The following is a 286,087-nucleotide window of genomic DNA, read 5'->3' as shown; positions in this document are numbered from 1 at the left end:
GGAAACAAGAGAAGATCTTTGTGTGTTGAAACAGATGCCGTAACACATGTTTCATGCGGGATAGACTCACAGTCGGGATTGTATTTTGTTTATTTTTTTGCCATGACGGGGCGCACCCCACAGCTCAGGGAAGGAGTGACTCACCGATGTTTCCTCTCAGTGAGGAACCACAATGCTGCCCCCTGCCGGGAAAAACACGGCCCGTGTGAGTCAACAGCACTGGCTTAAAATAAATAAGACCGGAAAGGGAACCCACGGTCTAAAAGAAGGCAAAAAAGACATAAAAAATAGTCATGCCCCACCTCTAGGGGGCAACCAAACCCCCAACTGCGGCATGGACGCATTTCTTTTACTTGCTTATTTAGTTATCTTTAAATAAAATTAAAAATACACTGAATGGTTTTTTTGCAAATGAAAAAAAAAAAAATCTGCGAATACGAAGATGCTTTACCTGCACGGTGGAAAAATGCTAAGTATATTTACTGGCTCTCTTTGTGTCATGAAGGTAAAGGGGGACAGGTCAGAGGTCAAAGGCCAGAGGGCCGTTGTGTTTCAGCGGTGAATTTCAGTTAGCTAAAGATGTCGCCTCAAACAGCATGGAAACGGAAAACAAAGCAGGACCACAACACAGAGCAAAAAGGAAAGGATGTTTCTGATGTTCGGACAAACATACCGTTTGTCTTAGTTTACAGCCGTCTATGTAGCTTTGAAGAGTCCGGAGAGGACGACGCCAGCTTCTCAAAGATGGAGGACAGGAACCAGTCTCGGTGTCCTCACAGAGCCTGTGTCCTGCTGAGTCCTGGGGGCGTTGGGGCTGTGTCACCCGGACTTCTCCAACCTTTACGGTAGGTCCAATCTTCTGCACAAAAACTGTGGCTCGGGATATTTCCCACAGTTCATAGCATCGCCGGGCGTTTCCATCATACAGCTGAGACCTAACCTCCAGGGTTGAGATCAGGTCAGGGTCGATTGCGTCAAGATGTTGTGTTCAGGGATCTGTGCAGTGTCGATCCAGGCCTGGGTGAAAGAGGATGTGGTTGAATGAAGTGCACCAGACATTTAGGACAAAAATGTGTTGAGTGAATTTCATCCTCATGGCTGACATGATCTAATTTTGAGGTTGAAATGAAAGATGAAATGGTTAAATCAACAATCAATTACTCTGTTGTCTGCTTTAATCTGTTAATTGCTCCGTATGATAAATCTTAGCAACATTAATGATTTAACAAAAATGCCAGGTAATTATTTCGTGTTGGCAAGGATTTTGGAGGGGGAAATAAAGAAATTAACTTTTAACAGATAAAATTTAAACACCACCTCTCTGTTGTGGCTTTAGTTTACTGCAGTGCATAACTACAAACCCTATTTGTAGCTTTTATTTTCTTTCACTCGAAATTCAGTGTTAATATGAACAGTTTAACAGATCCGTGGGTAATATTTACATAAATAGTAATGATACCTTGTCAAAGAAACTCAACTCAAACCAACACTGATTTGAATATTATGTAAAAATGTCATTGCAGGTCAACAAAGCAGACTTTCTAAACAACAACAAAAGAAAAACTTTTTCATCATTTAGGTGTATTTCCTGTCTGATAATCATTTCTCTCTATTGTTGGGAGAAGTGACGACTTGTTGGGGTGTCCATCCACTCTGATGCCCTTCGGAGACAAAGTGCTTCTGACCTTCTTACCTCCCGATAACAGCATGCACACCCACAAATCAGTGAGGCCTTTCCACAGTCTCTAACAGACAAAGTGATGCCAATCTGAGTGACGCTCCAACAGCATTTTTACAGCATCCTCTGATAACAGTTGACATTTGTACGCTGCCTGAGCTTTGGTGACATGAATGAAATTGACTCTTAACCTTTGCCTATTTCTGTCAGTATTGCACATATTTCAAATAACAGAAACATTTGTAGAGTTATTTCATTTACAATGGGTTTGTTTTTAGTGGGTTTTTTTTTCCCCCACTTTCAATTTGTTTTTGACTTCTTAGTGACTCATAGAGACAATGTCACAACTCAAAAGTAAAATGATCAAAGCCATGAATAGCAAATAGTTTAGAAATTCTCTGATTTTGGCCAGTCGTCATATAATATACATATAATAATCAATTTAACAAATTTCTTTTCCAAATCCATCTTAACAAACGCTCTATTTATTGTTTTAGAAATGTATGTACTAATGCATATAGTAATATTTTCAACTGTGGCCAAAGTAATTCTTCTTTGATTTTGTAATAAATTAAGTAGTTTGTGTGTATGTAATCTAAACATATTTCACTCTACTGTTTGGAAAGTTTGCGTGTTTGCGTATATTCAATATCACAGCCAATTGTTCATTCATTCATTCATCTTCTACCACTCATCCATTTCCAGGTTGCTGGAGTTGCTGGAGTTGCTTATTGTGGGGCAACAACGCTAACTACTATCTTGCTGTGCTGCCAATCACAGTTAGTTAGATATTGTGTTAATATTGCATACATTTTCACACATTTTCTAATGATCGGAGACTGTTTCATATTTTTGGGAGGAACGCTTTCATTCAAAGCAGTTGAGGTTTAATCAGTGTTGATCTAAATATACTGTCATTATTTTTGTTTAGCAGCTACCTGTGTATGAAAACCTAAATCTATCTCTGACTGCATCACCATCACTCTTCTAAGAATCCAACTCTTGAATGAAGATGAGAGTCAGAGGGACTTGCACTTGCGAAGTGTGACAGGCTGCACATTTTACACGTTGGGTGAGTGACAAGGGAGTGTATCAAACTTGGTTGCATGTCTCATTTACTTCGCAATAATGTGTTTTAATATCAAATTAAAATGCAGTGTAATTGAGTTTTTATTTTAAAGTTAAGCTATTTTAATATCTATTTTCTCTACGTGTTCTAATGTGAAAATGTGTACATATTGTTTTGCTGAGCAATAAATATGGCATTTCAAATAAGCAGGAAGCAGAGCTAAAGTCCTCATCCATTTGTCACACCTAATTAATCTCAGTTGCTTTGCTGTCTGTTGAGGTGGCTCACAGTCACTTTGGCTTTACCTGCGTCATCCTCTGGCTAAAAGCAAGGGCTTTTCTTCAGTGTCTGTCTCTGGAACTGGAAAAATAATTAGCTAACGATACAGAGTACCTTTGACCTCATTTGATTGTGCTCTCTCAGTGGAATAAGGTAGGAACAGATGAGTGTTCTCATGCGACAGCAGTGGAAAACACACCCACCCACGCGGAGCTGAGGATAAAGGATACTGAAAATCAATCAAAACCAAGTCAATGATTCAGTACTCTGTAATGAAGCTAAGGTGTCCCTCCATTTTGCTGATATTTATGCAGCTCCTCAACTGCCTCTTCTCTCTCCTGAGCTTTGGTCAGAGCAAACAGCTGTTGCTAGGTAAAGGTGGATTATACTGCAGATCTGCTGCAAGCCTGTTTACACACGGACAGATGAGCACATATATTAGTCACTATCAGTTCTGACAAGTTGAACTCAAAGATTAAGAAGCACAAAACGTTTTGTATAATAGTGCTACTCTTGTTCGGTTTGTTTACGCTTTAGTTTGTCCAATAGTAACTGCCCCGATACAACCCCGCAGCCTGTTGAAAAAAATAACATCCTTCCTTACTGTATAACACATTTACTCTGGATCACCTAGAATCAGAGTACAATAATAACAACAACTCAATTTTGTGTTTCTCAGCTTCACCAAATTGACATAATTCATTAATAGTAAGAGAAATTAATCTCTATATTTTGAAAGGGAAAACATGCACATTAACTGTGCAAATGGTCTGCATGTAAGACAAAACTTCTAATCATAATGCCATTTGAGATTCACTGATCATCCCCGGAGCTGTAAGAAGTCCTGATGCGCAACAGAGTTTTTAAATTTATTCCTAAAACAAACTCATCAGTACACACTCGTGCTGTTATTGCTACTTATTTTTGTTTTGGGTGAGAATACTAAATTAAGGACAGAGTTAATATAGCCTTATTTTCTTGTGTTCGGTTCATATTTTTGAGGGGCAATGTTCAACACCATTATTTGAACAAGTCATTGAGACAGATTCTTTTAATGATAGAAGTGTAAAACCAAGATATTAACACTGAACATCCAGATGATGATCTGTCCAGATCAGGTTGAATGTTAAGTTCAAAAGTCAGTTCAGTGTGCTTTTTGTGTAACCTGGAGGCTGTAAACATTACCTTCAGGCTCTATAGATTTTCCAGGAAATATATTTCAGAAGGTCAGCTCTTTGTATTGAACGCACCTGGAGTCAGGAGCTCGTAAACCAGGTTACCGTGTTTGAATGCATGTATGTGTTGTTTTGACTGACTGTTTTAATGCAGATATTATGCAGTTCACTCAAGGATGTGAGTGCAGTACCAAAACTAAAAACAATAACGTCAATGTCTGTCATTTAAAATTATTCAGGCAAAATGTTCTTTTTTTCTGTCATTATTAAATACAGGCCTGGAGGCAGAAAAGCTTGTCTCAACGTTCACAAAGTTCACCTGCTTGTTGTAAGACAAACTTTAATATCTGGAAGCCTTAACATAGTCACCTCAAATATTCTTCATTATTGTTACTTAGCTCATCCAATTGTATTTTAAGAAGCTATTCCTGTATTATGGAATAATTTCACATCGGGACCATCCTGGTGCAGAGAAGACCATCTTATTTCTGAAACATGAAATCAGTCTGTCGCGTCAACGTGGAGCTGTCCGCGGTACTGAAGCCTACCTCTGTGTGACGTTACCACAGTCTGACACAGGCACGGGACTCTTATCGATGTCTGATTTTTAAACCGTGGTCATGCGCTGGTAAACACGATGACGTCACACGGATCGGCTGGTTCTGATGAACAATTTTGCCGGCTGCATCAGATGCAAAAGATGCTTCACTAGATCGGCCTTACAATGATAAATATGACTTTCAGAATCTGATATGATTTACTTAAACATAGATTCATATAGTAGTCTGTTCCTGTATCTCCATGTCTTCTCCTCTGGCTCTGGGGGACAAACACTGGGATATTTTTAGTCTACACCCCCCCCCACCCCCCCCATCTAGGCTTTCTCCTTCAGGGACTCGGACTCACATCTTACCAAAGGTAGACGCCAAACTGACGTCAGAGCATCCGTAATTTGACGTGTAGCACCGCCCCCCTCCTGCCTCTCACCCCGCCAAGTGCACGCACGTACACACACACAACGGTAAACCAGCCCTCCCAATCACCAGTATTTCCTCTCCTCCTCGGACAAATACCGGGCAGTTTCACGTTCTTTCCACCTCAGCCAGCTCTTTCTTGACGAATTAACAGGGACTCTTTATTATTACCACCACAGCACATTTATTGAGCTTTGATATTTGACTGTTGCATATATTTATATATAGGCTACACATTTATATTTTTTCTGGTTGAATATCTCTGAGATGGAAATGAGATGTCGTCCACCGGTGATGTGTTGTGTTCTTGCCATCCTCTGCTCTGTGGTTCCCCGGTCTTTGGAGTCTCTTTTCGGGGACAGGCAGTACCTGAACGAGTGGGCAGTGGAGATCCCAGGCGGACTGGCCGCCGCGCAGGCGATCGCGAAGGAGCTGGACTACGAATTGGTCCGACAGGTAGGCACCAACGCCCTGAAGCAAACCAGTTTGGACACTGCGTGTGCCGGCAGAACAAAATAAGCTTCAGATTAATTTCAATTTAGCATTTAGTTTTAATGCGTCTTATTTGTTTGGCTTGCCACAACAGCACTCATTTTAATATCAAATATGTTATTTAACAGCCATCAAAAAGGAACCATAAAAGCCCAATGGATCATGGGATGTAAATTAAGCCCCCGTCCTACAGTATAATCTGTGGACTGTGTTGTAACAGGAGCTCTATCAGTTATTCCGCTGTACTTGATAAGAACATTAGTCCGGAACACACTGAAGCAAATACTGTATTTTCAACATCCTGCTAAATTAAAAGACTGTGACTCACTGCTGTTTGCACATATCTGATAGCCAACAATCATGGGGGCTAAGGCCCAGCTTCTTCCCAGGTATGTGAGACTAGCTAATGCAGAGATACATATGGTCCAGTCTGAATCATCTGTAAAACCTGTAGCTGTGGCAGCAGTCAATAATTAACTGAGATCTCAGGTGTCATGGATACTGAGAAACACTGTATGGAGTCTTTCATTTTCTTCTTCTTTATATGTAACAGTCGTATAAGCAGCTGTGCTTCTATGTTAAGTGTTGGAAAAGTGACATTGAGTTGGACAGGATTAAACCCCTTAAGATCTAAGAAGGCATATCCACATTGATGTGACTTCTGTGTATTATGTTCAGCTGAAATTAATACAAATAAAGCCTGTAAATGAAGCATGTTGTCCATCTGTCTTCGAGTCTACCATCCAATTGTGTAAAAAAAACTAAAGTCTTCTTAGACTTCTTCCCCCCAGGATTCAACGACCAGATGGATGGCATTATTTCCTTTCATATAAAATACTCAGCCTGTCTCGTGCCATGTCATCTTCTGTGTAGATTGGGGCCCTGCAAGACCATTTCTTGTTCAAACACCGCACTCATCCTAGCAGAATGAAGCGAAGTGCTGGCCACATCACCAGGCAGCTTTCAGAGGATGATCGGGTGAGTGGTCTCCTCAGCATGTGTCATCCTAATTGAGTCATTTTAAAAGACCACACTGACCAAATGCCTCAACCCGTCTGCCTGAAGGTGCTGTGGGCAGAGCAGCAGTACGAGAAACGTCGCAACAAGCGAGCGTCCCTCGGGGGGTGCAAGGATTGCCCGGTGGATAAGCTGTTTGATGATCCCATGTGGAACCAGCAGTGGTACTTGGTGAGTCTCAACTAAGACTCACAATATATACACAACAGTGAATTTGGCCCGGTGGTGCCACTTCATTGTGTTTGAAAAAACACAATCAGATGTTCAACAAGTGACACAATTGACAATATATCTAGTCTATACTGAAAAAGTCTGAACACTGTGTACTTCCCATAAACCACAGATCTATGTGTTTATGCGCTCTGCTGGTCATATGCTGTGCTCTTTGCGTCTGGTTGGGCCTTCTGTTTGGATGCAGCTACTCTGGTCTCCCTCGAGACAAACTGTGGTCCTGTGAGTGCTGGCCAGCTCCACATGGTTGAACGCTCAGTGTCCCCACACGGACCTCAGGCTTGTGTTGGAGGATTATTGAGTGTGTATGCATGTGCCGGCAAGTCTCTATACATGAATGTATGCAGGTATTAATGTAACCAGCAAGAATGCAAAAACTACAAACACTGAACACTCACTGAAAAGAGAAAATAAGGAAATAGTAGCCTCAAACTGTCAAGCACATCAAACTAAAAGAGCCATTTGCTTAATTGGTAACTCAGTCCATGTGGAGATGAGAGGGGTGGAGAGACTATAATCCAGCAGGATGGAGAGTGGAGTAGAGTAGAACACTGTCCATTAAGTCCCAATTTACCCTGAATGGGATGTTTTAGCCCATTGAGGCCAAGTAGCAACAGAGAACAGTAGATTGTCAAAGCCATGCATCCCATCCTAGATCCATTACTAACACATTCACCTTATCCTGACCTTAGCCTGACCCCCAATGGTACCACTAATTTAGATCCATAAGCTTAAAATAACTCGGCCTCTGTCCCACTGACCACAGCATATACACAAATATAATAGTGCTTGAATGCATCTGGAGGGAGCTTATGTATTTTTTTAAACCACTAAAGACACTAAGCCACTACTTAGTTAGAGCTGCAGTCAACGTGATTTTTCAGTATCAAGATATTTTCTATGCATATCAACAAATGATTTATTTGGGCAGCTATTATGTCCAGCTGCCTTAAACCCAAGATATTTACTTTAAAAACAATGGATCCTCTAAACTCAGAAGTGATCATAATATTGAAGTACCTGATTAATTTTATTTCTATTTAACAATGAACTATGGTTGTTAATTAATTCTTGATGCTGTAAATGCAAATAACCACGTGTAGCATGTTGTAACATGTAACATTCAGTGTTGCATTTCTGCCAACAGATGTATATGTTATTTCATTTATAATCAAGCAAACCAAAAAAAGGAAAAAAAAAATGAAGACAAATAGTTCAAGATTTGGTGAATGAGGTTTTTCTTTTAGGCCTGAGAAAGATGTCACTATACATGCCCCACCAGCTGTTAAACCTGGGAACCAACATGATATATACTGCTTACACATCAATTTCCGTGTAAATGAGACTTAACCCATCCCCTTTAATAAAGAAAAGTCACTGAACCATCTTCACCACCCTCAGAAAGCCAGAAATCAGCGAAGCATGTGCACGTGTGTTGCACCAGTGTTTGTGTATGCATTTTAGAGAGAGAGACACAGAGGGAGAGGAGGAGGGATTTTTTTTCTCAGCTTCCACTTCTCTGCACTAATACTAACTGAGCATGACTCACATGCTTACTGAGAATAAGAAAACAAATTGAGGTGAATTATTTTTGCCGATCAGGGATGATGACACTAATGGAATTGGCCCCAAAGTGGCAGTGCATTTCAGCATGATGCCAAGGGCTATGTTGTGGTTCATCTGATGCATAATGACCCACCCTGCTAGTTTTTGCAAATGAACAAACACATGATAATGAAAAAATAGGATACACGTTGTCAGACATGATGATTCCTGGCATTAGCGAGGGTGGAGCTGTGTGACGGTGGTAGTAGCCACTGTAATAGCAGCAGAGGGGATGAGTGTCTATCTATTCAAGAGTGGGTGACTGCTGGATAATTCAATCAGGGAGTGAGTCATACTTGTAGTATCCATGGCTGTGTGAGAGAGAGAGGCGGATTGTGTGTGAGTGTGTGTGTATCCGATACAAGTGTCGGTCTGTATGATTTGTGCATGGAGGGATCTGTTTGTATGTACATCCACTCACTTGTTTCCTAAGCTACTGTCCTAGCTGTGCCTGTTTGCTCTTTGCCATTAAAGTCTATATATGGCAGGCCATGGACAGCATCAACAAGTGTGCATACACCAAAACAAACAGATGGTAGATATGAGCTGTTCAGGAGGAAACAGCCTCCAGAGCCGTTTGCTATTGAAACGCAGTGCGTGAATGGCGTGTATTTACACTGAGATTAGAGTTTATCATCAGCTGCTGCAGAGTCTGTCCGAAGTGAAGGAAAGTGATCCTTGTGAGAGGATGGGGTGAAAACATCGAATCCGAGTGGGAGTGGAGAAAATCCGATACATCACAGGGATGAGTCACATCTTGGGGTGGCATTCTGCAGTGTCTGTGCATAATGCACAGAGAGCGAAAGAGAAAAGTGAGTTCTTTTTTTAGTCTTAGCTGTCTCCAGCTCTAAATCACACTCTTCCTTGGGCAGGCATGTAGGCATGGACTCTGCTCAACTCCTTCCCTGCTGATGTTCCATTTAAAAAATATATATTTTACCAACTCCAAAATTGTATGAAATTATCCAGCCTTGGAGATGGCTTTTTCTAAATAATGTGAGTCGAGACAGAAGAATCATGGGTTGAAACCCAACGCATCTCTAGGTGCTGTCAAGCTTCATGTGGGAAGTTCTGTATTGCACAAAACAAAAGGCTATATCATTACCACCCTCTCAGAGCAATCTGCCTACAAGTGGCCATACAGTAGGAGTGGAGTTGCACCCTGACAAAGGAAGAGCCATCATTCCAGTAATTAATTTCTGTAAAGGTCAGTGGAAGAACAGGGTGACTCAGTGAGCTTGAGAACCCTACTCTCCTTTCTTTCCAAATATGATAATACTTAGTTGGCTAATTAATTGCTCTCCAGATAAGCCCATTTCAATTAGGGTTTGGTCATAGACATGTAGTTTAGAATGCAAGAAAACAATCAGACCAGGGCAAGCGACAGCAGTTTTCACACCATGACAAGCATCTTTGTCCTTATCTTCTAGCAAGATACGCGGACCTCGTCCTCGCTGCCAAAGCTGGACCTGCATGTGATCCCCGTGTGGCAGAAAGGCATCACAGGGAAAGGAGTGGTCATCACCGTGCTGGATGATGGGCTGGAGTGGAACCACACAGACATCTACTCCAACTACGTAAGACAGTGTTTCCATGGAGACAGCCTCCGTCGTCTGGGTCTAGTGTTGCCCTAGCAACACTGCTGGTGACACCTTGCAAGTTGCTTCATGAAGAGAGTAATAAGTCTTCTATATGATAATGTTTCCCTCTGAGGAGCCCCAGGGGGTTAATCTGTGGATGGGGATATTGTTTCTGAATAAGCATGTTCTATGAGTAACGTATTCATCTTACCCCAGTGATGTTTCGATAGAAACAAAGGTTTCATTTTTCCACAGTTTCTCGTGTTGACAGGAACTCTAAAAGCTTTTTAAAGCCCCATCTGTGGTTTAGTTTCAAACAGTACTGTCACTCTTTGAAGCCTCACTAGTCCATAAAACAAAAGAGAGAGCAAGGGAGTGAGTGAGGGAGTGCGAGAAAGAAATTATGTATAACAACAGGGCTGATGGCAACAACTCCCACTGTAATTAAGATAACACAGATTAATCAAACAGGCTCAATCAGCCACAACGCTTATCCTTAACAATCCAGGCATATGAGCATATTGCCTTTGCATAACTTAACAGCAGTAATTCTGCAATGACAGGCACAGGCAGCTGATTTAAACCGGATATTAAAGCTTTTGCTCAGAGGAAGCTCTAAAACCCTTACCCTAAAAATAAAAATATTACTTGTCCATTTAATACATTTTCAAGCAAAATGAATGACAGGGGAAAAAAATATGTCTACATTTAAACATTGCTGTTTATCCTCTCATGAAACAGTATTCAGCCAAAAATAGCATCGTGCTCAGGGTCATTCAATGTGTTCCATCCATCCATCCATCCATCTTCTACTGCTTTTCCGTTTCCCGGTCACAGGGGGGAGCTGGAAACAATCCCAGCCAACGTTCCGGGCGAAGGCGGGGTCACCCTGGACAGGTCGCCAGTCATTCAATGTGTTTTCATTCACAAATTCATCACGTCACTCTCTGTTCTCCTGTCACCATTCATATCCGTCTCCATGACAGCAGATTGCTTCTGACAAGCTTTCCTCACTGACATACCTTCTCGTCATCCCTCAGCATTGCAGAGAGAGATGTCTGATCCTATTCTGTGTGTTGTTCTTGAAGGATGCAGCAGCCAGCTACGATTTTAACGACAACGACCCAGACCCCTTCCCCAGATACGACTCCACTAATGAAAACAAGTAAGCTTCTGAGAATGCCACTCTGACATTCATAAACCTTCCTTTTACCTAGTTTGAAACAGCAAAACCACAAGTACAATCCTTTGATACTCCTTTTATAGGAATGTGTTTCTCTATCTTCTGCTCCAAACATGACATTTCAGGAGACAAGTTCCACAAATGCCCAGAGGCCTCATGGAAAATTACAATGCAGAAGAATCAAACACACATTGCAGTTGAATTCCTTGCAGAAAGCAGCATGTGATAAACAACAGTTCAAGCTATTTTAAAACAAAGACTAGATATTAAATATGCTTCTTCATTTTGTTGCTTGAATTTGGTTATGTTAAGTCGCATCAAAAGCAAAGGCAGACTCTTCCAAAGACTGGGAAACACAGTTTACTTCCTCTCTTTCTTTGCTTCCCCAAGTTATATACCAGAGCTGATATTAATGGCTTAGCATGTGCTAAATGTCTCCCACACACACATACACGGAGCTCACTGCCAACAACCCTGTGCTCTTTTGTTATCAGAATACTCCACAGGTCAAAGCCTACTCTCCCTGACGAATAATTGCAGAGCCTTACAACCAGAGGACCTCCATTATCCGAGGTCCTCACAATTTTCTCTATCTTCTGCTCCAAACATGACATTTCAGGAGACAAGCTCCACAACCAAAATGCCCAGAGGCCTCAGCGAAAATTACAATGCAGAAGAATCAAACACACATTGCAGTTGAATTCCTTGCAGAAAGCAGCATGTGATAAACATCAGTTCAAGCTATTTTAAAACAAAGACTATATATTAAATATGCTTCTTCTTTCCAGGCATGGGACCAGGTGTGCTGGGGAAATTGCTATGCAGGCAGACAACAATAAATGTGGGGTTGGAGTGGCATATAACTCCAAGGTTGGAGGTACAATATATCTGATTTCTTAAAGCTGTATATGTCATACTAACACACCACACATTTATTCATCTGTGAGGGTTAACCCCCAAACCCTACCCCCCTGTGTCAGATATATAGGTTTTGTTTTAGTTAGTAGATACATCTAAGGTGTCATTCTTTGAGGTAGTGTTACTTTGTTTATTGTATTTATAGCTAGCAGAGAGGGCTGATTTCCAAATGGAGACCTTATTTTTACACCAGATGGTTGCATAATGTCATTCTCCAAAATCAGTCAGCTCCAATCCACCAAAGCAATGGCTTTCTCATTAGGATGGAAAATTCTGAAGGGCCGAGGTGGGTAGCTGGTTCCTACTTTGTCCTGGAAGAACCTCCATGTTAATATGTACTATCCTGATAAAAAAAGCAGTATAATTGAAAGGCTCTAATCATTTTCTGTATTTTATTTTTTCAAATCAGGACATAAATTAGAACATTTTACAACTTTTTTCTTTCTACCCTCCAGAACAGCCAAACATTGTAGCAATGTCCCCGAGTTCAAATATCACAAAATGAACTGATCTCCATCTGCTCAGGGATTCGTATGCTGGATGGGATTGTGACAGATGCAATTGAAGCCAGTTCTATTGGGTTCAATCCAGACCATGTGGACATCTACAGTGCCAGCTGGGGACCCAACGATGATGGCAAGACAGTGGAGGGCCCTGGCCGCCTGGCCCAGAAAGCTTTTGAATACGGCATCCAGAAGGTGATCATAAATGATAAGAAGGGAAGTTTCCACTCACAGTCAGTTTGGGAGATCTCAGACTGTGGTTCCCAATGGGAGCTGTTATCTGATAGAGCAGTGATGGAAATCAGATAGAAAAAAAAATCAATAAGGACAATGTCATCTGCTTTGACAGGAATAAACCTTTGACTGACACATTGTCAAATTAATTTTCAAAAAACGGTTTCTGCACTTAGTTATAGCTTTTTTGTCCATAAAATAGCACAACTATTCGCTATTTCTTTTCTCTGCCATTCCCTCTCCAGGGCCGTGGTGGGAAGGGCTCTATCTTTGTTTGGGCCTCAGGTAATGGGGGCCGTCAGGGAGATAACTGTGACTGCGATGGCTACACAGACAGCATCTACACCATCTCAATCAGCAGTGCCTCGCAGCAAGGTCTGTCTCCCTGGTACGCTGAAAAGTGCTCCTCCACTTTGGCTACAGCGTACAGCAGTGGAGACTACACTGACCAGAGGATCGTAAGTGACTGCAAATGATGTGCTGTTATGTAATGTAAGCGATGCTGTGTCATTTTATGCTACATTACTTATTATTTTTGCATTTTGACGTCACTGTAGTTTTGTTAAAAGGATATATAAAAGTCATTTCAATCCATGCTCTGTTGGCCTGCTGACTCTCAGACAAGTGCTGATCTCCATAATGAGTGCACTCAGACGCACACTGGAACATCGGCCTCTGCCCCGTTGGCTGCTGGGATATTTGCACTGGCACTGGAACAAAAGTATGTTTTGAAATGATATGATGTTTTGATATACTTTATGAAGGCATCTGAGGCTTTTGTATCAGTGTAACTAAATTCTCTCTGGTCTGCCTTCCACGCCATCTTCCCCATGTTAGTCCGGATCTAACCTGGAGAGACCTGCAGCACATCATAGTCTGGACCTCGGAGTTTGACCCTTTGGCCAATAATCCAGGCTGGAAAAGGAATGGAGCAGGACTGATGGTCAACAGCCGCTTTGGCTTTGGCCTTCTGAACGCTAAAGCCCTGGTAGACCTCGCTGAGCCAGCCAGCTGGAAGCACGTCCCTGAAAAAAAGCAATGTATTGTCCGGGATGATTCTTTCCAGCCAAGGTACCTCTAATTCTCATCTACTTTTTTTTTCTGTCTTTCACTTTTTTGCTTTGTTTTGCCAGTGGTCCAGGATTTCAGATATCAGATAACCAATGGCCTATTGGTATTAACTAATACCAGTATATTATAGTAATTGCCATACTTCGTCATGATACAGCTTGTCATCCAACGCAATGCGCTTAAAAATGTCTGCATGATGTTTTGGCCATGTATCCAATCCAATCCCACTCGCAGTTTTCCTGATAATTTTGGTCCAACAAAGCAAACAGATAGAACCATCTGCGTTATTAAAGACGCATCTGTTGTTTTATTCAAGAGGACTGATGATAATAACAGAGTCTTAGGCTTGGGAGGACCTGTGTATGTAAGTGGCATGACAACCAATCAAATGAATTAAAATAGTTTTCCTTTTTCATGGTAACAGCTGTAATCATTTAAAGTTGCGGTCAGTCAACTATTGGTACTTTTTATTAATTATCACTTGCTAAACAATGCTAAACTCAGATATAGTAATAGCTGCTCTCTAACCAAGTGTATTCTTTATGTTTCTTTTTGGATTAACTGCCTAGGAAAATCTTAGTAGGTATACTTGAAAAATCCTTGGACTTCATAATGCACCACCAGCACCTGCTAAGGCCGTCTGAGTTCTTTAAGTGTCCATTTTGTAATTTACATTGGATTATGAGACTTAATAGCACTGACACCCAGTTTCCCCATTATCTTGCTACATCCCTGTTTAATCCAGGGGATTTGACCCTGCATTTTCGTGAATGCTTAGTGGTCGACAACATCCAGCTTTATGCCAGCTTGCACATGGAAATCCTTTCATTCATGTCTGGGAGAGATGGGGATTAACTGTTTTTCCAAATGAGTGACTGAAGGCATCTGTATCTGTCTTTACATCTTATATATGATTGATGTGCTGAAGATTTGGGCTCGTCATTGAATTATCGCATATAATATATGATGTGTACAGCTTGTGACACCATATTATGTATTTCCTATTCCATCCCGCTACAGTTTCCCCACCCCATGTAAAACAACGACAACATGGTCGGGAACTATGTGGCACATATGATAGCCTTCTGTTGTCACGGAGAGCTGTTTGTGTGTCTCAATCCCTGCTATTTTAATGCATCCTACAGGGAGCTGAAAGCAGCAGGGGAGATCACTATAGAGATTCCAACCAAAGCCTGCGCAGGGCAGGAAAATGCAATCCGTTCACTGGAGCATGTGCAGGTGGAGGCTAGCATTGAATACACCAGGAGAGGAGATCTGCACATCACACTCACCTCCCCAGCCGGTTAGAAAGACACAAACATATACACGTCTGTACACATTTCAGTATGAGTGCAATAATGAAGTAGATAATTGATCCATCCCTTTGGATATATGTGATTTTCCCTCAGGTACCAGTACAGTGCTGCTGGCTGAGCGAGAGAGGGACACGTCCTCTAACGGCTTCAGAAACTGGGACTTCATGTCTGTCCATACATGGGGAGAAGACCCTGCTGGTACATGGGCACTAAAGATCACAGACACTGTGAGTGTGAATTAGCCCCACATTTCTACATGCAGTTGAAGCAAGAATTCAACTTATCTGTATAAAAAGCAAAAACGAACATATAAATTAATATTATAATCAATGTGCTGAGCCGCTGTCAGTTTTCGATATATCCTTGTTTCCTCTCCCAGTCAGGCCGAATGGAGAACAAGGGTCGGATTTTGAGCTGGAAGCTGATCCTTCATGGGACATCAGAGAAGCCAGAGCACATGAAGAAACCTAGGGTGTACATTCCCTACAACGCTGTGCAGAATGACAGGCGGGGTGTAGAACATATGGATGACATGATGGAGGTGAGTCCCAAGCTACGGGTGGATATCTGCAACCAACAACGGCCAGTGATCTGAGCTCACTGTTGGTAGCAGAAGGCAAAACTAAATGAGGAGACGTAAAAGGAGACGTAAAAGCGATGGGGCTGACACGGCTAAATGATATGTGATAAATTAAATAATTAATAAAAAGAGTGGAGAGAGGACATGGATCTTGTTTCCAAGTTTCCTTGTATCAATAAATCCACTTGAAAGCAGAGCCTATGTATTGGATAATAGGTACTATAGCATAGTGCAGCGTATACCACATTTAAGCAGTGAAATACTGCTTTTCGTTTCTGTTGTTCACTCCAACACATTAACCTTACAATAAAACAATGACAAGTGGATATAGGACCAGCTTGACCACTTTACATGTTACGCTTCAAGGAAGAATCCACCAAAAGCTGAGTTGTTTAAAAGGGGGTTGTGTGGTTTTGTAGCAAGGACTCCCTGTCTTGCCACTCTGTGGCTAAGATAACTAACTGCTACCTTGAACTATTTCTTTTTCACAGACCAATAACATGTCTCATATCTGTCTGCCGATTCAGGAGCCGGCACAGGCCCACCCACCTTCCAAGACAGACACTGCAGAAGCTTCACCCTCTTCCAAACAAGAAAAGGTGTCTAAAAAGCCCTCAAATTCACCCGCCTCTGTGGCCCTTCTGCGTCTCCTGCAGACAGCCTTCAATCGGCAGACCCCAGCCCTACAGCATCCCCAGGCCATAGCCAGAGCCTTTTCCTCCTCCTCTTCCAACTGGAAGAAGCAGCAGCAGCTGGACAGACGCCTCTCTCCTGCTGCCACAAGAGTCCCGCCTCAGAAGCTGTACCAGGCTCTGGACCTAATCAACAAGTTCCGCGGCCCAGAGGACAGTGTCTACAGCGACTACAGCGACGGCTTCTACAGCACCAAGCCATACAGGCACAGAGATGACCGACTGCTGCAGGCCCTATTTGAAATGATAGATGAGGACCGCAAGTGAAGGCCGAGGGAGAGCGGAAAGGGGAGAGGAGAGGAGAGGAGAGGTATATAAGTTAAGGGGGTAGCATGGTTATGTGTTGGTTGGGGAGCAGAGGAACAAGGCGAAGATGAGAGAAAGTGGAGAGATGGGATGAGGCAGTGGAGGAGTGCAGGAGAAGAGAAGAAATACAGGAAGAAAAACTCTTCCACTCAGTTCTATTTTTTCTCCCAAAATGCTGCATATCTGATCTCTTTGCATTCCTCTGCCAATCACTGTTTATTTAATATTTTCATTCATTCAGAGAAACATTTACACAGCCCCCATAAGATTCAAAATATGGACTTGTTTAGAGTATCTCTGCCAAAACCTGTATGTCCATTTCATGAGAACTAAGTAAAAAGCATTTAAATTGTGTCAAAAGAAGGAGAAAGCCTTGTCTCTCTTCTCTTCACTGCCTGCTCAAGCATGCCACCTCTAGAATATAACTTTTGTATTGGTATCTATATATCTGTAAAGACAATGATTGTAATATGGGTTTGAAAAACACTTGGCATCTAAAATCTTCACTACAAAAATCAATTTACAATTTATAGTTTGTCATTTTTCACATCTTTGTTTATATATATATATATATATATATATATATAAATATAGATAGATAGATATAAATATAGATATGTAGTATCTACTCACTTCATTCACTATAGAAGACAAACTGGTTCTTAAAGTAAGACATAAAATCATTAGAGTCAGCATAGGTTCAAAAACAAAACAAAATTTAAATTGACCAGTTGTTTGAAAAGTTTCAGTGTGTTTAAAAATTATTTATTCTCAGGGTGTCAACAAAGCTCAAGAGAGTAAAAGAATTGTATTCTGGAATGCGAGTATTAAGAGAATTATATTTATTGTGAAAGATTATTTACTATAATAGTATGCAAATGAGACAATACATTTGTACCAATACACCACTGAAAAGGAGAAAACAAATAAAAAAAAAAAAACCTGATGGACTCGAAAGTCTTTCAGTTGGAGTCGAGAGAGATTCAAAGTGGGGAAAAAATAAATAACAGCTCTTCTTCTCGTGCAATTTGTTTAATTTTGTATAAGGACAATGCTGCATTAAAAGAAATATTTTTCTAAGGATCCTCATAGTTTACGGAAATAATATATACAGTATCGAACCCTCAAGCAGTTTATTTTCTCATGGCACGCTTCATCCAACAACTGCAAAGACAGTGTAGTTATCATAACTACCAATAAACACTGCCAAAATCTTTGCTGTCACAAAGCTTCTGTGTATTAGGTCATCGCGCAAATGGCGAACATGTTTGTTCATCACCGGTAACTTGCCAACTACAAACAGTTCCTTGAATCCTAGACCAATAGGCCAGTTATTGCTCAAAAGATTTGCAGCTCAACCACTTCTCTGGTATTATTTATTTGGTATTAAAGGACTTATCACAGCTGACCAGGAACTGTAGTATAGAGGCTCTGCACTGTAATCTTCAAGCAGATTCATCTCGAACGCCTTAATAGATACTGTGATAAATGTGCGAGCTCATCCCTATGTGGTGAAGATCAATTTACAGATGCTAGTCTAAGTGTTGATGAAGGCTCTATGCAGAGTCTCTGTCCTCCAGATGGGACCTGCCTGCCCCACCTCTCTGCCAATAAGGTGACAGGAGAAAGAAGATGTTTGGGACAACACTTTACATGCACCCTGTAATTTATCCATTCTTTAGAGTAGCCTGTGCTGTTTCCCTTATGCTTGTTTTTGACTGATGCTTCAGTCCAAAGTTGTTTACACAAACCAATATTATCTTGCAATTTCTGTATGGATGTACAAAAAAAAAATATATAAGATTTATCATAATAAACTGCAAAGTGATTTCTTGAGTGTTTTTGAATCTCTGGCTGCATGCAGTAGCTCTGGAAGTTGCTAAATGTTGAAAAAAAAAATGCACAAAGAGTTATTTTTGTTCGGAAAACAATACACGTACACTGTAAAAACAAATTCCGGAAAAAAAAAAAAAAACAGATATGGTACTGGCAGAAAATTACCAAGAATTTATCCATTAATATTACAGACACTTCTATCAATCCTAAAACGGATAATTCCGTAGATTTACAGTACGTTCTCTGCTCAGGGTTAGGACACTCCTGTTAATCCTAAAAAAAAAAAAAAAAAAAAAAAAAAAGGTATTTTATAGATTTACAGTATAATCTCAGCATTTGCCAAAAGTTTCTGCACCACTGAAAAATCTGTACCATGTATATGGTATTTCGATTTCAGTTTCAGGGCTCTGCACAGTGAAATTATAAGAGAAAGACTAATACAGCAACATGATCAAATACAATCAGCACAACATATATTAATAGAACATGTTCATTTTTTAGGCCACGCGTACAGACTAAAACAATACAGTGAACAGCCATAAAAAAAAAACTACAAAAAAAAAAAAACAAACATGCGAAGCACCTTTAAAAAAGTGCTCATTTTGTATCAGAGTGCTTCTTGAACATGACATTACTCTTTAGATGGGGTCATTAACCTCTTTTCCATCCAAATGCCAGTGTACTCATGTCTGCTACCTCTGCACCTTTAAGTCGTTTAATTAGCGCAATTAATTAGCCCAAATAAATCTCTCTCTAACGGTTTTTAGGCTATGCCGCCAGTAATCGTCATTTTTCTCTATTTTCAGACATTTTGTGGCAGAACATTGTTCTAAGTGAAACTATTCAGAAAACAGTATAATTGCAGAGCTACACAAGCTCAGTTTGTGCATGTGTGTGTCGGTCCTCCGGCATAAGACTTGACGCTACCTGACGACCTCTTCACTAAAATGTAACGTTACACAACACCAAACACCAAAACGACTCGGCAAGATATTCTTTTCTTATCCGGTGTGTCAACCGATTCGGTTCCCCTTTACACTGATTTACTGCTGAATCGTGCGTAGGTGCTATGTTACCATGTTACCATGCGTACTTAAAGAAACGTGGTGATACACCAGGTAATAATACGACCAAGATGTATGATGTACAATGAGCCGATCGTTATGGAGAACGATAATAATCCAGACAGGATGAGGATTATACATCGGGGCCTCATCCTACCTGGATTATTTCTCCATAACGATCGGGTCATTCTGCATCATACATCGTGGCCGTATTATTACCTGAACACACATTAGCTTGTAGCCAGAGCTTGGATTTCTTCTGTGGACATCACTTACAATAACACGGTCCAACTCCTCATCACAGAATACAGGTCTGTCTGCCTGCACACACACACAAAACATTAACAAGGAGTAATGTCCCGGTCCTTGTGTGTGTTGTTGTGTCTGAAGCGGTGGAGTACTTCTAAATTTGCGGTTAAATAAATTCCTCTGCCCCCTATGCCACTTTCTCTGTGACCTGACTGCAGCTGGAGCCCTCTCCGTCTCTTCCTTTCTGATGGAGCTCCCAAACTCAGCTGTGTATGTCAAAGATAACGTTTTGTGTCGGGCTTTAATACAAGCTAGGCTAATGGGCGTTAGCATTAGAGCTGTCCAGTTATCTTACGTTACAAGCTAACGGCCCTGTTTCTTACCTTGTTCTACGTTTCTCGTCCCAAACTCAACGTCACAACCTTTTTAAAATACATTTGTATAGAAAATTTCTCAACCCTTTACTTTCTTATTCTTATTCTTTTCCTTTCTGATCACCGGACTGTTGCTGACCTGACATTTTCCAACCGAACTTCAGACAACAGGCTAGCATAGCAACAGTAACCAATGGGGGCGGGGCTTAGCGAAGGAAGAAAACAAGTTAATATATTGAAATAGTTCATAGAACAAGGTGACTTGTTCGCTTTACTGGTCTAGTCTGTGGACGCGTCCTGTCTCCGGTCTGGTCTCGGTCCGTTCCTGGAAGGGTGCCGTCACCCGTCTGGTGTGGTTCGGCCTAGGTCCTGGGGGGGGCGCCGTATCTGCATTAGCCCAGTCCAATACTCGCAACCAACTAACTCCGTAGACACGTTCAGGTGCCCACACCGGGAATGGACCTTTACATACATACACATTACATACATTTAGGGTTACAGTAAGTCATACAATCACCATTATATTACATTTACACTATATTACATACATTTATCACTTATCCCCGGGGTTACATTACATTGTACATTTACATCACCTACCCTAGCCAGGAATCGAACCCGTCCCACCTAGGTGCGGGGCGGCAGCATTACCGCTGCGCCACAGCGCTGCACGAGTTGCATTAAACATTTGCGCTACTTCACCAGTTCACATTTACGTCACCTGACCTAACCGTGATGACGTCCCACCCAGAGTGGGCTGCGATTGGCTCCAGCATCCCATGTGACCTCTTCTTAGCTCCGAGTCCACGCCTGTTGACTTGTTTATAATTGTTATGAGTAAATAAATACCACGCTTTGTTGCTGAATTTTTCTTGTGTGTATGCTACAGTTTAACTGGTTGATCGATCAATTACCTATAGCCTATTTTACGGGCATGTCGTGCGAGAGATAACAGATAATGTGTAGGCTTTCAGGAAAAAATATTTTAAGTGTTCAGTGAATGGATCATTGACTTTCGTATAAATCATACACTTACTTTGAACTAACCCAGGACATAAACTAATTCCCAACCCAGTTTCCCAAACGGCGGCCAGGATGAGCGTTTGTCATGTGAGTGTATCTTCTTTATGGTAAATGGACAAACTTGTATTCAAAGAGTTCGTGAATTATGAAAAATACGGACACTATCCGATTGGTGTTTCCGAGGAGCAGAAATATGTCATTGGCAGGCGCTCTGCCCGTTTCCAAATTAACGGTAAGCAATAGTTACGTTATACGTCAAAAATAATGTCATCCATCCGTCAGTCGAGCATGCTAACCAGTTAGCTAGCAGTCCATTTCGATGGTAAATGGACAAACATGTGTTCAAGTGTGTCAAGTGTAAGTGATCCGGTGTGTCAACCGATTTGGTTCCCGCCAAATTCCGGTTCCCCTTTACGCTGATTTACTGCTGAGTCGTGCGTACTTAAAGAAGAAACACAAATAGGAACACAGCTGGATGTACGGAAAGCGACATGGAACAAGCCAATGTGTAGGTTACTGGTATGGTATTTATTGTATAACAAAATAAATTGAGAATGCATTTGTTCGGCCATTCTTTGTCACTCTTTGTGTAAATGTATACCAGCTAGCATATCTGTGCGAGAGTAGCCTCCGTTAAGTAAACCTCACTGCCGGATCACTCACACTAGTTAGTCGCTTTGAAATGGACTGCTAGCTAACTGGTTAGCTAACTGGTTAGCATGCTCGACCGACGAACTGATGACATTATTTTTGACTTATAACGTAACTATAGCTTACCATTTATTTGGAAACGGGCAGAGCGCCTCCGAATGACATATTTCTGCTCCTCGGAAACACCCACCGGATAGTGTCCGTATGTTTCAGAATTCACGAACTGTTGAACACGAGTTTACCATTTTAAGAACACTCACATGACAAACGCTCATCCTGGCCGCGCTTTGGGAAACTGGGTTGGGAATTAGTTTATGTCCTGGGTTAGTTCCAAGTAAGTGCATGATTTATAGGAAAGTCAATGATCCATTCACTTAACACTTCAAACATTTTTACACATTATCTGTTATCTCTTGCACGACATGCCCATAAAATAGGCTATAGGTCTACATAATTATCATTGATCGATCAACCTCGATTCCTGGCTAGGGTAGGTGATGTAGATGTACAATATAATGTTCTTCTGTATAATGTAATGTAAGCCGTACTCTGTACGTCCCGGTCCCGGTCCTTGTGTGTGTTGTTGTGTCTGAAGCGGTGGAGTACTTCTTCTAAATTTGCGGTCAATCTTTGTGCAGAAATAAAGCCAACATGTTAAATAAATTTCCTCTGCCCCCCCATGTCACTTTCTCTGTTACCTGACTGCAGCTGGAGCCCTCTCCTCTCTGTCTCCTCCTTTCTGATGGAGCTACCAAACTCGGCTGTTTCTGTCAAAGCTAACGTTTTGTGTCGGGCTTTAATACAAGCTAGGCTAATGGACGTTAGCATTAGAGCTGTCCAGTTATCTTAAGTTACAAGCTAACGACCCTGTTTCTTACCTTGCTCTACGTTTCTCGTCCCAAATTCACCGTTACAACCTTTAAAAAAAAAAAAAAAAAAAAAAAAAAAAAATTTGTATAGTGTATACAAATTTTCTACAAATAGAAAATTTCTTATTCTATTTTCTTATTCTTCTTTCTTTTCCTTTCTGATCACTGGACTGATGCTGACTGGACATTTTCCTACCGAACTTTAGACAACAGGCTAGCATAGCAACAGTAACCAATGGGGGCGGGGCTTAGCGAAGGAAGAAAACAAGTTAATATATTGAAATAGTTCATAGAACAAGGTGACTTGTTCGCTTTACTGGTCTAGTCTGTGGACGCGTCCTGTCTCCGGTCTGGTCTCGGTCCGTTCCTGGAAGGGTGCCGTCACCCGTCTGGTGTGGTTCGGCCTAGGTCCTGGGGGGGGCGCCGTATCTGCATTAGCCCAGTCCAATACTCGCAACCAACTAACTCCGTAGACACGTTCAGGTGCCCACACCGGGAATGGACCTTTACATACATACACATTACATACATATTCAACATTACATACATTTAGGGTTACAGTAAGTCATACAATCACCATTATATTACATTTACACTATATTACATACATTTATCACTTATCCCCGGGGTTACATTACATTGTACATTTACATCACCTACCCTAGCCAGGAATCGAACCCTTCCCACCTAGGTGCGGGGCGGCAGCATTACCGCTGCGCCACAGCGCTGCACGAGTTGCATTAAACATTTGCGCTACTTCACCAGTTCACATTTACGTCACCTGACCTAACCGTGATGACGTCCCACCCAGAGTGGGCTGCGATTGGCTCCAGCATCCCATGTGACCTCTTCTTAGCTCCGAGTCCACGCCTGTTGACTTGTTTATAATTTTTATGAGTAAATAAATACCACGCTTTGTTGCTGAATTTTTCTTGTGTATATGCTACAGTTTAACTGGTTGATCGATCAATGATAATTATGTAGACCTATAGCCTATTTTATGGGCATGTCGTGCAAGAGATAACAGATAATGTGTAAAAATATTTTAAGTGTTAAGTGAATGGATCATTGACTTTCCTATAAATCATGCACTTACTTGGAACTAACCCAGGACATAAACTAATTCCCAACCCAGTTTCCCAAAGCGCGGCCAGGATGAGCGTTTGTCATGTGAGTGTTCTTAAAATGGTAAACTTGTGTTCAACAGTTCGTGAATTCTGAAACATACGGACACTATTCGCAGCCGCTCTGTCCGTTTCCAAATAAATGGTAAGCTATAGTTACGTTATACGTCAAAAATAATGTCATCAGTTCGTCAGCCAAGCATCCTAACCAGTTAGCTAACCAGTTAGCTAGCAGTCCATTTCGAAGCGACTAACTAGTGTAAGTGATCCGGCAGTGAGGTTTACTTAACGGAGGCTACTCTCGCACAGATATGCTAGCTGGTATACATTTACACAAAGATTGACAAAGAATGGCCGAACAAATGCATTCTCAATTTATTTTGTTATATAATAAATACCATACCAGTAACCTACACATTGGCTTGTTCCATGTCGCTTTCCGTACACCCAGCTGTGTTTCTATTTGTGTTTCTTCTTTAAGTACGCACGGTAACTTAGCAACTACGCACGACTCAGCAGTAAATCAGCATAAAGGGGAACCGGAATTTGGGGGAACCAAATCGGTTGACACACCGGCAGTGAGGTTTACTTAACGTAGACTTAACGTAGGCTGGTCTCGCACAGCTATGCTAGCTGGCATCCATTTACACAAAGAGTGACAAAGAATGGCCGAACAAATGCATTCTCAATTTATTTTGTTATATAATAAATACTATACCAGTAACCTACACATTGGCTTGTACCATTGCGCTTTCCGTACACCCAGCTGTGTTTCTATTTGTGTTTCTTCTTTAAGTACGCACGGTAACTTAGCGACTACACACGAGTCAGCAGTAAATCAGCGTAAAGGGGAACAGGAACTTGGGGGAACCAAATCGGTTGACACACCGGTCATGCTGACGGTAGCGTTAAACACAGGCTAACACAGGATGAACGATTCTTTCGACTTAAAACTATACAGAACTAACGTTAAGTCCATTACGCATATTATTTTAGTTAAAGTAAATATACTCTCTTCTTTTTTTTTTTTCAAACCACAGAAGTGCAGTAAAAGGCTTTCCCAACTCCGAAGATGAAACTTCAGCGGGTGTAAATGTCAGTTGATGGCCTCTGCTCCTTCCGACTTTAGCACGTAACGGCTCATCTTGCTCCCACAATGCAATGCGCCATTAAAAATACGGTACAAACACCTGTACAAAAATATTACGGAAAGTTGCTTCGCATTAACACGGTACAATGTGCCGTATTTTTTATGGACTAGCAGTGTAGCGTTTCTGTTGTGAAGTCTTAACTGTATTACTGTGGTGGGGCCAACAGCCCATTACATGGCCCCCTTTATTTAGCCACTCTAGATCGTGCTGCACTGTTGGCTGCTAGCTAGTGCTAGCCTAAAATATCTTATTGAAAGTATTGGCACAAACCTTTGGATTAGCCTTGCTGGCAGTCATCATCCCCTGGTATTCTTCTCTGGTGAGATGTGGAGGCTGAAATTTATTGTGCTGAATATCTCAACAACAACTCTGGACTTCCACAAAATTTGGGTAGAGCTCTCAGTGCCCAGAGGATGAGGTATTGCCCCTTTACCATCATCGGCAGCGGGCTGAGACTTCGTTTGGGAGCCGGAGGGTCACCGGTTCATGTTCCAGTCCGGGCATTGTGTATTGTCTGCCAGTTATTGCTCAAAAGATTTGCAGCTCAAAAACTTCTCAACGAAATGCAAAGTGTGGACTAGAGGATGGAGAGGTACCAGTCTACCTCCACACCACTGCTGAGGTGCCCTTTTTCTAGATTTTTGTAGGGTGCCCATATTATCAAGCCCTAAATGAGACCCACTTTTTATATAGTTTGAATGTTCCTGTGATGTAATAACCAAAACCAGACCAAAAAGCAGTAAAGTTCAAACCTCTCAATATTTTCCTTGGCAGTAACATTGACTAAAACTCTTAAGAATCTCTTTTTGTTTACTGTTGACATACAACAAGACATACACCGACTTGTGCAATTGCATTTCCAATTGGATGCCACCACCTTGTGGACAGTAGAGGTACCACAGCCTGCTAAACTGCGTAGTGATTCAATACCACTATTTACTCCCCTTTGTGAAATGCTGGATACATTTAAACAAAAAGCATTTTTTTGTAAGGAATCTGCTGAGGTTCAGCCAAGAGATTTTTTCGCAGCATTTATTGCTTAAGCCTTTGTCATTGCCAACATGTGCAAGGGGTTTACCACTTCTGTACATACAGTATAACTCTCTTTCCTCGGCTTCGTCTTATCCTCTGTTATTCAGCTCCTCCCATATGCCCAGATTCCCCCCACATCTGGTTGCCTTGGGCTCGCTCCAAAACTGAATACTGCAAAATCTTAAGGTGGAAAGTGAAGGGGAGGTGAGAAGGGGGGACAAAAAGGAAGATATGTGAAGAAAAGTGAGCAGTGAGAGAAGAAAGAAAGGCAGGGTCAAGGTAAGAAAGTATTCACTGGAGGAAACTGAGTTAAAGAGCACATTTTCAGGACAAGAGATTGAGCAGAGGAGAGACAGGCATAGAAAAAATAGTGGGCTCCGACAAAGGTTTATGTGTTTATCCATCAGCAGATCACAGTATGGCGTTGTTTCCACTCTGCAAGACACCCACAGGTCAGTACAACCTCAGCCCAGCTCCAGTTCCCCTGCTCGTGTTCCCCTCCCATGTCATTATTTTCATTAGTGACCGCTTGCTCAGTGAAGGCTTACTGATTTTTAAAGACAAGCAGACTGAATAGATTGAGGCAGCCTGGGTGAATCACCAAGGATGCTTTTGGACCTGTCAGAGTTTGTTTTTTTTTTACCGATCAGATCATCAAATTATGTCCACAAAGACAAAATAAGCCCTTTTGTGTTTTTTCTGGTAAACATCCATGCACATCATTGGATATGTTGATAAATGTCTATTTTTACTTAGTTTTGCTTCAGTTTAGGTTCTGTCTGGTGTGGCTATAGGTAGCTTTTGGTTGACTTCCACTCTCTTGGTTTGAATGATACCATTATTTGTGCATTCACTGCTTACTGCACCTTTGCAGATCTTAAAATCACATTTGTAAGTAACATTACTGGATGTGCTTACGGGAACAGTACAGCAACTGGTTCCAGTTTCATTAAATTTGCATGTGTGTATACGTGTGTTTGCCCTTCACACAGGAACTGTCAGGGTGGCCAGACTACAATTGGTCCTGTACTGTTTTCTCCTGTCTCTTATCATTTGTAAGTGCACTCTAACACTTTGTTTCAGGACACTGAGTACACATGGAAGCATTCATAATTTATAGCAGTTGTAGTTCAAATAAGTTCAGCTGTTCTCATTTGGATTGAACTGGATCTGTATCACTTCCTAACATTTGTCCAAAAGGAGTTTAGTGTTGAAATGCTGTTTTTCCCCCTCAGACTTCCTCCATGGGCGTAAAACTGCTGCCAGTGTAAAGTCACCCCACCCAAACTTTCGTGCCTTGGATCGGGGAAGGATTGGTACAGATATGATGGTTGTCAAGGCAGCAGTGCCACAAACTCCTATGGAGACACCCTGGGGTGCTCCTTTAGTGTGGGGTAATGCCCGCAACTCAGCCTGGCGTCGAGCTAAATTTGTACAACAGGGAATTCGTGCAGGCCTGCTGGTTCTTGTGGTTGGATCTTACAGCCACTTTGTCCGAGGTTTCCTAACCTCAGCTGAACTCTACTTCCTCCCTGGTCAGATGGTCACTTACTACATTCTCACCGACAGTCCCCATTCTTTGGATCCCCTCATCGAGTTGGGACCTCAGCGACAGCTGAAGGTGGTTCCTGTTGCAGAGCTGCCCGGGTGGGACAGACTGGCCCATCGCCGCATGGCCCTGCTTGCTGATGCCATCAGAAACCCAATCAGCAGTGAGGTTGAGTTTATCTTCTGTGCTGATATCGATCAGAAATTTGTCGGCCCTGTCGGAGAGGAAATCCTGGGAGATCTGGTAGCCACGTTACATCCAGAGCTCTACGGGATGCCACGAAATACGTTTCCCTATGAAGTGGAGGATGTCTCATCTGCTTATGTGGAGGAAGATGAAGGAGACTACTACTACACCTCAGAGCTGTATGGTGGGTTGGTTTCTGAGATGTACAGACTGGCTCGCACCTGTTCTTTGCTCATTCTGCAGGACCTGGAAAATAAGGTAGTGGCAAGGGGCCTCGAGGAGAGCTACCTAAATCGCTACCTGATTGACCACAGGCCCACCTGTGTGCTGTCACCAGAGTACAGCTGGTGGGACTCGGCCCTGGCTGTTGATGTGCCTGTGCAGAGACTGGTCTCCTTGGGGAGGCAATGTGAGTCTTATGATATTAAGACAAGAGAGAGGAACGAATGTTGAACAAATGTAAACATCTCCACATGATGGGCTGATGTTTCTTGTGTTAGATTTCCTCTGGAGAGGGTCAGAGAGCAGCAAATAAAAGATGAAATTAGATGGATTGAAAAGATCAAGAGGAAACAAATATTCCAATCATATTCCTTCAATCAATAACTTAAATTCCAGCTAATTGTCAGTTCTAGTAGCCAAATAACTGCAGCCTGCAATCACGCAAAAGAAAACTCCGGTCTCAATTAAAACTCCATTTATGTGAGCGGCGCCTCTACGTGACTGCTATCTCCTCTGCCGCAGACAAAAGCCGAATTGACCTGTCCCTTTAAACCAAGCACTCTGCTCTCCATTTATGTCAGCCCAGGAGATACTGCTCCAACAGCTTTGTGGTCAGCAGTGATAAGAGTCAACAGTGTAACTGCACACTTTCCCTGTAGTGGCCAATCATTAACTGGAAAGGCTGCTGTTTCAAGGTCTTTAAATGCCAGGTGGGGGCAAAATTAATAAAAGCAAATGTTGTTTCTGACATGTGTAGAAGCTCACAGAAAATCCAATGTAGTTTCAGGACTGGAAGAACTTTATTAAAACTGTTCATCTGTAAAAAGATAAATAAATAAATGCTGTTTTGTTTATCAATGAGTTTGAATAAAACGTAAATGAAATGGCCTAATGTCAGTGTTTATGTTTTCAGTGGGTCTGTCTTCCTCTTTCTCCCACATGCACAAGCACACACACATGCTTCCACATTTACACTCTGCTCCCTTTTCCTTGTGTGCAGTGTTTTAATGGGAGGTTTAAGCAGCAGCAGATGGCTGTTTCTCACTGCCAGACAGAATCTGTCCTCAGGGCCAGATCGCCACGTTGAGTGAGATTGAAGGTGAACTAGGATAGGATAATCCTATGAGGCTACGTCTTCCTTTTTTTGTCTTTCCTTACTTTTCTAAATGATTACTCCCACATACCTGTGTTTCTACTGCCTCATGAGTCACAAGAAAGTTGAACTAATTAAACTGTAATTAGATTTGAATTGTATTCCTGAATAGGCTGTCTATCTTAGTTTATAACAGACTGCTTTTGCATGTGTATATGTACAGAACAATGCAGCTGCCATTTACAGATGTTTCTAAACATCTGCCTCACAATGCTGTTAAGATTGCCCATGTCACTTACTGTAAGTATGTGGATGTATAATAGCTTTTAACACAGGCTGCCTGATCCACGCTGAGTACCCCCTTTCATGTGATAATGCAAAGCAGTTTAAAGAATTATTGGTTTAATCCATGTCATGTGGTTGACTGGTGGTCAAGGAGCATAGGGGCAATAGAAGCATGAGCTAAAGCAGAGGAAGAGGCAGGGAAAAAAATCCTCAACGTGTATAAACATGTAATGCCATTTCCATGGTATCTGACTGTCAAAAACTCATGTGTTGTAAGGTAATGCATATTCACCCTTCTTGCAGATAAAACCAATTTTGGCTGTACTCCAAAGACACATATGTGAATCTCATTATCTAGTATCTAGTGTGTAGTTGTATTCTGAATAGAAAAGCAAGATATTATTGATAGCCCTAGATCATTGGCTGTTATACTAAAATTTGTTTAAATGTGTTACTAATTAATATTATATCATGTATGGGTAACTGCTCTAAAAAAGCAGATTTAGCATCTTACCAGATGTGTGAGTTATTCAGTTTGGTTGCTATTAATGGAACATTGTGGCTAAGGATAATGCCTTGATAGCCAACAGCCAGTTACTCTGCTGGATTTCCAATAGTATACTATTAAAACATATACAATTCAAATTTATAGCAATTGTACCTGCACAGATATCTTTTTAGATTGTAAATGAATAAATATGAGGGCTATCTGGGAGCAATGTTCATGTAAAGAAAAACGCAGTCTCAATAACATACATTTTTATCTTGTCCTTTATCTAAGACAATACGTATGACAAAAATCTGTTCTGAAGGAGGAAGCTTGAGCATCTGGAGAATATCCCCAGGACATTGTTGTGAGGCAGCAACTCTGGCTAATTAGCCCCCATGCCTGCAGGTCAGCCCCACCGCTTATTATTGTTGATTACAGGTTACTTACAGATAAGTTTAACTGGCTGGAGACATTTGATGATGCTGCAATTACTCCTGCGCAAGTAGGTGTTAATAATTAAATTCCCCTTTACCTTTCCAGATTTTAACAATACCCAACATTTAAGTGATTTTAAAACATTGTAAATATGTCACATGATACCGTAAACTTTGCTTTTGAAACATTTCATTTTTCCACCTACGCAAATTGTTGGTTTTATATCCGCTGCATACATTTCACATCTAGGTGCGAAGGAAATTTAATTTGGTCAGTTGATATCCCAGTTGTAAAGTGTTGGGCCAGAAAATTTTTGGTTTTCATCCCAGACCCCCCTGAATGATGTAACTTTAGACTTGAATAGTGTGTGTTCTGTCTGTATCTCTGCAAACACATCTCCAACAAACTCCTTAACCGTCAGCAAAAACCTGCATTTGATGCTTTTTAAACCAACAAAAACATCTGAGCACATAAACAGAGGCAGAACAGCAGAGTTACTTAAAGATATTGCAAACCATTTGGTGAAATAAGGAGCACTTACTTGAACTGATTCAATATTGTAATGCAAATTTGAGTCAACTAAACAACATCTCAAAATGATAAGCACTCCTAGATGAAGGGGGCATCACATGCTGCTTGACATATGATGCTACAACTGGAAGGCCAGTGAATGTTAAAAATAGACTCACACAAATACACACGCTGAAAATATACGGTAAAATAATGTACACATCCATCAGTCTTGGTAGTGTTTGTTGCATTAAGTGTTTAGTCGTATTAGAAATTGTATTAGTGTTTTTTCCAAAGCTGTCCTGAAGCTTAGTACATATATGTGGGATAGTTGTATACTGCTGTCGTTGTTTACAGCTCTTGGCCTATTTCTTTTAATTGGATCGTATTTTGGATTTTGGAACCTCCCAAAAGTTTGTCTGTCTGTCTGTCAAAACAAAACATTTAAACTTCATCAGTTCTGCCTGTTGTTCATTCATCAATAATGCATGATTTCTGAATATTTACACCAAAGATAAAAACCTGAGTGATTTGAAAAGATTTTAGTGGGTGTGTATAACACTGCTAGGCCCGAATGAGAAGCATCTTTAAGTGAAACCGACACTTTGAAGAGAAGCATTTTTATAATTGTTACTGACTGTCACTCCAGGCTTCAGCCACTAAAACATGTGCCTCTGATTAGCACAAAAACTGGAACCTGGCCAAATAATGTACTCATTAATGAGTAGCCTCTATAGTTAGTCAGAACAGCTTGTGAGGAACAAGGCCTCCCCTGGCATGTCATAGAACTGCGGTAAATTCAACTAAGGAGAAGATGAGAGACTGATGAATGAGTATGAAGACCATTTAATATTTCACCCATGTTCAGCAAAAAGTTAAACTAGTGTTTGTGATCAATTTAAATATATTTGCCAGCATTCCTGGTTATAGAATTAGACAAGAGCTCCACAGGTTAAGTTATCCAGGCTTCCTCTTTTTGAAATTTAACCTAAAACAAAGGATGTGAAATTTTAACGCATCACCATCAGGTGACACCTTATGGGCCTCCATGAACATAGAAGCCTCGAAATCAGTGAGTCCTATCCACCCTAAAGGCTTTCTTTAATTGTTTGCACAGCAGGTAACCTGATAGGCACAACCAGAGTACCTCTGGAGTTAAACTTAGTTAAAATTTGAATCTATTTAAACGGAGAAGAGACATAGAACAGGTAATCCAAATCTCTGAGGTTAAGTCAGAGGTTAGTTGAGTGCTAAGTGTTGGAGATCAAAGGAAGCACAATCAATGACATTAATAAACGAACAAGTACTTTTTAATTTAATGTGTAAAAGGTCAACAACATATGTCATGCGTGTGTGTGTGTGTGTGTGTATGTGAAGAGTGAGAGAGTGAGAGAGTGAGAGAGAGAGAGACTCACCATGGGAATGGGTGGGGTGAACAGCTATGATAATCTGTTGGATTCACACAGGCTTTTCCCCACCCTGCCTGAGACGATGCCACACCAAAACATGCTATCCTAATCACAGGGTCAAGGGGAGTGACCCTGGGAGATAGTGGAGGTGCAGCTCACACGGGGGACACACTTGTGCCCACTGTGCTGATATCACATTATATCCCATATCATTGGAGAACCCACATGAAAGACAATCTAAATAAGCAAAACTCTTCACAGCCAGGCTGGCTGTAAAAAAAAAAAAAATAAATAAATAAATAAATAAAAGCCCCACCATTCCACAATATTATATGAATCTAATTGGTAAGGGTGATCCAAAATAGATATAGAGCCAATCTATCCAATCCAATCTAAACTATTGAAATACAAAATGAATCTGAAAATCCTTGACCACAGTATTGACAGATGAATACACCTCGCTGTGCCTGTCAGGCAGTTTATTTTGACAGGTTGGAGGATTATGAGCAGAAAATATATATGATCAGAGCAGCTCACACTTATATCAAACACTAGGCCGTGGTGGTATTTATCACAGTGGCCGGTTTTAGGCAGCAGTACAGTCTACAAAAGCTACCTTTAACAGTTTCACCAGGCCAGATTTAGTTCTACCATGTCAGCAAAACAGAGCAGCCAGGGGCAGTTTTGCCAAGAGGTAACTATGTGTCTGAGAGAGAAGCTATTGGCTCACAGAGAAAGGGAAACTAGTTACCAGAAAATCCCTTAAAAAAAAAACCCCTCATGCAGCGGTGCTCCTGTGAATGCACGACAAGAAGCAATGTCTGCATGACAAAAACTTCCAGGGTCCGGTGATATCTCCCTAATATGCAATGTAAGTTGGCTGTGGCTGGAAAGTAAAAAAAAAAAAAAAAAAAAAAAGCTAACAAGTCAAGACCAATCGGGTGCACTTAGCGCCTTGGGCAGCAGCTGCAGTCCCTCCCCGGCCCGCACAGAGCTCAGCCAGTCTGGGCTGCTAAATGCTCCGGGCTCAGAGGGACGATGGTGGAGGGCTGGTAAAGATGGCGGCGCTCTCCGAGGATGGGAGGTACGGATTAAATTGTGGCCAACAGAGCGCCGACAGAGTCACCGTATTGCACGTCAAATTGACCGAGACAGCTCTGAGAGCGATAGAGAGCTACCAAAGTTGTATGGTGAGTGAAATGGGCTTTCCATTTATCTTTTATTTCGGTTCAAACGAGCCTTCGCCCGTCGGGCTGACACTGCTGGTCTCAGCTGGGAAGCCCAACTGCCACGCACAGCTAAAGCTACAAAGTTAGCTAAGCCGTTGACGGAGCGACTTTCTCTTTGTGTCTTTTATTCGATCATTTCAGCTACGAGTCATTAAATGAAAAAGACAGCAAATATATAAAGGCTTTGATCTCTTGTTAGGAGCAGGTTTTGCGAACTGACAACAATTTCTTAACCCCTAAACCCTGAAGGTAAAGTTGGACACTCTGATTAGCCACAGTTAGCTCTCCGTCAGTCTCCCTCTACTGTGCTGATCCAGCTGATACATTTTTTTCCCTCCTCCATGACAAACAAATGTTACTTTGACCAAATTAGGAAAGTTGTAATTTCATATCGACGACTAGACTCGTCGACAGCCTCGCATGGTTTCATATGCTGATTGTTTTATCGTTAAATAAAAGCTCATATAACTATCCCCGACGTCAATTCGTCGAGGTTGTATTTGCGTCAGCGGCAGAGTGGAAATGCAACGAAACGGATAAATAAATTGAAGACAATGTAACTTCGTTACAAGTTAGCAGCGTCATATTCTTTTAGCTAGTCGATGGCCGTCTTATGTCTGGCCATATGGCTAAAAGTTAGGGCTGGTCCTGAAACCTAACATCACAACCTGGAAGCCTTATAAAGCCCGTAGTCAGGCTCATCCTTTCAGAGCTATGGGGTTTTAACTTCACTATAAAAAAAAAAAAGAAAAACGTTGCAACGACGAGCAGCCACAGTTTAACCGTACAGGATGTAAAATACCGGGCTAATATTCAATTTGGGCTGCTTTGACTCATAGCTGAATTGTTGCACGGTGTAAAGAAGCGAGCAGTGGCGAATAAAGTATCAGGTAGCCAATGCCTCTTAAGATTGATAATTGTCCTTAGTCATTTTTCTCTGGAGTCAATCAGATGTGCTGCATTTCAGCCCAGGGCTTGACACCAGTTGTAGAGGAGCTTTTGAAACTCAAGTGTGCAAATGGGACACTGCATACCCGTGCAGATTAAATATAACTTGTTAATCTTGAACTGTACAAATGGTGTAATCTTGTTGAGGTGCCACACAGGTGAACTAATCTGGAGAGGTCTTGGCAGTCGTGAGTTGAGGAGGCCTGAAGCCAAAGTTACCTGACCTTAACTCTGCCAACAACAACGCTGTTACGTAACACAATGACTGGGCCTCGATCTCAGTGTGGGGCTGATGCACTGTAGCTTGACACGGGACTCTAGTGATCAGAGATTTCTGCACTTTTTTTATTATTATTATTATTTTTTTTAAGGCACGTCGTGTGTGTCTCTGTGGATGCACATCCTCAACACTACACACACTCCCCTCTCAGTCCTATATACATTGCAGTGACTGTCTTGAGAGAAACCCTCATTTGAAAGGTCAATGTAAAGCACAGTTTAAAATGCTTATTAAGTCTGGGTCAACACCAAGTTTAAGGAATTCTTTTGTGACAACCCATGCTACAACCTAATTGGATGTGGTGAAGTTGGTCTGTATGCTGCATTGAGCGGCAGCCTGCCATCTCTTGCTGACTGAGCAGCCAAAACTGCCTGCTTTTTGTTTCTCTCTCCCTCTCAGTAATGTGTGTTGTAGCTCAACCAGTCATCGAACTATGGTAGCTGGCTATCTTTGTCTTTCTGTGGTGATGTGAAATGTGATCAGAACTGTGTGTGTCTTAGTGTGTGTGGACTGGTTGGTCTTTGAGTGAGTGTATGGACAGTGGGGGAGGGAGCCAGTCAGGGGCATGCAGTATCTTAGCTTTAACAACCATGATGTAGTTTTTTCAGTTTGATTAAAAGTATATTTATTTCATCTAAAATTATTGACGTGCTGTTTCGTCTAGAAAGCTAGTTGCTAAATATGATTTAATGTCTGGTGCTGTAAAGATGCAGTTAGTTAGCCACACATTCCACTTCACACCATGTTTCTGAAGCCTATGATCAAGCCAACTGGTTCTTCTGTTGGCCTCATCATGACAAAGCTGGAGTCCTGTGTTTTCCTGTCCTAACCTATACTGCACCAGAATATGCACTGCATAACTGTGGCCTTCACCTGCATTTTAATTAGCTAGCAACATTCAAACTATCGCCCGTGTTTAACTGTTGTCCACTTTCCAACACTTGTGGTCAGATAAAAGCAAACAGTTTTACCTACCTCACTAGCTTAGAACATATAGGCAGAGTTGGCTCACAGGGTCTCTCTGTAGATTAATACTTTCAGACACTGAGCCCAATGTTGGTTGTCAGTGCACTGTAGTCAAGCATTTGTGGCCAACAGTCAGAGAGACTTTAACGGGAGTTCTGGCACTATTTGGAGTGAGTTTTTTTTTTTTTGTTGTTTTTTGTTTTTTTTTTTTATCTGCCTTAATGAACATATGTTGGCCTCTGCAAATTGAGGGTGTATCACACTTTAAAATTTGAAATGAATAAATGAAAATGAAACAATTTTGATCACCACTTTTTCCAAATACAAATGCCTGTCATTCTTTAGCATATGCCTCTCAAGTGTGAAGAATTGCTTGACTTATCAATTTGCTTGCTTTCTTGTTAGACAGGATACTGTCAAGTTTTAGATTGGATGTCAGAAAAAACAATTCAGTGTTTTGCTTTGGATGAACATTATTTTTCTTTTTACTGAAAATTTACTGACTAGATTACTGTCCAGTCATTTTCCTTAACGCACACACACACAATGTATCTGCATTGCAGCCGTCAGCTAGCTCTTAGCTTTAGTCTTTGCACTATGTTGAAGTGCAATTTATAACAGGCTATGTGAGGGCAGTGTTTGTTTAGACTCTGTTGCTGCTGGGTCAGTTGCATGCTTGGTGTGCAGAGACCCCTAAGGCTCTGCACTGGATTTTTTTTTTAGTTCTGAAGTGTCAGTCAAGTAGTGTAACATGTTGCACAGGCTTTGAACTGCTATGTTATAACTCGGGCTTTGCTAAGTAAACAAAAGAGTAGCTACACAAAGTAGTATTGTTTTCCCAATGCTCCTTTTACATTTTCAGTGATGTTAAGGTTAAGCTGTTTCTTTTCAATTTCAGAATGTACCTTCTTTGCGGCCAATAATACAATTCAAGGGACTTCAAGGGGTAAGTACTTTATCTTTTATATTTGTATTTTATTGTTGCCCCACAATATGATGGTTGTGAGTTTGGTTCCCAGTTTGCATGTTCCCCTGTGCCTGCGTGGGTTTCCTCCGGGTACTCCGGGTTCCAGGGTGTCCAGGGTTTACCCTGCCCTTACCCAATGTGAGCTGGGATTGGCTCCAGTACGTGTATAAATGCAAAGTAAACTGTGTGGAGAATCTTCAGACAATACTTGAATTTGTGAAGTCTTTGTATTAATCAGATTGAAATTTAGTAGTTATAGAAGAAGCTTATGTTGTTAACTGTCTGTGGTTAATATTCTTGTTCAAAAGTTGTGCAATTTTTTTTATTTATTTTTTTTTTCCTTCTAGCGCATTAAAATTCCCAAAACCAATTCCTCATCAGACCCCTTCAACAGTTTTGATTTCTACCTGTCTAATGTCGGCAAGGACAACCCTCAGGGAAGTTTTGAGTGCATCCATCAGTATATGTCGAGGTAATGGTAATCACTGCTCAACTGAATCAGCTGGTACTGTCTTACCACTCATTGCTAGAACGCAATTCTTCTTTACCTCACATTTCTTTCTCATACTTCCTCTTTGTCTCTAGCTCAGGGGCCTCACACCTGGCATTGTTGGCGACGGTACAGGACAAGGTCACAGTGTGCGCCACTAATGATTCCTACCAGGTGACCCGGGAACGTATGACCCAGGCTGTGGAGGACACACGCGAACGTGGGACCAAAGTCATCAAGCCAGGGGGCCAGTACAGAGGTAAGGCCCTCTCCTTATCTGTAACTGCCACAACCAGTTGCCATGTTGTATTCCAGCACCACAACATTGCTTTACATTATAACAGTACCTGCCCTCTCTTTCAAACTTGGCCCCTTTTTAGGGACTCAATGGGTTAAAGCTGACAGCCTGACTCCATTCAAACCATTATTGGGGCTGAGCGTTATGCTGTTTCAGTTTTTTCCAGATTTCTGACTGATAAGAGCCTAAGGTGGCATATGACACTTTTTCTGGTTTAAAACCCAACTCACTGACATCAGTTTCCAGCTCACTGTGCCACTCAAGCAAGCAACACAGAAAAAGTAATCTAATCTAAATCTTGTTTGGTTTGTCAATCTCTCCACTCATATGCCTTATCCAACTTAGTGGTAGGTAGGGCAGGGGATGTGCAGCATAACAAACTGCTGATGTAATCACACTTAGTGTGAGGCGTGTGTCAGTTTGACATAGGTCACAAAAGTTACAACCTATTGCATATTTGTTTGTTTTTGTTGTGAATTCTTCATTAGATTTATTTTTTTTTATATACCATTTTAATGATGACTGAAATGAAAAATAGCCTGGTTAATTTTCAAAGACCACTCAATCACGATAACATTTAATATACAAACTAAACAATGATGCCTTTATAATAGCACATAAATAAAAGATAAGCTGACAGCACAGTTAAGCTTCATGTCAACACCACACAAAGCAGAATGAACAAATTACAATTTTTTTTCCACAGTGACAGTAGCGGACAATCACATGGGGAGATTTCTACAGGGACAATTATCATTAGGGTTAAAGTATTTGCTTCGGACGCACATTTGGTTTGAGACGAAGATAATGCATTAAAGGCATGCTATAATATGGTGGAAAAATGCACATGCGAGTGAAGGAACCCACAAAAAGGAGTAGCCTCACTTAGTCTCTAATATAAAAATGGTTTGGTTGTGAAGCACCCTGTTTAGACACAGCCTTGGGTGATCTAATCATAAGTGGACAGCTCTGAGTACATCAAATACATCTAGAGTAACCACTTGTTGTTGGAAACCATTATACCATTGTTGTTATTTGCCAGTTCTGCTGTGACAGGGGTTTCCAGTGTTAATTTTGCTTGGTGAAGTAAATAAGATTAATTGTCTCATTTGATGGACATAACATAATTACAATAATGTTTAAATGGTTTAATATTAAGTAAACTTTTACCCCAAAAGTTACTGTTCTTGAGGTTGTATCTTTCAGCTGCTCAAGAACTTTCACAGTATAGATTTTTTGTTGGCTGGTCAAAAAGAAACTTTTACACTGCAACAGCCCATAATCAGCCCATATTCATGCAAGCAGCCACGGGTCACTTAACGAATGAAAATTATACCTGGGAATTTGGCCATTGTCAACTTTTAAATGGCAGTAAAATTGATGTATTCAAATAACCAATCGTTGAGGGAAGATATGAGTGAGAAAATGTGTCAGAGACATGAAACTGAAATTTAATGTGATTTGGATGTGCACCAAAACGGAAAGAAAGCTTCACTGAGTCACTCTATTCTGAAAACAGGTGACAGGTGATTGTTGAAATAGCCAGCATAATTACTGTCAGCAATGGATACATCATTAAACCATTCTGTAGACTGTCCCCCCCCCCCCCCCCCCCCCCCCCCCAGAGGACCATGCAGATCCCTTAATCAGTCAATATTAGCATGTTTACATATTTGTTTATATGTTTTTTTTTTCTTTTTTTCTTTTTCTTTCCCCTCTTTCTTTTATACAAAGCCAGCTGATCTGCCTTTGTCAGAACTAGTTTGTTAGATCTAAGCCCTTGTCAAAGACTAAAATCAGAAGCGTAGTTTGTTGAAGTTTACTAAATTTTGACACAAGTGAAAATCTCCTCAAGCGTGCTTTTGTGAGCTCTGGGTATAGATTTGCATAAATTGGCCTACTTAGAAACTGGGAAACAAGAGAAGCAGCAGAGAAAAGGGGTGGGATGGGAGCTTATGGCAGCTGGTTTGGAGTGAGAACCCTATTTACTAATGCAAAGGACCTTTAGTTTCTTGTTTCACAGGCTGTTAATTTCAGGTAACTGTAACGTGTATGTCTATCATGTATGTTTTAATAATAGCTGCACAACCATTATTATTTTGAATACCATGTTTACCCCAAGTTTCTAAGTTACCATACTCTTATTTTGTGTATGTTAAATACTTACTCATTATACTTAAACTTTTCATCTCAGCAATCTGTCATTGCCATTTTAGGCAACACATTGTGAGCCTTTAGCTTTTCTCTTCCCCTCTTTAAGCTTTATCTTTTAAAGAGTTTTAGAATTTCATAATGGCCATGAAGCAGTATAGAGAAATGTGCAGGCACCCTGACCAAACACATGGCTCAGCAACAAAGAACAGAGGAGTCTTGTATTCTGGTCATCTACCCACTTTTTTCACTTGAAGTAGATAGTGAGGTCAGTGTATGGTGAATTCCATTTATTTGACTGACTGACTGATGGTCATTGGCCTTAACATCAAGACAGTTTGGGGTTTTATGCTTTAGAGATGAAGAATCTTTCATCCATTCATACGTTGTCTAATCACCTTTTTAGAACGAGTAACAAGTTTCAGTTTAATTCAATTCCTTCTCTGTTAAGTATTCTTGGTAGTTGTTTTTTTTTTTTTTCCCCCCTCCTCTTTTCTCCGTCCAGTAGCTGTTGCTAATTATCTGGCCATTCAGCAACCAATCAGATAAAATGTACTAGTCACAACCAGTGAGTGTCTGTAATGTGTTTAAAAATATCAAGAGACAGGGGTTAAAGGACTGGCCTGGAGCAATGTCTAAACAAAATGAGACTAAGATTAACATAGATATACACAGGCTCGAAAGAAGCTCCTCCCAGCAGATCATCACACAAGATCATGGCCCTTTTTAACTCCATTGTTGTAGGGGAAGTGATGGCCTTAGAATACATAAAAGTCCATTATAAAAATGCATGAGGTCATTGTCATGATCAGCTTTACATAATTAAAAAAATGGCTGTAGCTAAATAGCTTTTGACTGGCCTGGAGAAATAGTGCTGTGTAAAGTAGATAAACAATTTTTTGCCACAGAGATGGTTTGATATTAAACTTAATTTATTTTATTTATTTTTTTTTTTTTAAATAAAAGTCTGGCCCTGTCAGACTGTAAAGGTTTTTAGGATCATGTGAAAGAATTTTCATATGATGTGGAGACAAGAAAGCAGTGGGACAAATCCCTGCCATTATCGAAGTAGAAGAACAATGCATGGAGTCACTGCTCTGGAGAGGAGAGGAGATTTTTAACTTTCTTTTTACCCTCTGTACATTAGGAAAGCAAGTCCATATCCGTAAGGTTGCACTATCGACCCCAGAGGTGGTCCCAGAGCGCAAGCGCTCCACACCCATCAACCCAGCCAACACTATTCGCAAGTGCCTTTCCAATAACCCTGTGTCCCAACGGCCATTTCGGGACCGCATTGTCCACCTGCTGGCGCTGAGGTCCTATAAGAAGCTGGAAGTACTGGCCCGTTTGCAGCGGGATGGTATCAACCAGAAAGACCGAAACTCACTGGGGACTACCTTGCAGCAGGTACTGTGTCCTGCATCATGTGCTTTTATTTATTTGTTTGTTTGTTTTGGGTTTCTTTTTTTATGTTGTAGTACACCCTGCTATAGCATTCACTTACGGAGTAACAGAGAAGGGATGTGCCCCAGTTTACACGTCTTCTCTTTGTACAGAAAAATCCAGCAGTAATTTCGTTTTCGGCTACAAGTAATTGGAGCTAATAAATAACTAGTCTAATTGGATCTCTCAAACTCTGTCTAAACAAGTCAAAGTGGTGTAACTCTATTTACATGTATTGTCCAGCACAGGAAAGAAAAGGTGGAGTTTCTGTTTCTGTGTTTTATGTTTGTCATGCTCTTATCGTGTGTGAGACAGGTAGCAAACCTGAACCCCAAAGACAACACATACTCATTGAAGGACTTTATCTACCGTGATGTTCGGCGAGACTGGCCTGGCTATTCTGAAGATGAGAAGTCTACGGTTGACCGGATCCTTGTTCGGTACAGAAACCCTCCAAATAGGCATTTTAATGGTTCTTGCGGTTTAAAGATGTACTTTTGTCAAATGAAGCATACATTTTTTTTTATATATATAATTGCTGTCAAATATTTGGACACAAAATGCGTTGTTGTTTTTTCTTTTTTTAAACTTCTCGATTACATTACCTGCTCCTGTATATCGAATATTCACATTAACTCTTAACAGGTTGGAAGTGGTTGGGTTTTTATATATATATAATTTTTTTATTTTTTTTTATTTTTTTACCTTTTCTCCCCCAAATCGTTATAAACTATGGAGTTTCTTGTAGTTTCCACATAATTCTTCAGGTTGTAAACCTTACATGTGCTTAATATATTTCCTACATTAAAATATTGCCAAAGCTGTTTCTTTAAAGAATGCATTTACATGCATACCTTATCACATCAAACTGCATGTGACCAGAGGGAAGGTGTAAATGATTATGAAAATAACTTAGATGAGCAATGAGTTTTCAATAAGGCCACTGGATGTTTGCTTAATAATAGTATGACTTCATCAGCAACGCTTAGTGTGGTGATAGCTGAACACTAAGGTGACTCTGTCTTTCCTGTCATAGTTCCCTACTGAAAGAATTCTCTTTTGTCTTGAACAGCAAATTAGGTCTTCCCACTGAGACACTCTCATCAAACAGTTCTCCCAAAGACAGTGTCCCCACATCGCCCCAGGTATCTGAACAAATACACTCTGAAACGCACATCCACATTGAACTATGCAGTTTGTAGCTAAATTCTGTTTTCCTACAGAAGCGCCAGCCGGACTTTGACTTCATAGATCCATTGGCACCCAAGAAAGCCCGCATCTCACACCTCAGTAATCGAGGGCCAGCCACATCTTCATCCTCCTCCTCTGATCGCCATGAGGACGAGGGCAGCCCCAGCTCTAAACACTCGTCCTTACCCTCCAACATCACCTCGGGCCCTCCCACCCACCTCCCCATTTCTTCCCACCCTCCTGCACCCTCTCACCAGCAGCCCAGCCCAGCCTCCAACTCAAATTCTCCCAGCACCCCCGAGGGCTGTGGCACTCAGGATCTGCCCATGGACCAGAGTTCCTCCTGCAGAGAACCTTCACCCAGCCTCTTCTCCTCAGATAGGACCCTGCAGGACAACTTTCGACAACCAGTCCCACGTCCCAGGCCAACCTCCTCCCCAAGCCACCCTACTCGCACCTCACTCACAGTTACCTCTACTGTTATCACCAGCCCTCCTTTGTCTAGCAGTACCAACAAGAAGGTCAAAAAGAAATCTAAGAAGCACAAAGATAAAGATCGAGAGAAGGAGAAAGGGAAAAGATCTGAAAGACGCAGCAGTAGTCCTCCAAGTGTGGTAGAGCGGCCTGACGAGAATCGTAAAGCCAAAAAGAGGCACAGTGCTGAGGAAGAGAAGAGGGACATTACCGACAAAAATCCTCACAAAGTTCAAGGTGTGTTTCTATCTTCATAATTATTTGTGCCAATAAACCACAGAACTCATGACTTAAATGACCATACCAGCTTTTTCATCTCATCTAATTGACTGCCCCTGAACCTCACATTTTGATCAGCCATATCCTAGTTTGCACATCACTTCATTATTATTATTTTTATTTTTTTCCAAAAGGTAGACCAGTTTCATCATTTAGTTGAGATGAATTTTTTTTAAGATGTAATAAGTGTATGACACTTGAATGAACCATCGCTGCTGCTATTGTTACTAGCAACATTTGTGTTTTTCATACTCCAAGGCAGAATGACTGTTGTGACAAAAGTCTGCGGGTTGACAATATTTCTGTGTAGTTGAGGCTTAAAAACATTATTCTTTGCTAACAAGTTAACCATAAAATTTAAAATAGGCACTTCAGGTTCAGTTGTCGTCTTTTCTTTGAATATATGCATGCAACATGGCCTTCACCTTCAATTTTGTGGTTATTTAGCTGAATGTATGTATCTCGGGTGTCAGTCATCTTTTCTAGCAGGTTCTTAAAAATACTGCTTATGTGCTAATATAGGAATCAAAAGGTATCATTTGAGCTGCATTGACATGTTGTGGCTTGTTTCCAGCCAATTCATCTCTGACATTGAAGTGTCCCCATCCTTCCCTGTTACTGTCAGTGCTGTCTCTTACAGCCTATCTAGCTAAATCCAGTTTGATCTTGGATTTCACTGAAAGCACTAGATTTTGATCCAGACTGTGTACCTGATCTTTACTCTGTAGGCTTTATTTAAGTTGACTTGTCTTGGGAGTCTTTTTCTTCCCAAGTTCCCATTTATGCAGATCATACTATGCCTGCCTGTTTCTCATGGCTTGCACATCATCTGTGGTGAAGTGTCTAAGTCTTCTATAGAAATTCCATAGAATAAGAAGATCTCGAATCTCTATACCAACAGAAAACAGGATAAGCTTAATTTTACTGTATTGGTCTCTATAGTAATAAAGTAATAGGTTACTTCGCTATATAAAAACCAATGTATAGAAAACAATGTGCAGAACAGAAATACACGAATTGTATCAAAAGGATTTGGCTTCATAGTTTCCCTGTGACACTCCCGATTATATCCAATGTAGTATTTGTATCAAGGTAAAGTGAGAAACAGTGTTGACTTTTATTGTTTTGATGGTTAACATGTTTACACTCTTAACATGTTGCTTTCTCTTTTCAGACTCTTCGGACAAAGAAAAGCCAGTCCAGTCCACTGAGTTCTCCTCCATTATTGAGATGCCTGATTATGTAGAGTGAGTACAGCTGATAAATGCCTGGGTTTCTGTTTAGCTGCAGTCTGACCCACTTTATAATTCAGGCCTGTCAATTCTTCTCAGCAACACAATATGAAAACTCAAAATATTAGATTTTCACTGAGCACAATGTTGAGAACAGACAGTTGAAAATTAGGACACAGGAAATGCAGCAATGGGCACAGATGGGTCTCATTTGTGCAGTCTGGTATTTATCTGTGTACGTGGTTTGTTTTGGACTCTCCATGTGAGTTGTAATAACTGCCGTGGAGAAGGTTATTTATTGCATATTAGAAACGGAGAGGTTCACTGGGTTTTAAGAGTTCCTGACTTTGTCTAAATATTGGAGGAGAAAGGTCTCCTCTGTCATGTGCAGACAGAGATCAGCACTCTAAAAAGAGCAGAGTTTACTAAATTCTAACTAGGTTTTACAAAAAGTCTAATGTCCTTTTCTCTGTTTCCAGGAAGTACAGACCGCTGGTGTCTATGAATCAGCGACAAAGCTACAAAGATGACTTTAATGCAGAGTATGATGAGTACCGTTTGCTGCACGCACGTGTGGAGAGCATCACCCGCCGCTTTACCCAGCTCGATGCCCAGTGCCGGAAGTTGGCACCTGGCACCAAAGAGTACCAGGTCATATTGAAAAAGATGGATTCACTATATTTAATCAGCATATAGACTTTAATCAAACATTTGTGATTACTTTTCCATCTGAGCATGGTGCATTTCATCATAGTAATAAGACCTCAAATGGTTTACCTGGTTAAATAGTTGTTTCAGGTTGTGATAGAGCAGAAGTCACTTTCTCTGTTTGGGGTGCACAGATGACAATGAATATTGATTTCATGCTCATTGTCACTTTTTCCTATTTTCTTTTATACTTGTGATGTAACCACCCCTTGACAATATGTGATGGTTGAAGACTACCCAGAATTGCCTTATCACTCATGTGACATTGTGGTGCTATGCAATGGCAGGAATTGAAGGCGATGCTTTTTCTGATTAATAAAAATGACCACTATCTGTTCCTTAATCCAGTGACATGATGCCACCACAGTTCAATGTTAAATATCCTCCAATTCTGTATTTCTCTTCAGGTGGTGGCTGCTGCTGCTGTATCAAGTTACCACACAGATCTTTTGTGTTTTGGTTTCTGTCCAAGTTCAATAGAATTTGAGCAATACTTTCTTCCTGTTAGAAAATTAGCAAATGCAGAGTGTTATTTTAAACCATTAATATTTATAAATTTGCAGTCAATATGCAAAAGTGTTAAACCCAAGTTCTCTTTTAAATTACAGAAACTGCAAGAAGTCGTCTTGAAAGAGTATAAAAAGATGAAACACGTAAGTACTTCCATCATATTCTGCCTGTTTGCCTTTAGGTTTTGTTTTTTGTCAAGCGGAGAAGAGAGCTGTAATCTGATATTACGTCCATGGTTGTTTTACAGCATAGCCCCTACTACCATGAGGAGAAACAGCGCTGCGAGTACCTGCACAACAAATTGGCCCACATCAAGCGGCTAATAGCTGATTTTGACCAGCGCAGGGCCCAGTCCTGGTGCTGAGAGCACAGCACACATCTTCACTAATCAGTATTGAGAACGGAGTGTCAAACGCAGAGGGGTGTCTAACTGGCTCTTATTTATTAACATCCCTTCAGTTACTGCCTCCACAACAGCCCTCTCCCTCTTCTTTGCTTTTTCCTTCCCCCTTCCTTCCTTCTTCATTCCTTCCTCCTTTTCTAGTCTTTGATTCCACAGGCTTCATTGTTGCCTGCAATCTTGAAAATCTCACTTTGACTTTTACCCCCATCTTTTGCTTTCTCATTGAGCTCCTGTGGAATTTCATACCACTGTACCAGTGGAAGGAGCTGCCTGCATGTGCGATGGGGTTTGGGGAAAAACTTCAACTCTTATAACTTTTGAAGGATTTATCTTGAGGCAAAAAAAAAAGAACAAAAAAAAATATTTTTGAGCATCAAAGAAAATATTAACATGTATTTAAGTAGAAAAAAACAAAAAAAGAGGGAGATCTATTTATTTTGGGACTTTTAGTACAAAAGAGTCAGCAGCAGATGATATATTGTTTAACTTTTCGTGAAAACAATGCAAAAAAATTTACAGCGGCCTTATGTGTTTTGATTATGTGAAGCCATTTTGCACGCAAGATCCATTATTCTCATTTGGCAAAGTTGTCTCCCCTGGCTCACTTCCTCTCTCCTCACACAAAACTGCTTCTAGAAATTGCTGTTGATGAGGAGGAAGGAAATGAGACAGGAAGGAGAAATCACTTGAGCTGATTGAGAAGCAACAACAGTATGTGTGCATGGATTGTAAATTTAGTTGTAATGACCACGATGGGTGGTGTGGGTGGGGTGAATTAATGGAGAATGATCCTCAGCGAGTGGGGTGGGGGTATTCCCTGCACCAACAGTGTTTGATGTTCACGGTGCACTATGGGTGCCTTAAGGTGTTTATATTCGGACACGTCATGTTGGGGCGACCCCTAGAGGCCCCAGGCTACACAAAGGAACTACAACTGCCTGGATTCAGGTTGTGTTTGTGTGCGTGTGTGTGTGTGTGTGTGTATGTCTGAGCGGTTTAGATGGGAAGTTGTTAAGGCTGGAAGGAGTGTTACAAATTGGGTGAGTGTATGTCAGGTGTATGCATGGTTTGAGTGGTTGTGTATTATATGGAGTGATGGGAAAGGAAAAAAAAAAAAACAAATGTGGGAGGAAAAAAGTGAGAAGTATGAAAAACAAAAAAAGAAAAGCTGCTATAGTGTCGGACCAGCCAGAGCACTCAGGATCCACCTGGCTGGAGTAACAGTGTCTGATCTTACATGAATGGGGCTATACAGATGTATAGAATCCATATTTCCAGAATGGTTCATCTCTAAACCCTGGAAAAGACTGTGCCCATTTCTTCAGCTTTAGCCTGCGGCAGTCTTTCTGTTTTAGAAAGAAGCAAGAACTCTTCATCCACCAGAGGACTGATTGGTATTTCAGTGCTAAATGTTTTTGACTCGGTTTGAGTTCTGCAGAGCAGTGAAAGATTTCAGTAACTTTTTTTTTTTTTTCTCCTTAACATTGATACAGATTTAGTTTGATGGATGGATGAATGACTTCTATATCAAATCTTTATTTCAACAAGGGAAAATTTGTTTACAAACCTGTGTTAGAATGTTTGCCAAAAATTAAAGACTTTTTCTGGTACAGCATCCATGGAGTAAAATTTCTGGTTGGGGTTTAATTGTAATTAATATTGGACTAGGTGTTTTACACTCACCCTTACATTTGGGGATGTGAAAAGGAACTTGGTCACGTTGCCCCTAGAAAGATCAACAATTACAGGGTGTTGACTGCATCATTGTACTGGTCAGCAGAAAAAAAAGAGGTCTATTTCACATCGATTTTGGTTATGGCATTCTGTCAAATAGTCAGTCTCTGCAGTAGACTGGCTGTTCTGGTCAGCTGTCAGAATCAATTAATGACAAAGTCAGATCAATTTGTTGATTGTCGCTATAGTTATTTGGAGAGAACATTTGTGTATCTTTGAGAAGTCACAACTTGTTTTTTTTTTTTTTTTTTTTTTTTTTTATGTCAACAAATCCTGGCTCTAGTCAATGTTGACGCAGGGTTGCCATTTGAGTTTCTCTGCCAGTTTCTCATGCAATGGTCAACCCAGGATTCAGACACAACAGGTCCCTCTGGCAAATTAATGCTGATGGCCAAGTGTCGTCTGTCACCACTGACCTCCTCTTAGCCTTCCAAAGATTTTTGTTGGGTCTGAACAACAGGAATTAGTCTAAAGTAGGCCATTATGGCTGAAGGAATGGCAGTGTAGGGTTGCTAAGAGTCTTAATGATCAAGTGAAAAAGTTAAAAAAATAAATACCCCAACACTGTTTAGAAATGAAACAAACTGTGAAAATCAAGTTCATTTTGAGTGAAATCTGATCCCACCCAGCTGAAAATGTCATTTTAACATTTCAATAAAAAAAAAAATCACATTACCTGGAAATTGTCTGCCATGTCTTGTCTTTTACAAGCGTATGCCCAGTCATTTTTAAAAGTTGCAAATATTAGTGATGAGTTCAGCACGAAGAGGGGACTAGCTGTATCTCAAATTTCTGGTTATTTAGAAGGCCCAGGGAAAAAAAAAAAAAAAAAAACTTTGCAAAGTTTAAGGTCAGGATTAATTATGATGTGGCCTTTGTTCTAAATGCCACTTTGGGAAACAGTTTTCCTCCTCGGCTTCCCTCCAGTACTGACACAACCATAGGGAATGATGTAAGATGATCAAAAGCTAATAAAAAAAGATAAAGGTTTGGAATAGTAAACATCAACAGCACTGTCGTAAATAACTCACTCGATAGATTTTGGAATAATGGAAAAGGAAACTGATGTACTAATGTTTTTAAGGACTTTATTTTTTAACAGGCAGTAGTTTACCAGCAGCCCCCACAATTCCTCCAGCTCACACTGAATTAAAGAACCTAACAATCAGGGGATTCCTGGTTAGCTTTCACCATTAACAATTTTATATCATTATATATATATATATATATATATATATATATATATATATATATATATATATATATATATATATATATATATATATATATATATATATATATAATATATATATAATATATATATATATATAATATATATATAGTTAGTCTCACTTTAACGGAGTGCAACCTCAAATTGCTGAATGACTGAGCATTTAGACCTGCTTCAAGCAAACTAAAATTTGGTTGGAAAGCTGGACAACGTATTTTTGTTAGTAAGTGTGAAATGATCGACTTCACTGAATACTTCTACGAGTTTCATGGGCTTCGCTTTTTCTTTTCGCGTGTTAATTTCTGTACGTATGTATATTGAAGATACGTTTCCATTTTTCTTTCATCGATGTATTTTCACTGTAGGAAATGTTTGTCTATAGTTAAATAGGCTGCCATTAATAATAAAGACACATAATAATCACGCACATGGAGCACGCAGTGTCCCTTTAAGAAGAAAAGTCCGTGGTGACGTCATCTCCAAAAACAGCAGACAAAGGAAACGCGGTAGTCTTCCTCCTCTCCGTGGATCCCGCTCCATCCTTCAGCTCTCCGCCGACACAGACATGTCGCAGCAGTTCGTGCAGGCCAAACTCAAAGAAGACAAAGTGGTGCTGTTCATCAAGCCCACGTGTCCTTACTGCGTCACGGCCAAAGACGTTTTGTCCAAATATAAGTTCAAGCCGGGACATCTGGAGTGCGTGGACATCAGTGGACGCCCTGACATGGACAGCCTGCAGAACTACTTCCTGGAGCTGACTGGAGCCCGCACGGTAAACAGGAGGAGGGGGTCACTGACACTGACGGTCAAATAAACTGTGGGACTAACCTCAGCCATCACAGCCAGAGAAAAGATCCTCAACAGGCCGTAGTCCTCACAAAACGAGCTCAACAAGTCTGCAGCAGGAAGTGTGCAAACGCAACACACCCTCTCGCTACATTGAGCAACGTTTAACAGCAAGTCAGCTTAGAAAAGTGTGATTTATTCGCGCTATAGATCCGTTCTCTGACAGCAGTACACAATGTCATGTTAATGAAGGCATCATGGGACCTCAGTGTTTTAACCTTTTAACCTTATTGGTGCGACACACCCAGAGACGTTTATGGGAACTTCACAATCATGTGGACAGGGTGGAGGGTGTGTAATGGCTGACATGTGTGCTGCATCATGATGAGCTGTCATACTGCCCAAAATGGTGCAAGACATCCACAACTGCATCTTACTGGATGTGGGTTTCTTGTGTGCAGGTCCCACGGGTGTTCATCGGAGAGGAGTGTGTTGGCGGCGGCAGCGATGTGGCAGCACTGCATACGAGTGGCAAACTGGAGAGCATGCTGCAAGCCATTGGAGCCCTGCAGTAACCTGCTCCTGGCCTCCAGGTACAGGACACTGCACAGTCACCTCATTTATCTGGATACACACACTGATGGAGCGAGACAGCTTGTTGGGGTGTGCAAGTGTGTGGTGGGGGCAAGAGCATGAATTAGTAACAGTAAGCTCTCATTTAAGTATGAATAAGATTCCCAAGGTGGCGCTCAAATCGATAAGAAGTAATTGTTTTATGGTAAAATCAGCTCTGGGCCCACGCTGAATCATTTCCTGATAGCACTGTACAGATGGTCGACAAATGAAAAGAAAACGCCTGAATCAAAGGGCAGAGACATAAGGAGAGCAGGTGCCTCCACGCAGGGGGAGTTGTGGGTGTGACTTCACCCCCTGCAAACATAACAAGGTCCTCTTTGATTAATGTCACCCTGACGGCACACTTTAGCATTCATTGTGAGTGCTGTCAGGCAGAACAGTAAATTTGGCTCCTGACGACATAAGCTGGGACTGTTGGGATCGAGTCCCAGCTTGTAGTCTGTCACGTGTTGACCGAGTCGCAGTTAGGATGGATGACTCTTCTCTGGCGCAGGGGTCAAGTGAGAGCGCCCCCTCCAGCGTCACCCTCAAACCACTACAAGGAAGAATTGGGTTACTTTTCTTTAAATATGACACAGATTGATTCTGAATTGAGCCCCAATGCACCCGTACACCGGCCTGTGCCTGTAGCACAGCATGCAAACGTAGCAGAGAGCAGATATTCAGAGAGTCTGTGGCGCATTCATTCTAAAACTTGTCTTTATTTAAAGTTAGACGTCATGTTTATCTACAGTCTGTACAGCGCTGGCCCCCGTGGAGCCACACATGTCCACTTGCTGGGTGTGGATGCAGTTCTGGGGGACGCTTTGATTCACAGTCCAGTGTTTCAGTCAGTATTTCATGAGTTGCCTCCTTTGTAACCAGACGTTGGCTTCTATGAGATTATTATTTATTCTTTTTTTTTTTTTTTTTTTATATATAGACACCCACTTTCATGGTGTTGCAACTGCAGCTTGTCGCCATTACAGTTAGATACACATCAACTGGTTAAAGATGACAACTTGACAGTGATCATGGTCTGTACTATACACACAGCCAGCTGCTACAGCAGTGCAAGAACTGGACATGAACACAGCTACATGCAGCTTGTTGATCATTAACAGAAGATATCGAACCAAATCAGAAATGTCACTTTTGATCTCATTTGCTGAAGACTAGTCTGAAAAGTTTTGGCTTTTGAAACCTAGTTTTTTTCAAATCAACCATTTTTTAATTTGTGGAAAGTAAATACCAGGGAAACACTGGACTGTAAAATAGTATTACCAAGTCCTCCTTGCCCCGAATGTAGGAAAAAATGTAAATAAATCATAAATGTCCATATATAATATAGTTTACAAAAATAATTGCAGCACCAATAAACCATAATTTCATTATGATTAAAAACAACCTCTCCAAAAACAAAAGAAAATAAAAAATAAATATTAAAATAAACATTGTGTATCCACCCAGAGGCATTGTGGTTTTAGTGTACCTACTTATGTTCATGATATGGTTGTTTTTTCCTGCATCTTCACACCCGTCCTGTACACGGAAATGCTACAAAAGGCTTCTGCTTTTTGTGTGTGTGTGTGTGTGTGTGACACAGATGGACCCATAGTATTACTTATTGCACATATATAAGGAACAGTTTGAACATTGCTTCACATTTACCTACAAAGGAGATGATAGAAAAGTCCAGCTGTGAAAGAAGGTTTGAAATACATGGATTATGGATGAGGAGTTTGTGTATGGAGCGTCTGATTTTTGACACAGGCTTCATCTTATTTCATGTCAGGATTTAATTTTTAAATCGTCCCTCAATGAGAGTGAAATGGCCTCCTTTGACACAGCCGACAGTTGTGATTTACTCTGTCTCGCATGGTAGTGAAATCAGTCTGCCTCACTGATGCTGCATTATAGATCTGAAGGAATCTCAGAAAGGAATTGTGATTATATTGGTCCTGCTCGTATGCTTAACGGAGGGGCTGTTAGATTACAGATGAAAAGGAGCAAGACTGTGCTACCATCAGCATTACCAGTTGCTTTCCACTCTCCGTCAATGTAGGTCACTGCTCAGATGAGATGCTCACTGAGCCACCGAGAGAATCTGAGGCTCAACGGTTACTTCAGCTGCATGTAGACAGTTTTTGGATGCAGCGGGACACAGATGAATCATGGGTTGTCATGGGTGTAGTGTAAGAGGAGGCGGTCCCATGTCCAGCGTACAGAAGAAACACAGACATTCCCGGGAGTCGAGTAGAGAAGAAAAAACACTTCAGCACATTTTCCTCCTCCTTATTCAAACCTGAAGTTGCGTTACCCGTTACTGAAGTTTGAACCGCTCTGGACAAGGTCTTGGTCTGTCGTCTAACATGTGTTAATGTTGATTTTCAAACTCTTATCAGCCACTAGAAGATCTCTCACAGAGCCTCTGGTGCAAGACCAGACAGTATTAAAGTCAAAGTGAGTTTAAAGTCATTTTGTATTGCCTATAATGGAGTAGTCTTTATGCTAAAGTCACACACATTCCTCCAGGGACACAGAAGCGTGTCGCAGACTTGACATCCCTTACACACAATGCTCTCCCCCTGGTGAAGCCGTCACACATCGTTGTCCTCTGCAGTGGCGTCCCCCCCAGTCAGCTGTTCAGCCAACAACACAAAAAGAAACAAACCTTTCTTCTGTTTCCCCTCTCAATGAGCAACCCCACTCTTTATCGCCCTTCTCTCCCCTTGATTTCCACAGGCCTACGGAGTCCAGATGGGGTCACATGACTATGCAGCGGGACTTGCGTAGTTTGCGTCGCCGCTGCTGATACTCGCTGAGCTCCTGCAGGTAGCCTCTGGATGGCCACCGTAGCCTCTCCACCTGCTCACGCTCCTCATCTGGAACACACACAAGCACTACCCGTCCATTTACCTTAAAAAAGCCTTGTGTGTATGACCAATGATGACAATAAATTGATTTACTGCTACTAACCTGAGCCATGTTGCTATTAATCAGCCTTTTGCTGCTTTTATGTGGCCTTTTAAACACAAAAGACTCTAACACCCAAAAGGGCAAACAGAAGCCTTTCAAATAACTCAAGCATAAACTTGTAGCATGTAGCTGAAATACTATAAGAGGGTATAGAGCACAGTCTAACACATATTTACTGCCATTTTGTGCTCTATGACGGAGAGCATAAAATGCTGAGGTTATCACAGGCGTCCATGGCCATTTTTCATTTCTAAAGCCCCCTTTCTGTTATCCAACATTCATAAGCACTCATTTTAATTCAACATTCATTAACAGGCAACTTGCATCTCATGTACTTTTATCCTATGCTGAGACAGTTGCTGCCCCACCTACACATACTGACGTGAAAAAGGCCAGGGGCACTTCTGTATCACACACAATGAGCTGGTTCACTGTGTTATTTTACTTTGCTCAATCATCACTTATAAGGCTTATTTAAAATCATCAGGAATTTACTAAGATGATAATAAATAAAACGAGGCACCGACCTGAGAGCTCCAAGAAGTCCGGTTTGTGACTGAAGATCAGGTAGTTGTTGGCGATGAAGTGGAGGAGCCAGACGTACAGCTGTTCTGCATTGTGGCACTGAGGAAGATTTGAAACAGAGAAAGCATAACACATAACTATTTATCTTTCAATAATTAACATTTCCAACAGATTACCATGTGTATCTGTTGGGTGTTTTGTTAAAAGTTTAAGCATTAATTATGCCACGCAAAGATTGGCGGGTTGTTGTTGGGTTTTGTTTGTTTGTTTGTTCTTTCAGATTAAGAGCCAGCCTTCCTCCATGCACAGGAGGCTGAAGGAGTTTTCCTTTCACATTGTGGCTCTAATCGGTTTACGCTGACAAAAATCTCCTACAGGTTGCACACTGACCTTTGCTCTGCGGAGTAGTCGGACCACGCTGATACCTGTGGATGCCAGCTCTCTACTGGGCATGCTCTGAAGGTAAGCACACACACAGACCTCACACAGGTGCTGCAGACGCTTCACCTGGTACATCTCAGCACAGACCAGCACGGCCATGGCCTGAAGCACACTGGCTGGACACACAAACACACAAAACACTCTCTGACGTGCTAAACACATTGGTGTAACATATCTTTAAGCATTTTAATACATTTCTTGTGATTAAAATTCTAATAAGAACAAATACAAGAAGACAGTTTTTTTTTTGTATATTTTCTATTTTATACAAAATTAGAAGGTGAACAACCTACGGAGGCATCCGTTATCAGTTACATCATTGCATTATTTCACCAAAAAATGACATCAGTTTTACTTCAAGCTGTACTGATATTATCGAAACGGTCTGCATTAGCCGACTGACAGAATTAGTGGCTGGCTGGTGAACACGGTCGAGCACCTCAGAGATCGGTCCTCCAGGGGTTGAGCCCAAAACAGAGCTTAAAGGACAGTGAACACTGGTGTGATATATGCAATTTTGTGCTAACCACAGTAGCTCCATTATGTGATACTGTGCTGATGTTGAGTCTAAAGCTTGTTCTGCTGCTCCCAATGGCCAAAAATATATATCAATGAATCCAGCATTGAGAAGAAAGTTGAAGCACTTAGCCAAAGTCTTTTAGTCACAGGACAGCCAGTGCTGTCATCAGGGCCTCCTTTGTGTGTCATCCGGTTGTTGAATGGCCAACAGATTTCATGGAAATCTCTGAGTAGAAAAATGTGATTGCTGTGTTTTCAACAAAAGCCATCACATGGACTAAATCTGCTATTTTTGAAAATAACTCATTAGTCAAATCCTTTTAAATAAAACAAATCAGTTAACTTCCTATTGCTGTTTTCAAGCTGTCAAATAAAATCCCAAAACGCACACAAACAACAAATGTCAAGCGAGTACTGTAAATCTCATTATGTAATGTCAAAATGTCAAATCACATTATTCCTTCTGTAATCTGACTCCTGTCATTTACGTGCAGCTCTGCTCAGCTGAGCAGCAGCCATACAGCCATACATACCCTTCATATTTCATTGCACAATCACCCAAAACATGCTAAATGAACATCAAAAATCTGCTCTCCCACTATAAGTCTGGTTGTTATTTATCTGAATGAAAGACTCTGAAAGTCTGAAATGAAAGTCTTTTGAGTTCACACCTTTTGTTTTGTTGCTCCTGGTGGCGTTACCTTGCTCTGACCTTGACTACTGAACTCTTACATAACTGCAACGACTGCAGCCTCTAGAGCTTCTTCATGACTTTAATTTCCAGCTCCTATGACTCAACTTGATGCTGTATCTCTGGAAACAGCCCGTTTACCCTCCCCATACCTGAGCTGCATCTGCTTATTAAAGTTTTAACCATCAGCTCCTGAGAGCTGTTCATTCCGAACTGAAGCTTTAAACTGTAAATGCAGCAGCATCATTATGTAACAACACCGGAGAGGAAGCTGGCAGTGAGCGTTATAGTTAACGCTGTAACTCTGTAACTAAAAGTTTAAATGAGGAGACCTTTATTATTCATTGAGGAAACATGCTGTCCTAATGCTTTCTAAATGTGTGGGTCTGCTACTGTAAGGCTTAGACTGCAGCTGTGACCAACACCATTGTTGTCGTGAACACACATATACACACAACTCCTTCAAAAGCTCCATCAGTCAATACAGCAAAGACTTGTCGTCCAAATCTGACAATACACACACACACACACACATATCCAAGGCCCATCAGGCAATACTGCACCCATTCAAAGCTGTGTTGAACCCCACTAGGAGGCAGAAAACTTAAAAATAAATACAGCAAAAGGATTTGATCAGCTTATCCACTTGTTTTGCCCAAAATGTTGGCAAATTCTTCCCCTCACACACACATGCAAAGACACAGGTACAGAGCAAATTTCACCACCAGGCCAGTCACGAGTGATGTCTATAAACTCAACATATCTTTCTAAATCTCCCTAACTCCCTATCTCTGAGAACAGATCAAAGTTTGAGGTGAATTGATTCAATTGTTTGTTGTGTGGGATGTAAACAATGAGCTGAGAATGGCAGAAATCAGCACCGAGCTGCAGGCTGACTGTTGTTTTTCAGTGGGATTAACACTATCAGCTCACCTTAAATAACAGGGAGTCCCTTGCTTAATTCAACTTTCAGGTAACAGAAGCTCCTTCGATAATTTTCTGCATATAATGTCCTGCAGCTCACTGCTAAAGAGAGTTTTCGGTACTTTGAAAATGCGGTACACAATGTGTTGGAGAGTGACAGAGAAAAAACAACAGGACGCCCGGGGCCTTCATTTGGCACCATTAAAAGCAGATGAAGCAGTGATGCGACGGGTTGATTTTGTCATCGCTAAATCTTATTTGATTTTAAGCTCAGTGCTGTTCTCCACACGCCTCCTGAGACTGACACTGGCAGCATGTCGCAGCCACACAGATGGCTGATGGGAAGTGTCATCTGCGCTATTGTTCATGAGCAAAGTCCGTAGGAAAACACTCCTCGACCACTCTGAAGTGTTTTCTGCTTTGGGATTGATCCTCAGGACTTACATCAGAGGTCTGTTGCCTTTCTATAAACAAATGTCAGATCCATGGCACATAAACTGACTTTCATCTCAACCAAGCTTTCATTTTAAGCTGTCCTTCATTATTTTTTGTTAAACCAACAATGGAGGATGTGACAGGAAATGGGACAGATTGTAGGGGCATGACAGCCCAGAGTCCAGTCAGCCTGAATTGGAGCCATGCTCAGAGCATTTACACCCACATGGTATGCACCCAAGCTCTATTCATCCTTCTTTGAATATGGGAACTATTCTTACTTGTAGGAATAGTCTGGTGGTGTAGTCCCAGCCGCCTGAATGGATAACACGCTGAGCACAAACAATCTGACCACCGTACAAAATGTACCACAGGGTTTAATTAGTTCACAAGATTAACAGGAGCAAAGGGCTTTTCCCTTACTAAATTTAGGACAGTCTATAAAGATGTGTTTGCAGTTGCAGGAGCTGTTTAATCATTAATCTTATTGTGTCCAGTGGAAGAAGAAGTGGCCACAGCAGGACGTTTGGCCACTGTGCAGTGAACTCACCAGGACAGCAGGAGTCAGTGTAGAGGTACTCCAGGAAAGACAGGAAGGTATCCGAGGAGACTCCGTGGATGGGCACCACCCGGCTCCGGGCTTCTGCATACTTTCCACTGAACATTGCCGCCATGACATCACAGCGTGCCACCAGCACAGCACGGTGGGCTGGTAACACGCTGCCTGGAACACACCCGGGTAAAAGGAAGGTCTGGTTTGAGAATTTCAGAGAAGGGTTTGGAAAAGTACAATGCCAGAGTAGAGTTCATACCCAATATATTATTCTGCGATGATTGTAGCTTAACGCACTTATAACTTTGACTTAATATCACTAACTTCTCTTTAGAATGATCAGAGATTTATGGAGACTAAATCTATTTCAATTTGGCTTTTGCAAATAATGATCTCATAATGGGCCATTTAAATAAGAAGAAATAAATGACATGTGAAGGGCTGACACTAGTCCTGATATAATCACCGACACTAACTGCCACTCACAGCAAGAGACAGCTCTTACCGCACTTTATTAGTCTGAGCTGGGGAAAAAAAAACCCTCTTCTTGAGCTGGGCTTGAGGCTCTGGAGTACAAGGAGAAGAGCTTGCTGCACTTTCTATTAGATAAATACTGATTAAGAGAAGCTGTCGGCCATTATTTCAGCATTTCTAAATTTGATGGTTTAATAGAAGTGCAGCTCATGGAAAAACTTTTGGTGAGATGAAACATGATGGGCACGGAAGGAAGACCGGCGCTGACCGTTTTGTCTTATTTTGTTTCCAAATGGACGGCCAAGCCCAGGAATGAGATCATAGTTGAATCATAGCTAGTAAAGAGTGACCTGCCTCTGCTGAGTGACAGTGCTGCATTAGTGAGCCTGTGCGACTCACACATCAGCATGGACCCACCTTGCACCATAAAGATGACATCCGAGTAAAGTGGAGAATTGAAGAGGTTGACAAGAGTCTGGGGTCCGAGTTGAGCAGCCCGTGCACTTGGGGTATCCCTGGGGCCCTACAACCCCCCGGCGCCACACACACACACAGACACACACACAAAAACAACCACCCAATTTGTGGGAAAAAGCCAAAAGGAACAGACAGAGAGTCATCATTCCTCTGCAGGATATCAAGGTACTAGTTCCCAGCACACTTGCAATTCTGTGCGTCCATAGCACTTCCCCTGCGGAATACAAATGGCCTGTCTGCCAATCTTCTTTCACAGTATACAAATACACTTGCGCTGCGATGCCAAGAACGATGTGATGAAACTGAGAACAGACTGAGAATCAGTCATATTAACACATTACATGGGATTTCAAGCTGCTTAAAAGGCGAATAGCACAAATATATGCGTTAAACAGCAATATACATGAGTCAGTGGTACAATAAGGGGTGGCTGTGCAGCTTTGTTGGGTGCATGTGCAAAAGTGGTTTTGTTCAGTCCACAAATGAGTGTCATTAAAACATCCCATTAACTTTATGCCACCTTTCACGGTCAAGTGAAGTGCAAAGAACTCCATATTCACAGGGGGAGAGTTGGGCAAACACAGAGTCTTCAGCTGAGACAACAACAAAATCAAGTCTCTTTGAACTCGTAAAAAACGACAGAGAGCTTGCGGAAAGTAAAATCCTGCCAGTCTCACAGAGTGAGACGTCCTGGAGGTGTCTGCAGAGGACAACAGCAAATCGTGACAGGACTTTAGTGTGTCTCATCGTGTTAAACTGGCCTTGCTGTGTCTTGGTGTGTCGCCTCAGGTAGAAGACCTAGTTCTATCCAGATGGGCTGGTCCACCATTCGAGGTGCCTCGGGCTTGTCAGACATAGCAATGTCATATCTCCTGATGTCTCTCTATGTGTACGTTTGCTGCGTATTACACAGTGCCAGCTCATGTTTCCTGATGAGACGTTCCAAATTGATGCTGAAATTTTTAACATAATGTTGGATTTTATGGCTGACATCCAGTAGGAACTCCCTACAGATCTTGGGATGCGCTTTTTCCTCCTTTGAGACCATCTCTTGTTTGTTTTGTGTTCATTCCCACGGTGTCTGAGAGGTGATTAGGGGGCACTAATTATGTAAATGTGCTAATTATAGCTACATTTTTACTGCACTGTTTCTAAACAGGGTCTTGCTAATTAAGGTGCTGTTAGACTGCAACCACCAAAACATGTGTTTATACTTAACTTTGACACATTATAAATATTTAACCTTTTTAGTTAGAGAAGGCTGCTCTAGCATGCACACCATAAAATATCCCAAAGTCAAATGAGGTCTTAATTCAACGTGTGCATTTTAAAAGACAGAGGAAAGAGATCGTTTTAAAATTGAAGACCTCACCCTTTCCCTCCCGATGAGCGAACGTATGCGCTCCATCAGCTGAGCAACAGCTAGAGTGTTCTTCAGCTTCTCTTCCAAGGCCTCCTGGAGATGCTCCCACTCCCACGCTCCTACAAAACATCCATAAACAAACAGATCTTATGGACCCACAATAGCACAGTTTGCAAAAAACAGAGACACACTCTCTGCTACTGGCACCATAATCTGACCACCTACGTGACGCCGAATACCAAATACCTGACAATACAGGCTTCTTCTAAAATGTGTTTGCTTTTATAAAGCGTAGCGGCTGAGGGTGAGACACTCAAGCTGGATCTGACCTCTATGAAAATGAGTCCATGTCAATTGATTTCAAGTTGTTATTTTGATACAAATAGAAAAATATGCATGTTAAGTAAATATTCTATAAAGACATTGAAAGCTTTGATACCACATTCACAGTCTAAATTAAGGATGTAGTCATATATATATATATATTTATATATATAATTAAACTTTTGAGTCTGGACTGCAGTTGTTTAATATCCAGTCGTATCATAATATAGTAAAACTAAAGTTGTTAGCTAAAGCTGGGCTCAGTTAACTTCTGTATTTAGAACTAGTGCTTCCAACTCTTAAGACTGTAAAAACACAGCAGCGCTTTGAGCCCAGAGTCAGCATGCTGTCTGCTCACAATGATAAGGATAACGTGCTCCTGTGCAGAAGGACATGTTGTGGACGTTGGCCACCTTAGGTCAGTGAGCTGGTATGCTCATTTCAGAGTGCCACTAAGCTGAATGGGAATGTCTTTTTTTTTTTTTTAGAGGCTTTTGGTTAAAAACCAAAGTGTTAGACAAAATGAGATTTAACCTGATGATGCAACCGTTAAGGAGACATTTCACTAAAAACCTTATTGTGCCATTATAGGTAAAGTATAGGTCAGGATATTTTTAGTTCCATCCACATGGAAATAATAATCAGTGCTGTCGTCTACAGTGAGATAATGCCATCAAAAATGATGCAACCTATAAAGACTCTATCACCAACAGAAGCGATATATAAATATAATATAAATATAAACTTGTGGAGTGTACCACATTTCAGTGGCCCACTTCTTTCCCTGCACAGCCTGGCAGCTTGATTGAGGTGACGCACTCCATCTCACTGGGATATAAACAGACTGTCGATGGAAGAAGGGAGCCGGAGTGGACAGGATTCAGCTCATCGTTAGTTCATAATGACTGTATTTCGGGTGATAGAGGGATTACCTCAGCGCACCGTCCTGGATAATGACACCTCATACGCAGGTGAGAGATTAGCTCAGGAGTTACTGTGGAGACACCAAATGACAGCACTGGATGGGCTGGCAGACGCCTGTTTGTAATATCACCAAAACACCTATTTTCATGTGTTTGTGCTCACATATTTTCACAAACAGTAAATACAGATTAGCACAAACTTTTCCTTAATCTCATCCATAGCTGTTACATTCCTCACGCTTAATCTCACCCTCACTTAAACCAAACCCCCACAGAGACAGAAACAAGCGAAGGCAGGCTTCTCCCCCGCCGAGATGCGTTCTCTCAAAAAGGCTGTTGTCTAGTCTGGGGTGTAAAATGTCATCCCAAAGAGGACCTAGATGACCACAAACACACAGTGAATCATCTGTGTTATATGCAAAGCATGTGCTTCACATGTATAAAACACACAATAGCTGCCCAGTGACAAATTCAATAAATCAGTGGGATTCTACACAACGAGACAGATTCTCACAGAGTTAACGTCATACAAGCAGAAGTCACGGCCTCTGTGGCAGTCCACACACACTAAAGTGGCAAAAAAAAGACATGGAATGGAAGCATGGAGCATGGACTAATACCATAAGTTAGACACTGGCTGCCTACAGAGACGTGACATTGTTATGGAATTTGGGCTGCTGAGTCAATAAAATAAGTCTCAACCAACAAATGATTGGAAATAAATTGCGAGTGGAGGATATTTGTCCTGTCTCTAGCGAAACAAAGAGTGAAGGACATCAAGCATTGGCACAGTGGGCTTTGAATGATTCTTTGAGAAAAGACACAAATTTACGTCTAATTAGCCAGTAAAACAACAACAACAACAACAAAAAATAAAAAGGAACTTAATACTGAAACACACATGCTTTACATGGGGTCAGCTGCTTTTAACATACAATCACACCCCCATGCTGAAGGTCAACATTAGTCATTTTTCACACAAGACTTAACGCAGTTTCCCTGCAGTGTTTTATGGAAACGTGACATTCGCATTCTGCTCAGCACATGCTTTTTTCTCCAAACCACACACACATCCACAACATAACAGTATACTCTAGTGGCCAGCTCTCCCAGCACCAAAAATTCTCTCGCCATCACATTATCTCACAGACATGCAGAAAAGCAGCACCATACACTCTGCCAGCTCTCTCACCCTCATGTTCCACCACCTTCATTTTTTCCACCATAATGTTACAGTCCTCACTTTCCCATCTTTCTTGCATCATAGTATAAACAAATCCACACAAGAGTGTAAGTGTGTCTGTGTGTGTGTGTGTGTGAAAATGCATGCTTGTCTCGTTTTCTTCTTCTCGTTTTTCAACTGTTGATTTCTTATTCTTATTCATGCAGCTCCTCACACAGACTCAGCCTGACCCTATAATCTTCCTCCCTTCTCCTCTAACCCTTCACAAGCACATTAACACACAAAGCCCGCTCAGCTCATGTGTGTGTGCATGCACACATGTGTTCATTCAGACCATCAGGGCTTCTTGCATGCTAAAAGGCAGCTATGAATCAGATGTTGGCACAGCTTTTAGCCATGAGGACTCCTGCACAACATGCAGCCCGTTGGCATACACAGGCGCTGTGATCTAACATGCAGCAAGCACAGCACTGCAGACTGTAAGCCGCAGACCGAAAAAAAGATTCTTGTTGCTGCACTAAAGTCCTTTTCAGAGACGCTTCATACACAACAAGAGAACATTTAGGATGCAAGACCCGCAATATGCAGCATCTGGCTGTAAATTTTAGAGAAACACTCCCCTGTAGCTCTGTTATGCAAAGTTAATTTACAATATTATTAATTTTACATGACAATGACTTTCATCGCAGAATTAATCACCTGCAAATATAAAGCTGCTGTAACAGACAGAGGAGCCAGATTTCTATCAACTAATCCCTACAGCTACAAAATGATGGAAGTTCAGTTTCTGTACAGATGTGGCTCATTGCACTCATGTCCATAATGTTTAAAGTACGAGAGCTGGCGGGAAATAAAGGAATCATGAGTGCTCTGAGATTAGTACAAATGTGCATTAAGAAAGCAGTGTGGGATCACACTATTACACGATGAATGATCAGATCCTAGATTAAAGTACGACAGTTGCTGAAGATCAAGCTCTTTCAATCTGACTGATTTCTGTTCCTCAGCGTAATGGAATATTGGAAAAGACCCAGTATGGCAAACTGCCCTCAGCTGCCAGGGGATATTAATGATCACATCTAAATTATTGGAAAAAGAGTAACTGCTTTTGGGATATGAAGTTCTCATGCTTTGGATGTTAGTCCAACTCTATTTAAACTCCAGCTATAATGTGCTTTAAGTGCACAAATTAAACACCAGCAATTACAAATACACAGAAATCACTAAACTAATTAATCCGACCAAAAGTCCAGTAAGGAGGTTGCATGCCTTCCAAGTCTCAAGCACCACTTCCCTCTCTCTAAAAGCTCTGCTAGCTCCCTCCCATCTCCAGCTACAAGGATCATCAGCCAATCAAAATAGTTGTCTCTCTCTGTTGTCATTTCAGCACCATTGTCATTCTGTGACCCGCCTTAAGTATGGAAGCCAGACCATCTTCAATCAAATGGGCTGATTGGAAGTTTCCTTTCCATGCACGCCCCATCATCAAGCGCCCTTCCTCATCACAGCCACCACCATCAGTGTCAAGGCTCCAGGATCCAGGAAGAGTAGGTAAAGTCTCATCTTTTTCTTTCACAAAAATGCCATTAAACTTCAATGTGTCATAATCTTTAGGTCTTCCATTGGATCACACTATAACTAAATTGATACACTAAAGAGCGTATACCTTTTTACAACAAAACAGTTTTGTTTTCTCTAAAAGCCAAAGCATTGTTGAGACAGCATGCAGTGTGACTGGAATAAAATGAAGAGACAGCCTTGCTGATTGCAGATTTGTCTGGACAAAGTGCATTTTGGCTGCTGTTATGGAGACACTTTCTATTTGGCACTTCTGTGTAGATACTGATGCCAGGATGTCATTTTGGGCAACTTGATTGTTGAGAAATCACAAGGTTTGAATGAGATGAGAAGCCGTGTCCCATTGTTGTGTCTGTAGTTGATGCAAATTTTGAAACAGAAATATTTTAATGAAATTCATCAGACTTCACTCTACCAGCTCCAGACTACATATTTTCCTATTTTTATTTTATTATTTTTAGACTTGACACCTTGGTTCTTTAACTGACGAGTCAGACATTTTGATTTGTAGGAGGCTCCACCACATTGGTCCAGACTAGAACATCTATCTGATGGATTGCTGGCAGCTAACAGAGGATGAATCCAACTGATGACTGTCCTCACCTGACTTTTCACTTTCAGGTCAACAAATTTAATATGTCCAATCCCATAGTTTATGAACAAATAGGCTTAGTCATAGCTGTACTTGTGTTGAGCAGTAATGAACATGTTGATTAAATGGATAAAATGGCAGCTGACTTCTTAAATGTGACAGATTTCTGTTTTTTTTAGTCCTTTATGATTGTATATCGAATATCTTTAGGGGGGTTTTGTGTTAAATTTGAATTTGAATTAACATAGTCAACAATTAAGTGTTTGAGAAAATAATTTGAAGTGTGTGCATTTGAAGAGTTCACATTCCTGTAGCCTAACCTTTCATAATAAAAGCTGTCAGTGAAGGTTCTACACAGTGCCGGCATCTCACAAGCAGCAGTGGCTGCTGAGATGTTTACATGGAAATGTATTGCATTCATGTATTCTTTAGAAATATTCTGCAAAAAACCCAATATGGCAGATTTTGAAACGTTGCATTTGAGTGCACAGTGTTTATTTACCTCTGTAAATAAACATGAGAGTTTCCCACAAGCACATACACAGCAGGGGGTCCTTCACCACCAGACGGGAGAGTCGTCCTGCCAGGTACCCGTCTGATCGTGGCATGTCATCAATAATGCCCCCGTCCCAGGTGGAAAGCAACGAGTGGGGGCCTGGTTCCCGCTCTCTGCAAACACATCTGGACTGTGGACGCTCCCTGTCCAAGCGGAGGTTAAACTCACATTACTTCACATTCAGATACAGAGTGAGGTTGCAGGAGGAGTTTAGCTCCTGCTGGTTACAGTATAAGCTGCTGAATTGCTTATTAAGCTTGTGGAAGTGCTGATGTCTCTCCTACCTGGTCTTGGGCCCCAGGAGCAGCTGTCTGAAGTACGGACTGACAGCACACAGCACGGCCGCGTGCGCCCACCCCAGTTCTTTCCCAGAATCCCCGGCATAGAAAGCCACATCAGCGAACTGCACGCCACGCTCCAACAACCACTGCATGTCCTGGGAGAAGCTTGACTCCTCCACACGGATGGGCGGAAGACGAGCTGGAGGGAGAGAGGGTGAAATCAAGACAACGAGCAGATAAGGAGGATGGGTTGAGTTAAGGAACACTGCTAAAATCCAGCTTGTTGCCCAAAGTGAAAATCCACCAATTTAATATATTCAGAGCATTTTCTGATTTCAACAATTTATATATATATAATTTTTGACATCTCAGAGAGAAAGGGGGTGTCTACAGATTGGAAATTTTGAAGCGATGGTGCAGTCAGACCTTTTAATCAGGAAAGAGCCAAGAGTCATGTTTTTACGCGAGTTAGACAAAACCCTCCCAGATGTTTGTCTCTGTGGCAGACCTGCAAAGATGCAAGCTGACACAACTGCACTTGACTCTGGTCCACTGAATAAAAGTTAGGGAAGTCTCCTTTTTGTTTCCTTTTCTCTTAAACTTTAGGAACAGACACCAAGTGCTGACATCCACCAGCTATCTTTGAGATAAAAAAAAAAAAAGTTAGCATGCAACAAAATTATCCCAGAATCCAAAGGGAGGCCAAACACTTTTTTTTTTCTTTCTTTTTTTAAATTAAGGTTAATGTTTAAAGAAGACCCAGAAAAACATTGGGAAGACAACAGTCACAGATAAATGATTTGCTAAGTGAGTGTGAGAAGTGAATTATATAAAAATAAATGTTGGAAAATCTGTGGAAAGGCAGCAAAGCCTTTTCCCATTATATTCCAATCTGTTCCTATGTGGACCTCATCTGCTTTTTTATGGCCACTCAGAGTTGGCTGTATTCCTTAATCAGTGCTTGTCATATTTAATGCAAGCTACACAGTGAGTAGACAGTGCTGGATGGGCACCAACAGCTTTTCCTCAGGGCATAAACCTGTCAGTCACTGCAACGAGGTGAGTAGATATTCAGTGTCTAACACCTGTATTATATATTTGTGTTAAATATTCTGTTAGCCTGTTTAATTTCGACAATGCAAACATTTAGTGAATTGAAAAAATGGCACAATGAAATTGCAGCAGTAGTTACAGCAAATGCAGAGCCAGATGACTAAATCGTGACTGTGAAATCAGCAGCAGCAGTGGACACCTTCCTCTAAAACAAAGGCTGCTCGATCGAACCGGTGTAGGACCTGTGATTGGAGCCAAATTCACTGCAATTAAATTATTTCAAATTCAACACACGGCGCTTTCAGTTTGTGGCAACATCCAGCAGTTAGGAAAGGCAGTCAGCCGCAGATTTAATCAGACTGTCCTTTAGCCAATTAGGAGAAAATGTGCCACAGTGTAAAAGGTCAAACGTTAAAACAAAGGAAATGCAGCAGCAGTCTGGTCTGTCACACGGCACTCCAGCTTGGTCTGCTCTATGTTTAAGCTTTGCTACAATAACCATTTTACTGGGTCTCAGCTGTTTATGAATTTTTGCGGCTCCATCAGTCGTAGCCTCCTTTGAACATGACAGGCATGGCCGTTTATCTCTCCTCATAATTAGCCTTTTGTGTTAGCTGACGCTGAGTGCCTTAAATGCAGTTTAATTGAGTCGGCAATAGATCTGCAAGTGCCTCGATGTTGCAGCAAACAAAATAAAGCCTTTCAATTTCAGTGTGGCTTGTTTGGTATATTAATTAAAATTCAAGATGAAATTTGTCTTTCAAATAAAAAGATTAAGATTAAAATTAGATCTGAATCAAGAATGAGTAGTCTTGCAAAATGCAAAGGAAAGGTTCCAACCTGCCATAAAGAAAAGAGCTGGGAATTTGTAAATTGCATTTAGCTGAATATCTAAATCCTGCGAACCAACTTCGGATAAGCGGATGAAGACGGATGGATGAATATATATTATTCCTCTGACTGTTCATCAGTCAGAGGGATAATACAATCATTCACTTTGAAGCTTATTAGAAATTCATTGACTATAATTGTTTAGCAGTTAAAATAAATGACTGATTCATTAATGATGAAAATTAAAGGTTTAACATTTTTTAAAACTTAATTGGTTTAATGACCCAGACTGTGCCTACTTAGACTTCCATGGTTTCATCTATGATGCAGGCCTTTTACTACTGACAGGCTCTGCCAGGTCGCCCTCAGGCCAAACTGTGATCTGTGTGGTGCAAAATTTAGAAGACATCATAAAAAAAAAAAAAAGAACTGCGTTAGGTGTGATTCTGTCTGGACAAGCAACTTTGTTCAGTCCAGGTCTGACACCTAAACTAATCAAGAAAATTTAGTTAAGGATAAAGTTAATGACCAATCCTCTCCCATCCCACAAAAACAATCACTATGGTGATTCTGCTCAAGGCACTAAAAGCTGAGTTTCTGCTGTATCTGGTGTTGAAAAGAGCTAAAATTGATTCAAACATGAATGGATAAAAGTAGTCTACCTTGCTCTTTGTCTCTTGTCTTATTTCCTGTTTGGAACAGAGCATATTGATCTGGATAAAAACCATTGTGCTCAGCTGTTTTATAGCATTGTGAGTTCCAGGAGAAACAATCCCTCCAGTCTGAAAACTCTCTAAGCACCACAAAATAAGCCATTCAAACCAACAATAAATACTAATAACCTAAATAACCTAATAAAGACAATAATCATTATCAGTATTTTAAAAATTAATATGACTGTCTGTTGAACACATTAGGCCATAAATAGTAAAAGGTATTCAAAATAGCATTAGCAATTATTAAGTAATGTTAGCTTTTAGAAACCATGGTAGTCCACTGACCTGGTTGTTCTAAGTGGGGGGGGCGAAGCTCATTCACTTTATTCCCTCGTCTCTTCTCTGGCCTCTCTTTGGCTTTGTGTTTCAGACACTGAATCATGAAGTACTCCAGCTGATCAACACAGAAATACACACATTAGTTCAAACAGGGTACAAAAATAGAGCTGTTACATCATCAATTCTTTTCTTTTGAAACAACTTCCTGAGAAGACCAATGTGGCTACTTGTCCTTGTCCCCTCAACTCAAATACCAGAGCCGAAAACGTTGATAGAGTGGAACAGACAGGAGGAACTGCTGCTGTCGCTGCAGTTAGTTGTGTTGAAAACACATGGAAAAAATGTTTTTGTTTTTAATTCGGCACACAGCAGAGGTGACTGATCTGACTCCACTGTTGTCATTAAATTCCTGTTTAGACCTTATGTGGCGTCATCACGTACCACACTGCCAAAGTAGCGTCCAACAAAGACGTGGTTTAGGGAGGGTAACTCCAAGTAGGTGGCCCCCAGGTCTCTGGACAGCTGCAAACCTTCACTGTGAGGCACACAGCTACTCCAGTCGGACGCACACAATGGGCACGTACATGGAGGGCCCTCATCTGAAAACAGGCAGACATGGAAAGAAATGCAAGATGGTATCATTCCAACTGCACATAAAACTGGATCTAATACACTTACATGAAAAGTGGCTAATTAGTCATTCATGTGAGATTGTAGCTTTTTTCGGACACATAAATCTGCTGTAATTTCAACATCGAAGGCTTGTCCATGTCTCACCAAATGAGATATATTAGACAAGAATAAATTAATCCATGCCAACTGAAACAAGAAATGTATTGCCATACAAGCCTTCAAATATTTCATATTAACATAAGCACACCCATAACTTGGATGGTCGTAGGTAAACTATGTTAACATTACTATCAAGAAAAGTAAAAAGAGAGACAACATACTGAATCATCAATATGCAGCGTAAAGACAGCATAAAGAATATTTTTTCAACAGTCCTGGGGGTTTTTATTTTGTCTCTTAATTTTAATAAAATATAAATAAGAAACAAGACAAGCTAAAAGTTTTGAATGATTAATGACAGAATTAATACAGAAAACACAACATATTTTGCACAAACAGAACATACAAATTAGACGCTTCAGCCACATGTGGCTATATGTTGTAGACCTGCCATCATTCCTGACTCCTCTCATCTACCTCAGAACTAATATTTAGACATACAATAGAGCGCGTCTGAATAATTATTTTCACATATATATGTGTGTGTGTTGCCGCGCTACTTTCAGGCAAACACCTTTTTTCTGTAGTAATTCTTGAGGAAAAAACAAACAAAGAATTCCTGCACCACAGGATCATCTAGATATTTAAAATCTGGCATGTGCACCAGGAGCAGCAGTACTGTGGCCAGGGCAGTGTGCTCAGGAACCAAATCAACAGAATCAGACACAAAATTAGAGGGATTATCTTGAAGGAGAAAAAGAAGCCGAGAGAAGGACTGCACTCAGGGGGAGAGAGCCAGAGAGAATGAGCGGGACATGCAGCTAAGTGCTGAGGCGTTTGATAAATCATACTGCTAATAACCTACAGGCATGACACACAGAGAGAGAGGAGTGAGTGTGTCAGAAGCAGGAAGAAAAGAAGAGTGGGTGTCTTTGTGTGTGTGTGTGTGCAGACGTGTGTGTCTGTGTGAGCATCACTGTGACAGGCGGTGACTTGGCATATCAATGGAATGTTTGTGTGCGTGAGGGTGTGTTCGTGCATGCCCTTGGATAAATCTGTCTGTGCTCCTATGTTCAGCGCTGGTTTAATGGCTGCGTTACTGCACGTACGACAGCGCTCTCTCCACCACAGCTGTGCCTTAGGTGGTCTGAAGTCAAGCAACAGGAAGCGCTCAGGGCTCAGCCGTCATTTTCTGCAGTCATGAGGGGATAGCATCAAAATACTCACGGCAGCCACAAACAAAAACACAAACAAAGGCTTTGGTCTACAGCTACCCGCCGTGTCCTCTCTCTCCCCAGCAAAGAGTTGACTTGCACTGTGATCATTCTGCAGCGAAGCTCTGACAGGATCTCAAAGTATGTTGAGCAGATAAGCTAAAAATACAGTCTGCTGCATTTTATGAGCTTGTGTACAGTCTGCACTTGACAAGGGTCAGTGTCTTTGCAAATACACTTGGACTTAGGTGCAGATATACATGCATGTTAAAGCCTGATGTATTAAGCTGCCTACAGTAAGACGACGTACTGATGGCCATTACCTTAGTGTTTTGTAGACTCTGATCTGCAAAGCCTTTAATGTAGGAGAAAGTATAAACTTAACATTTTGTTTTGTTGTGTTTTCTGCAGGGAAGCATGTGTGCTAACAGCCTGAAGGCACCCAAGAGGACATTTAATCAGGAGCATCTTCTTCACTGATGGAAGGACACAGTAGAGGACAACAACAGTCAGTTCACTGGTTCCACGTGGAGAAGAGGATTTTGTCCCAAAAATCAAAATCAACAACTAAGGTGAACAGTAAATTAACCGCGAGGCACCGGGATAGATAAAGACATTTTCTATTTGCTTCCTCTCAAATTCAATTCTTCGTGCATAACAATGATAAAGTGTTAGAGGGGCCATCAGCTGCCACAAAACAACCCAAAAAACAATAAAAAACAAAAAGCATCCTCACCATTTAGCCGTGCTCCAACAGCGACTAGGATGACAGGTACACCCCAGTGCCTCAGGAGTGGGCGGAGTCTTGGGGCATAGCCATTCCTGACCTGCTGGAAGGCCAACTTGTCAGTGACTGAATATTTAATGACCAGGATGTCCGCTTGCTCAAGAACTTTCCGCACACTGGCCCAGTCACTGTCCAACAAGTCCTGGAAAGGGAAAAACGGGATGACAAATATAAATAGTCACAGGTTGGAAGATGACACGCACATAACATATGCAATAAACAGAATTGGCTGCATAGTCATTGTGTACAATGACTTTCACCTCATCTAACCCCCCCCCCCCCCCCCTTTAGGACTCCCAATGTAGAAATACTTCAGCATTGCCCTTGGGACTTTACCCCCAAGGACCTGCGTAAGAATAGCAGATCTAAACCAGCCTGATTCATAAAGCAGTAAAAAAAATCCTTTCACAAAGATTTTTGATCAGTTTGAATAAAGAGACATAGAATTAGACTGACAGATTTTCCCCAGTACCGCCAGAAAGCCCCATGATAGGACATACAACGCTGCTACAAACAGTGCCTTCATGTCACATTCATATGCTATTAAGAACAAAAGTTCTTTCAACTGTTTTTTTTTTTTCTCGTGTGCAGTGCATGTTAAAATAGCGTCCTAAGAATAGAGTCGTTTTTATAAAGCCTGCAATCAGTGCTGGAAGGCAAGTGGCCTTGAAATTTTAGATGTTTCTCATCTTCTGAAAAACAGGAGCAGAGTGAAAAGTACACATCATCAGTTAAGTAACACACTCTCTCTCACAATGGACAAAAATGACACCACTCTTTTTTTATAAGGCTTGTTTTGACATCTTAGCCTGCTTAAGCCTTCTCTGAAACCTGATCAGGTGTCACACAAGCAGTAAGAGAAGGGGGTAGAAGTAAGAGCCAAAGTGGCACCTAAAACAAAATGATCCTCATGTGCAATCTGAAGAGGTGAATGCCGAGGCGCATATTCAAACTGTGCCGCACATGCAGCTGTCTACTTTTCTCACTCTGCCCTGCAGTCAAACACACCACCGGTCTCTCACCCAGCTGGGACAGTCCCGGACCACCACGGTGACATCTCCAAACACTCTGGAGGTGTACTCCATGAAGGCTGGGTTGTGCAGGCTGCTCTCCAGGTCGCAGGGTCCCACCAGCGCTCCGTGACCCAGGTAGCTCCAGAGCAGGCCTCCCTGCAGCTGTCCTTGGCCCATGATCTCCTCTCCGGGCCCGACCCCCCCGGGACACTCGCTGCCCAGAGCCACGATGTGAATGGACCTGCAAAGCCCCAGAGACAAGTGGAGGGTGAGGGTGAAGAGGCAGGAGGTATCTCCCAATGCTCCTTATTATTCATGTGTATCACGGAGACGGTGCAGCGCTGCTGTCACTGGGTATGATTGAGAAGAAGCTTTCGGAGGCCCTTCTAACACCTGAGTGCCTGTTGTGGTTCAACAAATCACACACTTGGAGCAATTATGTCGGTTCCGCTTTGATATTTACAAGACAAAAAAAAAATAAACAAATGCAAATAAAGCATACAACCGCAGCGGGGAGCCCCTTCTGCCGTCCCCCGTGAATGAGTTGTAGCCTCACAGAAACTTACATGGTGGTATCGGCGGTTTTGTTCCGCGGATCTGCGCTATGGAGTCCGTCTCCTCGCCAGCCTGCAGTCAGACTCGGCTTTTCCGCAATGAGCCTCGGCTCGGGCTCCGCTCCGCGTTAATCCCTCTCATCGGCGGCCGGCCCCCCCCTCGGGAGCACGGCTGCTCGGGGACTTTCGCAGTCACTCGAACGGTCGATATTCATTCATAAAAACGGTAAACCCGATATCGTCCCGAACCGACCGCAGAGGCGCACCGGATAGCCGAGGCGGCGGAGTGTGGTGGCAGCGGCAGCAGCGCCCATGGGCAGCTGCCGCGGTAACACACACACACACACACACAAACTGTCAGGCTGGAGAGAGCTACAGCGTGTGTGTGTGTGTGTGTGTGGGGGGGATAAAACAAAGTGTCAATGGCAAAGAACAACAGGAGAGAAAGCAGGGTATAAAGGGAATGGGGGGGGGGGGGGCAGACCGGACTGAACTGAATGGTCCTGTCTGACTCAGCAACACGCACGCGGCCACAGGACGCACACGCATCGCCTCATTAGCTGGACACACGGCGTTGTCCCGTTCACCCACACTGACTTTCTGCAGCTTTTTATGTTGCTTTACCAGAATAAGCTTTGTTCCAACAGCGTGTGCAACACAAAGCCCATGTGAGACATCAGCTTGTACTCTCTGGTCTCCGAGTCCCAAAGGCAGACGCCAAATTCTGACACATGATCAGACACAAAGGGGGCTGCCAAGTGGTGTCCTCTGGGGAAGGGGTGTAAATGGCCCAGAGAGAAAATGCTCAATGGTGTAACCGGCTCTCAGTGCGTTTCATTTGGGGGATCCAGATGAAAGGGAAAAACAAGATGTGCTTGTTTCCTTTTGGACAAACTACAGAGATTGCGAGGCATTTTGAGAGGAAATGCAATCTGAGTCTTAAAGCTCTCCTTATCGTACACCACCACAATGAATAATGCATAAACAAAAAACTAAGAGACTATTAAGGCCTCAGGTCTGAATGCCGTGCAACTGTGAGAATAAGGTGGAATAAGAGACATAAGCAGTTTCTCCAGACAGCCAGCTTTATCCTGACAAACAGTCCTCCACCTGGCCACCTGCACATAATGGTTAATGCCTTGTATCACGATTTGCAATTTGCCTACGTAATCAGATTTGAATATTTAATGGGTTGTAGCTCAGCCCTCTCTGTGCATGTAACCCAGGTCAGGTGCATATCTTGATTGTATTCAAAGTGTCACATAGGCCAAAGCCCTTAGAGGGTGTTGTGAGTTTGCTGTAGGTCAGCTACAGGGACCAAAATCAATCATGCACAGAGGGCCATCACACACCATCACCCCTCAACCCATGGCATTTTAAGCTCTGGTGTCATGTCACTGTTTTAGTCTGCACTGTGGGTACAGAAACCGAGAAATAATCTGAATGTGACAGGCTGTCTTAACCCTTTACATCAATTGACTGAGACATTATATAAGCCAATCCTTTGAATTGAAAGTATAGAAAAGCAATTATTGAAGATTCAGATTTTTGCCAAACAAGCCACAGACACAAACCCAATGTTAATATTCTTTGTCATTGATTTTACATGTATGACAGATTTGTTAAATTAGATTTAATTTGGTATTCATACTATAGCATGAATGTTTCTAACAGAAGGTTCAAACATTTCTTTGTACACAAGAAGACACTTTCAACATGTATTATGGGGAAAGGAGGAGGCAACTTCCTTGGAGCTTGACCAGTTTAACACTATAAATACTAATATATCTCAACCACTAGTTTACACATATAGATTACACATATCATGATTTTATGATTGCGCAGGGCTGAATCCCTTGAAACACAAAGGTTTTTGATATCAAAGGAATAATTTGACACTTTGAAAATTACACTTGTTTGCTTATTTGCAGAGAGTTAGATGGTAAGATCAATACCAGTCTCTTCTTATCTGTCTGTTCAATATATAACCTTACCTATCTTGGAATGGACATCTCGTCTGGCTCTGTGTAAAGTTCAGCAAAAATCTATTTGTCTAAGGTGCAGTAATTACTCCTGTCACACTTGTTTGGCACATTTTTGTATCAAATATGGTGCAAGCTGCCCATTAGGGGAGGACTGGAGAGCCTTCAAGCCAACTACAGTGCCTGTCTGAAGCTGCTGTCAACACACCTTTAAACAACCTCAGGGATTTGTGCTGTGTACTCAGAAAGTTTTTTTATTTTTCCCTCTGCTGGGGAAATTCATTCTAATGGACAATAGATGCTTCACAACACAGATCCCAAATATGCGACACTATCCAACCCGATACTCATGTTTTGCTATCATCTGAGGGAACAAGCAGTATGGTTTTTACATTTTAATTCAACAATTTTTAACTTTAGGCCATTATTGATCATCTTAAACCCTTTTATTTTAGAGTTTCCTTCAGTGAATGCATGGGGATTACCAATCTGGGCATAAATCTAGCTACTGCCTCATTCTATCTACCATTTACAATCTACGACTTCCTTATTTTATTTGAGAATATAACATCGGAAATCAAAATTCAATTATAAAAAAGTTTATTTCAGGTCTGTTTAAAAAACCAAAAGTGACGCTATTTAAAATTCTAAACTCTCCCAAACTCATTAACAAAAGGTCCCACTATGTAAGATGAGCTGATTACTTCAATTAGAGATTGTTAATACCATTTAATATCTGATGTCCTCTCCATAAAGTCATCATGCAGACTTTTGAAGTAAATCAGGGGAGATAAAAGGAGAATGTAGATGCCAACTCCATTATCATGATGTTTTCTTCTCAGCAGCCTCAGCTTTGGCCCTCTCCACCTTGCCCTTTTCTCCCTGGTAGTAGTCTGACTCGATCCAGTTTGTGTCCTCAGAGAGCTTGAGATAGATATCCCCATTGATCTCAGTAACCGTGTGGGTCCGTTGTTTCACACCCTTGGAGTACCATCTGGGAACAGGCGGCTTTTCCCTGGGGTCAGTGCCCTTGTAAATGCATTCCCCTTTGGCGAGAGAGATCTTGTACTTGTGCTTCGGACAAATTATGCACAGCTTGCCATCAATTTCCTGTATGTGTGTGTGGTTAAAAAAAGTAGGTTAACAACCTAATCTGGCATAAATGAAGGACATTTGGACCTTTTAGCATTTTAATACTAGCTCAACATTATATTAAGGCTATGCAGGTTTTATATCTTAATTATAGTATTCCTCCTGGCCTTACAGCTCTTCAGTTATCAAATGATTTTAAATGCAGATGGAGTAGTCTGTGTAATGAGGAATGGGATAACTTGGATGGCATTTTGGCTTCTTTTGGGTTAAACAAAAAAGAACCCCTAATCTATGGAATCAAATGTATGCCTCACCTCAATGTCTCCATTCTGCAGTGTTCCCCCAGCGTCTGTCAGGAAGATAACAGATCAGTGTATTGGAGCATAAGGAAAGAGTAATATTTTTGCTGACAGCACATACTTTTAGGATGTTCTGTTAAAAAATACCATGGATAAAGATGCAAAACAACCCTGTATCAACAAGCAAATTATATTTGAAATGCCTCACTGAAGGCATTTATCAACAACACTCAAGATCGCAATTCAAATATATCTTGTTGAAAAAACGTTTTATCAATGTTCTTGTCAAATAAGACCAGACTTTTTATATGTTATGAATAGCTAGTGTTATATTATAATTATACTTACGATAACAATAAGAGTCCATTGCATAGAAGCCTCCCTGATGGTGGATGATCAGAACATCCCGACCTTCCAGGGTTCTAAAAGAGCGCTTGGCTTCAATCAGTTCATCCTTTTTGCCCACAAAATGAGAGCCTCCTGTTGATGGCTGCTTCTTCTCCTCCATTGCTCTGTGAAACACAGTTTAGAAAGCAAGCAGGAAATGTAAAATCGAAGCTTTTTTCATAAAAAGGCTAGTTTTATGGCCAATTTTACAGTTGCAGCTGCGAATGTCTTCTATGTAGCAAAATAAATGTATTGTGTTTTTTTATGAGGACTCCAACAGAAACCACACTAAAATTGTTGCATTTGGATTGGTCACTGGGATTATGTTCATGGTACCTTCCATTACAGCTATAATCTTAAATCAAGTTCACAACACCTCCAGAACATTCAGCGTTGAGAATCAAAGCAAGGACTCACCCAGATGAGTAATATTAACCCGTAATATCACTCTCATCCTAACTAGATTAAGACAGTGATTAAAAAAAGAGGATCTCTCTAAAACAGACCCATTTTGTGGTCTGTAAAATTTAAATAGTATAGCACAGATCAACTGCTCAGGGATTTAGCACGTCCTGTAAACTATGACTAGATCTATCATTGCACATAAAAATCTCCTGGAGAGCACTGCATCATCTCCATGTGAAATCTTGATTATAGTATATGCCAAAAATATCTGGATACAGAGTAACCTGAGTGAGTGACCCCATGAGTGATTCACGTACAGTGGAGTGGAATAATGAGCATTTCAGTGCAGGCCGAGTAAGCACAGTAGCAGTAGCAGCAAAAGTCACATGTCCTGGAGCCTCTGACTGAAACACAGACAGCTACTTTACATGAAGCAAGAAATAACAATGCAGCAACAATAATTATTCATGCATTCATACATTTTACCCAAGTGGATCCTTAAGGACTGTAGGTTGGCTTTGTACAGCTTCCTTAAAAGTATGAGCTGTTAATTCATCCTCTCTATTTATCTAGCTACCAGTCACGCTTACACTGTATAATTTTTAGTAAAAAAAAAAGAAAACAAAATACAACAGCCCCCCAAGTTTCGACTTTACCTTGGACCTTGGCAGCAGTTTGTCTTCTGTTAAGCTGAACAACTGCACTGGTGACAGTGCAGGAAAGTGGGGCCCATCTATTATCTTCAGACACAAGCTGTCTTTACATTGAGTACATTTCTTATCTGACTCCAGCAGCCAGTAGAGCTATTTGATCGTAGTGAGCAAATTTTGACACACACACACACACAAAAAAAAATAACAACTAAACATTTATTTGACAGGTAATTGAAAGAAGTTTCCAACAGGAAACCCTTTCTCTGTGAAAGTGATGATCTAACCGACATATTATCGTTTAGCAGTACATTGTAGTTTAATCAGTACGCCAGTTCTGTGTCCCTTTCTTTTAATAATATTTAACCCTTTCATAATTTGTTTGTCACAAAGTACATTTGCTCAAAGCACTGAACCAAAGTAGGACCGCTGACGTACTTTATTTGTCTGTTTTCATTTTCTGCTGTTGTACACCACTTCATCTGAGAACCCCACAACATTTATGGCTGTCCAGCTGTATTTACTACACAATTAAGAAATATAAATAAAATAATTATAGATGAACACACCAAACAATTTCGTTCTAATAATAATGAGTAGTAATATCATTATAAGGGGTTATGGGTAGGTGGGTCATAACTGGATCAGTTAATTTTTCACTTTGGCCTAAGGGAGAAAGAGAGGAGATTACTTTGTTGCAGTTAGTTATCTTTATTCTGTCCATTGGAAACAATTTGGTTGCGTTGGGACACGTGTGTTGTGAAATTGATAAACTGAATATGTTTTCTGATTTTTTTCTGTTGTCATTGCATTGAGCGCCTCAGGGCCACCGTACAATACGGTGGCACGGGCTTTATTATAAGACGTTTAATGAGACATAAAATGACAGCATTCCTCCATCCTACCTCCGGGCCGAGGCCATCTTTCATCTGCGTTACCGCCAATCGTGCTGTTTCCACACCAGGCGGAACCTTTGTCTCCTGGACGGACCGGACCTATTTGTTGCTACACCGCGGTGTCTCTTCGATTGCAGCCGGTGAGAAACAGACCGATGCGGCTGAATCACCAGCTTCAGGAAACGGACCGTAAGTCTCACAGTGTTAGTGCACGAAGGATAAAACACCTGCGACGAAAACAACCGCGGTCACACAGTAAAACAAATAAGTAGAGTCAGTGTTGTGTTTGTAAAGAGAGCTCACATCGGACAACTTCACATTTAAGCCTCAGCTCACTCCGTCCGTGTGAAGCCACAGCCTCACGGCGATCAGTGTGACAGGACCAACCAAAGTCTGATCGTTCAGCACACCTGCAGTGTTAGATTTATGTTTGTTTGGCTTGGGCTCTGTGTTATTGTCTCATATGGCGACTTCCACACCTGAATCATGCACATAGACTTACACCTGAATATCATGTATAAGAATTAAAAGTGAACATAGAGTCACGTTAGTATGGTGTCATAGTTTGCACTAGCTCTCTGTTTCCACGTCATATTAACATGATCTGCCAAATCCAGTTTTAAATAACCTGTTCTTTGCAAATTATTTTTCTGTTTACCCGTCATGAGGCAACAAAGTGGTAAAAATGCAATATTTTATTAATAAATATTAATAAGTGAATAAAAGTGCTCACGAAATGAGCATTATTCCCCCATAAGATGTATTGATTCAAAGAAGGTTGGAATTACTGTCAGTAAACACCTCATAGGCTTTCTGTAATACTAATGCACAATGGAAAATCTGCTTGTGTGTGAAGTTCTTATATAGGGAGATGGCGCTGAGAGCGTGTGGCTTCATCGTGTTTCGACGTATAGCCAGATTTGGTCCTCCATCAGATAACATCGAGTACCTCCTCCTGCAGACCTCCTACGGGGAGCACCACTGGACCCCCCCCAAAGGTGTTTTCAAGTTCAAAAACCGTACATTTTCCACGTAGTCAACAGATATGACTCAGCTATAATATGTCTACATAGGTTTTATATAAGCGAGACACTAAACAGCTATTTCTGTCTGTTGTGTCTAACCTGTTCACCATCAGGGCATGTGGATCCAGGCGAGGATGACCTTACCACGGCCCTAAGGGAAACCAAGGAGGAGGCGGGGTTGGAAACAGAGCACCTGCGGGTGGTTGATGGCTTTGTGCAGGAGTTGCACTATGAAGTGCGAGGCCGACCCAAGGAGGTGCTGTACTGGCTGGCTGAGCTGAGAGATCCTGGGACATCAGTGACTTTGTCAGACGAGCACCAGGACTACCGCTGGGCCCGTCTAGAGGAGGCCTGCACTCTGGCTCAGTACAAAGACCTGCAGGACACACTGAGAGCGGCACAAAGACACTTACAAACACAACAGGACAAACAGTGATTTAGATTCTACGGGGGAGATTCCTGATGGGAAACACTGAAATCTGGCATGTGGGACACAACCTTGCTTTGGTATCCATTGTGAAAGGGAGACCCCACCAGTTTTCTTGTCTCAAAATGAAATTGAACAGGAAATCAATCTCAGCTAAACGTCCCACTGGAAGTTAGTAAAACAAGCAAGCAGAGGATAGGTTATACATGGTAATACTGTTTTATCTGTCAGATTAGATTAGCTAAATTGTAAAAAAACAACAGACAGAAAAACCCTACTTCCTGATGCTTTGTTGTACCATAAATATTCCCACTTCAGAGATTTAAGGGGATCTCTAACACTCAGAAAATAAATATTAGTGTTCAACATTGAGATAAAATGGCTTCAGTATAATAACGAATAACTGCAGAAAATAAATTGCAGGCAGCAAATGCTGCCACGTGGTGGGGACAGAAACACAATTCTTCCTCTACTACACTGCAGGCTTTAGTGGGACACATTAAACGACCTTTCACTTCATCAACAGCTAAAGGCTTTTTGCTTCTCCTCGCTCTCAGTTTTCAAAACAAAAAATGTCATACACCTATTACTGCTGAAAATGAGTTACTGCCAAGAAATCAGGAGCCATTCTCCTGATAATCAGGATATCTGTATTTGTTTGGGATAATAAACTAGCAGTATATCTGTCGCACAATGTAATAAAACCATTTGCAAATAGACTTATTGATACTTTATTTAAACTGTTTTTGTCCACTGAAAAACAAGTGACCATGGGAGAGAAATTGGGTAATCTGAAATATTAGCATCCTTCATTTTGCAGCACCACATTAATGGCCTTTACTGTAGGGGTGAAACAGTAATTAAAGGAACAAAAGTGTTCTTTCAACTCATAAAGCATAATGAGGCTGCTCATTTCAATGAACTTACACTCTTGCTCTATTCTATTTTAAGGACACAGCAGACATGGTATATAGAGGGCAGTTCAACTCTTTGACGTAAAACTCATGTACCTGCAGCAAAAATTGGAATATTGCTTTAAGACTTGTCAGGGCATCACTGAGCCGGTAATTAATTTCATACCTGGTCGCGCATCAAAGTCTGTTTTTCAATGATGAAAGACAAAAGCATTGTTTCAAATGGAACTGAAATGATTAATTCTCCTGTTTTTTTTTTTTTTTACATATTTAATGTGAAACATGGTAGTTTTTGTCACCTTATAAAAAAACTAAGGAATATCTTTTAACATTGCCTCTATGCCCTCACTGTCAAGAATACGTTTGCGTATAGAAATCATTTAGAATTTTAGATTTCAATATTTCTGTATAGTAATTGGACTATCCAAATATGTGTGACAATATCTTGGCGTTGTAGCTCAAGTTAAAAACTTGAAACACATACATAGTTTAAATGACATTAAAAATCAATTGGACCTAAGGCAGATATCTTACAGACTTAGATTCCTCAATGGTCAAGGTTTTTGGTTGTTTTGGTCATTTTGGTGAAGCAGGCTTTATGCTACAGTTATATTTGTGACCAATGGAAGCCAATGACATGAGGTTTCAATGACATACTGTTTTATTTTGAATGATTTTTCAACTAAACCACAATAACTGTACACCTCTATTTGCATATCAATTTTAAAAACCAGCTTGCTTTTGTTGTCTGCTCACCACGATGTGGGCTTGGCAACAGATATCAAAGCCATATTGCAAACAAACCCAACAATGTTTTTTTTTTTTTGTTTTGTTTGTTTGTTTGTTTGTTTGTTTTTTACAATAGAAACTTTATGAGTGATATTGGCATCCCCAAAAACACAAAATGGTGAGGAAAAAAAAAAGAAGAAAGAATTAAAATCAAAGATGAAACAAACAAGAACAGCATTAACATCAATAGGTGTGGACACGTGTTAACATTGTGGACATTTTAGTCCATTAAATGTGCGACTATGTGAAGGCCTCAAGAGGACCTCACAGTGTAGACCCACACTTCAAATAACACACACTTGCTGTGCACACACAGGCTCTTTCGGTTTCTCTCACACACACACACACAGACACTAAACAAATAAAATTATTTCATTCAGTCTTTTGTATGTAATAGCACGCGTGGAATAACATCTCTACACCATAGACTGCAGTCCTTTGAAGTGAGTCATTTCTTATGTTGACTTTGGAATTGGCAATAAAAGTTGGTGGCTCTCCTCCGTCAAAAGGCCTCCTTCTGCTTTTCTCCACCTGTACTCCTTATAAAATCAAGGCATACATTTAAGTAAAAAAGTGGAGGTTTCTGATATTGAAGAGCTCTAATTGATCATCCAAACACTCTCATAAAGGCTACACCACGTCCAAATTTTACACTAACAAAAACAATAATACGAATTCAGTTTTTCAGTTGCAATAGCAGATAAAAACTTCTCTTTAAAGCAATAATTTAACATTTTGGGACAGACGCTTCATTGCTGAGTTACATGAAGGGATTGCAATTAATAGCGTGATGGATAATGATAAAACTAGTGCCAGTGGCCGGTAATCTTTGTTTAGCTGAGCACAAAAATGGGAAACAGAAAGAAACTAATTATCTTTGTGATGAGCTAAGCCAACAAGCTGCTGGCTGTAGCATCATGTTTAAATAGTAAATTGTAGAATAATTTGGCATTTGGGAAAATGTGCTTATTGGCTTCATTGTGTCGAGTTGGATGAGAAGATTAGTACATCTGTTTAATATACAGTTATAATCAGTTCAACCTAAAATGAAGACTGGATAAATTACATTTTTTGTCTTTGTGCTAAGCAAAGCCATCCAGCTGCTGGTTTTACCTCTATATTTAAGACATGAAGAGTGGTATAAATTTTCACAAAAAACTCTCAACCAGAAAGTTTATAAGTTTATTTCCCCAAATGCAAAACCATTCCTTTGCCAGGTAATCATTAGAAATTGGTACTCTTTGCTACTGCCCATGATTCTACCTGACTATATGGCAAGGAAGGGGTATTAAAAAAAATAAAAAGGTGACCACGTCAACTTAAGTTCTGCCACTTAATATCAAATCCATCTTAGATCTGGTTCAAGAGTGGATTTCCTCTCTCTCTCCCCAACAGAATCCAAGCCGGCAAAGGAGAGGGCTGGGAGAAAATGCTTAACTCCTTTGGCTTCACATTAAAATCCAAAAGCGCTCTTTAAGAGTTTATTCAATCAGCATTAAATCCACTACATGCATCCATTGCTCCATAGTTCTTAAAATGGGAGGTTGTAGGGCTATACTAGGTTTCCTTGGCATTAAGTCCAGCCATGGTTTGCCACGGTGCGCCATTGTGTTGAACAGGGTAACAGATTGATACCCACACCACAGTAACAAAAAGCACAAATGTGAGGTTTAACGCAATGCCAGACATTTGTCACATTTTGCTGTTCAGTGCTTTCAGAAGTTTAATACTCAGACGGTGCTTGCTTTAAAATGACTCCAATCCTCCACCAGTTCAGGCCTCCTGAAACAGCACTAGAACTCCTTGCACACACACTTAACGTTTTCTCCACTAAACAAAGTCCCAAAGGTCATATGGGCAAACCCACTTTGACAGACCTGTGCACCTGCTCCACTGAGACAGGAAAAGGAAATCCCTGACATCCCAGTCCACGGATCAATCATAAGTGTAGATATATTTGTATACATACATACATACATACACACACTCACGCACAGCCTCACAGATAACAGGCAATCAGTGTCATATTCATTCAAATGCACGTGGAGCTAAGCTGCATGTTGTTGCCCCTGTTGATCAACAGACTCTGGATGTCATGTAGCACAGTAACAACGTCCAATTTTCACTAAGTTGCATTGAAGCATTGGAGTCACAGTGCAAAACATAACATTATGACATCTATTGCAACGTAATGAATGCACTATCTTGAGGAAAAATTCCCTATGTGTGTTTTGATTTTTGTAATTTGTCTCTAACCTAACAATAATTAAAACAACCCAATCAGGACTAACAGCAACACCCAGTCACGTGCAGACACGCTGGCGATGGAATTGGAGACTTTCAGTTCACTCTCTGCCCTCTGATAACACCCCATGATGCAGAAAATAAGAAAGGTGGAGGCGAAGAGCAGTTTGCGTATAGTTTCTCTTTGACTGTATTTTTCTCTCATTGAAAGTCTGTTGAGGCCCTGAGGTTTAAGAGGCAGAGAGAGGCGTGGGAGGCCGAAGGAGAAACAGTTTTAACCTAGTTCATCCCCAAACAAACGAGGTTGCTTTGAAGAATTGTGAGGGAGCGGTTGTGATGGACTCTACTGAAGAAGGGTCCAAGAGGGTGGAATTGTGGCAGAGCCTGTGTTTACAAGTTTAAGCTGATTGCATCAAAGTCAAATAGATAGGCGTGAAAGGGACAGAGACATCCTGATGGACAGTGACAAGACAAGCTGGTCAGTGCATCATCTGGTTACTGAGATAAACAGAAAAGTGTCCATCAGCCAATCTGAGGCCTCCCAGAGAATACAAGGGACGAGTGAGGGAGGACAGAATGTCAATTGACTTAAAAGGAGAAAAACATAAGAAACAGCAACAAGTCACGGTGGACAGAGCCAGTCTTGTAACACAAAATTATACAACCTAACGTTGGCTATCAGATAAACCAGCCAGCTACAGTGGGATTCAAGAGACCACCACAAAGGACAGTTAGTTTTCATCATTTATCAAAAATTAGGACAAGTTCTTTACCCCTTCGATCTGATAAATACATGTTTCGTCTTTAGGAGATACTTGTAATTATGTAGTTTCTGGTATATATAATACCTAGTTTTTTAAAAATGATTGCCACACTTTGTTTGCAGTATGGCTCAAATATCAAATGTATGTTTCTTCATAGTTATGATCTCTAAGCTGTTACGACTGCTAATGCCTAAACACGAAATAAGGATTTTATTAAAACGCTGGTAAGAATTTTTTTCCCCATACAGGAACCAGACAGACGAATGATGGCACCAAGGTTTACTGTAAAGCCAGAATCCTTATGAGACAGAGTAGCGTCTGCACCCCAGATCCAAAGTCAGCTGAAGGAAGCCCCATTCAATTTGACAAGCAATTAAAACATAAACTTTCTTGTAATGTAACAGCTGCCAAATCATTAATTAAAATGCAAAGCTAGTCTAATGGTTTTGCGTGGACTGAACAGTACTATAATCTAATTGTTGAAACACTTTTTTATACAAGAAATACAAATCAACTATATGGTTACAACCAAAAAACCTACAGCCCAGTAGGTGAGGAGTTGGTTGCATGACAGTAATAACACAAGAACTTACATATTCAGGTGCAAGGATCTTTTTCCTTGCCCGGGGTCTGTTACTTGCACATGATTAATCACTCACTGAGCGGAGACTGACTAACTAACAGAGGCATGCCATGCCAGATTTAATGCAGTGTGGCAAAAGACGAACCCTCAATTTCCTCAACAGTAATATTTGAAAATGTGAAATGTAATACAACATCAGAAACACAATCAGGTTTCTCGCTAACACTGCTGGAATAATTTAAAACGCCGCAAAACATTTCATGCTGGACAGAGTGCAAGCTGCAATTAAGGCAAACGGTGGAAACACCAGATCTGCTTTTCAGTCGACAAACATTTGCTGAAAATGTATGTTAAAGTGTTTGAGAACAATTATTTGACCAATTACTGGTATTAGTTTAATAAATGATGAAAAGTTTTTTGGCAGTAGACTTTTGACCCCACTGTATGTGCACACACGTACACACACACACACACACACACACACGCACACACACACGCATCTGCAAACACACACACACACACAATTGTAACTTAACACAATAAAAGGAGGAGGGTTGTTGAGGGTTGGCAGGGTGGAGTTAAAATCCAAATCATCACGAGTCTTCGTTGCCAGAGTCATCCTGGTTGTCATATCTTCTGGTGGATGTCCCACCGTCCTCGACCAAGCCAATCCCCCCAGCTTCGCCTACAGACTCCATCTCACTCTCATCTTCCTCTTCATCCTCCTCCTCCATATCGTCGTCATAAAGGTCATCATAGAGAAGGTCAGAACTGCTGTCCTGCGAGGGGACCCTGGTCTGGACGCAGTACTCTGCCAGTGTGGTCGGCACTTTGACGCCATCGCGCTCAGCCTCTGCTGCTGTTGACATCACCTGCTTCCTATAAAATCAAATAATATAAAAGAAGTCAGTAATTGAGGTTATTTTTAAGTAATAATTTTTTTCTAATCTGCCTGCAGAACAACTATATACTGTGTTTTTATGTGTAAGCACAGTATAAACTATATTACCTGATAATCTCGGCATACTCCTTGTCCTTGCCTTTGCTGTCTCGCCACTTGCGAAACATGACAGAAGCATCCACATTGGCTGGAGAGAAGGTGTTGGGCTCATTGAGCAATGATATCACACTGAGCAGGATGGTCCTGATCACCAAACAGACAAACAGAAAAAGAGTCATAGAGTCAAATATGGACTCAGCACTTCGTCTCTACTCCAGGAGAAAATATGTTTTGCTAACGTGTTAAATTTAAAATAACATCTCAATGCTTTTTGGCAGTGGCAGAGTCTGCTCTTTAGAGGTCACCAATGTTTTAATAAATATACAGATGCAGACATTTTGTGGAGAAAGTACCTGACGTTCTGTGTAGGGTTCCACCTTTCAGAAGGAAGCTCTCCGCTCTGGGGGTCATCAACAGGAGGGTGGAGGATGGAGATGCACACATCTCCATTCTGGAGAGAGAACAAAATATACTACATATTATCTTATCCGTTGTAAAACCAATAACCATATGAAAGAAAAATTGTTGTAATGGTGTCCACAAAAGCTGTGCGAAATCCTTAAATGACAAACCTCATAAATGTTGGGATGCCACATCTTGGTGAGGAAGCGGAAGGTTGGTGGGGAGTATGGGTAGTCAACTGGAAACTTGATGTGAGCCTGGGAGAACAAAACAAGGGTTGACAGTTTTTAAAGCATTTCACAAAGTCCTTCAGGCCTGAGAGAGGCCTGAGCTGATGCTTTGTCGGTATCTGGTGAAACACAGTGATATGTGAACTTTAAAAAACATCTAGATATGTCTACACTAGAGGGATCAGAGCTTGGACTATTTGTTGTTCAAGTCAGACTATGACAGTATAATAAAAATAAGCCCTCATCACTGACTTACCTTTTTTCACGAGTTGATGAATAAAAAGATTTCAACCAAAGTAGCTTCCTGTACGTTTTCATTCAAAAAAAGTTTGGTACAGAGAAATATATCAATCCCATGTTCAGCCTACAATCACATAGTGGTGCTTTAATTGGCAACTATGTTGAACCAAATTTAATAGAAACAGACACCACTTGACATAACATTAGGTGTTTCTGTTTTTTTGGTTTTCTTGTCAAAACTATTGCTCAACTATCTAGGTAAAAGGCTGGTAGGTTGGGTGTGCGTAACATACCCCGCCCCCCCAGCTCTCACTGAACTGCTCGCACTGATATAGGACTATCATTACTCCACAAGCGGTCACCATTCTATTGCAGCATTCAGACATTCAAAAACACTGATGTCATGACCATGAACTTCATGGTTCAATAGCTATCAGTCACTCTGCAGAAGTAAAGACACATTCCAAATGCATTTCTATGTGTTGTATGCTTTTCAATCCACATCATCACAGGAGAGATGCAGGTAAGCATCAGAAACAAAGTAAAATAGTTACACTAGAAAATCTTTAACAAAATATATAAATGTTTAATGGATACATGTGTCACAATGGCACAGGGATAAGAAACCAAAGCAAGAAGGCAGTGGGCTTGCAGGTGTCAGCCGGCTATGGCCTTGACTGTAAAGGCTTTCTAGTAAACTTAATTTGAAACACTAAACTGCCGATGAATAGTTTGTTTGTCTTAATTTATTGGCAGTACAACAGACTGTCAATGATCAATTTCACTTCTTAAACATGACACCTGCGTGTTTAACTGTGTGGGAGGGACCATTCTCTGAATTTTTTTTTCCTGTTAAGATTGTTTGTTATGCAAGGAGGCTCTCCTTATCTGACCCCAGAGTCTAAGGACAGGGGGTGTCATATGTTGTGCAGATTGTAGAAACTCTCTGTAACACACTTGTGATTCAAGGACTTAGAAATACATTTGATTTGGCTGTCTATGACAGCAGACAAAAGGAATTTTCTGTTAAGACTAAATGGCTAAACATAAGGTAGTGAAGAGAGGACTACTACAAAAGTAGATGGCAACACCTGCTCTGTATTGTTTTGGCATTCCTGGATAGTGATGGCATGATCTGCACTGTCCCAACTTGAAATACAGGCACTCACTGTGCTGAATATTTGATTCACTGGATATCTAACATGAAAGAAAGGAAGATGAGTCTCATCATGCCTCTCTCTCTTACTCTTGCTCTTTGCTAAGGTGCCATTTATATCGGTCTCATAGCTAAAAATAGCCATCTGAAGCACAACCATCATACAGTTTATGGGGGGGGGGGGGGTGGACAAGAAGAACGGAGGGACAGGGGAGAGACACTTAAAGAAATGGCTGTAGATTACCCATTCAGACCATCAAAAATCAATTGAATGCCATCCGATACAGTCTGCCATTGATACTGTTCTATTATGCAGATTATAATGTTCACTTTTTTTTCTTTTTTTTTTAATCACACATGGGAGTGTTACATATATTATGGCCTTGTGCTCATAGTTCGTATGTGTTAATTTTTTTTAATTAACCCCCAAAGGCAAAACCTTTGCAACCTCTCTTAATAGAATCTAAACAAATAATATTAACTAATTTTCCCCACTGAATGAACTTAGAATTTATTGTTATTAGGGAATTTATACATTCATGACAGCAAAAACTGAACATTATGAACATTATAAGCTTATTAGTGTATATCCTGGTTTGGAAATCAATTTACCTAGAAACACAGATGCACTATGTTCTAGAAAACATTATCTGTTGCTGCTTTATCTAAATTAGCATCAACATTTTGTCTCATGGACCTCTACATTGTACTTTTCAGAATCCATAATTTGGTATTGAAAAGTTTTGCCCCACCTTAAAGTACCCTCCCTCGTACAGGGTGTTTGGGGGCCCGAAGATGGCCACTTCCCAGTTGTATAGGTCAGACTCCTCCACCAGAGTGATGCGGAAGCCCTCCACCGGCTGGTCCTGCAGAGACTTCAGCTCCATCATCAGGGCCTTCTGGGAACTAGGGGTTGCCTGATGGGCCATCTCAATCCCACTACTGTGGATGACCACAGTTGGAGCAAGGTAGATAGGCAAGGGAGGAAAACTATTATCTTAGTGATACTTTCAAGATTCAGCTTAAATTGCATGCATTTCTTTTTTATATCATGGTAACATCTGACTCTGCAGTAAACACCTAAATCACCTATCTGTTCGCTGTGATTCTTTCTAGGAAAAAACCCCCCAAAACAACCGAGGAGACAAAATCAAAAACGCAAAACGTGACCAGAAAACAGTCCTGCTGGTAAACTGCACGACACACAAGGAATTCAAACACAAACAGGATATGTGGCCTGCCAAGCTAGCTCGGGTCACTGGTCCAGCCCGCAGGCCCTCTGTGAGTGGTAAATAAAATAAAGCAAAGTTCGTGGGAAGTGTTTACCTCTGTCTCCTCGCACTGTGATGTGTTTTCGCGTGGTTAGAGCCGGAAAGTGGAAGGTAAACTCATTGGCCGTCCATGCTAGCCCGGCCTGGCTGTGTGCTGGCGGAGAGGCAGTGACAGGAGCAGGGGCTTTTTCTCTACAAGCCTACGGCCGGTCCTCGTGTTGTGCTTCTCAAATTCTTTGTGTGCCAGTGTTGACAGTTGACATGAAGCTTGCTATCGGTGTGAGTCACGGTCTCCTGCGGATCATTGCCGGGCTCAGCAGAGGAAAAACTCCGCTCTCGTCCCGGCTCCTCTGCGGGCTGCTGGTTCGGTTCGGACAGGCGCTCAGCTGATCCCCGCTTGTTTGTGTTTGTTTATCTGCTCGCTGGCGGTCTCAACTTCTCCACACGTCAGCTAAACCCCCACCGAGCAACTTGGGCTGAGATGGAGCGGCTCCCCCCGCTCTCTGCCGTCCCCTCCGGCACGGTGGCAGGGCGGAAGCCCGATGAGAACGAGCCTGCGGTGGCGAAAAGAGCAGTAAGTCGCGAGTTTGCACTCACCAATTACAGTGGATTTAATCGATTTTTATTTTCCTCCCATCGATGCTTCCGGCTATCATTGCGCGTGTCTGCGGAACGTAAAGCCACGCACGGGTCTGAACGTGACGTGCGCGCACTCGATGGTGACCAACAAATAAATAAATAAGTAAAGAGGAGTTACGGGGCAGCGCGGCGGCGGAGTGATCAGGGCTTTTGCCCCACAATGAGAGGGTAGTACGTCCGCTGGGGCCTTTTGTGCAGAGTTTGGATGTTCTCCCTGGTCCTGTGTGGTTTTCCTCTCACCGTCCAAAGACATCATGTCTGGTTACTCTGAATTACCCGTAGTGTGAGTGGTTGTTGGTCTCTGTCTGTCTCTGTGTGTTGGCCCTGTGATGGACTGCTGACCTGTCCAGGCTGACCCCGCCCTCAGCCAGTATGAGCTTAGACTGGCTACAACACCCCCCACGATCCGGAAACGGATAAGCCGTAAAATATGATGAATGAATGCGATAAATGGACGCGTTAAACTTATGTATAACATGTACACACTTGCAGATAGTTCAGTGGACACCACTCTCATTATTATAAAATTAACAAGTTATGAAATTAGATTTTATTTACAGTTTATGTTTTAACCTATTTGCCAACAAACTATTAACATCTGCTGTCTCACTTCGGGCGGCTATATGTTCAGATAAATCATTGCTTGTAAAACTTATGTTTAATGTTTGTGTGTACTGTTCTCAATGTATGCTTGGCTGAGAACATAGTCATTGAAAAGCATACATTTTCTGTCAGTCATACAATAGCAGCCACCATCTCCACACACAGATGTACTAATGGAAAAATATAATTTACATAATTAAAAATCAAAATAAACATTAAATTGAACGTCCCTAACGAGGCCTACTGTGTTTTCACTTTGGTTTTTATTTGGATAAAATTATTCTGATATGTTTGCCACCTCAAATTTGACCACTATTAGGAAATTCTATAAATTAATGAAATGATGCAATAAGGTTGTCTTGACTAATTCTCAGAATTTCATGTCGATAAATGAGATAACTGTGGTTGAAGATTGGGAATATAAGATAATGAACTGTTACTCAGTCTTACTATCAGTAAGTAGTTGAACAGCAGTGTCCACATCACACTGAAATTAAAAACACACCCAAAACAATCAGCTGGTTAATGGTGACTTTTCACCGGTTAACACATGTTCATACAATTTAGTTGACGCTCAGTGGAGGCTGAGGCTGCAAGCATTTTGCATTAAGGTTTCGTAAAGGCATCACAAATGTAATTTGGGGGCTGTCTTCAAATGAGAATCGATAATGTCAGAGCATAAAAAACTACAATCTTACGAAATATAACCCCGTTCAAAGGGGGTATATAGTCTCTTATCCCTACACATATGAATAAGAGTTTGAAACATTTGTACAGCAGACCCTGCTCCTGCCTGTGACTTTTGTTTTCCAATAAGGCTACTGCATTATTAGATCCTGGCCAAAAGCACATCCGTGTTTCACGTGTTTGTTTGTTTTTTCGACGTTTTAAGTAGAAGAGAAAAACGTCATTTGATGTCTATTAGAATCGACTGCTGTTTTCTCCGCCCGTGTTATCGCTAACCTTTCTTATAAAGAGAGTACCTGTTAGTGTGCTAGCTCCTCGTCTCACAGCTGGACGTGGTGATGCCTGCTCTGACGTCATGTAGGTGAGTGACGTCAAACAGGAACCTGTGGAAGGGGAGGTTGACAAATCAAGATGGCGTCCCACGCCGAAGCAGGAAAGAGATTTCAGTTTAAATAAAACTCATTCGGAGCATTGTAACTCTGAGTGGCAACTCGACGAGACGTCGTTTGCGATTGGAAAGTAGGCGACGAAGCAGGAACAGGTGAGAGAAGTGAGCGTTGAAGCGTGGGCTCGGTTTTGTTTTAGGGGCGGTGTCAGCGGAGACGGCCGTCTGTCCTACCCAGACACATATCGTTACAGCCAGGCCATTGCCGAGGCTAAGGCTGTTAACACTGACGCTAGCTTCTCCCTATAATATACACCAGCAGTCTGTGGTGTCTGTCAGTAATTCTCTTCAATATTTCCGGCTCAGTATCACCCGGCGTTGATTCTGAGCCTTGGTTTTTTTCAGTAAGTTTGACTTCGGATCGTTGAGCTAACAGTAACCAAAGACAGCAATAGCTTAGCTTGTTGCTAATTGACGCTAACCAAACTTAAGTATTACTGCTCATGATTACAACAGACCTCAATGTGCCTGCCGCCGATATCATGGCCCATACGTGACGGCCGAGTGCCTTGAACTTTCAATTTCTACCCAAAACCGAACTGAAAATATGATGGACTACCGCTACTGAGAGCATTTCGTTTTGGATGCAAGTCTAACTCCCCTTAACCCAGCTAATCTTTCTACTTTGACTAGTTGTTATGTGTTGTTGTGGTTGTGATTGGAACATAAATATTTACTTGTGTTAACTGTGCTCGGTAACAAATAACTGTTTGTGGTGAAGGGATGTTACATAACGTTATTTCGAACCTCAGCTGTGAACGAACAATTGGATAATGAGTAAATTAACATTAGCTAACGCTGAAGTAATCTCGCAGAGAGGTCCTGGTCATGTGTGGCCCATTTCTACGCATGTTCAGCCAGAGAGCGTGTCATTTTCATAATTATACTGGAAACTGGACTTATCCAGTTCTCGAGTCAGTGTAGTACATGTAATCTACCTGTAGGTTTAATCTTTACTTGTGTGTTCAAAGGTTAAAGGCAACAAAATAAACTAATTGAAACAGAGTAATTCATGTAACATCAGTTTTAACTGTTTGTTTTTGTTACTGTAATAACAAGACTGCACTGTGTCTACTGGACACAGTGCAGTCTTGTTATCTTTTGCTTGCTTGTTATCTTTTTGCAGTTGCAAGATCAGTATTAATTTGCCTACAAGCAATAGGTTGATCCTGCAATTCCTGCCAAAATTGTCTGCCTTTTTGGCTTGATAGACGTTCATACTTATTTACTGAGTGTACGTTTTCTGTGTTAATGCTGTTTTGTGCTGGGTGAGTGGAGCACAGTTATCTTGTATATAGAATTGATTGGATATATAATCTATCATGGGGAATTGATGAGCTTAGAATTTAATCAAATGAAGTGCGCAAAAGGTAAGATGTCAAGCTGGGTGTTCATTTTCAATTCTCTTGACAGTACTAGCAACCCAATGAAAATTCAGCTCATTTGAGCTTTAAGAGTATTATATTAACAAATCCGCAGCTCTCAGCTGTTTGATTTGGTAAAATTAATCACTTATTCAAGTAAACATGGGTCTATGTCAGCACACAGATCAAAGTGTCTCAGCAGATGTAATCATAGTGGTTTCTTTGTGTTGATAATCTCCGGCATTGTTGCATGGCACAACCAAATAATGTAGTTTATGTGACTTGATATGGAAATCTGGCAAGATAATGAATATTTATAATTTTCCGAACGTTGTTCAACGAACATTGTTAAAATACATGTGATCAAGTGTCAATGCCTGTTGAGAGAGATAAAGGTAAGAGATCTAAAAAGCAGAAGTGTCCATATTAGACAAAATGGGAAATGTGACATACTAAACTGTGTTTTTACATTTTATGTTGGTTGTAATTATCAACGGTTTTTTCAATATAAAAACTTTTGGCAGTTCTGTTACTCACTAACTTATGGATTCAGTTTTTTTTTTTTTTTTTTTTTTTTTTTTTTGCAGAGTTTCTAAATGGCTTCGAGGAAGTCTGGATCAGATTCATACAACAATGGTGAGGGTCTATTTCAATTATCTGTTTCACTGTTTGACTTGACTGAAGGTTTGATCTGGGAGTGAAATTTAAGTTCAAAGTTAGCTGTTTGTACTTAACATGTTTCTTCTTTTAATGTATGTTCACTTTGTTTTTGTACACAGGACCCATCAGCTACCTTGATGATGTTCCCTTTAAGATCAATGAAAAGTTCCGCTGCCCAGCCAAAGTGGGGGTGCCTGTAGGTTTCTGCCTACCTGACTGTGGCTCTTTGCTGGTGGAAACACAGGTAAGTTAAGTAGAGAGGACATGCTGATTTTACGCTGGTGTTTGCTGTTGCATGCTCCACAGCTTGGAAATTTGCATCACCTTTATTTTATTGATACTGTCATTATTATTTATTTATTTATTCGTTTCAGATTGCAGCAACTTCAAATTATGATTTTAAGATATTGTATCCATTGAACTGGAGGTGTAATCTCGTTTGTCTTTCATGTAAATAGTTATTTTCTTTTTCTGTCTTACTCTGTGCCCTCTTTTCATCACCCCCTGTTCTCTTTCTCACTCTTATGTGAGCAGTATGACTTCTCTTTGGAGAGGCGTAGTGTACAGTGGGGGCTTGAACTGGCAGAGGCCAGAGCAGCAGAGGCCAGAGCAGAAGAGGCAGCAGTCAAACAGGAGGCAGAGAACAGAGAGTCTATGGCTCAGGCCCAGGACATTGATTGTGGGGGAGGAAAAAAATCCCGATCTGCTGCAGATGACCAGGACCTTCTACCGCCAGCGCTGAATCCAGTCTTGGCAGGGCTGAGCCATAATGCCATCCTCACTCCACTGCCTGCCCCAAGCCTTGGCCCCAGGAAAACCCAGCCGAGCACTCCCCAGCCAAATAGCCTCAACCTAGCTGACTTTGAGCGGGAGGAGGACCCCTTTGACAAGTTGGAGCTGAAAACCTTGGATGATAAGGAGGAGCTAAGGAGCATCCTCCAGAGTCAGCCTCAGCCTCAACCTCAGCCTCCTCCTTCTGCATCCTCACCAGAGGATGCCCAGATAGGATCGGTGTCACGAGGAAGCAGTCCTTCTCCTCCCAGCACGAACACCAGCCACCCAGCCAAATCAGGCTTTACCCACAAACCCAATGGTTTGGTGGGCTTGCTGGACTTGGAACTTGACATGAGGGTTGGGCATCCTGGGAGAGCAGGATTTGACACAGATGAGAGACCCTGTAACATCCGTTCTCTGACTTTTCCTAAGCTCTCTGACTCTGGTGACCCTGAGCCAGTGAGGTACAGCCCAGTCCCTATACCTGTCTCTGTTCCACGACACAATCTACCCAATGGCAGCCCGCCGACCCTACCCAAGACCCAAGTTATTGTTGCCCCTGAGCCTCCCAGCCACACCAAGAGTGGCACGCCAAAACTGGTGAGTACATACTTCATGTATGGCAAAGTGTATATATCATTAGTTTGTGTGTGGTTTAGTAAATAAGATAGTAGATGTTGGAAAATAACAAAGAGAATATGCTTGATATTCTCATGTTCTCTCACTAGGTCAACCCAGGGTCAGGATCTGGTGGTCTGCCATGTGGTGGAGCCCTTCTCAGCATGACGCCCAGTGAACGACAGTGTGCAGAAACCCTTGTAGGCATGGGATACTCTTATGAGGGTGTCCTACGGGCCATGCAGAGACAGGGGCAGAATGTGGAGCAGGTGCGACTCCCTCTCACTCCAATGCACAGAAAACTGGATTCCTAGTGTACTCACTGTCTAACATGCTTAACAGTTCATGTGCACTTGTGTAAATATGTTCAGTGCCACATGAATATATCTGTAAATATAGCCTTAAAATAAAGTTGTTGCATCACACTGTCTGTTGTCTCAAGAGTTATGGCAATAGATCAGCTCCTGTGTTCTCTATCGCTAACACTAAACAATTTGACTAGTCCAAACATTGTCACATGACGACGACAACAGCAGATATAAATAACAGTAATAATTATTTGAACGGGTTTCATGGAGTATGTATCTCCAATGTCATTTGTACCCACTGGTTTTAAATGATGAACTCGCATCAGTTGTTACTCATAAGAAGAAAGCCACATGCAAAATAATGAGGGAAGTAAATTCTCTTCATAAAACCTTACCATCATGTAGTTTCAATTCACATCATATTTTGCCTTTTACACATACGTGTACAACAAACCTCTTCATGATCTCCTGTTTGTCCTCTAATATTTATTTTAAGTCTAATGAATATGATGTCAGAAATAGAGGCATAATAGAGTTCAATTTATTGTTTGTTGAAGGTACTGGATTATCTTATTTTATCTGGACGTCTGTGTGAGCGGGGCTTCGATGCAACTGCAGTGGAGGAATGTTTAGAGATGTACCAATGCTCAGAGGAAAAGGTTTGTACAATATGGTGAAACATAAATCTATGTTCCACAAACGTGTTCTTTTTATGTTAAGTTGTTGCTGCAATTGCTTGAAGTTAGAAAGGAACATTGAGAGTGTAGAATATGTTAATACATCATATGATATATTGCAGCGGTCATTTTTTTTCTCTCTCCTTCCTTTATAGGCCTTACAGTTTCTTCAACTAATGTCAAGATTTGGTGAAATGGGATTTGAGCGGGATGCCATTAAAGAGGTACTGCTGGTACACAACAATGATCAGGACAAGGCTCTAGAGGACCTGATGGCTCGTGCCACAGCTAGCTGAGCCAAACTAACCAGCCATCCAACTGAAGCCCATCCCAGGGCTTGCTTCCCGCTACCACCCAACACATCTTTCCTTCTGCCTACCCTGTCACACCATGTCCTGTCCCTGCCTTGACTGTGGAAAGGACAGCTGGAAAACAGTTGTATTTCTCTCTGTGCTAAAACATTTTGTGTCTCAGCACTTCTTACAGACAGTGTGCCTAGACTGGAGGAGGTCAACGTATAAGAATTCTTCATGGTGGTGTTTTTTTGGATGAGTTTGGTCGAGGATTTGGCTGATAGGTTATTCAAGAATACGAAGAACCAAGCTTGGAAGAGAGAAACTGGAAGGATTGGGCAGTGGCGTTTATATGCAATTCTGATTTGCTTCCACTTGGTAGTGTTTTGCTGACTGCAAGTAAATCTGCAGGGCTGAATGGGAAGCTCATGACACTGAGTGCAACACAGAAAGACCAGTTTGAACTCTTGAAACACCCATAAAATTAAGCTGCCATCTTCCACTGCTCAGTGCAGACCTAGAAAATGGTGGAAGTAATAGGGGGCCTTAAGGTGGCTTTCTTCAAATGGAACCTACTAACATTCAAGAAGAAGGAAAAACACACACAAAAATAAAGAAAAAAACGGCACAGTGACCAGACGATACTGACTCTCAAGAAGTGCCCTCTCTGCGCTGGTGCCCCGCACCTTGTTATGTTCAAGTTAATGCTTTCATTTATTCATGTCTGTATTTCTGTTCATTTCAGCACTTTTCATCTCATTTTAAAGATTCAATTTCTTTGCTTTCTTTTTAGGAACTTTGTAATAGATCCTTATTCAATATAACTCAGAACATGAGAGATACTACTGCCCCAGTATGTTTGTTGCCCTGCACTGGAATGGCCTGTTAAAGGAGTGGGGAGAAATAGGGGAAATTCCTTTGTAGGAAATATTAGCAAATATCCCATAACCCACTGGCACTGAGGTGTCACATACTGCACAGGTGCACGCGCACACACACACATTTCAGGATTATCAATTTATTTAAAATAGTACACTGACACTTTCATTTAAAATTTAAGTTTGATATGATAATGTAAGATATGCTAACTTACAAAAGTGACACTTTTAACTGTCATAGACTTCTGTTTGCAGACTGGAATGTGGGTGGTTTATAAAGAAAAAGATTGAAGTGAGGATTACTTTTGCAGCCTCATTACAGTGCAATAAGGATATTTCATATTGTGTGATTTTGATTGGCATTTTGAGCCTCAAGTTTTGCTTGGGAGATTGGGTAAGGTCATCAAGCCTTGCTTGAAATGTGGATATAACTAGAAAGGGGGTTGATTTCACTTATTCTGTGTTATTGGATTTCAAGCTTCAAAAATTTTCTTTTTTTTTTTTGTTTAAACTAAGAGTTCCACGTAATTTTAGATTTGTTGGCATCTCCACTGTCTTAAATATAAAGTTAAAAAAAGGTTTAGTCCCCACATGCCCAGAATGCATTTTCCCATATGTTCATTTCATGTCCTTGATCAGAAGAAAGCCAGCATCCTTCATTTTCATGAGTTAATGGACCTCCTCAGTTTCATGTGTAAAACATGTCTGCTACCATGTGTTTTGGATAGCCTTCCATCTTGATTTACTGTTACGAAGATGAACAGTACTTACCTGACAAACACATAAGTGGTATTATCGCCTCCATACTTAACTCGAGTTTGGGTTTGTCAATCATATACATAAAAGAATGATGTCTATTTGACTTTTTCAGATAGTCACAAATGCTTGACTGAATGTGGTATGACAAGTAGTTTCTGGATCTTCTCCATCAATGTCCCCTTCAATTATGTTTTGATCTTTTAGTTGTGTGAGGATAAAATACTTCTGGAATTGAGTTGAAGAGTTTATAAAGCAGATCCGCTTTTAAGTCAACACTTTATAAAACATGGGGCTCAAATTAATCTGATGAACACTGATCTTAAGGGTATTATAAAAGGTGGGTAAGCTCCCAAAATGTGATTTGCAAAATGTTCAGTTATTTTTTGAATGAGCTGGAAAATCCACATGATTAAATGTGCACATCTTTTCAGTGGTGAGACTTTGTTGCTTTCTGAGTTTAATTTTCATAATGGTTATCTTTTTCAACTATCACACATTAAATGTATTACACGAAGTTGGTGAGGAAAGACAACTCTCCTGCTGCTCTTTCTTTCTGTTTTTTATTCTTATCCTTTATTTGACAAGGAAACAACAATACACACAATTATCGGTTCGGGTATTGTTAGTGGAAACGGGAGACATCCAATTGTGAGGCCTAGTCAGAAAAATAATGAATATGCATCAGAATAGAGAGCATCTTTGGCCTGCCTGGGTTTACCAGCGTAAATAAACAGAGATAATTGTGTCAGTTCCTGTCTTTTGATGGATCAGAATTAAGTCCTACTAAGTTAAAACTCAAAAAATGTTGAAAAATCAAGCCCACTGTAAGAATATATTGGGGTTTATAATCCCTATACTGACATTACAAAAGGCCCAGATTGCCATCGGTCAATGAAAGTCCATTACTGAAATGAATGCAGACTTTTGATATTTATGTGAATACAATCACCCTATTGAGAGTCTCACTTTTACTAATTAATTTTCCCTTTACATGTCTTTTAATGTTGCTGGTTCTTCTCGGTTGCAGATAGAAACATTCTTCAGAAGCCAAAATGAAAAGCACGTGTAGGAGATCGGGGCTATGACATCATTGTTTTGCCTGGCAAAAAGCATAATGAATCAATATAAACATTTCCAAAATACAAATGCTAAGACTGAAATATGGCCAACAGCTTCACTATATTACAGTAAATCACCATCATAAATCGGAAATGGTAGAACAACCATGTGATGAAAAATTAGCTACCAAGGGTTGGGAAATGTTCTCATTAATAATCTTTAACTGTATCTGCTCTCCTTGCAAAATGCTTTAGTTTTTGCTAGATACACATTTGGCTACCTTGATCCAAGTTTCTTCAAATTTGGCACATCTTTGACAGCATGTATTTTATTTGAGATATCCCAATGGTTGTCTTTGTGGGTGTGGTCAGTCAATTCACTCTGCTTTAACGTTTTAATACTGTCTGCAGCAAGCATGGATTTGACAAATAAAACTAAATGCATGCTCTAGTTTTGATTTCATTTTATCAATATACTTAAAATATATGTTTTAATGTAAAATTACACGCTTATAGTTATTCAGAATAAAATAATGGAGATCGAACCTACACACTAGTATAACAAACTGAACCAGTTTACTTACGTACTAGCAATGGCCTCATTGAGACAAATAAAGACGCGTCCGCCTGAACGAGCGCGCATGACGTGCGCGTTCACGAACGACCTTGTTTTTGTTGATGTCCAATTTGAGTGCGGCTGCGCGTTACTCAATGCTTTCGCCGTTGCTGACGCGACCCAGCAGGAAAAAAGAGAGTGTGAACCCTCTGGATTTGGCCGGCGACTCCGTGGAAGCTGAATAGGTCGCACGGAAGCAGTGCAGCATTGTTTGGGAGCCCAGGAGAGGAGCTAACGATAGGAGCCCAGCGGTAATCTTAGCCAGCGACGAACCAACCTCTCCCGTATGTGATCGCCCTCCCTCGTCGTCGGACGCTGCCAGCGAGGGCCAAGGAACAAAATAGCATATCGCCATTATATGATCCAGTGTCCAGCGTCGCTTTTACCCTCCATGTGGGTGAGGGAACTGTGTGTGTCAGATTATGGCGAGAAAAACAGTTAGCAGGAAAAGGAAGGCAGGGGAACCCAAGGACCAACAACAGGTAGGCGGAAACCGGTGCATCCATATTAGCTATCCACTAGGTTGTGTTAGCATGCTAACTAGCACTGGGCCAACCGGATTTAGCTGATAGACATTGTGTCAGAAGGGTACTATTACTACTTAAATTACATTTAAGCAGATTACTACTACATTAAAAGAGTAGAGTACACATTGAACGACCTCGTGCTGAACCAACAAAATTGTGTTTCTTTTTGAAAGGAGGTGTCCGCTAATAATATTAGCCAACGGCAGTACGTTACCGATATGACAAGTAACGTTAGCCCAACTGCTAGCTACGGTACCTCGTTAGGGTCATCCTGTTGTGGTCACGACAAAATTATATTTTCACCGGTATATATCGCTACCAGTCCCTCGGTCAGATGGGGTCACCGGGTGTCTTCCCCAAGTAGCTGCCCAGAATAATGTCACCTCGATTGTCAAGTGAAGCTACAGCTAGCTGATGGTAATTTAGAGCTAGCCAGCGAGCTACCTCCCAGAAAGGCTGATGGACTCCTGCTGAACTGACATCAACACCAAGATCCTGGCCTCTGTACTCACCCCTGATTCCCACTTTGTTACAACGTAAATGCACTTTTAATTAAAAATCAGAAAGGGGCAGACCTGCATAACTCGATTTGTTTTTAAAATATCATTGCGTCTGCTGTCACTGAATTGCATGTCAGCAATGTCAGGTCACGTCTCGGGCCTGTTGGGCCACCATCAATCACCAGCTTTTCTCATCTGCCACATCATCCACATCATCTCTATTATTCATTAAAAAAATAAGACCAGGAAACAATAATAGATAAGTATTAGCAAATTTTTGATAGCATGAAATTTTTTTTATTTTAGATTATACATAACCTTGAGGGTTTTGTTGTTGTTGTTTTTGTGGTGTGTGTGTGTGTGTGTGTGTGTGTTTAGTTTTTTTTCTGGTGCCCAGGCTTGTCACACAACTCAAAGTGAGCATTAATAATGAGGAACTGGGTCAGGGCTGGACTATTAAAAATTATATCATATGCTTCCAGTAGTCGGTATATATTCTTCTGTAGCGCATCAGACTCTCCTGAATATTTCCTATCCTTCACACGTTCAACTATGTTTCAGCAGGTTTCAATGAAGCCATCCACATGGTTATGTCAGTATTAGATCATCACAAGACTAGTTCTCATGCCATTTTTTTCTTTTTTTTTCCCAAGGTGAAGATTAACAGAGTGCAAGATAATCTATTTGAAAAAATATTCATGTGGTTCAAATTACCTTGAACCGGCCTTGAAGTGGTGTCTATAGAAGAAGCTGACTAAATTGGATTTTTATTTGCCCTTTAAACTCTCATTTAATATTGCAGGAACAAAATGGATACAGCATAAAACACACTAATTACATTTATCCTTTGTGTGTTCTATGGAAAAGATTTTGTTGTGCCCAGAAATAATTCAGTAAAAGAAGATTTATGAGGTCTAATGTCTAATGTTAGGTGTATTCTTCACCTCCACTATACACAACCATTAATACTGACATACATGAGGGAGTATCAAATTCTGTTATTTTATATATTGGTATGATATTGACCTAACCCACCAATGTATATTTTGTCTTTATTAGTGATTTATGTGTAAAGTCCACAGTCTTTTGGATGGGTACAACTCAGCACAGAGGTTCTATTTTAGTAAAATAGCAATTAACAAAGTTGAAAACTTTGAAACAGTATTTGATCATGTTATTGTAATACTTATTTAATGTTTGTATTATTTGTAATTGTGCTGTTGGTACCTAACCTGAATATGAACAAACCTATCCCCAGCTGTATGTAAAACACAACTATTTATTGTCTTTGAAACATTCTGAACTTGACAAAAGTCTTGTGGTGGCACCAGAGAAAATATCATGGACCTTTCTTCCCTCTTTCCCCAGCTGGGCTGGTGTCAGGCGCCACACAAACGGAGTCGTGTTTCTTGTTCATCGCGTCATGCCCAGCAGTGGTGGTGCAGTCGTCGCTCGGTGGTATGTGCCCTCCGGGGGCGGGAGTTCAGACCTCAGCAGCAGCATGAGTTGCGGCTCCAGCGAAGTCTGCGGGGCTTTGCAGCCGGCAGACTCCCTGGCATCCTCAAGGAGAGGGAGTTCTCTCTGGGGCGACTCAACAAGGTGTTTGCTTCACAGTGGCTCAATCACCGGCAGGTGGTATGTGGGACCAAGTGTAACACGGTGAGATGTCATTGCATTACAAATGTGCATTTATTGCTTAGCCCTTTCAATATGTAGGCCATTTTCATGGTAGATGTTGAGCCTTGCAAAGCATGTTGAAGACAGCTGTAAATCATACCATCAAAATTAGCTTCAATCCATTAAGTGTTGCAGTAATTTATGTCAGAGAGTAGGTGTGCACAATACCAGAGCCCTGGAATCAGATCACTTGAATGGCATAGAGCCATAATTAATGCTTTTGATACCAAATGTGCTTTTTCTCTTTGCCAAGTTGAAATTTCTGCTGTGAAGATGGTAAATCTGTAGATTTTTCAATTTCACTGATTTGTCTCAAAAGTCATCTTACTGTCACTGAAATTAATTATATAACAAATATACTATTTTGAACATTAATAGAAGCGATCTTTATTCCATTTTCCATTATAACCTTGAGTGCGAAAGTACAGATAATTTCAGATAAAGTTTGTGAGTGAGGTTAAGATTGAACATAAGATAAACCACACACAGTTTAGTAGATTTTGTACCTTCAAATGAGAGGGAGGGATCGATTCTTGCGTTGTACATGATTTTTCATATCCAGATTTGCTTTGGTTTATTATTTTGGATAATAACTGTAGTTGTGTTTGTACTCATACAGTAATTTATCCCAAAATGGACCACGCTATCACACAGCTGTTCAGCAGCATGTGTTGTAATAATGTAATAATTCCGTTTTAAGGGTAATGGCAATCTTTTGTTTTTTGAATGTTGATGGACATTCACCGATTAAAATTCTTTGTTTTATCTTTTGGACATGCTTGGCTAACCTCTTGCCTTTTACTTGCAGCTTTTTGTGGCAGATGTCCTGACGGGGCAGATAACACGCATTCCCATGCTAAAGGACAGAGAGTGTCAGGGTGGAGGCTCTGGGGCGGTGGGTGCAGGGGTGACAGGTCGACATTACCAACCCACGGGAGGCTCTCGTTCCCGTATGGACCAGCAGGGCTGTGGAATCCACGCTATTGAACTCAACCCATCCAGAACGCTGCTCGCCACAGGAGGAGACAACCCCAACAGCTTAGCCATCTACCAGCTTCCCACACTGGATCCTGTCTGCGTTGGAGATGTAAGTGGTTGGAATTGGTTTGGATCTACACACATTCAGTTATGATGTGTGGAATGAACCATTCTTGCCTCAGCACAACTCATTTAGTTGTGATTACCATAAAACATAAAAGAAGACGATTAAACTGTTCATGCACCAGTCTGTGTGGCTGATCCAGGGAGGATCCTAGTTTTGGCTTCTGTCATGATGAATAGGCTTAAGTGACGCAAAATTGTTAGAATAATTTTTGGTGATATATATTAACTACTGTTGATTACCAGGCTAAATGGTTTCTAGCCTTGGCATCCAAGGGGCTGTATAAATGTCATTTGATCCCGCTTTGTGTTCAAAAAGGAAACATCCCTAAAACTACTGGATGGACTGGCTAGATTTTATGAGCCATTGACTTTTCCTCTACTGCTATCACAATATAAAAATTAAGTCTTGTTCCTCACTCTGTTTTTAGAAAAACCTAAATGACTTCTCATCAGTCTAAATCGTACTTGCAAGGAATATAAATGAGTATGTTTATATGTTATTGTATAACTTCAAGTTAGTTCATTCTGTTTATTATTGTTTAGATTTCATTTGGGCCCAAAAGAATTTTTCAGATCAGTGTTAGTCAATTCATTCCAAAATGACAAGTGGCTAACGACTTGGCTTATTGATAAATATTGATCACTGTAGATGTGTTAGCCAAAGACTGCGTTTAACACCACTCAAGGTTTTGATTTTACATTGTATTCTATTGTTTTTCAGGATGGCCACAATGACTGGATCTTCTCCATAGCGTGGATCAGTGACAACATGGCAGTTTCTGGTGAGTTGAATGTGTGAGTGAGTTTTGAACAGTACTTGCCTGTCGTCCTTTATTCATATTTAGTTTTCTGTTTCCAAGTAAGTCCCTTAAATACCTTGCTGTAAATCTCTTAGGGTTAGTGTTCAGTAGGTGAATAGTCTAGGCTGATAAATAGCTCTATTGTGTGTGTACTTTAATTCACAGGGTCCAGAGATGGCTCCATGGGTCTATGGGAGGTGACGGAAGAAGTAATGTGCCAGGCTGAAAAGAGTCAAAATGAAGAGTCAGTACCCTCGTACGCCCACATCTCCCACCGTGCTCTCAAGGACATCCCAAAGGAGTACACAAACCCATACAACTGTAAAGTCCGTGCTCTGGCCTTCAACAACAGCCATAAAGTAAGGTTCAGTCTGATGCAGCTGTTGAAAAAATATGATGTTATCTTGATCTCTGTCTCGTAGGGGTTGGACTCTTTTACTATCTCACAATTCCATTCCATTCAGATTTTTGGGGCTACGATTCTGCGGTTCGATTCCCGGTGGGGGCACCTGAATACGTCTTGGTTAATTGTTGGCTTAATGTAAATGCATGTGGTGGCCTGAGCAGCATGGTGGTGTAGTGGTTAAAGCTGTCAGCCCGCAATAAGAAGGGTGCTGTTTGATTCCTGGTAGAGGCACCAGAACATGTCTAGGTTAATTAGTTAATTGATGACGAGTGATGGACTGGGCTACAGCAAAGAATAGTGACGCCCCACAGGTCCTAGATCGGACCAGACCAGACCAGACCAGAGATGGGACCGCTCCAGAGATTAGAGACTAGACCAGAGACCAGACTCCTGCAGAGAGTAGACACTAGACCACATCAGACCATACTAGATGAGACCCCAGACCCCCCCTGCAAAGACTAGAATGGACTAGACCAGACCAGATCAGACGAGAGACTGGACCCCACCACAGAAATCGGACACAGGTCTTTTTTTTTTTTTTTTCTCGTAATAAAAAGGAATGTATCAGTTGGGAATATTCTCCGAGGGTCACTGATAATGCACGCCCCCCACCAGTGAAGCAGCTGTCTGAATGCTAAGTGCTAAGCCACTCACTGAGGTCAACACAAAGAGGTTGAGTAGCGTGTACTTCAATTGAGATGTCAGTAATCGTGGAAAAGTGAAGCATGGGGATAGAAGAAATTAAGAAATTACAGTGGATTTGATATTTCCACCAAAGTTGCCTTCAATGAGGATGGGGCTGGTTGAATCTCTTTCCTCCATTATTGTAGTTTCCTCCTTGTTTTGGTGCTTACCACACATGTGTATGTTCCAGAACTGACTCTGTGGTGACGTCAGGACATACACATACAAAATGGAGGCAGGCAGCCTGCGGATTTGTTTTATTTATTTATTTATTTATTTTATTTATTATTTTAAATTTTTTTGTATACATTTTCAGACATTTTAAATCAATTCTAGTAGTTGTAGTAAATGAGAAATGCTTATCTTATATGAATCGATTTTTCTTTTTTTTTTTGGCACACCCCTCCTGTTTAATATTTTTAGAAGATTTTTTTGTGGCCAGAAACTTAATGTCCACTTGACAATGGTGAAGATTTTGTAAATGTTTCAGAACGGGAGTGGGACGGGGGGTGCTGTTGGGAGGCGGGGCACCTCCTAATATAATGGTAGGGGAAACACTCACTATCGTTGATTTCTTATCTTTCTGTGCTGTTTTCCTCTTTCAGGAACTGGGTGCTGTGTCTTTGGATGGCTATTTCCACCTGTGGAAAGCTGAACACAATTTGTGCAAGGTAATTAGTAATAAATAGTATGATTAGTTTTTCCCCAGAATACTTTATACTAGGTTGATAAATTTAGCTAATTGTGGCTTGTATTAATTTATTTCATGAGACCAATTTAATGAATGATATCAATTGTTCCAACATTTTCTTCCATCTGCACAGAAGAACAGTGGAGTTATTCTGGGTGGCTGTGGAATTTGACTGCAATGCATTCACATACAAAGAAAGAACTATTCTTGACTTCACCTCTGACATCTCAAACTTTTGACTTATTTAATACCAGATTGTTTTTCCCTCTAGATACTGTCCACCAAGTTGCCTCACTGCAAAGAGAATGTGTGTTTGGCCTATGGACAGGACTGGTCAGTGTACGCTGTGGGGTCTCAAGCTCATGTCTCTTTTCTGGATCCACGGCAACCTACACACAGCATCAAGTCTGTCAATTCTAGAGAGAGGGGAAGTGGTGAGTGATCTTCTGAACCTCCAAAAGAAACTAATAAGATAATCAAAAGAAGATATGCGTTGGCTTGGGAAAAATATATTTATTTCATGAATGCACAGTGGTTATGGCTGTATACTGTAATTTCAGTTTCTAAAATATGTGTCGGAGGCCTGTGTGGGTTGACAGTGATACATGAACTCCTTAAGGACCTGGCTGTAAAATTTGAGCGTGCAAACAATTTGAGGGAGGGGTGTGTTTACTTTTGAGGAGAATTGGATTTAAGACATCTGTGTCTCTTTGTGCAGGGATTCGCTCAGTGAGTTTCTATGAGCACATTGTGACAGTGGGCACAGGCCAGGGTTCACTCCTCTTCTATGACATCCGAGCTCAGAGATTTCTGGAGAACCCTTTGAATCCAGCTGGTGGCTACCGGAAGTGCCCGGGAGATGGCATCCTCAAGCTCACAACTGGGAAAGGCTGGCTGGTACTGCCCCCCTCCTTCTCCTGCATTTTTTTAAATTATATGTTTATTAATAAAGATCTTGAACTGTAGGGGTTCTCACAAATATATTAGCATTGCAGTTACATATGAATTGCTTAGGCTTAACTTTTCCTCCTCTCCCCTCTTCCTTTTTTCCTCTCCATGTCGCTTTCAGAATCACGATGAGACGTGGAGGAGTTACTTCTCAGACATTCATTCCTTCCCCAATGCGGTATACACCCACTGCTATGACGACTCTGGCACCAAGCTGTTTGTGGCAGGGGGACCGCTCTGTTCTGGTCTGCACGGCAATTACGCAGGGCTGTGGAGTTAACCTTGTTGTCTCCTCCATCACTAAATCCTCGTCCACATTTTTTACTTAACCAGTCCCTCCATCCTTCCCCTTCTTCAAGTCCAATGTGACATCACTGTCTTTGGTATCCCTCCTGCTCATTTAATTGCCACTCTGTTCTGTTCACATGTGGACTCAGGAGCATGATCTTGCCCCCAGTGTATCATGGCTTTGAATATTGTTCTTCTGTATCTTTGTGTCCACCATTATTCAGGTTCTCTTGCTATTATCCCTTTCCTCCTTTTTACGTCAGCTAGTTTTTTGTTTTTTTTTTCTCTTCACAGATTAAAATGTACAAAACAATTAACTAGTAACTTTAAAAAGCTGAAAAGTCTGCTGCTGAGGAACTCAGAAGATTTTTGAAAAAAATTAACAATAAAGTAAAACGTGTTCTCATCATTTAAAACATATACATCTAATTCACAGGAATTAGGCTATGGTCCTTTGTGGCTTTTTTTTTTTTTTTTGTACATAAGGATAGTGTTACCACTTCTTCGATGAGCAGTGTCTCTATAAACTAGTGGAATTTTTATTCTCTCACTGAAAAGGACTGCGATAAATGAGAGGCAGTGAAGAAGGAGGACTGAATCATTTTTGAAGGACAGTACTGGAAAGCCGGTTGACATGCGATGGATAGTATTTACTGGTTGGAACAGCCTGTCCTGTCCCACAACAATCACAAAGAACTTCTCTGTTCTCCTGTTGGAGATAAAATGAAGAAGCCAATCAAAGTGACTTAATTTTCTCTCAGAGACAGTGTAAAGGAGAAACATTAAGATTGCTACATGCTGTGCTGTTGTCATGCTGTTGATTAATCCCAACAAATACTTATTTTATGACTGTGATTTGACAGGCATACCCCTGCTGATATTCTAATTAGCTTTATTGGTATTTATTTTCTAATTTCTTTGTCACCTTTATTCAAGTGGTCAGGGGTATTAATATCTGCTTCTTTTGAAGGGTGTGTCGTCTTTTTGCTGTTGCTTATGTTCCTGTTCTATTTGACTAGAATTTTGTCAGCAGTGTTTAATTCCTGGCCTGTAACCATCCTGTTATGAATACAGAATTTAACATGACATTTTAAGTTTCTGTATCAAGTTAAGTGATTTGATGATTAATAGGGAGACTCCCCTCCCCGTCCCCTCCCTACTCACTCCCTCACAAAATTTCTCCACAAGGAAATCTGTAGTTGCTTGCCTTAATCTAAAGTGAGCAAGAATGAGGAAGTTCTAATGAATGAATGAACTGAACTGGACTGGAGTTAGAGGCTATAGGCACATACCTTTCTTGTTGTAGTTGTAAAACTTCTTTATTTTATTTTGTCCTCTTTTTGTACAAATGAGTGGGTGATTCTGCTCTTTTCCTTGTTTGGTAGAGGCAGGGTAGGCTTGAGTTACATTTTTGCCTTTCTCAAGTCTTTCTGTGAAAGACTGCCACAGGCGATCATAGTTTTCCTTTTCTACATGGAACTTTTCTCTAGTTTTCATGGTAACTGCTTGAAAAGAGAAACCCCAACTACGACCACGAATTGAACAAATAACCAACACTTTAAAAGTGTATTTTATATATAAACGTGTATATGTATGTGTAAAATACATAGGGACAATTGCATACATTTTTATGTATATGTCTGAGGAAGTGTGTGGATTGATGTGTCTACTTGGTGATGCCCTGTTTTTTTTATACATGCCTCATGAATGTTTTTACAAATGACTGAATCTGAGGATATTGTAAGATAAACATCTGAAAAAAAAACAAGTTATTAAATCTTTAAAGAGTAAATAATAAAAATAAAATGTATATTGATGTAACATTTATTTTTTATGCTTGGCATCATTTAATCAATATAAAGGTCACCGTGTTTTGATTGAGAGTGCCAGTCTAGATGTGGCCGACAGTGATCTTTAAACATGCCGTGACAGTCATCTTATCATGTAAGCTGCAGGAGGAGTGATGTGCGTTGTCAATAAGCACAGCAGAGATGTATGCAAGTATTTCAGCTGCAGGGTCAAACCTGAATCCGACCTGTATCGAGGTTTGAGCCATAGTTAGTGTTGGATGTTGAGAATTTACGTCCCGGAGAGCGGAGCATCCACCGCGGCAGCGGACGTCACGTGACCAACCTTGTCTGCTGCTGGCTGAGAGAAGCGTGTTAGCAGGTAATAAAAACACACATTTTCTTACGTTTTTTAAGTTCACTTTCCGCGTTTCACTTCGCTCAAACCTCGCACTCAAGCGCGTTTTTGTTGCAGTAGTTGGCCCCACTCTCTGTTGTGTTGTTCACTCGGTTTTGTGAGGGATGTCTTTCGCAATTTTTTTTCTGTTGTCTTGTTTCCCGGCGAGCAATGTCGGGATGGGATTGTGCTCCGCTGCGAGGCCTTTTTCCTTAGATTTGACAAAGCTTTGTTGTTGGGTGGCGAGCCCGTCGACAAGATGTCGAGGGCGAGTCTGATGTAACTGCCATCATCGTTAGATAACCGTGCAAATCCCAAAAACACCAATGAGACCTGAGCGAGCCTGTTGGACAGTCGGATCATCTACTTGGATCAGATTTAGATAGCATCATGAGCTAGCTCCGTCCCCACCGCACACTTCATCCTCGGCTCCGTGTCAGCGTTAGCATGCTGCTGGCTAACTTCGGTTCAGGCTAGTGAGGACAAAGGGGACTCCTGGACCAATCACTGCAGGTCGGTCAGTATTAGTGAAAATGGCCCTACGAGAGTCCGTTTTGTTTACCCAAGGTAGATAAGTGCCGTTAGCTTCAGTGAAGAGTCACACAAACAGGCTGGAGAAAACGAGTAATCGGGTTCCTGCGGGCTAACGCTAGCATCGGTTCAAAACAACGAGCTCCCCTTTCTGGTAAATGAAGCTGCGGGTCGCTGTCACTTCGTCAGATTCTCAGCAGAAGTAAACATTTATATCCCTTAACGCATGCCATTGCCATTCGAGTAGGTGTTTGTGTTTTGCCAATAAAACAAACAACGGCGATGATGTTCGGAGTTATGGATTCATTGCTTTGTTATTGTTTGGATCCCAGACCGTCGACACTCATGTCAATATGTCAGTGTTTGATTTGTTGAACATAAACTGTGGCCGCAGAGTTCCCCATCACGAAAATAGCTTTTGATATTATTGTTGTTGTTATTGCTGTAATTGGCTTTTAAAGCCAGCTCACCGTCTTGTGTGAGTTAGCTTTGTTCCGTCCGGCAGCCAATCGACGCAGCGCATTGCCCAGCGTCACTCAGACAGGGAGAGCTGTCGTGCTATTGTTCTCCGACACAAACCAAACGGGTCAGTGCAGATATCCAGTGTTGTAGAAATGGACACTACAGTCAAACTTCACCATGCTAATTTACACGTCACACTCTCCAGTTCTCAAGACAGTACAATCAGTTATTTCCTATGCATCTGCTGGTGGCCTTGTGTGTGTATGTTTGGAGATATTTAACAGTGTTTGATATTTGCTTTAAAGAAATTATTTCTGCTTGTGGGTCAAATTGCACTAGACTCAGTTATCAAAGAAGGGCCATATTTTTCTGCAGCAGTTTAATCTCAAAGACAGGTGTACATTGCAATCTCAGCAGTTATAAACCACCTATCCTCAGTAAGGTTATGTTGTGTTTGTTCTGCTCTACAGACACTGGTCTGTGCTATTTGTAAAAGGACACTCAGTCAATCTCCCGCCTTGACCTAGATTTTCAGCAAATCTGTTGCATCACCAGGCCACCTGTGAGTCTTACAGCCTCCATAAGGGCAGTATCCACAATTGTGCAATAGGGCCTGGCTATGCTCACGAAAACACATTTATGGTATTAAGCACTTTTCTTCCCCCCCAGTGTACTCACACAAGGAAAGTATTGAGGCTCTGCTGTAATAAAGTAGTAATAAACTACTTGGTATATTGTGGGTTAAGAAGCTGTTGGTGTATTTCACTTGTCCTTTAAATGTTTCTTCCCTGGTTTCTATTTGCAGATTTTTCTATTTTGTACATACAGAGTTTTGTATATACTGTATATGATGAGCTCGCTGGGCAGCGACAAGGCCCGGGGCCCTCGGGAGAAAACGCTGCCTGCTGCCACTCACACATCACAACCACAGAAACAGATACAGGTAAGACACCACTACCTCAAAAAAAAAAAAAAATAAATAAATAAATAAAAAAAATCCACAATCCTCTTAGCCATAAAAATGTTGAATCAAGCATATGACTGCTCCTGCCAATTTAAAAAACAAAACAAAACAAAAAAAAACAAAACACTGCACACATTGTTCATTGGGATTGAACACGTTATGTTTGTGTGTTGGGGGAAAAAAAAGTTTCAATTGCAGACTCACATGCTCTTTTAATGTGGCAGTAGGATGCCAATTAATTCATACCTTCTCCATTTTACAAAGGTGTCATTTGTGTGTTGCAGGCTACTGCTGAGCAGATCCGGCTTGCCCAGATGATCTATGACAAGAATGATGCTGACTTTGAAGACAAAGTTAACCAGGTGAGGAATACTTTGGGTATATGCCAGCCAACACAAAACAATGCTGTTTGCCATCACATTGTGACTAAGTACTGTCACATGCCACACATTTGGTGCAGTCTATCTGATGCATATGCCTTTTAATGACTACTTGTGGGTTCTAATACATGTGCGTTGCTTTCCACAGCTAATGGAGGTGACGGGGAAGAACCAGGATGAGTGCATGGTTGCACTCCATGACTGTAATGAGGATGTTAGCAGAGCCATCAACTTTCTTCTGGAGAGTACCTCAGACATGGTAAATGACACAGTGTCTCTTTAATCCAGCTACAGTATCACTGTTCTTCCAAAGATTTATGAGCAGAGGATGAAATTCAACATCAGCATGAACTGTGAAAACAAGTGTGGGGGGGGGGGGGGGGATCATCCTCTAAAATACAACAATAGGTGATGCACAGGTGTAACAAGTAAAATTGATGATGGCTGAATTCCCTTTATCTTGGCTAGTGCCCAGGTCTAAACTTGAATAAAGCCCTAAACAGGTTTGCCACACCTGTGGCAACTATGGCAAAAACAATTAAAATAGAGAGACCTTAAAGCAAGCCTACCAAAAAGGCAGGCTGAAAACTAAAGATGTGAACAAAACAGGTCACCTTCTATGTAAGGCGAGTGAACTGAAGTCCAGTGTGTAGCGCTCTGCTCTGATGAGTGTGTCGTCCGTCCTATTGTTCATCTACCTTAGCCTTTATACCCAGCTTGCTTGTGATTGCTTTCAGGTGTGCAACAATGCAGGAGAGGAGGACACACACACCTGTTGGGAAAAGAGAGACACTAGCCAGAATCACAATCTCAATCCCACATATATGGCTCTACAGCTGTAACAATGGCTTACTGTGCACCCAAAGTGAATGTTGCCTTTGTTATAGCCATTATCAGTAACACCAGTTTTACCACCAGTCAGAAAGTTGGCTCTTAGAAAGGTGTGTAGAATTCCAAAGACAAATTAACACACACTGGACAGTAATAGTTGCCTTATAATGTCAATGGATTATGTTGTTTATGCTGCTTTTTGGACTTCAATGTTTGTGACAAATTGTTTGGACAGTTGATTGTTGATGAACTCATCAGAATGGGACAGCTTATTTCCTCATCATTTTTGTTAGTCGTACGTGGAATCTACGTGACCTAACTAAAATCCCTACCAATGCACTATCCATATGCAAGCACAGGTTTAATGAGCCAGAAAAACTGAGAACGCCTCTGCAGGTGTTCAGGGCCGACAGTCAGTTTACCCCTGAATGCTTAATCATCATATATTTAATTTCGCCTACACAGGCTTCTTAGAAAAAGCAGCCTTCCTCCCCCAGTATCTACACAGGAGGTGCTCAGATGTACTGAGTACAGGAGTACTTCTGTGCAGTCACCTGCATCAGTCCAATACACAATCCTTGTAGTTTGGCTTTTAAGGTACAATTCACGTGTAATGCAATACATTGGGCAGTGTGGACAGGACAAAATGACGTCATTCCCCAAGTGTTTAAGTTAAGGGCACAAAGATACAGAGAGATTCTCTCTTTCACTCATTAATCTTCTCTTTCTGATTTATAACACCAAAGCTAGATTTCAAGTTCTTTGTCACTCAACAGAGGTACAACTGTTATTGTGAAATAATAATTAAAAAACATTTGGGACTTGACAGTATTGGGTAAAATTAGTTTGTGCTTTGCTGCAGTGTTTTATATTCAGCATGCTTGTTCTAACATCCATCTGGCATTTTAAGCATGAAGGCAGACGGTTGTGAATCCCCCCTCTCCTCAGAATGTGAAGTCAAACAGGCAAAAACCTTTGGTGTAGAGTGACCCTACATTTCTGAAGAATAATTGCACAGATCATGAATCTTGTGTTGTTTTTCTGTAAAGTGCAATGAGAAACACATTCAGTGTAGTTTTTGTGGTTTTTTGAGGCCAATTCTTTTTTTCTATATTGTTTGTGCTGTTCTCTGCTTAGACCTCATGGGAGACAGTAGGAAAGAAGAAGCCGTTGGTGAAAGATGGTCTTTCAGAAAGCAAGGAGAACAAGGAGAACAGGGAGAAGAAAGGCGAGAGAGAGGCTAGCAAAGGTCGCTTGGCTGCCAACCGCAAGGGCAAAGGGGCCAGTCGCAGCCGGCAGGGTATGGAGTATAAAACTCGCATTAAATCATATCTAGTGTAGATTCCCTTCCTTCTTCACCTTTTTTTTTCGTCACACTGTTTCTAACGTAGTTCCTCATTTTGTTTGTGTGAAATGCACAGCACGTCCAGAGGAGAATGGCGTGGAAGTGGCACCAGTGGACAGAGGTTCAGATCGAGGTCGGAGGGTCAAAGGTGGCCGGGGTGAGCAGACCCTCATTAAAATACTGTCAGAAGACCAGACAGCTGAGTATGTTTTGCTAACTTTAGTGTGCATGTTCTGCAGGATCGGGAGGTCGAGGAAGAGGGAGAGCCCCAGCAGGGAGCCGGTTCTCAGCCCAGGGAATGGGGTACGGCATGATCAAAGCATGCACACGTGGTGACAAGGGGTTATCAAATCATTTTACAAATAATATAATTAGCACCAGAGAATTTTTCATGAAAGCAAAACTAAACAAAAAGTGATTTTTGCGGGTCTTTTTTTTCCTTCAAATTTGGCTTCTGAAGCAGTGGTGCATTTTTCTTTCAACCTACTTTGTTGCTTTTGTTTGTAAAGCTAGACACGACCGACTTTCAGGATAACCCTAATGATTATTATGATTCTTCACCAGGACTTTCAATCCTGCAGACTATACCTCAGAGGCGGGTACAGGCACCACACAAACTGAGGTGTGGGACACTGTGGCCAACATCAGTACAGACGGGACAGGTGAGACCCAGCTAACATCCAGCTCTTGACTTTGATAGACAGTTCTGTGTGTTATGACAGCAAATCTGTGTGCATGATATTTCATTCAAAGGCACATAAGTTCCAGGTATCCTGTGTCATCAGTGTGATTTCACCTGTGTTTGAACTTTTGAATTCATCATTCTAGTTGCCTGGAGGAGTACTTTGGAAGACTGGGCAGCTGAGGACTGGAGTGAGGATGTTAGTGTGAGTCAACACAATAGCTGGCACATTACAGGAGAAGTTTGATATCTGCAACAAAATGTTTTTTTATTTTACAATTCTGTCTCTCATCTCTGTGCTTTTCTACAGCTCTCTGAGACCAAAGTGTTCACCTCCTCATGTGCACCTGCTGCTGAGAACCACATAACACCTGGGCAAAGGTAACTGGCTCCTTTCCAACATAATGCAAATCCCACTCCCTTGTTGCAGTTAACACACAGTAGTCTCCACCAATTTTTTTTACAAGAAACTGGAAGATGAAAATGGCAGCATGGAGTATTGAGTCCAGGAAGCATTTCTAACATACTTTTATCCCCTATTTCTGTTAGTCTGGACCTTGCCTCTCTGCTGCAGAAGCCTATAGTTGGAGGAAGAGAACCAACTTCCTCTTCTGCCTCTCAGAGTCTGGTCTTCACCAACTCCCACCACCACCACCATGACCACCACCCCCACCACCAGCCACCGCAGCAGCAACCGCAGCCACCCGCCAGCCGCAATGCCACTAGTAGTACGAGCTATGCACATGCTGCTCTGGTAATAATAGCTTCCACTGACACCTGCTCTTTTTCCATATACTGTCACACAAAAATGCACACATGGATGGAGCTTGATTATTATTTTCTTCCATTGTGTCTGGCAGTCATCAGTTCTGGGGGCTGGTTTTGGAGACTTGGGTCAGGCAAAGCGGACTCAGCCCAGTGCTGGAGCTCAGATACTGGAACAGCTGAAGGGTCCTGGCTTGGGCCCACTGCCTTCCTCCCAGGCCTTGCCTCCTGCCAATAACCAGGGAAACAACACCTCTCTCGGTCGACTGTCAGCCCTGGGAGCATCTGTACCTCCACCGTCCTCCTCTAGCTGGGACATGAAGGCATCAGAATCCAACACCTCCTCGCTGTCTTCACAATTCAGCCGTAAGTGTTCAAGTGGGAATGTTTGCTCCATAACATGTTGTCTTTACAAAAAAAAAAAAAAACATTAACACCATCTGCTTTTCTTATGTTCCTATATGTATTTATATATTCCCTCTCCTCTGTGCTTTGTTTTGTGGCTGTAGGTGAGTTTGGCTTGCAGCCAGAGCCCTCTCTTGTGCTAAGCCAGCTGGTTCAGAGGCACAGTGGCCCCTCGTTGCCTCTGGCACGTCAATCCAGTCCTCCATCGCAGCAGCAATCACCCCCCGCTTCAGCCTCACCAGCTCCCCAGCACACCAGCACGCCAGCACAGGCAGGCCCGGTGATGACTGTTGCTGGTGTTAAACCTCCTGCTCCCAGTGCAGGGCTGGACCCTCAGGGTGGCAGTACACCACAACAGCAACGGGCACAGCTCAAAGGCCAGAAACGAAGGATACCTCCCACATCCAAGGTAGGAGGGGATAGTAGTGAATGGAAAGCGGCAGTTTTAAAGCACAAATAGCTAATTGTTAATATATTCCAGGGGATTTAATTTAAAACTGCAGTATCTCCAAAAGTCATCAATTCTCCTCTCTAGTTCTTACATCCTGCATCTTATATTACAATTTAATGCCATGATTCTGAAACCTGGCAGATCCCTTCCACGGCGGTAGAGATGCCAGGCTCTTCTGACGTGCCTGGTCTAAACCTCCAGTTTGGAGCTCTAGACTTTAGCTCAGAGTCTGCATTGCCAGAATTTGGAGTTGTAGACAATTGTGTGAGTGCAGCATCAAGGGAGTCCACTCCCGCTCCCGTCCCAGCAGCACCTGCACCAGGACCAGGGCCACAGAGCCAGACAAGCCTGTACTCCAAACCGCTCAGGTATGGCCTGGTAGTTGACTGGTCATTGACTATCCATCTGAGATAACTTCCGCATCACCGTGTGTCTTTGTTTTTTAGTGAATCGCTGGGCAGCCCTCTCTCTGTTGCCCTGCCGCTGCCTCTCTCCTCATCAGAGCCAGTATATCACTCCTCTTCAGTGGCGTTGTCTAGCCTCACTTCTTCCTCAATAGGGACTGCCAGCTCCACCAATCCGCCCTCCTCTTCCTCCTCAACCTCCACCACCTCCTCCTCCCCCTTCTCCACAGTAGGTGGAAGCTATGATGGGACCATGCCCCCTCACACACGATTGGCCTTTTCCCAGAGCAAAGAGGCCGCGGGGCCAGTCATGGTGAGTAGAAATGGTGGACAAAGATGAAGTCAGTTTCTTAATCCTTTATTTATACAGGGTAATTTCACTGAGAGTGAAGCTGTTGTAAATTTGTGCAAATATTTTTTCTGCTTTTTTTCCTTGTCGTCAGAATGGTCTGAATGGTGTGAGGACGTCTGCTGTTCTAGACAGTGAGTTATCTGTTGAATGCATACCATCTGCTGCAGTCAGAAGTTTGTGTTTTTAAGGCCAATCACAAAATATTTCTGTCCTTCTCAGCTTCATCTGCTTCCTCCACACCAAAGCCAGAGTCACCGTGTCTGAACATCAGCACTAACGGTGCCCCAGCACCTTCATCCCATTTACCCTCTGCCCTACCTACACACAGCTCGGCCACCCTCTCTAACCTGACACAGGACATGCCCTCAGCGAGCCAGCTCAACTCACTCAACAGGTGACAAACAAACACACTCAAAGGCTTTATACATTGTAACTTATTACTTTTGTGATCTGTTCTCCTGCTGTTGTGTAAAAAGTAAAAAGTAAAATTAGATTAACTACCTAATGAACAGTTTGCCATGCTGAACACTGACTTGTGGGGGTCTGATACTGTCACCTTACTGAATGTGAAAATACAAATTTAAAATAAGTTCATCTGTCTTTATTAGAAAGAAAGTTGGTGTTATACAAATTTAAATGTTTATAAATTTGTGATTTCTTCATTATTCTCTCCTCTCTGTCTACATACTGCAGCCATGTCAGCAGCCATTCTTCAGTTTCAGCTCTGGGTTCCAGCTCTCTTACTGTAAGTACTGAATGCCTTCTGATGCCTTCTTTCTGAAATAATACGCAAGCAAAGAACAGTCAGTTAACATCACGCATAAAGCTAGCTTCAGCATTGTTGGTATTCCTTCACATGGTATCATGTTAATATAAATTATGGCAAGTAAAGTCAGTCACCAAAGAATCATTGTCTTTAACGAAGGCTGTAAGTCTTATGCAGTGAATCCTGTCATGCATGAATTTGTGCTGTGCTAAATATTTCAGCAGAAGCACATTTTTAAATTCAACAGTCAGCCCATTATCACTGCCATGTCAATATGAAGCAATTTTCAGATTAAACTAATCTCTCGCTCTTCCTCTCTGTTCTCAGTACACCAGTGTTGACAGCAGTGGCGTGAGCTCTCTGGCTCCCTCCTCTGGCTCCTACACATCCTCCCAGCCCTCTCCCTCAGTGCTCCATGTGACCCACAACAGCAGCAACAGTAGCAGCAGCATCAGCCACCTGGCCAACATGCCCAACATGCCCAACATGGGCAGCAACATGAGCAGCACAGTCAGCGGTATCGCTGGAACCAGTGGACTTCATTCCACTGCCGCTGCTGCCACCAGCACAGCGCTGGGACTTGGCTCCAATGGAGCTACTGCCACATCCAACCTCTCTGCACCAAGGACCACACCCCTGCTCTCCTCCTCCACTGGTACACACATGCACCTCATCTCACTTCTTGTAAACTGCAAGTTGAGTTTCTTCACTTGGTGGTTATGCTATTGTACCAACAGGTAAAGCTCCTCCAAACCTGTCCCAGGGAGTCCCTCCTTTACTGCCCAACCAGTATATCATGGGCCCAGGAGGGCTCCTGCCGGCATACCCAGTAAGTAGCCCTTTCAGCCCAATCATTGTCGTACAACATGTTGTATGTGTTTTATCTGTTCAGTCCTTCCCATTCAGCTGTCACGGAGTCCTCTGTCCTGAAACCACACTGAATTGTCAGTGATTACTTCTGATACTGATCAGCAGTTGAACCTTTTTGGGCGAAGTATCCATTTCAGTTCTAACATTACCTTTCCAATGTGTCCCACAGCAGATCTATGGCTACGAGGACCTCCACATGCTCCAGTCCAGGCTACCAATGGTGAGTCTTTAGGGACAACTCTTAACTCAATGTCCCTGTGGTCCTAGTTCATATTTTTAGCTAGTGTGGTTGTTGTGTTGTTGTGTGTACCTTAATGCTCATCATCTGCTGTCTGTTTAGCCCTCTTTGCAGGATTACTATGGAATCACATTCCCTGGCCCAACAGCGACTCTCTCTGGCAGAGATGGGAGCCTAGCCAACAACCCCTACTCAGGTAGAACAACTTAACCCTGGCCAGCCTTATCGAAATTCCTAAAATCCAGTTGTTTGTTCTCACGTGGCACCTCCTCTCTTGCCCAGGTGAAGTCACAAAGTTTGGCAGGAATGACTCCACATCGCCGGCACCCCCCACGAGCCTGGCAGCCGCACAGCCTCCACAGGGCCAGAGCCAAGGCCAGAGTCAGGCCCAGCCTCAGCCACCTCAGGCTCAGCCTCAGCCCCAGGGCCAGCCCCAGCACCACAGCAGTCAGCAGACCTTTCTGCCACCAGGCTACAGCTACACAGGCCTGCCTTACTACCCTGGAGTGCCCGGTGCTGTACCCAGCGCTGCTGCCTTCCAGTATGGCCCCACTATGTTTGTTCCTCCTGGGGGCCCAGGACCAGCCTCAGCCAAGCAGCACAGCATGGGCCTCAGCCTGGGAAACCCCTCGGCGAGCCCCTTCCAGCAGCAGACACAGCAGCAGCCCAGCGGATACGGCCAGCACACCTTCAGCTCAGGTTGACAAACACACTAATTACATTCTATACTTTATGCAACAAGTGAATTCTGAGCTAAGTCATTCTTTAAAAGCTACTGCAGTGCCTGTAATGAGGATATTTTTTGTATATGTGTCACCATTTCATCATTAAATGTGGTCCTGGAGAAATACAATCACAGCTACTCAACATAAACTTACAAAGTGTCAAGTTGAGATTAGAGTGAGATCAAAGGTAGACATGGTCCAAACTGCTACTGAGTGCATGTCAGTGGATGTAATTTCTTTTGTGATCCCATCATCACATGGTGTGGAGCTTGAATTCTGAAGTGGATGTTTTCCTTCCCAGGGTATGAGGAGCTGACAGCAGGGCCAGCAGGCGTGGACTACAGTAAAGGCTACAATGCCTCCTCACAGGCACAAGCCAAATCTGGTGCTACTGGGCCTGGGAAAGGTAGGAGGAGTGTCTCATGTCCCATAATTTAAGACATGGGCTCACAACGTATTTACGTTGTTGTTGTTATTCTGCCAGGCGTCTCTGTGACGTCCAGTAACTCGGGTGTGCCTGACATCAGTGGAAGTGTTTACAATAAGACCCAGGTGATCTTCTCACACCTCAACATACAGGCTCACTGTATATTTGTATTAAATGTGTGAGTTATTTTTGTTTCTCCTCTGTTTGCAGTCTTTTGATAAGCAGGGTTTCCATGCAGGGACCCCTCCTCCATTCAGCCTGCCGTCAGCGCTGGGTGGTCCAGGCCCTCTGAACCCTGGAGCGGCTCCTGGAGGCTATGCACCAGCCCCGTTCCTCCACATCCTGCCTCACCAGCAACCACACTCACAGCTGCTGCACCATCATCTAGCTCAGGATGGACAGGTAGCAGCCATCGTTTCAGCAGTTGCACAGGCTTCCAGACCAGAGCGCCTCAGATGTTTATGTGTGTCTCTCTCTGTGTGTTCAGGGTGGTCCTAGCCAGCGTGGTCAGTCCAGCAGCCTGCAGCAGAAGAGCCAAGTCAACAAGACGAGCTACGGCAGCTCCCCCTACTGGGCCAACTGAAGTGGAAAGATCTACTGTGTTTGTGTGTGTGTGCATGGACAGACACACTATCTGACTTACAAGATCATAGAAGGACAAACCATTTTACAAAACAAAAGCTAAAACACACACTACCACAACCCTTCCCTTTGCTCTGTATATCCCCTTTTCAAATTTATGGCTGTTGTATGTAAAATATATTTATGTATGTATTTATACAGTATATATGTATTGGTAGGACATAAAATGTGGTTTTCTGAATTTTGTTTTTATTTTGAAGGACATTTAATTTAAAAAAAAAATGTGGAAAAGATGAGAATGCTTAATCTTGGAGATGAAGATGGTGAATATACTTGAACACAAGCATCTTGTGATGTGGATTTTTTTTGTATGCATACATGAATCGAGAATGATGTACATAGATTCTACGCATCATTTTCACGGCAAAGGCCTTTTTTTTATTTTAGAAGAAATAAGTTTTTGTAACTTTTGGTCTCCCGCATCTGTGAATCCTTATACTGAGGGTGACTTGAGTTTATAGCTTGACTTTTCTTTTTGCCCCCTTCCCTCTGTCTCATTCCTCAACTTACTAGTTGGCTGGTTTGACCAGCCAGGCCTTGGATTTGATGTCATTTTAACATTGATTTAATCCTTGTTGTCCAAATTAAAAGTTATGAACAGTTTGTTGATCACTGGCATCAATATTTCCTTCATTCTCTTTCCTGTCCTGGACACAAATGCATTGTGGATTGTGTGGGCTGAAATTGAAGAAAATCAAGGCACCTTGTCAACGCTTGTGTTACTGTGCATGTCTGCTCACAGATGCAGCAGACGTGAGCAGGTGGGGCTTGTGTCTGACTCCTAAATGTATGAACTCATTTTTGCTACATAAGCTCCTAAAGTGTAACTGTTGGAGGGGAGCAGTCTAGTTCTCATGCTTTGGTTTCAAAGCTGTTAAACTTTACTTGTCAGACTTCAGTCTGTCAGTCAAGTCTTACCAGACTGGTGATCAGTTGTTTAATTACAGATACATTAAGCATTTCCTGATGCTCTTTGGACACATTTGTTCCACATGGCTTCATTATCTCAACAGCACTCAACCTAACTTTGGTTGTAAATCTTCCTACAAATCATTACTTACTGGAGGACTTCAACATATTATTGGTGGAATGGGTTAACAAGTGCCATGACCATTTTGCATCACTGGTGCTACAAAAACCACCTGAACTGAAATTGTTCAGCTAAACTATAATATGTGGTTCTCTTTAGACATCTTAATCCCCTAAAAACCACAAGAGCCCGAGCACACCTGCTGGTTCAGAAGACCACTGAACAGCTCACCACTGACTAGCAACCCCCCCCCCAAAAAAAGAAAAATAAAATATAGACGACAACATCTTGTGACAAAGTTTAACTGATAATGTATTTACAGAAGTAAAAATGAATTTGACTTCAAGGCACAGTTAAGCATTTCTATCTGCTCTAACCTGCTTTGGACGTTGCCAAAAGTATGGACAAAATAAGCTGCTTATATAAACTAAGATCAGAGAGTAAAATGAAAAAGACACTGTACACAAAAATAAAGATTCAGTCTTTGAGCACATTCCTTAGTCGGCACTCTCCTTTTTCTTTTTTTTCTTCTTCTTCTCAGACACAGGTGTTTCTGGGATCTCTTCTGCTACCACAGCTTCTGTCTTTTGTTTTTTCTTCTTTTTAGCTGGAGTATCAGTTTCCTCTGTTTCATTTTCTGGGGCAGCTGCTTCCTCTGCCTCAGCCTTACGTTTCTTCTTTTTCTTCCCAGGTGTTTCTTCTGGCCCGATCTCTGCCGAAGGGGTTTCCTCTGCTTGGACCACCATCTCAGCTCCTCGTTTCTTGTTTTTCTTCTTGGTGACAGTGGCATCAGCATCTCCATTCTCCACCTGCAGGAACCACAAAAGATAATAGAGTTCAATTTCAAGCCCAAAATAGCCTTTGGAAGGCTTCAATGTCTGACTCGCTTCAGTGATCCAGTCCATTGTTTTGGGCCAGCCAATGGTTCGGAGTCAGTTTTATCTAGCATGTCGTACACTGAGACAGGACCACACATGGGTCAAACCTCAAATCAAAACATGCGTCTCCAGACAGTAAAATGACAGCTTACCCCAGCTTCACCATTGGTTTCACCATTTGCTTCTTGCTGCTTTTGTTCACGCTTCTTGCGCTTCTTTTCCTTCTTATCTAGTTTCCGCTTGATCTCAGCTGCAACATCAGTTGCCTTAGACAAGAGAGAGGGGGGAGAAATAAAAATTAGTAAAATTAGTAAATATTAGTTTAAAAAAAAAAAAGAAAATGGAGCTGCATCAGGCTCATTAAATCAGTTTTTACCCTCACAGTCATGTCAGGGAAAGACTTGTCATCATTCACAGCATCGACAAGTGTATGAGCATTTCAAATGGACAAAACATTCCCTTGAGTGTGTGTCTAAACTCACCTCTTTCACAGCCTCTTTCATGACATCCACATTTTTCCGCGGCACCTCACCGGTCTCGTAGAAAGACAGACGCTCTTCCACCTGTTCACGCAGCTTGTCACCAAACACACTTGTGGGTAGCTCTGAGAGACAGAGCATTAGAATTACTCACCAAGCTAATAGCATTATGTGTGGCCTAAAAGTCACTTCACATGTGACTTCTGCTCAGGAAACATCTTTTCAACATCAACCTGAGGGTTGAATACTGTTGACGAAAAATATGAGCATCACAGCAATCCTGCCACATTAACGTTTCGATTAAATTTCCTTATCCCCCCTCCCAAAAACCCTCACTCCCCAAAGGTGTTGCCACTCACCAGAGAAGCAATCTATACGGGAGGCAATAGTGCATTTGTTTGCCAGGTATCTGGAGATGCGGCCTTTGTTCTTGGCAGCAGCACGTCCAATGAAGGTCGAGTGGAAAATGAGTCCGTATTTGGGGGTGTTTCCGCGAGTCTTTAATGCTCTGTGAGAAAATACAGCTGCATTCACATCCAGAATTTAAGTGTTAAACAGTATGATCAATTTCCACGTGGAAAATGTTTTAAGTGTATACTGTACAGCTTTTCGTGAGAAACGCTGCAGTGGTATTAAAACAAAGACTACACGCCATACGAGCAGTGATAAAGTGCTACCTCAGTGCTGCGAGTGGCTGCTCAGACTGTGGGGGTGCATTTGGGAGAGAGGGATCACTCCAGAGACTTTATAGATATGTCTATTCCAGTCACCCTACTCTGCTCCGGCCCAGCCCTGCCATCACTGCAACCACTTTTTTCCCCAGCAGGGGGGGGGTGCCCCAGTACCTGAACAGGGCCTTCTCTGCTCCTAGGATCTGCACAGTTGAGGCAGGGTACTTGGCAAGGTTGGTTAGACTTCCAGCATGGGAAATCAGACGAGCTCCCACCTGAGGAAAAGAAGTTGGAGTCAGTGACAGCCATGTCATTGGAACTGATTTTGATGGAACTTGAGTGCATTCTCTGACTTAGGACCATCAGCACCGGATAAATATTCATCACACGGATTCAGTGGATTGACAGATTTTGGTATAACATCATTGGTCCAACAAAAGCTAAAGTATTCATATTTCTACTCACCACTTCTCCAATCAGGGCTGCCAGGTTGGGAGCCACCTGGCTCATCTTAGAACGCAGGTACTCCTGCAGCTCCAGACGGTAGGCAGCCAGAGAGACCACACGATCAGAGAACCTCTCGATGTTGATCAAGTCGATTGGAGAGATGTCCATACCTGAAGAAAAAAACAGGAAAAGGTGTTGAGCAGACAAAGCTTGTGTAGCGGCTGTTGTTGCAGGTGGTCATTTCAAATTCTATGTTTGGTTGTTTCTCCCGACAGGATCCGCAGTGAGGATTTGTGCCTTCACTACAGGTTTATGAGAGAGCTATTCTGCCCCCCTGTGTTAGGCACCAAAGACAATTGTTGGTCCATGGTGGGCAAGAAAGGGGCATTTTTAAAGCTTTTTTTTTTTATTTACCCTGCAAAACTGATAAGTGGCCAAACAGCATCCAAGTACAATATGTTCAATGACATTGATACTCATGGCTTGATAGTTAAAATGATGCATGCTGACCCATGGAGGACCGCGATGCCTCCAGGATGGCCTGAGCCTTAGCGTTGTCCATCACCACCTCCTCCAAACTCTCCACGCTCTCATCAGTCAGCTCCTTCCTGTTTCCAATAACCTGAGCCAGGCGACAGTACATCGAGTTGTCTGGCACAATCTTGATCAGCTCAGGGAAGTGGTAGCCATACCATTCACTACAGACACATGAAGAGATGAAATAAAAAAAAATCCATGGGAAGCCATTGTGAAATCCTGACAGCTCAAGCTGCAAATTAGATTCAATTTAAATAGCTGTCTCACCCAACAACTGCCCTGCCAGATGACAGCTGGCAGAGCATGTGTGTTAGGAGAGATCAATGTCCCTCCTGTTTCTATACAGCCAGCACTCTAGGGTGTACTGTCTGTGGTAAGCATTAGGAGGACGCAAAGAATTAGATGCTTGATCCAGTAAGAACTAAGAAATGTGAATATAATGTGGATTTACATTAAGGGAAACGACAATCTCAAGCATTCTTCATGCCTCAGATGTTAAACCTTACAAATACTCAAGAATTCTTGCCTCATACAACAACCTCATATTAGAACCGAAACATCAACTGCTGCGTTAACACCAACTTTCAACATGCGCACACATGGATTATTTAGGAAGTCACAGCAACACAACTGCTGGTTTCTGGAGAGGCCACCATGAAGTGCAGTGCTTGTGTAAACCTTACCGAACTCGCATGGAGAATGTGTTGATATCTTTATCCAGCTGGTCCAACAAAGCAATGGACTGGATGATCATGTTGTCTGCCCTGTTGACATTGAACTTCACCTTTGCTCTAGAGTAGCTGTGGCCAAGACCCAGCTGTGCCTTGGAGGCAGCCTGGCTGGTCAGACCTTTTACCAGAGAGTGGAAGTGCAGACGCACACCTGACAGGGAACACAACACATATGGTTTATGGGTGTCAAGTGGTATGAGATGACTGGTGTGAAACTAGTGGCTGTTCAGATTTTCAGTATGAACCTTCATGAGTTTCAGGAATATAATATAACATCAGTACAGGCCACACCCATTCCTGGAAGCTTTAGAAATGTGTTTCAGTTTTCCTAATAGGGAAAAATTGCCCTCACCTCTGGTTATCTCAGACACTACACCACCAGTTTGGATGGAAATGGTAAATTCTTCTTGTAAGGCAGCTCCTATTTTGGCATCTGAAACTCCCAATATAGGTTTTTTCTTCCCAGAAAGGGGCAGGTTTGTCTCAAGGAACAATTTGAGGTCAGCATGAACCACACCTGTAAGAGAAAAGCCTACATCAATTCATGCACTCAGATTCAACTCTAGAGCTTGAGAGACTTGCTACGTTGAAAGTAGTGGTACCAAATTGATATAACAATGGCCAAGGTCAGTGATTAAAAATGGTCATTGTTTAAAAACAAATGGGATTGTTTTACTTTTACATATTACAGCACGGCTGCATTTCAAAGCGCTTTCCTCAGAAGTTCAGGGTCAACATTATGCTGTCAGCACATTAACTCAGTGGATTGACAGATTAGAAAACATCATTACAACTGAGGACTCTTTAAAACAGGTCCCAATAAAGGAAAGACACAAACCCTCAGAGATGGCGTTCATATTCTCCAGAGCAGCCTGCGCCGACTTGAAGGGGAAGAAGGCAGCCAGGCTCACCATGCTGTTGAACTTCCCGAGGGTCAGCACGCTCTGCTCCACCTGAAACAACACACCGTTACATTGGTTCCACCCGGGAAGCGCCCTCCAGCAGCACCGTGTCTGAGCACGGAGGACTCACCTGAGGGAGCAGCATGCCGATCTCCTCCACCTCCTTCACTGCGAACAGCGCGTAGCCCGACGCGTGCTCGAACAACACGTGCAACACCACCTGAGGAAGGTAACGGTGCAGTTAAAGCACTAAAGTAACACGTCACCAGCGAAGCGACGTCTACTGTTTGCTAGCGCACAAATTAACGGAGCGTTTCGGGCCCCACGTGGTGGCCCCTGAACCACGAGGCAGCGTCTCGTGTTTGAAAAATGGTTTAAGTCATTAATTCAAAAATACAAAGTAGAAAAATGCACTTATATACACACAAGGTTCTGCTTTAAGAAGCAGATATGGTCATTTACACGTCAACACGCCGTCTCCGCGATGGACCCACGTGCTGACCCGGGCCCGTGCTGAAAGTGGCTTAAAGCTAACTCGTGCTAGCAGCACCAGATACGGTTAGCTCAGTAACCCTGCTGCTAATTTATGTATGATGGCTGACATTGAGAGTATTAATTATTAGCCTTTACTTGGATTAACGTGACTAGTAACGTCCTCGGTGTTAAATTTCATCAGTATAGAGTTGTTATCTGGCTAACGTTAGCCACATGGGTGGCTATCTGGTTCACTCGGGTTCAGGCCTTCAGCAGAATAACCGTAAACACATGAAAATTTCTCTTCTTAAAGCGGCGACAATCTCAACGAGCCTGAAGACATGGCGCTTAATAACAAACTTTCTTAGCGTTCCCAAACACCTGGCTCCCCTCCACTTACCATGATGAGTAAATCTGTACAGCAGCACGCAGTACGTGTCTGCTCCGCTCACTCTGCTTCAGGAAAAGACTGCGGCTTCACGTTTCAGCAAACTGCAGCGTGGCTCAAACACCGCGAGGCTACCGGGTATCGCGAGATTCGACCCAAAGACTCCACCTGCTGGATAAAGAGCAAAGGCTCATGTATTTATTTATTTGTTTGTTTGTTTATCCACCCATCCGTCCGCTTTTTCCGTTTCCGGGTCGCGGGGGGTGCTGGAGCCATCCCCAGCTAACATTCCGGGCTAGGGCGGGGTTTGTTTGTTTATTTGTTTACTTATTTACTTACTTACCTTTTTTTTTACCTTTTTCTTATCGATAGAAAAAACCCTCAGAACAAAGCAATAACTTCTTATTTCTTCTAAACATATTTTCCTCGTTCATTATACCGTCTGTGACATTTAGCAATCTAAATGTCTGTATACATAGACAGATGCTCTTAAAGCTTTATTTAGCATGGGCCAAATGAGATAGACATCAATCAAAGATTATATGTCCATGGGTATGAGCAGTGAGTGAACTTTCTAATCTGGGCTATGGGTGTGTTTGAGCTTTAAAGTAGGTCAAAAATCGATTCACCTTTATAATATCAAAGGGGTTCAGTCATTTCTTTAAACAGCTGGACATGGTCATCTCAGTGTATTTGAACAAAGCCATCTTCAGCTGTAGATTATATACATTATTATATACATTTGTCACATTAGTAAATATTCACATTAGAAATCCTGTTCACAGCACAGTGTGAATGGGACTGAGTCAAAAATAAACTCCTTTTTGTTGCTAGTAAAGGAATATTTCACCTGGTACATTGACAACATCAGAGCTCTCAGAGAGGTAAGCTATAATACAGACATAATCAAAGACAACATTTTTGTCTGTTTTTCTTTTTTTTTCGGACTTTTTGGCAAGAAAATAAAGAGAATACAACATCTTGCTACAATTATTTTTTTCAAGAAAAGTTCTCATACACAGTTAGCACATTAAGATGTAATAATGACCAAAAGTCCTCAAGTACAGATGTGAGCTTTTATGTCACAGGAAATGTGCTTAAGTTCAGAGCAAAACACGGTCCAAACAATAATGAACAATACAGCAATACAGCACATCATGTTTATTTTGTGGATAGGAATCACCATGAGACAGATTACAATGACAATTTCACGATAATTCCTGGATTGAGAACATAGTTAGTTTTAGTGAGACAACTGAAAGACCACAGTAGCATCCACTGTAGCTTTAGTGGGATCTACAGACATTCATTGTTGTGTAAAATGCAGTAGCTCAATCAAAAACTATTTCGGATTTTCTTCCTGCAAGGTATGTAAGTAATTACGATGTAAAAGTAGTACAAGCAATTCATAGCCGATTGGCCATTAAGATTTTCAGCTGTAAATAGCATCTAAAAAGGTGGAAAACACTACTTCTTTAGGTGTATGTAAATAAAAAAGAATGAACATAAGGTGATGAAAGAATTTAAAAAGAGCTTGGGTGTCAGTGTGACAACTCGGCACTGCAGATATAGCCCAAAGCTTTACTCATCTGCTCATCATGCAATAAACCACATTCAACAACAGCAATATTTTTAATAATCCACTTTTGCAGAGTATTTTGACAGCAGTATAAAGTCAACTTGCAATAACATTTCAACACCATGCAGGAAAAACTGTAAGTGTCAAATTTAGGAAAAAGCATCATTAAAGTTCTTTAGAGTCAAGATGGTTTCCAAGTAATGGGTGCATTTGGGCCGTTTGTGCACAAGTATAAATTACTAGCGGGTCATAAATGTCACATTGTGTTGCATTTTTGTTCAGAGTGGAGACTTTATGACTGACCCCTTTGGAGTGATCGTCTCCTGGCTGTTACACACACACACACACACACACACACACACACACAAAATGTACACACTCAAAACTGAAGTTTACTGCATGAATCAAAGTAATCTTTCAGTTTTTCATTTGGTGACCTGATTAAGAAAGTGACACAGTTTGAATTTTTTTATTCAGTTAGCAGTATGAATAAATGAGACTCAATATTGATTCCTTTGTTTTCAATCCATTTGACCAATATTTCATTATATTGTATCACCACAATTATTGAGTGTGTGTAAAGCATCCTGTAGTTCACACAAGCCTCCTGATAATGCAAAGACACCACAGGGTTGCTCATCAATGTGTCACTTTGTCAGTCTTGTCACAGGCCGATATACGTACACAGTGAGCTTAGTACCCTAATAAAACAGCCAGATTCCTGAGTAATATGTGCGTTTCCAGGAGCATGGAGTAGAGTACTTGAATGAGCCTTTTGAGGAGCGGATGTGAGGGAGGACAGTAAAAAGCTTCGGCATCAGGAGAGGACTTGATATAAAGGCTGTCTGGGACAAGCTGACGCTCAGACTGGTTCTGCTCTGCTCATCTTGAAAGACGCTTACTTAACTCACTGACCAAGGCTGACACAGCACGTGAGTATCATATGGAGCCTCTTCTGTTTCACACTCTCTTAGGCTTTCTTTTTTATCATGTCTTCCTCTTGTGGTTCTCCCCTTTTATGTCTTCCCTTCTTTTATTCTCTTGTGTTTGAGTGGAGAGCTTTGTTACTGTTTTAAGTATTAAGCTATTTCAGTATTTCACACTGGCCTCTTATCTCTCTTGTTAGAAGAGCAGTTTGTTGTCTGTTACTTCCCTGCTTCTCCCCCAACTCCTTCCAGCTCTTCATTTCCTTATCTGCTCTCCAATTGTGAATCTCTCCCTTGCATAATGACATGGGATCCCCTGTGTCCTTCTTCTAAACTCTATCTTCTGAACACACACACAAACACACCCACGCACACACTACACTTCTTGCCAAATACTGCATCTTGACCAATTTTGACTGCCTCCTCTTTTTCCCACGGATAAAAAAAATGTTCCTAATTTCTCTAAGTGCTGAAGTCTCAGTGCAACTCACACCTGGTCAAGGGAAACACCAACTATACTGTGCATCTGTATGCTTCTGCTATTCTGCATGGATTGCGTGCCTGTGTACAGTGTGTGTATATGTACATGTACATGTGTGCAGGACAGAGCAGAATGGGTTTACGTGGAGCACTGGCTGGTTGCATGATGTTGGTATGCCTGGTGGCGCAGCTGGTTGAGAGGACAGAGGGACACATCACCTTCTTCAGTCCAAAGGAGATGATGCTGATGAAGGTAAGTGGCTTGTGTTTGATTGGCCAGTGTGCAGAAAGAGGTATGGGTGGCTGATGGATTGATTAATCAGTCAACAGGAAACTGATCAACTACTGATTTATTCATAAGCCATAAAGGAAAACAAAACATTTCGTGGTTCTTCTTCTTCAGTGTTAGAATTTGTTGCTTTTCTTTGTTTTACATCTTGGCTATTTTCACTAAGCTCTGGTGATTTTTCTCATTTCATAACAAATCAGGGACAAACAATGATTAATTTATTAAAACATGTTAGAAATATGATGGTTATACTATTTTTAGTTACACCCCTTTACTACACAATGATTAAATATTAGTCCATGAAGTCCTTACAGTGGAATCATATTAAGACTGAAGTCTCATTAGAGTTATTGCATTATTGTACTATCCTGTAGCTCTATTGGGTAAGTTTCAATTTGATTAAAAAGTTTGATTTGGCAGTATTTTCTAAAAAGCACTCAATTAATTGATCAATATATAGCAGAAATATAAACATTTATATAAAAAAGCAATAACTTAGAATGTTGATACAGACCCCTTTTTGGATTTGGGGCATAATTTCATCCATTGTAGCCAACAGCAAAGATGGCATAAGAAATACACGCTAACAATTTTCATTCATGTCAATTTTGGTGTCAGCTTTGCAAAGTTTAAATGAAAAGTCAAATAGAGGTTGGGTGCAATGTCGTGTTGGGTTAAGGAGTTTATTGATGAGGGATGAATGTAGATGTTGTGGATCTTTTTTTTTTCCATCGGTATTCTCAAACGCTCACAGGGGCGAGAGGGCAGAAAGGACATGGAGCCTCGGTCAGAGGATGGTCAGTCTGAAGAAGTTACCATCCAACAGCTTCCTCAGGTGGAACAAGATGGAAATGACGTGAGTGCACATCCATATTCTGCACATTACCTCCACCCCTAGTGCCTCAACTGATTTGTAAAGGCACACTGTCATTAAATACAAACAATTCAAGCATCCTATCTTCTGTGTGTCAAGGATAAAACTGTGGAGATTGCTGTCCGTCTTTCACCTAAACAGCTGGATCATGTGGCCCCAGTACTCGATGAGATCATCCATGAAATAGTGGGTGAGCATCAGAAAGGTACAAGCATTAGATTAGTACAAGAGTTTGCATTTAGTTGAAAATGTCATCATACTATAGTCTTATATCTTCTTTCATTATCAACCGATGAACAGACTTGAGTATTAGTGTTTTGATTAACATAATGTTCTCTCACTATCTTTCTCTCTCTGCAGCAAAATAGTGAGCCCAAAGACACAAGTGGATGAATACTGTGTAAATTCTTCTAAAAGCACTGAATGCTCTAATGTTTTATTGTGTTTTAATGAATCAGTCAATAAAGGAACGTTACCATGTCAATCACTGGAGCCTTTTTCGTTGTTTCCAATTGTTAAGAAGGTGCAAGTGCATCAGCCTGACCATAATCAGTATCACATCCACTTTCCATGAATGACAATCACTGAGACAACATGACTGCTTTGACATCAACTTTTAACGCTTTTAACAGCACTTGTTATTGTGTAAGTCAAGGCTTTCGGTGAGAGGGTGGAATGTGGCGTCTTTCTGTTATCAAACCTCGGTTTGGCTGATAGTTGTTTCAGAGCTTTGATGTCAGTCTCTCACAGAACTCAAAGTCCTTGACCGCAAGGGCAGCGTCTCGTGCTAATGGGGCGGGGAGAGCCAAGGAGCAGTCACTATCAAAATACTTCCCAGTTATCCCCTGGGTTTCCTCTGCCACTGCACAGTAGATTGAGCTGACTGCTCCCTCTTCTGGAGTCTGTGTGTGAGATACAGTGAGAAAAGAGGAAAGTCAGATAGCAGTCAAAGGAATCCACAGGTACATATAGTCATAGGGCAAATATGTGACTGGTAAGTTTGAGTGATTCCTGATCCCTGGTATCTAAGACAGGCAATGGTTCAGCAGGCAGTGATAGGTCACAGATAGATATCACAGTCCTACATCAAAGCAGAGCGATTAGTTCCAGGCCAAGAACTTGAACTCTAAAAGTAGCTGGAAAAGCAAATAAAAGGCAGTTGGAAGCCATGGTTGGCTGGTAATGGATCCCAAATGACAAAATTAAACAATCCTGATTTCACCGAAGTCCAGGAAACAGAAGTATAATTGCCATCATGGTTTGCAGACCTTCTTTGACTTTTACAATAGTTACATCAGTTAATACAATAGTACATCACACAGTTTTCACAGTTTTGTGATACAATGAAAGTCTTCTCTGGGTGTAGATTGTGTGATCAAGTTAGCCTATGAATGACGCATTGACAACCTTTATGATATGGCTCTTGACCAAATTATATACCAAATTATTAAAATGGAAATCAACTTATGCTCTGAGTACGTTTTTTTTTTTTTTGTTTGTTTGTTTGTTTGTAACCATAATCCTAACCCTAACACGTGGGAATGCTTCTGTATGCTTTGCACATGAAGTCTTTGGCAGCCAAAGCTAATATTTACTAAATCATATCTCTCATTGTGTATCATTCAGCACTTAGATTTATCATCCGTGACAGAAATGACGCTGACACGTTGTGTCCTATACAACTAGGTTTGGCCCACAGTTTCTGCAGACACAAAAAGCACTGCTATTTGTTTATTTACAAGACCCTTACTGGCAAACAACTTTCCCATATCTCATACCTTTAAGAACGGCTCTCTGGATCTCACTCGACTCGATCCAGCAGTTTAGTGCCTCTTGAGGTCCCTCACGTCTTTTCTGAACCCGGAAAACTTTTCAATTTAATGCTCCCAATTCCAGGAATATTTTCCAATATTCCCAGATGTTGGAGTCACTTCCCTCTTTTTAAAAGTTCAAATATATTGTGTACAACCACTGTTGCTCAACCTGCAATTGTTATTTCATATTCTCCTTATGGTTCATTGTCTCTGTACATACACCATTTGGCCATGAAAATGAGGGAAACCTCAGTGACCCACAAGTTAAAATAAAGGTTTAAATAAATAAAAATGAGTAATACAACTCTAAAACTAAATTCCTGTTCTCCACCAATGATGATATCTTCCTTTATTTAAGAAACTTGTTGTTTGAGTCTTGGCTCTTATTCGGACATCTGACACCTCCCTCACTAATCCAGCACAGCATTTGTGTATTCATCAACAAAAACTTCACAAAGCCAGTTGCTCAATTTACTCTGCAAACCCTGTCAGATGAATAAAAGATTATTTGCGCAAAAAGAAATTGTTGTGTTCTAACTAATTCAGGCTGAAAAAACAGCCAGCATGTCTATTTGTGTGTGTGCGCGTATGGGGGGTTATTACTTCAGAGAATATTGTTTGTCCTACAATGAAACGCTAAACTCTAGACCTAATTATATCCTGTTCCAATTCACCTTGATTTCAAAGGTGCTGTTTAAACAAAGGTATTATCTTTATTATTATCACTATTAGTACTTGCAGTGTTATTATGAAATGACCCACCTTGAAAAAGAAAAATCCAATGAGGTTAAAAAGGAAACGGATTGTAAATGAATAGTGTCTCATCACTTCTGTGGTGACAACACCAGGGTGGACAGAGTTTGCAGTGACACCTACATGTGAAAAACACACAGAGACACACATTACATAGGGAACTCAACCAGAAACAGAGAGAGTGGCTTAGAGTCTTTGAATACAGGTGTTCTTACAAAAATAGAAATTGTTATTTCTGTCCTTTAATATGAGCTGAGAGGAGAAGGAATTTCATGCTTCCCTGCTTTGTATAAAGCAACAATGCCTGATTGATTTTGTCTTTTTACGGAAACCATTTGGAAGTGTAAAGGAACAGTGCTTCTTTTCACCTCTCTGCAAAATACATTGTGTTCCTGTTTGTGCAACAGTGGACTGAGCATAAACAGTCTTGTTCTATGCAACCAAAGCTCATGGGACACTTCACATTGATTGCTAAGCAGCAGTGCTAAAATAGAAGAACCATGGGAATAAAGTTACAACATCCAGTAAATAGAATGAAATGGGTTTGGCTTCATTGGGGTGCACTATTACATACAGAAAAGAAAGCTTTTCTTTTGTAGTTCCAGTGGGAGTTGTGTGAAATCTAATAAGTTGCCTCAAATGACTGGACTACAATAGCAGCTACCAGCATAAAACGCCTAAAATCTCTGACTAAATTGTTGATGATAAAGTTCCTCAGAAGGCATTAGAGATTACACGTTTTGACAGGTAAGACGGATGTGTGGAAGTCAATACATGAAGTGAAAGTGAGGTGAAATTTAATTCATTGTTCTCTTTTTGAAATAGAAAAAGAAGAAACATGGAAAGTTCATCATGCTTTGAAAATTTGGTTCTATTTTAACAATTATTTTCTTCTATTTAAGTTGCCATGTCAAAACATGGTCCACCCCAGCTTGTCATACTATCATGTGGCAACGAATCCCTATTGAGTCTAGCCTGGCCTCATGTCATCCAAAGAAGATAAGAAGATAAGGAGTAGTAGAAGGAGGAGTAGTGCTGATCAGGGAATGTACACTGACCTTTTGCCTTTCGAAATGACAAAATGATTGCTGAAGCACTTGACAAACACTCAGAAAAATCTTTATTCTGAACTAATGACAAATAATCAGAATAATTTGGTTTTGGTCCTACCTGTCCCTTGTAGCCTGGATGCGAACTCATTGGTACAGATGATATTGTGCAGCTTAGTGTTGTTGTAGACTTTGTCCATGCAGTAGGTGAGGTTCTCCCCACGAAAATGAGAGAAATCCACTTTACCCTTCTTGTGGTTGACTGATGTCAGGGTGACAATACGAGATGGAGCTGACCGCTTCATCAACTCTAGGATGTAACCGAAAATACTTTAAAGTATGCCATGACACTGACATGTATCATTGATCATTATGTAATATATACAAAGGCTCTGCTTGTGTCAGCTGGGGAAAGTCATACCCAGCAGCAGGTTGGTGAGAAGGAACGGCCCCAGGTGGTTCGTGGCAAAAGACATGTCAAGTCCATCCTTTGTTATCTGCCTGGGTAAACCTGATTGTGGATAAAAAAAAAGAAAAGGGTTTGCAACTGGATCTATAAGTGACCATGGACAACATATATATATGCATATAAATGTTCAGCTGACACATTTATACAACGCTTATATATATTAAAACCATCACAACTAACACACATGCGGTTGCCCTTGAGACAAAATCTCACTTTTTCTGTGATTTTTTTTTTATTTTTTTTATTATTATTCAACATTTTGGAGTCATAGCTGTAAAACTCTGGAAATCATGTTCACATTTAGTTCATATTCCTGCCAGATACAGATTTAACTACTGAATGTGTTTCCTGTTGCGTGACTTTATGCTTTTTTACCTGATACACCAGCATTGTTGACGAGGATGTGAAGAGCTTTCTCCTCCTCAAGAATCCCCTTTGCAAATTCCCTGACAGAGTCCAGAGAAGACAGATCCACCAGGCGCAGATGGATGTCAGAATTTCCCGACTTCTCCTTTATTTCTTTAACTGCCGCGGTCCCTCGGGCCTCACTTCGACAGGCCAGGATAACACGGGCCCCACGGCGTGCAAAGTCCAGGGCAATGAACTTCCCAATCCCTAGGAAAGATAACACATTTTTTCCACACTCTACTGGGATACATGGAATTTCCCTGAGGGGATGTAATCTATCTATCTATCTAGCTATCTAATAATGTCGCACAGTGTCACACTGGCCACAGTTCCAATGAAATACTTATACCACTTATACCATTACCATATTGTTCATGCACTTATTTTTGTCTCTGTGTTTTTTTCTTTGTCCTCTAAAACCCCTGAAATTAAAGTATGTAAAATTAAAGAAAGTAATCTGCAACTGACGAGAATGTTAATTTGAAGTTTTTGTTAAAGGTAATATTTAATCCAAACGATGATGTTAACCGTTAACCCACAGTAATTATTGTTTGACCACTCTCCTAGTTCCAACCAAACAGTAAAATATGCTGCATAATCTAACATAGTACAGTATGATATACAGTAAAACAAGCAAAACAGGACTTCTACGGCGGAATATATTCAATGCCATCAAACCTCTATCTTCGTTACAGAGGTTAAAAAAAATAAATATTTTGAACTGGAGTCATGTAGTATTAAATTTCATTTTAAGGTATTTGCAAAATTCTTGCTGCCAAAGAACACTTAAACCCCGATATGGAGGCTTTGGTTACATGCTCACCCTCATTGCTTCAACTTCCATAAACCATTGCTGTCATCCTTTTTCTCTCTTCTATCAGAATCTCAGTTCAAGTTCTTCTGGTTTAACCTGTAAGGATAACTTTTCTGGCAACAGATATTCTGCACTATCCAACATGTCTTAAATGTCACTCTTTGTTTAACCGCACCAGAAAAAGAAAATGTAACCACCCATGTTTCTTGTTTAGTCTAATACTGCATGATGATCTACTAATAATCTGAAACAGTCACCCACCGGTGTTGGCTCCTGTCACGATGGCTGTCTTCCCTTTGAGGCTCACTGTGCAGGCCTGAGGGTCCCACTGGGCCCTGCGCTGCAGGCGCACCACCAGCGCCAGCAGCACGGTAGTCACAGCCCAGCAGGGGTGGCACAGAAAGCCAGGCCAAGTCATCCTACCATCTGAGCCGAGTCTCGACCAGTGACAGCCAAGAGAGTCAAGGAGGGAAATCTTAGCAGCACCGCTCGGTAGGTGTGCCAAAAGACTCCAGTGGCGGTACACCACTTCCCCATCTGCTCCCAGTCCAGAAGGAGCGCACCATGTCTCCTCCAGCAGCCCCTCACATGCGGTAGCCTCTTGCTGGTACACTTCCTCTCATAATACTGTTTCAAAGGTCAGTTTTTTTTTTTTTTTTTTTTTCGTCTCTACAGCGGCTCAATGTAGAGACTGAAAAAAAGCAACTGGGTAAATGAACATTTCTAGCTAAATCTGTGGAGTTCCTCTGTATCCATTATTTTATCCCAATCCCAATCCCATCATCACTCCACTGAACAATCATTTTCATATTCATGTAGTCTGGTGTTTTGGAGTTTACTCATTTAACTGGGTTTATTAAGAAATTGTAAGAGCTAAATTTACTAGCTGCAATAAGAACTGCATTATTAGAGTAAATAGATGACTTAGGGCATTTCCCATTCATCCCACTCTGATAATTTCCATTCAAAGTTTATTTATATAAAGTTTAAAGTGACTTGATTGAAAAGACTAATGCAACACAGGGTGACAGGCTGACAAACTATACACATGAGTTTATTTTTTGCGAGAAGTGCATCAACAAAATGACAAAACATTTTGTATTGACATTTGCATTGTCTCACTTTGTATTTTTTTTACGAAGGACACCACTGTAGCAGGGAGAGTTACATCAGTTAATTACAGCTTTTGGTATCTTTAGATAATTGCACATATTTCGGTATGTATTGATATTCGGTTTACAATAAGTAAAACTCTTCACGACTTGCAAACATTCTTTGATTGTGTGAGGCGTCACAAGGAAAATGATCCATTCAGTCATCAAAACTGAATGATTGCAGAGTGCGGTAGTAGGTAGAGAATAAGAGTCCCAATAGAGCGAGGTTTCCATGACCTGGACTGGCACCGATCATTTTCAGTGAGCACTGGACCTTTCCTTCTGTACCTTTGTAGGGGAGTGACGGGGTCCAGGGTCCTTGTCCCTGTTCAGGTGTCACCATGACCTGTTTGATGGGTGGATTCGCACAATGCGGAAACAAAGCTGACACGATTTAAGAAACACACATCAATTTAATAATGCATGCACAGCTCAAGGACACATACTGTAGAATACGTTTTCAGCAGACATTAAAAATTCCAACATGCTCTTATCACAGGTATAACCAGTATCTTCAGAAACACTGCAATCATACAATCAGAGCATTCATACTGTTAAGAATGTCCCAGACAAGCATCTTTGGTTTCAGTTCTGCTCGTCAGAAAGTCCTTATCAATGACACAGTTCATTTGGCTGTTGCCTAGTTATTCTACGTATCTTTATCTGTCATGTGACGTTGACGAGTTACTGCCACTTAGATATACATTCACTAATGAACATTAAAACTAAAACATCAAGTGTGCCATGAACCTTTACAGATAAACACCCATAAAAAATTATATGTTGTTTACATTTTTTTCTTTTTACCTTTTTCCTAGCAGCACTGCGGCATAGTGGTTAGCACTGTCGCCCCACAATAAGTAAAACTCTTCACGAATTCCAAACATTCTTTGATTGTGTGAGCTGTCACAAGGAAAATTATCCATTCAGTTATCAAAACTGAATGATTGCAGGGTGGTAGGGGAGGAAGAGGACGTAGGTAGAGAATAAGAGTCCCTGATGAAATCAGAGCCACACTTGTGGATTATGTTGTAAACCACAGTCCTTCGATCACAAAAGCTGATCAAAGAGTTCAGCTTGATATAAGATCAATAAGTGATTTTCAATTAATGACACTTGTTATAATTGCAACACAAATAAATTAAGATTAATAAATTAATTAAGATTGAGATCAATTGAGGAAATGCCCTGAAAGTGGATCGTAGTGCATGGTTCAGTTCACATACATCACAGCAAAACCCAGAAGTCACCGTCAAGGCAGATATCCGTATATCAGTGACTTGAATTTGATTTCGGTGTCCGTAGATAGATAGATAAACGCATAGACGGATTATTTAGGGTTTGACAGTGTTTGGAGCTATTAATCATCCTCTGTCAATCATTACAGAACAGTATGATCAAACGGTTACATTGTGTGCCTCGTCACATATGTTGGCCACTAGAGGGCAATATCAGCCAACAAATTGAACTTATTTATTACCCTTATTGATCCATTTTAAATTTTATGCTTAAGCTGTCAAAACAATCGAGCATTTTACTAAATTTCACAATTTCTAGTGCACTGCTACAGAAAAAAAAGCTGCTTTCGTTCAACCTGTGCTTACATGTCTGATGAGATTCAGTTGGTTTCGTGATCTGTGTACATGTGATCATATCAGATAAGGTCTTTGCCATGGATCTTTGTCCTTTCGGTGGAAACAGGGAAAAAAAAAACAGAGAATATTTACTTGTGAGTTAAAAAAAGGGGTAAATAAATCAGTTGTTTCAAGTGAAATATACCAGTGACCCAGTTCCCCTGAATTTTGGAGTAAACTTTCAGTTAATAAGTATCTACACTCTAGATCTTGTTTGGTGTAAAAGCAGTGGAAAGCCTGAAGTCAGTCGAACCCCCGGTCAGTCTTAGAGTCAGCACGCTCTTTTGTGCTGAGCTATGTTGAAGCTACACAGGAAGTGTAAAGAGCATGCGGGTCCCATCAGTTTGCAAAAAAAAGAAAGGACAAAAAGATTAGAGGGTAATGGGGTCATGGATGTTATCCCCATTATTTTATCTTATATCTTTTGATCCTGTCATCAGATATAATATGTGAAAAACAATAACTGAATCTGTGGTCGCCAGGATTCACTTCATTAAAAACAAACACACACTAGGATAAAATATGATTATAAGTGAAGGGATCATTAGCATGATTCTAATGTATCGTACTGGTGGTCTGAATGCGTGCATACATTTGTAAGGCAGCACACCCATTGGTTGTTGAGACATGCCATTACAAATCGTAACCTCTTGGTGGTACAAGAGGAAAGGTCCAGTGGTCACTGAAAATGATCAGAATTGACTTTTTGTGGATTCTTACAGTGTGGAAACAAAGCTGACACAATTGAAGAAACACACATCAATTTAATAATGCATGCACAACTCACGGACACACACTACAGAATACGTTTTCAGCGGACATTAAAAATTCCAATGTGCTCTTAGCACAAGCATAACCAGTATCACCAGACACACTCCAATCACACAATCAGAGCATTCATACTGTTAAGAATGTCACAGACAAGCATCTTTGGTTTTAGTTTAGGAAGTCCTTTTTAATCAGGTTTCAATGACACATTTCATTTGAAAAACTAACCTTGTTGCCTAGTTATTCTACATATCTTTATCCGCCATGTGACATTGACCAGTTTTCTGTGCAGAGGTCTGAAAAGTCAGCCTAATATTTAGTTTCTGAACAAGTTCACATGTTAGCAGATGAAAAAAATGAGCTTCAGATGGGATAAACACATTTGGATTTGATGGAAAAGTCTTGGAAATTTTCCATTGTGTAGTGCAAATAATGTTTGACTATGGTCAATCAAAGTCTCATTTAATCAATATCTGTTGTAGGCCTATGGATTGTTTTTTCCAAAGTACAGAATTTTTCAAGCTCTTAAAGGCAAACTATTAACTATTAAAAGTTAACATGCTGCAGAACTAAAATATTAAAAAACACTATAAATTCTGTCAACATACATAACACATCTTACAAACACCTGATGTATGTAAAACATTTTACAAAGGGACATTTGTGGTAGTGAATTATTTCTTGCCACTTAAACATGATGCAGATATGCATTCACAAAGAAAAATTCAAACTGAAACATCAAGTGTACCATGACACTTTACAGATTAACACCCATTAAAAATGTTCAGTTATATTATCAGCGACATAGTGGTTAGTGCTGTTCCCCACAATTAGAAGGTCGCAGGTTCCTGGCCTGGAGCCTCTCTGTGTGGAGTTTGCATGCTCTCTCCTTGCTTGCGTGGGTTTCTTCCGGTTACTCCGGTTTCCTCCCACTGTCCAATGACATCATGTTTGGGTTAACTGGTGGCTCAAAATTGTCCGCAGGTCTGAGTGTGAGTTGTTGTTGGTGCCCCCACCCCTCGCCCAGTGTGAGCTGGGATTGGCTCCAGCACCCCCCATGACCCGGAAATGGAAAAAGTGGCAGAAGATGGATGGACCTTTTTCCTATAATTGGACATCTAACCTCACATGCAAAGCCACTGTAGTGCATGTCTGACCGTATTGTGTTTCAGCAAATGTGGGGGTGGGGGTGTGAAGTGGGGGCTGGGACAAGACTATAAAGTGTGGAAAAACCCCAATGGGTATTTGTGCCAGAGACAGAGAGAGACAGAAAGAGAGAGAGAGAGGCAGAGAGAGAGAGAGAGAGAGAGAGAGAGAGAGAGAGAGAGAGAGAGAGAGAGAGAGAGAGAGCGAGAGAGAGAAGAAGAAGAAAACACATTAGTGGAGAAGAGGGAAACCAGAAACTGTGGACAACTGTGTGATATGAGAGGGACCTCTTAAACTTATTTTTATAGGGGGACTGAGTTTTTCTAATTTAGAAAATAAACTCGACTAAAAACAAAAGGTATAAAGGAGAGAGGGAGAGGAAATGAAGGACTTGGTGCTGTCAGTAGAACACGGAGTTTCTCAGCGGAAAGGAGTTAAAGTTTGGCTGAGAAATGAACTTGTTCGTGCGGGACTTGCTGAATCCCTGTCCACATATGTCATGATGGTAAGACAGAATTTCTTCTAAAAGATGAATTAACTGTCTGTGTGTGTGTGCGTCAACACTTATTTCTAACATTCATTCTGACAGCAGCTTCCCTTTTCTTTGAGCTCTTTTCTTGTTTTTTAACGTTGTAGCATGCTTATCTGTGACTACCACATGCCATTAATTATTAATGTCATGTTAACGTGCCCAGTTGTGCCTGATAGCACGTTTCACAGTCACATGGTGGGGGTCGTGACTGGGGATTGGAAGCAGAAGTGGGTGAACCAGGAAATCTAGTGCTACCAGAGGAATGGCTGGGCAGTAGGCCCGTAGCAGTAGGAAGGGGTTTCACAAGTCACATGTTATCACAGCTGTTTCAAAAACCCTTGCACTAACAATGCTGGAAGAAACACACACACACACACACACACACACTCACACACACATGCAGACAGCTAACACGTGCTGTAGATGAGCATGTGAACACATTGGTAAATCGATATTTGACAAAATGACTTAAACTTATCTAGTTTAAACTTGGGAGAGCAGACCTAATCTTTAAATAAATATGTTTGACCTTTATAGGAGGAATCACACTTTTCCTGTTTCTTGAAACAATTCAGTCAGCTGTTTTCCACAGGGCCGGCAGTTCCTTTAAATTGAAAATGAAAAATTAACAAAGCCCCACCACTGACTCATTCTTTAGTTTAGTTCTCAGTGGCTTGACTGAACAGGCTCCGCTCATCTGGTCTACAACCTGCTTGTTAAGAGTTCTACAGTTTTTCCTCTCTGTAATCATCATCTGTCACTTTGGGTTCTTTCTGAGTCCAGACGTTTGGCCTGGGGTCTGTGGCGCAGGTAGTGACAGGTCAGGGAGCGTTTGGAGAGTACCTCAGCATCAACCTAGGTTTTGGATTGGGTGTCGCTATGGGGATACATGTTGGAGGGAATGTCTCAGGTATGGGAATTGACCTTTACAAACCCTACCCTAAAATGCTCAGAGGTCATCACAGTCATTGTGCAGTTGACATTTTTTCATTTCTCTGTCCATTAGGGGCTCATATGAATGGTGCAGTGTCGTTTACAATGTGCACATTTGGTCGCCTCGCGTGGAGGATGCTGCCCGTTTATATTTTTGCACAACTATTGGGATCCTTCCTGGCAGCAGGGACAATTTATGCTGTCTATTATGGTGAGGACACGCTGCGTGTTCTAACACAGTGAACACATATATTGTTATCAAACCCAGTTACTCATTTATCATTGTTGTATTGTCATCTGTTGTCATACACCTTAGAGCATTTGCCTTATTGACGCTGTTTCCATATGCAGATGCCATTCATGATTACTGTGGAGGAAACCTGACTGTAACTGGTGTAAATGCCACAGCTGGTATTTTTGCCACCTATCCTGCACCATACCTTTCCTTGCTGGCTGGATTCATTGACCAGGTAGCCATAAAACTGGATTAAAGGATTACGACTACAAATCAGGGGGAGCATGGTGGCATAGTGGTTTCGGGTTTAGTACCCTGGACTGAGCCATTTCTGTGTGGAGTTTGCATGTTCTCCCTGTGCCTGCATGGATTTCCTCCCACCGCCCAGAGACATCATTTTGGGTTAATTGGTGACTCTAAATTGACCGTAGGTCTGAGTGTGACTGTGACTGGTTGTTGGTCTCCGTCTGTCTCTGTGTCTTGGCCCTGTGATGGACTGGTGACCTGTCCAGGGTGCACCCCACTCTCACCCAGTGTGAGCTGGGATTGGATCCAGCACCGCCGTGACACAGAAACAGATAAGCAATAGAAGATGGATGAATGAATGGACTACAAATCACCATCATATGGCACACACACAGGCACACACCCCCTTCTTTGCTGTATTGTTTTATACTCTGCTAATATGTGTGTTTCTATGTGATGTTTGTTCTGTTCGGGTGCCAGGTGTTTGGCACAGCCATGCTACTGCTGTGCCTGATGGCTCTGTCCGACCAGAAGAACAAACCAGCCAGAGCAGGCAGCGAGCCTGTCGTGGTGGGCCTCCTGGTTTTACTCATTGGCATATCTTTGGGCAGCAACAGCGGCTACGCCATAAACCCCACAAGAGACATTGCACCCAGGGTCTTCACTGCCATAGCAGGCTGGGGGTCTGAGGTTTTCAGGTATATATATATATGATGGAGGAACTGGCTTTGAATGGAGGGTTTCTTTTTTTTGCACCTCTCTTTATTGTTAAATAACTAGTCTAGTTTTTCAACAAAAAATTGACCATAGTTACTGGTTGTTTATGAGCAATACATATATTGATACTTTGTCTCTTTAACTTTAAATTTACATTTATATCTCTGTCTTTATCTGTGCAGGTCTGGAAATGGGTGGTGGTGGGTACCTCTAGTTGCTCCCCCCATTGGAGGTGTGTTGGGTGCAGGGCTCTACAAGGCTTTGGTGGAACTGCACCACCCCCACATCTCTGAAAGGGATGGGGGGTTGGTGGAGGAGTTGGAGGAGACTGCTCCTCTGGAGAAACAGAAAGACATCTGTGCAAATGTGTGTGTGTGAGAAATCCAACTATGCCAAGTGTTAAAGGCCTGTTTGTGGATATAAATAGATAGTGAGAACATTCCAATATGACATGGATGACATGACACACAAATAGACCAAGAATGAAGTCATCAGATGGGGGATTGAAAGGCCATTTTAAAATAACTATTATCTAATTAAATGCATTTAGAGTGGCTTTCAATATAACACATAGTCCTCCAAGCTGAATCATGATGCCAACATCTTTGGCTTGCTCCCATCCATGTCAGTAATACATTAACAACCAAAAAAATTAGGGCCATTTCTTATTTGGAAGAAGGGAAACATACTAACGAGCTTACATTTTATACTTGTATCATTGAGGAGATAGCATCTGATACATCTTTTGTCTTCCATTACAACAATTAACACTTACATATACTTAGGAATGAGTATATGCAAAACAATCAACTCCAGTACATTACACTTAAGAAAGGCAAGAATCATTTCAAACAGGTTGAAAGGACAGAAAAAAAACAACAGAAAATATATCTGCTCATCTTACCAACTCCTCAACTGGGACTCAGCAGCTATAAGGTAGAACGTGTGTATCTGTCAAAATCCCAGCCCTTAGATCTTATTAAGCCTGGCCACAAATGTTATTTTCAAACTGCTGAGAAATAACCTTGTCACATTTAGTGATGAGAAATCTTAATTGCAGATTTCATCACATAACAAGATCAACAGGCCTAAACTCTGAACTTTAAACGTCATTAAATCACAACATGAGTGCAAGTAAAAAAAAAAAAAACAAAACTATTTGAGATTTTTAAAGCCATCATGGTTTATTGCCAGTCTCTCATAATGCCACATGCAACATTTCAGGCTGAAGTTTAAATGCCCACTTAGGGTGTAATATTTCATACTGGAGCTCTCAGGCATCCGTCGTGCACCCTTAGTCCTTTCCACAGGCAGCCTAAATTGTGTTATTGGTTGCATTATTTTCAGTGAATGATGAGGAGGTGTCTGCATGTGTACTGCCCTGCTGAAACCAACACAGTATTATTTCCATATTTCCATTTCTTTCAAATTTGTGTTAACACAAATTAATGTTATTTATTGATTTTCAAATGTTTAGAATGTATATATAATATATATATATATGTGTATGTGTGTGTGTGTGTGTGAGCGTTATTGTATAATACATTCAAAATGAAAATATTTACAACCAACTGAGCCTGGTGATAGTAAATGCAGTTATAAAGTTAAGTAGTACTGAGTGAGTGGGAAGTGGCTGTTCTGAATTGTCTTTGGAATGTGCCGTTAGTAGATACTGGTAAATGCGGGTGCAGATTACAAACCTGTTGTTAATGCACTATGCCATTTATGAATCCATGATATCTGAGAATTGTAAACATAACAAAACCTGGTGCCAATTTAGCCAAGAAAACTTTGACTACATGTATGTTGAGTCATTCAGTATGTAGTGTAAGAAATTAAGGAAATACTGAAGTCCTCCTCTAAGGTGTGTGGTTCTCATACATGATCACAATGTTTTTTTCTTGATTTTTTTTTTTTTTTTCTTCTCATCGCTTTGCCCCGCTGTGTCTTCCTGTGCTGGCCTGGCTCTTGGCAGTGGTCCCGCTCCCTAAGTTGCACTGTGCTGACTGCTTCTTCTTGGGGGCACAAACCTTAGCTTTGCCTTTGAAGGCCTTGGTAGGATCCAGTTTGTTGATGTAAGAATCTCCTGCAGGATCTGCCAAGCTGAGCTCACTGCTGAAGGTCAGTGGTTGGTACAGGGATGCCCACTGCTGTAGAGGGAACACCATACAGAGAGTGTGCCAGTTATTATAGTTATGTGGAAACAAAATAACTCATAATTAGCTTATTCAATAACCATCATAGTCTTGACATTACAGTGAAATTGCAGATGTCTTAGACCTCCTTTACTTTATGCTCCTCCGATGCAATTTATGATCTCACGAACCTTTTCAAGACTTGAAAAGGCAGTCATATCAGAAGGAATACTCCGAAATGTAATAAAAACATTCAACCTTTATTTAAGTGTCCCCAAACTTTGAGCCTTGTGTCATTGTGTTAAAGAGTTAGATCAACCAACATATCAGAATACTGTAAAAAAAAAAAACAACAAAAAAAAAACAAAACAGAATTTAATCAGTTTTTTTTATTTTGTTTACCTACAATGACTCCAATAGGTAGATTTTATTTTAAATAGGTATGGTTAGACAATATGTGATAAATTTATCACATTCATTTAGAAAAATTCTAAATGAAGGGAAACAAAGATATTTTATCAGTGCAATATGGAAACAATTGAGGGCTTTACACATGCCATTTCTTTCACAGCACAGTGGATCTCTTGCAAGAACAATCTTGTATTAATAATTTTTTCTCTTGTTTTCCAAGTCAAATTTACTGAACTCACTGCACAAACTCGTCACAAAAAGCTACTGCTGCTCAGGTTCAAACTAATGACATTTGATCATTAGCATAAAAATATGTATGATTCAGGATAATTTAATTGTATGTGCAGTGGAATAACAAACATGTTCATTGGCCTTGTTCTTGCAGGGGGCTCATTGTCTTTAGATTGAGTTCTGTTGCTACCTTGGCCTGGGGGCTGGGACCATATGGGGTGAAGGCATACTGCCACTCAGGCAGACCCAGGTGGGTTATCATGAGTCTGTAATAAGAAGTGAAGGTCGTGGTCATAAAATGCCAGTATAGAGAGCGATCAAGGAACCAGATTTCACTCTTCTGGGCTACCACACCTGGAGAAACCAAAGAAAAATATAGAAAAGACATAAAATGACTTTTTGTTCATGTTCTAACAACTTTTATTTTAATATTGTTATTTAGAGAAATAGGAAAAGAAATAATAAACAAAACACCTGGGGTGCAGTTTTTGTAGACCAGGCACACCTTGCCACTCCCACCACAGGAGTCCAGCTCGAAGATGCGGCTCCGAGAATCAAAATGGGGGGCAGCAGGGGCATCCGCCAACCCTGGCAAGGAAGATTAATCAACCTTGAATAAACATTTACTTTCTGTTCATTTCCTTCCATTACCTGGCTCTGTGTTCATAAACAGACCTCACAGAAGTTGACAACATGAGGACCAGATAGGTGAGCTTTACCACTTTCTGTGCTGTTTTCTTCCCAGTCCAGGTCAGCCAGTGATGGTGCATTAGGAAGAGAGAAGAGTGATACTGGCTGGAGGAGTGGGCACAGTCTGGCCACACTATTAACCATCATACAGCCTAAGGGAACACACTCATCTGAAGGGCAAACAAACACACACACACAGTTATGATTATTAGAGATTATCCAGGGATAATCAATCTTGACAATAACCTCTAAGTGTAAGAGAATAATTCAAGGTAAGGAGAGAAAGGATGCCACCTACTGTCTAGTTTAACGCTCCAGGTGAGTGTAAACCCATCGGTGGTCAGGTAGAAATCTCGCAGATCTTCTGGTAAAATGCATGTATTTTTCTAATGAGAACATAAAGCATGTTCAAGTACGTGGCAAATTTAAAACAGACGTGAAGCGGCATCTCTGAAGGTGAACGTTTATTCACCTGCTCCCATGAAAGCAGGCTCCTCTTCTCTGCAGGCTCCCTCTCTGCCAAACGCACATCGACCACACCAGGCATGTTTTCTGATAAAAACGGAGACAAATGCATAAAATAAAACCAACAGGATATTGTTCTGCTTGCTAGCTAACATCAACACTGACGTTATTCGCTGACCACAACTATCACACACCGAGTATTCGCGTAATCCCAAGCGTCAATCTCTCCGCAACACCTTTAAACATTAAACTCTCTTTTATCTCGTCCATTTTGGAGGAGTGCAATCACAACTTGGTACAAATCGGTGTGAGCTTCCTCTGCAGATGCCTGCTTAGATCTCCAGCCTCCAGCCTCCCGTCCCATCGGCATCAGCTGGTGAAAGCAAACCCTCGCAGGAAGCAAGGCACGCATTGGCGCAGATTGGCACAATTTTAGACCAATGGGAAGCCACCTTTCTGAAGTTTGACCAATCAGATTTTGAGTTGTAAGAAAAAGGCCGGGTTACAATTCCTTAGCAACGCGCTTGGCTCCTTGGGAGTGGTGGCGGTTGATTCAACATGGCGGCAGAGGCAAGTAAAAGTGGATGTTCGGGGATATTCTGGATGCAAAACGGTATATGTATTTTTACTCGGCAACATTAATGTCATTGTCCACTGTATATTCATTCAGAACTTATTGGGAGACGGGAAACCAAGAGAACACCACACATGCTAGCTCTGCTTGAGTGCCAGGTTGTTGCTTCTGGGGAAGTGCGTGCTAGTTAGCTAAGTGTAGTTAGTGAGGGTAATTTGGCCCTATTTTTAAACTTACTTAAAGGTTACTTATTATAATGATTATGAAACTTTCACTGTAACAGTACAAATGCCTGCCGTCATTACTAGTCGCCTCTGTGAGCTCCCCTAATGCTGTCGAGTTAATAATGACATTAAGGCTATTTACTGTAGAAAGCCATTTTTGTTTCCTTGTTACGGGATTGAAATTGAGAGCTTTACTTTAGCTTTAAGTTTTACTCTGTCGTATTCGACCTTAATAGCTTTACAGCATTGGTAAGAATGTGGTTTGCCACGTTTCATTAAAGATGTGCAAAAAAAAGTTAACTGAAGTGTCTGTCTCGACTTGTTCACCCAGTGTCTGATGAAGAGCAACCCTTAGTGTTTGTTCCTGGTGAGCCTTAATGACATTGTTTGAAAATTTTTTGTCAGTCTGAAATTTGAAATTTTGTGGGCTTTACATATGATATGCTTTCTTCTGCCTTCCCACAAACTGCGATAGGAGTGGATGGAGAACTGAAAATGCCTTGCGGTCTGAGATCAGGCAGAGGCAGCACTTTAAGTAAAAGAGGTAACAACATGTCGGGAGCAGCTAGGCGAAGGTCTGACTTAAGGAATGAGCTTACATTAAAGAAAGGTGGGAAGAAGCAGGACCACTTACAAAGCGATCATGCTGCTGCCCACGCTAAAGAAACTGTGCCAGCCCACCACAGTGCTGCTGCAACCCAGCACACACCTTCTCTGGCCTCAGACTCTTTACTTCCTTTGCCGCAGGTAAACTATTATTTTTTTCAATGGGCTGTTTTTCTGCCCTCCAAAAATGTAAGATGAAGAGTTTGGATACATGGAAGAATATTATGGATAATATGAGATCAGAGTGCAAAGAAGTTTGTCTTGAAACTGTCAGAATTTCACCATTAGTCTCTGTTATTGTCTTATTATTGCCAGCTGTACTTTGCACAGGTAATTTCTGAGACCAGCAGAGACAGAAGCCAGGTCTGTTTGAAGGACCTCTGTCCTGAAGATAAGCGGCGGATTGCAAACTTGATTGAAGAACTAGCCAGGTAGCCAGCAGTACATGACACTGAGCTCTGAATTTTTTTTTATATGCTTCTATTTTACCATTGAAATTCACTGGTCATTGAAATGTTTACATTTTCACTAATAATATTGTACTGCTTGTACTATCTTAACATCCTTTGAACTTGCAAATATAATGAACCTCATTTATCTTCAGTTTGCTCATTATTTCCTATTCTCCAGAGTCAGTGAGGAGAAAGAAGAGTCTGTGCAACGTCTGAAAGATGAACATGAACATTTTGAACGCAAGATCTTACAGCTGGAGCAGCAGAACCTGATCATAGCACAGGAGAGGGAGAGTATCCTTTCAGAATTACTGAACAAACAAAGACGCAGCAGTAAGTCACACTGTTTTTAGAGGGGTAGCTCATTAGAGGGATGGTCGCTGTATTTTTCATATTGTCTTTTCATGAAGCAAATTTGCTTTTGCAGTTAGTAGAACAAGGAGAGCAGTGAATGTTGGCAGATCTGTTCATCCACTGGGGCTAAAAACAATCTTTATATTTGAGTAATCTGTTTAATTTGTAAAGTCTGCTGCATGCCTTGTTCCTATTTGATACACCATAGGAACTGCTACTCTTCTTAGTGCAAATTATGGTGCATTGTCAAAAGGAAAACAGTGGTCCTCTGTTGATTCAAGAGTGGGATTTTTCTATCAGTGTGGAAACTGTCATAAAGATGCATTAGACCCCATTTGAAATTGGAATGATGCTGCTACACTAGAGCGTGGTTTCCTAGACAATTTTGCTGAATAACACTACTTCAACCTAAAATATCTAAGTGAAATAACCCACTGTAGTCTCAGGGTGAAATTACTGTTGCCAGCAGTCCGTGACACATGGTTGCCTCTCCTTAAAGTTCTACAGATGATTTATTGCTGGCTGCATGGATGTTGTGCTGAATATGCAATCCCCCATAATCGTCTGTAGGGGGCAGTGTTGTCTTAGGCAAGCCATTAGCAGTCTTTGATCAAGACCCTTGAATCTGATATCTAAAGGCAGACAAATGGATCGGATGTATTTAAATTATTTGATCTTGCAGCAGTTGTCTTTTGCAAGTGCTCATAGCTTATCCGCTGTTTTGTATGGAATCAATTTCATGGTTGGAGAAATTGCCCAAACCATCTAAATTATCTCATCAGCTAAAGATAAATTTTTATATTTACTGAGAAGGCTACAGTGTTTTGCCTTTACTCCGTGTTTTCATAACCCTCGTTGAATGCTGAATTTCAAATATAGGATTTTTCTTGTCCATCCTTACAGAATTAGATTAGGTGGGTCACTAAATTCTTCTTGACTGTGTAGGATGTAGATTGTGTAAGTTAATTTTGTGGTTGGCTTTAAAGTATGCTGTTTATTGCATCCCACAACCCACCTACTGTCTTCATAACAATTCTGCTCAGGTCAGACCACATCATGGCCAGCAGTCAATTTAGGTTAAAAACACTGCGAAATATGAAGAGTAATTGACCCAGCTGGTAAATTGCACGATTGGCAATGGCGGCGGGGAAAATTAGGAAAGCACAACTCAATTAAAGGCACTTTGGCTCGGAGACTTGGCATTTACACCAAACTTCTAAACTCCATTAAAAACGTATTTGAGAGGGAAAAGTGTTGGGATCCAAGCCCCTCAGGGGGGATAACGCAGTCTTTTAAAGTGCGTGCAAGAGTCATGAAGGCTCTTCTCCGGTAGAAGGTTCCGGCACTTCTCTGAAAGGTTAAGGAGGCACCAAAGGCAAACACACTGAATGAGAGTCTTGTCAAGTCTAATTCCATTACGTCTCAGCTTATCTTATCTAACCAAGAGTTCAGGGTTGTCAGGTGTATAAAGAATGTCGGACAATACCTTAGCCCCAAGCCACCTATGATGAGAGGGAAAAAAAGTACCCTTGATATTTGGGATGCTCAGTTGACATTTGGAATGGACTGGCACACAAGACTGAATTAGTGTTTCAGACAGGAAAGATGCCTTTTGTACTTCAAGGCATGTTGGCATGGGCAGAAATCAAGGTGGCATTACTAAATGGGTGCCCAGTTCCACTTGTATCCAGAAGAAGGCACAGCAGGTGCTACAGCTAATGCCATTTATTGAGTTTAAACAATTGGAGAGAATCCTGAGGCCATAGAGAGTGGGGAATAACAGCCCTGTCAGAATATGTCATTAAAAATACTACATGTGGTGATAGAGGATTACCAGTGCTAAATCCATTTTACCCTCCCAGGTTTTGGATGGATGACATTTACAATGTGGAAATCAGTTTTTTTTTATCAAGTGTGCCTTTTCTGATAAGCACACATCAGAAGACTGCTTCTGGAGTATTTGTGGCTCTTTGTTTTTTGGGAGAATAAGCCCCTAATATTTCTTGATGTCAGCTTTGTGGCTGTATCTCATCTTTGTTCTAGGAATGAGTGATGGGCTCTTGACATGTGAAATATAAGGTATACTCTATTGTAGGTGGTAACTCAGTTCTAATCTTCCCATTCAAACTCTAGCTTCTGACCATAGTCGGCATAGCTGAAACATATGGCAGCCTAGATGCTGATTTTGACTGAATTTTTAACTCTTTTGTAAGATTTAATTTTGCTGAGCGAAACGCAAGTCCATAAATCCTTTGAAGATGTTTTTTAGAATATAAAAACTGAGCTGCTATCATTTGAAACCAAAATTAAACTTTTCAAATAATTATTATTGTTTGAACAGGTACAGCCATGTAAGGTTTATATTGTGGACTGAGTCAGTCTAACTGCCGAACTGAATATAAACAAATCTAATCTAAACAAAACAATTTTACCATTTGGCTTAATTGTGGAATAAATAACCCAAAATTGATTGGAATTGGTGTTGGAATGCCTTTTATTATGTTTCGTGTGAAGTTTAGGCTTTCTGAATCATGGGCTCGTTTGTTGCAAATGTCATCTCACAATTGGCATATTCTTTACAAAAAAGTATTTGTCCAAATCTAATGTCTGATGATTCAACAAGACACAGCTTAGTTTGTTCCTACTCACATTACTTTTAATTGTGATCACATTAATGGCTAAGAATCAATCTTCAATATATTATATTCTTGGAATTTTAGAGCCATTTTCAAAATAATTGTCAGCTGGCACATTGAGTTACTTATTGATTTATTGTGTGACTCACACTCATGTCTCTTCTCCAGATTCAGTAGTATTGAAGCAGTTATGTAAACTGTCGTCTTCTATTAATTCCCCATCATTGCTTCCTTACACACACATTCATACACATCAGTCCCCTCCCCAGTTTCCCCCACATTCCTGCTCAGACTCAATCTGTTTGGCACAGTGTGTTAAAGCGGGCTTTAAAATATTCCCCCCTCTTGTGCAAATTTGTTCCACCTTGAAGTGGATTTCATTATTTCATTTGAGCCTCCGCTTGACAGGGAAGTGAATCATTTTGACAGGCCCCGTCTGAAGCCTCTTCAACCCAAGCCCTTGATTCTGAGTATTTTTGGAGCAGGGGGGAGGAGTAAGTCATTGTTGGCACTTTGCAGCTCCGATGTAAACCAGGGGCTTGCTGAGTGCTTGGCCCCCATTGGCTGACATCCAAGGCTGTGGAGGAAGCATGTTTAGTGTAGCGACGGGCAGAGAGGTGAAATCTTATCAGCGTCGCTCCACTCGGTTCAGATTACCTAGCGTTTGCTGTCCAGGGACTGCGTAAGCCTGTCAACACATTTACACACATAACCTTCATTTATGGCACAGGGATGCTCTAATACTACAGCCCTGTTGGCACTGTTGCACATTTTTTTTGGTGTATTTTGGTTTGTGTGTGGTCTTCACCATAGCTGATTTGGTATTCTGGCTTTAAATCCATCTTACTGTACTGTGTATTTGTGTGTAGTTGGGGACTTCTGTCCTTTGTTTTAGGCATGATAAATCATGTATTGCTGTGTTTTTTTTTTTCTTTCTTTTTTATGTGGGTGAATCTGATAAAAAAAAAAAAATAAGCAACAGGCTTTTTTTTTTTTTTTTTTTTTTCCTTTTTCAGCATACAACTCTATTATGGATTGAGGTGAGGTGTAGCTGTATAAGCATGTTCAGTATCTCTCCTTCAGGACCCTTACTCAAGCTGCATAAATAGACCTCCCGGCACTGGTTTACATGATATGATGTCCTTGTGATGTCCTTAAGTTTTCCATATAGAACTACCTCCATGGACATTATCAGTGCGCCGGTGGAGAAGCCATAGTTAGATGGAAGGTTCAATCAAAGTGTTTCCTCACATTTCACAATGTTTATGGAAGCTGCTGCACTGCATTTGTCTGGTGTCTGTGCCTCAATTCAATGTCGTCCCAGCTCTCTTCTCTTTCTCTCTGTTTCATTTCCGCAACCTGATTGAAGTCTTCTAACGACCAAACTGTTTTCTTATGGAGTGTTCCACTATCTTCCTTCAATAAGACTCTACTTTGAACTTTGATTTTCTCTTAAAATAGGGGCCTTTTTTCAAAAGGATGCTGAAAAACTCATCAGCTTTGGGAGCAGGGCCACCATCATAAAAAGATATGACCTAGAGGAACACACTTTATGCTCAGCATCGACGGACGTGTCTGTACTACTTACTTTATTGTAGAATTTGTGTGTGGGCTGTTTGCAGTGCAGGTGGGAAATTTCTGCTCTCATGTCTTGTTTTGTTTGTGTGCACTAGAAAGTCAGAGAGTAAGACTGAGGTTGATTATTGAATGCGTGAGTGTGTCTGTGTGTAGCCTCTCCATTCTCATGCTCATTATCTTTGTATGTGCTGGTGGTGTGGTGCTGCCACTGCCATTAGTGGGCTCCTGAGGCGCAGCAGTAGTTCTGCTCCAGATTAGTTTTCTTGTGTCTGCCAGCTCTCTGTCTGGCAGATAGCCTGGCACGGCACTGCCCAGCTCAGCTCAAAACAGCTTGGCCCGACCCAGATGGCGAACGCTCTGTGCCACAACAACAACTTTGATTTTGCTGGCCTCGTCTTCTTCTGTTTTCAACTTTGCTGTTCAACCTACTTTTCTATTCCAATGTGTAATTGATTGCAGAAACAAGGATGTGGATGCAAGTCAGATTGTCAATATGAACTTGGGCTCTTTTTTTCCCAAATTGTGTAAGAGGAATTAATGGCTACTGTGCACAAATTTGTCCTCTTAGTAAATTCACACAGTGAATACACATATTTTTGTTTTTGTTTTGTGAACTGTTTCCTTTTTTATCAAAACATTCAACCCTTCATCTGCCTCAGCCACACTCTTTTATCCACTGTGTACTTTTTCTCTAGAAAGTTTTCAAGATAAAGGCTAAAGGTTCTGCTTTGTTTTTTAGTGTTTTTATTTTGTAAGGTAGTTAGTTACTTAACCCTTGGTCCTCCAGGCCTGCAACAGCAATACAGAGAGTGCCAGGAGCTGCTCGGGCTCTACCAACAATACCTTTCGGAGCAACAGGCGAAGCTCAATAAGTCCATTGCCCAGCTAATCCAAGCGCCAGCACACAGCAAGGTACTATATGGGTGAGACTTGATGCATGTTTGGTTTTTATCAGATAAACATGCAGTGGGAGGTGACAGTCGTGAGCCGATGGGAGCCACATTCATGGACCACCTCTGTTTTCCATCAGTCAGTCATTCATGTGCAAAAACATTCACTGAAAACAAATGCAGCATGATGTTGTTCTATGAGTGCCACAATAATGCATAACAAATCACTGTCGAGGTCCACTTCAGTCACTATTGCAGTATGACTGCAACGTAGCGAAAACTCCCACAAGGTGACACTTTCAAAGTGAAGACGCCTCTCTGGCTTCAGCCCCTGCAAGAATAGATGACTTGGCCAACCTTATTGTCCCACGGTAGCTTTGAGTAATGTGTGTTTCCCTGCTCTCTGACCCCCAGCAAATTAGTCACAGTCTCTTCCCCAGTCAACTATAAGATGGGCTTTCCTTCCCATGTTTATCTCATAATGTTTTCGACCTTGACTTACCTGCCAGTCATGCTCAGTTGGAAATTATCCCCTTAAGCTTGTGGCCAATGTCCAGTTTACAGTTTTAATGGATGATTTGCATTTGCACTGCTATAAAAGCCAGCTCTACCCTAACACCATGTCTATGCTGGCTGTGTAGTGAAAGCCGAACATTAGTGGAGCAGCAGCAGTTTGAGTCATGCGTCAGTGTCTACACAGGATGAGTTCTGCTGTGTATGTCATGCTCGTGTTGGGAGTGCTCAGAGTCCAATACACAATTGCTGTAGTTACAAACATAAAATGGAAGAAAATAGATTTGAACCTAAAAGGATGCTTCAAGTCACAGTAACCATATTAGGGGCAAGTGATAATGTGAACAGCCCTTACAGGCACATGGGGGAAAGCTTTTACTGCACATAGCAATGTGAGCAAATTAGGTTGATAAGTGAGTAATGCACAATTGGTAAATTTTGCAGTGTGGCTTCGTGCTACATTAGGGTTTTATAGAGCAGTATAATGTTTTTGGCCGAAATACTCCTATAAATTTTTCAGAAGCTTCCTAAATTGGCCAAAATGCATTTGCTATCCTCTTTGTTCTCTGTCCAGGTGCTAAGTTGTGAGGAAGCCCACAGCAGAGCTAATGTCTCCCCCTTTGATGGCTCATACCTCAGCTTTGCCACTACCCAAGCACAACAGCCTCAAGTTCACAGAAGTGGAAATGGAGGAAGAGGAGCAGTACAAACTTTGAAAAACCCAGGAAAACCTTCTGGTGGGCCAGTCAAGGAGCATAGGAATCATAAAAGGGAGTCCTGCCATAGATGTGATCACTACCAAGGCAGTTGTCGAGATAGTGGCTATGAAACACAGCAATGGAGAAGGGATAATAGCTCTCATGTAGAAAATGGCCAACATGAAACTGTGAAGCAACATGAGTGTGAAAGGTATAGTATTACTCTGTGCAGTCATTCTGGATTATTGCTTTAAATTGTCCAAAATGCAAACTCTGTCATGATACCAATGAGAAAAACTTGTATATTCAACAAAATATACCCTATATATTAAGCAACATAATATATAATATATAATAATATATTAACACAGGGTTCGAAGTGGGGTTGATACGGGCTTGGAGACCAAGGGAGCGCTGACCAGGACTCTGCTGGGTCACGAAGACTGGGAGGAGAAGCGACACCAACTGTTGCTGCAGAAGATGCAGTTGGAGATGGAGAGAGAGAGGCTGCAAGCACGGCTTGATGAACAGGAGGAGAGACTCAACAGACAGAAACAGCAGTTACACCAGTCGTGTCTTGAATCCAGCAGGTAAAATACAGAAGCCAAAGAGAAGTGAACAGGATTCACTAACACAAACTTAGACTTAGGGGCTTACGATATTGATGAAAAGATGAACGTTAGGATGGATTCTTACTTAAAAATAACACATTCATTGTGTCCCTGCAAACGTGTAAACCCCATAGCTATTTCTCTTTTTATTTCCTATTCTTGTCAGATTTCCACGAGTTACTCAAGCTGAGGTCTGCAGCTCAACCACAAGGAATGGTAATCTACAGCTGGACAGTCCCCCCCACCAAGAGTTACCCTCAAGGTAAACCATGTAGACCAGTAGACAGGATAACAGGAGCTCTAACTACAACCCCTCTTGTCAGATGCTTTTTCTCTCTCTTGCACTTACACCTTACAGATTAAACTCTCATATATTTTGTTTGCTGGTTGCAGTGGGTGTGGCAATACAGAAGTAAATCCTGCTGAACAGGTCCTGAATGAAAAACACCCACAACCTGTAGCTGCTCATCTAGGTAATGGTATGGAGACACCTGGTGAGTTGTGACCTTTTATTTTCAGCCTCAGAATTATATGTTCAATAGTCTACAAATAGTCTTAGCTCAAAAACTATCACAGTCAAACCTTCCATGATATAGAATTCCTTAAGTGTTTTTTTTTTTTTTTTTTTTTTTTTTTTTTTTTTTTAAATATATATACTTTTTTATAGATGCAAACGTTATCATGATGGTAATCATTAAAGCTGACTCTTGCTGCACATCCTGCACATCCCTTTCATATAACTCCTGTCTTTCAATTCTCAACAGGCTTTGACCAATCCAGAAGGGACATGGCCACATCTCCTGCAAAGTCACAGATGAGCCTGAGTAAGCCACACTCAGTGTCTGTGATCCCTGAAAGCGCTGATGCCAGGTAACACGGTCATTACTTGACTTGAAGGAACCATCAAATTATTATTTACCATTTATATCAAGGTTTATGCTGAAGTGGTGATATTATGCTGGATAAACAGTAGGGCAGTGGCATATATCTAATCTATTAGTTTTCATACACCCCTTAAGGCAATCAATGTTCTTACTTTCGAATATTAACAATGTTATAAAAAAAAAAAAAAAGAAAGAAAGAAATATATATATATATATATATATATATATATATATATATATATATATATATATATATATATATATATATATATATATATATATATATATATTATCGTAAAGCATAAAGTTTGAATTGTGAAGTTTTCCCAAGGCTTGCATTTGCTCCAGTGTTAAAGGCTAGATGATGAATTTCCTTAGTCTCGCTCACTTTTAGAGCTGTGAGGAGCTAAATGAAGCTTTTTACTGGGCTAGCTAACGCTGTGGCCAGCCTGTCAGGACACATGCTGCGTTCCATTAGTCGGCCTAGCAGGGACCCTGCAGCAGGTGTAATTGAACAGACTTCTGGATGCACACACTGCCCTCTGTTCTCGCTCTGCCACAGAAAGAGACACAAAAAGCACGAGTGAGAGAGATGTTAAAAGTGTATACAAGGTTGAGTGAGGTGTGAGAGCATTGCTTAGTGTGAGAAATAGGGATTAAGGAAAATTAGAACAGTTTGAGAAGAATGGAAATGGTGACAAAGACATAAAGAAAAGGAGAGGGTTTTTGGGACAGGAATGAATCACAGTGCAGAAACAATCCAACTTTCCTAAAAGAAAAGGGACGTTCATTACCTTGTGTGTTATTGCCTCCCTCTTTGTGAGGATCTCTAAATTGCCGGGGAATTATTAAATAGAAAAAAAGCTCAGAAGCAGTTTTTAACTGTGATGCTGCAAATCTTTAATAAAAAAAACAAAACAAAAATCATTATTCAAGAAGTAGTGTTTTTTTTTTTTTTTTTCCCCTCTCACCCCCAATCTAATGTCAACTTTCCTTTGGGAAAGTGGTGTTTGATAGGAGATTCACTACCTGTTAAAACAGCCCCTTGCTTTCTGTTCTAAAGGCTACACCTCCAAAACAGCTCAAACTTTACAACTTCTGATGAGTAACTCTTAAACAAAGCAGTGCGGGGTCCAAGTTGAACTGTGAGCTTCGGCAGATGCCCATAAATTCCAGCAGGGGACACTGGGTATCAGATCTTATTACCATCCATTTACACTTCCAAAGCCTATTAAAGTTGTTGGACTCTTAGCTAGACAGTGTTAATTTTTACTGCCAGTGATGAGGAAGTCTGCCCCTTGGATGTTTTTTCATGTGCATCTCCTTGGACAGTTGGAATCCTTTGGTAATCCACTGATTTGGATTATACATATGCTTTTTTTTAGTTGCTGTCCAGATTTGTGAATAAATAATCAAAATAAATTGTAATGAATGAATGAAATAGACGCACACTAAATTTTGATGCTCATTGCTAAACTATTCAGTAATACAAGGTATTCTCATAGGTTTTGGGTTTAGGGTTAGTATAGTTTTGTATAAAATTGAAAGTGAGTCATTGGTGCTTCATGTTACTGTCATAGATTGGATTGGGTTTTTTTTTGTTTATTCCAAATTTATAGATATTTTTTTCCAATGCTAAAATATGATCTAGAATTGGTAACCTAGTGAGGTCAAAAGAAGCAGGTTTGTTTAGTCAAGAGTTGTTTATGGTTAAGGATTTGGCATGTTACCTGAACTGATGGCTATCTAATTTTAAGTCATTCTTGATGTGGAAATGCCAAAACAAAGCTCGGGTTTAGAGTAAGTGACCTTCTTAATCCTTTCATGTATCCTGTGCTAGTTAGTAATGAGACAGTTCCAGTGCACCCCGCCCATCTCATCTCCATCCTTCCTGCCATTGCCCGCCTGCTATTGATTGGTAGGGAAATTGACATGCGGGATATATGCAGTGGCCATTATAGGTTTTTTATCTTACTGTTTGGACTGCAAATGAAAAGGGGCGGTGGGGCGAGACAGCTATCTTTAATGAAAGGGGAGCAACCGAAACTGAAAGTTACGAGTGGGAAGGAGGTGGTGGTTTATCTGGCCTTATAGCGCTAGAGAAGAGACACGGTGTGCTGATGCATAGGGAGAAAGAAGCCCGAAAGGTTTTTATGAAGCACAAAGAGTTTAGTTGAGTGTGGAAAGTTCTGTGCAGTAACAATAAAATACTGCCAGAATCAACTTTCAGTAGATGTTTGGTTCTCTATAAGGCTTCTTCCTGCTCTCGTATTGGGCACAGATGATATAAGAACTGAACGGTAACTAAATGATGGCAATGTAGTCATTTTTTGTATACTGACAAAAACATGTTTTACAGCTTCTGTTGTTTGTGTACTTTCTTGTTATCCACATAGCGGTGAAAAAGATTTGGCAAGACTCTCTTGAGGGATATTAATATTGAGCACCAGTTCACAACTTCACCTCACACAAACTGAAGCCAAGAAATTAAGTTCTTTGTTGCAATGTGTAGCCCTCTGAAAATCTATTGGCATTCTCTCTAGCCCTTGTGCAGTCTCTGTGCCACCCCCCCACCCCACTAACATAGCTCCCATTCCTGCCCAAACTGTACCCCTACCCCCCACACTACCCTTGTTATAGATTGTGACCGCCGGTAAGTAATGCATTATTCATTACCAACATGTCCTTTGTTGATGGATGGCTGTTTGAGAGCCCTGTCCGTTAAATAAATCAACAAATAAAAATGCAAATTCTCACATTTCGAGAGAAGGATTCTAGCCAAAGTCCCTCCCCCACATTCCCTCTCTGCCTTCCTCTCTATCTACAAAGCTGCACTCACGTCCACTCTCTTTCCTACAAGCAGGCACATACACTCTCACCCATGCTCTGTCTTTCTCCTCTCCCTCTGACAGGCAGGAGAACAAATGAGGAGGATAGATTTACTTAGTTGAGCTTTAGTCTCCTTTTGTGAGTTATCATTCCTTGGTCAACTTTACCCTCATTCACTTTCTCTTCCCCCCAACATGTATTCATAGGTTATTGTTTGCCAAAGCACAACATAGCTAAAGATTTGAAGCATTTTGTCTACTGATATGTACTGCCTGCTTCAAGTCTGTGACAACACTACATATCAAGGCCAATAGTTAAGTGGAGAGGATCACTAATGCACTCAATTGGAAGTTGCACCAGAGTGTCTCCTTGCTGACCACCCACATGCATATCAACAAGTACACGCCAAAGATTGCCCTTACCTGGGAGAGCTGTGTGCGGAGCTGCACAATGCAAATCGATGCAGCTTTAAACGAGCAGAGAATTATGTAAGCAACATCAGTGGAGCGTGCTTTAAAGAATTCATGTTTTGTATTTGGAATGGCCGTTGTCGACTGTGTATACACTGAATAATTTATCAAGCCAGCCGGACTGAGGGATTGAATCTCTATTAGCTTAATCTCCCAGTTTTGGTTTATTTATTTCACTGCACATTCCCTCATTCCTATTCCAGGGGAGAATGCACCGGGGTCCTCATCCTCTTTTTCTCTTGGCCCTGCACGAAACAGTTTTTCTGCCGGGACGCCCCAGTGGTTTTGACTTTTTAACGCTGCTTGTTAGGGTTCAGTTGTTACCTCAGCAAGAAAGATTTTGTTAATGGTTTGAAAAGAGATTTTCTTTCACATTGTCTGGGTTAACAAGTAAAAAATTGTGAATGAAAAATATTTCCGAACAAGCGTTGCGCTCTAAAAAGACTTTCGCCGTGTGCACATCTGCTGTTGTCCCCTTGGCTTGCACCTTTTATGCATCACTTTGAGGGCAGGTAGTGTAGCCAGTGGTCTTTGTGTGCATCTCTCTGTTAAAATGAAACAGCAAAATGTTGATCATTTACAAACGTCTGTCTACAGGGCTCCACTGGGTTCTGTATTATAAATGTAGTCTCTACCAATTCAACCTTGGAAATAAGCTACAGTCACATATGGAAAAAAGAAACAGAAAATGAATCAAGCCACAAAAACCTTGCAAAGTTTTACTTATTTTTTCAGGTTGGATTTTTCTGTGGCCGAGTTACTGGACATCTTTAGCCCTGTCTCTGAGTACAATATACCGTCCATGCGAAGGAGCAAACAAATACAGCCTAGGCCAGACTGCACTACCCCCAAATCAATGGGCAGAACCCTGCTTGCCCCTGGAAAGCCTTATTCCCAAAGTACCCAGCAGGACCTGGAGGAAAGCCAAATACTCGAGGATATTTTCTTCATTTTATGACAAAGAAGAAGATGAAAAACAGGAAAAAAGAAGAATCCGGCCATTGGTATTTGCCTATTTGGTCTTAAATTTTGAAGTTTCTTCCATTTAATTTTCATTTAAAATTATGAAAATGATCATGATGTTGTACATTTTCTTATTATTCTGCCATTTTTAATTCAAATAAACTATTAATAATTCAGTTTTTGTTAGGTTAGTAATTTAGTTTGTAACTGAGTCCTTTTGTTGCCACTTGAAAAAACTTCACCGCTGGTTGATTGTCTCCAAAGACCATGACAGGGCAAATGCTAAATGATCCTCATCATATATAGTTGAACATGGTGAATCTGGCTAAAATGAATTACCCTAAATTATATAACCTCACTGATTCTGGGCTATCATACAGTCAATTGCACTTCAAAAGATTGTGTTAATTACATTTGTGACATACTGTTGGTAATAGATATCACCTTCAACCACCAGTAATTATGACACAACACAGAGCATTTTATTCTAGACTGTGCTTTATTATTGGGCTAAGCTGAGACGCATCATTCATTTAAAATTACAAAAAAAGAGTCCAGGGGACCAGAGAATGGTGCAGTCTGGAGAGACGGGGGCGGGAGCCTAAAGCGCACTGCCCAATCAGAAGCTTAGCTCATCAGGAACCTGGCAAAGCTTAATAAGCGACATTCATTTCCCCACCCTCCATATGTGCTGAAATTGGGAAACAGATTTCCAGAATACTTTGAAAATCATATGAAGTAAAATGTGAATCTAGCAACACTACTGAGCTTTAGAAATAAAAAGCACTGATAGCGGCACTAAAGAAATGATAGTAACTTAATTTTGTTTTTGTTTTTTTTGATGAGATAGTGCAGTTTTCATTGGATTTTGCTCTTGGTAGAACAGATCAGTTGAACAAGATCAGAGCTCTGTCAAACAATACAAAGCATGATGGCAAACTAAGAGCAAGGGTTGTAAAGTTTTAAAATACGGGACTGGCCTTGTAATCAAGCAGTCAATCAGGGGTCAACAACAAATCAGACACAAGTTCATTACAAATTAGCAGCAACTCATAGTAACTTCAAGGCATATGTTTTGTTGAATACATATCGATTGATTGAGCGATTGTTTTAAGAGTGTTTGACTACGACTCATTTCAACCTAAAGAGGCTACAATATGGAGGCAAAATTGTACTCAAAACCAAATGAGAAACCTTCCAATCAGCATCTTTTTAACGATTGCTAAACAAAGCTTGGTTGTTTTTTGTTTTTTTTTTTGTTTGTTTTTTTTGTTGGTTTGTTTGTTTTTTTTTTTTTTTACAACAGAACAATAGGAATGAATAATTACAAATGTACATAAGGCTTTAGTATTGTACTGCATTGTTTTGAATAGTTTTTCAGCAACATAAAAATGCAAAATCAGTCTTGAAAGTTGTTGAAATCTGAATTTGCCAATAGCTTAAGTGGTGCAGTGATACCAATTAACACTTGTGAGCCAACAGATGGAAATAATAGAGCTCAGATCTTGAGTCAAACAGCACAAATAAATAAATAAATACATAAACACAAATAAATAAATAAATAAATAAATAAATGATCAGAATCTGTCTTTGACATCACTTGGTCAATAGGAGCATTTTTCTCCGTCATCAAAGAAGTGCTGAAGGCATGGTCCTGCTGACAGGAACAATGATCATCTGTGGACCACAACAGTGGCCCATGCATGTTATATAAAAACTATTTGGTCACGTACCAACTTATAGAAAAATAATGCCATGAAAGCATGCATATCATCTCAGACATGACTTATAAATAAATATCTAAACAAATAGATAAATGAATAGAACCCATCAAAGTATTTTTTTTATTTTTTTTTTTATAAAATAGGTCAATGTGTGTCTAAGCTCTAACTGAGGTCAATGCTCTCCCTGACTGTATTCTGGATAAATGCCTTGGTCAGGTCCTACAGTTTGTACCGTATCCTAGCGACAATTTTTTTTTTTTTTTTTTTTTTTTTTGTACCTGGTTTTAATGAGCATTATCATGTTTTCATTCATATATTTTTTTAAGTATTTAAATTACTTTATCCAGTCCTTGTAGATAGAAGTAAAAGTCCTATAAAATATGCAAACCTATGTACAGAGGAAAACAGAGCAAAAAAAGAAACAATTTACAGTATATTCATCGGTTTATGTATATATTTATATATATATATTTATATCCAAACTTCTGTTTCTTGTTGTTTTTGAACCACTATACTTTGCTTTACTTTTCTCATGTAAACTTGCAGCTTAAAGTTGGAGCAAATGAGGATGAGGTGCTTGACATTCTGGTTCCCGTGTTCGTTCTGCTTTTCCTATCTTATTTCGCGCAGCATGGAAACGTGGGCCTCGGTTTGGTGAAAGACATGACAGATTGCTCAAACCATTCGAAAAGAACAGGCCGCGTCGACAGCTTTCTGCAGTTTTCTCAGAGCAGGTGAGGGTGTGGGGGCACGCAGTGTGGCGATCTGGGATACCAGACATATGACATTTAGCTTCAGTTGTTATTGTTAGCTCAAAGACAGCTCAGGTGGTAATCCAAAATGTTTGGCACTAACCCACCATGGATAGTCTCAGAGCAAAAAACAACAACAACAAAACAAAGCGTGATGGTCATCTGGCTTGCACTATATGCCATGCTCAGGGCATTGTTATGTGGCACACACAAATAGAGGCATCCTGGGATGTGATTGTGGCGTCTTTTAGCCTCACTGGATTTGGAAGGTAAATGTTAAATTATGCAATCTGCTAAAAAGGTTAGACCCAGACACTAGGGAAATGGCATAATGAGCAGTTTACAGAAAAACTAGTAACAGCACCCAACAGGAAGCATTGTCTTCCAAAGTGTCATATAGCCTTATAAATATTCATATATATAAATATTCATTGAATGATATCCACCTGAATAAGTGTTGGATGCAGGTCCCGATAAATCCAAGTCTGTTGACCTTTTTCAGGTACATAATAGGTGTTCATAGCGTTTTTGTAGACCATTATGAGAAACTGTACACTAAAGCAATATGAAACCAGCCTACGTCACACAACAGTTGTAATGGATAAATGGCCCTTTATGCTTATTGCTTCATTTTACAGTTTCATTATGCTTCTATGTTTATATTGAACCATACGACCACATATAACATAAGGCAATATAACATCTTCTAAAGGATATGCTTCATGTTAAGTATTACCAGCAGAGATCCACACATTAACTGCCGAATGGGAACGCACGTTAACTCTTCTCCCTCATTCTCTTCAGTGGGAAGCCAACGCTCTAATTGTAACATATATATGCATCAATATCTCATCACCTCCATAACCATTAAACGCTAATGTGAGGTCCACTAAGCTCAATCACTTCTCTTTTCAAGCCATTTCTCAGCCGCAGTTCTGAACCTGACCCTAGTTTTGACTCCATCCAGTGGAACACAGTCTCAGGTGCCCTGCACACAGCTTTGATATTTAGCACCTGTGCTAACAGGTGACCTAATGCCCGCTGTCCTAAGTCCTAAATGCATTTTTTTTTCTCTCCAAAGACAATGAAGGACCAACAGTGATTGCACTGTTTGTTATATTGGACATGCACTGAAGCTCTCTACACGGCTGAGAAATGATATGGATCTGGCTGTTGTTTTGACATCATAAAAGCGCATTGGCTGCTTGCAGTAGTGTGTTTTTTTTTCTTTGTTTTCTGAGAGCACAGTGCTTGATGGCAGAATCTGCAGGTGACAAGGCACACCTTGACATGGTGACAGCCCATACGCTACATGCACTTTACTGAATGCAAAAGAGAGCAAGGGTTGTGAGACGTATTCATTTTGGTTCAAGTTTCAAAGAGAAGTTTGTGTGTCTGTGAGTATGTTTGTGTATGTGTTTGTGTCTGTGTAAGCTCAAAAGATATGCTTGGAATAGAGTCGAAGATAATTGTCCTTTTCCTCTAAAAATCATTTAGCCTGATTCTCTTAAAGCCTGCTACTTAGATGTGGCTTTTTGCATTTTCAGATAATATTTACACCATATGTGTATTCTCACACATTTATCTTTTAGCAATATATTGTGTGTCAGCATATAGGTAATCAGAGATAGGAATGCCTGCAGTTTTGGGAGCTGCCAGATTTGCGATTCTTCCCAAGCAGAGCAATGTTTCAAACTCCAGCTAAAATCTACAAAAAATTACAGCTCAACATAGTCAGTAGCCGTTCTATATACATACACACATATATAAAATATGTGCATATAAATACATATATTCGTTTGTGATTAATATCTATTTATCCATATATACTGTATATATGAATACATTTGCTTGAATGCTTGTTATACATATATATGTACTGCAAATATAAACAAGTTCATATATTTCAAACGTTTCTGATGTTATTCTATCTATGAGGTTAGGATGTCAAGTTAAAAAAGATAAGGCTGTGATACGGAGCAGCCCCTCCCATGCACTCGCCATCCCTCCCACAAAATCAGAAGAGAAAAAAATAAACATTTTGAGTAATTGTAAACTAGCGAAGTGAGAGACCCCATTTGGTCATCTGAAATAGTTTTGCCTGTATTCAAAAAGCATATCAGCAATATATATGTATATATACATGTGTTGTATATATTCGAAATGTACACTTCTTTTAAGTGCAACTCCTCAACCAGTTAACACTGACTGAAAGAGATGCAGTGGTCCGAGTATGTTAGAGCTACAAGTCCTCAGCAATAAAAATGTTTGGTCTTTTGGTCCCTAAAACAACTAAGGAATGACAGGTAAGACTCCCTGGAGACCGTTGCTATGGCTCTCCTTGGCAACGGTTTCCCCTGGAAACGGACAGGCACTCCGAGCTAAAGATGGCCATCCCAAATCGAAGCCAATTTGTGTCCTGAAAATATCACATTCCCTACTTACGTTCTGTCTCTGGGAATTTGTCCCTTCTTGTTTCAAGCCTTATAAATTGGTCTTCAAAAGTCAATTGCCCCAAACTCAAACCATCTTACAGAAAGATCTCCTACGGCAATCCTCTATTCAGTTTGTAAAAAGTTTGTTTTGTTCATGTTGGACTTTTGACATCCATATTCCCTTAGGAGTTCAGTGGGGTTGGTCATTGTAAGTAGATTTGATACAGTTTCCTCTACCTTTTTTTTCCCCCTTTGTTCAAGTCAAAGTTTTTTGTGGTCCAGAAAAGGTAGCTGTCATTCAAGCAGGGTTTTGTGGGAAAAGAGGTGTGTATATGTGTGCAGAAGAAAAAAGTCCTGGGGCCAACCAGGCTGGTACAAATTCTCTCTGAGTTCCAAAGATTTAGTACATCCAAAAGGAGGTGTCCTTGACTTGGTCATCGCTCTCCCTCTCTCCTCTGTATCTGAAGCAGCCTCAGTGGTCCAGATGTTGAGTTTGCACTCAGTGGCGCGTAGCAAGTAGTCAACATATGATTCAGCTCAAGAAAACCTGGAGAGCACAGAAGAATTAGGAAGCGTTAGAGGAATGAAAATGAAAATGTGAAGTGCTTCATCTCATGAACATCTTCAGGCTGTAAGTCCCACAACTGAAGGACTACAAACACTTTTCGCCATCATCAGCGACAGGGCTCCAGTGGAAATGTGTCAGTTTTCAACATTTGGTGCAAACATTCAAGATGCCTACAAGATAAATTGTAACAACTGCCCCCCCACCCCCGACTATCATCCACAAACACAACTCAGAAGTTTCACTTATTTAATAAGATATCTGAACAACTAGATGGAAAACTACGAAATCTTCCATGGCGTTTCTTTAAGTGTCATTTTTGCTTTCAAATGAAATGTCAAAAAAATCTATTGGATTGAATTCACTTTGAACCTGTAATTTGATACTGGTAGTTGTTTTGTCATGGAGCTGTATTATACAACAATCATTTTCTCAAATTTATCATTAATACCTTTGGACCTGTGATTATCCAAACAGACAGTGAGTCCTTTTGGGCTTAAAGGGTTTTACTACAAAAGAGACAAAAATCTGAATTAGATTTCGGAGAACGAAACTGTTGATGTGGACAATACTTGTTTTTGAATTTGTTTTGCATTTACTAAGTTGCCATAATATGATCCCTTAGGTGTCCTACTTTACAGGTGAGACTCACTATAAGCAGACCTGCAGGACATGTGTCTCTCTGAAACATCTCAGCCAATAAGCTCCGATCTGGATATACAAACATTTCCCATTTTGCAGAGAACATTTTTTTTAGAACTTCCAATGTGATAAAAGAATTTAGTTCAGTTTTTGAATGTAAATGAAACACTTCATTTCTGTTTTTGAAACAATGAATTGTTTTTACCTGAGACACAATTTAACCCCACATTACTATCAAATTGGAATGAAATAATAGTAAAACTGAATGCCAGTGGAGAAGATTGTTCATCAGCTGCAGTCGAACACTGTCAATCTCAGGCAAACAAGACAAGAAAATCAAAACGATGTATTTTCTGACATAGTGCTAAAAATGTTTTAATATGTCAAAAAGGTGCTGCATGTTTTTAACACATTCATAGCAGACTGAACCATTCCTCCTGCAGTGATTTGCCTCAGGACACTGTTTGGTATGGTTCAGTTAGTTTGTGTGTAGGTGATAAGTTGCCCTTGAATGAAGTCATCAGTGCTGAATGAATGACACAGCCTAAACTCTCCATCACACAGATGAAGGGAGGAGACAAAGAGGAACGGCACAATTACCCGCCTGAGGGGTAATAAATGCCTCTCCCTTGGAAGCAATTCCTTCCCTGTGCAACACACTGAACCACTTACAAATTATCTTTTACCTACAGGCTAACATACAGGGTCACTCACTGTAAAGCTGTTCTACAAATAGAGGAGGCCACGTGTACGTAAATGTAAGTATATCATTGTTTTTTGAACCTACTCTTAAAACTGACACTAAAGCAGAAACACAGTTGGGTGTGGGGTTGATCCTCTTAGCATGTAATATTGCATCTTTTTTTTTATTATTATTTTTTATAGCATTTCTCACTTATGCACATGTTGCTTGGATTGACAGAACTGGTACCAGTTAGCAGTACACAAAATCTTACATAAAGATGGGCCATAGTCACATGGGTGAAATTTGCATTCATAAATGTGTGCTTGAACTATCGGCAGAGGGGTAAAACTTCAAAATTCATCACTGTTGCTGATGATCAACTGGTTACTATGCAGCTGTAAATGTTTTATGACATTTATAAAAGGTTACTGAAACCACATCAGCCTGCGCCATGAGTGAGCTTGCCATTTGAGCAGTTATCAATGTAATATTGTATTTGTTGTTGAGCATGCACTTGTTCAGTTAATCACCTATCAAACTGAAGCGACAACAAACATATTTCCACACGAGTTGAGCTCAAGGTCTGACCTGTCTTTCCTGGTGTGCGTCGGCTGCCCCGGCCACCAGGATGGTGGTGGCTGGCTGGGGCGGGGGGCTAGTAGGGACGGTTGGCATCCTTTGGCCTCTTCAGCTGCACCTTGAGCCTCTTCATGCCGATCTGGAAGCCGTTCATTGACTGGATGGCAGCCTGGGCACTACCTGGGTTGTCAAAGCTCACAAATCCTGGGGGAAAGGCCATAAAAGAGCAAGAAAGAGGAATAAGTTTCTATGAAGACGCATGGTAAGACTGTGGCTATAATATGATAGATGGCGGGAATGAGATTCAGTAAGATGAAGCAGTCTTTTGCGTCTACTTACGTTATGATAAAACTTTACAATGAGAGACATTTTTCATTTTTACATAATAAACATCAAATGCACTTCTGGTTGCAAGCATTAATATAACAAATACAGCTTATACATATCTTTAAGAACAACGATATGACAACAACAAGGATCACAATAAAAGCAAAGCCACATGCAACCATTACAACATGGACTTGGAAATGGGATATAAGACATTGTGTGTCATTTTTGGGTTTGGGTTTTAAATTTCCACTCGGAAGCAGCAAAAGCATCAAATCACAAATTAAAACCTGCATCTCAAAATTGCAACATGAATAATACCACATTAATGTTGTGTTGTATTAATGAGAAAAAGGGGCCGCACCTGACAAACTCTCCATTAAATATTCTCCACATTCCATTTATAATTTGCCACATAATTATATGTTTGGCTAAATTGTGCTGTCAGTGGGACAAAGTGAGACACGAGCTCTTTATCTCCCTAATCATTAGTATGCATTACTCTAGCTTACAGTAAGTTATAGAAAAAAGATAGAGAAAAAGGAGTCAGAATGTAAAAAACAGTGCAAAAATTACTTTGAAACATTAATTTCTCCTCATCATGATCAGCACTATAACAATTATGGTGCAACCTTCCTCTAAAATTATGTTTTTCATTATCAACACACACTCAATTTTCCATAATGACAAAGCACAAAAAGAATTTTTGAAAATGTTTTTGGGTCTGAGATACGGTCTCAGCTTCCTCCCCTTCTCTTTGTCATCAGGTGAGATGTTTTAAGGGCACACACCTGTCAATATAAGTCCTGATAGCTGACAATGCTCATCAGAGCAAAAACCAAATCATGAGCTGGAAGGAACTGCCTGTAGAGCTCGGATAAAAGATTGTGTTGAGGCACAGCTCTGCTGCTTTGCAGACTCCCATATTTTTTCAGTGGAAGGAACAAGCAGGATTCTTCCATTCAGGGTCTTGGTGAGAGAGGACCTGCATGAAGGTGGGAAAAACTTCTGAAAGAACAGTCGGCACCGCAGCACTTCACCGCTCTGGCTTTATGAACAAGGGCCCAGATGAAGGTTTCTCCTCAGTGAAGCACGCTCCAAAGCACTGGACTGTGAGGACCATCATCTTCTGGTCTGATAAAACCAAGATCTAACTTTTTTTGTCTCTCATCAAAGTGTCACGTCTGGAGGAGACCATTCATCACCTGCAGTGATGCTTCCAGCAGTGAAGCACAGTGGTGGCAGCATTATCGTGATGAGGTGTCTTTACGCAGCGGGGACTGGGAGATGGGGCAGGATTGAGGGAAGGTTCAAAAAGGGCAAAATACAGAGATATTCTGGGTGAAAGCCTGGTACAAACTCTGCAAATGCTCACCTTCCAAAAGGACTAAGCACTAAATTAGTTTCGGGACAATGCTGTGGACGTCCTTCGGTGGCCCAGCCACAGCCCTCGCTTGAACCCAGTCAAACAACTCTCAACTGAAATCTGAAACTGCAACAGCCTGCCACCAAAGTGTGACCTTCAACAGTCCCCATCTGGCAGCTTGTGAGAATTAGTCAAAATAAAACAAATATCTAAATTGAGGTATACGAATCTTGTGGTAATATCCTCAAGAAGACAGGAGACCGTAATCACTGTCAGACCTGCTTCAACCGCTTACTGAAGAAAGAGTCTGAATACTTCTTCTTGTGTTATGTTTCAGTTTCTCTATCATAATGAATTTGCAAAAATTATTTTTTCGGTTTGTCATTATTCAGTGTAGCTTAATGAGGGAAAATGAATTTAAATGATTTTAGCACAAGGCTGCAACATAATAAAATGTGAAAAAAAAATCAATACTTTCTGAATTCACTGTATATCACTGAAATATTTATTTAAAAAAAATATCCTGAGCTTCAAAAGGAAACGGCTTTAATAGTTTATAGACAAATCCAGACACACTCATTCTCCAGTCTTTCTTTTTAATAACCAGCTTTTGCAACCAGCACTTTTTTTCTTTTTTTTTAAGGGAGGGGTGTTGAGACGTTAGGAAGGGGGATGTTGACTGCAGTAAAGAAGGTGATTAGTAAAAAAGAATAATAAGAATAAATAACCAATAATCTTTTGGTTTTGTTCATTTTTACCCACCAAAGCATTTACTTTGGTTTGTCGCCCGATCCACAAACACTTTGGAGGAGATGACATTACCGAAAGGCAGGAACATCTGCATCAGTTCTCCATCCCCAAACTCCTGAGGGAGGTGGTAGATGAACAGGTTGCAACCCTCTGGTCCTGCACACAGAAACAGAGCAAGAGAGACAGAGAGAATAAAAGATAAAGGGCAAAGGTCAGAGAAAAAGAGACAAGGAGAAAAGAAACATAAAAGGTTGGTCATGGCAGAAAGAGAAAGATAAATGCAAAATCGTGAAATGTTGAGGGCAGAGAGTGAGGGAAAAAAAACTGACTTCAAGTAATTGGAAAAAATGTGATGTTACACACCTCCATGCTCATCTGGACCCAGAGACATTTCAACATTTGACTGAGTGCTACTAGATTGAAAATTAATCTGCATACATTTATTTTTTAAGTCAGCTTTCCAAACAAAGATGAATTTTGTCAGCGCTTCAGTTGTGAGATTTTCTGCTTCTCGTTTTCTGATATGACAGTGAATGAAATATTGAAGTTTTGGATGGTTGGTTGGACAAAACAAGACATTTGAAAAAGTCACACTGGGCTTTAGCGAAGTGTGATGGATTGCTTTCACTATTTCTTTATGAAGGAGGGACCTTTTCTGGCAATTTTGCAATTCAAGCCTCAAGATCTGCAGCATGATATAATTTCCTCTCTTATATCACTCATCAAATGAAACACCACACACAATCCATGCATGAGTACATAACAACACTGTCTGACTCACAAAAGCATCTGCAATTTGTTAGAAGTTCTGGAGAATTATTATTTAAATAATATAAGTAACATTAAATATCATTAAGACATTCTTTGTACACCGATTTCCATGTTTGTGTTGTGAAAATCTTCTTACACAATAGTAACTATACTATACCATACTATAACCCATTTGAAATCACATTTAGTGTCAGATTAGCAACTGGGAAAAAAACCCCCAAAACAAAACAGAAAAGTTCTGAGCACTTTTTGTCAACAGGCAGTCATTAGCAGTAACTTTGTTTCAGCTTTAATGGAAAACTCAGGTTTAGCATTAACAGCTTTCAGGTATCACTAATCAAATGACTAAATGCCTAAATGGTAACTCCTGGGATGCAACAGCTGTTAAATGATTTTACATGATTTAGTTTATCTTCCACAAGAGGGCAGTAAGGTCCTGAGCATGGGTGTCCTGAGCTTGGGGGGTCAGTGAGTTCATAAGTTGGTTTACAGCTCAGTTTGAAATGCTCAGTGTTAGTGAAGTTAGTCACCCTACAGCCACCCAGGATATCCACTATATCATCACTAGAATAACCTCTAAATATTATGCTTTCCTTTATTTACTGGTCTGTTTTTGTTCCTTATGAAAAATAAGACTTCAGGCAGTTTAGTCTTGTCTTACAATTGTAGACTGATACAATATTTTTTGTGTTACTATACTGAATAGTTTGCTCGTGATAGATCTCTCTGGCAAGAGGTGAGTCATGCCTGAAAATATAGTAAGGACTGTGAATTGCCTGGATATTTTTAAATGGGCCTGTTTATTCCATGACTACATGAAAAATGAATAGAGAAGAAGTAAGTGTTTGTAGCATACATGAATATTTAGAAGAGAATTGTGTGTTTGTGTGTGTGTTACCTTCTCGTTGCTGCTGAGGGATGATGGGTGGAGGGTGGGGAAAGGCTTGGCTGATCTGGCCGTATGCAGCGGGGTAGGCTGCTGAGACACACACACAGACACACAGTGCATATCAGATAACACTCATGACTACACACACACACACACACACTCAGATACATACAAACAATGTGATATATGCAGGGCCACAGCAGGCAATCGATCAGATAAAAGACAATAGAGTCTACATGTTATACGTAGACACACACACACACACACACACACACACAAAGCCACACACTGAACATAGCAGAGAGAATAAATTGATGTAGTGAGACTGAAACACTTAATGTTAAATGGTAAAAATTCTAATTCAAACAAAGACAAATCTCTATCTACCCCCTTTCATTTCTCTCTCTCTCAAACACACACACACACACACAGATCAGTGCTGCTGTGAGAGTGACAGACAGACCTGCATACTGCTGGACTCCAGTGTAAGCCTGCTGGAGAGGATCAGCTGCAGTGGGACTTTGAGCTGCTCCAATAGCAACAAAGAGAGGAGGAGGAAGAGGAGAAGAAGAAGGATGAGGAGGAAGAGGAGGTGGGGTTTACGAGGGTGGAGAGAGATGTGGCGATGGAAGACGAGGGAAAATGTAGATGCAGAGGGGGTACGGAGGAGGGAGAGAGTGATATATCAAAGGTTAGAGACGATGGACAGAACAGAGAAGAGAAGAGAAGTAGAGAGGTTAGAGAGTCAAACAGCCACGTTTCAGCTCACTTCGCTTTTAGTTTGTGAGGAACTCAATCTCCCTCTCGTCTGTGCACCTCTTTTTATTAATGCTCCTCCCAAAGCATTTCAGAAGTAGCCAAAAAGTAAAAACCACAGTTGGAACAAAAAAACAAAACAAAACAACAATGATAAAAAAAGCTATTTTCATAAACATATAACTACTAAACACAAATCCTATCAAGAAGAAACATATTTATTTCCCTGGCGATCTATACTGATGGTTAATATGAAAAACAAGACGAGAACGATACACACTCACAACACTGGGTGCACCTGTTTCCATCACTTCACATGTAGGAGATAAAGTAAATTATTTAAACATGAAAGGTGAAAATTTCCCCCTGTAGCCTAAACACACTGGTTAACTGCCACAGATGCTGCGCCGAACTTTATAACTGCCCATCTGTACACAGAGTACATGCACGTTTATTACACCACTGAGATAAACACACACACGCACACAACCAAAAAACCCCACTGTCACCAGAAACCAAATAGATACTGAACACACCGTGGACCAACAGCAACACTGAAAAAAACAAGAAAGAAAAAACAGTTTGGAAAGCCAAGAAAGGAGAAGGATGGGCTCAAATTAAGCGTCTGTGAAATTTTAGAGTTTGCAAAGTTATGTTCAGAAATGATTCTGAAGGCAACAACTGTAGATCATTCTTGCCTAACCTGTGAACAAGAGTTTGTGAATGTGTTCAAAGAAGTGGGGATTTGTTCCCATAAGTGAGTAAAATATATATAAATAAGTAATGGGAAAAAAAGTATTGCTTTCCAAAAATGGCTTGAAAAGAAAAATCTTAGATCATGTCTTTCATAGTGTCTGTCCAGGAGCATCTTAATTTTAGATTTAAAAAAATTAAGGAGTCATTGTCATTGCTGTCTGCAGGTATTCCTTCTAATTCTATATATCACTGACAATCTTTAGCAGAAATGAAAAGCCACCTGTGTACAATGGGGTGAAAAAAGTCAGCAAGACACTGGTTGCTTGCAGCGCACAGTTAAAACTGAAGGTGACTCAGATATGAACTTTTTTTTTTAATCAGCTCAGATCTTCCCACATCTGGACTTTTGGCAGCTGGACAGTAAAGTCAACCTGAAACTATAAAAGTGAGGGTGGCATTGCCAATCCCCTGTGGATATTACACCTTTGTGTGTAGAAAAGCTTTGAAGTTGTAGAACCAAATTTGGGGGCAAATTATGTCAAAGGTGAGGTTAGACAAAGACAGAAAGAAAAACTAATAGCCTTGGTCATCATCAGACGATGCCTTCAAAGCAGAGATCTGTGTGAGGAAATCTGCACTCACAGGACTTTTGGATGTAAAATCAGGGTGAAAATTTGGACTTGAAAGTTTAATGGGCATGTGTAACTTTAATGTCACACTACCAGAGCGTGTGGAGTTTGGCACAGTTTTCTGCTTTGAACCCAGACGTGTTTCTTCCACAACTAAAAATCTTTTCCACCCATTCACAAACTCAAATTTTACACAGACAGAACCACAGGCTTTGAAAAGATTTCTTAACATTATCTCATAAGCTCAAAAAATAAAGACCCCCATTTGAGCCCATAGATAAGCGGGATGAGAAGTTGGGGGAGGGGGGGGACAGTAGAAGGGGGGGAGGTAGGGAGGAGGGGGGAGCGCTACCTTCAGAGAGAGAGGAGAGGAAGCAGCCACCCTGAACCCCAAAACAACTTCGCGGAGCCACGCCCAAGCCGTTTTTCTCCGAGTCCTCCCTAAAAACCACCTCCTGCAACACTGGGGAGACAAGAGTGTAAAAAAAAAAAAAAAGGGAGAGATTTTTCTTCCACCTCTTCACAAACAGAACCAATGAGGTACCAGCCACGGCTCATGACACAAGCGCATACTTAGGCTCCAGGAGCCCATAAGCACCTTTGCCAAACACTCATCTCCTTGACATGCTCACTGACTGCGGGCTATGTTCGTCTGGCCTCAGCTTCCTGAACATGCTCTTAGGCCATTCACCCCTGTCAGCCAGCAGCATGCACACTGTCTTGTTACTATCAATGTGTGTGTCCGTCTGGATTTAAGCTTCATTTTCACAAAATCACTGTTTTATAGAAAGAAGCGGCAAATTAAGAGTCATTTCTATCCTTGAAAAAATATTTTCTGTTTGCATACGTGCCCCCTGAATTTCTCAGACTTACCGGGGTAATGGTGTATCCCATTGGTGAAGACAGCCTCGGCAGGGGGCTGTCCATTTGCCTGGGGGGGTGGCATGCCCGTAAAACCATTTACACTTATGGGGGAGGGGATGCTGGTCACTGTCGGGGCACTGATGCCCGGAGGAGTACTGCCACCTGCAGCCGTGGGGCAGACGGAGAAAGAGAGAAACAGTAAGCTTTCCACTGTTCCACTTTTTCTCAGACATTATGGAGAATTTTTACTATGACTGGCCACCTAGTAATTCTTGGAAATGTCAGAGGGGCCGGTCCAGTGGTCCAATGAAGACACTAAATGTCAGGGCTGATTTCTTGTCCCTGTATGGCCCTTACTTTGTCACAACAGCTATTAGATGCAAATCTTAGACACACTGTATGGGAATAGCGAGTACTGCGTAGCCCTGATTATTGGTATCAATTATATTTTCGTCTCAGGTGATTGGATGCCATGCCTCATTGCATTTTGTTCATTTGTACCACTTCGATGCATCTACAGTATAGACATTTTCTGTGTAGATTCTGTGTTGAATGTCATCTGCTTTTTCTCCCTCGTACTGTATTTTTCCGCTGTAATGCTGTGGGAGCTTTTTGGCTTTTTATTCCATTTCATGTAATAGGATGCAATGTTTTATTTGAAATAATTTGGATGTTACGGAAAAAAAAAGTAACATTTCATTTTTAATTCAACATTGTTAGTGTTAAGGCTCGGCGAGCCCTGACCTGCTAGTTAACTAAGCTATAGTTGTCCTTTTTCAAAAAAAAAAAAAAAAAAAAAAAAAAAGGAAAACACGAGTGAGCTGTGATGGACAGTTGTACATGTTATTCAAAAAGAAGCAATTTCGTTGGATTTTGACATAGAAAGTGAAAAAAAAAATGGGGTTGATTGAGCTTTGCTGACTTTATAAAATGCAACAGCCTCACAGATGATAACATTAGCTTAGCACTCAGTGAGACAACAAAGGCACAGTAATAACATCATTTACTGGAGCTGACTTTTTAAAAAAAATCTCTGCTGCTTCCTTTTAGATAAATTCAGTGATTAAAAAAAATGCCAGTGATGGCAGTGCTACTGGCAGCCAACTGAGAGTGAGCTTGGATTTTTTTTTATCATTTTTGTATGAAAACAAAATAAATGTGAACTAATGGCTGAATTGGAGGTAGATGTAACTGTACATGGACAATGGAACAGATGACCTTCTCAGGCCACACAGAGATACATAAAACTCCAGTACGGTCTTTTAATCTCTGCTCTTTCACCAGTGTTACCTGACGTAGGGGTCAGCGGTGCTCCTGGGAGGCCATTGATGGTCGCCATGTGTTGCATCTGGGCAGCAGCAAAGGCTGCCATTGGACTGAGGTAGCCTCCCTGGCCTACAGATGCCATTAATGCTGCCTGCTGCTGCACCTGCACAGTGGAGGAGAGGGGGTTGTAAGGAGGGCGGAGAAAAATGAAAGGAAAGAAGAAAGAGATTTAGAGGTTGCTGAGTTAACAAAGAAGATAAAAAAAAGAAAGGAGATGGGTACCAAAGGGAAAATGAGGCCCAGCATAGAAACAGGAAATAGAGACTATTATATAGAAAGCACATATTGAATCCTATGAAATACGTTTGTTGTAGTTTTTGTTTTTTTTTTTAACCAATATTAGAACAGCCATTTACGTCATATCCCAGAGAGACGCAAGAGTCCAAATTGGAGGAAATTCATCTTCTTTTTTCTTTTTTTTTTTTTTTTTTGCTCTTCCAGATTCATGAGTGAGTTCAGCTTGAGCATTTACTCTCTGTGGTTCACTGAATGAATAAATGTAGATAAAACAGATGCTTTGCAGGGCGTCTTGCCTGAGCGTAGGCTCCGTAGGCTCCAAACTGCAGGGCCATAGGGTTGAAGATGCCCATCTGACCAGCCATCTGCTGCATGCGGCGGATGGTGCGCTCCTTATCCGTGTCGGCGAACTTTACCACCAGACTGGATGAGGCACCCTGTGCACCCATCCATCCACCCACCCACCACGCACACACACACGCACACACACACACATAAACATCAGGCAATACATGTTAGTGTGTACTGACAGACACATGACGGCTGCTCGTACCTACATTTGCACATACTGTACATGCACACATCCTCTCCCATGTGAGGTGTGCCAAAGAAATGAGCTCGAGCTCATTGCTCTGAAATAGTCAGGAGGGGTCATACGCAAAGGACAAATTTCCTCGCTGGGATTAATAACGTATAACTTAACTTTACTTTAAGATGGTAATTAAGCGCTAGGTGACTCATCTCTGTATGTGACTCATTCTCTCACATACATCTACATGGTCACACATTTGTGGTGTACTCACAGGCATTGTCTGGCTGCCGTGTAGTGCACTGATGGCTGCCTGAGCTTCAGCATGAGAGGAGTATTTTACAAATGCACAGCCTAGAAAGAAAAAGAGAGCGACAGAGTGTGTGTGTGTGTGAGAGACAGAAAGAGGGGAGAAAATGAGGAAGGGGAAAAAAGAGACAGTGAGGACAAAAGAGAAAGAAAAAAACCTTTGCTGCAAAGTTTAGCATCCACAATCACAGCAAAACATTGCCAATAACAAGGCGAAAAGTAAAAAGTTCCCAGTTTTTTGTTTGTTTGTTTTTTGTTTTTGTTTTTTTTTTTCTCCATCCTGGGTAAGATTCCTACAGCATTACAGCAACAAACACTGAGTAAACAAAGCCCCTCTCTGCCAGGCAGGGTTGCATCAGCGTTGATCGACACTCAATGCAGAGACTAAACATGCTTCTCTGACACCATTAACAACTTTGGGATCCTCTGATGGGGCCTAAAATGCCACAGCATTTTGGTGTCGCTTACTATTGACAAGCCCTGTTGATGAATTTGAATGATCAAGTTGCCAGTAATTATTGAGCTGAAGCCCACTTAGCCGAGTAAGCCGGCTGATGAGGCCTTGTTAATGGAGCTTCACGGAGGAATCAGAATGATCAAGCCCACTGTAATCATTAGGCTTAGTTATCATCGGGCCTCATTGATTGGCTGCTAAGCCCACTGATGAACTTCATGCAGTGAACTTGTGTAGCACTCTGACAACATTTTGAAAAGGACCTTTTTCTGGCGTGACACCAAGCCCAGTTGTTAATAAGGTGGTTGACTCAGGTTTTTTTTTTTTTTTTTTTTTTTTTTTTTTTTTATCAGCCTTGTAGGTCGATGCATAAGGTTAATGGGGTTCATCTGTAAAGAGTTGGAGTTTATATCTCTCATCTCTGTGGGCAAAGCTTGCTGATGGCATTTAATGTTGAAATTTACGGAATCTACAGTATTCTTATGTAAACACTCCTCTGACGATTGTGAAATAGCCAGCTTTGACATCACTCAACATGAAGTGTTTAAAGAGAACTTTGCAAAGTCACCAACTCTGAAAGGCCAAATCATTTTTGTGCAGTAGCCTGTGAAAAAGTCTGCTGGCTCAAAGTCTTAAACAGCTATAAACTCACCTTTGCTGTTTCCGTCGGGACCTCTGAGGATAGTGCATTCCTCAATGCTGCCGAAGGACTCGAATAGACGCCGCACATCATCCTCTGACTGTTGCTTGTTGAGCATGCCCACAAAGAGCTTTCTGTCTTCTAAAAGGAAAAGGAATAGGTCACAATCAGAAGATCAAAGTTGCCTTTTGATATTCTACAAAAAGACATGTTCACTGAATCAGGCAAGGTTTTGCCCAGACTTCCTTCCATGCAAAAACCATCAGGGAGACATTTTACGATACTTCACAATGTAAGTTTCCCTTTAGCAACCCATTTATTCCTGTTCCAACTAATTTTTAGACTCAACATCATTCTTCTATTTTGCTGAAAAATATATGGCTCCATAGCTGCTTGGTATGTCTCTGAATTCTCACAAACAAAGTTGGTAACGAGCAGTTGCTGGGCAGGTAGCGTATAATAATTAATCAGAACGTATTTGATGTGACTGCATTACAACAGTAAACCACAAAAACAACACAAACAGCTGGAACACACTTTAACACTGGCTGATACTGTAGTTGGTAGACGTGACTCCTGTCACATTAGAAGCATTAGAAAGGGTAATTTATGGTCATCTGCTCCGTTTGAAAAAGAGGCATGGTAATTAGATAATTACAATTATTGCAATACAAACAATTTAATTACAGACTAACAAATCATTGACAGATGCTACTAGTATTTGTATTAAATGCAAACCTGCACAATTCAGAGGTACTTGCTTGAACAACATCTGTTTTATGTAATGGTAAAAAAAAAAAATATATATTTATTTATTTATTTAATTTATTAAAAAATGTATCCACCTGTTTTCTATGTTTCCATTACAATGTTGAAGCGGAAGATTAGTTTGTGATTAAGGCGAGCGAAACAATCTTTAGTGCAGTCCCTGTCCTTGGGGAACACAGTTGGCACTATGCCCTCAGCGGGAGCTCTTGTCACAGATGCTTATGATACAGCATGGCAAAGTTTGCCTAATGGCAGTGACACAATGCTCATTCACATCATATTCAATAGTCGCCCAGTACATGGGCGCTCATAACCGGGTGTCTGATCCCTTTGTGTCGAAAAAAGAAATAAAATAAATTTTGTTACAAACTAATATTGTTCTTGGAGCCTGATTTGGGGTCTTTAAGCTTATGGCTGCCAAGTAACTCCACATTTAAGATATGGTACTCTTTGCTTACAGTGAATAAGGCTCGTGTTTATTCAGTTATTCCGGGGCTCCCATCTTTATCATCTTGCTCTGCACCAGCTCAACTTGTAATATTGCTGTGCCGAAAGAAAAATTATCCATAGGACTCGAGAAAATGAAAAGAGGCTAATGTTTCTGCTGATTTATTTTAGAGAACAACCCACACCTGTAATTTCACAATTACAGTTGTGGTGCACAAAAATAGACTTTTGCATGTTTTTTCGTGTGTGTGTGTGTGTGTGTGTGTGTGTGTGTGTGTGTGTGTGTGTGTGTGTGGATAATGGTCATATCTGGTTGTAGCATGAGCTAAAAACTGGTTTTTCTGACATGTCATTTTTCCACAAATATTCTGTGTAGCCACTTTTCTGCAAGGGAAGAATAAGGTACTCTTTTTAGTTTTAAATGGTCGAGGTAAAGGTGAAGCTCTGATACTCTTGAGTCTTAACCTCTATTTTTCATTTGAAGTATTTCATGTCTATGTTTAGATGAATACATCAAGTACAGAGAGCTATTGTGCTCTACAAAACATCTTTGCAATTCCTGCAGCAGACATGATGAGGCATTCAAGAAGAGGAGAACGACGTGGATCTTACTCGTACTCATCAGACTACTGCAAATATAAAGCAGCTACCTATAGGTAAGGGAATGTGTCTGTCACAGGTATTAGACAAGACAGATGTGCTGGCGTGCCTGTCCTCAGGTCGAGACATAATTAAAATTTTAATTTAAGTAACGATCCACAGTCTTTCCACGGGGCTTCATCTAAATACAGTACCACATTTGTTGCTGTGATTATTATTAAATGAGCATCTCAGAAGGGACACTGGTCCACAATAATGAGACACGTTTAACTATCTAACAAATGAATTACCTAAAAATAAATGTATTAAAAAAGAGATAATAAGTATTCGCTCCACTTACAAAATAAAATGGCTCCTTTCGGTACGTAAGGTAAGAACATTAAATATGAATTTATGTTGCTCATTTTAGCGTAGCGCCAATTGAATGTATTTATTGGTCTGTTCTTCCCTTATGAACACATAGCTGCCCCTTTCCACTGAGCAGCTGATTTTTGTGAAAAATCCTCTTTCAGAAACCAACGAATAACCTCAACTCAACTGTCTTTTTTTTCCGTATACAGAAAGGCACTGGTGGAAGACACCACTCAGACACCCATTATGTAAAAAGTACAAATAACTGATTGTGCAAACACCAGAACCTTACTTCAGTTAAAGTATGTGTTAGCAGTAAAAAAACAACAAAACAAAACAGGAGTATTACCACTGAATTAATGTTCATATTGAAAAGTTGAGGTAGCGAATAAACTTTTAACCTAAAGCAATGTATCAAAACTGATAAGGTATATATCTTTGTCTAGTTTCACAGAAAAATTCTAAATAATTTTCAGTGGACAGGGCAGATGTGGAGCATTGTAATTTGTTCAAAATAAAATGACAAAAGAAGAATAATTTATATAAAAAGGAGATACCAGGGCGCTCCTGGACGTCAGGAAATATGAACGTTCTTGGTTACATCCATCACGTGAATAATACAACACACAGGATCCAAACTCTGTATGGAAGGGCTTGAATAAAATAAAATCAGACTGAGGTCGGGCATGAGTTCATTAGTGTCAGCACATGACAGACAGCATGACTGAGTCACTGAATGAGTGTTTGAGGGATCCGTGGGGCAGACGGTGAAAGTGCATTAGTGCACAACAGCAGCAGATGTGTCAGCGTCTGTTTTTATGTTACACAGAATCTGGGCTTTGTAGAAATGGATGTATATGTTGGGAAATTAATGAGCCTTGGTGCAATTGTGTCTGAAGGTGCACTACAAATTAGCATGTGTATAGGTGTGGGTAAATGAGTGTGTGCATGCATGCATGCTCAGTGTCCGTTCCCCACTGCCTGTGCCTGACAGGGTGTCCTTGCCGAGTCAACAAGACTAATCTGCGCTCTGGCCTTGCACCGAGGGGGAGCAAGCAGGGTGGTGTTGGGTGGGGGTGGGGGTTTACAAGAGCGGAGCACACATCACGGTGGAGGACACACACATATGTGCACACACACACGCAAACAAATCTTGAAATGCGAGTCCCCTATCTTCTCACACACATGCACAGTCGTGGCACACACCTCATTGGCGGCCAGAGTCTACAGTTCCCCAGGGAACACAGTAATAAACATTACATCTTTCTTTAGGTAAGGACTGTTAACACACACACACACACACACACACACACACGCAGTCATATTCAGCAAGAGAGAAAATCAATGTACACCAGAGCCTCAACAACAATGTAAAGTTGCCTCTTGCACACAGACAGTGTCTGACAATGACTCTCCCTGTTTTCCATCTAATGTAATATCCAATTGGCAGTAGTGCTACTAAGAATTTTAGAACATTTTTATTTCTAATCTCTTCATCTCACATCTTTTGCAGCACTGTGACAGCCCTCTCGACTTCATGTTTTATCTGGATTTAGTCAGAAGTCATCAGTTTTATTTCTTCAAAACATTATCAACTGCAACCTTTCCTCCTAAATCCTCCTCAGATGGTTAATTAGACAGAGTTGGAAAGTAACTAAGTACACAACTAAATACTTAAAAAAGGCTTTATATCCTAAAGCAGGGGCTCCGATCCACCATGTTTCAGATGCCTGTGAGTTGTTAGCTGTTCCACACATGAATGATTTTACGACTGAACCTCTCAGATGGCCTTATTTAAACAGCTGTTCAAAACTCAAAGATGTTGAATTATAAATTATTTCACAATAAAAAAAAAAAAAAAAACAAGATTCTTCTTTCCCTCTCTCATTAATTATGGGGACCAGGCCTTAGTTTAGGAGCCACTCGACTAAATCAGCTAATTTAACGTGAAATCTCAAAAATGTGCTAGAAATCAATAATCTGATAATAAATAGGAAATATTTAATTAAGTTTCACAATGCAATGAAACTTGAAACTGTCCTCTGTCATGAAATGGATGACAGAGGACATTTTTATGAGGGCCCGGAAAGTTTAAATATGTTTTACAAGTAATAATGGGCTTTTATTATATTTTTTATTGGATTTTGAATATAGGAATTATGATGGCACATCGTCCTTGTGTGAAAGATCAGCATTTGTCTTCCACTCCTGAACACTGTGAAATTAAACACTGTGGCACCACAATGTCCAGCTTTGATTTAGTACTTCAGAAAACCTATTGGTATGTTGGAACAATGTTGGAAAAAACTGAATAGTGGAAACGGGTTTTGGATATTTATGCAGAAAAAGATAGACCAAAAGAACCGACAGCGGCACGGACATCCTGTGTTGGCCTCCCTTTGCTTCCTCCCACTCGGTGCTCACTTCTGTTCCCCCCTGCTTCATCAATCATGGTCACAGCACCACCAAACTAAATAGAGGAGGATGTCGCACAATCTCCCCTTCGCCCTAAAGTTTTTTTTTCTCCTTGCAGACTAACACCTCTCTCTCAGGCCGTATGCATCTCTCCTCTTATTAACCCTCAGCTCCACCATGCTCCACTCCACTATTCTCTTTCCTTCTTTTGTGTTGCGGAAAAAAATGTTCCAGTGCCAATTATATTGACAACAAGCAAAGTTTGAAAGACTCGTGCCAAAAACGGTCAAAGTACAACAATTAATCTCTTGTTCAGTCCACTGATTAATGTGAGGAGCTGGTCACTACATGGTCTAGATACAGAAAATCACACACACAAAACACCACAGCAAACATTGCCTTTCATTCAGAGAGGCTTGTCGTTGGAATTCATTTGGCTGATATGAACTTGTGACATTAGTCAAATAAGATTTTCTTTGTTGCAGTTATTAAAGGTGTTTGACAAACTAGCGGCCTGATGTGCCCTCGAGCATGACAGGACGCGCATGCACACGCATCAGCGCATATGATAAAACTCCAAAAGAGGAGCTAGAGGCCGTGGCGGCCAGGAAGTGTGCTGTTTACATAACGCGTTCTGGATACTAGAGGGTCCGCCCAGGCCGCGCTGTCAGCCTGTGTTGAGGTACGGGGCATCGTCTAATGGGACAGATAATGGTGAGGCTGATATGTCCAGGCAGAATGTTTTTAGGGCTGGAACAAAGAATGGAAAGTGGAGGAGTTGGGGGGTAGAACGAAGGGCACACAGTACCTCCTCGACTCTCACTGTCTGCTGGCTTCACCTGGATTGGTCTGTTCATCTGTGACAGAGATAGAAAGAGGAGCAGAGAGAGGACAATAGACAAAAGAAAGAGAAAGAAGAGAACAGGAGATAAATAAATGAAAGCATTTAGCATCATGTTCTCATGTAATAGCACATGCTTCTACCCCCACCCCCTTTCAAATAACTTTTTTAGAATCACTCAGCCAAATTGCAGGTAAAGTGTATTGGAAATCTCCAAAGCTGTGGCACTTACAGCCATTGGGGGAATAGCTGGTTGGGAATATGGGTTGGAACATTATTTGATATGAGATGAAAGGAGAGAGAAGGGTTGGATAGGGGGATAAGCAGAGGGATGAAGGGAGCGACAGATAGAGGGATGGTGGAGAGGTAACTCTGGGTCAGAAGAACTGCTGTCACTGTGGATCATCTCTGTTGATGCTTTTGTATGCTATCATGATTCATTGTGTGGTCTAGATATATTATTGTGGATAAAAAAAAAAAGATGCACACAGAAAAATCAGCATTATATAGATGTGGTATCTTTGAATTGTCAAACTCCTGAGCTGCACTACAAATTGTTCACATGCAATCTTCCTAGACAGATTGCACAAGGGTTGTGCACACACTCTTTTACAAATGAATGAACACACGCACACACACGCACCTTGTGTCCCCCAGTGAGACCTTTCCACAGAGTGTCCGCTGAGGCACTCCTTTCATTTCACTCCTGCCTGTCAAACCTTCCCTCTCCACCTCACCACCCTGCTAAACGTTCACCACCAATCAATTTTTAATAATGCCAATCGCCACGCTGCCAAGAGGAACAGCGGGGGGGGCAGCGAGGAGAGGAGAGGAGAAAGCTGGGGGTGAAAGGCGAGGAGGGAAAGGTCAAGGTTCTGTGTGATGCAGCATCAGTGTTTTGCTAAATGTCATTAAATCTTTTCTTTTGAGTTTGCTGATACAGTCATCATCTTAATGAATCTTGGAGCTTTCAGATAATTCACCAAAAGCAAAAACCTTTGAGCGTGAGGGTACGATGTCAAGACACAAACACAATTAATGTTTGGACCTTTAGCCTTTTATGGAGCTTTTTTTTGCTGCTGATATTAAATCACATCACTCGCCGAAACACTTATTTAAAATGGAGTTACCCATTCCTTCCTCTCTCTCATCTCCTCCCTCTTTTGGACAGTCAAGAGAACCCTACTAATGTTTTTAATGTGCTGTGATGCATTATTTATCAGACCGGCTGTTGATACGGAAAAAGGATGAGAAGGGATAAAGAAAATGGGGAGCAGAAAAAAGAGAGTTTAAAATGAGTAAAAGAGAGCGAGGGAGAGAGAGAGAGAGCGTGAGTTAGAGAGGATGTGAATCAAAGAAAAAAAACATTCAACAGGAAAGAGTGTGATCAGAATGGTGAAACCGTGCAGGGTGAGGAAGAAGAGAAACTAATTGAAAACAGTAAAAAAAAAAAAAAATAATAATAATAAAGGAGGGGGGTGTTTGAGGAAAGAGAAATGTGGTAATAAAAAAAGGAGGTGAGGTGAGGAAGGAGGAGACACGGCAGAGGAGTGAGGAAAAGAGGACATAGGGGGAGATGAGGACATAGATCAGAGTATGGGACAAGGTCAACCCAGTGCTCCCAGGGGGGCTATAAGCCTGCATATATATGAATGTTTTTACCGTGACCCATACAAATGGTCTGGCCTCAATCTGACCTAATTGTGTTCCACCTCCACTGGTTTTATATGCAAGCGCTGGTCTGAACCTGCACTGAATGTGATGGCGCTGACCCCGTGAGGCTCTCTTTAACCTTCCTGCTTTTCATTTTTTTTTATGTGCTAGGATTTAGGGACTTTAGAGAAATTATTATTATGTGAAAGGCATTAGAACTTTATACTTTTTTAAAAAGGACAAAGAAAAAAATCTACATCACCTTACTCCTAAAATCTCGTGACACATCATCATGTTGATGAAACTACTTCTTGTATTACCGACCTCACAAAGGAAGGCTGCAGTAAAATATTGAAACTGGGTGCTTTAAACATTACAAAGGTTCCATTGCACTCTTAAAACAGGCTGGAATATCCTTCTATCAGCAAAAATACAAACTACATAAATTTACCCCTTTTATACTCTCTGCACATTTTCATATATGTCCCTTATCATTGTATCATTGTTAGAAGGCAACTCTTTGTTAAAAGTGCACTTCTTTGTTCGAATTGAATATAAATTCCTAATATCTAGAATTTAAGTTGATTCTATATTCATATGTCAGCTCTTTTTTTTTTGATACAGATCAAAATAACATTAAGTGGTTAAACCATCATTTTCTTTTGTAACTGAAAGCTGAGTGCAGTTTCATGGGCTCTCTATCAGTATTTTCCATTATCCCAGGCCCATAAACTGCTTCAAGGTCAGTTTTATCATCCTGCTCATAATAGGGTGAGTTAGCACCAGCCCACTGGACAACTGATCCCAAAACAGTTGTTAAAACCAGACGCTGACTAGCCTGGATAGCTCCCCTAGGATGTCTCTGGTAGAGTTAGCCAAAGCCAGATGGCAGCATTGAGCAGCAGAAGCAATACAATTCGCAGACAATACAGGGAGCTCTGTTTAGCCTAATGCCAGTAGGAAAATAAACCCCATCGACGTTTACACACAAAGGCAAGAAATGCAGCCGTACACACATACACAAGCATGTGGGCACACACACAAGTTGGTAAGCTTACATGACTAAAGATGCTCTTTCATGCACAAGCTTGGCCCCTGCACTAACATGCAAACATCCACCAATAGGCCTATGCATCCAAGCATACATTGGAAACATACAGTAGACACACACACACCAGGCAGATATGTAAATGTATCCTTGTGAGTCAACATGTGAATTAAATTGGCTCATCTCTCTATGCACGGCGAATAAATCGTATGGAACACTTTTTTTCCTCTCAGCCTTGTAAATGCTACCGCCTATTCTTCCACACACAGGCCTTTTAAAACAGTGTGTTCAAGTGAATTCACACGTGGACGCTCTCACACACGAACACACACACACACACACACACACACACACACACGCGCGCACATGGTCTAAGCTCCATTGTTGCTGAACGTCCACCTCAGCAGCCTTGTGTTAGAGCAGCCTTGGTGTACCAGATGATTGACAGCTCAAAAAGAACTGAAGCTATACAAATGCACTGTAATACACAACACACACAGACACACACTCTTGCTACTCTCCTCTGTTGATTATGTAACTCAATGACAGCGCTCTACCTCAGTGCTGCCATAGATTCCCTGCTAACTAGAAGCTGAGGGAATTCATGGTCTGCATGCAGTCTGCGCTGTACCAAACTGGTGAGTCATTCTTCTGAATCAGTCTAGTACGGGCTGAATGTCTAGCAAGGCCCAAAAGATTAGTTGAAAACAGTGCGGGACTATAGTTTGCTTTATTGGATTCTGCCTTAAAATGGGACAAAATTGAAGTCCTTGATCTGAGTTTTGCTGCTTACTGTATTGATTCCACTGTGTGCAAACCACAAAAACAAAGTTACAAGACATGTTACAATGACAACTCTCTGGGATTTCTATCCCTCAAATTTCTGTATAGCACCTTGTTATGTCAAATGGGGTTCAATACTGTTTCAATACAGTTTATTACACACTGCTAAAGACAGCGCAAGTGCCTGCATCCAAAGCAACGTATGTGCACACAGCCGCAGTAACACACAATGCTCACAAGGACACAGGGATACACTGTCACTCATATCGCATTATTGTCTGCAAAAAAAGCCAAAAAGAATATTGAAAGTATGCTTTACGAAACTCGAGAGAGGGGAGGGAGAATTTTCTCATTTTCACCCTTGTCTTGCAGATGTGTTTTTGAGAGAGAGAGAGAGAAAGTGAGAGAGAGAAAGAGAGTAGAGCAGTGCAGGCCAGGTCATTTCATTATCACAGTGAGAAAGCACTCCATGAAACTCTCCCAGGGAACCAAGGAAGGCTGCCTTTATAATATTTCTCCTCTACTATTGTCAAAACTTGCTCTACTTTACATTCTGCTGCTGAAGGCCTTTTTCCTTTGCCTTCCAATTGCTTTCATTCCCATTTGAATGTTGAGGCGTTTTGGGTTTTTTTGTGCTTTGTACATTACATGAGACTTCAGTGTACTGAATTTGACATCAAGTGTCACAAAAGGAGCTCTTCCAGATGCTCAGATTCCCTGCAGTAGCAATACCGCTGGGTCTGAATCTAACCAAATGCTTGTCTTCGTACTGTCAAATGAGCCACTGGTGCTCGACCCGGATCTGCTTTCCAAAAGATCTCAGCATGCAACACACAACAGTCATCTTGGGATGGAAACGTGCCAATGGAAACATTAGCTGAACAAATATGGTTACAACCCTGAGATGCCTTTGGGAAACTGGGTACTTGTGTGGAAAGATAAAAAAACAAAAAAAAAAAAAACCAAACAAACTGTCACTACCTAGATTAGCTGAAAACATTTTGCAGGTCCTCTTTCTGACCACCTGCTGTAAAAGCATTGATTTTATATTTATTAATTCATAGAAGCATTAAAATCACTCTGAACACCCTCCGCATTTCCAGCAAAGCCTCAACAGTAGACGTGAAATTTTCATTTTATTAACCTTTGTAACCTCTTGAGCCTTTTACAACATCTGCAGGGCAACACCCGTCCACCACGCTTTCTGTAGCCCTGCATAAAGAAGTGCTGTGATGTGACTAAATGAGCTGGAATCAGCTTTTGTGGAGGGGAAAGTTATTTTTCTCATGGCACAAGATGTGTTCATTGGGAGTGAAATTCACATCAGCCAGTCACCTCAGACTCAATGATGCTCTGAGCAAGTGTGAAGGCTAATGTTGGGAATGAATTTTTTTCCAGCCAACAAGTCGCAGACAGAGCTACTGAGGCAGATGTTTTATATATAACATTAAAGTTAGGAATTTCTGATATTGCCCATTGCTAATGGCATGCTAGCTCATGTCCTATTCAGTTGTGCTGAATAGGACATGAGGTGTTTCTGCAGTTCTTAGTGTATGCTTGACAAAAAGTATTTTCCTTCTTACTGTGACAAACTTGCGGAGTTGACCTTTTAAAATTAGGTTTAAAATGCATTTTATCAGTTGACATGCCACGTTCTGCATGGTGATGACTTTGTTACAAAAGCCTGTAAATACTGGCAAATATTCAGCTTGAAGAGTTTTCTGTTTTTCAAAAAGCTTATGGAGTGTTTTAGCTTACAGGAAAAAGACAAATCTTCGTTTGGCTGTAAAACCGCTTTTTCTTTCCTTTGTCATTCTGTTTGGGTATTCCGATTGCGGTAGCATAACAGCTAAGCTCCCATCTGGACCTTTTGCGTTTTTTCCCAATAAAATTATGAGTTAAAACGTGAGTGGAGTGAGACTGTGCTCACATTTTAAGATTTTTAACTTATAATTTTTTTTGAAAGAAAGTATTAAAGCATCTGCACTACAACCCAGACAATAATTTGTCAGGTATAAAGCAGTGACGTGCCATCAAGGGAAAGAAAAGTGAGCACGCTTGCCCAGCTAAAAACATTGATTATATGATTATAATATTATATTACATGATTGTAGTTGAAGAAATACAGATGGTAGTTGCCATCAGCTGATACTGCCTGTGTTTGTTCAGGGTTCACAGAGCAGCAGCAGCTATTGTCCATGAAAGCTGGTTGCTAGAAGTCATCGTAGCTCTTGTCTCTGTCATTAACGTGGGCATGGCAGTGTCCTATTGACTAAGGTATGGGCATGTCAATATGACAAGGACAGAAATATATTTACAAAAAAAAAAAAAATAAAATAAAAATCTTAATGAGCTTTGAGGATAATCAAAGTTTGGTTACCAAACATCTGCAGTCAGCCTTTATCCTTTATCTGTTATGGTCCTACAGCCTTACATGCATGCAGATATTTGTGTGGAAATTAAACTTGTGCTTTAGAAAACTACTTCACTATTTCCACCGTTGCTTCCTATGTGTTATGAGGAAGCAGTAACAAGTTAAGAAGGAAACCAGACTGTGATTTAAGTTTGAGACAGCATGTTGTTAAAGAAGTAGTGCAGCAGCTTTCAGGCATAGATCAGTATGGAGGTTGTGTATAAAGAAGACTAGTGAGAGAGAGAGAGCGAGGGATCCTTAAAAAGTCTTAAATTATATTACAGAGGTCATTTTTGAGATGTTTTTACTCTCTACTGCACATTTCATATATTTCGTTTAGTTTCAGTTCAATGGACTAATCTTAATACTCCTTTGGTCAGGATGGTGAAGAGGCAGAGAACAGCTAAATACAGGAGAGAGAGTCTTAGGACAAGAAAGACAGGGAGCACAAAACTCATGAGACAGGACAGGAACTGACTTTAAGAGAGATTTGCAGCTACTACTGCCATGAAAAGGTACGCTGTCATCGGGCCCATTTTTCTTGTAGTAAACAGCTGAATGGTGTGTGGGTTGGAGGGGGGGTGGTTGTTTGGCTCTGCTCACCTTAAAAAGTCACCACACACAACTGGAATAAAGCAACAAAACGTGCAGTTACGGTTAAATCTGTCAGTTTCGTTTTTCCCCCTTATCTATTTTATTCTTGTGTTTCTACTTTCTTGTATGTCTAAAGTAGTTGTAAAAGGTGTAGTTTCCCATTGAGGGACTTATAAAGGATGATTATCTTATCTTAAAATGTTTGTTCTCCCTCAACACTTTTTTCATTTTACTCTCTTGTATAGAATTCTGCATTCAAATATACACACACATTTTGATTCTTTCAAACTGGCGTTTCATTAATTCAATTGATTGTCAACTCAACAGTGATGGGCCATTTCCTGTTCAATCTGTTGATCAGTCAAAATGCTTTGATGCACTCAAAAACTCACCTGTCTCCTTTGCACTGCATGCAAACAGACTTTAGGGATTGTATTGTGATGGTTGTCAAAGGCCTGAAATTTGATCCTAACCCTTAGACCTTCAGGTTTAATCTCCAAAATGTCTACACGTTGTAGTGGGCTCTTTCCTTCATCTGTTCGTCTTTGTTCTGACTTATGGCCAAACACCAAACACCAAGATCGCCATCTGTGTGCAAAGGTAAAGAGCACTAAAAAGCAAAACTTCCTGATCTCTCTCTCTCTTTGTTTGGGTGCATTCTTTTCTCCTTTATCCCTTCTCATCTTTACAGACAAACAGGAGTGGGGAATCTACTTCACCTCAGATCAAGGATTAAAAGAGTATTTTCTGACGATGGGATGGTCTGGCCCAGTTGTTGGTCTGAGATTGAGTGGCAAACTGCTGTCAGCCTGAGTGGACAAGAACAAAATAAATACTAAGAAAAAAAAACCCAAAAGGCATTCAGATGAATTGTGAATTGGAACAGACTGTGTTTTCTTTGGCTGGTAGGAACATCAGTGTCGCTACGCTGTGAATTATTGCAAATGAGACACTGGCCTTCATTAATCAGAATTTCCTGAAGTTGAATATGCTGCTGTAGATGATGACGCACTGCACTGAAAACATGTTCTGAACAATGACTCCAATCCACGTGGTTTTGATGGCAGAACTTTAAGACTCAGTCATAGTGAGTGATGAATCTGAACTGCAGAGGTTGAATGTTAAAATTGCTTTACTGCCCACAGAAAATACAGTCCTGAAGCAACTCAATATGAATTGCTTCCAATTCATAAATTGCTATGAATTCAATATGATTTGCTTTCTTCCCCAAATCCTATTCAGAGCTGCTGTATGAATGAAAAAAGAAAAATGCAGGAATCATATTTCTCTCCCTGTTTCTATATGCTGCTGCTTGCTCTGTGGTGCTGCTGTCCCAGTAGTATCTACTGAGATCACTCTTTCTCCACAAAGGCAGGTGAAAGGGAAACACACAGAAGATCACACAAAGGAGGCGAGGCTGGCTGTTCAACCCTCTGATCATTCCTCCATCTACATAAATTTTTTTTTTTTCAAGCATACATGAAGACAGATATTCATTCTTGACCTTGTGAGCAGCATGCATAAAAAAATAAATAATGTGAACTCAAAGGCTCACTTACCGCCTTTTTTTCTGGACTTTTATTTGCAGGCTCATCCTGCCTTTGCCTCCTGATTAAAGACTATTTCTTCCGTAGCTCTGTTGCTACTTTCTCCAACTTTGTGAAGACCTGTTGTTGGAGAACTAGTTACAAAACATGGACATTTTAAAAGCTGCAAGTTATCACACCCCCACTCCTCCTCCACTCCTATTCTCTTCTGCCTGCAGTTGGTTGAGAACAGCAATGCTTTTCTCACATCCATTGTTTGATCCATTTCACACCAGCCCACCTCTTCTTTATCTCCTCCTGTTTTCTCCTTCTTTCACTGGCAAGCTGCCTGAGCACTCGCAGTAGTGGGACGGCTCTCGAGCAGTTTTGAATGAGAGGTTAGAATGCAAATGTAGAGCTCTTTCTGTTTTCCTTTTCTATTCTTGTTGCACATCTTATTATTTCTCTCTCGTTCTTCTCCCTCCTCTTCTCCTGTATGGATTTGGTGTCGAATTGAGTAAATGAGTGTGAGTGCGAAAGCTATTTTTTCCCACAGTGAGTTGATGCATAATACAGTGTTTCCCCCGTTTCCCTCTATCGTTTCTTTGCTCTACCTGGGCAAGATTTGCTGTGCAATGAGAGAAAACAGGATATACGCTCGCTGCAAATGCTTTAAAAGGAATCAACGGTCTACAATTCTGTTGTCGCGCCATAACTGGATAGAAAACGCATATCATCTGCACCTCCAAATGAATTTATCCCGTCAAAACCTCTTTTACTTTCAAACTTGCCTGTGACACACACTTGCACGCACGCCGCACCCTCGCACACCATAACCTCAGATGCATATACACAATCCCATCCATACTACATATCAAATATTTGTTCCTGGTTTTTTAGGACATAAAATATTCCATCTGACTCTGTCACACTCTTTGATTCAAAAAGAAACATTGTTAACAGAAGACACTCACACAGAGTGAGAAATAGGCTCCACACACACATGCTCTCCAGCAGCCCGACCCCTTGTGAAAGTTACATAATTAGATGTACAGCACCTTGGCAATCAACAACTCTGATGTTGCCATGGGGACTATAGCTTTGACTATAAAAAGAAAGGATCTATATGTGGAGGCGGCTGAGGGTGGAGGTGTGGAGTGAGGCAGTGATAGAAAGTAAGAAGAGAAGACATGGAAAATGAACAAGTGTGAGAAAATTGGTGCGAGAGAAGTAAAGGTGTTGCTGAGGGGCTAAGCAGCTCTCGTTTTATGTGTGAGCGTGCGTCTGTGTGTGTGTGTTGAACCTACATCTGTGGGATTACAAGTGTTCAAACCTTGTTCAAACCCTTAGTGTGTGTATGTGTATATATGGGTACTCCTGTGCATGTTATCTCACAGAACTGAAAAAAAAAAGAAAAAACATGGACAAAATGTGATAGAGTCGGGCTGTAAGTGAGAGGAAGAGAAAGAAAAAAAGAAAAAAGCTAACTAGAGAAAGTGTAGAGGACAAATTTCAGTTTCACTCTCTCCCTCTCCCTCTAAGCTTACTGCATTTCCTGGGCTTTGCAGCATATAGTAAAGATTAGACCAGACGAGAAAGCCATAAATTCTACTTTTCTCTTCCAGAGGTGAACATAAATCATGGCTCGTACTGGTGTGCTATCACTGGGTTTTTGCTTTTCACTTTTCTAATGAATAAAAAAAAAAGAAAACAAGTTCAAAAGCTGTCATATTCTGAGCTGGGCAGACTGCTTTCACTTCCATCCCCCCACAACCTTTGTCCTCTACTCCCGCCATCACTGAGGCACAGACAGAATGAGTGGTTTTCCATAATTGCTGCAGGACTATTCATGAGCTGCATATTGCTGGACTATGTGTGTGTGTGTCTGTGTATTAGAAAAAGATAGTAAGAGCTTGTTTTAAAGGCCTGTGCATATAAATATACCTTACAGCATATGCAGATGTAAATATAGATACAAATAGCATCATGGGTAAACTTACCATGAATACGAAATGCAGCCACTGTTATGTTCAAATATGCACTAAAATGTGCACATATGTGAACATACTTTGTTCTACGCACACATAAACACACCCTTGAGTTTGTCTCATGAGGTTCGGGGCTGAGAAGATGGTGCTGTAATGAGCTGTCACTCACAATAGCCTGCCCTTCTATTGGAAAAAGGCAGAAAGAGATGCAGTTATGAAAAAAATAATAAAATAAAATAAAAATGTATATCGGGCCTTTGTACAGTAATGGTCTCCAGAGCCTGCCTCGTCTTTTAATCTGCGGGAAAGTTAAGAACGAGCAACTTCAACAAAGCAACTTTTTGTCCCCTGTTAGTATTTTGTCAGACATCAGTTGTAAAAGGGGGATTTGACTGAAATGCTGTGGCAGTAAAACACAGTCTTACCCTAACAACCTTCGCCCACCTGATTATGAACAGACACATAAAGGAAGAGTCTGACACTTTGCAACTTTGCAAGTAGAAACCAGTGGACACTGCTCATTTCCAGCTAAAGTCACTGGCTGCTGCTTTGTTCAAATATGACAATTTTTCCTAAACCAATCGCGTTGACGGAACGGCTTGCCATCCTCAGCAACGGCAACACTGCAGGTGCCTTGGTTCAGCGCTCTTATTAAAATAAAGAAATGGACATTTTTCATTCAGGAATGGTGTCAATATGAATGTCTGGCATTACTTTGAGTGGAGTAAAGGGAGAACAAAGACATAAAGAAGGAGCAAGAGTGATACAAGCATAAAAAAAAAAGAATAAGGGAGTTAGTAATTGCATAGAGATGTCATGTATGTCTGTAGTACACAACCGAAATCCTGCAAGGCCTATTATGCAACTGATTAACCTCAGTACTCCTCTGTTCTCTCTCCACTCAGAAATGACAGGAGGAGAGATAAGTGAGAGATCAGTTCCTCTCTCTTTCTCATAACCATACCAACACACTCCCCCTCGCTCCTGCACATTTCCACCAAATAATCACTAATTCCACACTCTCCGGCTGATTAAATATAGAAAAGGGAAGAAGAGAGAAAGGGGAGAGAAAGAGATGAGTGCTGGGAACAGAGGAACAGAGCAGATCGAGGGAGAAGAGAGGAGTTAAGAGTGGAGGAGGAGGAGTAAGAAGGAAGTGATAAAGTCAAATCTGCCTGTTAGGCTCCGCCAAAGAAACAACAGGGAGTTTTTCAGTAAGACAGCTCTACTGGCTCCCAGCTAGAGCCCAGGTGGGCGATGTGAATGTTCTCTCACTCCCACACACTTAAGAGTCAAAAATATGCACACGCACGTGATTGAATGCAGGACACATTTGCACGCACAAGCGCTGCTATTCGCGTGTGGTATACCAGGCTGCCTACATTGACGCACTCACACACACTAGCACGCACACAAACAATGAACACACACCCAACAACAAACTTCACTCAATGCAGAAAGAAACAATCTTTCATCTTTGTCATACGCCAAGGACACAGCCAAAGTGTCAATCTGTCTCTCTTTGTCTTTTATTACGCAATACTCATTCACATATCCACACTGATTGCTTCAGCTACTCAGTGGAACGTTGTTATGTGCTTGTGCCCTCTGTCAAGCTACACACAAGAAAAAGCCAGGAAGAGACTGAAGAAGAAGACAAGTGACAATGAAAATGAACATAGAGCTGTAAAGAAATGTAAAAATACGAATCGCTGTCCCTGCATATTTTCACCTTTGGCTCATTTTTTATTTAACAATTTGGTATATTGTACTTCTTCCACCCTGTACTGGTTTCTCTTCCTTCACATCTGTTTCATTTGCCACCTTCACCTTTTTTTTTTCTTCTTGCAAAAATGAATCGTAAGTCTAGGATGAAATGAAGTTAAGAAATTTTTCTACTCATTACTCTGGGGATTTGAATGTGTGAACGCAAACCAGCTCCAAAGTATAATAAGGTCCAATAATGTCTGATTATAAAAATAGACTTGAGTCATTTTCTGGAAAACTCACAGCGAGCGATGATGACGAATGTTGATGACGTTTGTATTCTTGCACCACCCTTCACCTAAACCGAACGTGGTATTTCCAGTAGGTGAGAACAGGTTTCATATGAAAAATTTTCAATTGAATGCTGCATGTATAACAGGGAAAGTTCATTTGTGGAGATGGCTTAACAGTAAAAGATAGTTTCAAGGAGCAGCGATTCCAGGGGGAAGTGAGAGAGAGTGAGAAGGGAAGAGGCGGGAGTACGATTTCATTATCGATAGAGGAAAAGTTCCTTCAAATTGAACCTCTAAAGTATCTCCATGTACTTTTCCTCTCAAAGAGAGGGAGAATTGAACAGGAAGCGGAAGGCCGAGGATGTGAATGAAGAGGTGGTGAGGAGGAAAACAGCAGCATATTATTGACCAGGAAAAATTTTATGTATTGATCGCCTCACTCTCATTTATAATGCAAACCAAGGGTGTCAAAGTGCTCTTGGACTTTGAAGGCATTCTAAGCAGACATCAGGCAAATATGAATTAAAGTAAGGCTAAGTTTTAAAAAGAGACTCATCACATTGTTATTCATAGATTTAAAAATTTTAACTCATTAGCTCAGTGAACCCCACTGAAGGGGTTCATTGCTATGACCTCATTTGTTTCAGTATGAGCTCTTTCTTTATCAACAACGCTTGCTAGCTGGTGCAGCAAACTTTCTTGAGATTTTGATAAACACGCTTTGTATGCTTACTGCAGCTTATTGTATGACAACTGCTTAAGCCACTATTGCAGTGACCTTTTTGGTATGTCAACACATCAGTCTATAAATTGTGTTCATGTCTTGTTTGACTTTTGTGATAAAATCCTGTTAATTTGTGACATGGTGAAATAAAGTCGGGCAGCAGCACAAGCAAAAGAAGATTACAAAGCCGGCAAGCTGTCTCAGCATCATGATGAATGTGGAAAGTTTGCCAACATTAGCCGCTGCACTCCCACATCAGGCAGGGTAAAGCTGAAGCAGCAAACCCCCCTGTGTGCTTATGCAAATGAGCAACAATGTATGTTATTTCCTCTGAATTCAACTTTTCATTTGTAAGCAGATTATGCTGTTCCATCTCTCAAAAATATACAGTCTCACCTTACAAAGGTCATAATATAACCGGTACCCCCGCTGAACATCATCACAATTATGTGTTTCTGAACAGAGGAGCTCCTGCCATTCTCCCTGGTATCATTTTGAGCCCTATGCTTTGATGTACTTTGCAGGAGGGGTGCCAAAACGCTGCAGTTTTTCGTATTTATCTTGTCTTTGGAAACAGACCCCCTTTACACTCTGGCACAAGATGACTCAGATGAACTTGGATTTTTTCCAGACTGAACTAAACTGCATTTAAGTGTGTGTAAATGCACCCAAGACAGACCAAAGTCGGTGGTCCATCCTCCTCAGGGGTGCAACAAGGTAAGTTCCATATGCCTGCTAGTTCAAATACAAACATAAATGGTTCAGAGAAATTTAATAGAACCTGAGTTGAATTTTAAGATTTTTGTACAGGTATTTTCCTTCATGTTTAAAATGGTCTAGACCAACAGTAGCTTATTCTACTTATATAATCAATAATTGCTTCCAGGGACATAAAACAATTGTGGAATGTATAAAATCTGTGTTCATCATTGCAGCGTCCTACACGTTTGAATTGCTTTTGATTTTCTGTGAAAAAACGTCTGGCTGAAGTAGTTTTCTAATAATTTCTAAAGGGAAAGTGCGGATCCATCACCTGAGATGCATTTTAATGAAATTTGGACTAATGAAGCCATATCGCAAAACCCGTGGTTGTTTTGGTTGTGAGTGCTGAAATCAAGAATTGCTTCAATACCTTGTTGGGCAACCACTTCCAGTTGTCAGACTTCCACTTTTAACATCCAACCACTCTAAAAACTTCCCCTGGGATACCCCATATGTCAGGGGTAATGTTTTACGTTGTATGAGTTAAATTAAAGTGCTTATGCAACTCTGTGGTGAAGCAGCCTTTATTTTCAATTCCTGTCAAGATAGGTATTATGTCATTCTTATGACAGCGCTGGCCAATATGTCAGCCTCTTTAGGCTGAGTGCATCCATCTGTGTTACTATATATCTGACTGTAATATCTTGCTGGCTGTTGGCCAACTGAATCTCGGTCTACCGGGGTTGCTACTGTATCTGATAGTATCTCCCTGGCTCTTTCCTCTACCACCACTGCCACGGACCTAAAAATATTGGGCAGACTAATAAGAACGCAAATTCAAGCCAACTTATAATACCCTTTTAATATCCACAAAGAGAACTGATTAATTGTACACTCAAACAAATTTCAGTGAGAACCAGAATCCAAATCCATCTCGAAATGTGCAAATTTGTACGTCCAGCATTTGCAGAGACTTTTAACATGAAGAAATCTATAGATATCCAAGTGAATACGCTCATGGCTGAGTGCCTAGGAATGCTGAGGCAAAATGACTGATTTCAGACGACAGTTTCTCCCCCTGCAGAGTTAAGAGGGCCCAGTGGCCCTTGGGAGCAGCCTGTCACAAGTAGAGAAACTCCTGCTGGGGCCACTCTGTTGAGGTTTTCAGCCAGCTCCCAGGGGGTCCCCACCACCACTTACCCGTTGAAACAAAAATCAATGGCTTAATGACCCAAAACAGGAAATAGAATGAGAAAAAAAGAAAGTCCCTAAAACAACAAAACGTCTTTTGGCTCAGGACATTCTGTCCCGAGCATTCATTTGTTTGTGTGTGTGTGTGTGTTTGCGTGTTGAAAGAAATTTGTTGGGATGGTAAGTGAGTGTTTGTGTGTGTTTATGTGCGTGCGTGCGTACATGCACATGCAGGTTTGAAAGAGTGAGCTTACCCTAGCTTCGTGGCGCAAAACATATTGATTTATTGATTGCCTGTTTCACCCCCTCACCATCTCTCTCTCGCGCTCTCTCTCTTTCTGCCTGTTATACAGGCTCTGGGGACTTCAGACTGCAGCGGGGACTGAAAAAGGGACGTGAGGTTTGGAGAGATGGAAGAGCAGAGAGAGTCAGAGGAGGAGAGAAAGAGACAGAAAGCAGGGGAGGAGTGTCCCATCTAAGAGTTGATCCAGCAGCCTTTTAACCAAGGCCCCTACATCATTCAGATTTATGAACTAAGGTCACGACCAAATCAAAACCTTGACCTATCTGTGAGGATGCCGATTTATAAGCACCTTGTAGTGAAGAGTGGAGTGGACTTGGTAGGAAGCTAGTATGTTTCTCCTTGGCCCTGGCTTCCCAGTGGAGATAGCTGGATCAGGGATGGAGGAGGGAATGGCTGTAATTTGTGATTAGCGGAGGGGCTTTGCTTTATGACATACTACCCCTGGCTGGTGCAACTTACCGTCCAAAAGAATGTCACTGTCCAATGCCATATAAAGCTCGCTATATCAGAGTCAAGAGGAGATCAAAGTTCCACCTTTGCTTAGTGGGGCATTTTCAAGATGTGTGAAGTCACACAGGCTATAGCTGTTGCTGGGCAAGCAGGAAAACAACCTCAAACAGGTTTTCACAAACCAAACTGCTAAACATTGCCACAAAGTACCACCAACACATAATGAGCTTATCTGCTAATACTTAGGGTACTTTGCTAACAGAAACATGTGTCACCATCGATTTGTACCCCCTCCAGTTGCTCATGACTCATGGGGGATGCTTATAACAAGCATCCCCTTATGTTAGCCTAATGTCCCTTCCTAAACCCAGTCTCTCCATAAATTATGGACAGGATGAAATATGAGTCGCTATTTGACAGCCCTTCATTTCCCCCTCCCAGAGAGACACAGCACAAAGCAACATTTGCTGTTTTTTTCCCCCATCCCTCCAAGAACAAGAACAAAGGATGAACCAAAATGAATTACCCCATGAAACAGTGAATAACAAAGAGGGAATCCAACAGGAAAGAAAGTGCAAAGTCACAGAGAGACAAAGAGAGACCACGGTAACTCTTTCCATCTTCCTCTCACCAGTTGCCTCGTGGTTGTCATGACGACTTCTTATCCTGGGGCTGGTCTGCTTCCCCTGGAGGCAGCTGGGAAATCAGGTAGGAGAGGGCCATGGGACCATGGCCGTTCTATTCTTAAATACACAGCATCAGGCAAATGCAATTACAAACCCAAGGAGGGCCTGAGTCTAATCTAATAAAGCAGAGGTTGTCCACGTGGTGAAAGCCTGCCGTTCGCCTGAGATGGCATACCCAGACACAGAGCGCCATGGCATCCCTGTGGCATGGACTAACCCCCTGCCATGCTGGGAGAAACTGGATGTATGACTCATATAGCTTGGACAGCAAGAGCATAATTTTACTTCTAACACACCAACTGAATATTTCCTGAGTAAGAGGTGCAATGACTTCAATATTAATGTTGCATATAGTTGATATACATGGAAACCCTATTAAGTGCACTCAAATCACAAGATTTGTGAACCATTTGGCAAAATTTAAGTGTCGCAAGTGTACTTATAAACAGTGTAAATGTGCACTCTATTTTATAAAGTCATCATGGTCTGAAATTTTGCTGATTGCATGTGCTTTGCAACCAGATTTCTTGCAGTACAGTGTTTTTCTGACGTGGTGAGTCAAACAAAATCTGTCCACTCCGAGGGGTTAAAGAGTTCGATTGAGTCTTGGACGTCAGCTCGTCAACACCAGCCAACTCACTCAGATTACAAATGAGAGGATCTGACGATGGCGGCTGCAGCCAAATTCCTCTAATTAAAATCACAATGACTGAAAACGCTGCAACACTGGCTCGTTTTTACTGAGGGAGACCTACTTTGCCCTTATGAAAGGAAACCTGGAGAGGAAAGGTTAATAACGCACAACTCCGTGGTGCATGTACTTGTGTAATCCTTTTAAACGTGGTATATAATACAGTTGTGGAACAGTGAGTTACACATATGTCACACAAGCCACACGTGTATTTCATCTTCTCCACATTACTGTTCTCTTACTTGTCAAAAGAAGTGATTGCGGAATGTGGATAAATGAGCTGTGTTGTTGCTGTGTTGCTGTGCACGGGTATGTGTGGATCCTGCTGTGTTGATGTTGTAAATCTGAAGGCAGAGATAGATGGAGTCAAAAAAAAACAAAACTTTCCCCAAGAGGATAACAGGTGTATTGTGTTGTATCATATTGTACCATATGGTATTGTATTGTATAGTAAAATAAAACAAAAAACAAACAAAGAAACAAACAAACAAACAAACAAAAGAAAAAACCCTTCTTATAGATTATGCAGGAGATTTATGTCCATCCCATTTTGTAATAAAATTTACAGTGGACATACACTGTGGCCAATGTGGCACAGTGTCCTGACACAGTGATGATTAATCATGATGATAATAAATCATTGGGTGGTTTTACATTTATATACATTATGGAGCTTTACTTTACCATCCCAAAGAGGTGATAACCGTTATATAAAGTGAAAGTGGCATAACTTAAAGTGAAATAATTATTTTTTACTACAGCAGTTATAAAAGTCACTATTATATACTCTTACTTATGAATGTTTCTCCATTTAAAACTTATCCTGAAAGCTTACTATACACAAGCACGCACACACACACAGGCACTCACACAGGATGATATAAAGCAGACTTAACAAAGAGAAGCTACTGATTATATTGAACTGCAGAAGAGCACAAGGGACCTGGAAAGACTACCCATGAACACCCTTTCTCCTGTCTCTCCCTTACAATCTACTTCAACACATTAATGCAGTGTTATCTAGTTTGCCCACACACGCCCTCTGTGCTCATGTGAAACAATTATTTCCAGCTGGTTTAGGAAGCTAAAATTTGACTATCAGTCAACTCTTGTGTAAAGTTAAGGGAAGTAAATGCCAGTCAGAAGTCACCATTCAGGACTGACTGTTGACTGATAAACAGACACACAGGGACAGATTTACTGAGGCTTTTGTACCTTGCTTCAAATGTATTCTGTCCCTGGAGACATGCATGCTATTTATCAAACAAGCTCACTGGCCTGGAAGAGCAGTTTGCTTGTCATCGGAAAGCCCACCTTGCATGTAATCAGTAAATTGGAGCTGTCTCCTTTATGCATATGCATTTAGGGCAGGATTGCAGAAATGAAACAAAGTGTTGTTGAGAGCATATTCTCTAACTATTCATGCCATTTGCGGGGCGCACTTTGTTTCCTTTTTTTGATGAAGCAAAAACACTGCATTTGGTAAACCAAACAAATGGTTAGCTGTGGCTCAGATAGATAATGCCATGGCCAGGCAGTGCAGATGCATAAGTTAAGTGTTTCTTATTTTTTCCGAACACATTGCGGAGGGAGGTTACTGCATATTCACACAGTTCGGAGGTAGCTTTGGACCAAGAGGCACGAGATCAAATGCTGACATATGGACATACATAGAGGGGTGTAAGCACTTTGAAATTTGTCTCTACAGATTTCTATTTGGTGCAGATGTTTCCTGAGGCTAACTTCTCTCTGCAAACTATGTTCGCTGAGTTGAGTCATCTGCATCAAAGTACATCACAGTCTCATTAACACCAACCTGGACATAACTGTATATGATAGATTTGTTTAGCTCTGCCCTGTGATTGAAGAGGAATTTGACCAGAACCCATGGTGGGGGTGTTTCAAATGACTAACACGTAGCTGTTAGGAAGAAAAAAGTGGAAAAAAGAATCTCCCAAAAATTTGGACCAAACAATAATTACAAGAAGGACTAACACAGATGAAGCTCAGATTTATTGTGTTTGTGCTGTGCTTGTTGTGGTTATATATTCAATATATAAATAGAAAACTTCATAAATTTTGGCTTCAACACAAGGTCCCTCACTACAAATCTGAAGAAGCGCTAATGAAAAAAAACAGCCACTTTTACTGTACCAATAGAGTACCTTCACATTGTGAATTGATATCAAGATTTTCAATGTACCAAATTATGTGTAACTAATTAACACAAACATGGGGCTTTTGAGTCACCTGGGGTCTGATTTGGATTCTTGTACTGTAGCAGATACCTTCTTCCTCTACATTGATAGTCAATATGTGACCAGTTAATGGAGACAACGAAGGGTTTCCTTGAACATACATCAATAGGGAGCCTGTTTCCAGTCCACAGAGATACAACTAATACCTCCTTCATGATCTTTCAGAGGCTCTTTCTCTCTCTCTCTCCATATATATCTATCTATATATATAGATATATATGTGTGTGTGTGTGTGTGTGTATCCATATAGATAGAGACTTACTATTCAATCTTTTCTTTCCTGTGAAATTTTTCATTTTTGAAGTGTGTAAGAATGCTAAGAAAATATATAGCTCGTTTTAGGATAATACAAGCTGAATTGGTAAGTCACTTTTTATTAACTTCTGAAAGAAAAACATATGAACGACATTTCTTTAAAAGCAAAACCCTGTTGCTAAAAACGTTCCTCCACATCAAAGAGGTCAACCAAAGTGTAACTTCTTGGAGCCAAAAAAAAAAAACAAAAAAACAAAAAAAAAAACTATGCTCGAACACAGGAACAAAATTAACTCTGTTTGCCTCTGCAGAGGACTGAGAAGTGATGAGAGATAAATTTTATTTTATTCACCATTATTATGAAGCTGATTTGAAGTAGAGAATTTTAATAAAGACTACAAAAACTGTATAGGGTATAGCCAAGGGGTAGAAAGGGGGATGGGGGAAAGAGCTGAGCAGTGAGAGACAGAGGGCCAGAGCAAAAAGCACAGAGAAAGGTGCACTGAGCTGAGGCTGACGTGAGATGATACATGCTTGGTAATAAATGAAAAAAAAAAAGGGAAAAGAAAATAGGAACGGCTTTCTTTCCCCAGATAAAAGAGAGACACATTACAAGACTCATTTGATATGTGCTCAGCTTACTTTGAACACATTTTGACACACAATATTTTCATTTTCCCATTGTTTTTCTGTCATTGTCCCTCAATGACAAATGAAAATGAATCAAAAGAGCGGGAAGACTTCACAAGGGGGAATTCTCAAGATAGTTGATCTGCAGATACATTTACACACCGGAAGTCAGAAAATTATCCCATGCTTGCCAATTTAATGGAGAAATAAGGGGGCAAAAAGTAATCCTGCAATCTGAATCAATTTGCACACAGGACACCAAACAAAGAGCTCCCAACATGTGGGCCAGATGAACTTGCTCTTTTGGATCACTGCCTGGACAAACAGGAGAGTAAGCTTGTAAGGTCTGTACATCAACACACCTGACACTAGCCAGGAGTTTGCTCTGTGACACGTGTTGGCTTTCCAAAGGCACATGAAAATGTATGATGACATGAATCTGACTTTTAACCCACTTTTCATGACGCCATATATTACAAACACTTCTTATAGCCTGTTCTTCCTCGGTTACCACAGCATATTTCTGAGATGTGAGTGCTACTGCTGCCCTCGCTGCTCGCTACGTAGAGGACAGGAAAAGCCGTATAAAATGGATACAAACACGTGTTGGTGGATATCATTCGTGTGGCAGAAACACACAGTGACAAAAATACCCACCATTAAAATCCAAAAGTCCAGTTTCTAATAGGAAATGTTGGCCAAGCTGGACATCCACAAAATGCATTTAGCATTTTTTGCAAAAACAAACATAACACTCAAGAATGTAACCACCTCCACTGCTAATAGTATTAATTATTTCTTAGAGATATGAGAGGCACACAATCAAAGCACCATATGAACAGCAGGGATAGCAAATCATTCACAAAAACACTTACTTAAAAGCATAGAAGTGATTTGAAAACATCATTTTTCCTCATGGGGGGGTGATAATCCTGACCAATTGACTCACACTTCTAAATCCTCTAAAGCCCCCAAGGTTTACATCCCCTGACTTCATTTACAAAACAAAACCATGTTGTCTGTCCATTTCACCCCCCCCACGGCCATCTCAGCTGTTCCTCCTACCTTCTCACCTGTCCTCCCCTGCTCCTTTGTTCCTCTCCTTTTGTCCTCTCTCTCCTGTGTTGGCTCCCCTCTCCCCCCACCTCTCCCCTCTGCTAATGAGCAGGGTAATTACGGTTGGCCCAGGCCAAAGGAAGAGGGGGGAGGAAGAGGAGGAGAAGACAAAATAGGAGGAGAGGAGGAGGAGACTCTGCCGAGTCTAGCCTGGTGCTCCAGATAGCATTAGTTCTCTCCCCTTCTCTCCCTTTCTCTCTCTGACACATAGCCCTACGCTTAATTAAACATGCCTCAGAGGGACGCAGAGAGAGAGAGAGAGTGAGAGAGAAGTGAGTTTATGTTGGCAAAGAGTTAGACGAAAGGAGAGGGAAAAGTGAGGGTGAAGTAAATGCAGAGAGAGAGGCAGATAAGAAGCTGGTGATGGAGTGTGAGAGAGGGGGAGGGTGAGGGGAAAGGTGGGGAGATATGGGAAGGAGGTTGGAAGGGTGTGTGGTTAGTGAGCCAGAGAGAGAGGGAAAGGGAGAGATGGAGATAGAGTGAGGAGCTGAGGGGGGTTTTGGAGTGAGGTAAGGAGCGAGAGTTGAAGATGAGGATATCCTCAGAAGAAAAGACAAGTGAAGTGTGATGGAGACAAAAAAGAATTAAAGACTGGGGAAGAGCGAGGGGAATGGGATTACTATAATATATGAAAATAATAGCCGAGAGGCTCCCATGAGACTGTGGCATGCCCGCTCCACAGAAACCAAAGCGGTGAAAACGACACCTAGAAATAATATATCTGCCTCCTCATTTCATCGGAGACAGTGAGAGGAAAACCTGACTACAATCTAAAGCCTTGCCAGCCCCATAGAGGCTGATGAGTTCACAACGCCAAGGTCTATCAACGCTGGCGTCATGTAGTGCTGCATCAATTGCTGTGAAACACTCGACACGTCCAGCGAGTTCAACGAGTGCTCCCAGATTAAATGACACAAAATATAGTATTTGTCTGTGCCCCAACTGGCAGGACAACAGGCATCTGTCCGTGCCTTCCAAAGCCTTTCAGATCACCACCAAGATATAAATCAGTTTAATGATGTGACAACACCATGATAAAAATTATGTGGTTAGGTTTTGGGAAAGATTGTGGCTTGGGCAAAAAAAAAAAAAGGCAATTTGTTAAAGTAAGGTTAGGGGTAAAATAAGTACTTTTACCCCACTGACCCATGGTTGACAATAGCTGACCAGTTTTCCTCATGAGGTGACACACTACAGTGAAATTACCTGGACGTCTCTCTTGTTCGTGCCATAACGCCAGTGGCCACTATATACTGCTATTCCTCTTATTGTCATTGCCATGATCATCATCATAAACCAGGCAGAATATGTGGGCCATGTGCACTTATTAGGGACACTGTGATGAAATATTTATTTAGAGAGTCAGTGTTCATTAACGATCTTTAACGCAGAACAATTGACAGTGATGTACCAGATGCGGCCAGCTTTGTCCTGAAGCAAACAGGTACGTCACAGCCTCCTAACAAAAAAAAAAAAAAAATGAATAAAGCAAATGCACAATTCAAAACATTCCTTTAATATAGAGAGTAAGCGACTACATGCTGCAGACCTGTGCCAATTAGTGGGCTTTGCTGTTGTGAATAATAAACTAGGCTAATAATGGCTCAATTATAAATGTGTAATCACATTAAGGGGACATGGAGACTGGTTTCAACCTGGTAATGATGACATGCAATTAGAGCACAACTGTTATCTCCAGGATCATATCAATAATTCATCACCACGCACATTTTGTGTTGCCCAAAGATGACATCCAGTGATTAATAACTCAATACATGCATCTATCTGTTCTCCAAACGCTGACAGTTGATGGCACATAATTGGACAGAACTGTTCCTGTAGTTCGGGAAGGGACTGAAAGAGTTGGAGAAGAAATAGACACACGCGCACACACACACACACACACACACACACACACACACACACACACACACACACACACACACACACACACACACACAGGCCAAATAGCTCTGAATTTAATTAGTTGAGTATCAGTTTCCAGGTAATTGCCAATATTCACAAAGATAAACCACCTCCTGCAAAAGTTATGGATTCAAAGAAAAGCAGAAATTTAAGATTTTTGCGTTTTAGTCACCTGTGAATTATAACTTTGAACAAAGAAATAAATGTCTGGGTTTAATGTGGAAAGACTGAAGAAAAGATGTATGAAACTGACTCAGCAAGATCTAGGTTGTGGCTGCGCATAGCAGGATAGGCTGTCAGCCACAATTTAAAGAGATTTATTCATCATGTTTTTGTGCCACGGCCATGTTATGTATGTTTATCCTATACCAACTAACCTCTGCTGATGAGTGAGCTTTTGTTGTCTGATGGGAAAAATTAGGTTATAAAAAAAGCCATCATACAGCCACCATCATACATTTACTCCCATCGATAAAAAGAAAGCTTTCTCAGAGGGATATGAAAAATTTTGCAAACTTTAACTACAGAGCACGAACATTGTCATCGAGAGTCAACCCCCAGCCTCAACATCTGGCTCTACCGCAGATTGCACGCTGCGAGCGACGGCAGATTCTCTCAGTGATCTGCCTCATTGGCTAAACAGCGGCAGAACAAATAAAGAGTCTTCCTCTTTGAGGTCCTAAGTATGGCACAGAAATAAAAAAAAACAAAAAAAACAACAACAACCGAAAGACAGCATGAAGTGAAGACCGGCATGGAGAGAGAGCGAGCGGCCTGAGACAGACGACCGTGGTCTGTGTTTTTCACTGTGAGTGACTTTGGAGTGCATTGTACTTTTAAACTTTAATGAATGCAGCCCTTAAGTCATGATGTAATGAGATCAAGAGAGGAAAAATAACAGAGGAATCCCGAAGAGGGAGAGAGGGAGATAGTGAAGGGGGAGGTGAGTCAGAAAGAAAAAGAAATGCTGTGTCATTATTGTTGACTCAGCATCCATTGTATAAACACACCAGGAGCATACTGTGCATAGGCTGTCCAGTATAAGCGCATACCCAGCTGTAATTTACTATTGATTCACCTGAACCACTGCCTGCACACAGCTCACAGCAAAAGGATTTATATGTCAGCGTTGTGTTTGCAGTGGCCAATCCTGAGTGATTAGCTGTTTCATGGTTAAAAAAAAGAAAAAGAAAACTCCTCTGTGATGCCTATCCATACAGTTGTGTGGATACTTTGAGGTGAAGCAGGGCGGTAAGCAAGACTGAGTGGATGAAGAACAGAGTGTCATCTGCAGAAGCCTGTACTGAAAGTAAAGGAAAAAAACAACATTATTTGCTCAGAGGGAGGTAAGCTTAAGGGAGAAGCAGCTGTCTTTGAGTTTAAAGAAGAGTCAAAATCAGCATTGCCTCTACCAGATGAAACACACACACACACACACACACACACTGTGACTGAGTGATGCAGATACTCTCCTCTTGGACTCACTGTCATTTATTAGCTGCAGTCAACATTGACTTATATTATTATTTTGGACCAGTGCCTAGACTGAGATGCAGTTATTTACATGCATTGCTAAGTACAGTAGCTCCAATGGTGAACTTGCTAAGCAGCAGATTCTTTTTGTTGATGTGATGTTACAATTGGTAAAGCATTTAAGACAGATGTGTGGAGTAATAAGACCAGGAAATAGTTATCATGTCAGCGTGTTTGACGTATTGATGCAATAGATATTATGTGTCTCTCTGGACATGGTCACTCTGAGACAACACCCTGAATTTTCTCTTTGTGTTTCAATCACTAGTGTCAGTAGTTCATTTTTATGTTATCCTGTCTGGGACTTGGGGAGTAGCCGTTAGTCCAGTCTGAGTGCCGGTGACAGTTTCAGAGGGATCGTTTAGAAATTTCATGTGAGGAAAGCAAAAGCCTCGCCTTCTCCCAACTGAAGATGTCTCTAAAATGAATAAAAAGATAAGCAGGACTCTTATAGATTAGATTTAAAAATATGCTGAAGAAAAGAAGGAAATACTTGAAATATTACTGTGTGGGGAGAGCTATTCGCAGCATCCACCAAAGGAGAAAATGTACACTAGGTAGCGTAGCTGTAAGTGCTCATGCAAGAGCTACGGTGGACTTTTTCAGTCCTTTATTGCCCAGGAAGATGTGTTACTATAACGTAAATGAATTATTGGTTGGACTGGATCTTCGCCAAAGACAACCTTACTATGGAACATGATTGTTAATTAGGTCTAGATTAGCTTAAGGGCTAACAAAACTGCACAAGCACTACATCTTTAACATCCAGCCAAGGATATAGCGTCACTGTGCTTCCTTGAGTTACTTTACAGGCCCAAACTGTTGACTAACTACCTCAAAATGCTCTGCCCTTCAGCATCGAAAGCTCTTCATGCATGTCTCAGTTTAGTCATCTTCTTTGAGCTGCTGATATTCTGTTTTGCAGCCAGTGTGGAATTAATTTTGTCTGTTTAATTTCACAGGTGCCCTTAATGCACCAGTCAACAATGGGGCAACACTCAAGCACAGGCGGCACCATCTGTGCACGAGGACTGCCAATGGCCCCGAAGTCTTCCGTCTTTACCACCAAGCACTAAGACTCCATTAAAAAGCCTTGGTCCATGCATCTTTGGTCATCATTTACTTGGCATAGGCAATTAAAAAGCTCTCCCACCCAAAGATAGCATGTGCGGTAGGAGCTATGTCTCTCCTCTTAATCACGGGCAGTAATTAGCTGCTGCTAGCTGTATGATTAGGTATCAGCGCTGGAATAGTTGTCACAGCCAGTTCACGTCTGGAGTGACAAAAGGAGACGGAAGAAAAAAAGAGGATCATTGCAGTAACAGAGAATCTCGCCGAGTTAGAATCCTGTCCAAAAACGTTACAAGGTTGTCCCACGAGGGGCATAATCCATCAAAGTGATTTTTCCCCTCTCCCTTTCTCCCACCCCCTCCTGTTCCGCCCCCCTGTCTTCTTTGCAATGTAATCATTTTCCTCTCACGGGCGGTGACATTCATAAAGAATGCTGGTGCAGGTGTCGCGTCTTGCCAAAGTTTGGGATGAGTTTTAGAGGTGTACTTACAGTGTAGGATTGCTAGAGGTGAGTTACAATGCTCCTCAGCAGACTTACCCTTCTACGTGTCCTTCTTTGCTAGTTCCTGTTGCTTCTTCTCATCCCTTTGTCCTGTCCTCCATTGATCCATTCTCTTAAAGACTTTAGGAGCAAGGAGCGCTGGGCTGCGCTGTATTCAGAGGGCCACGCCTCTCCAGGTGTTAGGTTTACAATGAATGCATTTGTTGATCAAGACAACTTGATTCTTGATATAAGTCTGTGCTTCAGGTCTGAAATCACCAGATCCTCTAACCTTTCTGGCTTCCATCAAATCCACAGGAGGACCCTGGATGTTGGTCACAGTGACCCTTTAATGAGCTAAACGAAATCACAGTCTGCCATCAAGACAGTGTTATTCAGTACGCAAATGATGTTCTCTGTGCTTTGGTGCAATATTTTCTGGGATAGAGTTTGTTTCTCTGTGGAGCTGCAGCTGTTCAGTCTCTTAAATGCCTTTGGTTTTCAGCAAAATATCCTCCACGCAAAGTTCCCAGGGAGCCTCAGCAAAAAGGTTGTTTACTTATAGTCTTCACACATATAGTAACAAGCTGTCTGAACATGCAAACCTTATTATCACACAACCCTTGTGACTCAGTGTGGTCGCCCCCCACCCCACCTTTTGCAGAGTCCTATTTAAATAAATGAAGGCGCAAACCTTCATTTTGTTGACATGCGGGTGCTGCACATGTCACAGCGCTTTGTCAAATGTGTAGATGGAGTTAAAACATGCACACACAATCACGCATGCACTGGAGGAGATGCATGGAGGAAGCGAACTGAAAACAAACATCATCTGACAAGTTTGTGGCACATTTGGTTCAGTCAGTGAGATTCCCTCTGGATCTAAGAGAGTGGTAGCGAGGAGAAGAAGTGCGGGAGAGGAGGACAGAGAGAGAGAGTGAACTCTGTCAGAGCAATTGTTCTTCCATGTACAAGGGTGACGAAAGAAAAGTGTGAAAGAGAGAGAAAGGTACACAGGCTATAGAAGAGTGAGGGGGATACAAAGATTTTACTTGGCTGTAAGCCTGCCATCTTCTCAAGTCTGTCTTTAGGCAACATTCACATACTATATCATGTAGGACTACACTTTATGAAACAAAAAAAAAAAGAAAAAAAGAAAAAGTTTTTCTCTCAGTAGTTGAGTATAGGTTTGCTTGTTTGGGGCAGATTGAATTTCAGGGGCCATTTTTTATAATAATTTCAAGGCCAGTATGAAGAAAAGGGTCAGTGTCCATGAACTTAACACGTTAACACTGACTTAGAGAAAGATACTTAATTTTTACATTCAGGTGACACAGCTTAAAAACACAATATGTAAAATGAGACATAATACATAATAGCCAAGTCTAAACTCTCTTCCACCACACACACATAAACATTTCTAATGTTTCTAATTTCACTTTATATTTATATATATAAATGTATATTTCCTTTTTTATTTTTAATTTCTTTTCGTCTTTCCCTTGTCCAAGATAGAAACACCGGAGTCAAATTCCTCGTATGTTTACACATACCTGGCAATAAAACAATTTCTGATTCGGGTTCACATATATACATACATTTATTCATGTTAAGTCTGCTGATCAGAGTTGACTGTCTCCGCGGTGGCACATCAGGCCATAATAAAAGCCTGCTGCAAACACCGTGGACAAATGCTCTTTCTGTCTCCTTTTACCCATCCAAGCACACACACACACACACAAACACGCAATCACACAAAAAAACACACAGTGAGAAACGCCTAAGTGGGTGAGTCAGACCAGTGCTCCTCCTGTGTCTCACACACATAAACACTCACCCAGCAGAGGCGAGGTGAGCGGCGGAGCCCCTGCCAGGTTATATGGAGGGACAGAGTGTTCTGAGTTACAGCACAGTGCAGCCACTCGCCACAGCAGCTCCATACAGAGTCCATAAAGCATGATGGATGGCCTATCATCATTTTCCTCTTTGGTGACTTCTTAATACTGTCACACCTGGCTAAGCACATGCAACAGAGGTGAGGCACACCAAAACAGACAGGCAAGCAAAGACTGTAATGATTGAAATAATGATTGAAAAAAAAAAACGAAAAAAACAATGCAGGCAAAATGATGCTAAAAGGAGGATTAGAGAGAGTGGCAGAGGCAGGAAGAAGGAGAATGAGAGCAAAAACAGAGATATAGGCGAGGGAGCATCTTTGATGTTCTCTAGAATTAGTGCACACTTGGCCACATAAGCAAACAGTTACACACAAACACACCGACATGCACAATCACAAGCGAAGTGAACCGTCCCCTGTCCCTTCTCTCTTTAGATGACAGCACCCCACACACATAGAGGCTGTATTTAGAGCATGCAAAATCTACTGTCTCCTCCACTCTTCTCTCCACAGCAGAGGGAACGAGAGGAGCAAAAGGGGAGACAGGGAGACAGAAACAGAGGGACAGACAGAAAAGGAAAAAAGATGAAGACCAGATGTGGCGAGACGACACACTAGTAGTTGACATGTCAGACTGGAGGAGATATCAGCAACAAGGAGCAAGGAAAGAATAAAAGACAGGAAATGGACTGTGTGTGTTTGCATGTAAGCCTGTCAGGGGAGGCAGTCTGAGGCCAGTAGAGTAAATAACTTGCATGAGAATGAGTGCAGCCACAGAGCCAGCGGGGGTAGAGTCTCTGGGTCTCTGCTACAGTGGAAAGTGAAGAGCGCTGTGCATTGTGATGAGGCTGGATTTGAGGTCTTGTGCTATTTTAACCTTCTGAACCTGAGGCAGTCTTTTACTCACTTGTGTTTCAGCCACATACGGCATATATTGTTATTTTAAAGGGCACTCCTGGGACTTAGTATTGGACTGACAAGACTTTAGAGATCCAGACAGAATTGATGCTGGAGGTATGGGACTCGTTGTTATATCCATACAAACAGCAGATCACATTATTTTTCTTGTCATAAAAATTATGATTATTATAATTTTTCTTAAAAAACCTTAACAGTTTTTTTTAAACGCCTCCAAACTCAAGCTGACATAACCCTGATGATATCACAAGAAATTCTTTTCTCAGCCTTGACGAAGCTCCTTCTGAGATCTTTCTTAGCTTCATACAGGTGTGGCTTTGTGCAATTTCATTTGTTGAAAAAAAGAAAAAGCTGTTCGTACAAGATCATATCGTGTATTGTGCTGCATTGATTTCAATCAAAGAAGATTAAATAATGTAATTCCGACTATAAATGAGGCTAATAGATTGCAGCTGTACAACTGGTGTCAACTGTGTACAAATTGAGCAAGGACAATTTTTAATAGCTCGAAATTGCATGAAATTACATGTCATTGCTGCTCAACATATTCCGGGGATGAAGTGTCTTAATGCCATTTGTCTCCAGAGCATTCAAGTGAGGAAGAAACCTCAGATTAAAGCCAACATTTTGATCTGATTTTGAAGGTAAAAAACTCTCCATAGTGTTGTTGTGGTACAGAACGAAGAAAGAAAAATGTTTCCACCAGTGTTCGCGACTTCGTACACACGCAGAGATAGCAAGCATAAGAGGAAGAGAAGGAAACAGTACATCTTCGGGCAGTGCCTATTGATCGCCACCCGGCACACATCACCACAACTTTCACAAATTGCTATTGAGAAGTGACCTGTAATGCAATTACTGGCCAATCCAGGGCCTTGGCTGCCATCAATTATTAAAAGCTGCCTGACTCGAGGCCCGCTATCCCTCCTCAGCTGGCGCGTCGTGTCATTATCACATCTGCTGGCCACCAGCTCGCCAGCTGCTACAACACGGGCTGGAATAAGAATCAAGCAAGCCCCACGTCCCACTTTGTCGAACGTATCAGCTGATATGGGCCAAACATTCTTTCTTTTCACTCGTCTTCTACCCCTTGTGAGGGCAGTGTACACCCTGGATAGGTCGCCAGTCCATCACAGGGCCAATACTGAGTCAGACAAACAACCACTCACACTCATTTAGAGTCACCAACTAACCTAAACATGCAAACTGCACACAGAAAGGCCCCAGGCCCGCGACCTTCTTGTTGTGAGGTGCTAACCACTATGATGCCGTGCTGCCCACGGGCCAAACAAAGAAATTGAAATCGCTATATTATACAGTCCAAAAACTACAGTGAAGGTGAGATGGTGGAGGTCACACGATAAAATGGGTTGTAGTTCTTTTTTCTTTTCTTTTTGGGGCACAATACTATTGGGCATGAGAAGAGCCAACCTCCTTTGTGAAAACTGTAGGGTTTGCTACTGCTTTAAAAGAAGTTTTAGAAGTAGAAAAACAACATTAATATTGCAGCATGGTTCACCACTGGGTCTAAGTTTTAAAAACATTCATGCCAGCAACAAAATCAATGGCTACTGTGTCTACCTCTAACCTGCTTCGCCTCACTGTCTTCTAATCATTCAGTATATATTCCCACTTTGCTACACTGTTAGCTCTTCTGTAATCACTTATACATTCCTTGAATAGTTTCTGCCATCAGGGTTATGATGAAAGAAGACAGAGAAAACAGCAATGCAAGCATTGCATGATAATGGCCCTTTTCTTTGAACTGACACAATAATTTTTCTTTTAGTTGTTCTCATTATAAAAGCCCTTGTTTAAACTGGGCTTGTGATTTTTTTCCTCTGCAGCCATTTTGAAATAATTTATTTGTTATATAGCATTACACCAAAGGAGCAATTTAAAATTATGCTACCAAAGGAGAAGCATTGCATCTAAAAAGGAACTTTAACATAAATTTTTTCGCACGCTTAATTCCAAAGTTCTATAAAAGCACGTTGGAAAATAACCCATGCCTACTGTTCATTACATAGATAAGTTAAATAAATTTTAAAGACATTTCTAATAAAATTATTTCTGTTACTAATGTGAAAAGGGGCTGAAAGGAAAGTTTTTGCAGTGAACTAAGCAGATTTTTCCTGAACTGAAAAAAAAAAAAGATTAATATAAAGAACGTACGAGTAATATAGACAGATATAGCTATAGATGGTCTGCGAAGCCTGAGGAAAAAATGAAATCACTGAGTGAAAATGTTCTGTGGTGTTTCAAAAGCCGCTACCATGCACCACACTGACAACTGAGGGAGAGACATGGGAGCAGAGAAGAGTAGTGAAGCTGTACTAATGCATGACAGAAAGAAAAGGTATACAGTATGGGCCATAATGATCTCCAACGATCAATAACAACACCACTCTAATAGATATATTATATTGTAGGTGTGACTGATTTATTATATTTTATTGTTTTCAGTTATCTGTTCTCTGTTTCTGGACATTTAATGTGCACGGTAAATTAACTGAACAGGCAACAATAAAAAAAGATCAGACTAGACTGCATTTACTGTTGTGGAAAGGCGTGCTGTACTGTATGTGTGTGGGGGGCTTAGGAGCATGAAGAATACAAGCCGATATAGCACTGTGACATGAAAGAAAGAAATAAAAAAAAAAAACAACAACAACAAAAAAAAAAACTCTGCACTGGCAAGATATTTCGAAGCAGCTGGAGTCAGTGGGGACTCAATACAGCAGCACCAGCAGGAGGTAAAATTTTGACAATGGCCGAATGACTATTGCATCCAGCTTATGGAGACACTGAAATCTTTGGACTATACCCACAACCACGGCTGAACCCGGCACACGCTGGTTAGGAGGCTGGAAATGGCTTTTTCTTAAGAAGTTACTCCAGCGGCAGCAGCTCACGCTTCTGTCCACACAGCCTCTGCCCGGTTTATATCAGTAAGGAAGTGCAAGGCTATTGGGGTTTATGAAACAACCCCAATCATCAAGAATTGGATGGATGATTTCTCAGCACTTGAGCAATAACACGGCCATCAGAGAAAAGTTCTGTCAATAGACTGAAAAAACTGCCACTTTCCATGCTGCTGCATACATGGAGGAGTCCTTAAGTGCCAGCAGTGACATAAACACTTTCAAAGGCTCAAAGGAATGGGCAACTAAAGATGAAGGGTCATTGGTGCGACGCAAGATTATGCTTTTGTGGATCAATACAAACTCAAGGAAAAGACAAGTTGATTTCAAACTATAACAAAGCTCGAGCTTCCAGTAGCTGCTGAAAAGAGCTATGGCACCCCTGAAATTTCTCAAGTGAGGACAGGGCTTTTAGGGAGAGCACAAAAAACACTTGGATCACCCAATAATGGTGCTTACCAGAGGTGTTTTGAATTGTTCACACAGTTCAATCCATTCCTTTTAAGCATGTCACACTTTTTTGCTCTGCTGAGTTGAGAACTCTATCTTTTCTGTCAGCAACAAACTGTCATAATATTTATTTAAAAGTAGGTCATAAATGCAGTTTTAAATTAGAAAAACCATTGTTGAGTACGGTGTAGCACCAAACTCTTGTTTTTAAATGGGATTAATATCAAAAACTTAGTTGCAGCCACAACTCTGTATTGCTTTGTAATATGAAGGTATGTTATTTCACATATGGATTGTCCATCTATTGACCCAGTGGTTAGCATGCACTGCTTTTGAAATTGGTTGGATTACTGGACTAAAGGGAACTGCTACCTCCAAGCAGATGAATCTCTCTCATTCGTCCAATCTGTTCAACTCCAATTGGCAATGGGAGGCTGTAAAATCAGGCGTAGAGCCCAATCATAATAGGAGTGGTCAGACTTTATATGACAAAAGATGGTGTGTAGGCTTGTAATGATCTTTGTTCCAATTATGGCACCATTCATGACTCACTCCTTAAAAGGTTTTAATGAAAATGACAGATATGTCGACACATCAAACACTGTCTCCATATGTGATGGTTTGATTTTACAGGTTGTTGCTGTCTAATGTGTGAATAATGCTTAAAATAACTGAGTTCATGTCACAGGTTTTGAAGGCAAAACTCTTATAGCTTTTCAGAATTTTTGTGTTATGTTATGGTTGAAATGATTGAGAAACAGGAAAGTTGGCAGTGAGACAGACAGAGGGGATGACATACAGTCAATAGCCTGGAGTCAAACTTAGATCTGAGGCCGCTGTGGCACAGACTGAGTCTATACGATATTTGCTCTACAGTGTGAGCCATCAGGAGACCCCAGAATTAGAACTCATGAAGTAGGGGTGAAAAGAGTGGAGACAATCTAATTAATAAATTAAAGTTGATTGTGATATTATTTTTTTTTTTTATGCAATGAAATGAATCATATGACAAAGCGAATGCAGCTTAAGAAATAAACCTTTTTGTAAATTACAGAAATTTATAGACACAAGCTCCCTAATTCTGACATGCCACAAAAAGTGTGGCAAAGAGGAGGTTTCTAACGAATCAATTGTCCAACAAATGTGGATTAAACTGACATCTGAAGCCCATGTGGCTTGGACACGATGTGGCGCAGGACATAAATCAATCAATTAATCAATCAAACCAAAACCCTGGGCGTTAATCTGCTGCTGTGACAGCTTCCACTCTTCCCAGAGGGTTTTCCACAAGATTTTAGAGGCTGGCTACAGGGATTTGCTCCCATTCAGCCACAAGAGTATTACTGAGGAAGGTCACTGATGCTGTGCGATAAAGCTTGGCTTGACTGCCATTGCAATTCATCCCAAAGGTATTTGATGGGGTTACGGTCAGGATTCTGCACCATCTAGTCACCATCTCGCAACGCCAAACTAGTAAAACCCCTTCAATGGTTCTGTGGTACAAATAGAATAAACTTACTCATACCTGGTGAGAACCGTTCTTTTCATTGTTCTCAAAATTCACAATTCAACTGTGAAACAAATGAACCAAGAAACTGCTACTTCGTAAAAAACAAAAAGAGGTAATAGCCTAATATGTGGCTGGACCATGAAACGGAAATTGTGGTCATTTGTTACAAGGATATTCCAATCAGTCTGTGATACATTTGGAACGAGTTGCACTGTTTGCTCTGATTTATTTTGAAGCTAATGGGGAAACTCTCACACTCACAGGTGTAATGTCACCATTCAGTCAGTCAGTCAGATAGACAAGGACAGACATTCATTTTGGCTCTGCTGTTATGGTCCTGCAAAAAAGACAGACAGCTTTTAAAAAGAAACTTAGCAATAATATTCCCTTGAACCCGTCAACCAGCTATAATTCCTATCACTAGTCTAAAATATCACTGCAAGGTGTGGCATTAAGATGTCCCATGACTGGAACTGAAGGGTGAAACCCGAGCCAAGAAAAGCCCCAGACTGGAGGCACACAGAAGCATGCTGGTGTGGCCGCCGATTGTTTGTGATCCAGTGATACTTAGGCCCCTCTATAGGCTGGTAGAATAATAATAATACCAAAAAAAAAAAAAAGAAAATTAATGAACTATGATGAGCTTAACAAGAAACAGTGGAATCTGTGTTTAACTCCACTTCCAGAGTCTTTCTGCCTGTTGTTGAAACTCATTTGAATTTTTATTGCAGACTTATGACCCGCCAGATTCCGGGTGCATACTGCTTCGCTTTAGTTACTGGATACTGTTTATTCTTTTGTTGCGCTGACTACTGTCGATAACCACCCGTCTTTCTTTTTACTGTCAGGCATGCAAGGCTGAAGCAGGCCGCTCATTAGGGTGCATGAGTTCACAAAAATCTGCGTGTTTTGGTGGAGCGCGTTTCTGTATCGATCCTGTGTCATTTTCAGCTAAATCTCGCTTGTGCATCACTCCAGTGTATACTGTCAATGACTGCGGAATCATTACTTGGAGGGCGATATGTGGCAAATGGTTTTCTCTTTCAATAAAGGTGATTAGGATAGTTGATGAAGTGATGGCGTGAGGAGGAGAAAGGGACGTTTTAATTCCAGAACCTGCAGCATTATTCATATAGACGCCCAGTTATGCCTGCTGCACACTGCACCACTAATCTAAATCCACAGAAGGAGTGAATGACTGTACTTGTGCACGCTTAGGGGAAACAAATCATAACTGAGCACATTCAACAACCCCCAACAACCCCCCCTCCCACCACCACCACCACCACCAAACACCCCTTCACCCTTTTCACCTAGGGAGCCTGGCAGCTATCGACCAATGAGGGCGACTTATTGAGAAAAAGCTGCCATGAAACTGGGTCGCAGGAGCCAATCAATGGCATGGATTTCTTGCCCTGGCATTATCTCAACTGAGAGGAGAGGTGGGGGTGGCTGGGGGGGGGGGTGAAAAACGAAACAGACACAAATCAGTCAGTATGGTTGCACCTCGACTCTACCTCTCCTCCCATTCCCTCCATCCACCCACTCACTCTCTCCAACCTGCCTTCATCAGCCCCTTTCTGTTTCCTCCCTCTTGCTATTCATTTGCTTTCCCATCTTTTCTGGTGTTTGTTTGCCCCTGGGCTGAAAACTGTGTGTGCGTGTTTGTGTGTATATGTGTGTGAAAGCTCTCTGAAATGACGCATTGATTCACAGTGTTCTATATTTTCTCATCTGGCTCACTATTACAGTGCGAGTCAATCGCCGCCGTATTTCTCTCTCGCTCTCTCACTCCTTCTCCTTTTACTTTCTCCCTCTTCCTCTCCATCTCTCTCGCTCTCTTTCTGACTATCAGAGTATCATGTTGTTGAATGGAAGTGTTTGCGGGGAGCGGTGTATTGCCGCAACAAGAGAAGAGTTTGAAGCGTGAGCGGATGCGTCGTGAGTGGCAGGTTTTGTACCTGTGCATGTTTGTGTGTATTTATACGTATGTATAAGAGTGCGTGCTCCTTTTTGGTGCACTGTGCGGGGGCATACGGCTGTGCTCAGGCCTATACTGTGTAGCTGACAGTACGTTTGAGTGAAATCTATTTTGTTTCCTAAAATGTCTTTTTTATTTTTTGCATATGAAAGTATTTTTATGTGTGCGGGAGGACTTGCTGGTGGGTATTTGCACCCTGTGCCAGCTTGAGCTCTGAAACTCCACCCTGTGACCCTCACAACCACACATACACACACGTGTGCATACAAAAAAAACATTCTCCTACTCATGAGGGTTTTTGCCAGAATCAATAGAGGCTTTTTAATGCCTCATGCTGTAGAGTCTGAAACTGAAGCGTGGGATCACAAATATGGTCAAATACAGTCAGGGGGCCCTGACGTTTGGGACGTGCCCCATTTCAGGGCCATCATCGTCTCCAAAAAAGTACCCCGCCACATTTCACCTCAGCAACTGTGGACTGGTCTTTCTTTAGTTATATTTGTTGTTTTGTTTTTTTTTCTCATAACCAAATGTACCACTTTAATGTTTCCATTGTCCTCCAACAATGCACTGACAGTACTTGAGTGCCAGTATGGCCGATCTAATTAGCCTACATTAGCAGATACTTATTTTCTATCAGCATAAACCTGTGTACCTGTAGTTTCACTATAATGGGACGAGGAATGTGGAAGCGATTCATCTATCAATGTCAGTGTCACTTTAACATAACTTGTCGCTTGTTTACCCAAAGTCTCCGCTGACTGTGCACTCACACACTAGCACACAGACACACGCGCTCTCACACATACACACACACACGCAAACCAGGCAGCCGTTAGTACTTTGTCTGAGCTACACCAACAGCCTACAGCCATGCTTACAGGGCATTTCCACTAGGAAGCCAAATCCCCTCTTCTCTCGGCTCACCTGGCAGTGAGAGAGAGAAAAAAAAAAAGACAGCAGAAAACTTTTTTAATGTAAGGGTTGGGGAGCAACTTTGATGATAAAAAGCGCATCAGGACGCAGAGTGAAGGGGGAGAGAGGCTTTAAGGGGGGAAAAAGGGATTTCATTTGCAGGGTTTTGGTTTGTGTTGGCCTGTGAGTGGGGGATTGAAAGAGGATGGAAAGAGGGAGTGAAGGAGGTGGGTGAAAAAAAAAAAAAAAACAGAGGAAAGAGGGTGTAGTCGTGCACCATAAAACGTCCCACTGCCTTTCCCAGGGCCAAGTCCTCGCTCTGTTTCTAATGAACTCATTTATTCTGTTTTGCTGGCATTGCCTCCACAAGCAACAAAAGACAGCCTTCTGGTCTGCCTCTCTGAATGCTCTGCTTCAGGGTTTGTTGAGCATCTCGGTATGTCCTATGGCATTACCTTTGTTTACTTAACACTCACCATCGATCAAATGCAAACCTGAGACTGTCCTCCACTGACCAAAGCATCGCTAATTAGCATATCCCTCTAAAACGACACTGATCGCAAGTGACTGATTGAATTTATTTGCAACTGATGCATTACTATGGAGTGTTTTTAGCCAAGCAAACTGTCTTCCCCTTAAAGATTTAAAGACAGAATCCCTGAAAAAGGCTGTTTTTGTGCCCATATATTCTGGTCCATGTCAAACAATAGCAACAAAGGCAGAAACATCAATTGGCAGCTCATTTTGTGTGAACACAAAATGGCATTCTGATTTTGGCCAAATATTTAATCTCTCCTCCTCTTTTTCTCTCTCTTTGTCTATCTCTGTATGTCTGCCTCTCTCTCCTTCTTTCTTCCTGAATATTACGCCACTGGGAAGTGAAACAGATAAATAAATAAATAAAAATGGAGAGCACGGATCCCCACTCCTCCGCTCTTCTCGGCTGCACGCCTGTGATGTCATAATCACTCACATCAAAGGCTGCGCGCTCAACACGGCGACTGTCAGCTTCCCTGGAGGCGTCATTAAAAACGAACAGAGCAAACTGAGCCAGGCTGACAGAGACGCATCAAAACTTCCTAACGCACATAGGCACACATGTGCAGGTGGGCGCACACGCACTGTGTTACTGCACATGCTAGCATGGTTGCATGTGTATCCAGATGCATGCACACGCACACACACACACACACACACACACAAATACTGACAATTGAATAAAATCCTGTTCTCATCGACATGGCTGAATAGGAGCTGAGCGTTACAACGACACATGGGTTGGCTCCAGCTGCATTGTACATGTGAGTGGTAACAACCACAGCATCTGTTGTAAAGATGTGCTGTCGTGATGTACATTCATGATGCACACTCATGTTGCTGCCAGTCCAGGGCATAATGCAGAGCGTGCACAGAAATGTACAAATAGCCTACATCCAAGCGCCCACCTGGTTTGCATCCCGCTGTCTGTCTCTCTCACACTTGCCCACACGCATACATGCACACACACACACACACACACACACACACATAGAGGCGCACACTCATTTACACAAACTGGAGGGAGGACTATAAATAGTATACCTATGATGCGATGCTGTGTGTGGTTTCTCCCTATGGGTTTGTGTGTGACAGTCAGAGTGAAGGGAGCGGGAGGCAATGAAAGGGGGTGAAAGGAGTGGGTGCTGAGGGGGAAGCGGGCTTGATGGCAGAGGAAGAGACGGGATATTTAAGAGAAAGATGGGCTGCTCAGGTGTACAGCCAGTGATAAACAGCACATGACAGGGATGTAAAAATGGCAGGCCCCCTTTGATTTTGAATCATTCTTTGTTAAAAAGGACATCTGTGTTTGTGTGCACATGTGACTCTGGCACGGGTTTATGTAAGATTCGTGCTTGTGGGTTGACATGGTGTTCCTTGTATAAGACTTACTCCTGGAAGGGTCTTCTGCTCGTGCAATGCATTCTGGGCTTTGAGGGCCGACTCTCTGGCACAGTAGGTGAGGAAGGCACAACCTGAAACACAGTGAGAGATATATTTATGTTATGTGGATGAGAGAAATGGAACGGAGAGACAGTTACGAGAAGGGGCGGCACCAATCACTAGTGAATAGCCAAAAAAACAACACACACATCAGTGTGTGTGTCTGCGAGCATTGATGCACAAGAAGCAGTATTTCAGCAACTGAACAAACTGAACATTCCTGTGTACACAAACACGGCCCATACACACTCAGGAAGAGGAGTGAAAGTGCAACCATAAACTGAGGCTTTGGAGATTTGTGCATATTCTGTTGCGGGAGATCAACTCTCACCCGCAAAAGACATTGGATCTGATGGCGCCTTCTCCCTGGCAATCCGAAATGGCAGTTATCCATTCATCCATCGCACTCCTCTGGCTGCTGTGACAGGGATAGACATTTCCCTGACAGCTTCTCTCTCTCTCTCTCTCACCCCTCCCTCCTCTTTCTCCCTCCACCCCTTCATTTCTCTGTCTCTCTGCTCCATATGTTCCAAGACTACCCACAATCCTCGGTTTTGTTAGCACCTGGGCTGACATGTGGGGGTGGAAGGAAGATGGAAACACGCAGGAGGCGAGGAAGGAGAAGAAGAAGCCTCGGGGAACGTGTAAGCTGTTCCCTCGCCACCCCCCTGTTGACAGCGAGGCACATGCCACTGTCAGAGAGCTGACAAACTGTCAATCTACAGATCAAGGCTAATGATTCATGTGCCTGACAGTTTAATAAAACACTTACAAAGACAATTGCACAATAGGCGGTGACATAATTCGATTTCAGGCAGATTTTCCTCATGCTAAATATGCAGGTGTTTTGTTTGTTTGGCCAGCAGCAGCCTCAAGAAAAAAACAAAAAAAAAAAGTAATTTAAATTGAATTCAGTTAAAGTCATTGACAAAAAAAAAAAAAAAAAAATGTTGTACACATGGGCCAAACAGGCCCTCGGTTCACACAATGGTAACCATATTAGCAAACATTTGAAAACGTGTTCTTTTAGTGAACAACAATGTAAACATCAGAGCAGCAAGAAAAAAAAAACAAAAAACAAAACTCTTGACACTCTGGCAGACATGCAGACACTGACAAACTGCTCCCTGCTGTCATGTAGGCAAAGTACCATGAGCACAAAGACACAGAAGAACCACCGTTTGTTCCGCAGAACATCAAGGACTAAGTATTAGATGATTATCATAGACGCCTCCCCCTAAAAAAACAACAAAAAAAAAAAAAACAAAAACATACATCCAGTGCAGTTGATAAACATCCCCCTCCTCTAGTTTCGCTTCACTTTGTTCTTCGTGCATACTGGGGGCTATTTATTGTGGAGGGCAGCACCATGTACTGTATGTAGAAGCAGCATGCCTCCCGTCCTCTTGGCTCTGTGTCTTTAACCCTGGGTCGTCCTGATGGCGGGACGCTGGGGAGCTCCGCCTGTTGGTGTTTTTTAATTAACGGGCCTCTCCCTCATTAGGCGAAGTGGGAGCTGGCCGCTGACAGCTTGGCTGCCTCCTCATCCTCTCTGGGCCTGTCGTGTTAACGCTACATGCAAGCCCTGTCCCACAGGAAGCACGCTCAAGCCTCTGATTCACACGCCTGACACTCGCTCGCATGTTCGGCGCATCGACACCCACTGCACCCAGCATATGGAAGAAATATTCAGATCCAGCTATAGCATACTGTAAAAACACTCTAAAATTAAAATACTCACAGTGCAAAAAAATGTCACTCACTGAGGAAAGAAACCACAATGACTATGGTACAGATTAACATCTACAGGTTATTACATATTATAACTGTGATTTGCACTGCAAGTTTTTGTAAATGTTTGAATATGCAAATATCCAATATCTAGTTAAATATGCACTAATTTTCACACACTTCGAGAACAGACATTTTGAAACTGGACAAAGTCAGGCCCAAAATTCTTGTTTCAGCTTGCAGACATGTTAAAGCCAAAAGTTTGAGAGATGGGATTAATTTTTTTAACGCTTTTTTTTTTTTTTACCAGAATATGCTGCCAACAGCCACAAATTAGGCAATTTTGACATTTTAGTTTGAAATAAGGAGAAACTACGAGAAATTCTAAAATTCCTCATAATTCTATTGGAAACCAATATTTACAGAGAAGTGTCTGTAAAGTGGAATTTACAGGACACACCACATTCATTCCAGTGAAGCTGAGATACAAATAGATCAAATTTCATAAGATAAACATGTATATCTTGTTGTGATCGATGTCTTAGATACGTGCCTAGGATTCAAAAATGGGGGATACATCGAAAAGTCAAGGCCATACACCAACATCTGCATCTGGGAAGTGGCTGTCCGACAGCGTTTAGCTCAGCTGCTCATCATTGCAAACTAGACGTCACCCATCTCCTGAGCAACTCAGTCTTCATTGGGCCACGTCAGCCAAGATCATCCTGGCCGACAACTCTCGGGAGGTTGCAGGCTGGCAACACTGGGTGGAGGAGGTGATTTTCTGGCAAATGACCTTTGATAGGACTTACAGATTGCCTTCAGGGTTGGATTGAATTGTTAGTTTTAAGAACTTTTGCACACTTTCTTTTACTGCCCTTGTTGATGTCTACTGAGTTTTGCTTGTCTTTTATTCTCTACGTGTTTGGCTTTTGTATACCTTGATTATGAGGTTTGGCAAGAGGATATGTTATCTGTTGTAGGGTTTTAGAGTTTTTCCAGCACTCTGTCTTATTTGTCTGAATGGCACCACAGCTTGCCCAGTAAACAAGTATGTTTCGGTGCTTTGTCAAGGTGAGGCGGGGATTGTGGTCCTCGTGTAATGGAGAAGGGGGGTCAGGGTCGACGGGGTTAACTCCAACCATCATCAACTAGTTCTTCCTGTGATTCAAAACAATTTCTACTACTACTTATTTATCACCTCATTTTGATGCACTCTCAGTTGACGCCTGTGATATTAAGCTTCGATGTTAAGGGCATCCCGTTGACACCGAGGTTTAAAATGCTGACTTTGCAACCTCAGCATGGGACCTGCCATTTGCCATCTTTCACTTCCTTATGTATGTGTGCGAGTGTAGATGTATATACTTATGTGTGTACACGTAAATGTTGAGAGACTAAGTGAACGTACAATAAAAAATCTTAATCTGAAAAGCATCTACTACATATGACAATAGAAAAAAAAAACAAAACAAAAAAAAACAAAACAGAAAGATAAAATGCAAATACTCTGAAATGCAGTGAAGCAGAGAGCGATTACATGGATATGTAAGTCGAATGGTAAAGTACAAGAACATCAGTGCTGCACATGTATGGAGGAGTAAAGCCTGCTTGCGCACGATCTCACACACATAGACACATACGCATGCACACTGTCGCACACTCTCACACACAGAAAGTGACAGTCAACAAACGTTCAATTTATCATCATTGTCACAAGTCAGATGCTGGCAGCAGCTCTAGTATCTGACGAAGACCCATATTGGCCCAGGAGAGGGAGATAAGCTGTTTGTTTCTGCTGTCAATGCTGCCAATTTGGTTTGCCATCACTTCAAATTCAAATCAACAGCAGCGCAGAGGGGATCTGAGAGAATGTGCATATGTGTGTGAGAATGAGAGAGAGAGAGCAAGAGGAAAGGGTGAAGAAAGAAGGGCAAGGGAGCAAAAAGAAAGGTGGGGGGCAGAAGAGAGGAAAAGCTGAGCAGCGAGGGATGCTCGGTAAGACGGAGCGAGAGAGAGAGAGAGTAGATAAGATCACCTAGCTTCTGTGAACACCATCCCCCTATGTCCTACACTCGCTTCTTATCTCAACCGCTGCAGACACCCTAAAGGGACACACACCCACAGAGAGAAAAAGAGAGAGAGAGACAAGGAGAGGGAGCGAGAAAGAGAAAGAGAAAAAGTGTAAGAGACAACGAGGAAGAGAGAGAGGACTGTAGGGAAGAAAAAGTGGAATGAAAGAAAAGCAGCAAGGGAATAGTGGAGACTATGAATACTCACTGGTGGGGGAAGTAGCAAAGACATGAGCTTCAGTGGTGAAATCCACCAACTGTCACCAGGCCTTGTTTAGGCGACAGCTGTGTTGGACCACATAGCGCTCTGACTTTGTTGACTATGGGAAACCTTGACTTGATGATCTGTCTTTGCTTTCATATTTTGATAACTACATACGATAGAAATATGTCACACATCTAAATAATCTATTACTGCTTATTTAAAGCAACGTCTTATGTTCTCTGTTCATGGCTGTCTTATCTCACAAGCCATTAGCTGTCACTGAAAATTTGTTGCAATGTCCAACTCTTAAGCTTCTTTGTTGTCAATGGCAACGTGGAGGCAACACTGCTGCTACCTGCTAAATAGTTTATAGCAGAGAGGGTAAGTGCAGAGTCAGAGGAGAAATCACTGTGGGTTTGTTGTGTGAGTGACTGTATTAATCATGTGATTCCTTGTTAATATAAAACACCAATAGGGACTTTGGACGTATTTTTGCACATCTTTCTAAATGGTCAATCAAATATTAAACTTTGGTGTCATATCCAATCTAATTTTTCAACTTCAAAGGTATGTAGTAACACCACGTTTCATTTGTGTGTAATCAAACTGTGTAAATTCTTGCTCAACCTATTAAACCTCTCCAATTGCCAGAAACAGTCCAGTGAGCAGGACCTGTGTGACCTCAAGTCCAGCTACAGACCTGGATGGGGAGAAAAACAATCTTCAAATTCACCTCAGAAGCTAAGTATGATGCTGCTAGAAGTAAAACTACTAATGCATTCCTGAATTAGCAATTTGCAGGGTTACTGGACATTTGAATTACTTTTTACTAGCATGCATTGCTTGACGCCACCCAAGACTAGAAAGCTTGGGGGCGATGTTATTGCACAGAATTCTCTAATTATCTTGTGCCCATTAATTCAGGGATTGTAAAAGGCTGACATAAAAAGTTCCCTCCTCTCTCTCTATTCTTTTATTCCCAGCCACAGATGGGGAGAAACTCCCAGTGATCATTTAAATATTTCAGAACATCTTGGTAAGAGCCTAAAAAGAGTCAATAGCATTAAAAAGCTTTATCCACAGCACAGCTGAAATTCCACGCTGCAGAGCGCTGGAACTCTGCCTTGAAAAACTTTGGCATGAAACTTTGTTTGAGGCTGTCCAATTTCAGTCAGTCAATAGAAATCTCCACGTCTCTCCCTACCTCAGTTCTGTTAACACTTATCTCCGCCTGAAAGGGTTTACCAAGGACAGCCTTTGCTCAATAAACAGAGGAATGTTTTTTTCCTCCTCTTTAAAAGATTGACCTTAAGACAAGAACGTTCTAACTGGATTTTTGTGAGTGCTAAGGCTTAGATAAAGCTCTTCCATTCCCTCTTTAAATGGGTCAGAGTAAAGATGAAAATTCTTGACCTGTTGTATTCAGAGAAATAGCATATAGAGCCTTGGTCTTTTAGTCATACACTGAAAACGAGTTCCACTGATTGCAATAAAGGAATACTAATAAGTGCTTTATTAACAGAGACGCTGATTCAAAAATGATACCATTGCCCCAGTACTCCTTTAAGTGGGACGCTATGATAGTTACTATTCACTTTCTGATTGAACACCATATATTCAAAGAAGAGGAGTTGCGATGCAAAAAATTCCAAGTTTGAAAATAAAGTATCGGCATTAGCTATTGCAACCATGATCTCTAAAGCTATATGGTCGCATAATCTTCAGAATATCTGATCACGTCCTGAACTCTAGTCCTTATACTCATATTCACATTGAGATGCTTTGGATGAATTCAAAATGCAGACTGCTCCAAGTTAAACGTCTCCCACTCTGAATCAAGTATCAGTGTGAGAATCCCAGACAAACCCCTTCAGTGATTCAATGAAGAGAGCAGCAGTCACTCATCTCCCTTTCACCTTTGCTGACCTTTCAAATCATTACTCACCATGGAGGAAAGAGACAGAAGATAGAAGCTGTTTTAGGGGACATGGCCAAGGTCCCGGGAACACTCCCACTTTCTCCCAGGATCATCTTAAAATCTTTCATTGGCAGCTGTGAGTCCTGATTAAATAGAAGCTAAGAGAATAGTACTGTACTCTGTTTGAACAAGAAAAAAAAATAAAATTCAATTACTGTCCAGCATCCACATCAAGCTTTTTTTTTTCCATTGTGTAAAACAAGCCTTAAAAATTCAGGAGCTGTTACACGGACTAATGAATGCTGGTCCTGAGTATATCATTTCAGCAGAGTGAGGCAGAACTTAGGGGAAGTGCTATGAAAGAAGAGGTGAATTCATTTACAGTAATAACAGTCCCAGTTCTCCAATAGGCAACTCTATGCAGATCCCTTAGTCCAAGATAAATCCATAATATAGACACATACATTACAAAAGGAGCCAAAGTTTATTATTAGGTGACAGATAAAATTCAAAGGGACAGCAGTACCGCAGTCTTTTCATTTTTTTTTGCCTCATTCCTAAAAGCACAAGGCATAGCAATTTAGTACAATAGCGGCTACAGTTGTAACTAAATTACTCCCTGAGACAAGAATATGAAGATCATCAAATAAAAGTTATTATAATGTATCCTGGGTGGAAACTGAGTTCTGACTGACTGGAAGGTGTCAAATAAATTTTAGTAACTGGGCATTTCCAGCAAAACTGTTACATCATCTTGCCGTTTAAATGTGCTCTGAGGGTTTGAATGGTCCGGCTCAGCAACACAGTGAAAAATAGCCTGAATAAATTGCTTGAAAATTACCCAAAATGCGTGTGCAACTATTGTGGGGGATAAAATCACCTGATTTATGACCATAAAACTTTTCAGCATCACTGATTATGACACTCATATGTAACTGAAAGCTCTAAATTCTACAGACAAAAGCACTTTTAGGAGGCTATAAAGAAAAAAAAAAAGAATGAACCAGGATAAGAACAAGTGAAAACCAAAAGGATTGGACGTGGGCAACCTCCAAAGCTAAAATTTATCCAGTAATCCAGAGATTACAGGCATTAATATCAAATGCATGCATACTAAAAATGTTCTCACACAATTTGATGCATTCTCACATTCCGACCACTGATAGATTGGGACAAAATGTATATTTTATACCTAAAAATGTGCAGTGTGTGTTAATGGGAGAAAACCTACAAATGGTATTCATGTTAGTGAATGTGACTGTGCGTGTGTGTGTGTGTGTGTGTGCGTGTGAGAGAGAGCCCCCGAAGATAACAAGTCCCATCTCTCGCCCCGCTTCCCAGAGAGGCCGTCTCTAAGCTGTGCTAATCGATTGGCAAAGGAGGAAAAAGGGCCAGCTTTAATGTGTTGCATGTGAAGGATTTACTGGAGAGCAGAGCCACTGAATCAATGGAGTAGAAAATGCATCATTAGGACAGTCTTGCCCCCCCCACCACCCCCAAAACACACACACACACACACACACACACACACACACTACCCTTCCATCAGCCCTCTGCCCCTCCACCCACATACAGTCCCACGAAGGTCAGGAAAGAAAGCACACACTAACACAAACTTGACTTAAATGTGAAGTTTGAGCCCGCATGCTCCAAACAACACTCACCCCATGTCCATCGCACCGAGCAAAGATTGCGCTTGAATACACACTCATAGCAAGACAAACTTGTTAAAAGCTCCCCTGATGGTAAAAACACAAACACACACAGACACACGTGCACACATAACGTCTCGAGCTGTCCCCAAGATCCAGACAGACCAATGAGCTCACTCACATCCTACCTCAGCCATTTTGTCAGGAGATTTTTGGGAGACCCAAATTTAGCTTTTCAAGGTATGAATTATTAAACGTGGAATGACTCCTAAAATGAACCAAAAGTCTGCGCTGTTATGCATGAGGTTGGACACCCTGGGAAATGTATTGATGCTGACTAACCCAATAATTTATGACAGACAACAGATTTTTTTGGAGCACTTTCATGACCAAATTATAACAGTTCAGGGTTTCATTTGGGAACTTTGCAGTCGTCAGAGCGGAAAACCTCCGGAATAGTGTTTGGACTATCATGGGACACTAAAACTCTCCTCTGAAAACCAAACTACACGGCACTTTAATTCTGAATGTCTTGCCTCACATCTTAAGTGAATTGGGCTCTTTTCATGTATGTCAGGTTCTCTAAAAGACAGAATATTCCTGTTGGTAGTAGAGCAATGTTAAACGATTCTACAGCATGATCCTACATGACGATGGTGTTCAGTATGAATGCAGAAAGTCATGACTTTGACTTTCATGCATGAGGATTTGCCCATTTATCACTGGCCTGTGTTCAGCATTTAACAAAAAAGTTTTGTCCATAGATATGTTTCCATCCACCTCTTTGTTGAGGTTGGGAAAAAATGGAATGAAGTGCAATGGAAACAGCCTTAGCAAGTAAATGATGACAGATGAAGCTTAAGTGGCTATCTGTGTATCTATCATGACCAATGAAGAGACTGTCACCGTCCTCCTAGCGATGAATGAAACAAACACATAGATAGATAGATGGATGGTAGATAGGTAGGTAGGTAGAGCATATGGTGTCAACAGTCAACTAAAGCCAATTAATCAAAACTCCATCTGCAGATGAATCATGTATCACAAAGAAGACAAAGTGCTTTCCCTCTGTCATGGGAGTGGTCCCATGCCTCGTCCCCCCTGGTAAAACACTTACAGGATAAACACTCCCATTAATATTCCTCTGTGCACCTCTCCTCTCCACTCATACACGCATACACTCTCCTTTCTTCTCCTTTCCTCTCCCTGTCCTATTATCCGGCCTCAGCGGACATCCTGTCCTGTCCCGTCCGCCTTGCCAACCTGCAAGATGGAGATGAGAGGACGATCCAAACGCAGAAGGGGGAACATGAATCATTACACTTCCTGTTGTTGCACCCCGTGAGGGGAAGGAAGAGAGAGGACGCCCCCAGGGCTCCGATTGATTCCGCAGACTTAATTGGGTTTATTAGCCAAGATGTTGGGCCCCTTGAGGTGGCTCCCAGAGGCTGCTGGGCGCCCCCCCACTCCCATTCCTACTCCTCTGAAGGAGAAAGCCTGCGTAATTGTTTTCCCTCCATCTTCTGTGTCATTGTCAGATGGGTCCTGCGGGATTATTAGCAACCCCAGGTCCCTCAATAATTCATCCAGAGCTATTTATACACAGATGGAGAGTCCTCTAAAGTCTCCCCCAGTGAGCTTATCTGACGCTTAGACAGACAGACAGAGAGGGGGAAAGCGATAGAGAGGAACAGTGCTACAAAGAGAAAAGGCAAGAGAGAGATAGACGGAGAGAAAATAGAAGAGACATACATGAAGAGTAAGGAGGATGGAGGGAGGCGATCGCAAAAAGAGATGGAAAGACGAGCAACACAATTCTGACAGTGTGTGAAACAGTGAGAGTGAGGGAGAGCAGTGCTTTACGTAGACACAATGACAATGTTTCTGGTGTGCATTGAGTTTCAAGGTGAAACTCTCTCATCTGCTTTGCCAAAGTGAACAAAAGCACTGTCCCGGGAATAGTCTACCCTCACACAACACACATTAATGGCTTTTAATCTCCCCCCACCCTTTTTCCTCCATTTAACACAATTAAGATGTTTGCAAAGCTAACATGGACCACTAGTCGCTATAGGAAGGACGGATGAAAGACATTCATGGATTTCCGTTTGCAAAGTAAACACAGTTATCCGTCCTTTCTAACATGTCAATGCATAAGACCAACAAAATAGGAGCCGGCGGTTTCTTAAATCACCTAATCATTCACCAACATTACATTAACACATTAGCATATTAACATTACCTTGTTAAGCAGCTTCTAATCCCAAACAGATAGTGTTTGGGCAACACAACGCTGCGTGACTGCAAGCTTTTAATAGCTTTGGAGATACCTGTGTCTTTCTGCCTGTGAGTTGAAGGGACATTTGGTTGTCGTCAGACTAATGAAGCTTTTGGCGCACAAAGTTGATTTTCAAAGTCCCTTTGTTGGCTCTCCAGCCACAGATAATTATATATATTCATCCCCTTTGGCAGTCACTTTTATCCAGCTCATTTAGAAAGCTTGGCTTCCTCTTGGACAAATTGGGACATTGAAAGGAAGATCGGAGTGATAGTTTTTACATTTTGCATCGATGGCAAATTAATCAGGGCAACTATAGCTATGGGAAAAGATTTACTTAAATGGCCTATGAAAAGCTGTTCATTTGTCTGTGGTAAGTAGTATCACAAAAGTTATGTCATTATCTAAAATGCATTATTTCTGCCTGTAAGAGTGTCAGACTGTAGGTTCATATAGCTTTGCTCTGGAAGCTAACTGTTGATTAATTTGGAGAATACATAATAAATCACAATTAAATATGTTTACTTAGAGGGTTTAGTGAGAAAGTTTTTTTTTTTTTTTTTGCTCACTCTATGGCAGGTCAGTCCACTGAAGTGCATCAAGGTCTGTAGTAACGCAAACTATATGGCTTTTAACTATATTGTGTTTGCTGAATTGGCACTAAATGTTCTTTATTTGATGTGTTTATATTAGTTTATACTAGTTTATACTAGTTTCAGGAGGGAATATTGAAGGTTTAAATGCTGTAACCTTTTAATATTTCCTTAACTTAAAATGTTCAGTTTTAAATATGGTGTCGCAAACAAATTTTCTGGGATTCTACAACTCGTGTTTTGTGAAATAAACATTTGCCTTTGGTGGGTAGAGGCCATGTCAAAGTAATTGCTGCTGCCCACTGTGTCCTCGTGGTATTGATGAATGATCCAAAGAGAAGTGTCTCTGTCCATTACACACACACACACACACACACACACACACACACACACACACACACACACACACACACACACAGATGTTGCGCCAGGAAAAGCTAAGCTAATCAACTAGCCAATGCAGGCACACTAACGCATGCGCGCACACACAGATCTCTCTGTGTCTCTATTTATCTAAGAAGCCCACAAAATCACTCCACACCAAGTGAGGCGGGCTATGTATAGGTTTGACCAGGATTCCCATCTCCGGTTCTGTGATTAAAGGACCAAACTAATGGGCTCTGTCTCGTTGGGAACCTGCATGGGGCTGGGAGAGACCTCAGAAGCCATTAAATTGCAAATCTGTAATAATTTGCTGAAGGCTTTCTGTCCAGATCATTCCCTAGGCTGATTTGTGTATTGAGGTAGTGCTCTGAATGGCAAAGCACAAACCCAGCTGCACCCGACGGCAAGCTGGCCAAGTTAGTCTACTGGAGGGCACACTCCACATTCACTCAGGGCCATATTTACTTACAAGAAATCACAGCACAAACTTGTGCTGTGCCCTTTTCATTTAATTTGTGTCTACAATCTGCACAAAATTAGAGCCTGATTTCTGAAGGCAGTGGCTAATCACTCGGATGGCCCTCAGAGTGAAGCAGAGCTTAAAAGGCACAAAGAGGTGCAGACTGCGGTCTGAGGGGTATTTCATCAGAAAAGAAATAGAATATTCTGTAATGTTGAAATAAATATTCTTTATGAGATAAAAACAAAGCTCTTCATTGGTCTACAATAACCCAATGACAACAATGATTCATTTACTTTATTGCGAAGACCGGCCGAATGTAAAGGTGTTCAATTCATATTTCTAGGAGATTAAAAATCAACTGCAAGTACATGCATAATACATAGCTTATAAAAAAAATGTGCTAAAATCTAAGCTTCTTATCAAGACTACAGTCAGCACTGAGGATCAACGGCTCAGTCAATGCCACGTCCTAATGAAGTTTAATAAGTGCAGTACAACTCCCTCCTTGCCCCTTCTTTTTCTTGTAAATAAAATAAAGCAATCAAAAGCTGCCTTTGTTTTTAGCTACTGATCTTGTTTTTTGTTGCATATTGTTTTTGAACTAATTCGCTTTCAATAAAAAATGTCTTCACCACCTCTATCATGTATAAAAGCACCCACGGAAGCTTTGATCTATTGGGTGATGCAGAGATCGACACAAACTGCATACACTTGACCAAGTAAAGCACAGTGAACACACTTTTATGTCATATTTGTCATAGTCTTTCACATTGAGCACTGGGATCGTACAGATCGCTGCCAAAATTGCAACAGTTCCGAAAATTTCCAATGAGAGACTTCTATATATATGTTTCATGTCATCACTGACTTTTTTCTGGTTCGAAGGTGGAAAAAAGGCATGATCACATATTTGTGTGCAAAAATAAACACACAAACACACGCTGTGCAGTGCACTCATGCTATATTGTCTAGTTGACTGGCTGACTTCAGTTTGTTAGAAGCTTCAGTTTCACCCAGAATGCATCCAACATCTTTACCCTCCAATATGTGTATGTAAGGCTGTACAACCTGCAGGAGTTAACCTGTGCACACACCACATTGACAAATATACAATAAGATCTGCCCCATGAACATGTTGTCAGAGAGCCTACAAATATTGGGGGCACTTTGTTATTTACCCCCGGGGTAGCTGGGAGCTGCAGGGGTCTAATTCTGCTACCATCCCAGGAAGGTCATTCTCCCTTCTCGAGCCATGATGGCCACAGAATAGTGCTTAAATCTGGCAAAACACAGCCGATAAATTACAGCAGAGGACAGAGGGGTCGGAGTCTGGCATGGAACTGGGCCAGAAGCCATCAATCTGCCGAGGCCAGCGAGGGCGACATCTGTCTCTGGGACTCCCTCACTCTTTCTACTCCTCACTCTGTCTGTCGTTTTCCTTTCCTGCTTTTCAGTCTTCCCTCTTTCCAGCCCCTTTCCCTTTCCTTTTTGCTCACTCCTCGCCTGTCATTGAACAATTTCTCTGCGCCTCCATTTTTTTTTTTTGTCTGCACCTGTCTGAACAATCTCTGCTCCCTTTCCTTTTTATTGCTCTGTCTCTTGAAATTTTCTCTCTGTCTTTGTGTGCAACCCCTCCTCCACCCTAACTCTCTTCCATGGATCTCCCTTGCCTCTTTTCACGCATTCTCTTACATCATCCGTGTTTCAACATCTCTCTAATTCTCCTTCCCTCTTACTCCCTCTCTCACCCGCTCTCTCTGTCTTGAGCTCCTTGTCGTTTTACGCACTCTTGCACCATCTCCCTCTGCAGCGATATGTTTTGGTCGATGTGTTCTCCAACCAGCAGTATAGGATAAAACCTTGATGTATTTTCTCACCATGTGTTTCCAATACGATTTGAATGGTAACATCTGATAGTAAAAAGACAAAACAAAGCACAGTTTTTGGGGGAATGAAAATGCAATGGATCCAGACTTGGTGCCACTTAAAATATAAATACAAAACATGAAATTGATGAAAAATTCAAAGCTGATTGGTGGATTTGATTTTTAAGTTTAAACTTGTCACACCTAATATCCAACAAAGATTTCTCTTTGGTTGACGCTGCTGCGAGAACATCTTGCACTACATTCGCTTACCCAAACCCTCGAAAACTTCTGCATTACTTATTAATCCTCCTTCATTTTCTGAATCAAACTTGGCCTTTAATAATTGAGATGGATCTTTGAAAAGCCCTAACGTCCATTCCCACCTTCCTTTTACAAGTCAACGTGGTGCATTTTTAATTGGGGGACATGAAATAGGCATGAAGGGAGATGGGAAGAAAGCGAATTGAATCAGGGACACTAAAACCTGGCAGTCGCTGCACAGCATAGGAGTATGCATGCATGCGGAGAAGGCTACATATGCATCTCGCCTGACAAGTCACACATGCTCAACTGTCTTTAACGTGCTTTCTGTCTAGGACAAATAGTACAAGACTCATGTAATCCCTGCTTTAGAGTATCCCAGCAGGCAGACCCAGATACGCCACTTCGAGTTATGTTTAGCAATTTGGTTCAGAATAAACATCAATTCAATTTCTTTTCGTGGTTCAATTTCTATAAACCATGAGTCTCCAAAGCCGAGTGATTTGTTTAGTGTATATGAGGCAATTTTGAATAGGCTAAAAAGGTAATTGAAAGCACATGTGTTATTTGTTGGAGAAATTGTGAGTTATTGGTACAATATCTGTTCATGATGTAATAACAATGATTTGCTTTTTCTGCAATATTAAAGGAAAACTTGACCTTGAAAACAATATTGGAATAGAATAAACAGAACCCATATACATACATAGACGGAGTTTGAAACGAATAGAAGACGTTTGGAGCAGAATATGTGCGAAGAATTAATGCTTTCTGGATATGCATTAAAGTGCCACCGCCATAATCAGCTGTGACAAAGTTTGGTGCTATTTTTTCATATTGCTGCTGTGTCATGCTGCTATTTTCTCATGGGAAGCCTCTGCAATCTGGCTGCAACTGGACCTGTGTTCATGTGCACATGGTGGGTTTGAGGCAAGTTTGAGTTTAAAATCTAAATATTAGTATGAAATATTAAAATTTCCCATGAAGTATTACTTTAGCTAAGGCTGATATTTAAATGATGTGTATATGCAGTATTCTGCTCTGCGGCACAACATGCACACGCACATACATGTGAAACATATGGACGCCACAAAAATACAGGGAAAATGTATACACATCCGTTTAAACTCTTAAACTCACACATATACTGTACACACACAGATATTTGACATGGATATTATACTGTTCCCTACCATAAAGCCTCTTGGCTGTGCAAAGCCAGATAAAAGGAGCCAGTGGCTCTAATCCAAAAGGCAAAACACCAATTTCCAAGTTCACACACAGAGGAGATTCATAACCTTTTGACTGTTGAACAAAGGAAATGGGGTTTAAGCCTTTTTACGCGAATAATTACATATAGAGCATGGAGCTTATATAAATGCATGGCTCAGATAAGAGATCAAGAAATTTTGCTAAATTTAATGCATAGACTCAAATAAAAAAAAAGAAGAAGCAAGAAATCACATGCACTGTATCAGATATTTATATTGAAGTAATAGGCTGTTCATAAAACTATGTTAACATGAAGATATTTATTATCTCCCATGCTCATGGAAAGAAGTTCATATCTAGCTAAAAAATAAAAATTAAAAATCAGGCGTTCTCCATGTAGTCTATTCCACCAACGATGGCAACCATTAGGAGAACAAAGGTAAAACTGAAAGACTACATGTAAGACTTTCCAACATTTCAAAGCTATTGCATCTCCCTCTCCAGAACCAGCCACTTGTATTTGAAAGCAGGAAGGCATGGAGGTGGTATTAAGGGTAGCTAAAAGATTGAAGAAGCCCCAAGCGTCAACTTTTTAAAAATTTAACACACAGCACAATAATACTTAGCTGATGCAAGAGCCTTGAAAACAAAAAATATTTACCTCTCCAAGGAGCATTTGTCAAAAAGGGATTTTTTTCCCCATCCTCAAAGAACAGTTTGCAAGGGCAATGTACACAGCAATTGGAAAAGAAAACTAAGAAAAGAAAAAGAAGGAAGACAGTGCAAGTTATTTAGCCTCTGTATATGGAAAACAAAAGCCCAAGTGTTGATGAAACATTTAAGGTGGGCTTTCTTTTAACCCAGCTCTGGGCTATTGGCCGAGCAGTTTCAAAACATTGTCACCCTAACACAAAAAAGCTTTTTCACTGTAGCACATATACATTTTTCAGAGACTTTCCTTCCTTTTGGTTTGGAAATTACTGGATGTATCACAGATCACTTATGTATTTAGAGTGTCAGAATTTTGATATCCATATTTAGGTCTGGTCCAGTTTGAAAGGAAACAAGAAGCATCAAATAAAAATAGGTATCTATTTGTCTTTCTGTTTTTGTGTCCGCCTAAAAAAAAAATTGTTGACATCAGCAGCTTCTCAGACCGGCAGCCACAAATTTTCAGTGTTGTGCTTCTTCACAGGTCAGACCGGTCAGCACTGCATCCACCGTGAGCCGTGACTCTACCGCGTGGAACCATTATCTACACACGAGCACATATATGACATATTATGCTGAGCCAACAGCTTCACTCACTTGTAGCTCAGAACTACCACGACAAAAAGTTTTGCTTAAATGACAATAAAGCTGTATTTTGAGTTAAATCAATTCTGCGTCCGCACACAGTACACCACACTTGTACTGTGGTGTGTGAGTGGTTGCTGAATGAGTGCCTGCTCATTGGAAGAGAGACGAGATGAATGGCTACGTACAGAAATCCCTTTATATTATCTCTCTCTCTCATTCTATATATGTATGTAAAGGTCATTGGTTTTAATGAGAGGACCACTGAGGTCAGAGGAGCCAGAGGACTCCACCTCGCTGACAGGCCTCATGACTCCAAACTCACTGTTAGCATGCTAATCCTCGCAAGAAATCCATGAGCATTCCCTTCGTTTGGGCTTGCAGCGGTCATCTCTCACCGTGACTAACTGGCTCCCTGCTTGGCCATCAGCCGGCCCCCATCTGACAGTCCCCTCCAATAATAATGGACAACACAAGCAGTGCTGCCTTGACAACGGCCCTCCTGACAAATTAGGCTCACTGTACTCCCTGCTCTGACTCCGCCCCTTGTTTCCCTCTTGTTGCTTGGCAGTTCTGGGCTCTATCAGGACAGGGGGTGGCGGGTTGCGATGTGGTGCCAGTGGTCGAGTGCACTTTACTGGAAGTAGTGACCACCTCACGATGACACATGTTGCCTGTCTCCCCCCAGACACAACACTCAAAATTTAAGTTGCTGTGTATGTCTTAATAGAAACGGGGCACAATACGGGGCCTGAGCGTGCATTCTGAGCTGAGCTGAGTGGAGGATTCTGGGCCAGGGAGGAGCAGAGGAACACATAAAAACACACACACACACTCACAAACTGAATGCGAAAGGAGGAGAGAGAAGAATCCTACGGTGAGGATGATGCAACTGGAGTGAAATTTTTCGGCCGGAGCGCATGCTGCATTAACGCAGACCTGCAGGACAAAAAAAAAACAAAAAACAAAACACACCCACCCTTCTTTCTTTCTTTGTTCAAAGCCAAATTCGATCTCATCCTTCTTTCTCCAGCATTTTTTTCCTTTCTTTCTTTTTTTTTCGCCGATACTACTCCTCTAATAGCAACCTGTAACACCTAATTGCCAGCAATAAGACGCAGCAGGAGTGTTTCATGTTTTTTGGCATCATGACTCTCTAGTCTCACCAAGCATGATAAGCTCAATGATCTGTTGTGTTCAGAACGTTCCCTGACATATTCAGTTCAAAAGGCTGAAATATCAAAACCATAGGCATTCAGTGGGAACCATAACTCCCTTTATGGCCCACACAGATTATAGTGCCCATCTGTAGCATAAGCCATCTGCAGTATGGGTGAATTTAAATAAGATTACTGTTGGTCATTACTCTGGTTTCCCACTTGTTTGATTTCAAACTTATTGAGTCTTATATGGTCATATAACCCTTTTCTCAAGTATTGATACTAAATTACAATATGGTTTAACGGCCACGGCATCATCATTAATCACGGCACTTCTTTTTATGCAGTAAACTGGTGGTGTGCTTTCTCAGGGAAAAGAACTTTGGGAAAGCAGGCGATCTGAACTAAAGACCTGTGACATTGTGTTTACATCACTTGCTAGATCAAAATGGGCTCTTTGACCCAAATTTAAGCAGAGTTTCAGCACTTGCTTCGACTTTGAGCAACTCTCTCGTTTCACAACTATTTCAGCTGTCTGAAAGCTGCTGCTAATGTGTTTAGTCTGGCCAAGGACAAACATTACTTGCACTAAATTACAACCAAATGAAACAGCAGCAGTAAAACAAACTTGATGATGATGTTTCTGAGAAAAACAAAACAAAAAAACAAAGACGCAGACAATAAAGGTTTGGCTATGAAACACAACACTGTGCCTGAAGATGTGGCAGCAGCAAACCATAGATAACACCTTGGCTTATTAAATATCTTCATTGCACTGATTATTACATGAAATTAGCCTGCTGAATAGTGCTAGCAATCATATCTACAGCCCCTCTTCTTGAATAGATCCCCACCTCCCATGCTGCATTGCCAGGGAGAAGAGAAAGAGAAAGGGTTGCTTCTTTGTGCTAGCCGTGCCTCTCAGCCCCGTTGTGCTTGGTAGCAGCAGCAGCAGCAGCCGGTGACCATTATAAATGGCCTCTATTAGCATGACTCGGTCGCAGGGGGGAGAGAAATAAAATCATTGGGAGAATGTAGGCCTGCACTGGTGTCCCTGCGCCCACTCCCAGCCTCTGCAGATCCCTGTCCCATACTCCCCTCCTTGCCGCTGCCTCCACCCCTCCATTCCATGGGGACAGGATCCTAAAGACTAGATTACTAGTGATACATGGAGTCATTATGGGGAGGGTTATGGCAATAGTATCACAGGCACAGTTGACAATGGCTGTAATAGGGGTCTCTTTCTTCAAAAGCAGCAGTGCCACAGCAAAGGCTGTTTCTTTCGGCTTATTGGTGTACAATGGGACAGGATGAGGGTCTTTTTACTACCTGCCGCAAAGAAAAAGCTCTGTAGCTGAAAACAAAGCTCATTACTTTGTAAAACTGTCATGTCTTTTTAAGGTAAAGCTAAGAGACATAGATAAGGTGATAAATCGTAAGCGATGGCAATGACTGAAAACGTGCAATGTGACAAAACAAAGACAGAACGAAATTCTCGAGGAAAGGGTGGTGGATCAGTAACAATCTGTGGTTCTAGCTGAGGCTCTTTATAACCTCGGCTGTCACAGAACATGATGCAGTGGCAGTGGAAGGGGAGAGAAAAAGTGTAAGTATAAGATCAGGAGTTGATGTCTTTTTAACGTTAACAGTTAACACAAGTTTGAATAGTCTTAACTTAAGAAGACAGAAAAATAGGTCGAGCATTAACTCCATTCTCGCCCAAAATTTATATTTGTCTTCATAATTGTGTTTACTTTTGCCTCAAGCTCTTGCGGTGACATCATGCTCTACCTGTTTGATGTTACGCTGTGCAGTCTTCAATGAAACCAGTACGACGTCAACGTACACAGTCCCTCACTTCGCCTGTTTATTGTGGGACGCACTGTCTTTTACTGCTAATATGGGAATCTTCTACAGAAACCTCAGGAAGGTGTTAGGAATCTGTGGAGGCAACACGGCCTTTGAACAGCTTGCAATGAGCCAATGAGCTGGTGAGCCAGAGAGTAGCTATGCCTCCAGCTAGTTAAAATATGAGCACAGCAGGGGCTTGCTAATGAAAGCGGGGGCCCAGCCCGGGAAGCAGGGCCGTATATCGCGGCGAGGAGACAGTTTTTAGAATCAGCTGGCGAGCCGTTCCTATAGTTCTGGGCCCACTGGTGATTAACCATCCAACAGGGAGTCGCTACTACAGCTGGGCTATTAATAAGAGATAACCCCCCCCTCCTTCCCTTTCTCTCCCTCTCCTCTTTGGTTTCCCCCCATGCCTGCAGACAGTCTCTGCCCTCTGGAATTATTTGTATATCATAATCATTTCCTGACACATGGACTGTGTCACACATTGTTTACATGGGACAGAGGGGGGCATTAAAGGGAAAGAGGGAAGTGTGGGGAATTGGGAGGGGTTGTGGATTCAAAAAGTGATAGTTCATTCTTAATGTACTTTGCTCCCCTGGGAGATGTCCTGCAGGTACAACAGATCAATTAGTGACCTCTCATTAGATGGTGATTTGCAGAGAATGACCCTTCTCTTGAGAGTAGAAAATAAAATAGGGGTTAAAGCACCACCATTCTGCTGCACTACTTGTTTATATTATTATTATATTCTACTACAAAGAAGCATTATCGCACCAGAAGTTCATGGTAAAGCACACGGCCAGCAGTGGGCTACTGTACCAAAGGCATCGACTCTAACGGTCAGCACTACACTGTAGGAAAAGTTCATTGAAAAAAAGACCTGGATAGAAAACACTATATGGCTACAAAGTTCAAGACCTGTCATTCTTGTGTTTTGCAGTTTATATTAGATTTTTTCAGGGAGTAACAGGAGTGATGAGCAACAACTGAAAATCTGAAGCATGTGCAGAAGTACAATATATTCATTGGCCTACTCCCTCTGTGTTGCACACGTGTATACGCACGTGCACGCGCGTCGCCCCCTCGACTCCCCACCCCCCTGCGCGCGCGCACACACACACACACACACACACACACAGAGTTACGAGCAATAGAGTGTACTGTGCTGCGGGCAATCAAACAAAGCCTCCCCGCTATTGCAATGTGAAAATGTGAGGTTAATGGCCTGGATTGGACTCTGTAGTGAATGAAAGCACGTTTACAACCGCCGGACTAGATGTGTGAATACTCCCGTGTACACTGTCCAAACAGGAACATTGCTCGTCCTAATATCAGCCTACATCATTTCACGCCGTCGTGACTCTAGATTCGTGACACTCGAGAGTAAATGTTTGCTCAATAATGTTTTTTTTTTTTTTTTTTTTTTTGTTTGTTGTTTTTTTTTTTTTTTTGTAAAGAAAGAAAGGGATGAGCACTGGATTTCACGGCCAATGACTAGTCTAATAAATAATTAAATAATAATAAAAAAAAATATTTTTTTGGTGGCACAAATGCGACAACAGCATATCCTGCAGAAAGTCATTCAGGCTTCAGCTGTACAGAAAACGACACAATTTTGTCACCCATGGAGCCGATCTACCAACGATTACACATAATGTAAGATACTCACAGCCCAGCAGCAGTGTGTGACATATTTCACACTGCCAAAAAAAAAAACAAACAAACAAGTAGCCTTTGGTTGTCTCAGGGAATATGGGCATCACCCACCTTTGTGCATGCCTGTGAATCGGTCCTTGAGCACAGTGAGCTCGTAGATCTTGCCGAACTCCTCGAAGAGGGGCCGGAGGTCCTTCTCGTCCAGGTTGCGGGGGATCTGACCGATGAAGAGTTTGATGGCATCGTGGTCCTTCATGGGGATGGTGGCCGGGCAGCCCGCCGGGCTGTGGCTGTGGCTTAATCCGTTCACGAGCCCGTTCGTGCTGGCGGAGACCACACCAACACCGTGCACCGTGCCGTCCACCTGCCCGTTGGTTAAAGTTGCCATCTTCGGACCGGCCAGTGAGTTTTGGGGGGGATGAGTACGACGGCAGCAGATGATGATGGTGATGGTGAAGAAGCGTTTTACGGGGATGGGGAGAAAAAAAAAAAGCTGATGGAAGTCTTGGTCAAAATTTGGTTCCGAGACCAAGCCGTGCCAGAGCTGATTCCGCTCTCGTCCTATCAAAGCCAATATTTACATTGATGTGAAAACACATGTAGCATTTGGCGAGGATGCATATCAAAAGCGCGCAATGCCGTTGGTCCCGATGGAGGCTTTGATTCCTTATATTTATGTCCTACCCAATAACTCGTTCATTGATTTCATAAACGAGAGACAGAGAGAAAGAGAGAGATAGAGAAGGGGGAGGGAGAGAGAGGGGGAGAGTGAGAGAGAGAGCGGAGAGAGAGAGAGAGAGAGAGACCAAGAGCACTCACTGTCTATTTACACCCACGTTCCCTCGTCCCAGCTTCTTGGCACCCTTTTATTTTTTTGCATTGAGGAGTCGGTATGGGTGTCTTCTTGGTTTAAACGGACAGGACCGGCTCAAGCTCAGCCTGAGCAGCGGGGAGGTTTGAACGAAGGGGGCCCGTTATTAACTCGGCATATGTCAAAGCCAGCGTTTGCTGTTCCCCCTATTCCTTCTACGAAGGACGAGTGGTACGTTCCACCAAGGGGAGAGGGTCTATAAATAGAGAAATATAGAGAATACGGTCCTTTGTGCTCCTACTCAAGAGCAAATAACTACACATTGACAGCGTCAAGAATTTATTACTTAGTGACTGACATGCTCACTGTTCCTTTTAATTGCAATACGCAGTAAAACTGTCTCCGCCGCAATTTACACGTTTCGATTGACGTAAATAAAAAGAAGGAAAAATAAATAAAAATAAGCATTGTGCTTCAGATAGGATGCTGTCGTTCTCAGGAGGTCTGAGTTGGTGCTTAAATCACATTTTAACGTCATCTCACAGTCCGGCTGGTCCTCGGCAGCACTGGGTCCCGGACAGCGGACAGCTCCGTGGTGCTGAAGGAGCGACACACCGATGGAGGATTCCTCTCACGGTCCTCGCCATTAAGAGCAAACACACGTTTTTACAAGAGCGACGCGACGCATTATTCGCTTCCTCTGCCATTTCCAAAGGCTAGAGTGGCTCAGAAGATTTGATTTCCAGAGAGGGGAAGTCTGTGAGCACCGCCGAGTGGCGTATAGAGGGGGCACATGGAAGGGGGGGCGGGAGAAAAAAATCACACAAGAGAGTGGGACAAATTCACGAGGATGCAACACAAATTCAAATTAAAGCAACATCGACGACCGTTTTAGCGTTCTTCAGGTGCTGGAAATCATCAAAAAGAAAAAAAAAAAAAAAAACCCAGCACGACCACGCGAAAACCTCAACGTTGACAAATACAGTCATTTCGAAATAAAGACAACAAAACTCTTGGGCATCACAGCATGTAAGAATACAGTGCAAAAACACACAAAGCTAATTCTGTTTTGTTTTAAAGGGCATACAATATTTGTTCCGTTTCCTCGTCAGACAAATTCTCATCACTTGCTGTAAAGCAAGCATCAAGCAAACAGTTTTTAAATCAATTAGAGAGAGGCCTGTCTGATTACATTTGCAGGACTTAATTTATGAAATCTTAGTTTGAGTGATTTGGGGATTGATATTAAATACCACTCAAAATGGAAGATTTAAAGCACTTCTACATAAATTAAAAGCATGTGTTTGAGACTCAGACACACTGGGACAGTTGAAATGAAACTGACTAAGAATCCCTTACTAGGGTTTCTGCTTTCCCAGGGCAGTCATATCACATTTTTAACTTCACACCCCAGGGTAGAGTGACCCTCATAGCCAATGGAGGGACTATATTTGACGGACATCAGCTACACCAGCTACCATGTGATGCTGAATAGAGATGCAGCAACAATTTTTCCATATATGATAGTATGATGTTATGTTCATATTAGACCAAAGAATATAAGTGTGGGGTATATGAGCCATGAGACACTGAACTATTTTTCAAGTGATGAGCAAAATTAAATTGTATTACCTGCTTTGGTTGTGCTTCGGTGTCTTCAGTTAAACCACGCACCCTGAAGGCCTCACAGAACAGCAGCGACAACCCGGGCTCATAATGGTGACCTATTTGTTTTCATTCTTGGCTATGAGGCACAACCCCCCCACCACCCCACCAAGACATTAGCCAACCATTAAATAACAAAAGCAACACACTCGGCGCCTCTCTCACCTCTTTCTGCTCTTCCGCCAGCTAAACGGCCTGGTAATGTCATCCCGTTCTCACGGCATGACCGGGCCCCAGCGGGGTGGGGTGTTGGGGGGGCTGTCGGGCGGTGGGGCTTGGCTTTCTTTGGCAAGACACCGTGCTCTGCTCTCCAAGCTTTCCCTCGGGGCCACACTCCATTCACCACAGCAGCCTTGCCTGCGCTCACGCCTGACTTACCTCCAGCAATATTTTTTAATACAAGGGTGAAATGGGAGGGCACAAATCATAGTAATTATGTTCAGTGGGTACTGCCGTGATGATTATGTAAGGTATGGTGCCAGAATGGTTCCCTCACGGTCTGTCTCGTCACACAACCTACCTGTGAGCCGCTATGAAATGTTTTCAATGTCGCCCGGAGTGAAATGGCTTCGGTGACTGAGCCCATTGGACTGATAATAATAATAACACCCAAATTAACGAGCAAGACGTGTGACACTGTGTCTTTTTGCTCCCCAAATGCTACTTATTTCCATCCGTTTGGGTATTCTCAAATATGCCTTTGTAGCTTTTGCAAATCATTTGTGTCCACTGCACAAGTGTGCAGAGAGGAATACTCTCCGTCAAATTGTTTGCATGCTCAATACATTCCAGCCCAAAATATGTTAGATGCAATCAAATGTTTTCATTTATAAATTCATAAGTAACTATCTAGTTTCCAGAGCTCCTTGGTGAAATAAATCAAGGTAGGACGTTATTAATATTTACAACCAGATTGGTGACTGGGCTGCAATTAAAAAGGCAGAACCATCAAAGGACTCCTTAACAGAGAAATACTGAGAAATGCGCCTCTGTCCTTGGTGCTGAAACTAACACAGAAATGGCAGCAAACGTGCGCCTCTGTCCATGGTGCTGAATTTAATGCAGCAACACTAAAAAGCGTTACTCCTTTCAAGGCAAGAAGCCTGTGTTGGACCCACAAGAACACTTAGAAAAGGCTTAAGCCTCGATGAATAAAGTGTAAATGACCACACTTGGAAACTCCACTTTCCTCAAAATATTCCACCAAGCTCATCAAAAAGAGGTCACCTCACCCACCCCCTTATCCAACCCACCCCAAATAAACCTTTGCAATCATACAGCAAAAGGGGCCTATTTTGCCCTTGGAATATCGCTCCCTTGCTTGTCATGGCTTCAATTTTCAGTTTCTGCACTGTAAACGGTTGCAGCAAGGCAAATAAATGAAAAGGGAAATGAAATTCTGGGTGGCCAAGTTACACAAATAGATTGATAATCTGCATGGGGCACCATAAAGAGCTCTGATGTTTTCAATATTACCTATTCTGCATAGTAATGTCTTTTCTCACCTCTCCTTCATATGGGACAAAGTTCTAAATCTCCTGCAGCCTTGGGACACCCAGGCCGTATATCACCTTTCAGTAATTTAGAGGGAAGAGCGCAAAGGAATGAGGAAATGGCAGCTGCATGACTAAATGCTCAGGAAGTTTAGAGGGAAGAGGAGGGCAGGAAAGTTCCCTTTAACTTGATTAGCACCAATATCTTAGAGATTTGAGGGGATGTGCCAAGAAAAAGAATATGCTGCAGTTATTTAAAAAGTGTGCATGCTCACAATATTCTTGACATGTACTGCATTTGTGCGGCATAAAAATTTTATTTATGCATCACATGTGGAATTATCATATTCATTATATGAAAAGATATTTCTTTATGAAGGCATTAATAAGGAAGGACATACAATTTTGGAAAGCCAGAACAAACATTGATAATAATGGGGAGATTGAATATCTTTAAATTTCTTAAAGACAAATATGTTTTCTTAGGTCATATGAAAGGTTTTACAGTGGAAGTTTGTTGACACTGGGGTAAGAGGCAGTGTATTATCTCCCCTTGGGCAAAACCAAACAAAGCCACAAATGAATTCAGTAATACATTAGAACGACTACAATCATTTGTACAATATCCTTCCAAAGGATTTGTGGACTAAACGTATCTTCCAGCCTTTGTTTATTTTCATGCACATGAAGATGGCAATGAAGGAAATTGGAGGCTCGGTAAAATTAGCATGTATGAGTCCATAAAATATTGCTTCATACATTTACCATACTGTGTAATTTAAACATGCAAGACGTCACGCTTGAGTGGACAGAGAGGACACACAGTAACTTTCAGCAGCTATACAAATCAAGTTGTAATGGAGCTGCAGTGCAGGAATTTAAGAGATGTAGAATCCAAATTTTTTGTAAACATTTGGAAATTGCTGCATTATAAAAACTGCCACACAAAAATCCTAAAATGAGCGTACAGCGGAATACTAAGCAATAATGGCAAGTTGCTGTGGATTTCATTGAAATAAAGCCTGTTGATTTGTGAATTGCAGAGTCTCCTGGGAATCTCATTCTGTAGAGCAATGAAGTGTGTCTGTCTCTCGCCCCTGCGGTTATACCTGGACTGCATTGGAAAGAGATTAGTGCTGTGACATTTGACATGGGTGGGCGTCTCTGCTTCTGCTGAAAGCCGGCTGCACAGATCAGCCATGCTGACAGCTCCTCTCCTTGACTGACTTGCTGCCCTGAAAACACAAGCCTCCTGACAAACACCAGCTTCTTGACAACATCACACATACACTTGCATGCGCCATGCACATATAAATGCAGCTTAAGGCACATAGAAGTATTCCCGCGCATGCTCTCACCCTCTGAAACATGACATAGAATTAACCTTAATCTGTTTTAATTCCTTTGCGACTATAATAAAAGTGTTGTTTCTGACGCCGTGTGCCAACTACTCAATCATTCAAGACAGAAAATCTCCTCAATGTTTGGGAGCCGTGCAAATCATGTAGCACCAAAATCCTATTTCCACTACAACGGATCAATTCAACACAGGGGGTCACAAGGTGAGGTGAACTCTGACCCCTGGCTTTGTTGCTGCACAGTGATGATCCACACAGGGCTTGACCTGGTTGTCAGGGTGATGTGACGCCTCCATTCCAGATAGGCAGCCATTTTGGGGCTTGAGTTTCTGACTCTGCCGTGTCATTAATTGCTCTGGGGAGGAAAGGGGGACTCACAGGGGAGTGTGATAACACCTGGTTCTGTGGTATACCCTGGGGCAAAAAAATGTGTAGAATCAGGAGGTGAAGTGAATCTGGCACTCCATGTGAGGAGGCATGTGAATGTGTGTTTGTGTGAACACTGTGTGCATGTGTTCATTCATGTGTATTGTATTTTTCGATCACATGAATTCACTTGTGAACCAGACAAGTGAACAAGCTCACATGCAAAAGCAAATAGAAGCTTGTCTTTGTTCATGTGACCCAGAAATTCCATCCGCCTTGTCAGGCTGACATTTTATTTACTAACGTCCCTCTACACACACACACAGCTGAAAAAGTGCTGCAGTAACAGGTTTATGGATAAGTTATATAGTGAAGGCTGGTCGCTTCTGCTGATCCACATGTCCAAAAATATCAAGAACCAGGATGTTAACTGAAATCAATAACTGATTTGATTTGAAATGTTTGCACCAAGATACACACATTCAAAAAACAGTTAATAAAATTGTGTAATGTAGCTGCAAGTTATAGTTAATTGTATTTGGGAGGTGCTCCTCCTGTGGGGATCAGCGTGTACACAGACAACAACTGACAACACACTTGTACTAATATAAAATAGGGCCTCATAGGAGAGTTTATAATATTTGTCGAATAGTCAAATGCTATACATTCATCGTTTGTTAAATACATACAACTTGTAAATGATGTCTATGGGGACATACTTTTTTCAGTTAATTGATGTAGGCCTAGATCTACTCTGCAATTTCTTTTCTGTCAATTAGTTTTCATCCTCTTGTATTCATATTGCCGACCTGAGCTTACCCACAGCACCATCACTTTACGAATAATTTAAGTATGTTTGGTTACACAACAAGCAGTGATTTGGGGCTACTAGAAAGTCTTTCCTAAGTTCTAATATTTACTGCATTAGGTTGGACCATCATAACCTCATAAATGTGTCAGCTTGTGATGACTTAAGTTATTTAAATCAGTATGAGAATTTCTATAGCCATTTTGATCATCATTATCAACAGAATGTGCCTGTAGAAATTAGCATAACCCCTAATATAGGTATTATTTTGCTTATATATGATATATTTAGTTAAATGCTATTGCTACTCACTTTTACTATTAACGCTTCATGAACTGGTGTACATTATGTTTTTATTGCGTGTAATGTAATTAAAATCTTCATTATTATCATAAGCACTGAAGAGCATTAATCACCTTTCCAGTCAGATACTGCCAGTTCTTCCATATTATCTTTTCAATCCTCACTTGAAAACTGATCATACTATCAAACCAATGCCAGTCTCGTCAGTTTGTTTAAGCTAGCTGCATCCCGACATGGATTAATGTGATCCATCTGAAACTGTTGTTCTGAACTTCTTTAAAGGTATTTCACTCCACAGAGCTGCTTGAGCATGCATTTTGTAATGAAACCAACCTGAAAACGAGCCACTGAATGTCAATAAACCACCGGGTCTGGCAAGTCGACAGCCCCATGCTATACTTGATGACAGCAAAACAAGATCGTTTAATTGTTTTCCTCAAAGCCCTCTCCTTGCAGAAGGCTGTGAGACTTTGGTTTGGCTGAAGTTCTTCACAATACCGTCCCAGTGAGCAGTCTAATTATAGCTGCTAAGGGGGAGTGATAGCGAATATTGACGGTGCAGTTAAATCCCTGGCACAGAGAAGGGCCTGGGATTGCAATATAATAATTTGCCGTTTCGTGAGACAAAAGAGGCTGCATAGAGATATGTTTCAAGTCTTAGACAGAAAAATGACAACAAAAGAAATAATGGTGTAATTCAGGTGCGTTCTTGCAGAGTTTGGTGTGGGTACGTGTGTGTCTTTTCAGGGCCTCTGTGGTTTGCTCCTGAATGATGTGAAGAGTCTTATCGGCTTGGGAGAGGAAGTATGTGTTACATTTTTTGTCTGATAATGACAGATGAATGGAGGAAGACAGACAAAAGGATGACAGAATGATGGAAGGGATTGCTAGATAAACAGACAGGTGGAGCGATAGATAGATAGATCAGTTTTACTGTACTGCCTGGCAGCAAAGTTTGAATCTGCTTAGGAGTATGTCTTTCACAGTGTAGGAATGATTGTCAGTGTGTAGGCACTGTGAATAGAATATCGAGCCTCGATGAACACATTTATGGTGATTGTTCAAGCTCGCAAACAGACACACATGGGCATGCACATCCACTGGTGCACACTCACACTGCGCTGTACGCATGGCTGCTCTTTAAGTTCAATTAGCATGAGAATGCTTTTTGATGAGATAGAAAGCGGTAAATGCAAAAAGAGTGAGAACAACAGCGGGAAGACTGCCTGCCTCCTTCTTCTGCCTCTATCCTGCTCTGCCTGTCATCTCTCCTGCAAGGTAGAGACTGACACTGAAGCACCAATCTTTCCCTGTCTGGGCCCTTAATTTGTGTTTATCGTGCCTCTCTGAACTTTAACAACTTGCCCACTATGTTCATACTATTCTTCACTCAGCATGCAGACTCATGGGGACAAATTAAACAGTATTTGTGCGAAAGAGGCACACAAAGCATCGAAATCCATCAGCCGACAAGCCTGAGCAAGGCCGTAGCGTCTGCCCCCAGCTCCTGGCAGACACAAACATGAAGGGGCTTCCTGGCAACAGCTTTGCTCAGGTAGGGAAAGGTCATTAATAATGAATACAAAATCAGCATCTGAAAAAGGTTACCATTTTCATACGCTGCACTCTCTTCCTTGTACCTCTCCCGTAGCATTTATTAAAGCCTTTTCACTTTCCTTTCACTGTCACCCCTTTTGTCAGTGAAAATATGAGCTATGGCTTTGCTCCAGTTCTGTAGGGGGCAGGAAGGGAGATGAGAGGAAAATGGTAACATAGTGTGATTCATTCATACATGGATCAAGTGTGATGGCTCTGGGAGTGGTGCTGGGTTACTTGGTTTTCTAGGGCCCAATGTCATTGTGTGAGGTTTTTCATAAAATGTAATGCAGTCCTAAAACCGTGGAAATGTATGTGTGAATGTGTGTATCTGTACATATATATACATATACACACACAATGCTGAAGTTGAAAAATTCATAATGGAGTTAAGAAAGGAAGAAAGAGAAAAAGAGTGCTGTTCCCAAATATCTCCGTCAAGAGGTGAATGTACATCATAAAGTCTGCATCCGCTTTTGATAGGAAAAAAAAAAAAGATTCATTCCTCAGCTGGCGATGCTTCACACGTAGACCACACAAAGCATTTCCACAGAGACACACACATGCACACATGCACTTATTCATGACAAACGAAAGAGACGTGGATACAGCACCCACATTGTGTTGTCGGATAAAGGAAACGGCAAAGAAGTAAGCAGTGTTACAAACAGACTTTCAGAGGGGCTTTTGAGGAGAGGGAAGGAGAGCCTTGAAGTGTGTGAGGCTTCGAAAAGCCAGACGACAGCACGTGGGTACGCTCCCTCCCTCCTCCCGCTTGTCTCCATACTTGTACTCATGCTGCAGCAAAGGGTGCGCGATAGAAACCACGTCATATTTTTCCATTTTGTTCATAAATGCATCGCCTAATCTTCAAGCACATCACCCACTGTTCACTAGAAATGTTGCACTCTCGCTCACAGTCTCCCATGCTCTTCGTGGAGGACTCCTGGAGGACACCAAGGTTTCATGCTGTGAGGCTGTGGCCACATATGTGTTCGCCACATGGTTCCCCTGAGGGAACCGTCTGATTGGATATGGGTGCTGGAGCCTGTCGCCTATCTGTGAACTCCCCTTTAATCTGGATATAGTAAGCCCACAGGGAAAGACACATCACAGGGGCTGGGTTCACTGTTGCCTTCACACTATCTTTCCTTCCAATTCACTCATGCAGCTGACAAGAAAAAATGTACTGAGCGCAATGTGTTACAAACTGTAATACTTATATAGTGACTGTATTGACTTTTAAAGTGGCGTGCATGAACAAAGTTCGATCAGCTTTATGGGAGCTGCAAACACACAGGGGATGCATCTCCTGAATTGTAGTTTGAGGTTTTTACGTTTACATTTCTACATATCAGACGCACTCTACATTAGCGATGGGCAACTTTTATCGGAGCAAGGGCCACAAAATATTTCCAATCATCATGAGTGGCAACGGTTATTTGCAAAGCAGTGTTACTCATTAAGTGTTGAATCACTGTGAGGTAGGAAAGTCAAAATGCACGTACACCCATCCACAATCTGGAAGGAGAATGTTGTGTTTGAAAAACTATGAGGCTGTTTTTGAACCCTGCTAACTCAGTGGAGATTCACAAACAAAATTATTATAAAGGTTGAAATTACAGGGTGTTTGAAGTTCCAAATGTGGATGGTGTTACATGTATCAATCTGCTTTATGTGTGTGTATATATGTGCACCCTTGCACGCACACATGCTTAATGGACACAGGTGCGTCGGCCTGCTTCAAGCTGGGTGACCTCTCCCTTTATGTTCGAACCTCATGTCATGCAGAGGCACAGACAACACTTCCCAGGGTGGATCGATCTCCTCTACACCGCAGTACTCAGCTCTCCTGTCTCAAACACAAAGGGAATGCACCTGCCTGGAAGTGCGGCTCTGACACAAAGCCTGCAGGGAACCAGATGTCTCCGAGGCGTGATGTGGAATTGATGCTTCCACTCCCATTCATTTATATCTAACAGAAAAAAAACAAGAAACAAAAAAAAACAACAGAAGCATGATCCATAAGGATGTGACTGCTCGGGAGGTGAAGTGACGTACATGCGCTTATGACACGAAAATGCAAGTTCAATATTATTATTTTTCATTAGTGCAAACATGCTATGATGGCCTGATCATATTGTTTTTCATGTTCATTTGTCATTTAAAAAATGTCAATGTCCAAATAAATGTTAGCAAGATGAATCTTCAAAAACCATTGCATTTGCACCACTTGCAATTTCTAAACACAATGTTTTCTATCTCCTGTTCAAAAGTGATGGCAGACTGAAATATGTCCCAGCTTCCACATGCTCACATCTACAGTATTTATGGGAAATTTAGTTTGAGGTTTTAGTTTACATCCACTTAACCTGCACATCTCAGCACTGTGGGAGGAAAAAGAGAATACCCACAGGAAAGCCTCAGAGTAGTAACAGCAGCAAAACTACACTGTAAAACTGTCCCCCATGTATTATCAGCAGAATTTACTCAAAATAGCGTTAAAACTGAGGCATCACTGCCTAATCAGCATTACACTGTTTAACAGTTCACAGTGGAGCTTATTTTAATTTAGATACTGTTTTTGAACTGTAACCACCAGAGCTGTTATAGTCGTGTCGATTAGTTAAAGTGGTGCTATTGTGAAGTACAATAGAATAAAATATCAATACTCAAGTAAAGCACGTGTACCTCAGTATCGCATTAAAACACAGTACTTGAGTAAATGGTACTTTCCGCCGACACATGAACAGTCCAGGAACTGCATGGTTGTGCAACGATAATGTTAACCACTGAGCCTCTGTGCCACCCAGCTGCGATACTTTAGCACTGTACAGTTACTACAACAAATGCAGACATTGTCAATATGATGATTGGGTTTCTAAAACAAAGAGCACACTGACCATAAGCCTTGTTCCAACCCTGCCACTGTTTCCTAGTATTGTTAAGCGTGCTCAAAGTTTTCTTCCATCAAGCTTTGACTTGTCCCAGCCTATCAGAAATCTGACATCTTTAACTACAGAGCCTGCCAATTTCCTTGACGATAGACTTGCTTGTTTATGTTGATGTATGGTGATAAAAATTAACACGGCAATGATTTATTGATGTTAGATTCCCTTTGACTTTAGAATGAGCTGCCTCATTTTCATGGCTGCAAAGATGGTTCAGTAAACAGGGCCAACCCAAAGAAGCTACAGATTTTCATTAGACATTGAACATTAACATCATGTTTGTTGCAATTCTTCATGAGAAGGTAGAATTAGGCAAGCTAATGTGGTAATCAACAAAACATCATTAGCTGAATGATAATGTGTCATATGGAATATTTACATCAATCTCTATTATCCTTGTTAAATGAAGCGAAAGTAAGAAAGCATGGGAATTACGGCTCCTCATTTTGATTGAGAAATAATATGATTGACCTCCATCACAGGGAAGTAAACAGAACAAAAGAGACGAGCAAAGACGAAGAGACAAGGACAAGGTAAAGACGCACTGGCACAGCTGTGTTTTTTAATCCCACTCCTTCCCTCCCATTTCCCATTTTAAGGCAAGAGACAGCAACACTATCCTCCAGCAAGAATACTGACAAGACAAAGAGGCCGATGTGAAGCGCTCATCACATCAGCGAGGCGGGGAAAAGACACAAAAGATGGTCTAAAAGAAAACTATAAACTAGCTCTTTCTTGGTATGAACAACAAATCCTTGAAACCCACCATCAAAAAATTGCTCCACTGCTGACTGTGTGGTCTCAGGCTGAGGAAGGATTAATGTCCTCCCCATTAATAAAATTACAAAGGAAGCGAATGAACATAATATCCGAGACTACAGCCTGTGAAATGGCCCCCTCACTGCCCTCCTAGGGTAGAGCTGTTTTATGTCCAAATTAATCCCCCACCACCAATACCACCACCCCACCACCTTCCTCTGTTCCAACACATTTCAATTCCAAACCCAAACGTCAATAGTCATTTCAACCACAGACAGGGAAGAATGAGAAGTGTAACCGGCGTGCGTGTCTGTATGTGTGTTTGGAGGTTGGTGGATGTAGGGTGTGGGGGGCTAGTTGTACCATGACGGACATGTGGAACAACAAATGAACAACGCCTGGAACAATATCAGACGTCGATGGGAGGAGATTTGAATGGTGTCGGTGGAGATGTTGATTATTACTCATGTCAGTTGTTGAGACGATGAGTGCTCTGGGGCATCTATCTTCCTCTCTTGTTGTTTTTCTTGTCATATCCAGGAGTTTCGAGGTAATGAATGCCTTTTGTTTTGTTGTCTGATGTAATTGAATAATGGGTGATGTATATATGTTGTGCAGCGTGAAAGTGACACAAAGAAATCAAATTGAGTCAACTTGGCTTCACTTTGTCAGACACATGCAGGTAGAAACATACCAGATCGGATTTGTCCCTGGCAGCAATTTTATCTCTGAAAAGAAAAAAAATGGCTGGTGTTCAGCTCCATTTTCCTTGTCAACAAATCCTATGAAAAGACCCAAACCAACAATGAATGGAACCTAAGTAGAAAGTGTCATCTGTGCAAAGTTTAGATACCCTGTGCAGCAGCTTCTATTGTTGAACAAACGACAAAAACAGTAACATTGGGTGACATGATACACATAGCCATGCAAACAGGCCTTGTAATTTATTTTGTGTCAATCCAACATTCACCATTCTGCCATACATAGACATTAAAGCAACAAAAACCGTATGCATTCATCTGCAATGGAAAACATTCCCTCAAAATGTATATAACCGGCGCTGTGCCCAGCAGTTTTAAGAAAGTTCTTACCACTTGTTATTTTTAAAATCACACAACATGCTTTTGATCTGTTGATATACATCTTTCATGGGAACAAGTGGGTTTGGGACCATGTGCAAATAGAGATGGTTAGTCAAAATGTCTTAAAATGAAATAAAAGGCTTTGTATTTGTTAAAATTACAAAGAATATGAAATTGCATCAGGCTTGTCTTTTAATGCTGAATAAAATTCTAATTATTTTTAATCACTTGTGGGCAGTAGACTAAGCTTTAAACAATATATTATCAACTTATAAAGTTGGCTGACACTTTAACAAACAGTGTTTAACTTACATATCCAGCAGACACAAAGCAACATCAGCGGACGTGAACTGTTTGCATCTAAGAAATGTAAATTCAAGCTCTTCTTTTTGTCAATGCTTTGTTCTCCACCAACTCCGACAAAATATATCGACAATGCTGCCCCTCTGGGTTCACCAGCTAGGCATTAACTTTGTCCGTAGTTTTGGACAGGGCAGGTCACACACAGTTGGTCTATCAGACCTCTTTCTGCTGAAAGCAGCTACGGCTGAACACCATGCTAATGAGACTGGTGAGAGTGAATCAAAACAGTAACGCTGAGGGATGTAAAACCCAGAGTGAATTAGAGGATTATGAAATGCTCTGTAGAGCTGAGGGAAACAACAGAGTCTGGGGATAATTCTTTGTGAGTTTGTCACAACCAGTGCCTCGTGTTACAGGACTCAATTGATCAAATGTAAATACACAAATTTTTGACTAGAGCAGGTTAAACCCCCCCGCCTTGAATAAACATTCAGCTGCTCTGTGAATATTCTACCCGCCTTACTAAAGTCCTCTGGGGCAAGGCTTCATTAATATAACACAAAGAAAAACAGATTGAAAAATGTCCTCAAAAAAAACAAATGGCCATATTGTGAGAAAGACAAGAACATAAGCTGACAGGCAGAGAAAGGAGAACAGACACTTAGACAGGAAAGAAAACAGACAGACAGATGGACAGTGATGTGGCTGGTAGAACAATTGATACACAAGCTGGTAGATGTGGACAAGAACATAGACTAGCAGATAAAGAGACAGCCAAGCATGTATGCTTAGATGACAGGTAGGAAAACATGCAGACAGACACATGGGCACATATACAGCGATAGAGGAGTGCGCACGTGTGGGTAGACAAGCATAAAGACAGACAGACGGACAGACAGACGGACGGACAGACAGTCATGGAATCCAGGCAGTCATGTTGACGAAGTGGCTGTCTGACAGGCACACATTAAGACACACTGAGACTGCTTTGCATGACCAGGTCAGGACCCCTGTGGCATGTGATGAGGCAGACGGTCAGGAGCGCTGGGAGGCCTGTGAAGTTCCAGATGGAGAGACTATCAGACAAACAGGCAGAATTAGAGAGAGAAAGGCTGTTGCAAATTGGCAGGTGGAGAGCCCCCCCCCCCACACACACACACACAAGCACACACACATTTCTGGGGCATGCATAGCATCAGGCAGGCAAGACCAGGAATAAGCCTGGGCATGAGATAAGATTCCTGGGTGGCTTTGCCATGGGCACCGGTCTACAGAGCACAGCAGCCTGGGGCAGAGAGAGGAGTGAGGTAAGGTGGAAGGCGGAGTGGGGGTGAGGGAGTGAGGGAGCAGGCATGGACAGCGTTATCAAGCTGGTGCAGGGGCTGGGCTGGGTGAATGGGCAGTTTGGGAATCCCACCTCTGTTGCTCTCCTCCCTCCCTCTGAGATCCAGCAGCGACGGCGAGACCGAAAGAGGCAAAACAGCACAAAAAAAAAAAATAAATAAATACAATAAAAGCCCTGAAAAAGAGTGTTTTTGTGCAACTTCATGGGTATATATGTGTTGCTTGCTGATATAGTCTACGGTTCAGTACGGGACATAATGTTCCTTTATCACTTCATTCAAAATAGCTGCTTTTGTTAGTGTGCATGCATGCGCCCCAACAAGCAGAGAGACAAAAACAGGAGAGAGGAGGAGAAAGAAAGCAAGCAGCAGCACACAAAGAGGTACAGGCAGTGAACACACTGTGTCTTTGATAATGATGATGCTCTGTGGGTGGGGATGTTGAAAAAATAATATCCATGAAATTAGAGGCTGATCTATTTTAATCTGAAAGGATCCCCATGAAACTAAATATACATATATGTTCATATACATGCTGCTCTGTCTCTCTTTCTCTTGAACTGGATATGAGCTACTGTGAGCAATCATGTGTCTTTGCGGTCTGAATAAGTATCTCCCAGCATGCAGGCGATGCATGTGTATGTATGTGTCTGTGCTCACAGCGGGTTCTGATCTACTCACTATATGTGAGGGTCTAAATAACATTCAGCATGCTGCCTCGCCAACAGCTCTGCAAAAGTGGCACTGTAACACAACGCAGCCAGGACACACGGCTTAAAACCATGCACAACCACATCAGATAGTATAACATAGAAAGTCTGAGCACCGGCTTGTATAGCATGTATATCACAATTAAGTCCGACATCCAAACCTACACCATTTCTTCCTTTCTATCTGCCAAGTTTTTGGTCAAAAAAAAAGAAAGAAAAAGAATTAAGAATTTACAAGATTAAATTTAATTCTGAAATCAAAGCCTAAGATGAACCAGGTATGTTTTGGTTTAGGTTGTGTTGCCATGTGGAAATATACTGTATCAATACAAGCACTTTTTTTTTTTTTTTAACCGACTGTTGTATGCGGGGACCTACGGTAGGGTGTAATAACCCCTGGTGTCCAGGTAACTCAGTGCATTGAAACTTGCAAAAGACAATCAAATCAACAATCATACTGCACATCATGTTCACCCGCTTGGAAGTAGATGTGAATTTAGATAAAAAAAAAATTAAAAAGCATGCTTTCTTTGGCATAGTTTTTTTTTTTTCTTCAGTATTGCGAAGCCCACAAAGGATATTGTATAGGCCTCCCATTCACCTGTATTCTGCAGAGGTCAGTTGTTTGTTTTTGTTTTTTAATCCATGGTTTTCATCAAGTCTGGTCTACATCTGAAATTAGATAATGTTGTCCGAGGTCAGTGGCAGCTGCCTTAATTTACTTCAGAGATTAGTTACGTTTCGTCCTTGCATTAATTAGTACTACATATACAAAGTCAAACAAAAGGTCCGGTAGTGTGGACTCTGTCTCCAACAGATAAATGGTTTGGTTTGCAGGAATTTTTTCAGCTAAACGGCCCCGGATGTTTAATAAATTTGTTTGTTGTGAGGTAAAGCCGATGCTGAGGCCCAAAGTGTGAGAGTTGACAATGCTGAGCTCAGTCCGGTCGCCGCTGACAGAGGGAGCTCGGCTCTGGTGGGCTCCAGCTCAATTACAACCATGCCTGGGGATACTAAGATAAATGGGCTGAAAGCAACACACAAGCCCTCATCAATTCTCACTATGATTATTTCAGGTTACTACCAACAAAATGCATACATCAAAATAATTGGGGACATGCAATAATCTCAAAGAAATTAAAGACATAAAGCCTTTCACTTTATAACAGAAAGACAATAATGACAAACTTGGGATAAGATCCTTGATACTTTGCAATTATCTGACATGATTTGATATAGTTTATATGCTGCATGTATGAAAACTTTAAACATGCAGACAGAGTGAGTGGGGGCCCTTTTCCCCATCTATCTCCTTTTCCCCATGTCTCAATCTAGCAGTGATAAAGGAGCGCCTCCTCTGCCAGACACATGGCCAATTACAAATTAGCCAGTTTGTCGGGGGGAAAATCGTAATCAGGCTTCAAGAGGTGGAGGCCCTTGAAGATTAATTGGAAATGGGCCCCCGGTAAATGTCAATGGCAATCAAGGGTTTGTACAGCTCTGATTGACTCTATACACAGACCCCTCTACCCAGGATAAGCTTTCTCTAGCTGTGACATTGCTGGCACCACTCCCTCACCCTCTCCATCTCCGCTGAAAGGGAGAGAGGACAGGCACAAAAGAGGCAAGGAAAAATGGAGTTGTGAGACAGCGATGGAATACCAAGGGAGGTAAGAAAAGAAGAACATTTGACATTTCCAACCTCCTGGTGTGCTCATGTTTAGGGGCTTTGGTTTTGATTTGAAAGGGTGCCGTGCAAACGCACAAGCACCAAAAGAAGCAATTTTCCATGGTGGGACCAGTGCCCATGTGAAAGTCATCATGAATGCTATTTTCTTTTCTTTCAAATATAAGCTTGCAAGTTTTTTTTGCTTTGTTTTTCTTTTTTTTTACATTTCCATCCATATCAACTGTTTGTAATTGAATTTCATGTGAATCCTGAGTCATCCTGAATAGAACATGTTAGCAAAGGTATTTAATGACTCACTAACACCTTCATCATTTTATTTCCATTACATGCTGCTGTTTTATCCAAAGAGAACTGACTCAAACGATTCAAAATTTGTTGAAAACTAAGTTGTTTAACTTGCCTAAATGTGTGCAATTCAGAAACCCATCTAGACAGTGACAGATAAATCATTATTAGTTTTTTTGTCTTTCACAGGAATAACTGCTATGTCTCACTGACAACTGTCTTTCTTGCTGACATGGCAGCTATTTCTAGCATAGTTTATCAGCGGTAGCTAGCTATCTCATTAAGCTTACAGGTTTTTTTTTGGGTTTTTTTGCATTCCAGCCGACTTGCGGCATTGTTCTTGAATTCATTAAATATGTAAGATCAAATGGTTATTTCTTACTGTGTATATTCTGGTTATTTATGTCAATGTCTGAAGTTCCCAAGCCCAGTAATAACCAGGACAGAGCTTTTAACAACAGCCTTCACTCTGATATAGTAGCATACAGAACATAAATATGCTGGTCATGCCACTTTTTTAACATAACATTGTAACCCCAAACGAATGCAGTCAGTTAATGATATGCTCACATGCATGCAAATGCTAGGTTGCTGCTGAAGGTAACAAGCTACTTAGCCAGACACACTAAGCATAAATTAGAAACACACATTTGTAAAAAAACGAAAGATTGACAGGACTGCTGTGGCTATGTTTGCTTAGCAGTGATTGGACTGTTGTTTCTGTGAAATTAGCCGTTAATTTCCCACTGACAAATGGTGCTGGAAATGAAATACTTTCTCTTAGCATGTAAAAAATATCCTTCAATTAATTTCTGTAAGCTGCAATAATGTAATGTCACCGGTTTTTCAATGCCTGTTGAGTAAGAATAAACTTCACTTTTAATTGGACTGAAAAACAGTCATAGCTGTCTCCTCTCTCTCATAAATGCCATAGTGGTGACACTGCAGCACATTAGTCATCCACAAGTTTAAAGAAAAATGTTTATAAAAACTTTTTTACAGAGACGTTTTTGATGTGTGAAGAGAAAGTTGTCAGTATTGGATGCTTGAGAAGAATTGTCCTCACTGTCAGAGTTACCTGTCTTCCATGCTCCACACAAGATTTTCACCTGCATAAAGACAGTGCGACAGCGAATCGAAGCATGACGGGTCATCCCATGTTGGATGGCATCTCGCTTCTCCCGCCAAAGTTGTACTGTAGTGACAAAACCTATCAATATATTGACTGAATGTCAAAAAGTTAGAAAACAAGATTCTCATAACAACCCATCCATGTCACATGCAATCCCTCCACAGTACGTTTAACTCCACTGCCTCTTCCCGTCTCCTCACACCCTTGCAAATTTCTGTTACTGAGGCAGAAAACACCCGCTTTAGTCGATTAGATGCCTCCACTGACAGGAAGAGCAAAGTCAACTGAGCGTTGAGGCAAGATGACTAATGGCGAGGGAGTGACAAAGGAGGAGACTGAGTGTTACGTCAATGATTCCATCGATACTGGCAGTTCATCAACGCAAACAAACATTACTTGTTACTAAACAAGATTTTTGTCTTGGGAGGAGCGCAAGTTGCCTTAATCAGTCTTTGACCCTTTAGCCAAGATGAAAAGACGAGGATCATATGTTTGAAATACTTTGAGGCTGTTTATTTTTAACCACGCTCTGGTATCTATGTTTAGAACATAGTATAGTCATATCCCAGGAGAAGTACCCAGCCTTCTTTTATGAGTGCAGCTTTACAGGGGAATGGGGAAAAAAGCAACAGAAACAAAAATAATGGCGTTCCAGTTGTTTTGTTTTTTTTTTTAATTGAGAAACCCAAAATAGTCAGAAAGTTCACAGTATCCTGCATTGTACTACCACATACAAACAATGCATAAAGAGGCTTGAAATTTGTCTCGTGGATGCAACTTCTCTGACTGAAAACAATTTCATAGAGCCATTTTGTCGGATGTAAAGTGAATACAGATACAGAGGGAATATCTTGAGAAAATGAGCCAAAGAACTTCAATATGTTTATTCAAGTCTGTATCTGTTTAATACACTAGGAAACAGACAAAGAGGTCGTTGCGTCACAATAACATCTGTGCAGAGAAAGTTGAAAATACAAAGCAGCACAAACCTCGGACTGACTAGCACTCACAATATAATTCATGCAAAAGGAACATACAGATGGATTGCACCTCTGCCACCAATTTAGAGGACAGACATTTCTGTGAATGTGAGTGCTGGGGAGCTTGTAAGACCGTGGATTTTCTGTGCTGACAAAAGTAAATAGCTGTGTGTTTTCCTGTCAACAACGGCAGTGTTTTGTTCTTGGTTTAATACCTTTGGCGAGAATGAAAATAAACATATAAATAAATAATGAAATTCTAGACTAGCGTAGCAGAAAAAAAAAAAAAAAAAAAACCAAAACAAGTGTTGATCTCATCATGTTGATTTGGGCAGGAAAGTCCAAAAGCAGATGGTAAACGAATATTTTGAGACTGTGTTTCCTTTCATATTCTGGATGGGGCTTCACTGTCTGATTTGTAAGCCACTGCCAGCGACAACTGCATTTTAGAAGCGCTGCCAGATATATTACAAGGAGGAACTGGAGCAGAACAGCTCTCTGGCAATGCACCATGGACATTATGCAAAAACCATAAGAGAACATATTAGCTAGTCTATCGGTTCCCCTCAGAGATGCCTCCACCAAATTGTCTCAGAAGTCGCAGTGAGCTCCCACTGAGCCGAGGAATGGGTGAATTTAAATCAGGGTGACAGAGCAGCCTTTCTGACATATCATATTACTTTTCCCACTTTCCAAATGTATAGGTCCCGTATTCCAAACAACATACTGCATAAGGAGCACCAACACAGATTTCTTAATTTGCAATCTTAAGCAGATACCACATACTTGATCATCACAAATATGCCTTGATGAAGATCCATTCAATCTGAAAAACCCATAGTAGTTCATTGCAACACATTCGGTGTAATGTCCCATAACACTTGACGTGCGTATCTCCAACAGAGCATTTGAGCACAAGTCAGAATAGTTGGAGCAGCAACGTTGACGATGGCATATATTCCCAGTAATAGTCTTGATGTTTGTTTTTAAAGAGGCTGTGGCACTGCATGCCATTATAGGGCTAATGATGTACGATTGTCATCTCACACACTGCAGAGTTAATTGGGCCTCTGTGATCATGCCTAATGGCTTTACCAGGGAATTATTGACACAATGATGTGGGCCGACGTGCTACAGGTAGGTGAATAAATAAATAAGCAAGCCCTCGCTACCCCCACCTCTTTCTCCCCAGACACGAAGCTCGTCAATCTTGGCAACTGCCTCTGGAGCACCCCAGTCAGTTAACATTTTAGAAAATGGCTGCCCATTAATAATAAAGGCATATTAACATAAGTGAATTCTGCTGCGGTGTGGGATTCAGTGGAACAGTTATTAAAGTCCAATTTGGCCCCATTAATAATGCATCCACCTTTGACTTTCTGATATCCAGATTATGTGGTATTACGGTGGCTATACATTATTTATTAACCACTTTCAATTGGGGACCTTGATGACTTCTAATTGGTAGGTGGTGGTGCCATTAAGTTATCCCTGATGAGACTTGTCAATCAAGATGCATTGTCTCGACCTTAGTGTCCAACAGACTACAGACACACATATACAAACACGCACACGTGCACATGAAGTCAGAGCCAGGTGCCAACAGTGCCACAGTGTGGGACAGGGCCATAGTGCTCCACCTCACAACCTTGCCAAGACTCGTGGTCTGACTCCTGTCCATCATGATCATTTGAAGTATTGCAGAGGGGAGGCTAAATGGCGCAGGGCCTGCTGTTAGAGAGGCCTGGCTTTAAAAGTTAATGGTTCCTGTACTATGCTGAATGACACTGGAAGGGTGAGAGATTGTCATGTCACCGTCCTCAGGGGGCCTTTTGTCAGTCAGTCACTCAGACAGACAGTGGGGCATGCACAGCCATACAGAAACACCCAGGGACATACTGTATCCACTCCATACCTCAAGGGCACACACGTATACACAAACAGCAACTCACCAAAATGTATAATAGATATTTGTGCATATGCAAAGTCATCATCATGGGGGGAAAAAAAATTAAAAAAGGGCTGTCAGCTTGCAAAGCCAGCATGCCATAACTTTTTTGATGACACATAATGTGCTGTACAAACGCCAAGACAATGACAGCACATCCCGCTCAACTTCAGGCTATTACAGTCATGCTGAATAGCATGTCATTCTGTCCAGCATGTTGAGATTTTATTGCATGGTAGATCAGCCCAAACTAATTTGAAACTGAATGACAATCACTTGCTGAAGAACATTCCCGCTGCACAGAAATGGCTGAGTAACAATTTGTGCACAGCAGAGTAAAGAGAAGAAGGAAAAAGGAAAAACGAGTGTGAATGAATTCTGCTCCCCTGAGTGCTGGCAAGAAATGGAATCAAGATAAAAAAATAAAAAAAAAAGACAGAGAGAGAGGAAGTGAGATATCTCGTTAAATACACCGAAATTGGAAACACACAGCAGCCGTGCACAAAAGCAACCCCTGACTGCATGCACACACCTACACACACACAATCATTCCCCTTATATACACGAACATAAAAGCAAGCGCACACACCTTTATCCCACCTTTACAGATATACAGCACCAGCTGAGCACATAAACCCTAAAAAAACTCAATGATGCCTCTGTTTAAACGCAAATAAGCAGAATCTTTAGGAATCTACCTGGGTTTTATTAATTGATATTTAATCTGAGCTCCATGGGGGGAGATTTCCTGGCAAATAAAAGGGACCTCATGTTGAATCTGGCAAGCTCTGCATCCCAAGAGCTGCAGCAGCACCAGCACCAGCTGTGTGTGATTCAGAGACATTCAGTAGCTCTGTTAACAAGGATAGATGCAGTGGAAACTGTACATGAACTGGAGTTTTAAGGCCTCTGGGATCGCTTCATCAGACCATGCTGAGTTTTGTGACCATTTGAAGTAGTGGTCATCTGCGTTCCAGGTAATATATTTGATTAATGCAGAAATTAATTTGCTATAACATTGGAAGTAGACGCTTCAAGGCTGATCATTGTCAAGGTAATGAATAGATGAATGAATGAGTGACTAAATGAAGGAACAGTGTGAGCAGTTCAACTGAGCAGATTTTAAATACTCAATTTATACATTATATGTATATATATATATATATATAACTAAAAGGAATAAAGAAGTTCTTACTGTAGTTACAGCTATCTATTATGTGTCTGTCTTGGATGTATGACCATGGGAAAAAGTATACATATCAATGAATACTGTGTATGTTCTTGTTTAGAAGACAGATGCATAAGTCTTGTCACATTAATGATGCATTTAACATTTTCATATATTTATAGTATGATTACTGACTGTTTTTCATGTTGAATTAATTATTAACTAATAGTTTGTTAAGGTCTTATGAGTGACATTATTATAAAATGTTAGCATTAATATTCATGTCCACTGAATATTCATGTCCATCCATGTCCATCAGTATGCCTGCTAGGCGCTTGTAGAAGGCCAGCACTTATAATTGGCAATCTTTTCCTCTTGGTTGACAGTACAGAAGAGTCATTTCCTTGCATTCGAATCGCGAGTCGCACAAAGCCGGCTTGTCAACTTTCCACTTCATTACAGGTCAAGCAATAGACTCATTTCTCTCGGGCGCGTCGCTCCCATAATTGTTTTCTACCTCTCCTTTCGTAGCCAATTTACATGTGCTTCCTTGCTGAGTGTAAAAGAGACAGAGAATGGAAAGATGAAAATGCTCCTGCTTTTCACTTTCACTCACCGTCCATTAACGGCTTGACACATGGAATGCAAAAAGTAATATGAATTTTGTTCCCCTTTCTGTAGCATTTGCTTTGAGGCATATGATACAGTATGCTGAGCTGAGCTGAGAATTTGATCTGAAATTATAGTCTAGAACAGAGAAGAATGGGATGAAAAGTTGAGAAAAAGTATAGGCTGCACGCTACAATATGCCAAGAAATAGAAGGCCATGCGCTTAAATTTTCTATAGCAAGTGTTCCCATATAAAGTAAATCTCTGTATGCCATAGTAGGAAAGCATTACAATGAGCAAAAATAAAATCTAGTTGCTCTCAAAATTGAAGAGACATGATTGCCATGGTGAAACTGAAGCAACAACCAGGAAGCGCACAAGACAATACACTTACATGGATGTTGTCCCAGTATAAAAAACGAAACAAAAAGAAAAATATAATTAATTAAAACTCACATGCTGTTATATATGTAAAATGTACACCTAAATACAGGTATCAGCTATAGTTTTGTTCCAGCAGCACATATCCAACAACAGTTTAATGACAAATTTAAGTATCATGATGACTTAAAAAAAAAAAAAAAAAAAACGTAAAGGGGAAGCATGAGGCAACACAGTGTGATACAAGTTAGGTCTTTTATATTACATCTATACAAAACACACAGCTCACCTACAAAATGGGAATGGCTCCTGGTGTGCCCACAGGCTGCCACTAGGAAGCCCTGCGCAGAGGATGTGGTTTTATAGTGCTGTTGTTAAAATATTCTAAACCAGCCGTGCTAACAAACACTAATGTGATCTAATTATTGGGAACTTCACTGAAAATCAGACAAATTGTGGCACTTAAAATAGGAGCACAACATAAAAGTAAAATTACAAGTTCACCAACCGCCCCCTGGCTTATACACACATTTCAAAATAACAGAAACCAATGCAACAACAGATCTGTGTGTCCTCAAGGCACAGCTCCAAACTTTGAATCACTGTGAAAAAAATGCAGCCATTAGCCAGCCAATGCTTAATGTTTACCAACTTAAATACTATCCTCCCATGCCCTTCAAATCACTATACCCTGTTTATTTCTTTCTTTTCTTTTTTGTTTGTTTTGACTCTAAGACTGTTGCTCTGTTCTGCCCCCCCCAATTGTTTTAAATGTTAAGACATTTTGGCAAAGTAAAACAGTGAGTCACTATAGAGCTGTGCATGCAAACTACCTCCTAAGCCAATTTGTGACTAATGAGTATCTATGCAATTTAACCATTTTTGAAATGAAATTCCATAGAGGCAGACAGAGACCAACAACCACTCACACTCACAGACACTTTAGAGTCACCAGTTAACCCAAACATGATGTCTTTGGACGGTGGGAGGAGTAAAAACACGCAGGCACATGGAGGACATGGAAACTGCTGGAGTCAATCCCAGCTCACAGTGGGAAAGGGCGGGGTACACCCTGGACAGGTCGCCAGTCCATCACAGGGTCGGCCCACATTCGTATAATTGCCAATTTTTAATGCTCCCAATTCCTACATTACAGACAAAATGTTCCCTTGTCGTTTAATAAATAGCACCCACTGGCAAATTTCATTGTAACAAGATCAATAATATCAACTTTATTTATCAAATGGTCAAATTTTATGGCTAATCAATAAAAATTCTCACAAATTTCTCCTAAAGTTTGAGTTCACTGACATTCATTCATGCTCCCACACGTGACCCTGAAACTCACCCCTAAAGATACACTACCAGTCAAAAGTTTCGACACACTTTCTTATTCATTTGAATGAGAAAGTGTACCCAAATGAAATGTATTGGACTGTGTAGTGTAAATGCCTGCCTCCCTTTCGTGCTTTCTTCATTCTTCACTCAATCACACGACATTTTGCATGTACCAATCAGTTCAGCGCCAAGAATACCTTCAAGTGTACCAGGCAGAAAGCTCTATTATGAGTTTCTCTTGGGGTGCTGTGGTTGTGCTGTGGTGATCCAAACTTGCTTCTGACCTCAGTCTCTAACTCTGCACCTGCCTGGCATGGGGAGAAATGTTTCTTGAAGTGACATACTATTAATTTCTGAGGATGGGCAATATCATCGGAAATCATGTAGACAAAATCAAATGTTGGAAGTTTGTCTTTTAGCATAACCTTTGCTTAAACAAAGGTTAAACTTGGGCCAACCTTAACTCAACACTCAATTTAGATTTAAATGTACCAACAGAATTTTTTTGTCCCCAAATGGTGGGTAGAATAACAGCTTTTTGTATCCACGCACACACATATATTCAATATTTAATATTGGGAATTGTCTTTTTCTTTGTCAGATTCTTTTCCAAAAATTGGAAAATAATGTTCATGATCTTTATAGTCGCCTTATATTATTCTCTCTATGTCCTGTGTCTGCCTTTATGAATCTTCATCCATCTAAAGGCGTAGTGCTGCGATAATCATGCCCTCTCTCCCCTGTAAATCTCTCTCATCCTCTTTCCATCCCACACTCCTCTTCTGTGTCTCAGAACCCCATCTCTTGACGCCAACTGGCAGTGGCAAGCGGAGACAAGTTTCTCTTATGTCACCCTACGCACAGACTGAACGAAAATGCTAATTCACCACGACAACAATTTAGCATCGTTACCGTAAATGTTCGACATGTTCCCAAACAGTCCCCTTCGTGAGCGGTGCCGCAATTACACAAAGAAAGGAGCTGACAAACCGAGATGTAATGCAGGCAAACCTTCCCCTGGATTGCATCAGAACTGCAAGAGGCCTCTGAAAGTGAATTTGGTTAAAGTATCGAATCAACATTTGATGTAGTAACATATGTGTGCATTTACAAGCATTTTGACCAAATTATTACCAGAAGGTGTGAAAGGATAAAAAAAAAAAAAAAAAAAAAAACTAAACAAAACAAAAAAACATGGCCACTTGTTATTGCTGGTTCATTCTTTTTGTTTGAAAAAAACAAAAACAAAAACAAAAACAAAAACAAAAAAACAGTACTTGCATTATCAAAGCAAATTTTTATGCTTTTTTTTTTTTTAAGTAATACTTTTGCATGTTTCCTGAATGCATTCTAACTCAGTCTTACGCATTTTATCATAGACAGGCATGTGTGAGTCTCCTTTATTGCACATGCCTACTGTTTTTGTAAAGTTGTAACAAACTAGTATTATCAAACACCCGATGGAAGCTTTTCATTTTCCGTTATACCCAACCACAAGACTGTTTTTCTGGTTGCACTGCGGAGAGACCTTCACAAGGCCGAGCTTTTAATTGCTTCTTTGCAGGGGGCTCGTCTTTACAGTGCCTCACATCCTTTCTTCTGAGGAAGAAAAGGAGAGAAATCTTAGAAACAGCAGCAAAAAGGATTTCTGCCTACGCTTGATCTCCCCTGTGGAGTTTGTCAAACAAAAGAAGATCCTTTAATTTGGTCACAACAGGGGCCTTCCGCATGTAGAAATTCTGGCAAGAAAAGTCAGTGCTCCCCCTAATGTCCCAGATGAGTTTTCTGACCTCATAAAGTTCATGAACACGACTATGAATATCTTGTCGTCAAGAGTGTCTTCTATAACAATGTCATCTTGACTATTTTAATGACCTGACACAAGAAAGGAAAACATGATGCATTTCCTCCATGTTTTTTGATGAGGTGTGTAATTTGCCGGGTTTACAGAATCATCAGAGTATTGCAGGGTTTCTTCTTCTCCCTGTGAGACACCTGCATCATAGTCTTCCGTAAGTCTCCATGGGAACTGGCACACAGGAAATTGTTTCTCACAACCAGAGCACCCAAGGTGAAGGGGGCTTGAGAGATCTCGTAAAAAAAAAAAAATAATAAAAGAATAAAACTCAAAATAGTGCGGTGTGATGCAGGAGCTTCTGACAATCTATCTGGCCACAGTGATGCAATCGTAAAGCATGCACCATATAATATGACAGTTTCACCCTTAAACTGACGAGTTATAAATTGAACATGTTCCTCACATGTTGCCCCCGAGCCACTTGCTGCAGTAGTATTTTGTCTGCGTACGAAATAGCGTCTCTACACATTTCGCAAAGCTGCTTTTTAAGATAAATTGAGGTTAAATTTGATTGGAAAGGAGAAAGTAAGAAAGTAGTTTCATGCCACAACACTGTGAATGGAATTTGAGAAACTTAAATCAAGACATGACATGTACAGTACACCTATAAATTGATGTTTCCTGTTGTTTTTTTTCACACTATTAACCCACATTACATGCCAACATTCATAGGACAGTCTTTTTAAATGCACAGATATATTGTGTGTTTAAGTACTGTTGTATGTGAGTTGGCTATTGCGGGTGTGTGGGTGTACTCGGGAGTGATTTCTTAGCACTCTTTATTTAAGAGAGCAGAGTGCCATCGCTATCTGTCTCAGTGTGGGTATAAATCTTCAGTAAAGGAGATTTATCATGCTCTCGTGTGCCCTTTTTTCTCTTTAAAGTTGTCTAAGGTGTTTTGAGTGAACCAGAGGCTGAGTGATCCGTTTGCCTGACCGGGGTGGCTGCTCTGTAGGGAGCTGGAGATCTCAGGGTCCCAGGGGGACCTTGATCCCCCTCTCATCCATCTCTTGGTGCACTGCTTGTGCCTTCTTGTTCAAAGTCCCTCTCTTGCTGTGCTGAAAGCCAAGTGGATCCTGGCAAGTCCAACTCTGGGGCGCACCATGTGAATCTTAAAGGTCTGATATCGTACTGAAAAATGGTAGTACAAACATTAACTGAAATAATTATAGGAACCCTTGTGAGCTACTTTTAAAATCTGATGAGAAATTAATTAACCCACCTGAACATCAGTGTCAGTTAAATCCAGAATTTCTCCACAATCTTTCCACAAAACCCATGGAAACTAGTGCCAGAGTTGGTAACTGCACCTTGTATATCACTATATGATAACTTTGGACACATAGCATATATTGTGTTGTGCAAATAACAAATACTGTGAGTTTAGCCATAATATCAGCATTAATCATAAAAGCATTTGATGCCTTTGGTAGCTCTATATCTATCTTTGTATGTAATGCATCTCAGCTAATAGTCATTTGAGAACCTAATCTACAGCAAGAGTCTTAGCTGGCTGGTGGTATCTTTCAGAAACAGCTGCAGGGATTTAGATCCTTATGACAATGAAAATGCATGAGGACAGGAAGTGCAATATAAATTCTGGTATGATGCTCGGCATACTTGATGGGACAATTTGTGGTGCTTCAGAGACAAACAGAGACAAATGATGGCTGCCTGTTGATTTTTGTAGGCTGGACTGTCGGCAGAATCAGCCCGAGCACTGCTCATTCTGTCATCCCTGGCAATGAGAATGAATGTCAGACATTATGCTTGATCAGCTATGACCACTATATTTGCCCCCAGGAAGTGTTGACGAATACTTAAATCACGCACTTTGACTGACTCCGCATCTATGCTCCTCAAAATCTCTCTTTCCTCCTCATCCCTGTCACTCTCATTTCTCATTTCTCCTTCCCCCCTATTTTCTCTCTGCCTTCCCTCTCTTCATCTGAGAATATGATTTGTCATGGTGACTGAGAGAGGAGATAGAAAAAAATGTTTACTTCAGGAAAAAAAAATGTCTCTAACGTGTCTTAATGTATTCTTTTAAAAGAATTGACGCAGTGGCACGGAAAAAGATTAATTTATCACGCCATCAAGCACAGGAACAGCTGCAGAGAAAGATGGGTGTAAATTGCGAGTCGCAGACAATGCCTGCGTTACAGATGGATTTCTCTGTCTGCGTTTCATATTGAGATGCGGGGTGTACCAGAGGAGGCGACAGGAGGAAAGGAAGAGAAAGGGGGTTAGTAAAAAAAAAAAAAAAAAAAAAAAAAAGCAATTTTGTCAGCTCTCGTCCAAACTTTGTGACGAGGGTAATTTTGATCCATTAGTTCTCAGCAGCTTGCCTTGGCCAATTTTCCATCTTTCTCACTCTCTCAAGATATGCCCCAGGGAGAGATACCTTTGGCTGCATGCATGTGTTTTGGATTGTTAACAGAGTATCAGTCTGTTCATTGTTGAACCCGAGTTAAAGTTTCATGGCAATTCAGGAGAAGTTTGAGGGGATTGCTCCTGCCTGCAGAGAATCTGCCTAGAAAAGCCTGGAAGATGGGCAAGGGGCCAAAAAGCCACCCCCACAAAACTGGGATTGTGGAACGGCAGTAACAGGCGAGATCAAAGGGAAGTGGGGGAGAGAAGAGGGTGAAATGCTGGAGAGCCACCTTCAAAATCTCATCACTGGCTGAGCGAGTGTGGCAGCATTTAAGGTGCTATTTGTAATATCTTTGTCCCTCGGCCCACACAGTGGAAAACAGACACGAATGCAGCTACAATTCCCAATTCTTTTTCTGTATAAATAAATTTGCAGGCATCTATTTAGATCAAGATGCCTTTATGCCAGAGGAGATTGTGCAAGCACATTCCACAGAATGCAAATATGATGACCTCAAAAGGCACATTAATGTTTGAATTGATTAGAATATCGTAAAGCATGACCAGACCTCTTTCTCTTTTCAGAGAGTCACTGTTGCAGTTATCAGATTTGTTTTAAATAGTGGGAGGGCAGCGTTTCAGGGGTAAATGGATAGCACTTTTACAGTCTTAATCGACCACTCAAGCCACATTCAACCATTACCACAATGCTTTTCTACCGTATGCACACATTTTGGCCAAAAGGGCATTTTTGGGTTCAAGGTCACTTCAACATGTGGACAAGAAGAGCTGGGAATTGTACCACTAACCTTTCGATTAGTGGACGACCTTATGAGCCATAGCTGCCACTTTATTTAGTGCCTTTCAGAGATACGGCAGAATCACTCTTGCCCTCTAGCATTGTTCTTGGAGCAGTTTCTCCAAACCATCTCTCTTCAACTGCAGAAGATTATATGGCCACAATCATAAAGTCAGAGTGCTCTCTCACAGAGCACAGCTCAGTGCTGACTTCCTGTCCCACCATCCAGGAGGGAGCAGCGCCTCTGTCAACAGAGGAATGTTTTCTGAAAGAGGGATTACTCTACTGTATATTTCTCCATCTCTACGTCCACTCAGCCTCCTCAGCTCCTCAGACTGACCACCCACGCAGCTGCGGACCTGTGGACCTTTCCCTGAGATTTCTTCGCCTCAGATTAGAAATGCCAATTATGTCTTATCAAGACCGAGGGTCAATAAAATATTGAAGCAACAGTGTTTACTCCGATTAAGCCTCCAAGTGCCAGATAGCGATTATGGCACAGTTCAAATTCTAGTTTGGCCAGAAATAGGGGCACTGTTGAATTATGGATCACACAGTGAGCCTCTGGGAATGCAAAGAATAGATAGGAAGGTAATCCCAGAATGCTGAGGGCCCTGGGAGGGAAGAGGGAGACAAGCTGATAGGAAAAGAAGTGAAAAAAATCTGTGGCTGGATGAGAGTTGATGAAGCATCTTTGTGTACTTTCAGCTCTAAACTTGCAATCTGTCAACTAACCACTTCTTTAGAAATCCCGTTTGTTTTCATTCACACAATACAATAGCGTGCTCAGTTTCAGACCTCTCCAGCTCAATGTCATTTACACTATAGATAATGAATGTTGCATACACGTTTAATGTACACGATCACGTCAGAAAAGGTAGTCACGCTACACCCGGTATGTCAGGGATGAATTTGTATTGGGATTACTTTCATGTAGCCATAAAAAGTAAGTAAATGGTAAAGAAGCTGATTTAATAAAGAAAACATATTGTCAGCTAGCAATCTCTCATACTTCAAACGTAATCCAGTTTCTACTGTGAAAAAAGATACCACCTTTAATTAAATTTGTTTTAGCTTTCTTTGAAGGTGCAATAGGTGACAGACCTCAATTATAACGTACTAATTAAAACTAACATAAATAAAGAAATAATTTATTCCACTGAAAAGAAGGGAGAAAGTGTGTGAAGTTCCTGCTATCTCATCATTCCTATTAAAAGAAGGGAGAGCAGCGAAAATTGAAAGTGAAGGAAGAGTCTTTAGGAATTGGCCTGTGATTTCCAAATTATCATATTTTCCGAGTCAATAATAAAAAGCTTATGATAGTGCTAGCTATGCTGACAGGCTTTAATAAGATAGGGTCGCTGGAGCGCAGCAGACTGAGGGCCAAGCAGTCCTGTGTGTTTGTGTATGTGTGTGGGTCGTGCACCTGATTGAGAACGTGCATGAATGTGTAATTCTGTCTGCCAAAGTCTGTTGTGTTTTTGTGCACAGATAATATATGCGTAAATGCCTGCATGCACCGGGTACAGTAAGCGTGAGTCGTGACAGAAGAACGGCCATCAGTTCAAACTTAGGAAATTATAAAATGGACAAAAAATAGGAATCACAACTGTGACTCAGAGCCAGGCCAAAGATTCCTGTCACAAGAGCTCTGTATCATCGTTTTTTTACAAGATGTTTATCATGCACAACACTTACTCCAGCAGAGATCATTTGAACAAATGCAACTCTTGTGACCATAAAAAACTGATATTATTCCCTAATAACATTGTCAGAGTTGTATTATTTTTTATTGGCACACTATATAGTTATTTTAGAGCGCAAATGTAATGTAGCCCACTCAACTTGTGGAAACTTATATAGCTTGATCACTAATGAGAGGAACCCCACTGCTTGATTTGCAGTCTCATGTAGGGCTGAAACAAACTGAGTATGATGAAAGTTTGAACATCCTGCAGTTTGAAAACAGTCCGCCTGCTTACATCACTGCGTGACAATGTGCGCCCGTACACCAATGCCACATACTGTATGATACAAAAGATGTGGCATCTGGGGACCTCATTGTTGCCATATTAGAGGAAAAAATAAAAACTAACAGGTCCATTGAGCACAAGTGCATATCCTTCATTAGGGCACTGCTCATTGATTTCTCTGTTGGTAATCTCACACTGATGAAGTGAGTGGGTACAATATTCATGGCACAGTGATTACTCTGACCCCATCCCACCCACAGCCATTAAGTAGTGGGGCTAGTGGGGGCTGCTGGGTAGGGAAAAATATCTCTGGGGAGGTCAAGAGGAAAGGTTGGTGGTGTAGGTGATGTTGGGGAGTTGGACCAACTGCTTGATGTATGTGGAAGAAGACAAGAAGTGTGTGTGGAGATTGGTTGGAGATATAGCAAAGATGTGGTCAGTGCCTGTTGACCAGAATGTAACACACACACACACACACACCCACCCACCCCACACAACCACAAAAAAAAAAAAAGAAAAAAAAAAAAAAAAAACACACACACACACACACTCTGGCCTTGCTCTCTCGGGACACATACACAGACACTAGTTCATTAAGCACATCCTTATGCTGTATTGAGTCTGCAGAGGTCATGCACTGTCATGTGTCGGAAAGGACAGAGAAGGATCTTTGCTCAAGCTGAAATTCAACCGCACTACATCATGTTCTTAAGAACTGCTCCAACCACCGATCTTCTGGTAGAGGAGCTGTGAGAGAGCTGTGAGCTGTGAGAAGACTTCATTGTACTCCTGACCAAATTGCTTCATGATGTCCACTTTTTATTAATATAAATATTATTGGCACTTCTTTGCGATCTGATTTATGTTGCTGAAGCTCTTTACATCTGTATGTGCGAGAGGCTCATTAGAATGGACCTGCCACTGTGTGACAGCCACAGAGGCCTCTTATGAAAAGCAAGTACTGCCCTGTCCTTTCCAATAACCTTTCATTGGAAAGAAGACAGGGAAAGACAAAACATATAAAGAAAAGAGAAAGGCAGATGGAAAAGTAGAGAGAGTAAAAGCAGAGAGGACAAATCAAAAAGATACAAAATGCCAAAGGATCGTGCAAAAATGAAGGACAGCAGAGCTCAACAAATTACTTTGTCTTTTTTTGTTTTTGGTTTAGTCAGTGCGGAGGTGAATGGAGGCGAGTTGAAGGCAGAGGGTGGGTAACGGTTGGTGGCATTATCGCCTACATGCCTGACAGGGAGGTCTGAGTCGAAAGCCCTCTCTCATTAGATATGCGAGCACATTAGTGGGGACGGCTGTCTTGCTAAAGGTCAGGGTTGGAGGATGCTGGGATGACGGCGAAGCGCGAAGCGATGAGTGTCCAACCTTCGGTCTCACCTCTTTGAACTTCAATCATTTTGGCCTGGGCTTAATAGGTCCCCAGGGAGGATCAGAAGCAGAAAAGGCATAGGGAGGGGAGGGGAGCCTTAATGGGACATCACGCCACCTTGACATTTTAATTAAGACTCCCAGCCATTAGCATGCCAGAAGTTGGATTGTTAGAGTGGAGTGTATGTAAAAACAAATGACATTATGCCATATTTGGTTTGAGTTTGTGTGTGACACTTTAACCTATAGGGAAGCATTATGGACATAAAACAACTGAGGGATTTGTCAGATGCTGATCCAGAAAACAACTGGATACATGATGCAATCAAAGTTCAAATTTGTATATGTTGCACCACCAACAGACATACATTTATATTCAGATCAAGTTCTGTTACAATTCTTCTCCTTAATTGTGCATCAGTGTTATAGTGATTCCCCTTCAATTTTCCAGCATTAAACTGAACTGAGTTCATGAATACTTGATGAGAACACACAGTTTAAAACATTACAAAGCTGCAGCTCGGGTATGCAGTGTTGCTCACAACTGCTGTACAGTGTCGATGGTATAACTTATTAAAAAGTCCTCAGTTTTTTGTTCTCAGCAAACAATATGATTTCCTTCAAACTTGTAAATGGTCTTTTTGGTATTACTTCTGTAACTGCATTTATGTGACCTCACAGTAAAGAGAAGTTGCAGCATTCAATGGTTGTGCGGTTGAATGTACAGACCGATTTAAAAGATAAAGAGGCAAAATGATGCAATTAAATAACTAAAATCAAGCATAAAATAATCTATATATTATATATACTATATATTATATTGTATACATGAACCATTTAATCACTGTTAGCTTATAAATCAATTGAATGCCACTCAAGGATAGCATTTGGCTGAATTTAATAATCTAGGTTCTGAATCTATGAAAACAAAAATCAATTACGCTGAACACATTCAAAACCTGTCCTAAGAGTTAAGAGTCCCAAGTGCAACAGCTGCTCTACTCAACATTTTAAACATTTTTACAGCTTCAATAGATGGCATTAATACACAATGCAAACCTACAATAAACACATTCTTTGTGTCATACTAACAAAGAATTTTCAGCTGACTATGTTTCCCTCAGCTCACACACCGTGTTTCAGTCTTTTTATCTTTTGGTTTCAACGTAGAAGGCAACTGTTTTCAGTGAACATGTTGCACAGTGTCTGCTCAGCACCAAAAAGCAGGGAGACAAACTGGTGAACACAGTGCAGCATTTAACGGTTCAAAAGACCGATATTTCCCACAGATGACTGGTGGAGACCAAGGCTGAGCTTAAAGGCAGACAACAGTCTAATAGTTACAAACCCAAATCTGCATGATTTCTATTATTGCTCTAAGTCAACTGGATGCATAAATAAGCAAGTTTTTACCTCAATGATCACCATTTCAACATTAGAAAATGTTAATGCTGTGCTTACAGCTTGTTCATCTCCCCCCCACCCCCTTTTTTTTTTTGCAAATTATATGTATTTTGGATAAATATTAATCTCTGTTGCTATCTGAAAATTATGTGGTGGTGAATACCTACAAAGAATTTTGTAACCATTACTCAAAGTAAGAGCATAACAAGATACCTCATTTATCTTGTAGTTCGCTTACAGAGATTAGTCTTTTCATTCTGCTGTTTGTATTACTAAAGAAAAGCAATGTCAACAGTTCAGTAAAATTCTGAAAAAACAAAAACCCAAGAACCATTAGTGTGATTAGGTGTACATTCACACACACCCCAACAAGAGTATACATCAGGTTCATACAGTTTTTCTTACCTAGAAATTACAGCCACTGTGATGAACTTAATGGACTTCTCTCTCGCCCTGAATTTGACAAATCCCATCTTGAGCTGTGAAGAAAAAAGGCACTATTGATCCATGGGGCCACCTAATTCATCACAGTGCCTCAAGTTCCTCAAAAAATATTTGACCAAGGGGGTTATTCAATCCTATTTCTTTTCCTTGGTTCACAGAATGAAACTGCTCTTCTTCTGCAAAAAAGTGAATGATGACAGGTGTCAGGAGAGGATGAGATTTGCGACAGAAACTCTCTGTTGCCTTTCACTTCTGCAAGCTTCATTGACAACATGAATAGTCTCTGGGCTCTATAACCAATGATTTACAGACCAAAACCGTAGAGATGTCCCCAGCCTCAGTTTACTTTCCAACTACACTGAAACAGAACACTCAAAGGAGGCACCGCTGCTTCGGAGTACCAGCAGTCACTTTATAAAGCTGGTCCAGAGGGACATCAACCAGAATCATCCACTAGTTAACTCGATAACAAATTAAGTCATCAGCCAAACAGCCCCCTGTGCATGCCATCACATCATTTCGGTCACCACATACGAACACTGTCCCTGGCCTACAGATGGTATAGCACATGTTTAATTGCATTTTGTTACTGCCATGTCATACAGGGTCTTGTCCTCTGAGAGGGTCCAGGTCTCCATATACTCCCACAACAGACCAGACAAACGCAGCAATCTTTATAAGTGCAGAGGGAAACCATTGTAAAGGCACTGACCCTGTTGAGAACAGGGCACTAATAGCGGTGCCTCTTAAGCCAAATGCAATAGCAACTGACAAGCCTCATTCCAAAGTGCACAGGGACCTGACTCCTGTGCTACTGTATCTGCAGTGTACAGCCAAGCACAAGAAACCAAAAAGCAGTCAGTGTCCAGAAAGTAATGTGCAGGGGTGCTATTTACAAATGACTAAATCAACTGGAAACATTTTTTTAATCATCAAAGCAGCTTTAACAGTTTTACTTGGCTGCAATGAGATCTGAAGGTCACTGACGTATTTCATGTGACATCATGTGTGAAAAAGCCACATAGATTAAACACGCATATTTACCATTTATCCACTTGAAATGTCAGAGTAAGTAAGTGAGAAGTAAGTAAAAGTATGCTCCCCACGCCGCTATTAAGTAAACAAAACTTAATTTAACAAAGTGAAGCTCATATTCAGGTTTGAGGAGAAACAATGTGATGGTTGTCAAATATGAAAGTTGTTTCAGATATCTATTTAGAAAGATTAGCTGTAATGTAACGCAAATAACTAGAAATCCTCAAATTTATAGTAAAGCAAGTACAGCTAGAGTATGATGCTTTCACCGATAAGTCAGTAAGTAACAAAACCTCAAAAATCAAAGCCTCAAGAGCTCTGGCTGAATCTCAACAAGACACTGTTTTCAAAATGATGAGCTGCTGCAATTGTAATGTGCAGCGCACCCGCAGCAGCAGATAGCCATTTACTTTAAAATACTGACAGAAAACACCAGTAATATGATTTCTGAAAGACTGATCAAAGAAATCCTCGATGGGGAAGCCCGCAGAAGCTAGTCAAACAGAGACTAGAGGGTGCTGGCTGTCTATAAATGACTGTTATAGAATGGAAAGCACTCCATTGCAGAAATGAACCTGACAGCTGTTACCAGCTCACTTATGAGCCAGCTACTGTATATAGCTTTAACCAGAGGCTCTCAGCTATGGCTCAGAGCCACAAATGTTATAGCTTCCATTTATGAAATGTTTTTTTTTTCTGCATGGAATATTAAAATTTGAGTTTACAGCCAAGTTTCTCTGTCTTATGGTAAGTCTTCAGCGTGGCCCAAGGGAAGTAATTTAAAAGCTGGTTAGAAACTGGTTTTTGACGATGTTCTGAGAAGACATCTATGTGATCGTTTGGCCATAGGATCTGACACGCATCCCACTGAAAAGGCACAAACTCAAGGAAACAAATAATGCTGTTGCTACAAATTGGATGCTATAGGGTGGATTATCTGTTTGCATCTTAATATAAGATCAGCATATAGTCACATCCCATCAGCTGTTCACCAGGATCATTTTGGTTCTGAATAATTGTATTCTGTGCCAACAATTCATTAAAATTCAGCCATGCTCCTTCAAACTTTGTTGGAGCTATAGTTTACCACTCTGAATAGATACGTATACTTTTGCTGTGGATATACTCTCAGGATTTCTTCTGGCATCAGAGGATTGATCTACACCAGTGGGAGGCTACTTCGTTTCCTTGCCAAGTGTTAGGCTATCAGCGTAATGATGGACCTGTGACAGGAGCCGCAGCAAACAGCCCCTGTGCAGAGAGTTATGATGCCAGCCATTAACGGATCGCCAACACGGGCACAGGAGATAAGTCCCTGAGGTGAGGTCTTGTGGCACATACAGAGAAAACACTGTTTTTTATTCCTTTTGCCTTTTTCACTGACAATCCCATTTTTCCCTTTGCATTTCTATTCTCTCAGTAGCCTATGGGGCAGGCAAAACCTCCTTCTATACCAAGGTTTTCAGTAAAAAAAAAAAAAAAAAGTGAATTTTTATTTTTGTCCCCTCACTTCAAAGCTAGGACCTGATACAGCTCCTCCCTTACCTGTTTTTCCACATTAAATTCCGCCTGTTTTGATGATTTGTCACCTAAAGCCGCTTATTCCATCTCCCACTTTGTGCTGCTCGTGTTTGAACTCTACTCAGAGCTTTATGTAGCACACTAAATGTAGTACATTTATCTCAACTGGTCAACTGGTACTGAAAATATACTATAATTAGCATTTAGACTTTTCATAGTGCAGAGCATCTATAAATGATTAAGTAACTAGTAACAATATGTATATTTTTCAAGATATTTAACTACCCCTTGAATTGATGTAAGCAAAGGAAAGTCTCCACCATGTTTTAGCAAACCAGCAACTTTTGTCTGAATGTTACATTTAGATTTGATAACTTCATACACTATAAGAGGTGTATCAGTGTATCTTCTTTCAACATTTAAAAATAAAAATGTAAAGCAACGTCAAATTAAGGTCTCATTTGTTGCGATTTGGTTGTGAAGTTGTGATTATGGACTTTGTTCGTGTTTTCTGAAATCAGTTTTACAAGCCGGAAGAAGACTAAAATCCCATCCACAAAGTGCACATTCTTAATTACTTTACTGTAGTTTAAGCAACCTAAGCAGGCTGTCAGTAATCAGTGGGTGTCAAAATGTACAGCGTGACTTTTTGACTTGCATTAAAAACAGACTCTATTAGTCTAACATGTTTCAGGGATTTGGGCAGTCATCCACTGGAGCGGCTAATTGTATTGTTTTATCCCAAAGTTAAGGACCAAAATACTGAACTAATACAGTACATCCACACTACTTCAGCCAAGTCAATTTCAGTTTTTAAATAGAGAGCTTATGTTTGAAGTAGTTCATATTAATAACTAACAAACAAACTTACCAATGACAGCTTCTTAACAAAGTTTGCAAGAAATTGCTCTGCAGAATGTAAAGCTAAGTAAATCTATCATCTCAAGGTTTCATCAAAGTTTATGGAGAGATTTAGTCCTCATAATGAAAGCAATTTGGAAAAGCACTTCACCTACGGCAAAACAGAATGGGACTAATCCTGAGCATCAGAGCTGAACGTCTCAACTAGTGCGGGTGCCATGTAAATGGGCTTAATCAAAAGCTTTACATCTGCCGGTGTCATAATTCCAATGGAAGGTCATTACTAGTTTGGGGAGCAGCTGAGCATTTCTCCATTTAAAAAAAGAGAGAAAAAAACTAATTAGTTTGCACAACAAAAAAACAAAGGGCTAAAACATGGCTGCACTGCGGGCTATCTCGCAGATAACTCTCTTAGCCAGACACGTTTGGTAATTAGTTTTTCCCCTCCACTGGGATATTCAATAACCTGCAGTTGGAGTGATGGAAGAAGAGATAGTGATAGTTATCTCAAATGTTTTCCAACCACAAAAAAAATAATCCTGTCATTCAAAAGGAGAGGATTAAAAGTAGAGAGACTGCTCCTTTTTTTTTTTTGCTGGTAAACAGGTTTTGAGGGAGGCTCACTCCCTTGTGGATTTAGCAGAGAAGCATGTTTATTCCACTCCGGTTCATTTTTGTCTCCCTGCAGTCCTCCCCCAAACTTTCTGCTTGCTTGGAAGTACAAAAAAATTGCATTAACAACATAAAATAATGAACTTAAACGATAAGTGACTTAAATGAGGCCAAGGAGAAGCATTTAAAAAAAAAATCACTTATGAAGGAGCTGTTGTTATTTTTCACCTTTTAGTGTGTTAAACACTAAACGTGAGGGAACTTTTTATTTATTTATTTTGTTAAGAAATTGTTTTATGTGAGTTTTCACAAGGTATCCTAAAGCTTAGCTACTGTCTCTGCCTTATCCAATTTCTTTTGTAGCAAAGTCCACACTGGCCAAATCCGGCTGGATACATTCTAAATATGGATTAGTTTCCTCCTGTGGCACATAAAGACAACAGCCCTCATCAGTGCAAACCTTTCTGTCAGTCTGTGACATGGCCCTGAGGGGGCCCCAGATGCTGGCCACTGGCTCTGTTGTGCTGATAGACAGCTATGTCGGTGCATTCACATGTCCAGAATCTGGGAGATGTGATTATTTCTGACAGCTTATTTGTTCTCATTCCACCTGGCTGAAGTCGACCCCTGAGCTCCACCACAGGACAGAGCTGCTACCATCCAAGAAGCAGAAAGCAGAACATACGCACCTTAATAAACTGTTCCCATGCATTTTGCCAGGTGCAAATTAATGAACTATTCAGTTTATCAAAATGATGGCAAGCACTACTGATACCTTAAATAAACACGTACAATACAGCATATAAAATAATTCTATATATCGTTCACATTTAACAGAAAATAAGATGCATATTACAGATTCCCCAATGACGTTCTGAAATAAAGAGACAATTGCCATTACCAGATGCAAACCTTGGCATTTAACTTTGCTTGTTTTAATAATGTGTTTTTAATCTCCTCCATATTTATCTGTCATCATAGTAAGTAAATTGAGCATGTTCCCCAAATCGACAGCCTTGTTTTCCTCAGTGCAGTAATAGAGTTGTGCTTTACTCTGTCACTCCCAAGTTTCTTTCTGGCCAGGTTAGCAGCAAGGCTCTCTCTGATGGTCAGTCAGGTGGTTGGTTTTTTTAGTCGGTTAGTCCTCCATTTTAAATGATACAGCATTGAAGAATTGTAGCAATTGTATTGAAGAAAACAAGCAGCCAAAGAAGTTTCAAAAATGGTATTCCAACCCAAGTTACAGTTCCAACTGCTCATGCTCAAGTCTGGCTAAAATAAATAAATAAATAACAAATGAAAACTTTCTACAACACAAAAGAAATAATATTGCTGTCATCTCATGGTTATCTAAACATCATCATCATCATCATCATCATCATCATCATCATCATCATCATCATCATCATCATCATCATCATCACCAACAACAGCGACAGTTTGGCGCTAGCGTGTTAGCATTGTGGCTTCAGTTCAGGTCTTCAATTCAGATGAACAGGCACACCATCCTTACTTCCACCTCACCTCACCCGCACACAGCCAAGTCTACTGCCAGCTCACTAAATACGTCCATACACAACTTACCTTAACGCGGTCGCCATATTGTTGGTCTGTAGCGCAGCAACCAAAAGCAACTCATTCTGCCGCGAATTCTATTTCCGGGTGCCGCGTGTGCTTTCCGACAGTGACGTTAGCACGTTAGTTAAACTGGATACCGTAATAACTGGAGTTTGAGTCTGCACGCAACTTTTTTCCCCTCCCAAGTTCCAATCGGGACATTTTCGGGGGCACCTTTAACCACCATACTGTGGCGCCAAGAGAGGGAATTTGAGTGGCTTTTGTAAACCTCTGACTTTTCTTCTTGCATCACCAATAGATAAAATCTTTTCGCCAATCTGGAGAAACATGTCAACATTAAATTAAACAGATTAGCAAAATAATTTGTACTGGCATTTATTAGGCCCCACAGGACGAGACCTAACGACTCTGGCGACGCACCAGCTTTCCCTCCAGTGATCTGGGCGTTGGGCTGGATTACCATGACATTTGGCGCTGACT

The 286,087-nt window shown here is 41.2% G+C and overlaps 17 protein-coding genes and 3 non-coding genes across 34 annotated transcripts; 10 read left to right on the top strand and 10 right to left on the bottom strand.

The window, feature by feature from the left end:
• Nucleotides 1-5,281: 5,281 nt before the first annotated feature.
• pcsk1 (proprotein convertase subtilisin/kexin type 1) lies at nt 5,282-17,436 on the top strand. Of its 2 annotated transcripts, XM_029501864.1 has the most exons (15): nt 5,282-5,631; nt 6,541-6,645; nt 6,733-6,855; nt 9,951-10,097; nt 11,189-11,265; nt 12,072-12,160; nt 12,727-12,899; nt 13,184-13,396; nt 13,559-13,659; nt 13,776-14,009; nt 15,155-15,312; nt 15,419-15,552; nt 15,705-15,911; nt 16,445-16,593; nt 16,666-17,436. In XM_029501864.1, the coding sequence occupies exons 1-15, from the start codon at nt 5,443-5,445 to the stop codon at nt 16,862-16,864; spliced, it is 2,298 nt and encodes a 765-aa protein (XP_029357724.1). In that variant the 5' UTR covers nt 5,282-5,442; the 3' UTR covers nt 16,865-17,436. The 2 variants fall into 2 exon arrangements, with proteins under 2 accessions (XP_029357724.1, XP_029357723.1); XM_029501863.1 differs by having other exon boundaries at nt 15,705-15,866; nt 16,433-17,436.
• A 9,014-nt stretch (nt 17,437-26,450) lies between these two features.
• LOC115043847 (globoside alpha-1,3-N-acetylgalactosaminyltransferase 1-like) lies at nt 26,451-29,101 on the top strand. 3 transcript variants are annotated; one of them, XM_029502592.1, is made up of 4 exons: nt 26,451-26,555; nt 26,684-26,728; nt 27,269-27,331; nt 27,512-29,101. In XM_029502592.1, the coding sequence occupies exons 2-4, from the start codon at nt 26,695-26,697 to the stop codon at nt 28,462-28,464; spliced, it is 1,050 nt and encodes a 349-aa protein (XP_029358452.1). In that variant the 5' UTR covers nt 26,451-26,555; nt 26,684-26,694; the 3' UTR covers nt 28,465-29,101. The 3 variants fall into 3 exon arrangements, with proteins under 3 accessions (XP_029358452.1, XP_029358453.1, XP_029358454.1); XM_029502593.1 differs by having other exon boundaries at nt 26,465-26,555; nt 26,687-26,728; XM_029502594.1 differs by lacking the exon at nt 27,269-27,331 and having other exon boundaries at nt 26,471-26,728.
• Nucleotides 29,102-33,268: 4,167 nt separating this feature from the next.
• On the top strand, nt 33,269-47,198 carry ell2 (elongation factor for RNA polymerase II 2). The gene is made up of 12 exons (XM_029502591.1): nt 33,269-33,645; nt 36,777-36,824; nt 37,193-37,317; nt 37,431-37,594; nt 40,932-41,191; nt 41,543-41,667; nt 42,300-42,372; nt 42,451-43,129; nt 44,346-44,418; nt 44,883-45,054; nt 45,720-45,764; nt 45,869-47,198. The coding sequence occupies exons 1-12, from the start codon at nt 33,472-33,474 to the stop codon at nt 45,983-45,985; spliced, it is 2,055 nt and encodes a 684-aa protein (XP_029358451.1). The 5' UTR covers nt 33,269-33,471; the 3' UTR covers nt 45,986-47,198.
• Nucleotides 47,199-49,473: 2,275 nt separating this feature from the next.
• glrx (glutaredoxin (thioltransferase)) lies at nt 49,474-53,373 on the top strand. The gene is made up of 3 exons (XM_029502296.1): nt 49,474-49,761; nt 50,237-50,368; nt 53,136-53,373. The coding sequence occupies exons 1-2, from the start codon at nt 49,555-49,557 to the stop codon at nt 50,348-50,350; spliced, it is 321 nt and encodes a 106-aa protein (XP_029358156.1). The 5' UTR covers nt 49,474-49,554; the 3' UTR covers nt 50,351-50,368; nt 53,136-53,373.
• Nucleotides 51,253-72,657, bottom strand: rhobtb3 (Rho related BTB domain containing 3). 2 transcript variants are annotated; one of them, XM_029502295.1, is made up of 13 exons: nt 72,400-72,657; nt 71,843-72,074; nt 70,770-70,962; nt 68,529-68,686; nt 68,094-68,202; nt 65,212-65,407; nt 64,874-65,070; nt 59,781-59,890; nt 58,349-58,454; nt 57,455-57,628; nt 54,285-54,451; nt 53,897-53,993; nt 51,253-53,275 (listed from the first exon to the last, which is right to left on the bottom strand). In XM_029502295.1, coding segments are annotated over exons 1-13 (1,860 nt in total). In that variant the 5' UTR covers nt 72,402-72,657; the 3' UTR covers nt 51,253-53,156. The 2 variants fall into 2 exon arrangements, 1 of the variants encoding a protein (XP_029358155.1); XR_003840740.1 differs by lacking the exon at nt 51,253-53,275 and having other exon boundaries at nt 54,285-54,350.
• Nucleotides 72,658-74,367: 1,710 nt separating this feature from the next.
• On the bottom strand, nt 74,368-77,259 carry rfesd (Rieske (Fe-S) domain containing). Of its 3 annotated transcripts, XM_029502825.1 has the most exons (5): nt 77,209-77,259; nt 76,870-76,956; nt 76,109-76,272; nt 75,776-75,810; nt 74,368-75,479 (listed from the first exon to the last, which is right to left on the bottom strand). In XM_029502825.1, the coding sequence occupies exons 3-5, from the start codon at nt 76,266-76,268 to the stop codon at nt 75,192-75,194; spliced, it is 483 nt and encodes a 160-aa protein (XP_029358685.1). In that variant the 5' UTR covers nt 76,269-76,272; nt 76,870-76,956; nt 77,209-77,259; the 3' UTR covers nt 74,368-75,191. The 3 variants fall into 3 exon arrangements, with proteins under 3 accessions (XP_029358685.1, XP_029358686.1, XP_029358684.1); XM_029502826.1 differs by lacking the exon at nt 76,870-76,956 and having other exon boundaries at nt 77,209-77,248; XM_029502824.1 differs by lacking the exon at nt 77,209-77,259 and having other exon boundaries at nt 76,870-77,026.
• Nucleotides 77,260-78,124: 865 nt separating this feature from the next.
• nudt2 (nudix (nucleoside diphosphate linked moiety X)-type motif 2) lies at nt 78,125-81,755 on the top strand. Its single transcript, XM_029501789.1, has 3 exons — nt 78,125-78,287; nt 78,955-79,096; nt 79,237-81,755. Exons 2-3 carry the CDS (start codon nt 78,970-78,972, stop codon nt 79,557-79,559), a joined length of 450 nt encoding a protein of 149 aa, XP_029357649.1. The 5' UTR covers nt 78,125-78,287; nt 78,955-78,969; the 3' UTR covers nt 79,560-81,755.
• On the bottom strand, nt 80,714-90,092 carry ube2r2 (ubiquitin-conjugating enzyme E2R 2). The gene is made up of 6 exons (XM_029501788.1): nt 89,199-90,092; nt 88,625-88,814; nt 86,417-86,503; nt 86,198-86,295; nt 85,854-85,988; nt 80,714-85,723 (listed from the first exon to the last, which is right to left on the bottom strand). Exons 2-6 carry the CDS (start codon nt 88,799-88,801, stop codon nt 85,438-85,440), a joined length of 783 nt encoding a protein of 260 aa, XP_029357648.1. The 5' UTR covers nt 88,802-88,814; nt 89,199-90,092; the 3' UTR covers nt 80,714-85,437.
• Nucleotides 90,093-91,464: 1,372 nt separating this feature from the next.
• ubap1 (ubiquitin associated protein 1) lies at nt 91,465-98,285 on the top strand. Its single transcript, XM_029503182.1, has 7 exons — nt 91,465-91,613; nt 93,469-93,517; nt 93,661-93,785; nt 94,076-94,915; nt 95,044-95,202; nt 95,799-95,900; nt 96,074-98,285. Exons 2-7 carry the CDS (start codon nt 93,478-93,480, stop codon nt 96,212-96,214), a joined length of 1,407 nt encoding a protein of 468 aa, XP_029359042.1. The 5' UTR covers nt 91,465-91,613; nt 93,469-93,477; the 3' UTR covers nt 96,215-98,285.
• Nucleotides 98,286-99,581: 1,296 nt separating this feature from the next.
• Nucleotides 99,582-108,970, top strand: dcaf12 (DDB1 and CUL4 associated factor 12). Its single transcript, XM_029502091.1, has 9 exons — nt 99,582-100,004; nt 101,918-102,208; nt 103,035-103,313; nt 104,052-104,112; nt 104,296-104,489; nt 105,826-105,891; nt 106,183-106,345; nt 106,630-106,808; nt 106,981-108,970. Exons 1-9 carry the CDS (start codon nt 99,945-99,947, stop codon nt 107,137-107,139), a joined length of 1,452 nt encoding a protein of 483 aa, XP_029357951.1. The 5' UTR covers nt 99,582-99,944; the 3' UTR covers nt 107,140-108,970.
• Nucleotides 108,971-109,265: 295 nt separating this feature from the next.
• On the top strand, nt 109,266-121,197 carry ubap2a (ubiquitin associated protein 2a). Its single transcript, XM_029503305.1, has 27 exons — nt 109,266-109,316; nt 111,130-111,267; nt 111,573-111,650; nt 111,817-111,927; nt 113,637-113,799; nt 113,921-114,001; nt 114,084-114,147; nt 114,409-114,506; nt 114,673-114,731; nt 114,837-114,907; nt 115,076-115,280; nt 115,387-115,657; nt 115,801-116,105; nt 116,289-116,515; nt 116,594-116,864; nt 116,995-117,034; nt 117,123-117,297; nt 117,597-117,648; nt 117,997-118,324; nt 118,407-118,498; nt 118,709-118,759; nt 118,880-118,973; nt 119,060-119,476; nt 119,804-119,908; nt 119,987-120,054; nt 120,140-120,331; nt 120,417-121,197. Exons 2-27 carry the CDS (start codon nt 111,172-111,174, stop codon nt 120,510-120,512), a joined length of 3,810 nt encoding a protein of 1,269 aa, XP_029359165.1. The 5' UTR covers nt 109,266-109,316; nt 111,130-111,171; the 3' UTR covers nt 120,513-121,197.
• Nucleotides 121,198-121,887: 690 nt separating this feature from the next.
• nop56 (NOP56 ribonucleoprotein homolog) lies at nt 121,888-127,197 on the bottom strand. The gene is made up of 12 exons (XM_029503306.1): nt 127,121-127,197; nt 126,377-126,466; nt 126,183-126,297; nt 125,697-125,861; nt 125,297-125,495; nt 124,587-124,774; nt 124,095-124,246; nt 123,804-123,904; nt 123,318-123,466; nt 122,962-123,083; nt 122,632-122,745; nt 121,888-122,410 (listed from the first exon to the last, which is right to left on the bottom strand). The coding sequence occupies exons 1-12, from the start codon at nt 127,121-127,123 to the stop codon at nt 122,099-122,101; spliced, it is 1,710 nt and encodes a 569-aa protein (XP_029359166.1). The 5' UTR covers nt 127,124-127,197; the 3' UTR covers nt 121,888-122,098.
• On the bottom strand, nt 122,828-122,895 carry LOC115044348 (small nucleolar RNA SNORD57). Its single transcript, XR_003840814.1, has one exon. It is a non-coding gene; the product is annotated as a small nucleolar RNA SNORD57 (small nucleolar RNA).
• LOC115044352 (small nucleolar RNA SNORA26) lies at nt 124,334-124,453 on the bottom strand. Its single transcript, XR_003840818.1, has one exon. It is a non-coding gene; the product is annotated as a small nucleolar RNA SNORA26 (small nucleolar RNA).
• Nucleotides 124,872-125,003, bottom strand: LOC115044349 (small nucleolar RNA SNORA51). The gene has a single exon (XR_003840815.1). It is a non-coding gene; the product is annotated as a small nucleolar RNA SNORA51 (small nucleolar RNA).
• A 3,228-nt stretch (nt 127,198-130,425) lies between the features above and the next one.
• Nucleotides 130,426-137,151, bottom strand: LOC115044305 (retinol dehydrogenase 11). Of its 2 annotated transcripts, XM_029503308.1 has the most exons (7): nt 136,825-137,151; nt 135,717-135,956; nt 135,294-135,383; nt 134,994-135,182; nt 133,833-133,942; nt 131,957-132,158; nt 130,426-131,208 (listed from the first exon to the last, which is right to left on the bottom strand). In XM_029503308.1, exons 1-6 carry the CDS (start codon nt 136,979-136,981, stop codon nt 131,979-131,981), a joined length of 966 nt encoding a protein of 321 aa, XP_029359168.1. In that variant the 5' UTR covers nt 136,982-137,151; the 3' UTR covers nt 130,426-131,208; nt 131,957-131,978. The 2 variants fall into 2 exon arrangements, with proteins under 2 accessions (XP_029359168.1, XP_029359167.1); XM_029503307.1 differs by having other exon boundaries at nt 130,426-132,158.
• A 4,285-nt stretch (nt 137,152-141,436) lies between these two features.
• On the top strand, nt 141,437-145,117 carry aqp7 (aquaporin 7). 2 transcript variants are annotated; one of them, XM_029501380.1, is made up of 6 exons: nt 141,437-141,770; nt 142,581-142,707; nt 142,804-142,941; nt 143,082-143,200; nt 143,692-143,909; nt 144,111-145,117. In XM_029501380.1, the coding sequence occupies exons 1-6, from the start codon at nt 141,648-141,650 to the stop codon at nt 144,304-144,306; spliced, it is 921 nt and encodes a 306-aa protein (XP_029357240.1). In that variant the 5' UTR covers nt 141,437-141,647; the 3' UTR covers nt 144,307-145,117. The 2 variants fall into 2 exon arrangements, with proteins under 2 accessions (XP_029357240.1, XP_029357241.1); XM_029501381.1 differs by lacking the exon at nt 142,581-142,707 and having other exon boundaries at nt 141,647-141,770.
• Nucleotides 145,118-145,276: 159 nt separating this feature from the next.
• Nucleotides 145,277-163,342, top strand: kiaa1328 (KIAA1328 ortholog). Of its 6 annotated transcripts, none has more exons than XM_029501378.1 (14): nt 145,277-146,049; nt 146,860-146,955; nt 147,456-148,430; nt 148,990-149,025; nt 149,134-149,405; nt 149,580-149,695; nt 149,895-150,049; nt 155,072-155,196; nt 156,262-156,596; nt 156,757-156,975; nt 157,163-157,258; nt 157,390-157,490; nt 157,761-157,866; nt 161,915-163,342. In XM_029501378.1, exons 5-14 carry the CDS (start codon nt 149,154-149,156, stop codon nt 162,135-162,137), a joined length of 1,728 nt encoding a protein of 575 aa, XP_029357238.1. In that variant the 5' UTR covers nt 145,277-146,049; nt 146,860-146,955; nt 147,456-148,430; nt 148,990-149,025; nt 149,134-149,153; the 3' UTR covers nt 162,138-163,342. The 6 variants fall into 6 exon arrangements, with proteins under 6 accessions (XP_029357238.1, XP_029357237.1, XP_029357235.1 ...); XM_029501377.1 differs by having other exon boundaries at nt 147,456-148,473; nt 149,595-149,695; nt 149,895-150,010; XM_029501375.1 differs by having other exon boundaries at nt 147,456-148,473; nt 149,595-149,695.
• On the bottom strand, nt 145,773-148,216 carry tpgs2 (tubulin polyglutamylase complex subunit 2). Of its 2 annotated transcripts, none has more exons than XM_029501382.1 (7): nt 148,055-148,216; nt 147,868-147,947; nt 147,694-147,781; nt 147,425-147,565; nt 147,180-147,293; nt 146,896-147,059; nt 145,773-146,078 (listed from the first exon to the last, which is right to left on the bottom strand). In XM_029501382.1, exons 1-7 carry the CDS (start codon nt 148,128-148,130, stop codon nt 145,854-145,856), a joined length of 888 nt encoding a protein of 295 aa, XP_029357242.1. In that variant the 5' UTR covers nt 148,131-148,216; the 3' UTR covers nt 145,773-145,853. The 2 variants fall into 2 exon arrangements, with proteins under 2 accessions (XP_029357242.1, XP_029357243.1); XM_029501383.1 differs by having other exon boundaries at nt 147,428-147,565.
• Nucleotides 163,343-167,477: 4,135 nt separating the features above from the next.
• Nucleotides 167,478-245,078, bottom strand: celf4 (CUGBP, Elav-like family member 4). The gene is made up of 14 exons (XM_029502933.1): nt 244,802-245,078; nt 224,037-224,119; nt 185,457-185,505; nt 180,080-180,208; nt 178,939-179,018; nt 178,432-178,572; nt 177,863-178,001; nt 176,582-176,734; nt 176,061-176,171; nt 174,091-174,153; nt 173,637-173,714; nt 171,980-172,123; nt 169,534-169,728; nt 167,478-167,600 (listed from the first exon to the last, which is right to left on the bottom strand). The coding sequence occupies exons 1-13, from the start codon at nt 245,076-245,078 to the stop codon at nt 169,601-169,603; spliced, it is 1,575 nt and encodes a 524-aa protein (XP_029358793.1). The 3' UTR covers nt 167,478-167,600; nt 169,534-169,600.
• Nucleotides 245,079-286,087: the final 41,009 nt, after the last annotated feature.

Source organism: Echeneis naucrates, chromosome 5 (assembly GCF_900963305.1).
Source record: "Echeneis naucrates chromosome 5, fEcheNa1.1, whole genome shotgun sequence".
Taxonomy (NCBI): domain Eukaryota; kingdom Metazoa; phylum Chordata; class Actinopteri; order Carangiformes; family Echeneidae; genus Echeneis; species Echeneis naucrates.
The sequence above is the reverse complement of the archived record's forward strand: the minus strand, read 5'-3'. Positions and strand labels throughout refer to the sequence as shown.

Bases quoted from the DNA above. Each gene is read 5' to 3' on its own strand.
- rhobtb3 (XM_029502295.1), bottom strand. The intron at 70,963-71,842 runs GTGAGAGACCGG...TTCCCTTTCCAG, and splicing joins TCCGGGACTGTCCCAGCTGG to GACTTGTTGGACAGTGACTG. The intron at 59,891-64,873 runs GTAAATAAACAC...GATGTTTTGTAG, and splicing joins TCTCATGTTTATTTACAGAG to GAGCGTGGGAGTGGGAGCAT.
- tpgs2 (XM_029501382.1), bottom strand. From the start codon at position 148,130: ATGGACGAGATAAAAGAGAGTTTAATGTTTAAAGGTGTTGCGGAGAGA. The intron at 147,782-147,867 runs GTGAATAAACGT...TGTTCTCATTAG, and splicing joins GCCTGCTTTCATGGGAGCAG to AAAAATACATGCATTTTACC. The intron at 147,566-147,693 runs GTAGGTGGCATC...TTTGCCCTTCAG, and splicing joins CTGGAGCGTTAAACTAGACA to ATGAGTGTGTTCCCTTAGGC.
- pcsk1 (XM_029501863.1), top strand. From the start codon at position 5,443: ATGGAAATGAGATGTCGTCCACCGGTGATGTGTTGTGTTCTTGCCATC. The intron at 12,161-12,726 runs GTACAATATATC...CCATCTGCTCAG, and splicing joins ATATAACTCCAAGGTTGGAG to GGATTCGTATGCTGGATGGG. The intron at 15,867-16,432 runs GTGAGTCCCAAG...CTGCCGATTCAG, and splicing joins ATATGGATGACATGATGGAG to GAGCCGGCACAGGCCCACCC.
- ubap2a (XM_029503305.1), top strand. From the start codon at position 111,172: ATGATGAGCTCGCTGGGCAGCGACAAGGCCCGGGGCCCTCGGGAGAAA. The intron at 114,732-114,836 runs GTGAGTCAACAC...GCTTTTCTACAG, and splicing joins ACTGGAGTGAGGATGTTAGT to CTCTCTGAGACCAAAGTGTT. The intron at 118,760-118,879 runs GTGAGTCTTTAG...CTGTCTGTTTAG, and splicing joins TCCAGTCCAGGCTACCAATG to CCCTCTTTGCAGGATTACTA.
- ube2r2 (XM_029501788.1), bottom strand. From the start codon at position 88,801: ATGGCCCATCAGGCAACCCCTAGTTCCCAGAAGGCCCTGATGATGGAG. The intron at 86,504-88,624 runs GTGGGGCAAAAC...TTGTTCTCCCAG, and splicing joins ACGAGGGAGGGTACTTTAAG to GCTCACATCAAGTTTCCAGT. The intron at 85,724-85,853 runs GTAATATAGTTT...TTGATTTTATAG, and splicing joins GAGTATGCCGAGATTATCAG to GAAGCAGGTGATGTCAACAG.
- kiaa1328 (XM_029501372.1), top strand. From the start codon at position 148,419: ATGGCGGCAGAGGCAAGTAAAAGTGGATGTTCGGGGATATTCTGGATG. The intron at 156,976-157,162 runs GTAAAATACAGA...TATTCTTGTCAG, and splicing joins TCGTGTCTTGAATCCAGCAG to ATTTCCACGAGTTACTCAAG. The intron at 157,259-157,389 runs GTAAACCATGTA...TGCTGGTTGCAG, and splicing joins CACCAAGAGTTACCCTCAAG to TGGGTGTGGCAATACAGAAG.
- ubap1 (XM_029503182.1), top strand. From the start codon at position 93,478: ATGGCTTCGAGGAAGTCTGGATCAGATTCATACAACAATG. The intron at 95,203-95,798 runs GTGCGACTCCCT...TGTTTGTTGAAG, and splicing joins AGGGGCAGAATGTGGAGCAG to GTACTGGATTATCTTATTTT. The intron at 95,901-96,073 runs GTTTGTACAATA...CTTCCTTTATAG, and splicing joins ACCAATGCTCAGAGGAAAAG to GCCTTACAGTTTCTTCAACT.
- celf4 (XM_029502933.1), bottom strand. From the start codon at position 245,078: ATGGCAACTTTAACCAACGGGCAGGTGGACGGCACGGTGCACGGTGTT. The intron at 224,120-244,801 runs GTGGGTGATGCC...ACTGTGTTTCAG, and splicing joins ATTCACAGGCATGCACAAAG to GTTGTGCCTTCCTCACCTAC. The intron at 174,154-176,060 runs GTAGCGCTCCCC...CTATTGGAGCAG, and splicing joins CCTCTCCTCTCTCTCTGAAG to CTCAAAGTCCCACTGCAGCT.
- LOC115044305 (XM_029503307.1), bottom strand. From the start codon at position 136,981: ATGACTTGGCCTGGCTTTCTGTGCCACCCCTGCTGGGCTGTGACTACC. The intron at 135,384-135,716 runs GTAAAAAAGCAT...ATCCACAATCAG, and splicing joins CAACAATGCTGGTGTATCAG to GTTTACCCAGGCAGATAACA. The intron at 133,943-134,993 runs GTAGGACCAAAA...TTTCACATGTAG, and splicing joins ATCCAGGCTACAAGGGACAG to GTGTCACTGCAAACTCTGTC.
- glrx (XM_029502296.1), top strand. From the start codon at position 49,555: ATGTCGCAGCAGTTCGTGCAGGCCAAACTCAAAGAAGACAAAGTGGTG. The intron at 49,762-50,236 runs GTAAACAGGAGG...TCTTGTGTGCAG, and splicing joins AGCTGACTGGAGCCCGCACG to GTCCCACGGGTGTTCATCGG.
- rfesd (XM_029502825.1), bottom strand. From the start codon at position 76,268: ATGGAGGAGAAGAAGCAGCCATCAACAGGAGGCTCTCATTTTGTGGGC. The intron at 75,811-76,108 runs GTAAGTATAATT...TCTTCCTGACAG, and splicing joins AATGGACTCTTATTGTTATC to ACGCTGGGGGAACACTGCAG. The intron at 75,480-75,775 runs GTGAGGCATACA...ACACACATACAG, and splicing joins TGCAGAATGGAGACATTGAG to GAAATTGATGGCAAGCTGTG.
- ell2 (XM_029502591.1), top strand. From the start codon at position 33,472: ATGCTCCGGGCTCAGAGGGACGATGGTGGAGGGCTGGTAAAGATGGCG. The intron at 41,668-42,299 runs GTACAGAAACCC...TGTCTTGAACAG, and splicing joins GTTGACCGGATCCTTGTTCG to CAAATTAGGTCTTCCCACTG. The intron at 43,130-44,345 runs GTGTGTTTCTAT...TTCTCTTTTCAG, and splicing joins AAATCCTCACAAAGTTCAAG to ACTCTTCGGACAAAGAAAAG.
- aqp7 (XM_029501380.1), top strand. From the start codon at position 141,648: ATGAAGGACTTGGTGCTGTCAGTAGAACACGGAGTTTCTCAGCGGAAA. The intron at 141,771-142,580 runs GTAAGACAGAAT...TTCTGAGTCCAG, and splicing joins TGTCCACATATGTCATGATG to ACGTTTGGCCTGGGGTCTGT. The intron at 143,201-143,691 runs GTAGCCATAAAA...TTCGGGTGCCAG, and splicing joins TGGCTGGATTCATTGACCAG to GTGTTTGGCACAGCCATGCT.
- nop56 (XM_029503306.1), bottom strand. The intron at 125,496-125,696 runs GTGAGGGCAATT...GTTCCCTGTCAG, and splicing joins AGTGTCTGAGATAACCAGAG to GTGTGCGTCTGCACTTCCAC. The intron at 124,247-124,586 runs GTCAGCATGCAT...TTTTTTCTTCAG, and splicing joins GGCATCGCGGTCCTCCATGG to GTATGGACATCTCTCCAATC.
- dcaf12 (XM_029502091.1), top strand. From the start codon at position 99,945: ATGGCGAGAAAAACAGTTAGCAGGAAAAGGAAGGCAGGGGAACCCAAG. The intron at 102,209-103,034 runs GTGAGATGTCAT...TTTTACTTGCAG, and splicing joins GTGGGACCAAGTGTAACACG to CTTTTTGTGGCAGATGTCCT. The intron at 104,490-105,825 runs GTAAGGTTCAGT...TTCCTCTTTCAG, and splicing joins CCTTCAACAACAGCCATAAA to GAACTGGGTGCTGTGTCTTT.
- nudt2 (XM_029501789.1), top strand. From the start codon at position 78,970: ATGGCGCTGAGAGCGTGTGGCTTCATCGTGTTTCGACGTATAGCCAGA. The intron at 79,097-79,236 runs GTGTTTTCAAGT...GTTCACCATCAG, and splicing joins CCACTGGACCCCCCCCAAAG to GGCATGTGGATCCAGGCGAG.
- LOC115043847 (XM_029502592.1), top strand. From the start codon at position 26,695: ATGGCGTTGTTTCCACTCTGCAAGACACCCACAG. The intron at 26,729-27,268 runs GTCAGTACAACC...CCCTTCACACAG, and splicing joins ACTCTGCAAGACACCCACAG to GAACTGTCAGGGTGGCCAGA. The intron at 27,332-27,511 runs GTAAGTGCACTC...TTTCCCCCTCAG, and splicing joins TCTCCTGTCTCTTATCATTT to ACTTCCTCCATGGGCGTAAA.